The 253,423-nt window shown below is 44.8% G+C and overlaps 5 protein-coding genes across 10 annotated transcripts; 1 reads left to right on the plus strand and 4 right to left on the minus strand.

Annotated features, from left to right (window-relative positions):
- Positions 1–201: 201 nt before the first annotated feature.
- POLQ (DNA polymerase theta) lies at positions 202–135,834 on the minus strand. Of its 2 annotated transcripts, XM_073309856.2 has the most exons (30): positions 135,599–135,834; positions 132,429–132,611; positions 131,217–131,347; positions 129,175–129,331; positions 119,994–120,102; positions 118,237–118,456; positions 105,349–105,508; positions 105,087–105,233; positions 103,034–103,246; positions 95,178–95,320; positions 93,125–93,329; positions 90,481–90,623; positions 81,724–81,917; positions 81,244–81,368; positions 63,678–63,921; positions 45,815–49,065; positions 44,180–44,326; positions 43,374–43,570; positions 35,238–35,478; positions 33,524–33,717; positions 30,825–30,962; positions 28,962–29,136; positions 22,219–22,348; positions 18,906–19,024; positions 18,114–18,298; positions 17,221–17,332; positions 15,636–15,760; positions 13,650–13,803; positions 11,341–11,450; positions 202–840 (listed from the first exon to the last, which is right to left on the minus strand). In XM_073309856.2, exons 1-30 carry the CDS (start codon positions 135,786–135,788, stop codon positions 727–729), a joined length of 7,956 nt encoding a protein of 2,651 aa, XP_073165957.2. In that variant the 5' UTR covers positions 135,789–135,834; the 3' UTR covers positions 202–726. The 2 variants fall into 2 exon arrangements, with proteins under 2 accessions (XP_073165957.2, XP_073165968.2); XM_073309867.2 differs by lacking the exons at positions 129,175–129,331; positions 131,217–131,347; positions 132,429–132,611; positions 135,599–135,834 and adding an exon at positions 124,258–124,618.
- Positions 135,835–140,484: 4,650 nt separating this feature from the next.
- METTL16 (methyltransferase 16, RNA N6-adenosine) lies at positions 140,485–170,860 on the minus strand. Its single transcript, XM_073309881.2, has 9 exons — positions 170,500–170,860; positions 169,268–169,467; positions 160,220–160,360; positions 156,543–156,658; positions 154,398–154,540; positions 151,274–151,343; positions 146,580–146,669; positions 143,608–143,781; positions 140,485–143,501 (listed from the first exon to the last, which is right to left on the minus strand). The coding sequence occupies exons 1-9, from the start codon at positions 170,625–170,627 to the stop codon at positions 142,884–142,886; spliced, it is 1,680 nt and encodes a 559-aa protein (XP_073165982.1). The 5' UTR covers positions 170,628–170,860; the 3' UTR covers positions 140,485–142,883.
- Positions 170,861–178,523: 7,663 nt separating this feature from the next.
- TNFRSF1A (TNF receptor superfamily member 1A) lies at positions 178,524–205,725 on the minus strand. Of its 5 annotated transcripts, none has more exons than XM_073309928.2 (10): positions 205,241–205,725; positions 189,977–190,151; positions 189,331–189,459; positions 188,821–188,967; positions 186,833–186,911; positions 186,515–186,597; positions 186,159–186,281; positions 185,754–185,800; positions 180,441–180,591; positions 178,524–179,860 (listed from the first exon to the last, which is right to left on the minus strand). In XM_073309928.2, exons 2-10 carry the CDS (start codon positions 189,990–189,992, stop codon positions 179,592–179,594), a joined length of 1,044 nt encoding a protein of 347 aa, XP_073166029.1. In that variant the 5' UTR covers positions 189,993–190,151; positions 205,241–205,725; the 3' UTR covers positions 178,524–179,591. The 5 variants fall into 5 exon arrangements, with proteins under 5 accessions (XP_073166029.1, XP_073165995.1, XP_073166002.1 ...); XM_073309894.1 differs by lacking the exon at positions 205,241–205,725 and adding an exon at positions 200,830–202,275 and having other exon boundaries at positions 185,763–185,800; XM_073309901.1 differs by lacking the exon at positions 205,241–205,725 and adding an exon at positions 200,830–202,271 and having other exon boundaries at positions 186,527–186,597.
- Positions 205,726–206,952: 1,227 nt separating this feature from the next.
- CTC1 (CST telomere replication complex component 1) lies at positions 206,953–234,463 on the plus strand. Its single transcript, XM_073309942.2, has 24 exons — positions 206,953–207,089; positions 207,183–207,349; positions 211,024–211,273; positions 213,620–213,819; positions 217,136–217,280; positions 217,656–217,949; positions 218,127–218,255; positions 218,641–218,870; positions 223,925–224,099; positions 224,179–224,379; positions 224,662–224,788; positions 224,987–225,101; positions 226,060–226,522; positions 226,930–227,019; positions 227,623–227,766; positions 228,081–228,151; positions 229,793–229,902; positions 230,514–230,679; positions 231,006–231,092; positions 231,170–231,347; positions 231,885–231,949; positions 232,202–232,367; positions 232,499–232,625; positions 233,951–234,463. Exons 1-24 carry the CDS (start codon positions 207,069–207,071, stop codon positions 234,112–234,114), a joined length of 3,885 nt encoding a protein of 1,294 aa, XP_073166043.2. The 5' UTR covers positions 206,953–207,068; the 3' UTR covers positions 234,115–234,463.
- A 3,973-nt stretch (positions 234,464–238,436) lies between these two features.
- Positions 238,437–251,392, minus strand: VTCN1 (V-set domain containing T cell activation inhibitor 1). The gene is made up of 5 exons (XM_073309968.1): positions 251,329–251,392; positions 245,808–246,155; positions 240,658–240,936; positions 239,389–239,555; positions 238,437–238,736 (listed from the first exon to the last, which is right to left on the minus strand). The coding sequence occupies exons 1-4, from the start codon at positions 251,390–251,392 to the stop codon at positions 239,434–239,436; spliced, it is 813 nt and encodes a 270-aa protein (XP_073166069.1). The 3' UTR covers positions 238,437–238,736; positions 239,389–239,433.
- Between the last annotated feature and the right edge of the window lie 2,031 nt (positions 251,393–253,423).

Below are 253,423 nucleotides of genomic sequence, written 5' to 3' on the forward strand. Positions count from 1 at the left end.
ACAGGGATACAACAAACCTATGACTTCCTTAAAATATTAAGGCCCTAGCAGCCTAACAGTGTTCCTTCTAGCGAAGAGAATTCTCTGCTCTGGCTTACGCACACCATGAGGCAATATTCTACTCATAAAACACAGCCTGTTTGTAAAATCATTTCCACACTTTAATACCATCTCCAAAAATGTTGCCATCACATGAGGACAACAGAAGGGCTCAAAGCGTTGAACATGCACAAAATTTGTCATTAAATACAAATACAGTGACATCCTATTTCTTCTCCTATACACAGCTCTGCAGGAACACTTCCTGAGTGACTTATGTTTTATTGTATTAAAAAGTCCATTTAATTTTAGATGCAGTAAATTCATTAGGTTTGGGTTTTTTAAAATCTATAGCCTTAATTTACATATTTTAACAGGAATTCATTTAAATATTAGCATTTAGAAATTAATAACTGTAAACATTCCTTGCTTGCCATCTGACCTCACAGAGAAGTCTGCCTGGGGGAATTCATACAACACTTCCAAAACACATTTAAGAAGCCAGTCTGTAACATGCTTAGTAAAAAGAAAGGCACCAATTAGCTATCAACTTGCTGGATTTATAATAAGTATGCTGGATAATAAGTGTGCAGTTAATAATGTCTCCACCTGTGCGTAAGTTGGCACCTGCCTTGTAGAGTCCATGGAGCATGAAGCCTCATCATCTGAGAGGGTCTTGTTTCATGCTCACAACTCCAGCTCCTGCAGGTCTCCCCAGCTAGGCCCAATTTTCACTTTAACATTCAGCTTCACTGAGAGTTTTGTGGCATTTTCCATCTCGTATTTGACAATCTGAGCTACCTGAAAGGAAACAAACAAGGTTAGAAGTTTCAATGCACTGTTGAGGGACCTAGAGCCACACACTTCAGATGCTCCTTTTCATCATCATTAGTTTGGCAGGTCAGGGGCTTGGAGCTTTCCACTGTGTTTTTGTGTTTGGATAGGTTCTCCATTGACAGGAGTCTGACTAAATGTTTCAAGTATGATTAAGATACATGAAAGGAGAGACTCAGGAAAGTATTAATACATTTTCTTAAGGAGCTGCATACACTGGAGACCTATCTTCCTGCTTCAGCCAGAAACAGATTCTACCAAACACTCTTCCCAAAACATGCAAATGAGAGAGGTTAAAGAAAATCATTTGAGGAGCTACATAAACGGAGAAACACAAAGCAAGGATCCCCAGGAATAAAGAGCTCATTGTGTCAGTACAAGAGGTACTCTACAAGAGACAGTTACAAGCAACTGGGAAAACAATTTTACCAAAATTATCCCAATGGAATGTCATAATATCCATGATCACAATAAAAACAATCACACAGATATGTAACATACTGAAAGAGGAATTACAACACGTACTATACTGTACGAATGTCAACTTTTTCTTCTAAAAATCTAAGCCAGCCACAATTCTTCCTAAATTAACCCAGAACTTCAGTATTATCTCCCCACTTGCCTGACTGATCTCCCCAATGTAAGCTTTTAAAATTTTCAGACTTTTCAGGCTCAAATGAACCTGTGTCCCACAAAAATTTCTATTCTCCATTCAGTGTATGCTATTGATATCAGAAACGTGAATCATGACATTGAGGGTACAGAAAATACTTAGTGAAGAAATAAACCCCATGTTATAGCAAGCTGCTTTAATATATCTAGCTTGACAAAGCAAGGGGTAAGATGTGTGCTGAACATAGAAGTTTGCACTGTAGATGTTTGAAGATCTGTATGATGGTAATCTTAGTGAGGGAAAGGAATTGTTTAGTGCAATACATAGGGATGTAACTAGGAGCACTGGCATGATATTAAGAAATAAAATAGGAAAAATACTCAATATCAGGGAAAGTGCCCCGAGAGACATACTGGACTGTTAGGACTGTCCCTCCAGGGAAGTAGTGAAAGCCATTCCCTTGGAACTTTTAAAGGGTTTGATGAAACAGAAGAGTGTCCTGTGAGGAGCAATCCTGCATTGACCCTAGGAAGAACCACCAGATTTGATCTAATCAGCAAATTCTAAAACCTTGACAACTCCTAGTGCCTCTGGAGGGGAAGTGGAGCACCCCCAGCCCTGCTTACTTGTAACCTGCTTACACATCAACACTGACATTACAAGTAAGAAATCTGCTTCAGTTTAGGGGTGAGTGTGACAACAGATTCTCATTCCTGGAGAACCAAATCTTCCAAGGATGTGTCTCTAGCCCAGCAGATCATCATCTCATGGACACCTTCCCTCCCATTCGCCATCATTCAACATACAGTGATTGCTTTCATGGAATAGCATCATTAGGAAAATATTCATTTATACATGTAATTATTAGCCATAGATGCCCAGATGACATTTATGCTATCAGCATACTCTGAACCCTGCCTTTTCTGAATGGTGAGGGAGAGTAGAGAATATTTGGAACTCCCATCTAGCAGATAGTCAGCACCTCCTTTGATACAGGGAACCTGCCACACAAATTGAAGCACGCAATAATCCAGCGAGGGACAAACTTTTCACTCTGCACTTTCAATCTCCCTTTTCTAAGCAAGCTAACTGAGAAGCTAGTTAAACACAGCATTCAGTGTCACCTGTAGGGATCCATACCCTGGCCCTGGATCCTTCTCAGTCAGGCTTCAGGGCAGGACACCACTGGTGGCTCTGGTGAGAATTCTCTCTTCTTGTCCATACTCACCAGATGGGCCTCTCAGCATTTGACTCTTTTGGTCACCAAATCTTTCTTTTCTGCCTTCAAGAGGCTGCAGGAGTGAAGGGCAAACACCCTGAAATGTCTTAGGCCCTTCCTCTCAGACAGAACCCACAGAGTTGATATGGACAACTACTTTCCACTTCCAAAGACCTGAGCTGTGGAGTCCTGCAAGGCTCAGTCTTCTCCCCATATTATTCAAAGTGAGCTCGTCTTCACTACAGTGTTAACTCAGGATCTTATTTGGATGTTGCCCCACCCCAGCTCCCATCTACACACAAAAACCTTTCGCCTGACCATGGTGGTGCTTTCAACCAGGGCTAGATGGCCTGTCCTGGGCAACAGGTTAACATTTGAGCGAGGCTTGCACTTGGGCTGGTAATCTGTCCACTTTGGAGAGTAGATACAGGTTAAACTACTCGAGTGCTGATAGTCCTCCAGAGCCTTCCCACAATTCTCTCTGTGTGCCCATAAGAATAGACAAGTTCTCCCACAATTCATTGGGAAGGAATCTTAGCTTATGGAAGTGCTAAGATGATGAGGTTATTCACCTTGTACAGTAACTGCGGTTCTTTGAGGTGTGTCCCCTTCTGGGTGTTCCACTTAAGGAGTCCTTGACTGGAGCTTTTCCGTTAGCAGTGTCTGTTCGGCCTGCGCATGCTCCCTGTGTCTCCTCAGGCCAGATAGCGAAGCTATATAGGGGTGTGCAGGCGAACTGCCCTGAGTTCCAACAGATTCATTTGGAGATTGGTTTCCTAGTTGTCCATCTGCCTTGAGTCAAGAGGGCATTGAGGTGGGCTTCCCCTCCCAACAGCGATGTGTCTGTTGTTAAAGTTACCGAAGAAGCTGGGTGACAGAAAGGAATACCTGCAAAGACGTTGAGTTGATCTTTCTACCAGTCTAGGCAGTTCCTCACTTGTAGATGAACCATCACCTATCTCTCCAAGGTGTGTCTGACTGGAAAATAGGTCGTTTTGAATCAACACTGGAAGCAGCGGAGGTCCATCTTTGAGTAATCGATCACAAAGGTGCAAGCTATCATGTGCCCCAGGAGGTGAAGACCGTTCCTTATTGTGGTCTGAGGGCTCCTCTGAATTGCCTGTAACAGACTTGACAAAGTTACGAATCCCAGGGAAAGTAGGCCTTGGATGTCAACAAGTCTAAAGATGCCTCTATAAACTCTTTTGTACAGGGGTTAACATGGATTTTTTTACATTCAGCTGAAGACCCAACTCCTGGAAAAGAGCAAGGGCTGTCTGGGTGGAAGATAGCACCGCTTTGTAGGAACGGCCTTTGAGTGGCCAGTTGTCGAGGTATGGGAAGACTAGGATTGTTTGTCAGGGATAAGCAGCCACTGGGGGCTGATGAAAAGCTGAAGGAAGCACTTGGTATTGGAAATGATTCTGACCTATAGTGAAGCGCACATATTTCCAGAGCGATGGAAGTATTGTTTTATGGAAACAGGCATCTTGTAGGTCGAGGACAGAAAACTAATCCCCTTTCTCCAGTGAAGGAATGATAACTGCCAGAGTCATCATGCTGGACTTTTGAGACTTTATGAACTTATTTAGAAGCCTTAGATCCAAGTGCAGTCTCCACCCTCCATCCTTCTTTGGCACAAGGATATACTTTGAGTAAAACCCTTTTCCCTTGTGATGAGAAGGGACTGGCTCTATTGCTCCTAACTGAGGGAGAGAGTTCAACTTCTTGTCTCAGTAAAAACTGAGGGATCCCTGAAAAGGGATGGGAAAGAGGGTGGAAGGGAGGGGAGGACGTAAAATGGATGATACAGTCCAACATTATGACCTCAGTGACCCATTCGTCTGTAGCGATCTGCCTCCAAGCGTCCTGGAAATGAGAAAGGTGGTCTCAAAAGGGAATGGGGTGGGCAAATGGATGCAGCTGTAAAACCAGAAACATGGAAGGATTTGAACCCTTGATTGACCTGTCAAAACTATTGCTTTGAAGATGACTGGGTGAGCAGCCCTCTTTCTCTGAAATGTATGTCTTTTCCTGGGGGGTTCAGTAGATCTATAGAATCCAGAAATGGAGCAGGATGCGATCTCTGGGCAGTCTATGACCTACTAAGCCTTCTTTATTTGTAGATGTATATATACATCCAGGGATTGTTCAATAGCCCTAGAGTCCTTCAGTACGTTCAAGGACTTAAGATTTTCTCAAAGACCACAGATAAGACCATCAAAGTGGAGGTCCTCAGCAGTGTTCTGGAATTCTCTTGAACACCCCAAGAGCTGGAGCCGTGACCCCCTGCACATAACTGCCACTGTGGAGGTGGACCTGGCAGCAGTGCTTGAAGAGCAGTTCTGGACAATAATTTGCCCTCTGAAATGATGAATTGGAATTGCTCCATATGTTCCTGCGACAGATGTTCAATAAAGGCAGTAAACCTATTACAATTAGAAAAATTATATTTGGCCTTGACCACCCGACAGTTTGTGATCCTGAACTGTAGGATTGCTGACTAGTGGAACTTCCATCCAAAGAGAGCTAGTTTCTTTTGGTCTTTGTCACATGGGATAGACTTGGAAAAGTGTTGCTTACCCCACTCATTTACCACATCCACCACCAGGGAGTTAGGTGGAGGGTTGGGGAACAAAAAAATGTGACTCTGTAGGGGAAACATAATACTTCTTATCTGCCTGCTTACCTGTCGGCAGAACAGTAGCAGGCATCTGCTACCCTGTCTTATATGGATCTAGGAGCACCTCATTATTGGGTAACAACTCTGGAGCATGTTGCTGACTGCAGAACATCCAGCAGTTTGTGCTATGAGTTCTTGAGCTCTTCAAGTGGAATCTGAAGAGCGTCAGCTACTCTTTTCATGAGGTCTTGAAATTGCTGAAAATTGTGGGCCCTGGAAAGTGGCAGAGGCATAATCAACTCATTTGGAAACAAGGATGAAATAAGTTTTTGAGGGCTGATCTTTATCGGCCCTGATCTCCTGCTCCTCCTACGTCTCCTCTTGTGTGAGAGCTGGCTGGGGAGGAGAGGATTGTAATACTCTAGCCTCCCTATGAGACAGTGCTAGTGATCTGGCAAATTGCTGCTGACAAGCAGTCCAGGGGACCCAGGATGGCCACTGGGGGGGCCCATATAGGAGTAGGGGTGGGATTCAGGGTTGGTTCCACCACCTTGATGATGAGCATGATCTTCCCTGTGACTGTTAAAAAATAGATTTCTGAAAGGACATGTCGGAGAACGCTGAACAAAAATGGAAGAGACCAACTGGAAGTCTCCTTCACCCTCCTCAATATCGCCCAATGGGTACCAAAGAACAGTGGAGATTTGGAAATTGGAATCTTGGTACCAATAGATGCTCAGTATCCATGAAGAGTGGATACTCTGATTTGTCCATTACAAACAGGTCCTTTGCGTATCTGAACCCGTATGGCCATTATTAACAGATGGAGCCTCTCCGCAGTAAAGGCAGCATTTAAAATCTGGTAAGCCAAGCAATCCCTGACAGGAAAATAAGGCTCCCTGAGGAGGGAGACCGAGAGGAACAAAACAATTCTCTCACTAATAATCTCTACTTAACTCACTGTAATTATCACTCACAACTAACCCACCCTAAAAAAACAACTATAGGAAAGCAGAAACAGGATAGCTCAGGCATGCTCAAGGTGTACACGCTAGGCCTCTGTCTCAGGCCAAGGCAGTTAAGCAAGAGCTGAGGGCAGTTCACCCGTGCACCCCTACCGAGCCTCAATGTCCAGCACAAGGAGACACAGGGAGCGTACGCAGGCCAAATGGATAATACTAAGGGAAAATCTCTGATCAAGGACTCAAGAGGCGAGCACACACATGAAGTAGAGGCCCGATAGGAACACTGCTCAAAGAACCACCATGGGATGTAGCTGCAGAAATCCTAGCTCCTCACATGAACGAGGGGAGCACCAGTGTGGATACAGTCAAGTATGGCTTTGCTGTACGGCCGCTAGTACCTGGGTGCCGATCACCTGAATTAACTCTGCATGGAAAACACACCCTGAATGAAGTTGTTGGGATAGCTGGTGAAGCAACATGGGCAATGCACTAGGAGCACAGACACCACCAAGCTCTCAGTTGCCTTTATGTCAATCAAACAGCACCACTCCCTAACTTTCCCAATGACTAGCCAAAATCCTCCCCTGGATAAAGACTAGCTGGCTAAAGCTTGAGGTGATTCCATTAGGAAAAGGGAAGTAGCTTGAAGAACTTGTCTCCTCTTTAACATCCCCAACTGTCAATGGCATCTGCCCTCTGAGGATTAAACTGGCCCCCACAGTTTCATGGTCCTTTTGGACTCCTCATTGTTAGTGGATGCCCAAAGAGCTATGTCAACAAAAACCATCCACATCGATCTGTGACTTTGCACACCCTCTTATCAGACACAGACTTGGCCACAGTGAAGCACACGTTCCTAACTTCCTGGTCTGGTAATTGTAATTTATATTTATATTTAGGAATAAGCCATATACCCTGAAAAACCTTTCTGGTATAAATTGTTGCAGCCTTTCAGTTTAGCAACACAACTCACCATGAACAAACCACCCTAGTGTTTTGACCTCAGTGTGATGGCTGTGGAGCTGCCATATAATAACGTAAGAATACTGAGATGAAACACTGTATATGACCTGCTCAGTAATGGGAATTTACTGTACATTGGGTTATAAGACTTTCCTGCAGGAATGCATTGACCTAGCCTAACAGGGGACTATAGGAAAAATGAGCAGGAAAGCAACAAAACGGATCCAGATAAGGAACCTCCACACAAAACACTTGGGGGACAATTACAAGAAAATGCGGGAACTGTTAGCCTTGAGGAGCCTGTATCCTGTCTCCAACAAAGATATAAGACTTGTTTTCCCAGGCAGGGAGCTCAGAGATCAAAGGACACTAAACAAGAGAGGAAGGGTGGGGGTCAATTATCAAGGGCTGTCCAAGGGGACAGGCTGACAGAGAGAGAGACTGACTCTGTGAATAGAGCCTGAAGAAATTGGGCCTTCCTCACATCCAGGGAATAGTAAGCCTTAGGGAGAAACAGGTACACGTAGATACAGGATTACTGTTGTAAGATCTGTTTTTCCGAAATGCTTTTGTTCTAAATAAATAATAATTTGCTTTAAGAATGCTGTTTGGTCATTGGGTATCACTGTCAGAACTCCAGGAGAGAAATTAACTGCAAGTACTGAACCCAAGTCAGGTCTGCTGAGGTAATCACAAGTGACTGCAGCCCAGGACCTGGTTAGTGAGTGGGAGAATGGCTTGATTCCACACCAAGTCAGGTGATGACTAGAGGTCAGAAAGGGTGCATCTGAAGAGACAAGGAGGGTGGTCACAGGTGCAGTAAGTCTGGTAACTGTGACACACTGCACGGGCTCCACACTGACTACAGAGTCCAATTCATGGTCTCTGTCCTGATATTCAAAGCCCTCCCCAGTTTTGGCCCTAGATACCTGAGAAATTGCCTCTCCCTCTGACCATGACCTCCAATGACTGCTATGTTCCAGCAGAATGATGAAGGTGTTCGTCCTTCTCCCTCTCACATGCACAAACGACAACCCGATAAATGAATCGCATGTTTGCCCTACAGACTGGGAAGGGGAATAGAGAAAGCAAGAGATTATCATTGCTTCTTATCTGAAATACTTGGAAGGTGCTCAGATACTATGGTGACTAGGGACATATAAATACATAGACAGGTTAGACGGATATTTTTAGTTGTTTTTGAATGAACTTTAGCAGCTGGAAATAAATTAGAGCTAGCATTATGCATGTAACCGGGCTAATTTTCCACAGACCAGAACTGCTGTGGCAGCCAAAAAACAATATGTTTTACATAATGCTAAAACCTCTACATGAGGCACCAGTAGAGAAGAGAAACTTTTCTCTGATCCAATTTGGAGACTATAATGTTCCATGTTTTTCTAAAAGATATGTTCTAGTTCAACAAGTCGTCCCAGGGCCTGTGGGCAGTCAACCATCTCACTCACCCCAAAAAACAATCCAAAACATAGAAACATGCCTTCAAAATGAATATAAAGGGAAGAGGGAAAAGGTGATCACTCAGCTGGAAACAGATTCTGTAACATTAGTTAGCTAAATCTGGAGTAGAAATGCAAGACTGATTGCAGGCAATGATACCGTGTGCAAATACGTAGAGGATTCCAAGCGTCTGCACAGAAAATCTATAGGATGGAAACAGTTCTGAGGCAGGCTACAGAAGCTGATATTACTTCTATCTTAAGGTGACCATGAAGTTGCAGGCCTGTTAAATAACAATAAAGGATGCATCAGAAAACACATTTGGCCATAATTCTTTTGGAGACAGCATGACATATTGATCCAGTGTCAAAGCACAGAAGACTGGATAGTCTAAAGGAACTTTAGTCCACTTCAGATTGAAACATTGGAACCTTTTCATATCAGTCTTAAGGAGAAAAGCTGCTCTGGAATGGACATGTAAATGTGGAGAAAACTACTGACAGGATAAAGAAGGTGGAATTCTGACACCTATGGAAGGAATTTGGGAATTTTTTTTTTTTAAAAATACCAGCCTATCTTTAAAAACTTAGTTTTAAAAAATGGTTGGACCAGTCAACTACCATCTGAAACTGTCTCAGTCGGGGAGTTGATGTCTACCACCAGAAAAATGGCCTCCTTTTAGGAACGTGAACCCACAGAATTAACAAAGTTGAAGAAGAGGTCCCAGAAGCTGGTCTACCTTCAATGCATTTGTGGAAAGTCAAATAGAAGAGGTGAATTCTAAGGGACGATGGCTCATACAAGTGAAGAACAAAACCAAACAGCTTTCATGTGGGGTGCAGGAAGGGATCCACATCAGACTTTTTCACAGCAGGACACCTTGCAATCTGAACTGGTATCCCATTCTGTCAAACTCCTTCCAGGCAGCTAAAAAGGCTGCACTTGCTTAAAAACACCATATTCTTGATTTGGAGTCACAGCTTATATGGAAAGGGATCTCAGAGCAGGATGTCAAGAGGTGTCCCTGTTCAGTGTGATGTGATGTAGTGAGACACTCTGGGAATAGCCACTGGTAGTCCTAAGTGGTGTTGAGAACCTTATTTGCCAGTGGTGGACCATTAAGATAATGGAATGTTTCTGCTTTGAGCAGGGGGTTGGACTAGATGACCTCCTGAGGTCCCTTCCAACCCTGATATTCTAGGATTCTATGAATCTTTATTTATATCTCCTCAACTTAATCAGAACAAGAAGTAATAGGATAGGAAAGATGCATGTAAACTTCTTCCAACCAGTAGTGAATGGAGATGTCATCTTCCAACACAGCGTTCACTTGACATTTTGTGCAGAAGAGCATTTGGTGCTCACTGGAGAGAAGAGGAGAACAGATCTCTCTCTCGGGCATGCCCCACTTTAGAAAGATCTCATCTGCTTCTCCTTGATCCAGAAACCACACCTGAGAGCCTAATACCAATTGGCTTAGCCTGCTTGCCAAACGGTATGCAAGGTACATAGCCTTTCATCATACTCGACGGGAGACAAAACCGTAAGAGCTGAGTCACTAGAGGTTTTGAAGTATCCCATCGAGGAGTTAAAGATAGAGGAGTATCAGCAAAGATGTCAAATATGATCTTCTTGTCTCATGCCTCATTGAGTGTCTGGAGCATCACATTCTTGAAATCGATGCCAACCACCTGCACAGCACTCTCCCTCTGTCCTGAGAGAGTCAGTCAGACACATTGAAGGTGTGGAAACACAGCTTGGGGACTCTTCCCTCTAGATCTGCACTGATGTGTTAAGTGCCAGACGGGGTTATTTCATTCCAGCATATCATAATATTTGTTATTGGAAGTCTTCTGGGCTAACTTCACTTTTTGATCATAAATGAAGCAAAGAGTGCCTCTAGACACACATTCTCAGCATGAGACTTCTGGCACCGGTGGAACAGCACAGCCAGCCATGTTCCTTTTCCAGGCAATAAAAACAGTGAGTAAGTTTGCCTGTGACAAATATTTTGTGATTGCACCTGGGACACTTTTCGAAGCTACTCCTTCGGTGACATCCGGGAAGACAAAAAACTGAGGAAGGGAAAGAGACAACAAGCACCAAAAGCACAGCATCCTCCTTCCCACACAAACAGATTTTAAACTACAATAATAAATAATAATACATTTAGTGACCCAATGCATGGAGCCAAGTTCGCCCCATCAGGCAGAAAACAAACTCAAAGACTCCCCAAAGTAGGAGAAAAAACTGCACACCAACACTGAGTTGCCAGCGGAGTACACACATTCTGTGCAGCTGCACAGAGGAGCTACTTCACCATCTTGAGTCAGTAAGGAAGTTGCAGGTACTAGAGGTTACCAGCATGCTAAGCCGGGCTGGCACTGCTTTGGGCTAGCAGATAAAAACTTTAGGTAGGGGACTTCCTGTCTTACTCAAAGAGCTTGGACCCAATACTGTTACTCCTTCTACACCCATCTGGCCTTATGAGAAACATTATTTTAATAAACTTATAGGCATGAGTCTGCAGACGACTCAAGAAACAGAAGGCAGACCTCTAGAAAGGAAACTTTAACAGGTTTGTTATAGAAAAGTACATGGGCTGGAAAAGCAAATACACTCCTACCTGAATTACACTATCTTCTGCAACCTCATAGAGGAGCTCATCATGGAGCTGGAGGATGAAGAAACCTCCACTTTGTAATATCCCTCTGTTTCTTCTCCTCTCTAACCTTCCTACACAGGGAAAAGATATAGTTAACCAGCATTACTCATAATCATCTCTGTTTTAGCCCAAAAGACCTATATACATTCATAATGCTACAAACAAGAATTGTATGGCAGAGCTCCAAGATGAAAAAAATCCATGCACACAAGGATACATATATTAAATATAATTATTATGCTATTATATCAATATTCATACAACTGTCTGGAAATAAAGAATGTTAATGCAAAGCTTTTCAAATACAAACATTCTAGCCTTAAATTGTAAAGATGTAAATTAGGAAAAAAAACAAAGACAACCACTTCTCCCAGACCATCTGTTCTACAAGCAAATTTTAAACACAATCACATCGGGTTTAATGAGAACTCTGTGTATAATGTTCTCTCAGGCAGTGAATTAGAATTCAGCTCTGCTTCCAAAACCGTTTTAATGGCTAATTCTAAAGAGCCAGTGAGGCTTTACCCAGCCAACTCCATTGATCTGGAGTTGCAGCTACTGCTACTGAAAAACATAAGCAGCCCTTGTCCAAAGCATGAAACAACAGATGTGTACATGGGATCTTAGCAGGCCACACCTGCCAAAAACAGAATCCCTTCTGCATGCTCCATGTTAAGAGCTAAAAAAGTGGACCCAGAAGTTGGCAGGTGGGAGTGCAAATGGAGAGATTCCAGTTCAGACAAAATACTGGCTATCAATGGCTTCATTCAACCCTCAGTACAGTCTAACACCTTGTCATAAATATAAAGGGAAGGGTAAACCCCTTTGAAATCCCTCCTGGCCAGGGGAAAGCTCCTCTCACCTGTAAAGGGTTAAGAAGCTAAAGGTAACCTCGCTGGCACCTGACCAAAATGACCAATGAGCAGACAAGATACTTTCAAAAGCTGGGAGGAGGGGGAGAAAAAAAGGGTCTGTGGGTCTGTCTATATTGTCTTTGCCGGGGATAGACCAGGAATGGAGTCTTAGAACTTTAGTAAGTTATCTAGTTATTAGATAACTAGTTATTAGTAAGTAATCTAGCTAGGTACGTGTTAGATTATGATTTCTTTAAATGGCTGAGAAAAGAACTGTGCTGAATTGAATAGAGTAACTATTTCTGTCTGTGTATCTTTTTTGTAACTTAAGGTTTTGCCTAGCGGGGTTCTCTATGTTTTGAATCTAATTACCCTCTAAGGTATCTACCATCCTGATTTTACAGGGGGGATTTCTTTATTTCTATTTACTTCTACTTTTATTAAAAGTCTTCTTGTAAGAAAACTGAATGCTTTTTCATTGTTCTCAGATCCAAGGGTTTGGGTCTGTGGTCACCTATGCAAATTGGTGAGGCTTTTTATCCAACATTTCCCAGGAAAGGGGGGGTGCAAGTGTTGGGAGGATTGTTCATTGTTCTTAAGATCCAAGGGTCTGGGTCTGTAGTCACCTAGGCAAATTGGTGAGGCTTTTTACCAAACCTTGTCCAGGAAGTGGGGTGCAAAGTTTTGGGAAGTATTTTTGGGGGAAAGACGTGTCCAAACAGCTCTTCCCCAGTAACCAGTATTAGTTTGGTGGTGGTAGCGGCCAATCCAAGGACAAAGGGTGGAATATTTTGTACCTTGGGGAAGTTTTGACCTAAGCTGGTAAAGATAAGCTTAGGAGTTTCTCATGCAGGTCCCCACATCTGTACCCTAGAGTTCAGAGTGGGGGAGGAACCTTGACACACCTAAAATTGATGCTGACAAAAGCTTTGTACCATATCTTTATATCTTAAATAAAAACAAACTCCAGACTTAAATCTAATGGAAACTATATTCTTTGACCAACCTGTTGTTACAATTGGTGTTTTCTCACTGCCTTTGAAGACGGTGCATCTGCACTTCCCCCCTCCCGCTCTTTTTAAACAAATCAATAGTAACATCATGCAATTTAGCACAACTCAACTCCTGTTTTCCTAGTCCAATTATCCAAATTTCTGATATGCCCCCTGAACCATTCAGGTAATTAGGGTTTTCAGATCCAAGTATTCTGTTCTCATTCACAAGCTGAGCAGACATTCTTACTTAGGACTTGCCCACCCACCCAACGCAACAAGACAGACCAGTCCAGTATGAGAAAATAAACATTTATTCCCCACCACTTGCCCAAATCGCCCAGCTATAGCGGGCTTTTATTTTAAGCTACTTTTATCACCTTTGGGTTTTTGACATCAAATATAAAGGAGAATGAAAGCGTACCTGCCCTGTTGCTCTGGAATAAGCTCTCCAGATGTCCATGGGACTTCACTGCTGAGGAGAATGCTTCAAGCCGCCTCTGAATGTTCACAGTGGCTATTTTGACGATGTCAGCAGCAGAACCCTGAACTGCTGTGTTCACAGCTTGGCGCTCTGCCTGGGGAGTACAAAGATATCACCCCATGGTATAAACCCTATATGTTACACACTTTGTAACAAATCTATGGTGACATACAAATAGACACCACAAATATACACACAACTTCATGAAACTGGCATGGGGAAGAGAAGTCAGAATTTCTTACACAAACCACAGGCCTCTAGCCACTAGAGAAGAATTTTCATATACTTGAAATTATTAGCACTAAGGCTGATAACCTTTATCAGCCATCAGGGGGAGACCATCACACTTATGGAGATCTGATTTCGTCCAGCAGAGGACAATCACACAACTAGCTGGATGCATTACGGGTGCTTGTGCCTTCTTGAAAAGTATCAAGTACAGGATACCACCAGAAGCAAGATGCTTGACTTTATTGATCAGAGGTCTGATCTATTGTGGCAAATCTTGCCTGCCAGAACATTACAACCTGTTCAAAAACCAAAACAAGCTACATTACTACAGTTTAGGGGCAGGTTTTTCACATAAAAGAGAGCTCTCTCTACTAATGCTCTCCTCAAATAAGAAAATTCTCTTCACAGGTTCTTCCTTTTTCCCCTCCTAATTGAAATTCATGGAGGAAAATTTAAAGGAAGCTGAAATTAAAATAAAATATCAATCTTATAAGGGTCTTAAATATAATTTTTAAAAAGTAAAAATTAAACAGAAGTTGCATCTCTTCACAGTCTAATCAAGTAGCACCTATAAGATTTAACAACTTTTAAATTCACCCAACTAGCCTTTTTGATAAATAAACAAACAAACCCACCCAACTTCTTGTATCAATTTTGAAAGTCGGCTGTTTCTCCATGCACTTATTTGGTATCTGGATTTCCACTGAGTCCTAATGCTATATTATAACTGAGCCTTCTACTGAGAAGTATAATGCTATGTCAGGAAAATGGCTGCTTCCCCACCGAGTCAACTCACTATTAGGGAAATAGCAAAACAGTGACAGATATTTCTAAGATTCACCTTGCAAAACATTTTCTATACATAGTCTCATATTTTGTAAACATTCAGCTGTTTAGTCACTGCAGTTTTCCTTTAAAAGGTCCCTTTTTTAACCAGCAAAAGTATAGAATTTGAAATATCTTTTTGATGAAATCCAGACAGTATGCAATTCATGAAGACTGTTGGGTGGGACTTGTTTATTCCAAAGAGTTAAACATTGCTCTACTTTTTTAAATTGTGCCCATTTACATCAATAAATTACTCACTGCAACTCCTAGGTGAGGGTCATGAAGTTATAACCATGACAATTCCTGCACACCAAGCTGCAGCAGACTTACTTCAGAGTATGAGCAAAAAGCTCTAAAAAGATAATTAAGAAAACACTGAACTAATGGAATGTTGGAGTAACGTGCATGCCCTGAATGAACTTGGTAAAGCCACATTGATGGTGGGATGAAAAAAGACATTTTTTAAGTGTTCAAAAATATTGGATTGATAAATCTTTTTAGATGACATGTTCTTTGGGGGCAGAGACGGCGCATTTCTCCATATTTGGAAAGCACCAAGCACTGTATAGGCACTATTATAAATAATTATATTATTATATAAACTACTATTATAAATAATAATAATAATCTTGGAGAAGGGTCTCTCCTGGAGTTCAGCCATCAGGCCAAATGTTCCCAGCTGAACCCCCAAGGAACGTTAGCATACCTATCTAAATGCCCATTTGTTTTTGTCATGTTACAGAGAAGCAGCAAGTCAATACCCAACTAACCATCCTTCACACTGATGACCACTTCAGAGTGAGGATATAACTGTGGTCCAGTACAGCTGGAATTTCTACTGTTCAGAAAGAACAGTCCTCAACATACGTGAGCTTTGCTGTAAGGGTTTGGATCTTTGATAGCTGGCAGGTATCTGCACCTCCCCAGAATGGTCTGCACAAAACCATCCCTGCTGCATTTCTTCACCGTCTCCCTCAAGAATTTTTGAATCCCTGGGAAAGGAAACAAAAGAAAGAATGTCCCATCATTCCACACTACTGCCAGAGTGCCATCACTCCCTCACTATATTATGCTTTTTATGCTAGTGCATCTGGTATTTCATGTTTACTCCATACTCTGTTTTTGCGCTAAGGCACTGACACTAGCTTTGGAATCCCAAATATCACATCACTAATATGTGGAGAAGAGGAAGTCCTTACATTTCTCACTCCCCCTGCGAGACAGGGGAAGCGAGTGACCTTTCTTTTAGGTGTGTATTCAGCTCTCCTGGGTTAGTTTATTATGATTGGGAGGAGAATGAGGTTGTAGCTAGCTGTGCACAACTGTATTCCAAGTGGTACGATGTCAATGTTACACCACTGCTATTTATTCTTTATTCTGGGAAATCAGGACTTGTGGTGGCACTGAAGGGATATAAATTGAAAGAAAGAATCAGAGCCCTTGATGCCCAGTACAGTGTGACTTCAGATCTTCAGAACAAAAAGAACTCATCGAACTGCAAGGAAAGGATAGAATGTGTCTTGAGCAGTAAAAAGAAACTCCAAGTAAGGATGTGCTGTCCGTTGGGGAACCATCAAGCTCAGATCAGAGTTGTACTGAAGTGGACGAAGATTTACATTTTTTAAAACTCCTCCAGTTTTAGGATTTTAGAAAGACTCTTTTAAAGGATTTGAAAAAAATTGAAAATGTTAAAAACAACATAATATACTAAAGGAGAAAAGTACTCAAAATAGAGACAGCATTATTTGATATATTATATGTGTAATTTAGTATGATGAATTGGTATTACATGTAAGTGTTCTGTATTATGAAGTGTTACGAGATATTGTTTCCTTCACTTCATTATTTTTCAGCTCAGCTCCAAGCTCTCCTATTAAAGCTTGCTGTAACTCATCCCACTTGACCTCTGCTCATTTTCTGTTCTTCCAAGGAAATTTGAGATGCTCCTTAAAAGTCTGATGTCTTTATATAAAGTGTTTGGGAGCTACTCTGAGCAGCCAAATAAAAATGGCATGGCTAGAAGCAAAGCTGCTTATGATGTGATGAAAGCTGAAGGCAACGTGGAAAAGATCATTCAACATGGAAGATGATTAGTTGGGTTTTCAAATGACAAATCGAGTCCTTAGGTCCAGAAATATTACATATCCTTAAACCTGCATGTTCTGATAAGGAACTTATTCTAAGTTGGGAGCTTTAAAAAAATCAACCTTCCAGGATGGACTTATTGACAGTCAAAACAACAAAATCATTGAAGTAATGCAGCATTTAATTTACAGGACATAGTTTAACAAAGCAGGGGCACAGAGTATATATGGAAGCAGAGACTGCGTTACTTTGTGTACACATACAACCTTGAGAAGCTTTTTCTTTAGGCATAGAAAGAGTTACGAGTTGAAACAGTCCGGGAGGGAATTTGGGGGAAGAAAATAAGGGCAACAAACGTGTGCCTCACCTGGATATCTGGATTTGAAGGATTCGATGTAGCAGGCAGCATCATTTTCCTCAATACCCATCTGTTCTCCTAAAGATTTAGCTCCCATTCCATAGATGATTCCATAGCAAATCTGTCAGAGAAAAGACAGCAGAATCACAAGTACATGGTTAGTGATTCAGAGAGCAGAAATAACACAAAAGTTAAACTGTGGAAAAGAGTAAATGATTTTAGGATTTCAGTCTGGATCCTGTTGCTTTAGGGATATCATAACTCTGCATTCGTAGAGAAATGACATTTATCACACACTTCAAGGACACCATTTTGAACGTGAATCTTCTGAGGAACATAAGATTTACTGCGACAGATCAGACCACTAGTCCATCCAGTCCAGTATCCTACCTTTAGAAGGGGCAAGTAACTGATGCACCATAAAAATGCAACTTCCCTTCACCCATTTTCCAAGTAATCCACTTAAGAGTAATGGGGGTGGGAGAAAAGACTAGAAAATCTTCAGAATTTGCAGCTATTAGCTTAAGCTCTGATGTGTTCATGCAAACAGTATACAATACTGGGTCTCAAATCCCAATGTATTTTGATAACTGCAGAAAATTATGAACCCCCCTCTTCCTCTTCCCATCTTCCTGGAGATGGTTTTCTTTGACAGATCAATCAAAACCTCCTGACAGAGTGCTTAAAAATATTCTGGGTAGAGGCCACATGGCAACTATTGTATCTCCTGGAGGGGGTGGAGAAACTATTACATTCCCTCATTTTATAATCTAATAGCCAAAGGAAACAGGTTTTTGAAGAGGCAGAGAGCTCCTTTACTTCAATAATAACCTTTGATCAAGTCCTTTCTACCCATTAAGTTGCTATGTCTGATGGAGTTTAGAAATTTTACCAAAGACTACCTGCTTGGCTTGTTGCCTTATCTCATCTCCAACAGCTTCAGTATCAATCATCTTCCACTCAGCTGCAATGCTCTTGAAGACATCAGCTCCACTGTTCAGGACCTCAATGAGCCGGCGGTCACGAGACAAGTGAGCAAGGATCCTCAGCTCGAGTTGGGAGTAATCAGCAGCCAAGATTAAACCTCCTGCAGCCAACAGACCGAATGAATCCAAACAATAACCTTTCATAAATTAACACTCAGCTATCATGTCCAAGTCCATCACCTAAGAAATTACAAATCAGATCCCCATCTACCTTGCCCTTGGGTCATCCTTTACACAGGAGCAAAGAAAATGCAACACACTGCCAAATCAGATTTCTCCACTCACTCACACTGGTATCTTTAGATAAGTGTAAATACAGGGCTGCCCAAGGAGAAAGGCAGTGGAAACTCATTTGGCTAAGCAGACTACTGCATAGAAAACTACACTTACTGCCCCAGTTCTGAACAGCTGTTCACCAATATGATGCTCTAGTAGCTTCTCTCTCTCTCATGCCTCTGCCTCCCATTGCAGATACTTTTAGCTGATATGAGGCTGGGTGAGAACTCATTTGAGCTATCCTGTCCCAACCTGTCAGTGAATAGCTTCAGGGCTTGCCTCTGCTGCTGCTGCTCAGAGTTTTGCCAATCAGCCTGCCCAAAAAGATGTACATATCCGCATTTCCTCCCTTCACTGCTAGATCTAGATTTTTGTTAGCTATATGTTTAACTCAATGAAAAGATACAAGACAGTGCAATACCAAATCATTACCTGGAAAAGGAACAAAAGCATGCCTCATGCTAACAGAAAATGGCATCCCCCTTTCTTTGGGTCCTTCATCAGCCAGAACCTTGAGGCCATAAGGCAAGGTACTGCACAGCTTTTTACCTCTGTGGAGACAAAACATTGTTTACTCAACTGATTGTTACAGTGCCTATTGTTGCATCAACTGTGGTTACAATGACTTTTAAAATCAGACTAACCATTTGCAAAAAACAACAAACAGTCAAAATAACTTTGTATTGTTCCTTCAAAGTCAGACTCTGGCAGACTAAATGCCAACTCATGCCAAAGCCACTGGGCCTCACTAAACACTGACAAATGCATAGCTGGAAACAAGTCTGGATTGTCTGTGTGTTAGTATTGTTAAAATAGATATTAGAGTTGTAAGAATGTGTTTAGACATTATGGAATGCTTGTAGGATGCTGCATGTATTAAGCCAATTTGTAATATCTGTATCCCATGCTAGAAAGTAATGTTTAAATGTTTGCTCTTTAACTATAAAAATGTTTGCTAAGACTGTAAACCTCCACAGTTGAGCGACGCATTACCAAGTGTGAAATAGTAGTTTACTATAAGAGGTGTTATCTCCTCCCCAGCAAAGGAAGGTCTACAAGCATCAGACAAGGCATTCTGGTACATCTGTGAGCAAGAGACTTCGTGGATTGCTCCCCACACACCCATGAAGAGGAGATGTGCACAAACGCTCATCCCACCAGTTTGAATGCTGGGGAAAGGGAATAAAAATCCCTGTTAAGGAGAAATTGTATCCCTATGCTGCTTGAACTCTGAAGGGTGAATATTTCTAAGCATGTGCAAGCGATCCCCAGCTGTTTAGCTTGGATTAGCCCTATCGAACATATAAAGCTTGCATATTATAGTAGCCACTATCATCTTTTTGAACCTAAGACTGTATCTCATCTGTGTGTTTTTGTTTATCTGCTTTAACTTTGTAAACAACTTTCATTTCTTTTTCCTAGTTAATAAACCTTTAGTTAGTTTATTATAGGATTGGCTACAAGAATAATCTTTGGTGAGACATCTATGGTGCACTTGATCTGGAGTAAGTGACTGATCTCTTGGAACTGGGACCAACCTGAATATTTTGTGATTGTTGGTGTATAGCAACAAATCTATCACTAAGTCCAATTTGCCTGGGTGGCAAGATGGACTAGAATGCCAATGGGGACTATCTGTTGATTCCATAGTAAGACTCTTATAGTGCTTTAGGAGTTCACATTGTTACTGACTTGATGAAATCTAATTATAGAATATATAACCAGCTTGGGGTCTCTGCCCTGCTTCTTGACAGGCTGCCCTGAGGTTGGAACGCATGGTCATGAGCCACTCCAGACAGTGTGACAACTAGATTATTATTTTTTTGTGATTTCTGTCAAGATCTGGATGGATGGAAATTAAAATTTAATTCAATAAGCACAAAAAGAGCATTTAAAAATATTTAATAAGAAACTTAAAACAACCTTAATATGTGCTGGATGCACCAATTCTCAGAGTTTATCAAAACATGTTTTGCATTTAAAACTAATTTATTAAACAAACGAGGTATTATCTGTAACTAGTGAATTGAACTGATTGTTTCTGGTCACGATGTGCTTCACGATTTACATTTAGTAGATCTCATCCTTGTTTTTATTTACAGCTTGGAGAAGGTAAACAGGCTTTCCTGCTTTTTCTCCTCCCAATCCATTTCTAATTTTGAATGAAGTGTAATCCCGAAGAGATTACCTAGGTTCCAGGGACTCTGTCTGCTAGTAGCTCAGGGAGAGGCACACTGACCTTGGTAGAGAGGTGGAGCCAAGGCAGACTCAGTCTGCTCGGCAACCAATCGGGAGTAAGGTCCTCCCAGGGAGCTCAGGAGAGGGAAGAAGCCATTTTGGAGCAGTCTGGAGCCAGCCAGGGAATGTGCAGGATTGGTTGTGGGGAGCTGGTGAGTCCCACACCTGCATGCAGGGTTTTCCCTGAGAACTGGCCTCTGGGGACCTGAAAGCAAGATATCTCAGCTTGGCCCTTTCCCTCTCCAAGGCAACTCCCAGTTTGTAGAGCTTTGTTGGGAGAACTTCCCCCAGCCGGGCTGAGTTAGCTCTCCAACTCTGTAGGTGAGATCAGTCACCATATGGCCAGCTCTGCTCTGGCTGTTAGTCCAAGGCTACTGCCTGCTGTGAGTGAGTCTGAGTGCTGGGGTGAGAGACTAAAGTTTGGATTTTAGTATAGTTTTGTAATATGCACTTTGAGCCCTGCACCCCTTTGTGGTGAAGGGAAATCCTGGAAGCAGCCCGACTCCTGCATGAAGATGACGCCTGCCAGCAGTGATCATCAACCCCTCTGCAGTGACTGAGGAGTCCAGAGCCATCTCTGAATCCGAAATGTGCATACACACACTTGCATGCAGTGTTGTAGCCATGTTGGCCACAAGATATTAGAGACACAAGGTGGACCAATTTCTCCACAAAAAGATATTACCTCACACCTTGTTACATACGCTTGTTATTGGGGCTGCAGAAGCAGAAGGGACCATATGCAGGAAACACTATGTGTTTCCTTTGTAACACTGAACAAAAATATCCCCAAAGAAGCCTGTATTCTCTGCTTTTCCTCTGCAGAGAAGCCAAACGTCCCATGGTGGCAGCCTCTGGGGGCTGGAGCTGCTCTGTTCCACCTGAAGCCCACCAGTGGCAGCAGGTGGCACTAGATCCAGCTGTGTATCACCACACTACACAGTAGTGACCTGTTAGAACCTAGTGATTCATGCAAGGCTCACCTAAGAATGTAAAGAATTTGTTCACCCACCACGCTATCTGATCTAAGAAGTTCTGTGATACACAAGAGCTGCATTTAAAAATAAGTTTCTCCTACATCTGCCAGTTCTCTCCTGTTTTCTGAAAGGTACCGCTGAATTGCCCTAAAAGCCAGAATCAACCAACTCCTGAGTTCTAATCCCAGTTCTGCTAATCTATGCCTCAATTCGCCCATGCATAAAACAGGGATAACATGAACCTATCTCACACTGCAGTTGTGAAGATTAATTAATGTTTGTATAGTGTTTTCCAAAGAGAAAGTGCTAAGTAAGAGCTAAGTACTATTAGTATTATCAGGTATTTCATTGCACCATTATTTTCAGACATTTATCCTCTCTAAATTCTGAGCAAAACACTGAACAAGTCAATCATCAGACATGAAAGCAGCCTATATCAATCTCTGTAAAATACAGAAAAAAGAAAACTGACAAGGCAATCAAGTTAACAGAAATAGCACAAGTGGAATCGGTGCTGGCCACATTCCTACCTGCCCCCAGGAAAAGTAGAGCCACACCCTAGTGCTCGGGACAGTGGGCTCTCTCCAACCACGGTTGGCATTTCAATCTCAAAGTCTTTCGGCACATTCTGGATATTAGGTTCTATGAAGCTTATGCGACCTAAAATGGAACAAGAGCAAGAAGAAAATAAGGACCAAGAAGAAAACAGTTAAATGTAAGCATAGCATACATCTGAACATACAGCCTGAACACACACACACTAAAATATTTCTGTGCAGAGCAGAGAACAAAGAAAATCCATCTGTCAAAATCACTGCTTTCTGAACTATAAACATCTTGGGGGAAATGAGACTAAACTTAAAATTATTACTTGTCAAACACCTTAAAAAGAACCAATTTTACCTCCATTAAAATTACTTCAGTCTTAATAGGAATGCTTACCAGCAGAGGCGGATTAAGGTTTTGTGAGGCCCTGGGCCAGAACAAGTGGGGGCCTCTCCCCACCCCTGCAGTCCCACCCCCATTCCGCCCCTTCCCTGCCCATGGTCCCACCCTGTTCTGCCCCTTTCCTGCACTGCCCTGCCCCACACATGATCAGCCCCATTCTGCCCCCCACCATGGCTCATCAACCTTGCTCCTTTCTTCCCCCTCAGCCCCACTGCAACCCCTAGGCCAGAGTAGCTCGTCTCCCCCACACGTCCCCATGGCCCTGGGCCCCAGCGGGGAGTGAGAGTTTCCCCAGCCCTGAGGCTGCAGCAGGGACCTAGAGCTCCTTGAGTCCCAGGGCCATAGGTGTAGTTTAATGGCTATATTTGGGGAGGCAAAGCTCGCACATGCACACACATGTGAGCACTGAAGCCAGTTCCCTGCCTACAGTAGTACCTGGGCTGCCGGTGCTTGGGGGCGGGGTGGGAGGGGAAAAACAGGACAGCATAACGGTTGGGTCCCAGCTGCTGCTGGCAACCACTCCACCACTGGCTGCTACAGCGATGTCACTGCTCTGGTGTTGCTGCGATTGCCTCCTTGCTGGGGCTGCTGCTGCCCAGGGAACGCCACATGCTGGGCCCCTGCTTCCACCTTCCCATTCCCATATCCCCATCCCCACCCACTTCCTCACCAGGGGGCACTCTCAGTTGTAGCAGAACCTGGCAGGCACTAGGACCTAGGAGGTGGCGTCCAATGCTGAGACAGGACCCGGAGCACAGGGCCTGCTCCCCAGGAGCAAAAACATGTTGGAAGGATGGGGCGGCCGGCATTGCATGGGAATGACAGAGCCTGCTTCTCCCTTGGCAGGGTGAGCAGAGCAAGTCCTGCAGGGCAGCTCAGCATTCACGGAAATGGGGAGTGGCGTGTGACATCTCCCCCCATACCTTGCCTCTGTTTGAGGGGGAAATGTCCCCTGCTCCAAACTATGCCTAAGCTTGGAGGCCGCAGCCAGGGTCTGGATGCTGGGCTCCCCCAGGGAGCAGGGTTGGGGCCATGTAGGAATGAAATTAGGAGGGCCAAATCACACCTGGAGCTGCAGCTAGCGAGAGATGTCAAGAGTAACAAGAAGGGTTTCTTCAGGTATGTTGGCAACAAGAAGAAAGCCAAGGAAAGTGTGGGCCCCTTAATGAATGAGGGAGGCAACCTAGTGATGGAGGATGTGGAAAAAGCTAATGTCCTCAATGCTTTTTTTGCCTCTGTCTTCACTAACAAGGTCAGCTCCCAGACTGCTGCGCTGGGCATCACAACATGGGGAGTAGATGGCCAGCCCTCTGTGGAGAAAGAGGTGGTTAGGGACTATTTAGAAAAACTGGACGTGCACAAGTCAATGGGGCCGGACTAGTTGCATCCGAGAGTGCTAAAGGAATGGGCGGCTGTGATTGCAGAGCCATTGGCCATTATCTTTGAAAACTCGTGGCGAACGGGGGAAGTCCCGGATGACTGGAAAAAGGCTAATGTAGTGCCAATCTTTAAAAAAGGGAAGAAGGAGGATCCTGGGAACTACAGGCCAGTCAGCCTCACTTCAGTCCCCGGAAAAATCATGGAGCAGGTCCTCAAAGAATCAATCCTGAAGCACTTACATGAGAGGAAAGTGATCAGGAACAATCAGCATGGATTCACCAAGGGAAGGTCATGTCTGACTAATCTAATCGCCTTCTATGATGAGATTACTGGTTCTGTGGATGAAGGGAAAGCAGTGGATGTATTGTATCTTGACTTTAGCAAAGCTTTTGACATGGTCTCCCACAGTATTCTTGTCAGCAAGTTAAGGAAGTATGGGCTGGATGAATGCACTATAAGGTGAGTAGAAAGTTGGCTAGATTGTCGGGCTCAACGGGTAGTGATCAATGGCTCCATGTCTAGTTGACAGCCGGTGTCAAGTGGAGTGCCCCAGGGGTCGGTCCTGGGGCCAGTTTTGTTCAATATCATCATAAATGATCTGGAGGATGGTGTGGATTGCACTCGCAGCAAATTTGTGGATGATACTAAACTGGGAGGAGTGGTAGATACGCTGGAGGGCAGGGATAGGATACAGAGGGACCTAGACAAATCGGAGGATTGGGACAAAAGAAATCTGATGAGGTTCAACAAGGATAAGTGCAGGGTCCAATGCACAGCTACAGACTAGGGACCGAATGGCTAGGCAGCAGTTCTGCGGAAAAGGACTAGGGGTGACAGTGGACGAGAAGCTGGATATGAGCCAGCAGTGTGCCCTTGTTGCCAAGAAGGCCAATGGCATTTTGGGATGTATAAGTAGGGGAATAGCGAGCAGATCGAGGGACGTGATCGTCCCCCTCTATTCCACGTTGGTGAGGCCTCATCTGGAGTACTGTGTCCAGTTTTGGGCTCCACACTACAAGAAGGATGTGGATAAATTGGAGAGAGTCCAGCGAAGGGCAACAAAAATGATTAGGAGTCTGGAACACATGAGTTATGAGGACAGACTGAGGGAATTGGGATTGTTTAGTCTGCAGAAGAGAAGAATGAGGGGGGATTTGATAGCTGCTTTCAACTACCTGAGAGGTAGTTCCAGAGAGGATGGTTCTAGACTATTCTCAGTGGTGGAAGAGGACAGGACAAGGAGCAATGGTCTCAAGTTGCAGTGGGGGAGGTTTAGGTTGGATATTAGGAAAAACTTTTTCACTAGGAGGGTGGTGAAACACTGGAATGTGTTGCCTAGGGAGGTGGTGGAATCTCCTTCCTTAGAAGTTTTTAAGGTCAGGCTTGACAAAGCCCTGGCTGGGATGATTTAATTGGGTATGGGTCCTGCTTTTGAGCAGGGGTTGGACTAGATGACCTCCTGAGGTCCCTTCCAACCCTGATATTCTATGATTCATGGGGGCTCGCCCCACCCGCCTGCCTGGCGCTGCTGCCGGGGAGCAGGGTCAGGGAATGGGGGTTTGGCCCACCCCCCCGCCTGCATGGCACTCCTGCCGGGGAACAGGGTCGGGGTGTGGGACACACATTTTTCCGGGGGCACAGGCTCTGTCGGCCCAGTGGCTAATCCACCACTGCTTACCAGAGTCTATTATGTTTCAAAACTTTACTGTTTTTGTACATTCCAAGTAGAATCATTGAGAATACAGATGTGCAAGCCATCTTGATGGCTTCTCCATTAAAAATGAAGAGCCGGGAGTGGTCTGTGCACTAGAGAAATTCTGTTTACCAAAAGTAAGAGGATAAAATTGGTAAGAAAAAAAAAACGGTTACCTACCCTTTGTAATTGTTGTTCTTCAAGATGTGTTGCTCATGTCCATTCCATTCTAGGTGTACGTGCACCCATGTGCACGGTCGTAAGAGACTTTTGCCTTAGTAGTATCCGTAGGGCCGACTGTGGTGCCGTGGTACATCAGGCACCGCCGGCCCTATGCCCTCTCAGCTCCTTCTTGCAGACATCTCCAGGTAATGGAATGGACATGAGCAACACATCTCTAAGAACAACAGTTACAAAAGGTAGGTAACCATTTTTTCCTCTTCAAGTGCTTTCTCATGTCAATTCCATTCTGGGTGACTCATAAGCAGAATCCTCGGAGGTGGGCTTGGAGTTCACAGACTTGCAGATTGGAGCACTACTCTGCCAAAACCAGCATCATCTCTAGCCTGGTGGGTCAGCGCATAGTGCAAAGTGAATGTGTGAATGGATGACCAAATCTCAGCCTGACAAATTTCTTGGATCCGCACCTGAGCAAGGAAGGCTGCCGAGGACGCCTGCACCCTAGTCAAGTGAGCTGTCACTATCACCTGTGGGGGCACCTTTGCCAGCTCATAACAGTAGCAGATGCAGACTGTGATCCATGACTATATTCTTTGGGGAGACACTGGGCAACCCTTCATCCTATCTGTGACAGCAACAAACAACTGCGTTGACTTACGGAACTGCTTTGTTCTATCTATGTAGACGGTCAGGGCTCGTCTGATGTCCGGGGTATGCAACCTGCATTCCTCATCCATTGCGTGAGACTTTGGACAAAGGACCGGCAGGTATATGTCTTGACCAGCATGGAACTAGGAGACAACCTTGGACAGAAAGGCTGGGTGCAGACGCAGCTGGATCGTGTAAAGTGGTTCCGATGTGAGCGTCCTGATATTGGACACCCCACAGGCCGAAGTTATAGCGACTAAGTAGAGACCTTCCAGGAGAGAAGCAGGAGGGAGGAGGAAGCCAGGGGCTTGAAGTGGGAGACCCATGAGTCTTGACAGCACAAAATTCAGGTCCCAAGGGGAACCAGGTTCTGGACATACGGGAAAAGGTACCCCAGACCTTTCAGGAATTGCACTCTCATGGGGTGGGCAAAGACCGACCTGCGTTGAATGCCAAAATGGCTGCCAGGTGCACCTTGACCGAACACAGCGACTTTTGAGGATTTAAAAGAGGTCACAAACACATATAAAGATGTACTTGACAGCGTCCTTGTGGGGTGACAGCCCATGGTTACCTGATCTGGTATATTTCAATAGTTCAGCCCAAACTCTGCATAACAAATGCACTGATCAGAGACCCCTGCAACGCAGAGGCAAAATCAGCCAAGCTAAGGATGTAGTGTAAAAGGCAGATCTTCAAAGTTCTTGAACATCATTGAACTGGGAGAGGGGTGGTCCTGACTGGACAGCCTTTCAGCCAGTACAGACTGTTGCAAATATACGGTGAGTCAAAACCTTTTTGTTTTTAAATTACTTAGCTTATAAAGTTAGAGGATGGAAGTTGTGAAGTTAACAAGAAGGACCTACTCAGGAGATCCACCAGAGAATTCCGGGCTCCCGGGAGGTGCGACGCCTTGAGATGAATGGCATGCTGCACACCGAAGTCCCACAACCGGAGACCCTCTTGACACAGGGCATACAAGCGGTCTCTGCCTTGCTTGTTGATACAGAACAGGGGTGGGCAAACTTTTCAACCTGAGGGCCACATCGGCGTTGCAAAACTGTATGGAGGGCCGGGTAGGGAACGCTGTGCCTCCCCAAACAGCTTAGCCCCTGCCCCCATCCATCCCCTCCCACTTCCCACCCCCCCTCAGAACCCCCGACCCATCCAACATTCCTTGTCTCCTGACCGCCCCCTCCCAGGACCCCAGTCCCTAACCGCCCCCAGGACCCTTTGCCCCATATCCAACCGCCCCCTGACTGCCCCTTAGGACTCTTTGCCCCATATCCAACCGCCCCTACCATGCTGCTCAGAGCAGCAAAGCCCCGCCACCCGGCCAGAGCCAGCCACGCCACTGCTGCACTGTCCGGCAGGAGCGGCGGGCCAGAGCACTGGCGGCGCGTCGTACTGAGGCGGCAGGGAAGGGGCCGGGAGCTAGCCTCCCCAGCTAGGAACTCAGAGGCTGGGCAGGACGGTCCCGTGGGCTGGATGTGGCCCGCAGGCCGTAGTTTGCCCACCTCTGATGTAGAACATCGCGGCAGTATCGTCCATCAAGATCTGCACCAGTCTGCCCTTTGGTAGGTTAAGAACACCTGGCAGGCCAAGTGTATCGCCCTGACCTCCGTTATGTTTATATGGAGAGAGCGATCCTCCTGGGACCAGAGGCCCTCCGTACTGAGGTTACCAAGGTGGGCTCCCCACCCCAGATCCAAGGCATCAGAGACCAATGTCACCGATGGGAGCGGGGCCACAGAGGAATTCCTGCCAACACCCATCACAGTTCTGGCCACCAAGTCAGGGAGGAGAGCACATTCAATGGAAATCCAAACAGTGTCCACCAGGGGCGTAGACCAATGCCATCCACATCTGCAGGGGTCTGGGACGCATGCCGGACTACATGAGTACATGTTGCCATGTAACCTAGTAGCCTGAGACATACCCAGGGAATCATGAGCGGCTGGGCTCTGATGCATGCGATGAGCTCTGACATAGCTTGGATAAGTGACATCCCTGCTTCGTGCCTCAATTTCCATACCTATAAAGTTGGGATAATACTCTTGGGAAGGAGGTTGGCTAATTTAATTAGCGTTTTTGAAGTAGCTTGAGATCTCCATATGGAAGGTGCCCCAGAAATGTTTTAAACACTGAAGACCCAACCAAATGCTGTAACTATCTGTGGGGATACACCAGAAACTTATATGTTCACACACTCACAACATTCTAGTAATATTGCTGGAAGAGTGCAAAGCTACACAGAATTTTAAAGGCTCTAATCGTAATACAAATTAGCAATCTTCTGTATTTAAAACAGTTGTCATTAGTTTGGTTGGAAAGTTAGATATTGAACGTACTGAACTCTTCCTCTTCACCCACAGAGGTTGCCACAGTCCGTGATCAGAAAAGATTTCATATATATCTTATTACCTGTAGCAGTGTGAGTCTGAGATATAGGATAGATCCTCTCCATCCCCAGTGCAGGATTCAAACGTTTCTCCCTCTGCAGTGGAAACACCACTTTGGTCATTGCATTGGTGATCCTCCTCCATTCTAGAATCAGGCCTGGTAATGGGTGTAAGGCCTTTAATTTTTCCAAAACATCCTACAAAGGTAACAGCAGAACAAATATATTATTAGCTATCTTACAAGTTCTACAAAAAGAGTTTCTTCAGTTCTGCAGAAAAGATAAATCCTAATCTACAGGGAGTGATATACTTACAGTAGTCTTTAATTTTTCTAGTCACATCTCAATATTATGTGAACATTAGCTCTGCTTACATTTGTTGTATGGGCAGCAAGAATGCCATGACATGTAGCTGCTGTAATAACATGTAGCCAGAGAAACAATTATTAGAATTAACTTGTGTCTTGAGTCCTAAATAAAATTTGTAGAGTCTGCTTCATCAAATAAGTCACATGAAATTATCGCTTGCACCATCCCTGGATTGTCTCCTCTCTCACATCATGAACTCTCCTCCTTCCTGTTCTTACACCATTGTTCCTTTTCTATCTATACATTAGGAGTGCCCAAACAAGGACTTTGACCACACTCGTCCCGGGACAAAGTGGACCACTAGCAATTAAAACCTTGCAGTTGAAGTCAAACAGCAATTTCTACTTATGGATCAAGGAAGGTACAACCAAAAGCAAAAAAGGTGGCATATAATAATGCATATTCATATACAATCTGAGTACAGCCCCTGAGCTCCTAATAGTTCAGTAAAGCACTCAGCACCATAAAAGTTAGTCAACCCCTGTTGTGTATTCTCACTTAATTTCTGCCCTTCACCCCTTTGTGTTGCCTCTGCTGTGCCACACCTGTGCTGAACATCAAGCAAAATCTACTAACATCCTCATCTCCTCACTGCTGGAAGGTTTCCTGGGATCAGTATTTGCTTGTCAACATACTTATCACATTGGAGCAAAGGGATATTGGGAGAACAACACAAGTTAATGAGCCTTGAAAATAATGAACACATAAATCTGCTAATATGTTTTGTCCAACAAAAGCAGTAATTAGCTCCAGGCAATCAGGATGAGCACTGTGTTCCACAACAGTTAACAACTGACAGTCCTGTTGTTGGTCTTAGATCTTATACGTGCTACCAATATATTCAATTTCAAGACCGCAACAAGTTTGTGCTTCTGAAAGCAAATTCTGTGAAGCACAGAACACAGGAATGGTCACAGGGAAAATTCATCAGCCATGTTCTGCCACACAGGAACTAGTATATGACCCCCAAAGCAAATCTCCTCCATTTACACTTAAAAATATTTTTTATGTATCTACATTGGTATGTATACTGTATTTATTACCATTGTATCTGAGCACCTTTCAATAAGGCAGACAACTGACTCATTGATGGGAGGTTCTCCAACTATTAGCCCTATACATTTAACCTGGGATCTAAAACTCAATCTGTGCAATTTCTGACTTGCAGTAAATGCTGCACACCATATTCAGCTCTGACTTAAACGCATCCAAATCCACTGTTTTAGAGTTATGTCCTTGCTTACACCTCAGTCTCTTCCCAAGGCACAGCTGTAACTGAGGGAAGAAGAGTGGCACTTGGTTAAAATTCTGTTGATGTAGAAGGCAGAACAGAATCCAGCCCACACCCCAAAGGCTGAATAGGTTCTCCAGTGCTAACAGAAGCAGAAGGTAGGAATAATTTATTTTTGTCAGAGTCAGCACATCTGACTCTCATACATACAGGGAGCAGATATGTGAAGTAACAAGGAATTCTTTTGATAGTCACTTTTCAGATGAGAACTATGCTTCAACTGTACCTTGGTCGTACTGAACTGCTTGCCCAACCTGACCCTGTTTCCATTAGTAGTAGCTCTTCTGGTGTAACCCAGAGTTTTCTTGTTCCCTTGTATTTTCACGTCTCCATTTGGTGGCAACTTCAGCTCCAAAAACAAGACCTAAAAGAGGCCAGCATTTCAGTAAGAATCTATATTTTCATCGCAGAAGAAAACATTAAATGACTCCGAGCATTAAAATAGCCTATATTCTAACCAAAGCACAGCACTAATGCTCCAGATAATTAAAAAGCTGATTAAAGAACTGTGTTACCCTCAGCTGTTCCTCCTTATTTTAATTAACTACAAAATGTAGTCTAAAATCTCATTTTCTAATCCTAAAAGTTTGGGAACTGTGTTTCTAGATAAGGTAATTGACTGCTATAAAGTAATGTTACGTGTATCCTTGCTTCTTAATGGCCAGCTGTAATGAAAATAAAAGTGAAGATGTCAAATGAGATGGAAAGGCCTCATGGGAGTGGGAGGGAGGGAGAGAGGAAGGGGAAAAGAAAAAATGTTAGCAAGGAAGAGACCGCAGAACAAAATGCACTGAAGGAAATGGTGGCAACTACCATCACAGAATAGCTTCAAAGAGTTTGGATATTGGAGTTTTTCTACCAATTTCCATCAGTTAAAAAACTAGCCATGATGAAGTATTTATTTTACATTAGATACACGGGCACTATGGTAACAGAATAATAAATAGTAATCCTAATACTACACAATTCTTTATTTCTTGTCCTAAATTGTTGTGTAATATTTTGCACTATTTAACAGCTGCTGTGTTTCATTCTGGAGCTGGCAGGCATGAGCGGAAGTAATTTTCACACACATTTGTATAACAAAGGTTTTACTGGCATGAAATTAGAATGATCATATTCTGGGCTTAGTTTTTATTTGTTTGTGTCTCCTTCTGAAGCATCAGAGATGGCCATGTTTGGGGATGGGACACGGGCGGGGGATGGGCCAGGCCAGTGATTTGATGTGGTACAGAGAATTTTCTCTCAGATCTTTGGCTGGGTGGTTCTTGCTCACGTGCTCAGGCTCTACCTGATTGCCATATGTTGGTCAGGAAGGAATTTTCCCCCTGGGTCAAACTGGCAATGACCTTGGAAGATTTCCCCTTTCTTCTGTAGAGTGTGGGTGTGGGTCATTTGCCAGGATCGCCTTGCTATCTCTCAACCAATTCCCTACTTGCAGGGACCTCAGATATTGGTGCACATCAGTTCCTCCTGTCTCTGCCTGTGACACAAGATAGCTGAGTCTCCTGAGGGCTGTAATATTTTTGTCTAATTCCACTTTTTGGGTTTAGTGTACAGGTTGATGGGTGGTGATGGTGGCCTGTGAAATACATGAGGGTCAGACCAGAAGATATGATACCACCTTCTAGCCTTAAACTATGACTCATGAGTGATGAAGCCACAACAGAATTATATGGATCACCTCAAATGAGTGCTAAAGCTTTACATCAAATCATTATAATTCTGTACATGCTACATTTCTCAGAAACATAATTTTAGAGAGGTTTAATTTTATTTCTTAGCCCTGATTGGTCACAAAACATTGGACCTTACGTTAATCCCTAGTTCAGGACTGGCTTCAGACCAGTATTATTTTGTGGGTACATTCTGTATTTGCAGGAAAGAAAGAAATATTTTTGTTGCATTTTTTTAAATGGCAGCTGTTTGAAACTTCTTGAAGGTTTGTAATGTTAAAAATAGTCCTGGTGGAAAGGAAATGGCAAGGTAATTGCAATTTATTGCTGTAATCAGCACACACAGAATGTGTAGAAAGCATCCATTTGGATCAAAAGTATTATATATATGCGAATTTATCAATAACTGATTTTCTTGAGTCTTTTTGGAAGGATTCGGTTGTATGAATGAGTTCACAGGTTCTGACAAGCTTAACGCACCTGTTTCAAAACTTTTAAAATAAGATTTCCATTTGTTTGTGCCTGAAATGTCGAGGGCAGGAGTAACTGGTCAACACAAATCAGTTCATATACCAGTCAGACCATGCAATGTCACAGCTCATGCATACAAACATCAATGTCTCTTTAAATAAGGCAATATTAATGTAGTAATGAAGTAGCTCTAGGGCTTGTCTACATGGGGAAGCTACTGCAAAATAAGGTATACTTTAAAGTGCAATAGCTATTCCACACTAGCTCCCCGCATGGACAGCCTTATTCTCCATTAAGAGTGCCTTTGTGCAGTTTACCTTAAACCAAATGGATTAATTTAAACTGCGCAAAGGCAATTTTAGTGTGGAATACAAGAAGCCAGAATGAAGACAAGCCACTAGTCTCACAGTATTAGCCCAAAACACTCTAGCAGCAATTTGGCAGGTGGCACATCCCATACATCATGGGCTGCAGACAGCATCTTTACAAATTAAAGATCTGATTCTGCAAAGTGCTGCCAACCCTCACCTTCCACTGAAGTCACTGGGAGGTGAGTACCATGCAGGAAGTGCTCAGCACCTTGCAGGACTGGGGCTTATGATGGCTGAAAAGGAAAACCAATTAGATCAGAATTAAACTTGGTTTCTGTCTTTCCTTAAAGTGCAATTCCCTCATCATCATACACACACTCACCCACCAAGGTTTTTACCCAAATATAAGAGAAGTTAATCTGACAGAGCCCTCAGATGCAATCACCCTACCCAACTCCTTGAAATACCTCTGCAATGTCATCAGGGCTGGTCAAAGAGAAGCTGTGGCCAGCCATCTGATAAGCCTGGGCCTCAATCTCATTCAGTTTAGCTTGCATGACATGTTTTTGGGTCTCGCACTCTGTTGTGCTAAAACCTATTCCATTCAGTTCCAGCAGGGCCAAGCAGTATTGGGTGGGCATCTCCACTTTATGGAAAACATCTGAAATAAGTAGAAAAACCAAGAAATGAGTTTATAACATCAATGGCAGGTCTATTACAGCTGAATTTGGCAAATACCAACTCAGCTAGATTTATAAACCCAGAAAACAATGGCTGCTCATTCTCATTGTAAATTTCTAATCCCAGGATGACAACAATATTTATGTATGCAATGTTGTTGTAGCTGCGTTGGCCCCAGGATATTAGAAAGCTAAGGTGGGTGAGATAATATATTCTACTGGACCAACTTCTGTTGGTGAGCAAGACAAACTTTGAGTCCACATAGAGCTCTTCTTCAGGTCTGGCTGAAGAAGGTCTACCTAAAAAGAGCTTTGTGTAAGCTCAAAAGCTTGTCTCTCTCACCAACAAAATTTGATCCAATAAAAGAAAGCAACTCAACCACCTTGTCTCAACAATATTTATGACCATTCTTGAGAACCAAATATGCAGCATATTAGAAGATGTTTGTGATGGAGTGCAATGAAATTGGAAGATGGAGAGCCTTATATCAGGGAATGTTATAGAGCCTTGTATTAAGGAACACTACACTTTCCAGAAAAATAAAATAAAATAAAACAAAACCCAAACATAGAACTTCCTATGCTCCTTGACATAAAACATGTTTATTTCTCAGAACAAAGATTTCAAACCCCAATTATTTTCCTTATATTAGATACAGTAAAAGCTGTGTTATCTGGCACTTTACCAGTTGGAGAGCTCTATAAACCGGCATTTCTGATATTCATCGAAAGTCCAGTTGGTACAGGGCCGGCAGGCTCTCTACCTGGCACCGTGTGGCTTCCCAGAAGCGGTGATATGTCCCCACGGTTCCTAGGTGGAGAAATAGCCATGGGGGCACTGTGCGCGACCCTCACCCCACCCAAAGGGCTGGCTCCGCAGCTCCCATTGGCCAGGAACCAAGGCCAATGGGAGCTGCAGGGGCGGCGCCTGCGGCAGAGGCACAGCGCAGAGCCGCCTGGCCACGCCTCCACCTAGGAGCAGCAGGGACCTGTCGCCTCTTGCGAGGAGCCACCCAAGGTGAGCACTGCCCAGATCTGCCACCTCAAAACCCCTCCTGCACCTCAACTCCCTGCCCTGATCCCCCTCCCTCACCCTCTTAGTTAACCGGAATTTTTGACTTACCAGCACCCTCCATTCCCCCAACATGCCAGATAACAATGCTTTTACTGTACTATGGTGATGGGTATTATAGAAATACTAAGACCATTCACATGTATAACGTGCCACAATTAAAAGGAAACTGGCTACAGGGCTCAGCAACAACAAGATCTATTTACGATATATATACACATATGCCCTTCTTTTACTTTAACCGGAGAATTATTAACATTGTGTTGCCAAGTTAGACAACTCCCCAAAGCAAATTTCAGTGCAAAGCCAATGAGCCTGCAGGCCCATATACTAGGGACTCAAAAGAGTTTCATGCACCCATATGTATACATACTAAAAAGGTCTCAACAAATCAGTTTGTTCATGGGATTACCTCCAGGTCCTCTTTACCTGTTAGATTTTCCTTCTGCAACAGGGCATTGAGTTGGTTCATGGTGTTGAAGATGAGCACAGATTCTACGGCTGCTCGGTACCGGCCAGAGTAATCAGCATTAGCACTAAGTCCCAGGCTCTGAACTCCTTGGCCAGTTCCCACCCCTTCAAGTAAGGGCAGTTCGTGAGGGAGAAAGTTGGTTACCATGTTGTGAAGGGTACGCTCCTTAGAGCCAGGGTCCAGCAGCCAGCATGCTACCTAAAATAGAGACAAATCTATCCTGAAAATCTTTTTATTGATTATAATACTTCAACAAAAATATTAATTGGGAATTAGACCAAAAATTCTTAACATTAGTATTAACTTCAAACATCTGCAAAGTATCAGCTTTCTTGATTAAGTAGGTGAGTTAGAATAATTCCTGGAAGAAATTAAATGATTTAGAGAGAAATTTTCAAAAGTACCTGAATGATATAGCAGCCTAAGTCTCACCGAAAGTCACTTAGGCACTTCTGAAAATTTTATCCAGAGTCAATTAAATGCACACAAAAATGTTGCCCTCAGTCAGTAGTCCTTTCTATAAAACTCACAAAACTAAGTGATTGGGCAACAAAATGGCAAATGAAATTTCATGTGGATAAATGTAAAGTAATGCACATTGCAAAAGATAACCCCAACTATACATACAATATAATGGGGGCTAATTTAGCTATAACTAATCAGGAGAAAGATCTCAGAGTCATCGTGGATAGTTCTCTGAAGACATCCACACAGTGTGCAGCAGCAGACAGAAATGCAAACAGGATGTTAAGAATCATTAAAAAAGGGATAGAGAACAAGACGGAGAATGTCTTATTGCCCTTATATAAATCCATGGTATGCCCACATCTTGAATACTGCATACAGATGTGGTCCCCTCATCTCAAAAGAGATATATTAGCATTAGAAAAGATTCAGAAAAGGGCAACTAAAATTATTAGGGATTTGGAACAGGTCCCATATGAGGAGAGATTAAAGAGGCTAGGACTTTTCAGCTTGGAAAAGAGGAGACTAAGGGGGGATATGATAGAGGTATATAAAATCATGAGTGGTGTGGAGAAAGTGAATAAGGAAAAGTTATTTACTTGTTCCCATAGTATAAGAACTAGGGGCCACCAAATGAAATTAATGGACAGCAGGTTTAAAACAAGTAAAAGGAAGTTCTTCACTCAGCACACAGTCAACCTGTGGAACTCCTTGCCTGAGGATGCTGTGAAGGCTAGGACTATAACTGGGTTTAAAAGAGAAATGGATAAATTCATGGAGGTTAAGTCCATTAATGGCTATTAGCCAGGATGGGTAAGGAATGGTGTCCCTAGCCTCTGTTTGTCAGAGGGTGGAGATGGATGGTAGGAGAGAGATCACTTGATCATTACCTGTTAGGTTCACTCCCTCTGGGGCACCTGGCATTGGCCACTGTCAGTAGACAGGATACTGGGCTGGATGGACCTTTGGTCTGACCCAGTATGGCCATTCTTATGTTCTAATACACATCCATTAAAAACTAAGATGGAGTAAATGTGAAAACTATAGTTAGAACGTGACTACTTTGAAAACTGACTTTGTAAAAAGTGGTATTATTGGTTTTACCATCAACTTGGGATCTGAGAAGCTGAGCTCTTTTCCTGTTTGCATATCGGCTCTAGTAATAAGGATTCAGCAAGCCAAATTCTATTTTCAGTAACCCCTGTGCAAGCCCACTGTCTTTAATGAAATCAAAATTTCACCCTGAAACTGAAAGATAGCTAACAGCTCTGTTGATGGTGCATGAGCTGTAAGAGAATCCAGCTCACTCTTCCATAGTGGTGCTGCAGTGCAAAACGGAGTAAAAAAAAAAATAGAGACAAAAATACATGTTTAGTAAAGTAAACAGATCTGGTTACACACAGGGAACAGAGCAAGCTTTTTTTTTTTTTCAAACAAAGTGTTATTTTATTTTTTACATTAAATCTACACCTTCATACTAAAAGCTAAGTACTCTCGTGCTGCACATCTTAGATACAGTTTGCTTATCTACATATTTTGATAGTGACATCATGCAATTCCACCTGAAGGCTGGTCTGCTTTATATAAGCAATAATGGTAATATCTCCTAGTGACTAAATCCATCAGAGGTGATTTACAAATTTTAATTAAAGTCATAAGTAAAAAGTCAGAAAATGTCAGACTTTAGTGATTTGCCAGGTGGTAAAAGACAGAAAAAAAATGTATTGATTGCCCATGTGCTCTGTAATTAGTTACAAACTAAATGGTCTATAATCTATCAGGTTTACTGATAAGAAAAAACAAAAGACAACATTGACAATTATATGCCTTCACTCTAAAGCCCTAGGGGACCAACTGTTTCTTAAGTGTTCACTGATATATAAACAATACTATGGCAAAGTATGAAATGAAGGTTACTTACCTATAATCAAGGTTCTTCGAGATGAGCCAGTGCATATTCACACTTGTGAGATCAAGTTACCTGTGCTGCAAGCTTCTGAAACCTTCAGGAAAGCAGTGTCCATTGAGGCTACTCGTCCCTCCTATCCTGAAGGAGTCCAAGGGCATGAAAGAGGGAGTGGCCCCAACCACCCCTCAGTTCCTTCTGCTAATTCAGGAATTCCTAATCTGGACTCCAAAGTGGAAAGGTGAGTGGGGAGTGTGAATATGCAGAGGCTCATCTCAAAGAACTGTGGTTCCACTGAATAACCTCATTTCTTCTTCAAATGGCCTCTGCATAATCCTATTTGCAGGAGTTTCGCAAGCAGTACAATCCCCAGGAAGGTCAGGAGAAGAATTCTAGGTGAACACAGAGAGCAGAACTGCCAAACAAGTATCAGTTCTGGATGCCAACAGCGAATAGAAGCAACCGATCTAGCTCTTCCAAAACAAGTCTTAATGTGGGACATTTTTGCTAAAAACACATATAGCTGCAGCATTAGTCATCTTCATTAAAACAATCTAAACTAACAGCTAAGGAAGACCTTATCAGATCCACCTCCTCAGGAGGTGCCCAGATGGAAAGATATCTTTCAAGATATAGAGTAGGTTTGACTGGTCAAACTTCTGTTTTTCATTAGAGTCTTTTAGACCTCAGCATAACACTCAATCAACAGTCCAAGTAATCTGGAGTCTAGATGTCAACCAGAGAAACTTGGAACCCAAGTAGATTTCCACCTTATCTCACACACAAGAGACAAAGTAGTTTGGAAAGCAGGACTTTATGGATATTAATATCATACCCATGATATTGATGACAGAATTGCCAATCTCTAACCTTGACTAATGACAGCAACTTGGTACCAAATGGACTAACACTTAAAAAAAACCTCTTAATTCAATAGACTCAAGGGCAAGAGAGAGCAAGGAATATATATTGATGTTAGGACTTGCTTGTCTTTGGATCAGAGCCATACAGAAGCACGGTATCAGTGTTGAGAAGGGACTTAACTGGCATTTACCTCACTTGTAAAACAAGGTATTATCAGATGGAGCCCTTGCTAGAACACTTGTATTGTTGAATGGATAACTCTTCTCAAAGAGCCTGCCGATACATCTTTCCCTAATAGATGAGCTATCTGACCACTCCATGAGGATATCAAACTTTATGAACAGGAACCCCTCTTTAGTGGTCTGTGTAATTCCCATAATGCTGTCAGAATTCAGACAGATTTCGACTTTACGAAGGGGAGAAAAGTCTTACAAGTCAGAGAAATAGCTCTCAGCTCCAGTAACTTTACATGGAACTACACCTCCCACTGCAATTACAAACCTTGGGGTGGCTGGAAATCAAGGTGAAGAATCCCTTACACCCTCTAACACTATTATTGCAGATGGCAGGAAGGTGACAAAGCACCTCCCTGAAGGGCATGTTGTTCTCCTCTTTTAAAAAAAAAAGGCTTTTAAAGCACTGAGGTGTTGTGGCTCAGGTTTTCCTTGTATAAAGAAAAGGTGGCAGAATCACAAAGAGCCCTGCTGAAGCCTCAGATATAGGCTGGTATTAAAGTTACCTGTAACTGTCCCAATAAGGACCCTGTCCACTGCAGGAAAGACTGCAGGTCTGGAATATATCAAGGCTTCAATGGGTACGAAAGTATGCTTCTTTGCGTAAACTATTAGGGAAGAACCATTTAGGCACTTTGCTGAGGTTCAAGTCGATACACAGACAGACACCCAGCCATTCAGGGAGAACAGTCATGATAGCCAGGCATTTAATGGAACACTGGCTGCCACAGAAAGGCCAAGGGGTAAGATACAGTTTTACTAACAGAGGTCTTCTTTGATTCCAGTCAGAGGTATGTATAAATAAGCTGCCATGTGACAATGGCACAGAAGGGGGAGTACCTCCTGGAATATTTCTGGAAATTAGAAAGAATTCTGTCCCTGGAACCCAGAGATGAATACAACAAACTTCAGGGTGTTAATATAGCCAGACAGCATTTTGCCACTGCCACACAGTCTTACTGTCCATATTATATGACAGGTGGCAAACCATATTCAGTCTGTGATGAAACAAACCCTAGGCACCATTAAGTATAGATGATATTGTCTCATCCCTTAGGTGCAACTGTTCTTTCCAAGATGGAAGGAATCAAAGCTATGTTTACTGAGACCTTCTGAAATACTGGGCTGACTGCTCCATTGGACTTGTGTGCCCTATTGGTCCCTAGAAAGGCTTGGTAAAGTAAGGATGGGTGCCCCTGCATGTTTCCTGTACCCAGAGAGGGGGCTACCAAAGACACTACCCAATCCTAGACACTGTACTCTATAGTGGAGCCAGAAGCAGACCTGAACATTCTCCTTCCTGGTTTAGAACCAGGAACTAGTTATAACTGAAGGAAGGTAGCCCAAACAGAGTAGAGTGCAGGACATCGTTGTTGAAAGTAGGTACAGTAAAATGCAGTGGACCGGGCACATAGCTCACTGACAATTGATGGACGGCAGCTGTTGCCAGCAGTAGCCACAGGAACTGAAACGACAACTCTGCCAACCTCCAAAGAGATGAGAAAATTTTATTGTGAAAAGGCATGGAGACGGAAGGCCAGGGTAAGAGAAGAATGGAAGACATTTTGTGATCGACACAATCTATATGAGGGCTGAAGGACCGATTGATCAAGGTGATTGAGGTGAAGTAGCCTAGAGCTCAATAATGTTCTAACAACATTGCCTCCTAAGAGAAATAAGACATATGGCCCCATCAGCATATTTATGATGTAAGATTCTAGGAATATCAGAGTGGTTCTCAGCCCCTCACATAAAGCTCTAAATCCAAAACAGAAAACAGTACCTACAGCACTGACTTCTCTGCAGAACTTTGGTAATGCACTTATTAACTCCCAGAAGGTGGTCTCTCTCTTTTGCCTTCAAGGGTTATAAAGAGACTCTGAAGACAACAGCCAATCCTTTCTGGAGCATCAGGATGGATCTTGTGACACCATATGCTGTTTCTCCTACAGAGACTATGTAGCAAAGAACTCTTTGGATCCATGAATCTCAGAATCAATAGAACTTTTGATGGGTATAGTACCCTCACTTCCTAAGGCAGCCTCTGAACCTGGCATCAGTTCTTAGCCTATCAAGTTCTTGTAAATCTGGTCCTGGGAAACTGAATTAGCCCTTAGGAATGCGCTGGGATCTCAACAGAACCTCAGCAGTTCCTACCAAGAACAAAGAGAACTGACAGTTCCAGGACCAAATAAATTAACTTTTACAACTTCAAACAGTAGAAGAACCTAAGAATGGATCAGTCCATTTCTTCTCACATTCAGGGTGAGGGTCTGATATATGGAATATTGGAAAAGGAAAGCCTTCTCCCAGACAATCAGAGTGTCAAGTGTGTGTATCTGAAAAATGGCCAAACAGGAAGCACAATGTGAAAACACTACCCTGTAACAGAGATCCATGATTCCACATCTGATCAGAAGCTTGTACTACCCCTTTCTAGTGTGGTGAAGACCTCCATATTGATCTACTTGCTTACACTAGTATGTTGGGCACAGAGTCAGTAAGGAAAGCAGCTCTGCAAAGATCATGCTGTTGGAAATAAAATACCAGACGCCACTGACCTATGTGGATCAGGGGCCTCAGTGATCCAGAGCCACTAGACAAGTGACTCGTAACTGTCAGATGCTCTTACTGGCTAGATCCCAGGCAATTGGATCCTTTTTGGCAACTCTGCTTGGAAGTCCTTCATGTTTGACTGCTGAATCTGAATTCAGGCTCTGATCCTGAATCCAAAGTCATTCCTAACAGCCACAGATTCATACACAGCTTTTTATTTTTTTGGATCCCTGGATCAGTAATATGCTATGGATCTGGGTGTTGCAGCTCCCAGCTCCAAACTGCCGGATCCAGATCCAGATTTTGCAGCCCCAGGTGTACTCTGGGCTGCCAGATATTGGATTTTTGAGCCCCAGATGCATGCTAGGCTTGAAGATCCAGATCTATGTTTTGCAGCACCGGATCCAAACTAGACTAAGGTGGGCAGACTTGCTCCTGGGGCACAGTCTTTGAAGCTGATGCTGAATTTATGCGGTGCCAACTTAGTTATCTGGGCCTGAAGAGCCTCCTGGTTAGTAGGGGAATGCGAGGCAGCCCTTCCACTCCCGCAGGTCTAATTGAAGACCATGCTGGATCAACATCTCCTCCGGTCTTTTAAAAGAAAACTCTGACTAACTATAAACAAAATCTTACTCAAAAAGGGAAGAAAAAAAGAAGAAAAAATGATGAGGACAGTATAGAGGATGCTGCATGCTGTAAGCTCGCTCCACCTGGGGCAGTTAGAAAGGAACAGAAGGGTGGCCGCGGCCACTTCCCCTTTCATACTTTCACAACCCTCTAAGATGAGGAGGGACAGGTGACCCCAATGGACACTGCTTTCCAGTAGGCATCGGAAGTTTGTGGCTCAGGTGCCTTGATACCACAAATAGGAATATGCAGAGGCCATGCAAAGAAGTTGTAGTTCAGATCTGAATGTCTTGGGTTAGTAGTGAACCATGAAGCCTATACACAAATGCCTTCAGCCACACGATAAGTGTGGGTATTTCTGTAAGTACACCTGTTGCATTTATACTAGATACCTGCATGGGTTGGAAGCCTAAAGCACCAACCACTCTCTTTGTTTTATCCAGTCCATTTTATATGCATCAATACTTTTTTGGTCCAAATGAAACTGCACCTTAAACCATGCTATAGAAATAGGAAGACCTGTGGGTTGTTCTGAAGCATGGTCTCTCACAGGAGAGCTGTGTTCCAGAGATTTCAGTGTCCAAGCGATAGGAGGCTTAGAATTCTCCCCACAGTATTTCCAAGTATTTGAATCAATAGGCTATTCTCCTTGTATTTGTGCCAGGTCTTTGATGAGCATGTTAATCCCTTACATTGTACTCAGTTTATAGAAGTTTAAGAAAAGTTTTCCAATATTTTTAATTTGGTTTAAAATTCTTTTACTCTTTTTTTCCCATTGTGTGTCACACTGTGATGTGAACTTTGAAAGTCATCACCAAGAACCACCCCCACCCCCCACAAAACACACACTTAAAAGTGGCAGTGCTTTTTACTAACCAGGGCCAGGTTGGTTTTTAACTCTTTCAAACACTTTCCTTGATTTCCAACCAGTGGAATCCTCCCCTCCTCTCAAACGTAAGCATGAATGTAGTTCTTCTGGAAATGAGGGACTGGTGGTACTAATGAGAGCCTAGGTACCTCTTCTGCCATTCCATCCCAGGCCTCTTGTGCCAATGGAATAGGAGCTCTGCAATGCTGGCATTGCCATTAAGACCTTTATGAGACCCAAATTAATCTGCCATATCTGACTTAATGAAGATTTTTAGTCAGATCTCCCTGGGGTGAAACACTTACCACTGAGCCCTTTCTGTGTATTTGTTGCAGACACTGAGAAACTTAAAAAAAATCATAGTAAGAAGTAAATGTAAATATTAGTTAATGTGGACTTCTATCACTTTAGCTGTAAACATCTTTAAAAACTTTGAAAACAAACATTTCTGTCAACACTAAATAAAAAACAAATGACTTGAGCAGAGTATTAAACACTAAAAACTACCCAGACTCACTGGTTTAAATAATGAATGGAAGTTTTACATGAATTAAAAAATTTTAATTTCTGAAACCTTTGGGTCCTCGAAACTTCCTTCCAGGGAGATGCCACAAGCCAGCAGAAGGGTCTTATAGTGCTGGATGAGGTTGTATATCACAAGTGAGTGCGTGCTCTCAGATTCCTTCTGCAAGCAGGACTGTACTTGACACAATCTCTCAGTCACAGACAGGTTCTGATCCAAAGGAGGTGGTGCCAAGCTGGCATTGATTTCTGAGATAAGGGACACAAATTAGTTTATTTATTCAGTACATGGAGAGAAAGGGGTGAGGAAATGTGGGATTCTCTGAGGCTACCTAAACAGAAAACACTGAGCATATAATTGAAGCTTGAACAAATAATAAATCCATATTGTTTTGATGCAGTAGGGATCCAAGGAACTAACTGAGTACTAGTTTATTTATAAAGAATAGCTCAGATGTAGTATCTGGTTATCACTGAGATCCTGCTTTTACCCCTGTATCACAGGTGAGTTGACTGAGGTACAAGGAAATATAGTCACTTGCTTGGTCACATTCAAGCAGATCAGCCTGCAACTCCATGCTTTCTTGACCTTTTCTGTAACCATCAGACTTCACTGCCTCCTTTAGAAATGGAGGAACAGGAAATATATGTAACAGTGGCAAACATGTCACTCTCAGCCCTGGGTGTTAATGATTAACATGGCTGATTGCTTTTGTCCTGCAACTGAGCTGGGTTACGGACTCTCATAGGGGGCAAACTCTTGGAAGCCATCTCCCAAAAGGGATGCCATCTCCTCACAGTTCTTTCCTGAAACGTGTGGTGTTTTGCAGTTTGGCCTGTCTGGCAATCCTCACTTACCAGTCTGGTCATCTTGTTTCTGCTGCAATGAGACATAGTAGGCATCCTTTCCACCCCAGCATACAGACAATCCAACTACCAAGATGTCTTCACAGCCTTTGATAGGAAACCCATCATCTTTAACCTGGATCCGCTGGGGAGATCTTACTAAATAAACATTTTTTGAAAGTTATAATTCTAAAACAGCATCCATAAATATAGCAGTTTGTTCAGCTGAAAATCTAATAATGAAACAACCCAACGCAGCCTGGAATTCTTAAAATTAAACAAATGCTTTAATTCTCTTATATGTATCAGACTCTCTTCCTCCCCCCTACCCTCAGTTCTTTTTAACTAGCGACTTTAGAATAGCAAGGTGTCCAACACAAAACCACCACTTAGGATTCCTTACAGAGATTTGGCTTTCTGCCTCATAACATACCCAAGAGTTGGGGTATAATGGTATTCCCTCACCCTGCATTGGGGCACATCTCATTTTTAGTCAAAATTATGTATTACATTCTTGTTGCTGAGACTATAACTTTTTTGGTTTGGTTCCTATGTTCAGGCAAATCCTCCAGTGCTTAACTCCCTGGTTTTTTGTTTTTATGTGGGGGGAAGGGGTGTTTATAAGATAGGAATAGAGAGTAAAACTAAAAACACAACAGTACATGTGGGGATTTTTGCCATCAGGCGTAGAGAGCTTCAGAGACAAGCTGTTGCTGATGGTTCCATCTCCTCCGCTGAGACAGATAGAGGGAAGATGCTGCTTGCTCACACTTCTTAAAAGATGGAGGAGGAAAGAGGTTTGGAAAAAGGCAAAAGCAGTTATCCTTCTTCCTCTAAGGAAACTCTGCTTGAATCAGCCTCCCAATTGCTCCTGAATGGCTGCCTTCTTTCCACTGCATCGTCCCCTTAGGAGAGTTGCAGTATATGAATACTACACATGAAAAAGTGCAGGAGTACAGCAATGATCTGAGGGGTTGGGGACTGGATTGAATTTCATAGGTAAACAATTAAATGCACCCAAATTAACTTCTTGTAAATTGGAAAGTATTTGACCTCAGATCAGATCAGCCCACAATATTTGTAAAGAATACTGCCTGGGTAGCAGAGGCCATGAACCAGCTGCTTACGTTTGTTTCTGAACTCAAAAACATTTTTTCTGAACTTGGTGCCAAGATGAAAGCCATTTATGTATCTCCTCCTGTATCACCAGAAGAAGACTACAACACCATTCCATTTTAAAATGTGGGATGTGATAAGTTTTCAGTTCATATTTGCTCTGTGCACTAACTAGTCCAAGTGTGAGTGTTCCTGTGAACAAGATTCTGCAAATAAATACAGGAAGCAACTACTTAATGTCCATTGCGGGATGGTAATGCTGGTAGCCTTTTAAATAAGGCTGGGGCTATCCCATACTCCAGCCACCTTTGTCTTCCCAGATCCACCCTTTAAATGATTCACTTAGTGCTATTCATCTTTCCCTCCTGATACCCAACTCCTTCTCCCAGTACTCAATTTATATGGTAGTCTTTATCCTCTTATTTAGGTAAACCCAAAGAAATAAATTTATAGTCATTCCCATTAACTCCCCAGGTTAAACAGAGTACTGTTCACAATTTAATGTGGTAGGAATGTGAAAGAGGAACTCACCTTGTTTGAATCTGCCACCTATAGTTGACTTGGGGGACAAGAGACATTTTGTTCTTTCACAAGCCACTGAGATGGCAAATCTGCTGTTGTTCCTCCATTCTCTGATGAAGGTCTGGAAGAGAGCTTTGTCACTTGCCACGTCAATAATAGTGAAGTTTTCAGCACTGCATGAAATAAGTGGCAAAACATGTTGAGATAATTGCAATGAAAAGCCTTGGTCTGTAAAAGAATTGTCTTTTACAGGGTTAGTGTCAAGCAAAATCTCACATGTGTCTCCATTACCAGGATTAAATGGCAGTGTTTCTGTGTGGTGGTCTGAGCTAGGTTTGCTATTCTGCAGTGGCTGAAAAGGTGGGACTTCATCTATGTGGCTGACATTTTTGTTTTTTCCAAACGTTAGAGAAAATGTGCCAAAACTTTTTGGAACAGGTTCCTTAGGAGGCGTTGGAGGAATAAGTCCTTTGCTGATATCCGGCTGAGGGTCAGATATTCTGTTCCTTCCCTTGAGCAGCAGAGGATTATAAACTAGTTTCTGAACATCCAGGGCTCCCTTATTGCTCTCCTTAACTTCAAAATAGTTCTTTAAACCCTGGCAAGTGGAGAATGACTCTCTTGGACAATAGCTGAATTCAGAAATTGCACCTGGCTCTTGTTTCCTATTTGAGATTATCAACTTTCCTTTTGAGGAGGAGACTCTTGGACTTAAAACAGATTTATTATCTGAAGGACTAGGCCATCTGTCTAAAATATCTTGCAACCCTGGGCTTAAGTCAAATGAATGATCAGACCATACCACTGGATTGGTATTCTTTTCCACAGCTTGTTGGGCATTCTGAGGCCTTTCACCTTGATCCAATCTTGTGTCCTCTGGTCTGGGATCTTCCTCCTCACGCCTTGATTTTCTTAACCCTAGCTCAACAAGAGCTGCAGACAGACTGTCTCCTTGACAAGGAGGTAAGTCTACATTACCTAAAGCTTCAGCTATCTGCAAAGAATCTATATCAGAGAATATAATAGACACATCATTACACTGTGCTGGATGCTGATGCTCATTCCAGTTTATACTGACAGTTAATATATCCTGAATAGGCTCCAAGTTCTGCTGATGCAAAAGGTCAGCAAGAGAGCTGGAAGTGGCTTTAGGCGGAGGAGTCACAACCTTCTGTTCCGCAGATTCTGCCCCTTCAGCCTCATCTGTGTGGATATCTGGAGGGCCATTGACATAACTGAAGCTATCATCAAACAGTAAACTGTCACTCATGTTCAGACTAGTTTCAGGAGGGGGGTGGCACTCAACTTGTACAAGCACAGTGTGAGGGCACTGGCCATTGGAGGGAGAGACTGCCTTCTGAAGACCTTGAGAGGCACTTTCCTTCACTGAATTTTGAGTCTGATAACCTTGTAAAAAGCTACACAGTTGTGAGTCAGTGAAAGAAAAATCATTTCCTTTAAGACAAAATGCAGATTCTGTGCATTTCATTGCAGGCTGTAAATTAGGGCTTCTAGAGCCCAAAGCATTAGTGCAATGTAAATCTGTGGTTTCTTTCGTGGTATTTCTTGTCCCAAGATTTGAACAGACCACTTTTCTAAGTGCTGCAGCTAGCTTTTCATTTGCAACATCTTCATTTTGTAAAGTGCTGGCACAGTGTAGTTTCATGGAGATTTTCTGCACAGGTATCTCTGCCTGCTCTGTATCTTTTGCTCCCTGCTGTCTTGCAATTTCAGCTGCCACCTGCTGTTGTAATATCCTATTAGTCTGTGTATCCAACTGGAAGCTGTCTTCAAATTCTTTGGAAACTGAAAACAGTTGAGGAGAATAACCATTTTTAATATCTTTTGCAACACAAACAGCTCTGGATTTTACTGTGGAGTCTTTCAGAAAATCCTCAGGCTGATTAGCTGCTTCACCCATGCCTCCAGTTTGTAACAATATTCCTTTGGGCTTTTCAGTACATGTTTTGCCGTCATTTTGAATTTGAAAATGAAAGGATTTATTTTCATCAGCGTAAAAATAAACAGTTTTCTCTTTGCTAGTGCTCCCATGCATGTTTGCAGAACTGCTTGCTGCATCATTACAAAGATCTGTGCCTAGAACCATTTGTTGTTTGGCGGGTATCTTTTCAGCACAGTTTTTAACTGGTTGGATTTTGCTCTGTTTAATACCAATGTATTCATTTTTCGCTGACCTGCTAGAAATTCCCAGATCTCGCAGAGTATCATCTGCCTCCATATTCATCAGTGGAGCATCCCTCACTACATCCCTAGCTTCCAGACAATTCACTGTGTCTTTAAGATTGGATTTATTAGTAGTGGAAGGCTCCGTAAGTAATTCCTCCATTATCTCTTTGCTCTCTGGTTGCATTTTGTCCACTTGTAAAGATTCTGAGCCTTTGACAGTGAAGCGCTTGTGAGCAGATGATTCATTTTCTCCAAATTCCTTGTTCTTTCCATCTGAAAAAGACTTAGCTTTAGACTTGCTATGACTGGATACAGAGGGCCCATTTATCTTTGTTGTGTGCATTCTTGACTCATCAAGCAGCAACTGATGTTGTTTTGAAGCAGCGCTTTTGCCCTCAGTTTTACTGAAACTAGTGCCCATAGTCCTCCTGTACCCAGATGCCTTAGAAGTTTTCCGTGAAGTGAAGCTCAAGGTTGGTCTCTTTCCCTTTTCAGTAGGGAATTCTTGAGTTGTTGCCCCAGAGCCTGCCTCATTTTTGGTCAGAAAAGTAACTTCCCTGTTTTCTTTACCTTTGCCCAAATTTGGCCGCTTTCTAGGGCTGTATACAATGACATCACCATTTCTCTCTTTTGTCTGGGTGTGATCTTCCTGTAATTCATTTTGGGGCCTGGGATTTGACATACTAGCACTTAACAGCCTTTTATTTCCCTTTTTAATATTTGATGAATTCCCAGCTTGAAAATTGGTGCCTTTATCAGGTATAATTCTGTACCCTTCATTGTTGAATACTTTTAAAATCCCTAGTGAACATTCTCCATTCAGTTTATATTTTCTGTCCTCCAGCTCTGATTCACTGCTGGTCATGGAAGATGTATCAGACTCAAGAAAAGAATCTGGGTTCCATTGCACTCCCATCATAGCCAAGTCCTGCTGTAGGAGTATTCTGGCTTCCTCCACAATAAGAGATGCTGCTTCACTTTCCGTTAAGCCCTTCATTCCCACCATCCAGATACAGTGGGTATTCCGACGCTCCTCAGCTGCCTCTTCATCTTCATCCACTGCTCTACGAATGCTAATGGAAGGAAAACAACTTGAAATTAGACAGAAAGTTGTTTAGAAACATTCATACGGACAACAATGAACAATCAAAGCAAGCACCATACTGCTGTGTTCTTATCTTCAATTAGGATAGTAGTTTCAATGAACCATTATGGCAAAACATGTTTCTGGACCACACAGGCTGCACCTTCTAGGAAATGAATATTCAGTGGTGGTGGTTGTTGTTTTGGGTTTTTTTAATGAAAGTGAATGTAGTGCTAGTAGAAGGTATAAGAGTGACCATGCTAAGGCTGCAGTGCAGTGCCCCCATGCAGGTTTTCCCTCACTCCTCCCTCGGTGTGACAAAAACCTGGAGCAACCTATGTAACAGTAGGTAATTGTGGACTCAAATTCAAACTCAGTACTTAGCTGTTGTTTGTTAGGATATAGATATTCAGGCCTGTCTGTAAAGGCCTATACTCTAAGAACGTAGGTGTATTCTGATCACTTGGCTAGTTATAGAGGTATAAAAGAAACAATCAAAATCACTGTCGGCCGGTGTAAGGGCCTTCTCTTAGCCCTGGTCTACACTAGGACTTTTAGGTCGAATTTAGCAGCGTTAAATCGATGTAAATCTGCACCCGTCCACACGATGAAGCCCTTTATTTCGACTAAAAGGGCTCTTAAAATCGATTTCCTTACTCCACCCCTGACAAGTGGATTAGCGCTTAAATGGGCCTAGCCAGGTCGAATTTGGGGTACTGTGGACACAATTTGACGGTATTGGCCTCTGGGAGCTATCCCAGAGTGCTCCATTGTGACCGCTCTGGACAGCACTCTCAACTCAGATGTACTGGCCAGGTAGACAGGAAAAGAAACGCGAACTTTTGAATCTCATTTCCTGTTTGGCCAGCGTGGCAAGCTACAGGTGACCATGCAGAGCTCATCAGCAGAGATGACCATGATGGAGTCCCAGAATCGCAAAAGAGCTCCAGCATGGACTGAACGGGAGGTACGGGATCTGATCGCTGTATGGGGAGAGGAATCCGTGCTATCAGAACTCCGTTCCAGTTTTCGAAATGCCAAAACCTTTGTCAAAATCTCCCAGGGCATGAAGGACAGAGGCCATAACAGGGACCCAAAGCAGTGCTGCGTGAAACTTAAGGAGCTGAGGCAAGCCTACCAGAAAACCAGAGAAGCGAATGGCCGCTCCGGGTCAGAGCCCCAAACATGCCGCTTCTATGATGAGCTGCGTGCCATTTTAGGGGGTTCAGCCACCACTACCCCAGCTGTGTTGTTTGACTCCTTCAATGGAGATGGAGGCAATACGGAAGCAGGTTTTGGGGACGAAGAAGATGATGATGATGAGGTTGTAGATAGCTCACAGCAAGCAAGCGGAGAAACCGGTTTTCCCGACAGCCAGGAACTGTTTCTCACCCTGGACCTGGAGCCAGTAGCCCCCGAACCCACCCAAAGCTGCCTCCTGGACCCGGCAGGCGGAGAAGGGACCTCCGGTGAGTGTACCTTTTAAAATACTATACATGGTTTAAAAGCAAGCATGTGAAAAGATTACTTTGCCCTGGCATTCGCGGCTCTCCTGGATGTACTCCCAAAGCCTTCGCAAAAGGTTTCTGGGGAGGGCAGCCTTATTGCGTCCTTCATGGTAGGACACTTTACCATTCCAGGCCAGTAACACGTACTCGGGCATCATTGTACAACAAAGCATTGCAGAGTATGTTTGCTGGCGTTCAAACAACATCCGTTCTTTATCTCTCTGTGTTATCCTCAGGAGAGTGAGATATCATTCATGGTCACCTGGTTGAAATAGGGTGCTTTTCTTCTGGGGACACTCAGAGGAGCCCATTCCTGCTGGGCTGTTTGCCTGTGGCTGAACAGAAATGTTCCCCGCTGTTAGCCACGGGGAGGGGGGAGGGTTGAGGGGGTAGCCACGCGGTGGGAGTAGGCAAAATGCGACCTTGTAACGAAAGCACATGTGCTATGTATGTAATGTTAACAGCAAGGTTTACCCTGAAAGAGTGTAGCCACTGTTTTATAAAATGTGTCTTTTTAAATACCGCTGTCCCTTTTTTTTTCTCCACCAGCTGCATGTGTTTCAATGATCACAGGATCTTCTCCTTCCCAGAGGCTAGTGAAGATTAGAAAGAAAAAAAAACGCACTCGAGATGAAATGTTCTCTGAGCTCATGCTATCCTCCCACACTGACAGAGCACAGACGAATGCGTGGAGGCAAATAATGTCAGAGTGCAGGAAAGCACAAAATGACTGGGAGGAGAGGTGGCGGGCTGAAGAGAGGGCTGAAGCTCAAATGTGGTGGCAGCGTGAAGGGAGGAGGCAGGATTCAACGCTGAGGCTGCTGGAGGATCAAACCAGTATGCTCCAGTGTATGGTTGAGCTGCAGCAAAGGCAGCTGGAGCACAGACTGCCACTACAGCCCCTGCGTAACCAACTGCCCTCCTCCCCAAGTTCCATAGCTCCTATCTATCCACACCCAGACGCCCAAGAACGCAGTGGGGGGGCCTCCAGCCAACCAGCCACTCCACCACAGAGGATTGCCCAAAAAACAGAAGGCTGGCATTCAATAAATTTTAAAGTTGTAAACTTTTAAAGTGCTGTGTGGCATTTTCCTTCCCTCCTCCACCACCCCTCCTGGGCTACGTTGGTAGTCATCCTCCTATTTGTGTGATGAATGAATAAAGAATGCATGAATGTGAAGCAACAATGACTTTATTGCCTCTGCAAGCGGTGATCGAAGGGAGGAGGGGAGGGTGGTTAGCTTACAGGGAAGTAGAGTGAACCAAGCGGCGGGGGGTTTCATCAAGGAGAAACAAACAGAACTTTCAAACCGTAGCCTGGCCAGTCATGAAACTGGTTTTCAAAGCTTCTCTGATACGTACTGCGCCCTCCTGTGCTCTTCTAACCGCCCTGGTGTCTGTGTGATTTGCCTCAACCTCCCACCCCGCCATAAATGTCTCCCCCTTACTCTCACAGATATTGTGGAGCGCACAGCAAGCAGTAATAACAATGGGAATATTAGTTTCACTGAGGTCTAAGCGAGTCAGTAAACTGCGCCAGCGCGCCTTTAAACGTCCAAATACACATTCTACCACCATTCTGCACTTGCTCAGTCTGTAGTTGAACAGCTTCTGACTACTGTCCAGGCTGCCTGTGTACGGCTTCATGAGCCATGGCATTAAGGGGTAGGCTGGGTCCCCAAGGATAACTATAGGCATTTCAACATCCCCAACAGTTATTTTCTGATCTGGGAATAAAGTCCCTTCCTGCAGCTTTTGAAACTGATCAGAGTTCCTGAAGATGTGAGCGTCATCTACCTTTCCCGGCCATCCCACGTTGATATTGGTGAAACGCTCCTTGTGATCCACCAGAGCTTGCAGCACTATTGAAAAGTACCCCTTGCGGTTTATGTACTCGCCGGCTTGGTGCTCCGGTGCCAAGATAGGGATATGGGTTCCGTCTATGGCCCCACCACAGTTAGGGAATCCCACTGCAGCAAAGCCATCCACTATGACCTGCACATTTCCAAGGGTCACTACCCTTGATATCAGCAGATCTTTGATTGCGTGGGCTACTTGCATCACAGCAGCCCCCACAGTAGATTTGCCCACTCCAAATTGATTCCCAACTGACCAGTAGCTGTCTGGCGTTGCAAGCTTCCACAGGGCTATCGCCACTTGCTTCTCAACTGTGAGGGCTGCTCTCATCTTGGTATTCATGCGCTTCAGGGCAGGGGAAAGCAAGTCACAAAGTTCCATGAAAGTGCACTTACGCATGCAAAAGTTTCGCAGCCACTGGGAATCGTCCCATACCTGCAACACTATGTGGTCCCACCAGTCTGTGCTTGTTTCCCGAGCCCAGAATCGGCATTCCACAGCATGAACCTGCCCCATTAGCACCATGATGCATGCACTGGCAGAGCCCATGCTTTCAGAGAAATCTGTGTCCATGTCCTGATCACTCACGTGACCGCGCTGACGTCGCCTCCTCACCGGTATCACTCTGCCAGGTTCTGATGCTGCATATACTGCTGGATAATGCGTGTGGTGTTTAATGTGCTCCTAATTGCCAAAGTGAGCTGAGCGGCCTCCATGCTTGCCTTGGTATGGCGTCCGCACAGAAAAAAGGCGCGGAACGATGGTCTGCCATTGCTCTGACAGAGGGAGGGGCGACTGATGACATGGCTTACAGGGTTGGCTTCAGGGAGCTAACATCAACAAAGGGGGTGGCTTTACATCAATGAGTATTTCAGGCAGGACTTCACGGAGGGTTCCAATAAGAAATGGTGCACCTAAGTAATTGTTCTTATTGGAACAAGGAGGTTAGTCTGGCCTCTGATTGATACATGGCTAGATTTACCTCGCTGCACCGTCTCTGTGAGTGACTGCAGTGTGACCTAGAGGAATGAGTCTCCTAGACAGGGGAGGGGGGGAAGCAAATGAGTACAAAACAAATCTGGTCTATTTCTTGTTTTGATCCACTCCATCTATCTTTTACATCTTTGGCTGGCAGCAGACGGTGCAGAAGGACTGCAAGCCATCCACATCTCATGGCTGCTCGGCAGAAGACGGTGCAGTAGGACTGCTAGCCATCCTCATCTCTTGCCTGCCTGGCAGAAGATGGTACAGTACGACTGCTAGCAATCCCTATCACCTGCCTGCTCACCATAAGATGGTTCAATAGGACCGACTGCAGGACTAAAGAGAATGACCTGGTCAACTCACTCCAAATTTAGTCCCTGCGCCCATGTCTGCCCAAGCGCTCCTGGCCGACATGGCCAGGAGCACCTTGGACATGACGATGATGGCTACCAGTCGTATTGTACCGTCTGCTGCCACAAGGCAATGGGTTGCTGCTACTGTGTAGCAATGCAGTACCGCATCTGCCAGCACCCAGGAGACATACGGTGACAGTGAGCTGAGCGGGTTCCATTCTTGCCGTGGTATGGCGTCTGCACAGGTAACTCAGGAAAAAAGGCGCGAAACGATTGTCTGCCCTTGCTTTCACAGAGGGAGGGAGGGAACGGGGGCCTGACGATATGTACCCAGAACCACCCGCGACAATGTTTTAGCCCCATCAAGCATTGGGATCTCAAGCCAGAATTCCAATGGGCAGCGGAGACTGCGGGAACTGTGGGATAGCGCCCCACAGTGCAACGCTCCGGAAGTCGACTCTAGCCTCGGTACTGTGGAAGCACTCCACCGAGTTAATGCACTTAGAGCATTTTCTGTGGGGACACACACATTCGAATATATAAAACTGACTTCTATAAATTTGACCTAATTTCGTAGTGTAGACATACCCTCCCTGTGACAGTCTGAGGCCCTGTTCTTAGGCTAAGGCCCTTGGCTAAGCAGCGGAGGCAGCCATAAGCTGGGAAGCGAACGGTCACATCCTCACATTCCAAACTTGTCACATTGAAATAAGGTGCTATTGGGCTGTTAGGAATACAATCCTGTCCTGATAATGCCTATTGCCTCCAGAGAAAGGGAAGTGCCTAGAAGATGTAAAAGGAAACTTAGTCTGATAGCATCCTGTCTGGCAAGAACTCACTTATCAATTGCTGGGATGTGAAATCCTCACTTCTGTATTGTTTTGTCATTATAGTTCCCACTTTGCTATTGTTTATTTGCATGGTCTCTGTGTGGTTCTGTGATTGTTTCTGTCTGCTGTATAATTAATTTTACTGGGTGTAAACTAATTAAGGTGGTGGGATATAATTGGTTACATAATCACGTTACAATATGTTAGGATTGGTTAGTTAAATTTCAGGAAAATGATTGGTTAAGTTATAGCTAAGCAGAACTCAAGTTTTACTATATAGTCTGCAGTCAATCAGGAAGTAAGGGGGGGGAAATGGGAACAGGGAATGGGGGTGGGGAATTGGAATCATGTTTTGCTAAGGGAGGGAATGGGAACGGAATGGGGGTGGGGAAATTGGAATAATGTTTTGCCAAGGGGGGGAAATGGGAACAGGGACACAGGTAAGGCTCTGTGGTGTCAGAGCTGGGAAGGGGGACACTAAGGAAGGAAACTGGAATCATGCTTGCTAGAAGTTCACCCCAATAAACATTGAACTGTTTGCACCTTTGGACTTCAGGTATTGCTCCTCTCTGTTCATGCGAGAAGGACCAGAGAAGTAAGTGGGTGAAGGAATAAGCCCCCTAACATTGTTCTACTATGTCAGCTCACAATTAGCACAGTCCTGAAAGCCCACTATGTGGGGAGTGACCATTAATTTAAATGAGTGCTATGCACAAAGGAGCTCAAGGTGAACAATTAGGATTTTTTCATAGGGACAGCTGTTTACTAGGAAGTGGATCAAAGCCACCAATATAATTTTCCTTTGATGTAGTCCATACAAACTTTAGAGAAACTGCGGGTAAAAACCAGTTACTTACCTTCTCATAACTGTTGTTCTTCGAGATGTGTTGCTCATATCCATTCCAATTAGGGGTGCGCGTGCCGAGTTGTCAGAAAGTTTTTCCCCTAGCACCACCAGTCAGGTCGGCTGTGGAGCCCCCTGGAGTGGCACCTTCATGGCGCTCAATATATGACCCTGCCGACCTGGCACCTCCTCAGTTCCTTCTTGCCAGTTACACCGACAGAGGGGAAGGCAGGTGGGTTTGGAATGGATATGAGCAACACATCTCGAAGAACAATAGTTACAAGAAGGTGAGAAACCGTTTTTTCTTCAAGTGATTGCTCATATCAATTCCAATTAGGTGACTTCCAAGCCTTACCTAGGCAGTGGGGTCGGAGTTAAGGAACTGCTGATTGTAGCACTGCTCCGCCGAAAGCTGCATCATCTCTGGCATGCCGGACGATGGTGTAATGAGATGTGAACATATCTACTGAGGACCAAGTTGCTGCCCTGCAGATTTCTTGTAGTGGGACCTGGGCCAGGAACAGAGCAGATGAGGCCTGAGCCCTTGTGGAGTGTGCCGTAAGAGCCGGGGCTGGTATTTTGGCCAGCTCTTAGGACGTGCGGATGCATGACATGATCCGGGAAGATATTTTTTGAGACGACACCAGGAGTCCTTTCATCCAGTCTGCCACAGCTACAAACAACTGGTTCGACTTTCTGAACGGCTTAGTGCGCTCAATGTAAAAGGCGACTGCTTGCCGAATATCCAGGGAGTGCAGCCTCTGCTCACGGCTACCGGCATGATGCTTAGGATAAAAACCAGGCAGGAAAATATCCTGACTAGTGTGGAAGCGTGACACAACCTTAGGAAGAAAGGCTGGGTGAGGTCTGAGTTGCATCTTATCCCTATGGAAAACCATATGAGGTGGGTGTGAGGTAAGGGCCTTTAAATCAGACACCCTCCTTGCTGAAGTAATGGTGACAAGAAAGGCTACCTTCCAGGACAGATAGAGAAGGGAGCAAGTTGCCAGCGGTTCAGATGGGGGCCACCATTAGCCTGAACAGGACCAGGTTAAGGTCCCAACCAGGGACAGGCTGCCTCATCTGGGGATGTAGCTGTTCCAGACCCTTGAGGAACCAATCAACAATAGGGTTGGCGAAGATGGAGTGTCCAGACACTCCCTGGCAGAAAGCCAAGATAGTAGCGAGGCATACCTTTAGGAAGGACGCTGCCAGGCCTTGCTGTTTCAGGCGCAGAAGGTACTCTAAGATAAGAAGAATAGGTGCCTGGAGAGGGGGTGTATGACACGGGTCACACCAACAAGTACATCTTTTTCACTTTGCTAGGTATGTGGCTCTAGTGGAGGGCTTCCTGCAGCCGACTAGGACCTCCCTTACCTGTTCTGAGCACAGAAGCTCCATGGGGTTCAGCCATGAAGCTTCCAAGCCATGAGGTGGAGGGACTGCAGGTCGGGGTGATGCAGATGACCATGGTCCTGAGTGATCAGGTCGGGAAGGAGAGGCAACGTGATTGGGGTGTCCACTGACAGTTCCAGGAGTATGGTGTACCAATGTTGTCAAGGCCACATTGGTGCCACCACAATTATCTCTGCCCCATCCCAGCGGACCTTGAGTAGAACCTTGTGCACGAGAGAGAAAAGGCATAGAGTAGGCGGCCTCTCCACAGTAGCAGAAATGTGTGATTGAGCCCAGGCTCTGTTTCTGGAAGGAGCAGAACATCGGGCACTTTCTGTTGCTCTGGGTGGCGAACAGATCGACCTGGGGAAACCCCAACCTTTGGAAGATGAAGTGTATGACATCCGGCCAGATGGACCACTCGTGATTGCGGAAGGACCTGCTGAGGTGGTCCGCCAGTGCGTTCTGAACTCCTGGTAGATAGGATGCTTCCAGGTGAATGGAGCGGGCTATGCAGAACTCCCACAGCTGGAGGGCTTCCCGACATAGAGGAGAGGATCGGGCTCTATCCTGCTTGTTGATGTAAAACAGGTCAGTGGTGTTGTCCATCAGAACTGCTAAGCACTGACTTTGTAGTCAGGCCTGAAAGGTCTGGCATGCTAGTGGCACTGTCCTCAGCTCCTTGATGTTGATATGTAGGGAGAGCTCATCCTGCGACCAAAGGCCGTGCATTTGGAGGTCTCCCAAACACGCTCCCCATCCCAGAGGTGACGCGTCCATTACTAGGGACAAGGAAGGCTGAGGGCTGTTGAAGGGGACTCCTTTGCACACTATCCAAGGATCAAGCCACCACTGACTCGAGCACCTGCTCCGGGACCGGGACCACTGAATTCAGACTGTTGCATCCTGGGCGATAGGCTGAAGCGAGGCACGCCTGTAGAGGCCTGAGCCTCAGTCTGGAATGCCAAGTCACGTAAGTGCAGGCTGCCATGCGGCCGAGGAGACACAGGCATCCCCTTACTGTGATGGTCGGGTATTGTCAGAGGCTTGGAATCAGGACTCTGGCAAAAGTGATCTTGCCTGAACCAAGTCCAACACTGCTCCAATGAATTCTATTCTTTGGGTCAGTGCCAAGGTTGACTTGCTCAAATTGAGGAGGAGAACCATTCTCTCGAATGTGGATCTGACCAATCAGACTTGAGACTCCACCTGCCCCCTGGTGCGGCCCCAAAGCAGCCAGTCGTTGAAGAAGGAGTTTACCTGCGCCTGCATTGACCGACATGCGCTTGGTGAACACATGGGGGGCTGTTGAAAGGCCAAATGAAAGGGCCGTAAATTGATAGTTTGTGGTTGACCACGAACCGTAAGAATCGCCTGTGTGCAGGCCGAATAGCTATATGGAAGTATGTATCTTTCATCTCGAGGGCGGATCTAGTCTCCCGGATCCAGAGAAGGAATAATTGTGCCCAGGGAGACCATGCGGAACTTCAACTTTACCATGAACTTGTTGAGTCCTCGCAGATCTAGAATGGATCTGAGACCTTCCTTGGCTTTGGGGATTAGGGAGTATTGGGAATAGATTCCCTTGCCCCAGAGTTCCTGAGGAACCTCCTCCACTGCTCCAATGGCAAGGAGCACCCATGCCTCCTGGATAAGGAGTTGCTTGTGGGAAGGGTCCCTGAAGAGGGATGGGAAAAGGGAGGTGGGAAAGAGGGTAGATGCAGAATTGGAGAGAATATCCCACTTCTACCATATGGAGAACCCAGCGGTCTGAAGTTATTTGGGACCAAGCACAGTAGAAGTGGGACAGACAATTCAAGAAAGGTGGGGAAGGATCCGGAGTTGAGACTGGCATGCCATCCTTGGGCGCACCTTCAAAAGGCCTGCTTGGAACCCAATGATGGCTTAGTCAGGCCCAGACCCTGGCCCTGGCCCTGCCTGGGCTGGGGGTGGGAAGGCTTTCATTTGCCATTCCTGCCCCTTCTCCTGTAAAAGGCCTGTCTTAGCTGAGGAGGATAGGAGCCTTGCTGCTTCTGCTGAGGCTTGAAATGTTTATGTTGGGTTGCAGGGGTGTGCATACCCAAGGATTTCATGGTAGCCCTGGAGTCCTTTAGGCTATGCAGCCTAGAGTCAGTCTGCTCCGCAAACAGACCTGCCCCATCAAAAGGCAGGTCCTGCATGGTCTGTTGAACCTTGGGCAGGAGTCCCGAGGCCTGCAGTCATGAGCTACACCTCATGGCAATACCGGAGGACAAGGTGAGTGCCGCTGAGTCCGCAGCATCCAGTGAGGCCTGTAAAGAGGTCCGTGCCACTGCCTTGCCCTCCCCTCTATCGCTCAAAACTCCTCCCTGGACTCTGTTGGCACCAGCTCCTTAAACTTGAGCATCAAGTTCCAGGAGTTGAAGCTGTATCTACTCAGAACTGCCTGCTGGTTGGCAATCCTGAGTTGCAACCTCCTTGTGGAATACTCTTTGCGCCCCAATAAATCTAGCGCCTGGCATTCTTGGACTTGGGTGCTAGGGCTTGTTGTCTTTGCTTCTCCTTTTCATTTACTGCAGCCACCACCAATGAGTAAAGCTGCGGTGTGTGAAGAGCTATTCGCACCCCTGAGATGGGACAAAATAGTTCCTCTCAACACCCTTCGCGGTGGGAGGGATGGAGGCCGGGGTCTGCCAAATGGTCTTAGAATCACAGAATATTAGGGTCATCTAGTCCAACCCCCTGATCAAAGCAGGACCAACACCAACTAAATCATCCCAGCCAGGACTTTGTCAAAACTGGGCCTTAAAAACTTCTAAGAATGGAGATTCCACCACCTCCTTAGGTAACCCATTCCAGTGCTTCACCACCCTCCTAGTGAAATAGTTTTTCCTAATATCCAGCCTAGACCTCCTGCTCTGCAACTTGAGACCACTGCTCCTTGTTGTGTCATCTGCCACCACTGAGAACAGCAGAGCTCCATCCTCTTTGGAACCCCCCTTCAGGTAGCTGAAGGCTGCTATCAAATCCCCCCCTCATTCTTCTCTTCTGCAGACTAAATAACCCCAGTTCCCTCAGTCTCTCCTCTTAAGTTATGTACCCCAGTTCCCTAATCATTTTCGTTACCCTTGGCTGGAGTCTCTCCAATTTGTCCACATCCCTTCTGTAGTGGGGGGACCAAAACTGTACACAATACTCCAGGTATGGCCTCACCAGTGCCAAATAGAGGGGAATAATTACTTCCCTCGATCTACTGGCAATGTTCCTACTAATACAGCCCAATACAGCCTTCTCGGCAACAAGAGCACACTGCTGACTCTCATGCAGCTTCTCGTCCACTGTAATCCCCAGGTCTTTTTCTGCAGAACTGCTGTTTAGCCAGCCAGTCCCCAGCCTGTAGGGGTGCATGAGATTCTTCCTTCCTAAGTGTAGGACTCTGCACTTGTCCTTGTTGAACCTCATCAGATTTCTTTTGGCCCAATCCTCCAATTTATCTAGGTTACTCTGGACCCTATCCCTACCCTCCAGCATATCTACCTCTCCCCCCAGTGTCATCTGTGAACTTGCTGAGGGTGCAATTAATCCCATCATCCAGATCATTAATAATGATGTAAAACAAAACTGGCCCCAGGACTGACCCCTGGGGCACTCCGCTTGATACCGGCTGCCAACTAGACATCGAGCCGTTGATCACTAGCCGTTGAGCCCAACAATCTAGCCAGCTCTCTATCCACCTTATAGTCCATTCATCCAATCCAACCTTTTTTAACTTGCTGGCAAGAATACTGTGGGAGACGGTATCAAAAGCTTTGCTAAAGTCAAGATATATCACATCCACTATTTTCCGCATATCCACAGAGCCAATTATCTCATCATAGAAGGCAATCAGGTTGGTCAGGAATGACTTGCCCTTGGTGAATCCATGTTGATTCTTCCTGATCACCTTCCTCACCTCCAAGTCTTGGCACTGGCCTGTATGGTCTTGATGACGGGTAGAGCCACCCTCGATGGGCCTTCCGGGGCCAGTATGTCGACCATCAGGTCCTCCAACTCCACCACCTCCTCGGCCTGCAAGCCCATATTTCATGCCATCCTGCAACGGTGGTCCTGGCGGGTATGGCTGTATATGGGGGGCAGTCCAGAGATGGAGGTGCCTGCAATCACCTCGTCTGGGGAGGATGAGGAGGAGGCTAATGGGGGAACAGGGTCCTCCTGACCCTTTTGGTCTCCAGGAGCCTCCTGTCGTGCCTCTCTGTCAGGGCCATCCACACCTGGATCAGGCTCAGGAACAGGTGTTAGTTCCAGGGGATGTAGTGCGACCAGTACCTCCTCAGCACCCCTAGAGGTGGGACGACTGGCTGATGCCTTCAGCAGCCGTGGTTCAGAGGTCGCCAAACAGGAACCTTTGGATTGGGTGCCCTGGGCCTGGTGGTACACCCACATAGTCCAAAATGGCCACTGCACTAGTCCTTGCCACTGCACAGGCCACCACCTCAGGTCTTCCACAGCCTGACCAGAGCCGGCCCCGCTCTGAGTATCTAGACCCTGTCTCAGAGTCTGAAGAAGGGGATCGGGACTGTGATGGCCAGGGCGGCACTGAGCGGCGCTGCGAGGCTGGAGAGCGGTGCCATGATCAGGGTTTGTGCGGGGATGCGGACCAGTGCTGGGATGACTGGTGCCGGAAGCGGGACCTGCTGCACAATGGGGAATTGGTGTGAGGATTGGAGTCACGATTGGGAGGGCTAGCGCAACCTGGAGCAGCGCTGCAGGTGTGACTGCGCCAGGACTCTGAGGAGCGGTGCTGAGGGATGGAGCATTGCCAGTTTGCCTCGAGACGGTGCCACACATTGCAGTACTGGAGGCTTGACTTCAAGGACCGGGGACTGCAGTGCCATTATGGCAATGAGGTCCCTCATGGCCTCAAAGGTGTCCAGGGTGGACGGCAATTCCATCTCCTCAGTGACCTGGCTTGAGGAGTCCAATGGCACCGGACTCGACGGTCCCCCTTTGTGGGGCCGAAGTTGGTGGTGCCGGCTCCAAAGTCTTTGGCCCCAGGTGCTCTTCTCTGGGACACACCCCATTGGCTGGCTCCAAAGGGGTGGGTCTCTGAGTCAGAGATCCATTCCTCCCCTGCTTCCAGTGCTGCTTCTGCATCAGGAAATGGGAATGCCACAGGTCTCTCCCAGAGTCCTTCCATGGTGCCACTTCTACCACTGCCGCCGGGGCGCTGCGCACCGATAAGCTAGGTGCCGGGTCTTGCCATGCCGATGTAGGTTGCAGTCTAAGTGCTGCCTCCATAAGGAGCTGCTTGAGGCAAAAGTCTCCCTCCTTTTTTGGTCTGGGGCAAAACCCTTTACAAATCCTGCATTTGTCCATTTAGTGTGCTTCCCCCAGACACTAAGCAAGCATCGTGCGGGTGGTCGCCCGTTGGCATGGGCTTATTGCAATACTTGCAGGATTTGAACCCTTGGGATTTAGGCATAACCCAAGTCCCAAAGGGGAACACAGTAGGGGTGAAAGGGAAGATCCTCCCCACCCCCAACAATCATCTGCTGTAACCGAAAACACTAAAATTAAACTTAACGAGGCTAGGAATAACTGTGAACTAAACTAAAAGCTAGGGAAAACGAGGAGAGCGAGTCACCACAGTTCCAACGACCGTCACTGGTGGTAAGAAGGAACTGAGGAGGCACCGTGTAAGCAGGCTCATATATTGAGCGCCATGAAGGCGCCACTCCAGGGGGCTCCACAGCCAACCATAGGGTGCTGCTAGGGGAAAAACTTTCCGACAACTGTGCACACAGCGCGCACACACCTAACTGGAATCAATATGAGCAATCACTCGAAGAAGAAACCATGTTCATGTTATAATGGAACACCTAACAACTATATCAGTTTTGAGTGTGAGAACAGGCTCTCTGCAGGGATTTAACTTACTTCACCTGCGTAGACATGCCGTATGGGTTACTTTTTGAATGGACAGAAACTTTTGCTTTATTACAGTGTTAGTTTGGCCAATGGTTTAGTTTAAAAAGGTACCTCAAGCACAAACTTCACAAAACCCCCACAAAGCATAGTGGAATTACACCAGTAAAATAATTAGCAGCCTCTTCAAGTGACAACTTGCATTTAAATAAGAAATGTACAGATACCTCCATAATTAATACGGCTCTTACTGGGTATGCAAAATTTAATTTATAAGTTTCTAGTTGGCGTTCCTTCTGCTGACAAACCAGCTCACAAATTTACAGTTGTCCAGTTAAATCTTTACAATAGTACTCTGTACTAGCAGTTTTCTCTAACATAACACTAGTAAAGGATCTCAGACTGTTACAACACAGGATTAATCAATTAGAACACTCCTGATGAGAAGAGAAGTATCATCCCTGTTCAACAGGGGGTGAAACAGACACTGAGGGTAAGTCTACACTGCAATAAAACACCCGTGACTGGCCTGGCTCAGCCGACTAAGGGCTGAGGCGATAAAACTGCAGTGTAGACATTTAGGCTCTGACTGGAGCCTGGGCTCTGGAACCCCAAAAGTGGGAAGCGTCCCAGAGTCCAGACTCAGCTCCACAGCCCAAGCCAGCTGATAGATATTTTAGTGCAGTGTAGACATACAGTACTCTGACAGATAAAGTGACTTTCCCAAGGCTATACAGTGGGTCAAAAGAAAAGTAAGGAACAGAACTCAGGACTCCCAAACTCATCCTATAACCACCACATGCTCTAATTCATTAGAAGTACTCTTGGAACTATATAGTCAAGACTGAATAACTTAACTCCATTTATAGTGGAAAAGAATGCACTCAAACAGGTGTCCAGGTTGACAACTTGTTGATCTCTCTCACCTTTTGAATGGTACAGCATTCTTCAGGGCAGTTTCCACTTCAGCAGTATTTCCTTTAGCAAGATCAGCCACTGTGATGAAGCCAGCATTATAAAGAGCTCTGGCATGCTGCGCATTCAGCAGAGATACCCGAACCAGGTCACACAGCTCCCTCTGGACACCAAAGGTGAGGCGACTCTGGAACTGGGAGAGCAACTGTTCCATGTTGTGCCATCCCAGACGGTTAGAGAAAACTGTTACCATCCCTGGAACATGAAAATTACATTCTGTTAGGCTTAATTTAACTTCAATTCTAAAAAGTTAGATCCATTTTCCTCTGTAATATTAGTTTGAACATGCAAAAATAATATAATTTAAACTAAAAATTATCTCTTTACAAGTCAGGCAGCATTCTTGATTCCCCAGTATAATAATACTCTTATGTTGCTAAATGTCTTGACCTATGCTACAGTCAGAAAAATGCTGTATAACCAGGAAACAAGCTGTAGCCTCTGTATGAAATATTTGATCAGGAAATTGCCAATACAGAAGTTCTACTCTTTAAGATGACAACATTGCTCCCTTTCTACTCTATTATCTTAACATTAAATTGCAATTAAATAGAGACTGACAGACGTGAGACCTTGGAAGCACAGAAACGTCAAAAGATATGTGCCAACATTACAGACAGATTATTCATAAATTTTTATATCTATCTATAATTAGTTAGATATCCATCTTTGTGAGCGAATGATGGTATTTTAACTCCACAGAGCAGGGTGGGAGTTCCCAGGACAGGCAAACAACTCCAGAGAAGAACTGCACATACTAGTTCAGACTGGGTTCAAGAGGCCCAGCAGACAAAGAATGGACTTTTGGTATAAAGGGGAAGACTGAACAGTGTCAGTGATCCTCTCTGATCCTCCAACTGACATGAAACTATAACTAAGAAGGCAAAACCTTCTTGGAAGGATTTGAAGGACTTTGGCAACATATCGGGGTCTCCATGTTGCAAACTGATGACACCTGGCAAGCTTAGCATGTTGCATAGATTGTCTATTGGCTTGTGCTGTGTTTCCTCTGTAATGTTTTGTTCTGAAATAAACATACTATGCTCCGTCACTGGCTGGCTAGTCACTGGTATTAGTAACCCTGCCATTATCCCTTGAGGGAGAGTGAACCACAGGTGCTGAACTAAGATCAGACCCACTAGGGCAGTGCTCTCCAACCTTTTTACACCCAAGATCCCTTTTTGAATTTAAAGGCAACCCAGGATCTACTGCACCCCTTCCCCAAAGCCCTGCCCCACTCACTCCATCCCCGCATCCTCACTCACTTTCACTGGGCTCGGGTTCGGAAGTGGGTGCGGGCTCTCGGCTGGGGCCAAGGGGTTCACAGTGTGGGAGGGGGCTCTGGACTGAGCCTGGGGCAGGGGATTGGGGTGCAGAGGGGGTGAGGGGTGCAAGCTCTGGGAGGGAGTTTGGGTGCAGGAGGGGGCTCCGGTCTGGGGCACAGTGTTGGAGTGTAAGAGGGGTGCAGGCTCTAGGAGGGAGTTTGGGTTCAGGAGGGGACTCCAGGCTGCGGCAGCGGGTTCGGGTACAGGAGGTGGTACAGGGTGCTGACTCTGGGAGGGGGGTCAGGGTGCAGGAGGGAGTTTGGGGTGCTGGCTCTGGGGGAACGTTCAAGGCTGGGGGTTGGGGTGCAGGAGGGGGTATGGGGTGCTGACTCTGGGAGGGGGCTCAGGGCTAGGGGTTGGGGTATAGCCTACTGCCAGGCAGCACTTACCTTTGCCGGCTCCTGGTCTGTGGCGCAGCATGGCTACCGCTAAGGCAGGCTCCCTGCCTACCCCAGCCCCAAGTCATTCCTGTAACAGGCCAACATGCCCCTGCTGCCCCTGGGGGCGGGGGGCATGTGGCTCCACGCACTGCTCCTCTCTGCAAGCACTGCCCCTGCAGCTCCCATTGGCCACAGCTCCCCATTCCTGGCCATTGGGAGCTATGGGGGCAGGGCTTGCAGCCAGGAGCAGGGCACAGAGGGAGATCCCTGGGGCTGCGGGGCCACGCTGGCCGCTTCCGGGAGTGGCATGGGGCCAGGGCAGGCAGGGAGCCTGCCTTAGTGGCAGCCCTGCTGCACCACTGGAGTTGTGATCAACTGGGAGATCCTCTAGGATCTACTAATTGATCGCGATCGACTGGTTGGTGACCACTGCGCTGAATAAACACAATGAATTGCAGGGGGACTGCAAACCTAAATCCCCTGTCTCTAGAGAGAGGTGCCACAGGTCCTTGCCCATAAAGAGGTGACAGTTACAGTCCTGAAACCTAAGAGGGAGCCCTTCAGGATATCATGGAGGGGGCAGAAGTGCAGTTTACTCCAAAAACTGTGACCGGGACCATCTAAGCTTACATCCTAGTATAAAGCTATTATTTCATTTGTGGTTCAAATTCTAGCAACCACAGCTATTAAAAGAACAATTCAAGCATCGAAACTCATGAAGTGCCAGAGTTAAGACTGAATGTACATCCTTAATTCTGCCCCTGGTGCAAATATAAATATTACAGGGTTTAATTACCTAAAACACATACTATTTTCTCAATATATTGTATATATTTTTTCTACAATACTACATACATATGTAGGATTTGGCTATTTTTTTATTCTTGTACTCAGACTATAACACCTGATTTTTCATAGACTATCTTCTCAATAATGTATGCATTTTATTAATTTTATTAGTCCTAATGTACTAATACCTTCAGCAGAAAAAATTTTCTTTGGAGACACCTCTAAGCAATTACCGTGGTAGCACTCTCACAAGCCATTTCTTTAAAGAAACACACTGATTTATATTGTGTATTTCATAAGGTTTGTTTTGTTTTTAAATGTCTCATATAGAGAAATATCCAGGTTTTGGTAGGACCTATCCTCAAACTATTTTAATAAAGTTCAGATATTACCTTTCTCCAAACAGCAGATGTACTTTAAAATAGTGTTAAAATATTTTTTATGAGTGAAAATTTGAGTACAGAATTTGTGTTTGTAAATCACAGATCTGAAAGTTATCAATATGTTCCTAACGAGGCAAGTCCAAGTAAAGTGAAAAATATTTTTTTCCAAAACGTGATTTAATTGGCATTTCTAGGTGCTAAATATTTAACTTTATTTAAAAGCCTACAACTTTAATTTTTTTGAGTTGAAAATTTTCAAAAAATTCTGATTTCTTATAGAGCACCCTTTAAATAGTATGTCCAGATTTTTTTAAAAACCCTTTAAAAATTAAAAGTTATCTTGTTAGCTATTACTTCTAACTATAGTAGTAGGTACATAATTCTCAGACAGAAATATGTCCCCTTACAACATATTATTGTGATTGCAATTAGATATATTAATGAAGCATCATTGATAGCTATGTAACCATTCAAAAGGAATTCGCAAAAAGAAAAGGAGTACTTGTGGCACCTTAGAGACTAACCAATTTTTTCATGCAGTTGATAGATTTCCACTCCATACGGCTAAATGCAGTGCCTTGCATAATGACAGGTTTCAGAGGAACAGCCGTGTTAGTCTGTATTCGCAAAAAGAAAAGGAGTACTTGTGGCACCTTAGAGAATTGGTTAGTCTCTAAGGTGCCACAAGTACTCCTTTTCTTTTTGCAAAAGGAATTGTAACTGAATTCCAAACTCCTATATATGTCAGCATGTTTTCACTACTTTTCTATGTTATACTTCATCTGCACTATGTTGTAAAAGTAACCTTCCACACAAACTTCTACATGGATAGATTTTACAAAAACTAGACAAGCCATTTACAACACAAACTTTGCTTCTCTACAAAGGAAAAAGGACACTAAACTATCTAAACTGCTACATGCCACAAGGAGCCACAACAGTAGTTCCCTTAACCCACCCAACAATATTGTTAATCTTTCCAGCTATACTCTTAGCCCGGCAGAAGACTCTGTCCTATTGGGGCCTCTTCTTTTGTCTCACCAGGCCCACGAACATGATACAGTTCTGTGGTGACCTAGAATCCTACTTTTGACGTCTCCGACTCAAAGAATATTTCCAACACACCTCTGAGCAATATACTAACCCACAGAATCCTTCCTACCAACACTACAAAAAGAAGGATTCTGCATGGAGTCCTCCTGAAGGTTGAAACCACAGACTGGACTTCTACACAGAGTGCTTCCGCCAACATGCACGGGCTGAAATTGTGGAAAAGCAGCATCACTTGCCCCATAACCTCAGCCGTGCTGAACACAACGCCATCTACAGCCTCAGGAACAACTCTGACATCATAATCAAAAAGGCTGACAACGGAAGTGCTGTCGTCATCATGAATAAGTTGGAATATGAACAAGAGGCTGCTAGGCAGCTCTAACACCACATTCTACAGGCCATTAGCCTCTGAGGATTACCAAAAGAAACTACACCATCTGCTCAAGAAACTCCCTGAAAAAGCACAGAAACAGATCTGTGCAGACACATGCCTAGAACCCCGACCAGGGGTATTCTATTTGCTACCCAAAATCCATAAACCTGGAAATCCTGGATGCCCCATCATCTCAGGCATTGGCACCCTAACAGCAGGATTGTCTTCCTATGTGGACTCTCTCCTCAGGCCCTACGCTACCAGCACTCCCAGCTATCTTTGAGACACCACTGACTTCCTGAAGAAACTACAATCCACTGGTAATCTTCCTGAAAACACCATCCTGGCCACTGCACCCCATATTCATCATAGTGGTATGATTATGATATGATTATGACATAATTATGATGCATCTAGTACAAGATGTGTCATGTGAGGGGTCTATGGAAAAGTTATGATTTGTTATTTGTATGCATATAACATTTTTGTATCTGAAGTTATTGACTATGTATCTGTATTTCAAATGTGGTTACATCTGGGTGATACCCACTAGGCAAGATGCTTCCAGTCTAGACAGCTGACTGAAGGGCCTATTCAAGGTAACGGGCCATTTAGGGAAACAATAGGCCTTAGGAGAAGCTTATCCCCCACCTGGTGAGCCTTCCTGGGAACGCTTCAGATAGCATATGGACAACGGCTGCTGTGACTCATTGGGAGCATGCCATGGCACATGATCAATTCACATGAAACTAAACTCCATTTTGGTACCTGTATTTTCCCAGCCCGGTTTGTGGAAACTTAACTTAGAACAAAGGCGTTCCCGCCATATGGAAAGGCTATAAATAGGGCCCTACCAAATTCACGGCCATGAAAAACACATCACGGACCATGAAATCTGATCTCCCCCCGTGAAATCTGGTCTTTTTTGTCCTTTTACCCTACACTATACAGATTTCATGGGGGAAACCAGCATTTCTCAGATTGGGAGTCCTGACCCAAAAGGGAATTTCAGGGGGAGGGGGAGGTACAAGGTTATTTTAGAGGGGTCACAGTATTGCCATCATTACTTCTGCGCTGCCTTCAGAGCTGGGCGGCCGGAGAGCGGCAGCTGCTGACTGAGGGCCCAGCTCTGCAGACATCAGTGCAGAAGTCAGGGTGGCAGTATCATACCATGACATCCTTACTTCTGCGCTGCTGCTGGCAGTGGCTTTGCCCTCAGAGCCGGGCTCCTGGCAAGCAGCCGCCACTCTCCAGCTGCCCAGCTCTGAAGGCAGCGCCAGCAGCAGCACAGAAGCAAGGATAGCAGTACAACAACCTCTCCTACAATAACCTTGTGACCCCCCCCCCACAACTCTTTTTTGGGTCAGGACCCCTACAATTACAACACCATGACATTTCAGATTTAAATAGCTGAAATCATGAAATTTACTATTTTAAAAATCCCATGACTGTGAAATTGACCAAAATGACTGTGAATTTGGTAGGGTCCTATGTAGAGTATCCTCAAGCCAATCAGCTGGGTTTTTATTGAACAAGAAAATTGTGGCAAAGGAAACGATGCTAAGCTACCATGAATTGATAAAAAAATATCTCGCCCTCCAGGAAATTCCACACATCCTTTAGGCAAAGGCTACTTTATGGGTTTGGGATAGAACTAGAGGTAAAAAATATTTTCCCTCACCAATGATACCCATTGCAAATAATCCAGATCTTAACCCAAATCATGAACTTAAGAGCTTTAAACACTAGGAGAGCCATGGAATACAACTGGTTGGCCAGCTATTCAGTAAAGGTTTCAGAGTAGCAGCCGTGTTAGTCTGTATCCGTAAAAAGAAAAGGAGTACCTGTGGCACCTTAGAGACTAACAAATTTATTAGAGCATAAGCTTCCGTGAGCTACAGCTCACTTCAACTTTTCTAACTTTTAGACATCAAAACTAACTTTAACTAACTTTAATTAGCCCAGTCTCACATGGTTTTTTCAAGTTAGGCATTATGTTTCTCAGCTTTCTAAAAAAGCTAATTTATATAGAAAGCTAATTTTAATAGAAGAAATGAGGTCTGGTCAATTAGGAAACAAAAAAATTATAACTAATTGATATCAACCTTTGTAGACAACTTTCCTAACCAAAATATGTCCATATATGACACACTGGGAAATTATCCTCGAGGAATGGGATTTCCTCTGGAAAAGAGGACCAGCAACCTCAGTCTGTTGCATGATAGAAAATACTGGGATGCAATCCATGACCAAATATCACAAATTGTTGGATATTTATTACCAAATGAACAGTTGGTAATCCTCCTGGCGCTTCCTAGTGAAAAATAACCACACAAAAGGAAATGAAGTAGTAATGTCTCATCTACTAGAAGCTGCTCCCTCTCACTGGAAAAAGAAAAACAATTCAGCCATAGATAAATGGTTCAAAAAAAAAAAATGGGAGGTTGCTGTTATGGAAAAACACACCACTTATGAACTGAGCAAAATAGAGAGAACAATACTTCAATATTTGGTTAACATTTTTTCAATACACAAAGTACTTTCACCTGTAACAGAAACCAGCACACCTGTCCAATTTTTTTTTTTTTTAAACATTTGATAGACCTGCCTGGTCCATTAAATATGTGTTGTGACAAAGTCAGGCAGGAGGGTCTGGGAAAACAAGTATGTTAGCCCTAGAATGCTAAAGGCTCTTTTTCCTACAAGCTGGGATGGGGTTACTTCAGGTCAGTTAGTAACACCTGAGTCCAATTAAAGGCTGCCTGAAACCTGTTAAAATCTCTCTCCTGGTGACAGAGAGAGGGGGGAGAGACAAACTGCTGCAAGGCTGGAGGCAGCAGGGAGATAGGCTTCTCCAGTGTGAGAGACTGTGCTTCTCCCCATCCGAAGACACCCAAAACCAAGTGCCTGTTTAGGGGAAGGACTGACACCCTGGGACCAGCGACAGGACACCACCTGCTTCAGGGAGGGGGCCAGGGAATGGTATTCCTTTTTTGTTTTGGTGCCTTATAGACTTGTTTCCCTTTGTTTGGCAAAGGAGCACTCCTCAGGCCTGCTCCAAGGCCTATCTGGAAGGCTCTGAGAAACAAACCCCGAAGAGGGAAGATAGACATGCTCCAGAGTGGGGGCTGATTTACCTCAGGCTCTGTCCCTGCCAGAGGAAGGAGCGCTAAGCCCAGCGAGGCAGAAGGGGTGCCTTGCCACAGTGTATACAGAGATTTCACTCAATTAATAAAATCGTTAGAAATCACATCATACATGTTGTAATGATGCTCACTCTGCAATATGTTAAATAGAGAGATCTGATGACTATATTAATGAATAATCTCTCTGTTATAATGGATTATTTTTTGGTTTCTGATATTTCCATGTGAAGGATTGTAAATTTGTTAATACTTCCTAAATAAATAAATAATATATATGAATGAAAATTAGCATGTTCTCATATACTTAATAACTATCATAATGGACATGCACTCGGGGAAGAATTAAGGTTGCACGTTCATATTCAGCCTTAGCTTTGGCACAGCCTGACTTCTGAAACCTTAACATTGCATTAACAGAGTTGCCCAGATATTAAATATGGCCCCACAGTATGCCAACATTTTTATGGCTGACTTAGAACAACGCTTCCTCAGCTCTCGTCTCCTAACACCTCTACTCTCCTTGCGCTATATTGATCACATCTTCATCATCTGGACCCATGGAAAAGAAGCCCTTGAGGAATTCCACCATGATTTCAACAATTTCCATCCCACCATCAACCTCAGCCTTGTCCAGTCCACACAAGAGATCCACTTCCTGGACACTATAGTGCTAATAAACGATGGTCACATAAACACCACCCTATGCCGGAAACCTACTGACCGCTATTCCTACCTACATGCCTCCAGCTTTCACCCTGACCACACCACATGATCCATTGTCTACAGCCAAGCTCTGCGATACAACCGCATTTGCTCCAACCCCTCAGACAGAGACAAACACCTACAAGATCTCTATCAAGCATTCTTACAACTACAATACCCACCTGCAGAAGTGAAGAAACAGATTGATAGAGCCAGAAGAGTTCCCAGAAGTCACCTACTATAGGACAGGCCTAACAAAGAAAATAACAGAACGCCACTAGCCATCACCTTCAGCCCCCAACTAAAACCCCTCCAACGCATTATTAAGGATCTACAACCTATCCTGAAGGATGACCCAACACTCTCACAAATCTTGGGAGACAGGCCAGTCCTTGCCTACAGACAGCCCCCCAATCTGAAGCAAATACTCACCAGCAACCACATACCACACAACAGAACCACTAACCCAGGAACCTATCCTTGCAACAAAGCCCGTTGCCAACTGTGCCCACGTATCTATTCAGGGGACACCATCACAGGGCCTAATAACATCAGCCACACTATCAGAGGCTTGTTCACCTGCACATCCACCAATGTGATATATGCCATCATGTGCCAGCAATGCCCCTCTGCCATGTACATTGGTCAAACTGAACAGTCTCCACGTAAAAGAATAAATGGACACAAATCAGATGTCAAGAATTATAACATTCATAAACCAGTCGGAGAACACTTCAATCTCTCTGGTCACGCAATCACAGACATGAAAGTTGCGATATTACAAGAAAAAAAACTTCAAATCCAGACTCCAGCAAGAGACTGTTGAATTGGAATTCATTTGCAAATTGGATACAATTAACTTAGGCTTGAATAGAGACTGGGAGTGGCTAAGTCATTATACAAGGTAACCTATTTCCCCTTGTTTTTTCCTACCCCCCCCCCCCCGACATTCTTGTTAAACCGTGGATTTGTGCTGGAAATGGCCCCAACTTGATTATCATACACATTGTAAGGAGAGTGATCACTTTAGATAAGCTATTACCAGCAGGAGAGTGGGGTGGGGGGAGAGAAAACCTTTTGTAGTGGTAAACACCCATTTTTTCATGCTTTGTGTGTATAAAAAGATCTTCTATACTTTCCACAGTATGCATCCGATGAAGTGAGCTGTAGCTCACGAAAGCTTATGCTCAAATACATTGGTTAGTCTCTAAGGTGCCACAAGTACTCCTTTTCTTTTTGCGAATACAGACTATCACGGCTGTTACTCTGAAACCTGTCATTAAATATTCAGTTACTGTTAAAGAGCAGAGGTTCTCAAACTGTGGTCCGTGGACCACAAGTGGTCCATGAGCTCCATTCAGGTGTCCGTGGATAGTTCCCTCTAAGGTGCGCGCCTGGGTGGCTGCTCACAAGAAAATGAAGGGTCACCCACTTAATTAGTGGAGCCACACAGGTGTGGCTACACTAATTAGGTGCCTGGACCCAGGAGAAGACACACATGTAAGGTGAGGTGGTGGCGGCCTTGGGGGGAATAGGGGATAGGTGGGAGGGTGAAGTGGGGTGAGAAGAGGGGGTGGGGGGAATTTGGAATGTGCAGGGCCGCGGCAGCCAGAGAAAGAGGTGACTTTCCCCAGGGCTGTGGCTGCCAGGGAAAGAAGGCCCTCTTTCCCAGCCTCACCTTTGTGGCTGCTGCAGCAGGGGAGAGACCGCCCTCCTTCCCAGCCCCAGCTCAGGGGCTGCTGTAGTGGGGGAGAGAAGGCACATCCATTGCATTAGAAAGGTAATATTATGGATATTAGAATAGGAGTTGTGTGCTTTTATTTGTAAAACAAAAAAACATTAATTAAGGGGTATTTTTTTAATATAGTGCTTTTAACCAAAGTGCTTTACAATAGTTAGCTATCAGTACAAACAACATTTATCATTATGAGGTCTGCTGAGACCCTCAGCAATTTTCAAGTGGTATGCAAAAGAAGAAGTTTGAGAACCATTGTTAAAGAGAATTAAAAACTCATGTTTTCCTTAAATGTTGCAACAAAAGCTATGCATTAGACCAAGTTTCTTTTGTTCATGGTGCAAATGAACAAAAGTACCAAAACCTGAAAAAAATATCAAAACTTCAAGTGTCTGTAAGGAAAGAAGCCTGCCCCTCTACAACATAACAATCCAAGAGTTCATTCTGACTCTGTAACCTGCAGCAGAATATATACTGTTCCATCCTCTCCAAATCTCACCTCTCCCTACTATTAGAGAACAACTTTCAAAGAGACCCTAAAATAGAAATTTTTATTATGGACCTTTTTAAAAGAAGTTCTACTCTCTTTTCTTGCCTACAGCAAAGGATGAAGTCTGAGTCAAATCAATGAAGCTGGCTCCTTCTGGATAGCTCCTCTTGATACCGGTTTTCAACCTAAAAATTAGGGCCTCTAGGTGCTACTGCAATACAGATTAAACAGATTTAAAAATTTGATTAAAGCTAATGTTAAAAAAAATTATATAATCTGACATTTTGTCTATTATTGTTACAAAATACCTAACGTTACTGTAACTGAGAGAATAGAGACTTTTTTCTTTGTTTACTTTTTGTATTTGTATTTTGTATTTGACTGTATTTTGTCTATAAATTTCACTATTTCCCTGTTGGTCTTGCACACAGTTACAATGGACAGAAAAAATGGTTACTTATAGCAACTGTAGTTCTTCAATATGTTGTAGTCAATGTGGATCCCACTCTGTGGTGCGCATGCAACCCACGTGGACGAGCACTGAATCTTTGCAATAGCAGTGTTGTTTGGGGCTACATCTATGCAGTACATGTCTTTGAGTCTCTCGTCCAAAGGCATTAAAGGCAGGGCAGCCACAATCATCCCTCAGTTCCCTTGCCGATATGAAGCACTCCAGAAAAGCAGGGATGGAGGAGGGCAGGTCACAGGATCCACAGTAAGGACAACATCTTGAACACCACAGTTACTATACACCAAGTAACTGTCCTTTCTTCAAGTATGTGTGCAGGGGAGCTGGAACAGTTTTTATAGCAGGGGTTCTGAGAACCATTGAACCAAACTATAAACCTTGTATATAATGGAAACCACTGTCCCTACCCCTAGTTTCAGCACCTATGTATGTGTGTCAGAGTGGATTCCTCACTGGCCAACAAGCAGTGCCCCACCTGGAAGGTGGAATTGAGGAGTCTTGATTGTCTTAAACAGTGATTGTAATACCGCTCTTCCAAAGCTGGCATCTGACTCTGCAGCTAGAAAGAGGGCACAGTGTCTAAAAAAAAGTAATTGACATACTGCATGTGATTGCCTTACAGATTTCTGATACTGAAATGTTCCTAAAAGTGGAAGATGTAGCTTGTGTTTTAGTACAGTGAGCTTTACATTTGGGGGCAGTACATCAGGATCTGGTAGCAGAGCAATATGCAATATATGATCCATATCCTCTGGAAGGAGATTGTTGTTTCTAGGCCTTTGAAGGATCAAACTAAGAGACAGAATGATAGTCTAAAGGGATTTGTTCTGTCAAGATAATACAATGAAGATCTTGAAACACTTAAGGTGTGAAGATGTTTTTCTCCTGGCCCAGAATGAAGCCTGGGGAAGAAGACAGGCAAGTTGATGGAATGATTTAAGTGAAACTTCAAGATCAGTTTAGGTTTAAATTCTGGATGAGGTCTCACCACCACCCTGTCCTCATGAAACGTTGTTTAAGGGATATCAACGGTAAGGGTTTGCAGCTCGCTGACCCTGCTGGCCGAAGTTATGGCAACTAGGAAAACTGATTCAAGGGTACAGTGGTATAAGCAGATTCCGCAAGTGGTTCAAAAGGGAGCTCCCTAAGGCTTCCCCGGACAATGGTGAGATTCTACATAGCAGAAGGTTCCTTGATGGGAGAGTTAGCATAGAGTAGCCCTTTCAGAAATCTATATATTGTAGAATGTGAAAAGATTCAACAGGATTGGACAGGTGAGACCCCTGATGAAATTGCTGCTAGATTAACTTTGATGGAGCTGAATGAAAGACCCAATTGTTTTAAATCCTAGAGGTAGTCCAGGATCTTTGGTATGGGAGCCTCCACTGGGTCAAGACTGCATTAGGTTGCCCATATTGGAATCTTTTCCATTTAGAGGAATAAGTTTTCCTTTTGAGAGGTTTCCTGCTTTGTAGGAGGATTTCTCGCACCTGAAGGGAGCAGTCTGTCAGTATTAACCAGCCAACATTCAAGCTGTCAGATGCAGTGACTCCAGATCCAGATAAAGTATCTGACCTTGGATCTGCAATACTAGCTAAATGATATTCAGAGAAGATCTGTTAGCCAGAACTATCTTGAACAGTATGGAGCTATTAGGACTATTTTGCCTTTGTCCCAGATGATTTTACAGATTCACCTGGAATCAGGGGAATACTTGGAAAAGCGTACGGGGTTCCTAGGATCCACCAAGTGAACAAGACATCTTGCAGCAAGCCTGATCTTATGCCTTCTCCAAAACAAAAAGGCTGGACATTTCTTGTTGTCTATTGAGGCAAACAAGTCTATCCATTGTTAGAATATTAGGTCTATGATGGACCTCCATAGCAACCACTTGTGGTTAGTGATGGATTGTTTGCTTAGGACATCTGTCAGATTGTTGCTAACTCCCTGTAGGTGGAGGGCTGATTGGGGTTATTCCATGAAGTTGACACAGAACTGATGAGTAGGCAACTCCTTGTTTGTGTAATATATTGCAGATGTGTTATCCATCAAAATTTGCACTCTGGAATTTTGTAAGAGATCAGAATGCAGAATAGCCTGATCACTCACAGCTTCAATACATTTATGTGAAGAGTCATATCCTTTTGACCCCAGATCCCTTGTATCGAGAGGTTTGGGTGGGTTTCCCAATCCGTGGTTGATGAGTCTATGAGAAGTGTCTTCCTCCATAAGTGGCGGGGAGAGGATGTTTCTTTTCTGGTCCTCTTTGTGGATTTGGAGTTCTCCTGAACCACAGGCGCTTTTAATGATCCTGACTAGGGTAAGCATAGAAGTGCTAGGATCCCTTCTGTGGCACTTGATATTTTTTTCTCCATCCTTTTGGTGGTAGGAGGAATGGTGACCAGCATTTGCCATAATGCCTTTGCAGGGTCAAGTATCCCCTTGTTAATTGGGAGGGCTAATCTGGCCAGTGCGAAGGAATTTGAATGACTGGAGTATGAATATCCAGGGCCTCTGAGTCTAGCTAGCAGTTCCTAGAATGTCTTAAAATCATCTGGTGCTGGTATTGGAGCTATAACCTTCACCTTGTATGGGAACAATGAGGATTCCTGAAGAAACGAAGGAAGATGCTGCTGTTCCACTAATCCCACTTCGTCCAGTGTCTGATGTTCATCGTCTCAGTCCAGTGTGGGCAAGCTGGACAGCAATGCTGATGGGGAATAGGATCTCTTCCACTTCCTTGAGAGATGGGATAGAGATTGACTCCTGAAGGCATGGGAAGGTGGTCCCCAAAAGGCCCAGTAGGACTAGGATGGCACCTTATACTGGTACAGCTGGCTTCACTGGGGTTGGCCAGCCCATTACCATGCATGCCAGGATTGTGACAAGGCTCTAATTGGGGAAGCATTCAGTCCATTACACAGGATCTTCTTCCTGAATATTAAAGGGAGATAGTTTGATGCTGGCAAAAAGATATGGCCCAGTGATGGGGATGAAAAGCATATCTTGTTAAAGAGCAGTGCCAAAGTGTAAAGTGATCTTGGTGCCAGGATGCTATCATGTGCCAATAGCAATGATGGTCTCTGTGCCGAGGAAGACTCTGGTAAAGATGTAGATTCCACTGAAGCACTGGAACATATATGAGCAGAGGACTCTGCAGCCAATGTTGACGTCAGTATTTGCATTGCTGACTGCATCGATGCTGCCATTGAGGTCAGTACTGGGTATGTTTGTTAATGCTGAGCTTGTGACCAAGCCTGTGCTGCTAACCCCTGTGATGGCTGAGGGCTTAGTGAACTTCTCTCTGGCACATCATTTTTTTCAACCTCTCCTTATGAGACAAAACTGACCAGTGTCTAGAGCAATGCTTTTGTCTGTGCTCCAGCCAACCTTGTCCCTCAGTACCGGTAGTTGGTGCCAGAACTGTTGGTGCTGGGATCATCCATGCAGAGTCCTTTGACAGTGTTTTTTCTCAGTGACAGGACTTGACATAGTGCAGTGGTTCCCAAACTTTAACAGCCTGTGAACCTCTTTCACTAACTTGTGAAATCTCGTGACCCCCCTTCTAAAAATGAATATTTCCAGGGATTTAAGTTTAAATTTCCTCCGTGGGGCTCCTGCTGCTGGACCCCGTTGACCGCCCCAACTGCCTGGCCCTGGTCTCCTTGGGGCTTGGGCTGCCAGCCCCACGCAGAGCGCTGGGGTTCGGGCTGCCGGCTCCCCCGCTGATGGGTGAAGGGCTCAGGCTGCCAGTCCCAACTGCCCTGCCCCAATCTCCCTGGGGTGGGTCCTGCAACCAGGTCCCACATGCTGCCTCCAATGCCCAGGGTCCTCTGGCCGCCATTAGTGACATTTTTCTGGCGAACCCCCTGTAACATTCTGCGAACCCCAGTTTGGGAACTAGTGGCATAGTGGAACATCTGGTGGGGACACTCAAAGAAGATTTCTTCAGTGCTTGATCAGTCTTAGGAGCACCATCTCCTCAGGGTGAGATGACGACTCACTGACTGCTCCTTAAGATAGAGCTTGAAACACGTGCCTGTGAGGAGAATGAACAGCAGACAAAGCACTGATCCAATACATAGTTCTCTTCAAGGCAAAACAAGCAGCAGTTATGGCCCTCAATAAGCAGAATGAGGCAGTCACAGTATGGACAGGACTTAAAGTTTTGAGTCTACCATGAGGCACATAGTAGTGCAAAGCTCCTAGTGAAATTGTAGGGGGGGGTTGGTTGTGTGGTTTTGTTTAGTTTTTTTAAAATGGTCCCAAATTGGTAAACTAAGGGGAAACAGGGACATTTTAAAAAGGTAGGTAGATGACTGTTATCAAAATATAGCAAACACTAAAGAGTAGCGACCTGGACATTTGTTCTGTCTTGCTGTCATGGGCAGTAAGGGGAAACTGAGGGCAGTTGCAGCCCCCCTGCCTTTATACCCTCAGATGAGAGGTATGGGGACATGTGCTTACATATGCAGCTCCAACAGACACTGCTATTCAAAAGATTCCACTCTGGCACACGAGGTGCATGCGCACCCTAGAATGGAATGCTCAAAAAAGAAATGATAGAAAAATATAGTCAAATGACTGATAGATTGACACTACTCTGTAATGTCCTGGACAAGCTTTACTGAATTACATTACACCTTACTGAAGTAAGTTTAACACTTTTGGAGTTCATTGTATTAAAAACACAAATATTTACATACTATCTTGGGATTATAAGGATCTTCAAAGGACCTTTTGAAACAAAGTGAGCTTTTAACATTAAGCGTTTTCTTCTAGGAGTAGGGGAATATATGCTAATATAATTCCTCCAGTTATCAACGCTTTAAAGTCACCCACCTGGAAAGGTGCACATATACTGGTTCAAACTGCTATGCTGTCTTGTGGCCTTCTTTCTGATCCAGCAGATGGACAGGACCCCTGGACCATGGAGGGCCCCAGTCCTTAGAAGTTTGGAAGGACTTGGCCTACTGAGGCCACATAATTCTGAGTATTTCTTCCGAGCTGAAGCTGTGATGAACTTGTGACCACAAAGGAAACTCCTTGGGTGGTGTGTTGAATGACTACTCCTGCCAGGACTGCTCCATCTTAGTATTGGGATGATCTCTGGTCAGCTTATTAGCATACATTTAGGTTCTTTTATTGTTTTTAATGCTTTCTCTGTAGTTCTTTTACCCTAATAAGAAAATATGCTTGCATAAAAGAGCTGTGTGGTACCAATAACCATGGACAGTCACACTGTCAACTGTCTCTGAAGAGAAAGCAAGTAGGTGTGCTCAGCGGGGAACAATACATCAAAGGCAGGGAACTGTGCGGCCTGGAAATGCCCTGGTCAGACAGGAAAGAGACGTAGGTCTCCATGCAAAAAGGCAACGGGTAGGAAGGTGGAACTCTGAGAATGGGTGTCCTCGAGTGAATCACTGAGGAGAAATCCAGGTGCAGCTGCACTGAACTATGAAAATTACAAAAATTGGCTGGGGAAGTCAAGGGCAGATTGCACAGAATATATGGCCTGCACAATATTATTGATGATAATGGGTAAGATGGAGAAAAACAAGCTTGACTCTCACTGGCCAGACTAAGTTTGCAAGGCTAGCAGTGCTAGGAAAAATCAACTCCTTTTTACCTATAAACTGAGCACAGTGGATATGGAAATCATTGGAAGACAGACACAGAATTCCATTTTTATAGCCACTCAGAATACAGCTGCACTCATTCCTCTTAACCATACCTTATTTCAAGAGACATCATTTATTTTAGCCCCAAAATTACCTATGTTCTTGTAACCCTTCACTGATTGCTGAAAATGATTTACCCTGGGCATAGAGGATCATGAAGCTAATATTACAAGACGTTATTAACACTAACAGAATGAAGACAGTTAACATTTTACAGTTAACAAGAACTTTCCTTTCTGAATAACTTGTATGTGCCCTTCATTTTCGATCTTTGTCACACACTGCATCCCACAATTTGGGCCTTGAAAAGTTGGGAGATGTGACCACTCTTTAAAATTCATGTGTGGAGTTAACAAGGACTTTGGTGATGAAAGAAAAGTTCTCTTACTCATGTTGTGTCCTGTTATCTTTTGATTTGCCAGACCTATTTTGGCAGGCAAATTATCACTCTCTGAACCCTTTTTAAGTGTTTGAGAAGCTATGGTAAGTGCCAAGGAGGATTCTCTTTTTTGGCAACTGTAAAATTACAATTTTTCAGTCAGTTAATTTTGCAACTAAGAAATCTCTAAACTAAGTATCAGCTGCACCCAAACTTTGTCCACATGAGAGCGCCAAATTGGTAGCTTGGCAGGAGCACAGAATTAACCTATACTTAATTTGCATAAAATGGGACAAATTATATTCGTGTACCATTAAGATGCAGCCTTTGGAGACTACATTTCCCAACATGTAGTTCTCCATATTTATCCTATCATCCTCCAATCAGTGGTGTAGCCTCTGCAGGATGCTTTTCCATAACAAAAAGCAGATGGCAAGCACAAATTGCACTATAACAGTGCATGAGCTAAATGTATCACTGCCACATTTTAGCCAAAAATGCCGTATATGAAGACGACGGGCCATCATTTCCTGCAGTAACAAACTAGAAAGACCAAATATTTAGAACTAGGCAACGCAAGACTCCAGAATTTTTTCTATCCCTATGACTCACCTGCATAGGTAGCAGCAGACTGCTGCAAGGACTGAAGCTGGCCACGACTACAGTTATATTTCTTAGTAATATCCTTTAAGGGAACCTCACTGATTAAATCCAGTAGCACAAGGCTGGTGAAAAACCTGTACAAAAAGCATACAGAGAAATTTTAAAAAATAAAGTAATTGATGGCAAGCTAGTAGTAAATGCTCTGTGCTACTTTGGGCCTGAAGTGGCAAACAAAGGAAATAACTTCTCAGACCATTTTTCTTAACACATACCCAAGCTTCTTGTAGCTACAATTCTCTTACCCAGTATCGATAAACTTATTCGGGACCGAGCCAAATTGTATTAACTAACAGCTCAGCCAACAGGAGAGCCAATCCCAGACAATGCTTTCACACAGAACAGAACCTAGCAATTGGATCTCTGTGGATTCTCACACATTTGTCCTTTAGAACCTCCTCCCCTTAGGCACTTAGGCCCATCTGTTATTACCTTTTATGAATGGCCATTTGTCTGTGCTGTTTCTCTGTTTTAGCTATGATTTTGCCCTTTACAGAGCGAGCCAGGAAGCCTTCTTCAATCCCCACCAGCTCAGCCACTCGCTTCATAGATGAAGGCAGCTTCTCCCACAGGCAGAAAAACTGATACCAGTCAATAGTGGTCCACTCCTCATACACAGGAGTGACCTAAAAGAAAACAAATCAATATCTCATTCTTTAAAGCAAAATCTTTACTTCACAAGAACAGACAAAGAACTACACTGCAAGAGGAGAAATAATAATGTAATCCAGGGCATATGGTTACAGTGTCTGTCCTACATACAACTCAGATGCACTGAGTCATAACCACATACCCTGAAGAACGTAAAAGCTCTTCCAAACTAGTTTTTAATGTTTGGACTAATGAGCTCTGACACATGTTGGTATATTCTCATGATTACACAGTTCAGACCCTTTGTCAGATTGTTCCCTAAATCCAAGCCATTAAAAATAAGGGCTTTTGAACAATAACTATTTTTATTTCAAATAACTGATTAACATATGCCTGTCTATTAAGATCAGTGTCAGTGAGACATTTTTCCAGTACATTCCACCAAGAAACAGGACATCCAGTTAGAGCAGCCTTGCTAGACACTACCATGGTATCTGATCATATAGAGGAGTAGGGTTCTGCAGTCCACTTTTCCTCTTACTTCATGATAAACTCCAGCACAAAAATCTCAGTGCTATTATTTATATGAACAAAAATACCCCAAAAATTCAACCACTAAGGGACCAAAACAAAACAAATAATTCTGGTTAAAATTCAGTCAGCCTGGTTCAATACCAGGAGAGAGAATGTCGTAATATTTACATCAACATATTGAGAGAGACTGTTTCAAAATAACTAGTTAACAGTACTTGGGGCACATTTAACAGAATACAAAATGCAAAATGTCTAGGGTGCAGCTACAAATCCTCCATCTCCCTTTTAATGTTGGCAAGGGTAAGAATAGCTGAAGACAGGATCCCATTCCAGAGAGTTAGGCCTTTTTTATCCATTCCTAACCAACAAATATTTATCCTTTTTATCAAATTCCAAAAAAGGTCAGCCATAGATTTGTACAGTCAGAACATTCAAGCCTAAGGGAGTTAAGAACCATTATTAAAGTAGACAGAGAAAAACTAACACGCAGGATACATTTGGAGAGCAACTCCCGGCAAAAACCATCCCCAGTCTTGCTTTGGAAATGAACAGTTTACAAATAATGTTTTAGGCAAGGTTAATGGGAAAGAAACTCAAGAACATTTTGTTCAAGAGCACTATTTCAAACTAAATACACTAGACAAACTGCTGTGCTTGAAAACTCCAGAGAGAAAATACATTACATTAACATGTCCTGCCTTGGAACACACACAGAATTCATTCTTTCATTTTCTACTTTTTAATAGATGTCAGCAGGAAATGCGTACATTGCTGCATACTATACAAAGCAGCTCTGCTTTGCTTACTGAAAGTAGAAACAAAATATAAATCTTCCTGATCTGGGCAGTTTGCAGGCACGTATGGGACACTAGCACACCCTCCAAAATCATTCAGTTTTGGTCAGCAGCTGGTCAATGACAGAACAAGCAGGGGCGTGGAGTTGAGAGAAGGCAAAAGCATGCATTCCTCACTGTTTATGATCCCAACAATCACATCATCCCAGCTTTGTTTTGCATGGGTCACAGAGGTCCCCAGCAGGGATTTCCAAACTGTTGAAATTCTGTTTCAGGGGCTGTGTTTTGTCTTTATTAGGACAGCATGTACAAAGATGCACATTTAATGGGGAGAGAGAACAGTATCAGATTTTGGACACCATTCCTTTAAGGCCCTCTTGCCCATGAATCTTACGAGGCTCATCAGGACACCTAATCACTCTCTTGTTAATCTTTACAGGCTCATGACTCCCTCTCCAGGAATTTTAATTGGCTTTTAGGGGCTTCTTGAATATGCACACACAGATCGTTGTTGTCTTGTTGGAGACCACACCCCACAACAGGTTTAGCAGACTCCTCAGGGCTCCCCTCTCATAGTTGTAGTAGGCTCCTCCACCCCAAATGTGCCAAACAGGCTCATCAGGGACCAAAAACTTCTTAAAGATTATAGGGTGGTTGGGATTGGCCCCCAACAAGCTTCCCTAGGCTCAGAAAGGTGATAGGACCCCATTAGTCTGATGTCTGAGGTACAGCTTGATGAGCCTAAGCGCCTCAGGGGGATGTAAAATTCAGAAAACCTTTGTCCAATTCACTTCAAATATTTTAGAAAATTTCTACCTCTGTTCCAGAGAAAAAATTCAAATTTTGAGACAGATGAGACTTTTCTATGGGTTTGAGGAAAACGGATTCCAAATTGGGTTTATAATGTATAAAACCAATTGAGCATCAACTATGGAGCGGCAGCTGCTTCATAATACATGCTGCAGAATCAGAATAGTTTCCCAACTTAATCAGGGTGGATTGATTTAAATCAGCAAGCAGAAAACCTTGATTTAAATAATTGATTTTAATCATGTTTTGTATTTGTAGTTTTTAATTACTTTCTTAAAGAAAGGTTGCGTTTCATTGGTTGAGCCATTAAAACACTGATTTTGCCACTGAATATAACCTTTGCACTAAATTAGGTGCTTCATTTTGCTAACTAGGAGGATATACTATATCTATACACATTTATTTAAGCAATTATATAGCTTAACATACATTTATTCAGATTTGTAATTTTTACATTTTTATTATGTAACAAAATGATGAATGATGTATTTTTTCACTAAAGGATTATTAATTTTTTTACTTGTAATTTTTGTATCAATTAAAGATGCACAAACAATTTTTTTATTCAATAAAAACATCTTAAATGTGCTGGATACACAAGAAAAAAGTTTATCAAAAAGTTTAATCAAAATATATTTTGCATTTACAACTGATTTATTAAACAAAAGTAGTATTATCTGTAGCTAATAAACAAAACTAATTGTTTTGGTCACTATGTCCAAGATTTTAGAAGTAGTAGACTTCATCCTATCCTACCTTGTTTTTATTCATAAATGGGAAGAGGAAAAGAAACTTTCATTCTTTTTCAACTCCCAAATGGTTTCTTAACTTTGAATGAACTAGTTGTAGAACTGAACTAGTTGAATGAACCAAAATGAAGAAAATATTCTCTGCACATGCAGAAGAACATAAGAACGGCCATACTGGGTCAGACCAAAGGTCCATCTAGCCCAGTATCCTTTCCTGTGAGAGAGGCCAATGGCAGGTGTCCCAAAGGGAATGAACAGACAGGTTATCAAGTGATCCATGCCGTGTCACCAAATCCCAGCTTCTGGCAAACACAGGCTAGGGACGCCATTGATGAACCTATCTAGCTCCCTTTTGAATCCCATTATAATATTGGCCTTCACAACACCCTCTGGCAAGGAGTTTCACAGGTTGACTGTGCGTTTGCGTGAAAAATTACTTTCTTGTGTTTGTTTTAAACCTGCTACCTATTAATTTCATTTGGTGGCCCCTTGTTCTTGTATTATGAGAAGGAGTAAACACTTATTTACTTTCTCTATACCACTCATGATTTTATAGACCTCTATCATATCCCCCTTAGTCACCTCTTTTCCAAGCTGAAAAGTTCCAGTCTTATTAATCTCTCCTCATACGGAAGCCGGTCTATGCCCCTAATAATTTTTGTTGCCCTTTTCTGAACTTTTTCCAGTTCCAATATATCTTTATTGACATAGTCAACCACATCTGTACGCAGTATTCAAGATGTGGATGTACCATGGATTCATATAGAGGCAATGATATTTTCTGTCTTATTATCTTTCCATTTCTTGATGATTCCCAACATTCTGATCTCTTTTTTGACTGCTGCTGCACATTGAATGGATGATTTCAGAGAACTATCCACAATGACTCCAAGATCTCTTTCTTGAGTGGTAACAGCTAATTTAGACCCCATCATTGTATATGTATAGTTGGGATGATGTTTTTCAATGTGCATTACTCTGCATTTATCAAATTTAAATTGAAATTTCATCTGCCATTTTGTTGCCCCGTCACCCAGTTTAATAAGATCCTTTTGTAGCTCTTCGCAGTCTGCCTGGGACTTAACTATCTTGAGTAGTTTTGTAAGTAGTTTGAGTAGAGACTGCTGCTGTCAAAAGCTGGTTTAGCACTTCAACAAACTCTAGTCCAAGGTGGTTTGACTTTCTTTAAAACTTCAGCAGCAAACACGTATTCTTTTAGTAATGTTTTTGTATTTAAATTTAAATGATTTTAAAAGGTTATAATATCTTTAAGCCTTAACATAGGTTGTCAATTTCAAATTTAATTGGTGAGAAAGGAGTTCATAAGAGCAGCTTCAGGTGTGGTATTCCAATTGTCTCAACCATACTGCCAGTAGGCAGCCCAACATATTGCACTAAACACACCAGACAGGGTGGCTCCAACCTGCTTGGAGCAGGTGAAGCCCACCCTAGATTCTTTCATCTTTCTGCAAGACCCAGGCCTACAACAGATGGGATTAGCAATCCCCCACCCAACCCAACGGCTATGATAGCCACTAATGTGTTTGCTTCGGATCAGCCGTCATGTGTCAGCAATGCCCCTCTGCCATGTACATTAACCAAACCGGACAGTGTCTACGCAAAAGAATAAATGGACACAAATCTGACATCAGGAATCATAACATTCAAAAACCAGTAGGAGAACACTTCAACCTCTCTGGTCATTCAGTAACAGACTTAAAGGTGGCAATTTTGCAACAGAAAAGCTTCAAAAACAGACTCCAGTGAGAAACTGCTGAGCTTGAATTAATATGCAAACTAGGCCATCTTGATCATCACTACAAAAGTTTTTTTCCTCCTGCTGATAATAGCTCATCTTAATTAAATAGCCTCTTACAGTTGGTATGGCTACTTCCACCTTTTCACGTTCTTGGTATGGGTGTATATATCCTCTTACTATATGTTCCATTCTATGCATCCGATGAAGTGGGCTGTAGCCCACAAAAGCTTATGCTCAAATAAATGTGTTAGTCCCTAAAGTGCCACAAGTACTCCTGTTCTTTTTGCGGATACAGACTAACACAGCTACTCTGAAACCAGACTAAAAAGTGTAACTTTGAATAATCTAACCTAAAACTCAATAGCATTTGAAAATGCTACACAGTTAACATCTCAAAAAGATCTGAGGACCAGTCAGACTGTACTGATACTAAATCCATTAGGATGGACTTTAAATCCTAGATAATTGATGATGCTATGACTGTCATTGGTCCCAACAATAAAAAAAAAGCCAAGAAACCCTGGATCTTCCTCAATACCTTACCCGTCACTAAAGAGCATTGCACAGTTCATTTGAGAGGTCATATGGTCATATATCATAAAGCTAAATAGCACTCATAATAAAGCAATACATGCTGATCACAAAGTTTTTATAAAAAGAAAAGGAGTACTTGTGGCACCTTAGAGACTAACCAATTTATTTGAGCATAAGCTTTCGTGAGCTACAGCTCACTTCATCGGATGCATACTGTGGAAACTGCAGAAGACATTATATACACAGAGACCATGAAACAATATCTCCTCCCACCCCACTCTCCTGCTGGTAATAGCTTATCTAAAGTGATCACTCTCCTTACAATGTGTATGATGGCCCAACTTGATTATCATACACATTGTAAGGAGAGTGATCACTTTAGATAAGCTATTACCAGCAGGAGAGTGGGGTGGGAGGAGGTATTGTTTCATGGTCTCTGTGTATATAATGTCTTCTGCAATTTCCACAGTATGCATCCGATGAAGTGAGCTGTACCTCACGAAAGCTTATGCTCAAATAAATTGGTTAGTCTAAGGTGCCACAGGTACTCCTTTTCTTTTTGCGAATACAGACTAACACGGCTGTTACTCTGAAAGCTTTTATGGAAGCCAAAGCCACTGTACTTAATAAAACTTCTAATAGGAGGCTGCACCTCCTTGTATAAACACTTCCGTGAGCTCACTGACGAGAAAGGTCATTCAGCCGGTACAGTCTACTCCAGTTCTGGTCAGCTAATCAAGGCAGAAGCAGAGTGTATGGCATGCTGAAGTGAACATTTCATCCACCTCCTAAATGCACCCCCAATTTCTTTGGATCCTGATATTAAGGCCACTGCCAAGATGACCTATTCCACACAAAATGATCCTGGCAAATTAACTATCAACAAAGTCCAAAGTACTCTAATAAAGCTTAAGGAAAATAAGACAGCAGGAATTTGTGGAATTCCTGCAGAACCATTGAAAAGCGTAGGACAAGCGATTCATTTGTGGCTGCAGATGCTGTTCAATATCATCTGAAGAACAGACTCAGTCCCATCCCACTGGCAAAAAGGCATTATTTTATAGCTTTGGAAATCTAAAGACAGCAAACAAGACTGCTGCAACATCATAGCATTACTCATCTACCTGTTCCCGGGAAAGTTTTCCTTCTGTCTTGGTCATCTGAGCCACTGATATCTTAAGGCGCAAGAGAAGACCACGATATGATGGCTTCACTCCCAGCCATTCCACAATGGAGCAATTCTTCATAGTGCGCCAGCTTATTGAGAAGGCATGAGAACTGAAATGCTCCGTTCACATTGCATTGTGGACCATAATGCACAATCAACCACGTTTGATTCTGCTGTCAGCGAATCACTTTGACTGATCTTGAAACTCACAGGCCTTTCTGACAAACTCTGGAGAACGTTTCATCTTCTATATGCCTCCTCAAGCTAAGTTCTTGTAAATAGGAAAAGAATCATCTTCCAAATTAGATTGGGCATTTGACAAGGATGCGTTGCAACTCCAGAACTCTTCAATACCATCATAGACTATGTGCTTAACCAGACACTAAGTCAATACATATGCCTTGATGATAAGAACCTCTGTCAAGGTTCCTTCCCCACTTCTGAACTCTAGGGTACAGATGTGGGGACCCACATGAAAGACCCCCTAAGCTTATTTCTACCAGCTTAGGTTAAAACTTCCCCAAGGCACAGAGTCTTTGCCCTTGGATTAGGTAAAACACTGCCACCACCAAGTGTTTTAGACAAAACACGGAAAGGACCACTTGGAGTTCCTATTTCCGCAAAATATCTCCCCAAGCCCTTATACCCCCTTTCCTGGGGAGGCCTGAGAACAAACAAGATTAGCACAAACCCCTTGGATTTTAAGACCCAAAAAACCCAATCAGATTCTTAAAAATCAGAACTTTATTAGAAGAACAAAAAAAGATAAGAGAACAACTCTAAGATCAGAATGGAAGATAATCTTACAGGCAGTCAGATTAAAAACATAGAGGATCCCTCTAAAAAAGGCACAAAAACAGGAATACACATTTCCTCCAGCACAGTGAATTTACAAGCCAAAAAACAAAGAAAACCTAACACATTTTCTAGCTAGATTACTTACTAACTTTACAGGAGTTGGAGAGCTTGCATCCTTGATCTGTTCCCGGCAAAAGTATCACACAGACAGACAGAGACAAAAAACTTTCCCCCACCTCCAGATTTGAAAGTATCTTATCTCCTCATTGGTCATTTTGGGTCAGGTGCCAGCAAGGTTACCTTAGCTTCTTAACCCTTTACAGGTGAAAGGATTTTGCCTCTTGCCAGGAGGGATTTTATAGCACTGTATACAGAAAGGTGGTTACCCTTCCCTTTATATTTATGACAACCTTCTTGACATCTATTTTGCTGATGTAGCACTAGTTACTGAATCAATAGATGAACCAATTGTGGAAAGCTCAGTGGCAAAAGTCAGCCTGAAAATTGTTTGGAGAGGCAACCGGAAGAATTTTTGTTTTAATTTCAAACATGCTGCAGACTCTAGCCTCTTAGTGGATGACGACCCCGTCAAGACGGTCAGTGATTTCACCTGCCTCACTTCTCTTGTTGATAACAGGGGCATCACTGAGAAAATGTGAAGCCTGCACTGCAAAAGTGCTGTTCATAATGGGGTGCCTCCTTAAGAACATCTTTCATAAACCAAACATCCTGATAAGTAAACCAACAAAGCTGAGGATATAGAATGCTACTGTGGTCAGTATTCTGACCTCTCGGACTGAAACATGACCTCTCACTGCCAAGATTGAAAACCCGGACACCGTTCAGATGAAGCATCACCGAATGATTGAGAACATCCAGTAGTATGAATTCAAGTCAAATGAAGAGATCTGTTTTCTAACTAAACAGGTCTTGCTCTCTCAAAACTGTCACCCAATGTTCTTTAAGGTAGCATGGTCATCTACTCTGAATGCCTACCATATTTCCTGAAAGAATCACCTCCAACTTTGACCCAATGAAAGCAGGATGGAAAAGACCCCCAGAAAACCTGAAACATGACGGCTGAACAGCGTCAACAGATACCTGTCCCTCACAGACATCCTACCCTGTGCCAGATTTGGCTCAGGACAGATCATCATAGAGGTGCATAACATGTTCAGTGACCACTACACTGTCCAATCAAAAGCATGAGAATTTAATTTAATTTAAATTAAAAAATCCAATTTAAATTAAAATAATCCGATTTTATTTTTAAGTCATCGATTTTTATTCACCCTGAATTGAATGCTTTTCAAAACATTTCCCCTTGCGGGGTCACCTGAACAAAATAAAAAAGCAAGAGATCCTTGCATCCAAGATGCTGTGTGCTGTGCATTCTCTTCTCCTTCACCTGTACAACTAAAGCTGCTACAGAGAGACAAACAAGGAACTTACCAAATAGAGAATATGCAGGTCATTCTCCAGGACAAAACCCTTCATAGCTCTCTGGAGGTCAGCAAAGATTCCCAGGGCCTCAGCTGGTGACAGAGAAGAGGAAAGAGTAGCAGTGCCAAGATGTGTTGGACGATAGACTTCTGCTGTAAGAGAAACAGGCATTTAATGTTACACAAAAGCTAATACTTCATTTTCAATTTGGAAAGCGCTTTATAAATATTAATCAACCCTCTTGGGGGAAGAGTATGTCTCCATTTTACAGATGGGAAACCAACGCTGGAAGTCTAAATGCCTCACCCAAGGGTAGTTAGCCTCAGAGCTGGGATCAAAACTCAGGCTCTCAATCCTGTGCTCCAACTGAATGAGACACAATTATAAATCAAATAAAAAACCTGATGTAAATCCCACTGTGACACTCTATACCTTGGTGGAGCACCATGTAACCCCCATACTCCTTATTTACATATAATTGTGATTTTGTATATAAATCAGGCCATGTGAGGTATCAGGAGAAAGAACAATGACTTTTGGCAGATCATAACCTATCTAAATATGTACATCATTAGCGCATAAGAAGTTAAAAAAGATTGTGTTGTATGGTTGTCAGTAAAACATGTTGTAAGTTGGGGAATCAGCCAGATATTAGCTCCCCAGAGACAACAGCAAGGAAAGTAACCAATGCCCAGGCATGTGTCAAACAACCATCAACAGCCATTGTTCAACAAGGGAGCTACAATGCAATGACTCATTTGCACAAGGCCACAACAGGAGAATTGCTCAACCTTTCCTGGGGACTCAGCAATGCCCACCAGACATGCCTGGACTCATGTTCTCCAAGCACATGGGACTATGGGTACAAAAAAAGAACACAATGGCCCTATGCTTGGCCTTTTCTCCTTCCCCCACCTATGCTGCAAGCAACAAGGACACTCAGAAGACTCCAACAGAGGAGACTGACCCAGGTTTCAAGGGTGAAACCTGTGTACTATGCACTGCAATATCCAGTGGGTGAGGAAAACTGCTCAATCTAGATGTTGCCCAGTCTAATAGCACTGAAAGTTTAGACTGCATGCTTATATTTTATTTTATTTTGGTAACTAACTCCGACTCTGTCTGTCGCTTATAATGAAGGCTAAGATTTTGTCACTGTCATTTTTAGTAAAAGTCACAGACAGGTCACGGGAAACAAACAAAAATTCACAGAGCCCATGACCTGTGCATGACTTTTACTAAAATAACCATACAAGCCACATGACACAGGTGAATGGTCCCGGCTGCAGACCCCTGTGGAAGCTGCGGGGCAGGGGTGCACAGCTCCAGCTGCAGCCCTTCATTGAAGCCATAGGGCAGGGGCCCACGGCCCCGGTTGCAGCCCCTGGTGGAAGCCACAGGGCAGGAGCGCACAGCCCCGGTTGCAACCCTCAACACGGGGTGGAGGCGCACAGCCCCGGCTGCAGCCACCAGCTGAAGCTGCAGGACAGGGGAGCACAGTCCCATCTGCAGCCCCCAACGGAAGGGGGAGCATGCCCCCACTTCAGCCCCTGGCAGGGGCCACAGGGCAGGGGCAAACGGCCCAGTTACAACCACCACTGCGGGGCAGGAGGGTGCAGCCCCCTCTTCCGCTCCTTCCCTCCCCCACAGAAACCCCAGGGCAGGGGTACGCGACCACTGCTTCAGCCCCCGACACAGGGCAGAGGCGCATGGCTCCGGTTGCAGCCCACATCATGGGGCAGGTACGCAGTGTACGGCCCCAGCTGCACATGGCCCAGGTTGCAGCCCCTGATGCGGGGCAGGGGAGCATAGACCTGACTCCAGCTGCAGCCTCAGCTCCAGCCGCAGCTGTTGACAGCTGAACCCCAAGAAGTCATGGAGGTCCAGTAAAATCATGCAATCCATGACTGCTGTGACCTCTGTGATTAAATCGTAGCCTTACTTATAATCATTTAAAATCCATCTTTTATAGTCGAAAACTTGTTTAAGTGTTTATCTTTACCAATGAGTTTACCTGAAGCGTTTGGTAAATCTTTCATGGGGTGAAAGCTTAACATATCAAAATCCGAATGCAAATGTCCCACATGTGCTAGGGATCTGGGCTGGGAATTTTCATTCCACACAAGGCACATCTTTTAAAAGCAGAACGCTTCACTGGAATCACCATGCTGGATCTCAGACACCAACAGGAATGAGATTTCCTATCTTTAACGTAACAAAACATTAAACTTAACTATCCTAAATAGAAAGTGTCCCAAACTAAATGTCTCGTGAAACAGAACAAGAGGAAATGTCAGGACCAATTTTGCTGGCAAAAGAAAAGGAACTAAGATTAAAGAATCCAAAACATAAGGGTCCATGGTCAGTGTTCACATACCCCATAAAGGCCACACTGCTTTGTAGTTCCAGGACTTGTAAGCTAGAACACATGAGCCTTAGTGGGGACCTGCAGAGGCCACTCCATGAAGAACTGTTTTTTCTTAAACACATACCAAAAATAAATTAATGAAAAAATTGAATTCATGGCATCCTATTCAAATGCCAATATCTGCTAAAGCTTTTTTGGTTAAATTCCAGAAGGCTAATTATAAATTTACACTTAGATCTTGAAGTTCTGCCCAGCAAAAAATCTCTAGATTACAGACACTTTTACCTTTCACTCGGTTGCCAGAATCTAAAATCTGGATGAACTCATTCTCTAGCAGCCATCTCACACAAGCCTCAACAGCTCCATTCTGAGCTTTGTCTTCATCTCGCTCACTTTCCTGCTTGCTGTCTTTCAGACTGGCAGCAAGGAGTGTGCAGGAAGTGTAGGTCCGCACATCATCTGGAGTGCTGCCCACTCCACCCACTATGATCTGTTAAATAAAATTCCACGATCATCATTGTTGCAAAAGAGTAACATAGAATTTAAGAAATGGATTAATGGATTGATTAATTAAAATTAATGGATTGATCTATAATGGATCCAAAGAAAAAGTTTGGTGTGACAGGAACGTAGGGTAAAACAGTTGCAAACGCCTACTACCACTGAGGAGAACTGTGAAGATGGTTTCTCTTTATTTTGCAAAGAGGATAAGATGCTTTTGACTCTGCCTACTGTATCAGATTGCTCACTGCAGGAGAAAGTGAATTAGTAACCCCATTTAAAGAACATCCTAACATTTTGGAGGCAGTAATGCACACCGTAGCATTTCAGGGTAAGGAGATTAAAACTAGACTCACTACTTAGACACCACTGAGAGAGTCTAAGAAAAGGGTAAAACATGATTCATTAAGTTTTGGATACAGAACAACCAAACCAGGGAGCAAGATTCTCCCTAGTGCTGTTCATCCTATTGAAGTTTTGCGTTTTGTATGTTTTTTTAAACACACGTAAATATCGTATCCCATTACCGTTTTCCTAGTTTGTAGAGGTTTTTGTATTATGCTTTTATTGTATATTATATATTATCCTCTTTCTTCATGAGTTACTACCTCAGCGCTGGAGGTAAGGGGAGATTTAGTAACAAAAACATTCTGTAGAGAATTCCATTTGTTTTTAAAAGTAAAAAATTAACTACCAACAAAAGGGGAGAGATTTTGGAGAGATGCATTTTAAAAAGAAGTTCATTTAATTAGAGATCTCTATACTCTGTACGCCTCTCATAGCTAATAAAAATACAGAATCTGGGGCATATCTGACCAGTCTCCAGATACTAACATAGTTTCTGGAGAAGAGATTATATGTAAAACAGTTAAGAAAGGAACTGGATTACAAAAATGTTTAAAGCCTGAAAATCAGCTTTGTAAAAATGGACAGATCTATTCTCTAGATGTTAGAGTCAGATCAATTCACATAAGTGGCAAAAAATAGTCCTGCAGAACGAGGACAGATGAGAGATCGAGCAGGATTCTATTTCTCGTACATTAACAGAATTGTTTACTAAGCTCCAATCAATCACATCTGTAGAAAAGGGGTGCATAACTTAGGGCCTAAATTAGTCTACAGAATCTTTAGTATTAATGATATTGTACAAGAACGACCTAGTTTGACTCTCAAGCTACGTTGACGCTACAAGTTAGGGGTGTGATTTCCCTGCTTGTGTACACATACTCGTGCTAGCTCTTATTGAGCTAGCATGAGTATAAATAGCAGAATAGCCATGGTAGCACAGGTAGCAGAAGCAGAGGCACAGCTGAGCTATGCCAAGTATATACCCACTGCATGGATCAGGCATGCCTCTGCAACCCATGCTGCCATGGCTATGCTACTATTTATACCAGTGCTAGCTTGATGAGAGCTAGCGTGAGCATATGTACACAAGCAGGGGAATCACACCCCTAGCTTATAGTGTAGCTGTTGCCTCAGACCTCCATTTAAATATGCAATGCTAGCAGTAATACCTTTATCCACCTACAACCTGGGCACATTTAATATGGAGTCATACAGAGACACAAAGATGGAATCCCAAAATGCAATTTTCAGAGTCACCACCTCTCTGAATTAACAACAATCGCAGCTGCAACTTTATATTGCAGCTGCAAGTATAGACTGAAATGGATCTGTATTACTTTCATGTGAAGCTGTCTGGGTTGAAGTAATGGGGAAGGAGAAGAAGAATAGGTGTGAAGTAGGTTTAGCAGTCTCACATAAGCAGTCATCCTAAACTTATATGGAGTAACACAGCAAACTAAGTTCTAGTCCCTTTCCATGTGTCCTGTACCTCCAGGATCGCTCGTATCATGCTAGAGGTAACCTCTTCCCCTTCTCCTCTGAGCAAACAGCTGTGGACAGGCTTGAGTGATCCCTGAAGCAGAGCAATGCCTTTCAATCTCTCAGAGGACTTGCACACTAGAATGCTCTCACCTATGAGAAAAATAGAGATGAAGTGATCAAAAAAAAAAGCAAGCTACATTTTCAATTAAGACATAATTTGAAGAGTTTTGAAATGATTTATTTATCAATTCATGCAGGAAACATCATTTAACACCATTACACAGATCATGAGTAAGAAATTTCAATATACTGCAGGTAACATTCCTCCTAGATATCTGGGCCATTTTGCTGTAATATCTACAAAGTTCAGTGAGGACACATTATCAGAGAGTGCCTTGAGAACACTTTGGGTGATATTGGCCAAAAAGCCAAGCAATTTTATATTTGTACAATCCTTAACAATGTTTACGCAATGCTGAGGAACGGCTCCACAGGTGCATGACAGTTAACAGATGGCATATGCTGTCGAATTAACAGACACTGCACTCACTAGACCCAATACTAGGGAAGATTCAGGACAGAGAAAGCCTCGGCTTGTTCTGAAGTCAATAGTTCCACACTAGGCAGAAGAGTCCATTTTTTCTCTCCTCTGTTGTCGGATGAAATGACTGTCACAAACCCAGAGAGAAAACAGAAGTGAAATGTGACAGACTGGGCAGCTCTGATGATAAAACTACACAGCACTTGAATGACACCTATCTCGAATACAGTCTGTTAGCAACGCTTCACAACATACTGAAAATATATTTATTATTAACATCCTGATATCTTTACAGATTCTAAGACAGCAGCCTTAAGAGACTGACTTAGTAACCATTTGTTCTCCAAACTTAAAGTTTCCCCTTTACAGTTGAAACAATATAAAGTACTTAAGTCATTAACATATCAGCTAATATTAATTTAATCTCTGATATTCATATACCTATGAAATTCCAAGGGAGGCAGGGAAAGTCATATAAAGGTCCCAAAGTTGTGAACCAAAACTACTGTCCACTGTCATATTTATATAATCATATGATCTATGATGATAAAGTGAACCACAGGGGGAAAAAAGTCATGGAAAAGGACACACATTCCCTCATTGGGAAGTTATTAAACGTTTAGAGCCAACATCTCCGGATAGCTGCTAAACAATTCCAACAAGGAGGTTTAGTCAGATGACAACATATTCCTTTCAAACACAGAACTAACTAATCTGCTAATCATCTGAGATTAGATAGATTCTTCTAGTGCTTTGGCCATTGAGGAACAATCCTGCATTGAAGAGAAGAAAACTGGATGATCCAACAAGTTCTGTCCATCTCTACCCTCTAGTTCAGTATGTAGTTCTTTAACTAATCCATTCACCACCCTGCACACCTCCACCCAGAACTGGAAAAAGGTGAAACATAGCCAATTTCGTAGTTTCTGTTCCTCAGTACTAAACAGTCCTGCTCACTTCTCCCATGTAAAGAGAGAGACAATTTTGACAAATAGAGAAGAATTAGGAATAATCCAATTAAGAAGTTTAATTCTACTCAGACCAAATGAAAAAACTCAAGTCCCCAGATACTTCAATATTCCAGTATTTGGAGGTCTTGACAGTAACAATTAGTCTCTGTTCTTGTTTTGTCAACCAAATATCTTTTCTTTCTTTTTATTCTTAAAAATCTTAAATTGTAATTTTTATATTTTTTTACTATTTATTTAGGAAGTTTTAACAAGTTTACATATCCTCGTCATATCATCATCTGTGATCCCTCGAGGTTGAGGATGATCTCTTTCACAGGTGTTTATTTTTTATCAGTCCTTTGGTGACTGAGGAATCTGATACTTGAGCCACAGGCTCATTAGCAGACATTGCAGGTGGTGTTGGATGTCAGGGTTGGGCCACAATCGCTGTGTCTCAGTTGTCTGTCTTTTCTTTTCTGGTGTTTTTCTGTGACCAGGGCAAGGCAATTTTCCTCAAAAATGGACGTTCCCTCTCTGACAAGCCTTTGCCAGTTATCCCTGTACTAAACTACTGTCTCCCAGTGTGTGGTGTTGATGCCACATCTCTTGATGTTTGTTTATCTTGAGGACTTCTTTAAAACGTTTCTTTTGGCCTCCCGTTTCCTTTCTCCTTTGGTGAGTTGGGCGTACCGCAGCTGTTTTGGTAAGTGTACATCAGGCATGCACGCACAGTGCCCGCTCCACCTCAGCTGGTGCTGGATAATCAGGGCCTCAACACTGAAGATGTTGGCCTCTGTAAGGACACTGGCATTAGTGTGGCAATCCTCCCACTTTTATGTTGAGGATCTTCCGAACAAAGTTCTGGTGCTGATGTTACAGGTTTTTCAGGTTTTCTCTATAGGTCACCCAAGTCTCACAGCCGTAGAGGAGAGTTGGGATTACCACCGCTTTATAAACTAAAAGTCGAGTGTGTGTTCTGATGTTGTGATTGTTGAACATCTGCAAGACAGTCTGCCAAAGGCAAGGCTGGTGCAGAGAATACCATGCTGAATCTCGACGCCTATGCCTGCCCTCTGTGACAGATGGCTGCCAAGATAGGCAAAGTAGTCTATATTTTCCAGTTCTTCTTTGTCAGTGTAGATCTTCCTTGCTGGGTCTGATGATTGACCGGGAGCTGGCTGGTGGTGAACTTTTGTTTTGCTGGTGTTCAGATTGACCTTAGGCTTTTGTAAGCTTCAGAGAAACAATTAAGGGCTGTTTGTAGATCCTCCTTTGAGTGTGCAACTACAGCACAATTATGTGCGTACTGGAGTTCAGTTATTGCTGTTGATATTACTTTAGTTCTGGCACGGAAACAAGAAAGATTGAAGAGATTGCCGTCAGTCCGATATTGGATGTCAATGCCCTGTGGCAGACGGTCTTGGGATAACATTTTCATAACTGCTAAGAAAATGGAGAAAAGGGTGAGTGCCAGTACACAACCTTGTTTTATACTAGTTCGAACGACAAAGGGCTGAGAGGTAGAGCCACTGCACAGAATGGAGGCAATCATCTGGTCGTGGAGGAATCTTACAATGGTGATAAATTTGCTTAGGCAGCCAAACTTTGAAATGATTTTCCACAGAGCCTCACAGTTGACAGAGTCAAAGACTTCGGTCAGATCAATAGAGGCCATATACAGCTCCTGGTGTTGTTAACATTTTTCCTGTATCTGCTTGGCTAAAAAAATCATGTCTGTGGTGCCTCATGATGGTCTGAAACCACACTGGGACTCTGGAAGTACTTCTTCTGCAAGAGGGAGCAGGCAATTCAGTAAGATTCTAGCAAGACTCTTCCCAGCGATGGAAAGAAGGGAAATGCCTCATTAGTTGCCATAGTTGACCTTGTCTCCCTTTTTGAAAATGGTGACGATGTTAATATTACATAAGTCAGCGGGGATTTCTTTGGTGCGCCAGATTTTGAGGAGCAGCAAATGAAGCTTGTTAGTCAGTGTTTGTCCCCCCACTTTCAGTACTTCAGCTGGTATGCCGTCAGAACCTTGTGCTTTATTGTTCTTTATTCATTTAACTGCTTTGCGGACCTCCTCAGGTGTTGCTGGGTTGGCAAGAGTTTCCCAAATTGGGTGCTGAGGGATGGAGTTGATGATGTCGTCAGTCAGAGTTGATTCTTGATGTAAAAGCTTTTGGTAGTGTTCCTTCCAGCACTCTTTGATGGATTCATTATCTTTAAGAAGGGTACTACCATCTCTGGATCTCAGCAGCGAGAGGCCACATGAGCTTGGTCCATAAAGAGTCTTTGTCTCACAAAAAAAATCTCTGCATATCATGTCTTTCAGCGAATGCTTGGATTTCTTTTGCTTTGTTCTCCCACCATTTGTTTTTGATTTCTCAGATCCTCCTTTGAACTTCAGCTTTGAGTTGATGGAAAGAGCTCTGCTTCTGACTGGATGATGAAAGGTTTTGCCAGTCACAGAAAGCTTTTCTCTTCCGGTCCAAAAGGGCTGTGATCTCTATGTTGTCGTTGTAAAACCAGTCCTGGCAGGTAGCAAGGCTGATAGATTCCTCACAAGCCTCATGGATGGCCTATTTTGGGGCTTCCAAGTCTTCTTCGACACACGCATTGTCATTTCCAGGTGTGCATATGGTCAGTTTTTCACTGAGGTGTGTTTGGAAGTTCTCTTAGTGCACTGAGGACTGAAATCTTTAGATGTTTTATTGCCATCTGTATGATTTGGATTGCTTTCTATGTTTTGGTGCAATCCAGATAGACATGACTGATCTCACCAGGCAGTGGTCAGTCCAGCAATTGTCAGCTCCTCTCACAACATGGGTGATTTGGACATCTCTTAGATCCTATTTTCTTATGACAGTCGAGGAGGTGCCATTGTTTTGAACAGGGGGTATTGCCAAGTTATTTTCTACTTGTTGCTGTCTGAAGATTGTGTTTGTGATCACAAGGTCATGTTCTGCACATTTGCACCGATAATAGTAGCAAATGACTTATTGGCCAATTGGAGGCACTCATTGATGCCGACAGGGAGCTCACTCAGGTGGTCGACTAGAAGGTTCTTGATTGCAAAGCCAACACCGTGTATTCACCTGTAGCTTGCTGGTTTTCTTTTCCAGAAGAAAGCGTAATTGCTGTCCTCTTCCCTCAAGTGGCCTTCACCTGCGCATCTTGTCTCACTGAGAGCAGCGATGTCGATGTGGTACCTCGAGAGGCCTTGGGCAACTATTGCTGTTCTGTGTTTGGGTCTTTCACTTTTTGATTCGTCTAGTAGAGTACAGACATTCCAGTGGCAAGAAATATTTTTGTTTTTCGACCGCATTGGGAGTGATCCCTCTGGACACGGTTATCCTGCCAGGTATGGTGGGAAAGCCTTTGTGTGGGGCACCTTTTCGGGCACCTTTTCTAGCCCCTTCCCCATATGGGGTGAACAGAGGGGATCCTAAAAAGGCCTGCTCAGTCGTGACCGCGGCTGCCAATAATGCCCCCCATCTCAGTCCAGGGTCACATGCCGACCATCTTGCGGTCAACTGCCTGCATGTGTGTCTGTGACTAGGGACTCCTGGTGATCACTTCACCTGTTCCTGTCACCACTCGTCCATCACCGCAGGACTTTTATGGATGGACGTAGGGAAAAAGTTCTTCCTGAGAGAGAAGCCTGTGCATGAGTAATTTAATGTGGGAGAGCTGTTTCACATCAGCAGCCATACAAATCTTGTCGGAAGAGGCGCCTGTCTCCGGCAACAAGGAGGTCCAATACAACCGGGGATTTCTCCTCCGTTGCAGCCTTTGTCCACTTTTGCAGCCGTTGAGAAGTGATCTTGATTCATCCGCCTGCTCTGCCATTGAGGTCTTATGCTGGGTTGTGTTGGGCTGCACTTTGTTTGGTACCTCACCTTCAACCTTACCACCATGGGTGACCCTACCAGGAGTACAAGACTCCCAATGGCATCACTCTTAGGGTCTTAAGGATACACAAGCTTCTCCACCACGTCAAGGTGGCAGCCCAAAAACGAAAACTATCATTACAACAGTTAGCATTTGTTTAAAGAGACATTATATGGGAATAAAGTAATCTGATCTTTCTATTTAATAGGGTGTTACCACATTACAGAGTGAGCATCATTACAACATCGATGTCAGTTTTATTAAATTGAGTGAAATCTCAGTATACACATACTTAACAAACTAGGTATGTCTACCAAATGTTATTAAAAAAAATTGGACAGGTGTGGTGGGTATTATTTATTTTTTGCTGGTGATGTACTTTCTCTGATGTAAAAGGTAACCAAATATCTAAGTAACTATCTGTCCTCTGTTTATTTTGCTGGGTACATAACTGGTGTGAATTCTTCCATAACCACAACCTCCCATATATTTTTGAACCATTCCGCCATTGTTTTGCTATTTATCTTTTTCCAATGAGATGCTAATAGCCAAGCAACTACTAGCAAATGAGAGATTCACTCATTTCCTTTTCAGTGACCATTTCCACTGGAAGCCCCAGAGGATCACCAAAGGATCATTTGATAATAAATATCTATTAATTTTTTTATATTTGGTTATGGACTGCATCCCAATACTCTAAGGACTAGACATGTCCACCATATATATATATGCATACAATCTCCTCTTTCACCACAATTTCTCCAACATTTATCCCTATTCAACCTCTCTATATATTTTAACTGGTGTGAGTTACCACTGAAACAGTATCTCAAAGATTTGTTTTTTTATTGTGCTACAGGTGAAGGTTGTGGGTCATCTTTCTCAGATCAAACCTTACTTTTTGTTCCTTGTTTGTCAACCAAATTTCTAATCCATACTAGGAAGTTGTTGTTTTTGAAACTGGAATTGCTGTGGTAGAAAGAACAGCAGCTGGTATTTGCTATTATGTTTACACTTTCATCCAAAAGGCTTTACGGAATAGGCGGGGGGAGGTACATTTATAAACTCAAACATATGTTCAGACTGCATACTGTGCAAGAGTAAACGCAGGTTCATGTCAGACAGGTAAAAAATAAATCACCTCCTCTCATACGGAAAAAAAAGGATCTTCAAAAACCAAGCAACTTCATTTTATAGCAGGTTTGGTCAAAGTGTAACAAGCAGGCTACAAGAAATTCTACAATAGATCATGATACTTCCCTCTTCAACGTAGTGGTGTGGCCTACAGAAACTCTCAGTTCCAACATGCAATGCTGCCAGATTGCTCAAATCAAGATGGAATGTTCCATTTCAAGACACGTAGCGTCTGCAAGCTGCAACCATGCATTAAATGTAGCCATAAATCTAATTCAGTGGTTCTCAAACTGTGGGTCAGGACCCCAAAGTGGGCCATGACCCCATTTTAATGGGTTAGCCAGGGCTGGCTTAAGACTTGCTGGGCCCCAGGGCCAAAGCCGAAGCCTGAGCCCCAGTGCCTGGGGTCGAAGCCTTAGGGCTTCAGTCCTGGTGGCAGGGCTCAGGTTACATGTTCGGGCTTTGGCCCCAGCCCCACCCCACCCAGGGCGGCAGGGCTCAGGCGGGCTCAAGCTTTGCACCCCTTCCCCTCCTGGGGTCGTGTAGTAATTTTTGTTGTCAGAAGGGGGTCACAGTGCAATGAAGTTTGATAACCCCTGATCTAATCCATTTATGAAGAGAATGCAATGAACTTGCAGCAAGTAGCCAACACCACCCGCAGCAGGGCAGCCCTGTTTTATATTTATGTTGATCTTTATACTCTCCACATTATTTGTGCATTTGCAAAAAACCCAATTCCAGCCATAAAATAAACTTCCATTCTGAATAAAACTGACATTAACAAAGTTATTTGCCTTGCCATGCCAAAGGAGTTCTTGACTGATGCTAGCACAGCTCAAGATACCTTTTTTTCTGTGAATTGCCAGAGGGAAACACTCAATATTTTCCAGATTCACAAAACAAGTAGTTTACCTGGAGACAGGCTTATAAATCCAAGTTACTTGTCCAAGTGGAAGTTATTTGTTTGCCAGATTCTGAGTCTAGAACTTCAACATCATCTCTCAAATTTTAAGTCTGTAAAACTCCTTGCTAAAACTAGCCATACCCCACACAATTAAAGCAAATGATCAAAGTATTAGAGGTGATATGAAATTCAACAAAGAAAATAGACTGTGCCTCCAGTAACCTGACATGCAGACACCAAAATCAATTCATGCAGTGAAACAGAATCCCCTAGGAATTACAAATTATATCCCTATTAATACCAAACAAATTAATCTTGATTAACTATCATACTGAATACCAAAGGAATTCATCATGATTAATCACTAATTGTAAAGCACTGCCCTGGTTATAATTAGGTTAACACAGTTCTTAGAGAATGTTAATAAAGCCTCCACTTACCCACTGTGTCTACTCCTTTCCTGCCAGCCCTCCCAGCCATCTGTTTGTAAGTTAGGATGTCCAGAAGTCTGCCACCAAACACAGGTGTTCGGATAATTACCCGATGTGCAGGCAGATTCACCCCAGAAGAAAGGGTGGATGTCGCTGCCAGGACTCGAATCAACCCCCGGCGAAAGGCCCCTTCAATGATATCCCGTTCATCAAAAGTAAGACCTGAGGAGACAATGCTTTCAATAAACACACTAACAGCATGTTTGTGGTGAAGCATAACCATCAGCAGAGAAAGCCTTGTGAGAACAACCAATATGTTAATGAACACTTGCCATGTAGCGATTAGAACTATGGAGCCATGTCACACCAGTATCTTGATCACTGCATGGCTGAAATAATCTCAATTCTACAGAAATGTTTTCCTTTAAGTATTCTAACTAATAGTATGATTTTGCAGTCTGCACCTCCAAAGTGCATGCAAACGCCATAAAAGGTCAGACAAACACAATATTTCTTTGAGAATCTTTATAAAAGAGAAGAAAGTTGGATCCAGCAGTTATAATAGGGGATGGGAGTTAACAGTTTTTTTCCCTATTTAATTTCTGTGATTTGCGGTCTTGAACCTGGAGTCCGACTAAGTTATCTAGTTCATTTCCCTGTAAACCATCAAAAATACATTTTCCATTGTTTTCTCCAGTCTAGTTTTGAGTGTCCAAAAGGGCTTCTAACACCTCCTTTGGGAGATTGCTGAACAGCTTAATAGATCTTACTGCCAGGAAGTTTCCTATTTATATGATTTCATCAGTCTGCTTCTAAGACCACAGCCTTGCACCACCCTAAGTTATTCTTTTTCTTCCTTGACATTTATAGGTTTTAAATATTAGTAGACTTTTCTTCCTTCTAACCCAATCTCCCTATATTCAGCTCTTTCATCTTTCTTCGTAAGTCACTCCCCTCAGCTCCCCTGATCAGTTTTGCAGCCTTCTCTCAAAGGGCTGTTATGACAAAGCCAACAAGACCAGCTTCCCTACAAGAGATAAACTATCAAGTTTAAGGCTTATAAACTGAGGAGCTGTTAGCCTGGGATTCTGACAAAGGATCTAAAATTACTCAAAGTCACGTCAAGAAGGAACCTGATGCATACTGGGAATCTTGTTTTGAAAAATGAACTTTTGTTGGCATACCTTCAAGGTTGGGTTGTTTTTAAATTCAGAGAAATTGAGCGTCAGTGGGGCCATTGGAAGTCTCCAGAAAAGAATGCCATATTAGCCAGAGTAGTTTTCCATTAACTACAGTTAGTGAAATCCAAAGAACTCAAGGGGACAGAAGAGCTTTCTTTTGTTGATTCAGCACATCACTGTCCTTAAATTTCATTTTATTCCAGTCTAACTTAGAGATCAAATGAGTATTTAACCTGTCAGAGTTTCACACCAGGATTTTTCTCAAGGTTAACTACACACCCTCATTGTCTCTGGATTCTGGTCTCTGCACTGGTTTTTACCATCAGGACAGACTAGGAAACTTCTTCCAACAACTGGACCTTGCTTCCGATCTACCCTTCCAGAAGGACCTATCTGATAAACGAATCACAGACCTGGAGTAAACAGATAGCAGCTACCACTAACAGTGAGAGATTTACTTTCTTTCCATGTTCGCCCTTTGTCAGAGACCCAGAATAACAGCTCCTGTCCATCTTCTCGTCTATCTCAGCGTTTGGTTGGGTAAATTGTCTTAACTCACTCACAAAGCTGATAGTTTTGACAACGTCTTGGTTGTAACTCAGTATTTCCAGCATTTAACAAAAGCTGGGTTTGTCAACTACCATTGTCCTCTATGTTGAAATTAACAGAGAGAAAGTTTACCACACAATTACTGAGTTAAGCCTTAGGCCACAAAAAATCATTTCAGGCTTAGCTTTAGCTGTGGGTGGCAATAACATTTGATTTACCTATAAGCGACAAAATGGACTAAAGACGTCAGAAAATGACTACTAAATATAAATCCAACTAGATTTTGGTATCCATATAGTATGCTCATGAGAAATGAGTAAACTCAGAACTACCTGCATGATGAAATGCCACTCCCCATGGTAAAGTACGCTGGAGCACAGAGTCCAGACCTGACGATGAGCGCCTTAGCTGGTCCATCACCTCCTCTATTCCTTCCTTGTCCAAGGCAACTGGTGAAAGTGCTGAGGTTTTGGTAAACTCTTTAGTCAGGAGAGAGAAAGAATATTTTTTAAAGCTCTCAGCAGGCTTACTCTGCTATAAAGACATAGTGCAGCTCATAGTCTCCTATTAAGCTACTTTCTCATCCCCTCTTACTCTCAGCCTGCTGCAGAGACCAGTGTTGCAGATTGTAGAACTCCCTGGCTATGATGTCTGCCAGCTTTTCACACCAGTTCTTGGATGGACAGAAGAGTAGGACTGAATGGCCACCGTGAATGGTCTCGTAACACAGGCTCACCACATGGTCTTCATCTCCCTGAATTAAGACAGACAATTCTTTCAACAAGTTCTTGTATCATACAGAGTTTGTAAATGCTGCCATTTTCACCTCTATCCCACTTCAAATCCCCTATCCCAATTCAGAGGGAGAAACAAAGGTAAGAAAGGGAGCAGAATTTTCTTGACCTTCGAAAGTCTAGGGATTAGTATGGGGCTGATGTGTACATGTCTTGGGCCCAACAACAGATGAATCTGAAGATTTGTGTCAAATTATCCCTAGCTTACTCCCATTGTTACAATCACAATTAAAACCTTTTTAACCATTTATTCACACAAAAAGAACAGTTAAAGCATTTGAAACTTCAGAAGTTAAGTAAAAACTTTAACAATTCCCTTATTCCCTTTAGTTGCATAGAGTTTCTTATACGGAAAACTCCCTTGTCTGACAGTTTCTTTAGGTTGTATTAAAGATGAAGGGCGAGTGGTTATTAAAGTTCAACTGTCTTTTTAAGGCAAAGACAAACACTCAAGAGAAGGAAAAGAATAGGAAAGTATAACTTCTTTCTAACTCTGTGTGTGTGTGTGTATATATATATGTGTGTGCGTGCACTTAAAACTTGATTTCTTAGAAATTTTAGGCAAAGCACATTATTTTAATAGCCGCACAGACACAAACTCTTACTAGTCAGACTAAAACCTTTGTCAATAGCTTGCTTGTTTGATTACAGGTTACTAGCATGTTTCTGACATGGATTTGTTCTAGATAGTTAAACCAGATTATTTTTAAGCAGGCAGCCAAAGGAGGAATAAAGGAGAAAGTAGAAATCAGGTAGGGAAGGAAAAACAATATTACACTACGAAGAAAGCAGTAGCAGAAACTTCAAGTGCACAAGTCTTGTTCAGAATTCTGCCAAACCCAGCAGAGGTGGTGATGTCATCTGGCTCCCTTTTCTTGCCCAGTTTAGTTAGGACATCTTCCAGGTTCATGACAAAGGCCCAAGACCATGATGGTAGATCCCAGGGACCCAGTGAGCTGTGGGCACCTTAAAGTTGAAACTCCTTCCCTCAAACTGTTGAGTCCACAAATTTGGCTTTCCAGCCCACTTAGCTTAAGCATATTGCCAAGTAACCTCTAGAAAAAGAAGCAGCAACCTCACCCTATCAAAATTATTCAATTAAAACACAATTACAGTTATTCCAATTATAAATATTTATTTTGGTTTCTGGACTCCCTCCACTTGTTATGCCAAATTATGATCTCTAATCATAGTTTTTTGTTTAAACATCCAATTTTTGCCACTCTCTCAAATTTTTGCTTATTTTATATAACAGGCTGAGCTGTTAGAATCATAGAAATGTAGGACTGGACAGGACCTTGATAGGTCATCTATGTAATTGGTTCCAGTGCTTAATTTACAGTAAGAGTTTTTCCTAATGTCTAACCTAGATCTCCTTTGCCACAATTTAAGCCCATTGCTTCTTGTCCTGTCCTCAGTGGATCAGGAAAACAATTTATCACCCTCCTCTTTATAACAACCTTTTGCATACTTAAAGACTATCATGTTCCTTCCTCTACCCCCTCAATCTTCTCTTCTCCTGACTAAACAAACCCAGTGTTTTCAATCTTTCCTTGTAGGTCATGTTTGCTAGACCTTTAACCATTTTTGTTGCTCTCCTCTGGACTTTCTCCAATTTGTCCACATTTTTCCCAGAACTGGCCACAGAACTCCAGTTGAGGACTTATCAGTGCTGAGTAGAGTGGAAGAATTACTTCTCATGTCTTGCTTGCAACACTCCTAATACATCTCCGAATGATGTTCCACTTTTTGCAACTGTATTACACTGACAATTCATATTTAGTTTGTGATCCACTATAACCCCCAGATCCTTTTCTGCATACTCCTTCCTCGACAGTTATTTCCCATTTTGTATAAAGAAGGAATAATTGATTGCACAAAGTTTAGTACTCTACATTTGTCCTTACAGAATTTCATCCTATTTATTTCAGACCAGTTCTCAAATTTGCCAAGATTTTGAATTCTAATCCTGTCCTCCAAAGAGATTGCAACCTCCCCCATCTTGGAATCACCCTCAAACTTTATAAGTGTATTCTCTATGCCATTATCCAAATCATTTACGAAGATACTGAATAGAACTGGACCCAGGACAGATCCCTGCAGAACCCCACTTGATGTGTCCTTCCAACTTCTCTGTCAACATTGATAACTACTCTGTGTATGGTTTTCCAATCAGATGTGCACCCACCTTAAAGTAGGTTCATCTAGCATATACTTCCCATTTGCATAGGAGATGATCATGTGAGACAGCTGTCACATTCCAGGGTGCAATCCAGACCAGTGAGGGGTTGTGTCACCGCTTGCCTGCAACCTTGGGCACCTCACAATGCTTTGCTGTTGTAGCTCCCAACCTGGGCTGCTCACAGTCTACCAGCATGCAGGTCACACCCTGAGTGTTTGTGTATAGCTACAGCCCTGATCCAGAAACTCTGCCCCAGCAACAGACCAGCCACACGCTGGCTTCCAGCAGCCTTGGTTACTACTTGAAGGGTGACCCCAACACACTCCCAGTCCCAAATTTTCCCCAAAAACATGTGTTCTGCAGTGTCCAGCCCTCTCCTGGGTAGTTCAGATATTAGAGATCTGTTGCCCTGTAAGGGATCAATATTCAACTGTTTACTACTTTAAATGGAGTTACCAAACATTTCAATTTAAACACAACAAGGGACAGTTTATTAGTTAAATAAACATGTTTATTTAACTAAAGAGATTTTAGGTGAGCATATGTATAAGGTATTAAAGTCAGAAATGGTTACAAGACAAAAAACAAAACAAAACACTTTCTGGTATCTAAAATGCAGATTAGTGGTCTACTGCCATTTCTCCCTCATGCTGTCTCAAGGACCCGGTTTACTACTTATATGTAAATTGAGGTAAACATACATTCCTGTAAAAGGAAAAGGAGTACTTGTGGCACCTTAGAGACTAATCAATTTATTTGATCCGATGAGCTGTAGCTCACGAAAGCTCATGCTCAAATAAATTGGTTAGTCTCTAAGGTGCCACAAGTACTCCTTTTCTTTTTGCGAATACAGACTAACACGGCTGTTACTCTGAAACCATACATTCCTGTGTTTAGGATAGACCTGTTTAAGAACTTTTGTCTAGGCAGAGCGGTGTGATTTTGAACACGTGCTATCATCTTACAAGGGAAATTCATAACTTTACATATGATGTTGCTTCATACATTTCACCATATTATTTACCAGCAAGCTATTCGTTTTCAAATGATACTTCACAAGGCATATTTTGTACAAAGATTATTACAGTGGTGTATAGAGTGCGAATACAGGGCCGCTTTCAGTCAGAACAGTATCAAAAGCTTTACTAAAGTCAGGAGATACCACATCTTCTCCTTCCTCCCCCCCCCCCCCCCATCAACAAGTATATTGGCCTATCAAAGAAGTATATTAGGTAGGTTTGACATGGATTTGTCAAGAACAAACTATATTAACTGTTATTTATCTTCTAAGGTGCTTACAATTGATTGATAGCTCCATTATCTTTCCAGGTACCAATGTTCAGCTGACTGCTCTATAATTCCCTGGGGTGTCCTTATTCCCTTTTTTTCATAGATGGGAAATAAAGTACCTCTTTTCCAGTCCTCTGGCATCTTTCCTGTCCTCCACGAGTTCTCAAAGTTAATCACTAATGGCTCAGAGATCTCTTCGGCCAGTTCCTTAAATATTTTAAGACAGTGGTTTTTGACCTTTTTTCATTTGCGGACCCCTAAAAAAAATTTCAAATGGAGATGCAGACCCCTTTGGAAATCTGAATAGTCTGCAGATCCAAGGGTCTGCAGACAACAGGTTGAAAACCACTGCTCTAGGACTTCTTTTGTCAGGCCCTGCCAACCTGAAGACATCTAAGGGTATGTGTACACTGCAAGATAAGCCTACGATTAGTGGGACTTGAGTCACCTGACCCAGGTTAGAAAATCCTGGGCTTGAGTGTCTACACTGATTCTTAACCCTCTGTTAAGACTTTCCTAACCTGAGCTTTAACCTGGGGTGTTGATGTCCACACTGCAGCACGTAGACCCGAATCAAAGCAATCCCAGAGTCCCTAGCACCCTCTCAAAATGTGAGCACTCTAGCCTTTTGACCATAATGCACTGTGAGAAAACTTTACTGCACCCCCTGCCTGTCATTTTGGCCTGTGTGCTCCCAGCTATCGGAGCCAGCAACAGAGAGGAGCAGCCTTTTGAAAAACTTCTCTTGCTTACGCTTTCATTCCTGTGTCAGGAAACAGTTTCTGGGATGTGCCAATGGGCATTTCGGCAGCTTTTTCTGACCCACCAAAGGCATCTGACAGATTTCATGATGGAGTGAGAGGACAAGGAGACAAGGCAGACTTGCACTGGCTGATGCTGCTAAGTAAAATCAGCATATTTTACTTAGCAGTAAATCAGCTGATGCTATGTAGACTGGCACTTCTGACGCAGGTCCACAAGCACAGACTGGTGGGCTCACATTGTAACGCAGACCTAGGATGACCAGCAGTGGATCCAGAACTCTTGCATGAAGAAAGCTACATTTCTGCAGCTTTGTGAGCAGCTTACCCCAACCCTCCAGCATAAAGACACACTCACCCTTGCCAGTCCAGAAGCAGGTTGTTAAAGCAATCTGGAAGCTGCCTACCCCAGACTGCTACAAGTCCATTGCCAACCAGTTTGGAGTTGGAAAGGCGACTGTGGGTAAAGTGGTGGTGGAGGTTTCTGAGGCAGTAAGGTGTGTGGTTTACCCGAAGGTGGCAATCATTGAAGATATTCCTGAAGTACCTGCTGGCTTTGAGAGAATGGGGTTTCCTAACTGCACAGGGGCCACTGATGGGACTCATGTGCCCATAGTTTGCCCTCCTCAAGGAGTACATAAACTGCAAAGGGTACTACTTGATTGTTATGCAGGCCCTCATAGACCACAGAGGCCAATTTATGAAGGTCAACATGGACTGCATTCCCGAAGTTCACGTCAGGGTTCTTCACCAATTGGAAGTCTACATTCATGGACAGACTGGGACACTGTTCCCACCAAATAACATTGTCATAAACGCTATCCCCACTGTTATTCTGGGGGACCCCATGTATCCCCTTTTGCCTTGTCTTCTGAAGCAATACCCTGATTTCAGAGGCCCGGGCAAAAGAAGGTTTAATTACACTCTCAGCAGGTATAGATTCTATGGCTGTTAAATGTGCTTTGGCGAATTAAAATCACACTGGAGGTGTCAGCAGACCCATTTGGATGCTAACTCGTCAATGTCTGCATTACTGTGGCTTGCTGTATTCTTTACCATCTTTGTGAAGCCAAATGTGAGCCATTTTCCCCTAAATGGGCCTATAACAACAAAGAGCAACTGAATGGTTCACTCAGCCAGCATCTACTACAACTGGAGTTGGCTGCACCTGGGCAATAGAAGTCAGGGATGCTTTGTGTTCTCACATTATCAACTTGCATGGCCCTATGGAAGAGGGGGAATAGTACCTGTAATAATGTGCTTGTGGAGGGAAAGGAGCTGGTTAATTTGGGGGGATGGGGGGGCTCAGTGCTTAGGAGGGGTATGGGCTTGATTGCCATACTTATGAATGACATGACGAACAATGAATTGAGGAATGAATCACAATATGGGTACATATAAGGAAGTTATTGAAATGTGAATTGCTGTACCTAACTGCATAGAGGAACAATGTTTGCTTAGTCATGTATAATTGTTCCTGATCATATTTTTAGCTTTATTATTTCAAATCATGATTGTATGATGGGCTACATTGATAACAATAAACTTTCTTGATGACACAATAGGCTTTATTTGTAAACATGTATTAAAACAGTACAACAGTCACCCATTGCTAAACAAGAAATAGAGGAACATTTCCAAAACAAAACGAAGTGCAGTAAACAGTGCAAACACAACTCAAACCTTCTACTACTGCATGTCCACTGGCTCCACGTTCTTCTTTCCCTCTTTTCCATGCACTTGGCACTGAGGGGGGCAGGAGTGAGTGCAGGTATCCACAGGAGGGGGAATCAAGGAAAGAAGCATGGAGTTTAGTTGCCCTGTCCAGCCGCTCATGGGGGCCTGAATGCATGGGCCGCCAAGACATGGAATTATCCGGGCTACTCCTGGACTGAGGGAACGTTGCAGGGGCACCAGGGAGACAGGAGGAGCTAGTGCTCTTCCAGCCATGATGGAGATGAGTTGCTCAAACAATTCTCTCTGTTGAGCTCTGTCCTCCCTTAGCCACCATTCCTGTTCCAGCAACTGAGTTGCACGTGCCTGCTCCCTTGCTGAAACCCTGACTTCCAGCTGCACGGTGAGCCTCAACCTCACCTCCTGCCTCTTTGGCATGCCATTCTCCAGTCTTATGTCCTTCTGCTTCTGGTACTGGACCTGCTTGTCAGCCCTCTCAAGAACTTTAATCATAACTTGTTCATGAAACACTTCTTCTTGGAATGATCCACAAAGGTATGTTGTACATCCAGTACTCAACGCTGGCCCGGCAGCCAATGAAGGTCGAGGGGTCAGAAATAGAACCAGAAACAGAGGATTATTGTCTAAAATAGTTAAGTGAAGGAGCACAGAATTATTTCTTGGGGAATTTCAAGGACAGCAAGTGTTACATATCAAAACTAAACCAAAATATATTGTAAAAGGGATGCTTCAGTCCACAGAATCTCCCTGGACACCACCTCGTTAATCGCAATTACAGAAGTGCACAGATAATGATACGTTTAAAATTACAAGCTGTTTCTGTTTTATAAAAATTGGATAACTACTTGGGTGGGGAAGGTGGGTGGTAAGTGCCCTTGCTACAAAAGGCTTTTTCTATCATTTCAGACCTTTCACATTTTGGGGGACATAACTGTTCTTGTAGTGCCCTGTTGGCAAGCTACCAGTGTAAACTTGCAGTGTATGCAGCTGAAATATTCAAACATATAGTAACTGAAGAGCACATCTGTGAGTGGAGTGGGCTAGTCACCTACCAAGATGGCCCTGGGAAATATGCCCTTCCCCACAATGTGGACACTATCAGTATCCATGAGGTAATTAACAGGGTGCTGTAATAGCTTACACATAACTTACTCTATCATGGCTCATTCAAACACACAAAACTCCATAGCCTTCCTCCTCCCTTACCACGGCACATTTCTGGATAAAAAATTTTGATGCCCCAATCATACATGGGAAGAATAATTTTGTCACGCGCAGACTGCATGGACTACCTCTAACTGAAATGGACTAGATTTGGAAACAGAACACATTTTCCCAAACACACACACACACACTCTCTAAGTTCACTGTTTCCAGACAGCTCCATAGATGCTGAGTGATTATAGAGCGGCAAACTTAAGCAATTATTACTTTAAGAAAAACCATGAATGACCCTAGCAATCAGTTAAAATACTCTTTAAACCTGTTCTTTACAGTTTGCATTTTGCACTCCACATGCTGGGGGGTTGGAAGGGCACCAAACCGATGGGATACAATCCGCCATTAGTGGATACATGCTGGTAGCTAAGTCTTCTCATAATTTTTGCATTGGTTCTTAGAGCAGAAGTCCCTCCCATTATTGTAGTAAGCTTTTAATTCGAATCAGAAACTTACCTGGCTCAAGGGCAGCTTCTGTCTCCTCTGGGTTTACTGTAGACCCAGAATTGACTGCTGATCCTGTTCCAAAGCCTGTTCTGACTGGTTTCAGAAACAGAGTCACTTCATGGTCCTCACTCAGAGCCTGCTCCTGGCTCCCATCAGTCCCCATGCTGGATTTAGGGGACAGCAGGGCGCCATCCAGGCTGACCAGGTCATCATGCATCACGGTTGACTCTATGCTAGGCACAGTGCCAAGCACCAGTCTAACTCCTCATAAAAACAGGCATGAGCCTTACGAGTTGCACAAGGTATGGTTCTGATCCCTGGTCTTCCAGCACTTGCTCCTGAGACACTTAATTCACTCCCTGCACTGGTCACCAGTCTGGAAAATTTGCAAAGCTGCCAGCTTTTTAGCTGTCTGCTGGTACGTGTGATCACTGCTGGTACTTTTACTTAAGTGAATAGTTTTACTGGCCTCACATCAGAGATTCACTGAAAACTGGCTATAATCCCATTACCATGAAGCAGTGTGCTTTATAAAAGGCTTGTTCTGCTTGATCTCCATTGCAAACACAGAAGGCTCTCCGAAGATGTGTTTGCAGCTCAGTGATCAGAAGACAATGGAAGAATTAATGCGGACTTACTGAGTTGCTGCTGTATGCCAAGGAAGGATGGCTTCCATTTTCAATTGAGTCGATTGAATCATAGAATCATAGAATATCAGGGTTGGAAGGGACCCCAGAAGGTCATCTAGTCCAACCCCCTGCTCAAAGCAGGACCAATTCCCAGTTAAATCATCCCAGCCAGGGCTTTGTCAAGCCTGACCTTAAAAACCTCTAAGGAAGGAGATTCTACCACCTCCCTAGGTAACGCATTCCAGTGTTTCACCACCCTCTTAGTGAAAAAGTTTTTCCTAATATCCAACCTAAACCTCCCCCACTGCAACTTGAGACCATTACTCCTCGTTCTGTCATCTGTTACCATTGAGAACAGTCTAGAGCCATCCTCTTTGGAACCCCCTTTCAGGTAGTTGAAAGCAGCTATCAAATCCCCCCTCATTCTTCTCTTCTGCAGACTAAACAATCCCAGCTCCCTCAGCCTCTCCTCATAACTCATGTGTTCCAGTCCCCTAATCATTTTTGTTGCCCTTCGCTGGACTCTCTCCAATTTATCCACATCCTTCTTGAAGTGTGGGGCCCAAAACTGGACACAGTACTCCAGATGAGGCCTCACCAATGTCGAATAGAGGGGAACGATCACATCCCTCGATCTGCTCGCTATGCCCCTACTTATACATCCCAAAATGCCATTGGCCTTCTTGGCAACAAGGGCACACTGCTGACTCATATCCAGCTTCTCGTCCACTGTCACCCCTAGGTCCTTTTCCGCAGAACTGCTGCCTAGCCATTCGGTCCCTAGTCTGTAGCTGTGCATTGGGTTCTTCCGTCCTAAGTGCAGGACCCGGCACTTATCCTTATTGAACCTCATCAGATTCCTTTTGGCCCAATCTTCCAATTGGTCTAGGTCCTTCTGTATCCTATCCCTCCCCTCCAGCGTATCTACCACTCCTCCCAGTTTAGTATCATCCGCAAATTTGCTGAGAGTGCAATCCACACCATCCTCCAGATCATTTATGAAGATATTGAATAAAACCGGCCCCAGGACCGACCCTTGGGGCACTCCACTTGATACCGGCTGCCAACTAGACATGGAGCCATTGATCACTACCCGTTGAGCCCGACAATCTAGCCAGCTTTCTACCCACCTTATAGTGCATTCATCCAGCCCATACTTCCTTAACTTGCTGACAAGAATACTGTGGGAGACCGTGTCAAAAGCTTTGCTAAAGTCAAGAAACAATACATCCACTGCTTTCCCTTCATCCACAGAACCAGTAATCTCATCGTAAAAGGCGATTAGATTAGTCAGGCATGACCTTCCCTTGGTGAATCCATGCTGGCTGTTCCTGATCACTTTCCTCTCATGCAAGTGCTTCAGGATTGATTCTTTGAGGACCTGCTCCATGATTTTTCCAGGGATTGAGGTGAGGCTGACTGGCCTGTAGTTCCCAGGATCTTCCTTCTTCCCTTTTTTAAAGATTGGCACTACATTAGCCTTTTTCCAGTCATCCGGGACTTCCCCCGTTCGCCACGAGTTTTCAAAGATAATGGCCAGTGGCTCTGCAATCACAGCCGCCAATTCCTTCAGCACTCTCGGATGCAACTCGTCCGGCCCCATGGACTTGTGCACGTCCAGCTTTTCTAAATAGTCCCTAACCGCCTCTATCTCCACAGAGGGCTGGCCATCTCTTCCGCATTTTGTGATGCCCAGCGCAGCAGTCTGGGAGCTGACCTTGTTAGTGAAAACAGAGGCAAAAAAAGCATTGAGTACATTAGCTTTTTCCACATCCTCTGTCACTAGGTTGCCTCCCTCATTCAGTAAGGGGCCCACACATTCCTTGGCTTTCTTCTTGTTGCCAACATACCTGAAGAAACCCTTCTTGTTACTCTTGACATCTCTGGCTAGCTGCAGCTCCAGGTGCGATTTGGCCCTCCTGATAACATTCCTACATGCCCGAGCAATATTTTTATACTCTTCCCTGGTCATATGTCCAACCTTCCACTTCTTGTAAGCTTCTTTTTTATGTTTAAGATCCGCTAGGATTTCACCATTAAGCCAAGCTGGTCGCCTGCCATATTTACTATTCTTTCGACTCATCGGGATGGTTTGTCCCTGTAACCTCAACAGGGATTCCTTGAAATACAGCCAGCTCTCCTGGACTCCTTTCCCCTTCAAGTTAGTCCCCCAGGGGATCCTGGCCATCCGTTCCCTGAGGGAGTCGAAGTCTGTTTTCCTGAAGTCCATGGTCCGTATCCTGCTGCTTACCTTTCTTCCCTGCGTCAGGATCCTGAACTCAACCAACTCATGGTCACTGCCTCCCAGATTCCCATCCACTTTTGCTTCCCCCACTAATTCTACCCGGTTTGTGAGCAGCAGGTCAAGAAAAGCGCCCCCCCTAGTTGGCTCCTCTAGCACTTGCGCCAGGAAATTGTCCCCTACGCTTTCCAAAAACTTCCTGGATTGTCTATGCACCGCTGTATTGCTCTCCCAGCAGATATCAGGAAAATTAAAGTCACCCATGAGAATCAGGGCATGCGATCTAGTAGCTTCCGTGAGCTGCCGGAAGAAAGCCTCATCCACCTCACCCCCCCTGATTGGAGATTGTCTGGATAGAGAGAACAAAGGAAGTTGGCCCATGGGATTGTGGGATACTGTTGGTGGACTCCCAGGAGATGAGTCAATCAGGGCTGCGTCTACATTGCAAAGGAATAGGGCTCAACCCTAGGTCACTGCTTGACCTGGGCTTGAACCCTCCAGGGTGCTAGGACTCTAGGTCTGAGCCCAAGTCTGAGAGACATGTGTGTAGATGGTAAGGGGTTTGGGCTCCAGTCTAAGCCTGAGCCCAGGCTTACACTGCAATGTACACATACCCTAACTTGTCTAGATAATTCTTAACTTGTTCTTTCACTCTTTTAGCCTCAGACCCTACTCTATTTACACTGAGGTTCACTGTGTTAATCATCCAATCACTGAACCCTTTTAGCCAGGAGGCGGGGAGGCATTTGAACAATTCAGCCATTGCTGCGTTTTCTGTTATTGTCTTTCCCTCCTCACTGAAGTAAATGGGCCTACCCTGTTCTTGACCTCCCTCTTGCTTCTCATATATTTGTAAAATGGTGTCTCAGTACCTTTATGTCCCTAACTACTTTAATTTCATTGTGCGCTTTGACCTAATTGTCTGTACATGCTTGTGTTGTTTTTTATACTCATCCTTCATCATTTGACCTAGTATCCACTTTTTGCGTAACTCTTTTTTGAGTTTCAGGTCATTGAAGATCTCCTGGTTAAGTCAGGGTAATCTCTTACCACACTTCCCATCTTTCCTATGTATTGGGATAGTTTGCTTTTGTGCCCTTACTAATGTGACTTTAAAAAACTGCTACCTTGCCTGAACATTTTTTTCCTTTAGACTGCTTCCCAAGGGATCTTACGTACCAATTCTGAGTTTGCTAAACTCTGCCTTCTTGAAGTCCATTCTCTTTATTCTGCTGTTTTCTCTTCTACTGTTCCTTCAAATCATGAACCCTATCATTTCATGATCACTTTTACCCAAGCTGCCTTCAACCTTCAAATCATCAACCAATCATCCTCCCTATTTGTCAGAATCAACTTTGGAATTGCTTCTCCCCTAGTTGCTTCCTCCACCTTCTGTAATAAGCTTGTCTCCAATGCATTCCGAAAACTTGTTGGACAATCTGTGCCCTGTTATATTACTTTCCCAGTACATGTCTGAATAGTTGAAGCCCCCATCACCACCAAGTTCTGGGCTTTGGGTGGTTTTGTCAGTAGTTTTTAAAAGGGATTAAAAAGAAAAGGCTCCTTGCTAAGGATTAAGCAGTTTGAATTAACCTAGCTAGGAAATTTTCATGTACATTTTTAACCAGATAACAGTTTCTGGGACTCAGCATTAGAATGCAAGGCTCTTCTGTTGTATTACTCTGAGTTCAGATGCTCAAAACCTGCAGAGATGCAAAGGTATTTTTGCCAAGATATTCAGTTAATTCTCCATCACTGGCAAACATTTTAATAAAGATTGCATTTTTATTTTATTTTATTTTTAAAGATATGCTCTAGCTAAATCATTTTGGGGAAGTTCCATGTCCAGTATTATACAGGAGGTCAGACTAGATGATCATTATGGTCCTTTCTTTCATTAGAATCTATGAACTTTTATCTCAGATGTGTCCAATTAGCTCCAATCTAGTTCATAAGAGGGGATGGAGTATCTCTCTGAGGCAAAGGGAACTAGGGACAGATAGGCCTGGCTGGGGAAAACCCCATCTTGGGAAGGAGTTTAAGATGGTTTACCAATAAAAATCAAATCACAGGAAAAGCCCTTATTTTGAGTGCACACACTATGTTAGAAACAGGGTAGGAATGTCAGCTACTTGAAAACATTACACATCTACTGATACATTTTAATTAGACAGTAGAAACAATGTCATCCTGGAGCAGCTAGTTCGCAAGAAGCAGTAGTTACCTTCACTTGCAGCATGGGTTGGAATTCCCGCACCAGCTTCATTGAAGAGTCATAAATATTACGGCCAATTTTCACCCACTCCATGAGGGGAACAGGGCGAAAATCAGTATGGTACAGCTCAGCATTCAGCCAGGAGGCCAGAAGACCCAGGTTAGGGAGGGTGGCACTCATGCCTACTATCTGTATGCTATCAAAAACAGGACTGTTCTCCTTTGTCTGTCTATAATTGGTTAAAAGAAAATGAAAGTTAATAGAACCCTAGGCCAGTGTTCTGGTGCAGAATACCAAATCCTATCCATCCAATCCGGGATTCCGATGCTCAAAGCAATACATTGAATACCTTGGAGCAGAAAAATTGATTACTCTCCTCTCAGCATACATAACTACAAATAGAAAAGGAGTACTTGTGGCACCTTAGAGACTAACAAATTTATTTGAGCAGAAGCTCTCATGAGCTACAGCTCACTTCATCGGATGCATGCAGTAGAAAATACAGGGGGGAGATTTTATATACACAGAGAACATGAAACAATGGGTGTTACCATACACACCGTAACAAGAGCGATCAGGTAAGGTGAGCTATTAGCAGCAGGAGAGGGAAAAAGAAAAGTCTAAATCTGTGTAAAAACTAGGGCTAAATCACTCACCAAATGCATGGCCCATCCATAACTCTAACCACAGAATACAGGATTGATTTTTTTAAAAGCTTGTCTGCCACCATAGTGTACAATTTTTTAAAAATTATGTATTTCTTAATCCACCACTATGTATGCTCCTGCACATTCTACATGCCTTGCTGGGCATGCTGTTAATGTCCAACACACATACAAAGATGTAATTATTGTGGAGCATCTCAACACAAATTGAGTCCTGGAACTAAATAGATCATGTCTGGTCTGAATTACATTGAAAAAATTAAATCTCCATTACACACAATTTACTTTCTTAGAACATTCACAAAAGCAACAACTATTCAAAGCCTTACACTCCAGCTCAGGATGGCTTAACACTTAGAGTAATGAAGGGTTCACTGTCGTATTATGGCGTGTAGATGTTTTATGATTTAGTATAGAAGACACTTGTGATCATTGCTTTTTCATCTTTTCCATGTCAAATGGCAATATGCCTGTAAGTAGGTAAAATAACTCAGCAGAGAATAGCTGTAGTCAGCTAAGGCTTTTCTTTTGCATATAATGTTTATAATTAATCAAAAAACAAACAAACATAAGAAAAAAGGAGTAATAAAATTTCCTCATTTTAGCGTTCATTCCAATCCTACAACCCTAGGTGCAAACCTCTGCTCCAAGATATCCCCTTGTCTACCAAAGCCCAACGCAGGATGCCTGATCATATACTACTTTCACACATATCAAAACATTGTTGACAGTGAGATCTATTAGGTTGTGAAAGTTAGCTTACTTTATATTTGAACTTAAAGCTTTATCCGAATTTCTTTTCCCAAAAAAAAAAAAAAGAATTTTACATCAACACACATTTAAAAACATGAGGAAAAAGGTTTTTGACTATAGTGATAGCCTCCTGATGTGGTGAGACCTTAATAACCGAGGGATCCTAGATCAGAGTTCTCACCAAATTCCTGGAGCCAATCCATATCTCCAAAATGAAAAGGAGTACTTGTGGCACATTAGAGACTAATAAATTTGAGCATAAGCTTTCGTGAGCTACAGCTCACTTCACTGGATGCTGAAGCTGCTCAGGGTTCAGTATTAAAAGACAGACACCCCCAGTCTACCCACCTTTTAGCAACTTTCTCTGTAACAAATCGAACTTTGGTCAGCAGGAGTTCCAGCAGATATCCTCGGTGAGAATCTCCCAGCATGTGCAACTCATCCACAACCACCATCCCTGGTGAAAAGAAGCACTGCAGATATTACACTCACCAAAGCTCAAAAGCAAGAACAAACCTCCATCACTCCATCAGCACCATATTCCATATGAATGGTTGAAATTTACAAAACTCCTGTGCATGCCAGTGACATTTCTGCAGCTTCCTGTCACTGTTTCTCTTCCGATATTAGTGCATGAAGCAGCAGATCAGTTTCATGACATTTTACCTCCAAACATTTTTTTGTTTAAAAAAAAAAGAAAATTAAATTTGACAGTGTGTTTGGTGGAGTCTAGCTAGCAGAGTGCCCATCTTTCCAAATTACATCATCTTTCTAAACTCAACATCTCACCAAATTAAGGTTTCCCTGAGGGCTTGTGTACAGTTATTTCAGAATGGCTACTCTTCTTTAAATTCATACCCTACCTCAATCCAAATTAATTACAACATCTTTCTAAATTTCCAGACCTCACCAAACTTGAGAAAGTCTAGATGAAATGAACATTCCCACCTCACTTAGGCTAGGTTTATATTCAAGTTTGCCAGCAGAGTGACATAGGTTGTGGAGGTGATTTTTTTTACCAACATAGCAATGCTGGAAAAATCCCTAGCATAGACAGTTATACTGGTAAGTGTTTTTACTGGTATAGTTTGTTTTGCTCAAAGCAGAATAAATTATACTGGTAAAAGCACCGGTAAAGCGCTCCTAGTGTACACATAGCTGAAGACCGAGAGAAAAGATGCCCCTCCGTCCCCCAAGCAACATAAAAGCAAAAAGACAACTTAGCTCTGCCAGCTACTGAGGTCTGGTCTACACTATGAGATTAGGTCGAATTTAGCCGTGTTAGGTCGATTTTATAAGCAATGCATCTATACAACCAACCCCATTCCGCCGACCTAAAGGGCTCTTAAAATCAACTGCTGTACTCCTCCCCGGTAAGGGGAGTAGTGCTAAAAATCGACCTCCCTGGGTTGAATTTGGGGTACTAGAGACGCAGCACTGTGCAATTCGATGGTATTGGCCTCTGGGAGCTATCCCAGAGTGCTCCAATGTGACCACTCTGGACAGTATTTTCAACTCCAATGCACTAGCCAGGTACACAGGAAAAGCCCCGAGAACTTTTGAATTTCATTTCCTGTTTGGTCAGCGTGGCGAGCTCAGCAGCACAGGTGACCATGCAGTCCCAGAATCGCAAACGAGCTCCAGCATAGAGCGAACGGGAGAACCTTGTTCTGATTGCTATATGGGGAGAAGAATCTGTGCAGGCAGAACTCTGAACCAGCAGAAAAAATGCTGATATATATGCCAAAATTGCACAGGGCATGGTGGACAGCGACTACACCAGGGACACACAGCAGTGCTGCATGAAAGTTAAGGAGCTCAGGCAAGCCTACCAAAAGGCAGAGGAGGCAAATGGTCGCCCTTGGTCAGAGCCCCAAACATGCCGCTTCTATGATCAGCTGCATGCCATTCGAAGGGTGGGACTCCACTACCCCACCACTGTCCATGGACATCTGCAAGGGGGAAGTCCTCAAGCATCACGGAGGAGGATTTTGTGGATGAGGAAGAGGAGAATGTGCAGCAGGCAAGCAGAGAATTCATTCTCCCTGGCAGCCAGGACCTTTTCATCACCCTGGAGCCAATACCCTCCCAAGGTGTATTGTTCCTGGACCCTGAAGGCAGAGAAGGCACCTCTAGTGAGTGCACATTTGTAACTACACTACAGGGGTTAAAAGCAATTGTGTTTAATGTTTGATTTGCACTGAAGAATTAGGATGTATTCACGGCCAGTACAGCTACTGGAAAAGTCTGTTAACATGCCTGGGGATGGAGCGGGAATCCTCCAGGGACATCTCCAATAAGCTCTCCTGAAAGCCTTTGCAGAAGGTTTCAGGGGGCAGCGGGGCTGCCATATTTTGTCCTCCACAGTAGGACAATTTACCACACCAATCCAGTAGCAAGTAGTCTGGAATCATTGCAGCACAAAGCATGGCAGCGAACGGTTCTGGGTTTTGGTCGCATCCATGCAACATTTGGTCTTTACCTTTCTGTGTCAGTCTCAGGAGAGTGATATCATTCATGGTCACCAGGTTGAAATAGGGGATTTTTTTGTAAGGGAACAGTAATCCCCCCTGTTTGGTGATCCCTGGCACATTAGACCCCGTTCATGCTGGGCTGTTTGCGCTTGGCTAAAAGGGATCAGCCCAGAGAATAGCCACACATGAGGGAGGGGGGGCGGAATTGCTGCTGCACATACATCCCAAAACCACAGCCCCTCCTTTTAAATGGCAAACCCAACAGGCATTCCTTGCTATGGGAAAGAAGGGTGCTGCAGTTTGAAACCATTCCCATATGTTATGAACACAGAAAAAACCAAGTGTACCCTTTGGCTTACCATGGCTGCCTGGAAATCGAATTCTGTTGCCCAGCCGTGTGTGATGTGTCACCATATCGGCAGGCGCTCAATATAAAAGGCAAAATACGACCTTGTACCAAAAACACATGTGCTGTCTGCTGTGAATTGCTTGATTCACTGTCAAAGTCTCCCTTTTGGTCTCAGAAATGTATCATCTTAAATTTTACTTTCCCTTTTTATCCCCCCTGCAGGTTCAAAAGTTTCTATGCTCCCCATATCAACTCTGTCCTTGAGGTTATCGGAGATTAGAAGGCAAAAAAAAACACTCCCAATGACATGTTTTCAGAGCTCATTTAGTCCTCCCACACTGATAAGGGGCAGCTGAATGCATGGAGGCATGCGATGGCATAGACCAGGAAAGCATACAGTGAGGGTGATCAGAACACGCAGGAGGACATGCTGAGGCTAATGGGGAGCAAACGGACATGATGAGGTGTCTGGTGGAGCTGCAAGAAAGGCTACTAGAGCACAGACCCCAACTGCATCCATTGTATTACCGCCCGCCCTCCATGCAAAGTTCCATATCCTCCTCACCCAGATCCCCAAGAAGGTGGGGGGAGGCTCCGGGTACCCAGCCACTCCACTCCAGAGGATGGCCTAAGCAACAGAAGGCTGTCATTCAAACAGTTTTGATTTGTAGTGTAGCTACAATAAGCAATGCAGTCTTGTCCTTCCCTCCTCCTCCATCCCACCCAGGCTACCTTTTACTAGTCAGCATTGTCAGTGATCTCAATTTTTTTTAAATAAAGAATTAATGGATTCAAAACAATAGGGACTTTATTTCCTTTGCCAGCTGTGGTCGAAGGGGAGAGGAGGATTGGCTTACAGGGAAGTACATTCAACAAAGGGCACAGTTTTGCATCAATGAGAAACACACACAACTGTCACACCATAGCCTGGACAGTCATGAAACTAGTCTTCAAAGCCTCTCTGATGCGCTGCATGCCTAGCTGTGCTCTTCTAATTGCCCTGGTGCCTGGCTGTTCAAATTTGGCTACCAGGTGATTTGCCTCAACCTCCCACCCCACCATAAACGTCTCCCCCTTACACTCACAGATATTACGGAGCACACAGCAAGCAGCAATAACAATGGGAATGTTGGTTGCGCTAAGGTCTAACCTACTCAAACAGCACCAGCACCCTTTTAAACATCCAAAGGCACATTCTACCACCATTCTGCACTTGCTCAGCCTATAGTTGAACTGCTCCTTACTACTGTCCTGGCTTCCTACGTACTGCTTCATGAGCCATGGGAGCAAGGAGTAGGCTGGATCCCTAAGGATAACTACTGGCATTTCAACATCCCCAATGGTAATTTTCTGGTCTGAGAAGAAAGTCCCTTCTTGTAGCTTTTCTAACAGCCTGGAGTTCCGAAAGACGTGAGCGTCATGCACCTTTCCTGACCATGCCATGTTGATGTCAGTGAAACAGCCCTTGTGATCCACCAGTGCTTGCAACACCACTGAGAAGTACCCCTTGCGGTTTATGTACTCTTTGGCAAGGTGGTCCAGTGCTGAGATGGGGATATGCGTTCAGTCTATCGCCCCACCATAGTTAGGGAACCCCACTGCAGCAAAGCCACCCACTATGACCTGCATATTTCCCAGAGTCACAACCCTTGTTAGCAGAAGCTTACTGATTGCTTTGGCTACTTGGATCACAGCAGCCCCCACAGTAGATTTGCCCACTCCGAAATGATTCCCGAATGACCGGTAGCAGTCGGGCATTGCAAGCTACCACAGGGCTATCGCTACTCACTTCTCAACTGTCAGGGCAGGTCTCATCTTGGTATTCCTGCGCTTCAGGGTGGGGAAAAGCAACTCACAAAGTTCCACGAAAGTAGCCTTACGCATGCGAAAGTTTTGCAGCCACTGGGAATCATCCCATACGGGCAACACTATGCAGTCCCACCAGTCTGTGCTTGTTTTCCAGGCCCGGAATCAGCGTTCCACTGCATCAACCTGCCCCAATGCTGCCAGGATATCCCAATTGCCACATCCCGTGCTTTCAGGAATGTCTGTGTCCATGTCCTCCTCACATTCATCCTCATGCTGGCGGCTCCTAGCCAGGCTCTGCACATACTTCAGGATAACGTGCGAGGTGTTTACAATGCTCACAAAAGCAGTGCTCAGCTGAGCAGGCTCCATGCTTGCCATGCTATGGCATCTGAACAGATAACCAAGGAAAAAAAGCATGAAACAATTGTTTGCCATTGCTTTCAAGAAGGGAGGGAGGGAGGAAGGGGAGACTGACAACATTTACCCAAAACCACCCACAACAATGTTTTTGCCCCATCGGGCATTGGGAGCTTAACCCAGAATTCCAATGGACAGTGAGGACTGTGGGATAGCTACCCACAGTGCACCACTCCATGAGTCAATGCTAGCCATGGTATTGAGAACGCGCTCCGCCGACCTACTGCACTTAGCAGGGACATACACAATCGACACTATAAAATTGCTTTCTAAAGATTGACTTCTGTAAAATCAACCTAATTTCGTAGTGTAGACATGCCCTGAGAAAGGAGAGGGTGATGACATTTCTACCAGAGTGATGTCTCTAGAGCATAACTGGTAGTTCCATCTTTTGCATTAGCCTCTGGCTAGCTAGTGTCCACATAGTCTGTGCCTCTAGGTTGTGGCAAGAAAAAGTGTATTCTCCATTTGCCTCTCCCAATCCAAAGTCTCCTTCCTGGCTGCTGTATGAGCATGCTGAGGGTGAGCGGTGTCTATGTTGCTCTACCCCTTCCCACAGCCTCTTTTGGAGTCTCTTTCCCTATTGAATAGCACCAATGCTTTCCGCTCATTTTTCTTACAACTTTCCCTAGCAACATCAAAGTGGAATAGACCTGATTCTAGTCATTTTCATTGCTGACCACAGCACAAAGCACTGAATAGAAGCAGGGAAAATAATGGTCCAATCACTTTTCAAACTGCTATAATTTGGCAAAACTATGTGCAACAATAAAGGTACTACAGCTGCCTGCAGATTCAGGCAGACACAGCGCTGCATTCATTTACACTTGGTTCACATTTATTCTTATTAACCTGATGGCTACTGCAACAGCTTCCTACTAACCAAGGGCAAGTCCTGCACAGGATTATTATTATTTTTTAAATGAAACAGCAGCACCTCACAGGTCTGTCATGAAGAGACTTCCCTACGAACAGTCTTAGTCAGAGGCCCCAGGAGGGCATGTCTCAGATGTGATGTTTTCTGCCATGCAGTGTTACTCTTGGAGGAATTCTGCACCAACAAATTAAAAATTCTGCAAAATTCTGCATATTTTATTTGTCAAAACAACACTATATAATCATGCCAGTTTCAATTATTTTGGTATTTTGAAATAAATTACCTGTCAGCAACTATGTCTGTAACAATACAGACATAAATTTTCCCCCAGGGAATATAGTTAAAGAAACCCCTACAACCCAGTTCCTGTTTCTCTGCCCCATCCCCCTACACAGCCCAGCTGAGGGGCTAGACACCCACATCCCCTCCCCCCAGATCAGACACTGGGACCCCCTAGCCTCCCAAGCCCAGCCGCAGGGCATCCCTCACCCAGACATTCGCAACCCCTATCCCCCAGAGCCCAGTCATAAGGTGCCCCCCAACCCAGACACTCGCACCCCCTCCTCTCCCAGAGCTGAGCCACAGGGCACCCTACAGCCCAGACACTCACACCCCTTTACCCCTCCCCTCCCCCCCCCCCCCCCCGAGCCCAGGGATCCAGAGGGAGAGAAAGACTGATGCTGGGTCCAGGGCTTGTGTGGCATTTCCTTCTCACCACCTCCTTCCTTCAGGGCATGCTGGAAACTGCAGCAGGGTCTTCTATTTGCGAGCTGGGCTCTGCCAGGTCCAGTGGCGGCCGCAGCTCTGCAGCCCACTTCTGTGGGGGGAAAGGAAATTCTGCACAGAACATTAATTTCTGTGAAAATTCTGCATTGTGCAGTGGTGCAGAATTCCCCCAGGAGTAGTGTGCCGTGGTGTTCACAAAAGGAATGGAAATTGGCACTGAGTGCTCATAATAACAAATGGCCTGAATTGCTTCCTGAAATAAAGCCTATAATAGCAATGGTATTCATATGCCAAAAGACAGAGTACTACTGTCTTTTTTATGGGCAGGGACTTCTGTACCTCCTATTGTTATTCAGGGATGACATCCAAGCTCTCAGTATAACCATGTATATGGGAATCTGAGCCATGCTCAAATCAGCCAGGCCTGACAGTCATTTACACATACAACACTTCTTTCTCCAAGCAGTACCATGGAGGCATCTGTTGAGATTATACTGCAGCCGCCGAAGTAGCCACAATAGCTCAAACAAGGCGGCTACCCTCATCTTTAAAACAGAAGTAGTCTCCAATGGTTGCGCAAGTCCCAGCATGTAACATTCTTTTTAACTCAGCAACCTGATGAGCAGTGCAAGCAGGGAGGGGAAGGGGGTTGTAATCTCTTTAAACTGCATCTCTACTGAAAATGAAGACAGCTACAATATGCAAGGTGCTCGTGTTACTCTGAGGGCTTGTCTACAGTTATTCCAGAATGGCTACTGCTTTTTAAATTCATACCCTACCTTAATCTGAATTAATTTGCAAGTGTAGACAACCCCTAAACTGCTACAGTTCTTCGGGGCAGCCACAGAAGGTTCAACTTCTTTTTTATATCAAAAATACTAAAATCCAGATATTTTTGAACTTCTACTTTTTAAACTTAATTTTTAAGTTACAAACCTACCACTGGTAACACAATACAAACCCACTCCCAGCTGGCACATTTAACAGGAGGTTTTTCTTTAGTCTGCTCTCCTAAAATTTCTCTAGATTTATTCCTCACATTAATACTAAACAATACTGCAAGGAAACTTCTCCTTTTCCTGTTTACTGGGATGCAAGCAACTGCATAGATTACATAATAATTAAACTCAAATCAAATTGCTTGGAACTGCCTTAGGCAACAGACATATCTGCCAGCAGCAGGAATTGAGTTTCTCTCAACAACTTCCAGAAGCAATGTGAGCTGGCAGCAGGGGGTTGACACCAACAAAAGGAACAGCTCAAGCTTGAGATGGAATCCAGCCAGAGCTGCAGTTGTCTCTCAATAATTTATCTCAAAGAATAAAACACTCCATGAAAAAAACTAGTCTAAATTTAGACTTAAAAGATCCAAGGTACAATGTTGCAGAATTACACTAGCTTGCTGTTGGCAATATTTAAAGTCATTTTCAGCCTCTGTCTCTTCAGGCTTTTATAAAATTTACCTCCAAAATTACCCTTTGGGATGAAATTTGTCATGATTATTTTACTCCAAAAGTGATTTTTTGTGAGGGTGGCAAAAATTAATTAGTTTGCATAACTTCCCAAATAATCAAGTATCAAAAAATGATATTTTATCAGTTTGATATTTTTTGTACTTTCAAATAATGCAAGACAATTTCACAAATTTTAATGAGGTAGCAGTAAGTAGACACAAGCTCTGCACATCTAATCATATACTTATCTGACTCTCCACACCTATATAATCCTCCTTTGGCAATATTCCCCCATGAGGACATAGGGATTGTTCTAGAAAGGCATAGGGATTGCACTAGAACTAATCAAAAACTGCAGCTTAGCACATTGAAGTACACCCACACCTCCACTGGTCAGCTGAAAGTATTTATAGCACATAAATCACTGTAGTCTCCAGGGTCCAACATGTGCACATCACACATGAAGATAAAATCATCGGCCTCAAACTTTGCTTTCTTACTCTCTTGTCTTTAAGAGCTACCTGACTGGTACAATGAAAAATTATGGCATGAAATGCACACAGGTCAGGAAAGTCAAGGGTGAGGGTCACACAATCTAATATTCATTTAGTTTTGTGTCTTTTCTTGGTTTAAAATATCACTCCAAATACTACAGTAACATCACAGGCCCGGGGCAGGGCAGGAGGGATTCTGTATTTAACAACAGTGTATAAAGTATCAGCTAGGCAAACACAAAGGAAGAATGAATTTTTAATTGTGCTGGGAAAATACAGCTTCCTCCTCACATGCGCACAGAATACCCAGAGATTCCTAATGGTTTCACATCTCTTTACATGCATCTTATTTAATGGACACCACCAAAACCTAGGACAACAGTAATACAGCAAGTCCACAACTGTGAAAGACAGCAGGCTTGCTTCCTCTTAAATTACTATTGGAAAAAATAATTTAAGGTTATTGTCCTCCTAGTCACGTCAGCCAACACAGATGAGCCTCATCCATAAATTCCAACCAGCCAGACCCAGAAAAGCCCCATCTACAATTCCATCCCCACTTCAGACCACAAGTGCGATCCATCCATTCCACACATACACGTTTCCCAGCCCCCCCATCTGGTGATTTTCCACTTTCAAAACCCTGCATTCAAGCTAGAGACAACTGGTGTCACCTAGGATGCAGCCATCTCATTGTTCTGCCAGGTCCCAGCCTGTATACTTACTGATAGTTAAAAACTGTCTCAGTTAAAGAGACACACCCAGGTGCCACAGCATGTCTCCTTTGCACAAGAAGTACAAGGCAAGAGTAGAGTAAAAATAAGGGCTTAAACATACACAGTGCGCATAATCTCAAAACAAAATTCATGAACTGTACACAATAAACATGCTCCTTTCTCCTGCAGACAGATCAGGCCCTAGCATCTTACCCAGTGAGTCCATCTTGTTCTCCTCTATGAGTCTATTGATTAGTCCGTTGGCTCTCTCAATGGTGCAGACAGCAACATCTAGTGCTGAGAAACGTCCAGCAGGGGAAGTGCTTCCCATATAGCCTTCTACCCGCACACCCACCTCCTGAAACAGAGTCTGTGTGCCAGGGAGACAGAACATTTGTTCACAGAATTAGAATCTTTACTTGTGATCGTGTGCTGCATACGGGAATCAGCACAGTACAGTACACACATCCTAAAACAGACATTCCCAACACTATATTAGCTAACCCAATTAAGAGCATGGCTGAGCCAGCTAGTGCCTGCTGTCTCCTATTCAACTGTGCGCTTTCTGCCCCACAGCAGAGCAGCCCAAGTCACTGTGACCAAAGGCATCCCTCTATTCACACCCTGCTCTTTACTGTAATAAACTTTGTAGAAAATATGCCTTGTGAAGTATGATTTGAAAATGTATAACTAATTGGTCAATGAATATTATAGTGAAATGTGTGTTGCTACATTATATGTAAAGTTGTAAATGCCCCATATGATGTTACTAGCACAAGTTCAAACTCACACAGCTCTGCCTAGATAAGTTGTTAAAAGACCTATCCTAAACAAAGGAATATGTGTTTACTACTTTTATGTAAATTGAGGTAAACAGGGTCCTCAAGACAGCAGGAGGAGGAGATGGCAGGAAATATAACAATTTGCAATTTACCAAACACAAGTGGGTGAAGAAAGAGCCTGAAGCCCCTTCACCACCAGATTCCATGTCACCTTCCTTACTGCTTGAATACATGTTACTTTGAAGGGTAACGCTCTGAAGAATCCACCTCAAAGGTTCACTGGCCTATAAAAGAAAAAGGATAGAGGACCTCAAGTCTCTCTTTCACCCAAGATGACAAAGGCACCAGCACCTTTGGGAGAGATCCTGGCCAAGGAGAGTGTCAGTCACCATTTTGCTGGAAGACTGTGGGTGAGAAAGGCCATCTTAAAGTCTGGAACCAAAACTTGCTAGATTCAGTTTTAGACTTTTAGATGCATGTTTTCACTTTTATTTGCTGTTAACATCTAACTTTATGTCATACTTGAAATATTGAAACTCCTATCTTCTTCGGTTAATAAATTTGTTTTATTTTTAATCTAAAACAAACAACCCAGTGCTGTGTTTAAACTGAACAATTTGGTAATTCCAGTTAAAGTAGCAAATTGTTGAAAATTGACTCCATGAAAGGGCAATGAACCTTAATATCTGAACAGCCCAGGAAAGGGCTGGACACTGCAGAACACATGTTTTGGGGAAAATCCTCGACTGGGAGCATGTTGGGGTCACCTAACAAGTAGTAACCAAAGCTGGTGGAAGCCAAAGTGTGACTGGTGCATTGCTGGCAAGCTGCTGGGGTCAGAGGTGCTAGACTAGGACTCCAGCTATGCACAGACACACAGTGTGTGACCTGTAGGCTGGTTGTGAACAGCCCAGGTTGGGAGCTACAGCAGCAAAGCCTTGTGAAGTGTGCAAAGCAGACAGTGACAACCCCACTCTGATCTGGATTGCACCCCAGAACGTGACAGCCTTATTGCAGGAAGAAGTGCACACAGCTGAAGGAGAGGTGAGCAGCACCATCGCACTGGAAGTTTGTTTCAGAAGAAAACCAGACAGGAATTCCAACAATGTCAAAACGTCCTGTTTCAACAGTTTTGGAATAAACATTCACATTCTTTATTTTGAAATGATCTTGTGTTCTATATACACACTATACATAAATTACACAAACACACAAATAAAATACAACATAAAAAGTAGAAATTGAAATGAAATGTTTTGATCAACCGAAAATTCCTTCACAGACTTTCAATGTTTTGGATTTTGTTCTGATTCGAAACTAAACCAATTTTCAAAATCCTTTGCAAAACAGAATTTCTGTCTTCCACAAAGCTCTATTTCCACCCCACCCCCCAATTTCATACAAACGTTTTCACACGATTAAGGTTCTGAAAAGATTTAATTTGACAACTTTGAGCCATACCCCCACACTTACCTGTAGGTAATACTTTTTCTCTTTGGCCACAGAGACAAAGGGGAGGATGAACAGAGCTTTCTTACGGGTCTCCAGGACTCTCTTCAAGATGAGTAATTCAGCAACCAGCGTCTTCCCAGCACTAGTAGGAGCTAAAATAACAGGATCCAAGAAAAGTGTGTCAAAACTTAAACTGCAAGCGATTAGCTACTGGATGACGCCAGAGGTGGAAACTGCATATAAAGAAAAATATTCAGAAGTGCCTAAACATCTAAGCCACTTTTTAAAAATGGGATTTAGGTGTGTCTGAAAATTTTACTCAGAGACTTTCACTTTAAGGCTAGTTCATACCCAGCCCCTGGTCCGCCATGACTGAAAGTCATTACAACTTTCGTGGCTGTTCAGTCACCCAAGTAAAACAAGCCAGTGGGTCTCCATCCAGTTCCTAGATGACAGGAAGCCACATAAAAGGGTGCTGCCACAATTGTTACTAACTGGCTCCCTGTTACGAGTCTCAGAAAAGACACCAAGTAAGGAAATGGCCATGGAGACTGGACTCCCTCCTCATATCTGGTCTCATCAGAGCAGATCAGAGGCACATCAGTGGGCTGAGCCCAATTACTGCTGCAATCTGTGCTGTACCTCCTCTAACGCAAAGATGATTTCAGCCTCCAGAGCCATCAGCCCAGCACCTTTTAGCAGCAGTAAAATCATTTATACTATATTAGTGAAGTTATAGTTAAGGCTACAATGTAGTCACAGAGGTCGCAGAAGTCACGGAAACCATGACTTCCAGCAACCTCCTTGACTTCAGCCTGCAGCAGTTGGGAGCTGCAGGGTCCACCGCCACCCACGGAACCCCCGAGCTCCCGGCCAGCAGCGGCCCCTGAAGCTGCAGGGGTACCCCATAGTTCCCAGCTGCCGCAGCTGTGGACAAACCCCCAAACTCCCAGCCACCATGGGCCCCCAGAGCTGCAGGTGGCAGTGGTACCCCAAGCCCCCAGCTGCTGCAGGCAGCTCCTAGCCTCTGTGTAGCTGCCCTGCTTCAGGCTGTATGGGGAATTGCGGATATTCATTTTGTCAGGGATATTTTTAGTAAAAGTTACAGACAGGTCATGGCTTCCATGAATTTTTCTTTTTTGCCCATGACCTATCCCTGATTTCTATTAAAAATATTCATGACAAAATCTTAGCCTTAGTTACAGTGCATGATTCTGTCAGATGTCTGCATACCTGAGTAAACTAGGTTCTTCCCCTCCAGGACTTGTCCAAGCATCAGGCACTCTGCTTGCCATTCAAACATATGAACTACTCCCAGACTGTGGTATTTCTCCAGAACTACTTCAGGAAGACCCCAGCTTGCCAGGAGCAGCTTGTCTGCTTGGTCATCAGGAATATTCATCTGTTGGCATTGCCCTTTGGGAAAAATTCCAACATCAGCAGAGGCAGCATAGTGAGTAATATGACACTAAGGCCTTATATGCACTAAACTTTCTGAAACTGCCATGCTGTGATCCATTTTATCAAGGATCCTATCTCTGACAGTGCCCAGGACCAGCTGCTTCAGAGGAAAGTGCAAGAAACCTTACAAAATAACCTGCCCCCCAGAGAAAGTTTCCTCCTAACCTCCAATAGTTAGGAGATTGGATTATGGCCTGAAGCATGAGAGTTTATATCAGAAATGTTGCTTATTCTTTTCATTTTTACTATTCTAATTCTGGATATTCTTGCCATTCACTTAAATGTCCAGTCCCTCTTGAATTCTGCTAAAGCTCTTGGCCACAACGATCCACAGGCTAACTGCACATTGTATGAGTAGTATTTCCTCCCATCAGTTTTTAATTCACCATGTTTCAATTTCTTTGAATATCTCTAAATCCTTGTAAACCAAGAAAGGGTCACAAGAAACTCCTGATCTACCGATTCTATATCATTCATTATTTTCTATGCTTTTATCACCTCCCTTTTTATTTGCCTCCTAAAATATTTTCACTCTCTTTTCATATGAGAGCTTTTCTATACTGCAAGCCATTTTCTTTGCCCATCTCTGAACTACCTGCTTTTTGAGATGAGGTGATTTGATATGAACACAGGTTCCAGTTAAGGGCAATTAAGATATTAATAGCACTGTAACAGGGGTGGGCAAACTACGGCCCCCTCCGTCCGGGGCTCACACCATGCGGCTCGGCCCTGCTCCGGTGCTCCAGCCAGGGCACAGGGTCGGGAGTCCCGGAAGTGGCGGCATGTCCCCACTCCGGCTCCCACATGCTCCAGTGGGAGCTGTGGATAGGGCAGCGTGCAGAACTGCCTCTGTGTAGGAGCTGGAGAAGGGACATGCCACTGCTTCTGGGAGCCCCTTGAGATAAGTGCCGCTCAGAGCCTGAACCCCCTGAGCCTCTCCCCACGCCCCAACCCCCTGCCCCAGCCCTGATCCGCCTCCCACTCTCCAAACCCTTGATCCCAGCCCGGAGCACCCTCCTGCATCCCAAACCTCTCATCTCCAGCCCCCACCCCAGCGCCGGCACCCCCAGCCAGAGCCTGCACCCCGATCCATCTCCCACCCTTCAAACCCCTTTGTCACAGCCCACAGCACCCTCCTACACCCCAAACTCCTAATTCCCAGCCCCACCCCAGAGCCTGCACCCCCTCCCACACCTCTACCCCAATTTTGTGAGCATTTGTGGCCCGCCATACAATTTCTATTCCCTGATGTGGCCCTCAGGCCAAAAAGTTTGCCCACCCCTGCATTACAACGTTCCTTATATTTTCCATCTCATTTCTTATGCATCCTAACATTGTTTCCTTTTTTTGTGTGTGTGCAGCTACACATTGAGCAGAAATCTTCAGTTTTCACCACAATTCTGCCCCAGGTTCTTTTTCCCCCCTGCCTTGTTATAGCTAATTTAGAACCCACATTAGCACACCCTGCCTTCCTGAGCTAGCTGGTGGTGAGAGGTTCACTCCCTACCCCCCAAATATAAAAGGCTGTGTCTACAGCTTTAAAGAGCAGTTTTCAGATTCAAAGATCCCAGAGCACAGAAACTAAGGATACAAAGGGATGAATCAACCCAGCCCCTTCAAGAACGAAAGGCAGCAGCACCACACAACAGAGTGAAGACTTTCAAGGGGCAAATAGGGTACGTCTACACACAATAAAAAAACATCAACAAGTCTCAGAGCCTGGGTCAACTGACTCAGGCTCACACCGCAGAGCTGGCATTGCAAAGCTAAAAATACCAATGTAGATGTTCGGGCTCAGGCTGGAGCTTGGTGAGGGAGGATGGTCTCATAGGCTGGACTCTAGCTCAAGCCTGAACATCTACACCACTAATTTTAACCCCGCAGTACAAGCCTCTATCAACACCAGCTAGCACCGAGTGACTCAGGAATGTCACTTATTGAATCATTTTATAGGGGGTGTCCCATCCAAACACTGACCCAGCCCAACCCTGCTTGCCTTGTGGGAGCGGACAGCATTATATCAAACATAAGGTGGTAAATGTCTGCAAGCAGAGTCTGAGAGGTGTCAGTGTTTACAGAAGAGCTGTGAAAAGGGATGAAGACACAGGGCATTAAACACTAAATCAAAAGTCACTCCACACGCCTGTGTGCTTGAAGATATCGGGGAGCTGCAATCAGGACCACAGGGAACTTATTGCATCCAAATGAATCACCTTGCCAATGTGCTCTACTCTCCTTATTAAAAAGGAAAGGAGTACTTGTGGCACCTTAGAGACTAACAAATTTATTTGAGCATAAGCTTTCGTGAGCTACAGCTCACTTCATCGGATGCACATCTATGAGCCTCGTTTTCTACCCCAAGGAATGTAAATAGTACGATGCATTAATTGTGTTATGCTAGCACCTAGAGGCCCCATTGTGCTAGGCGCTGGACACACACACACAGACTGCTCCCGCCCCATAAGAATTTACAAGCCACGTGCATTTTATCTCTCTCTCAACCAGTAAGTGGTACGGAAAGGGGGGGGGCGCGGGGGAAGGGGAATTTCTGATTCCTCTTGACATTGCCCCCCTCCAACACACACACACGCTGACGGTTGGGCCCCCATGGCTGTCCCGCGCGCTGGGAGCCAACAGCCCTGTTCCCCCAACGCTGCACCGTCCGTGGGCTCAGCGGACATCACAGGGCTGCCCTGGCCGCTGGGCCCGGCTCCCGCCTCTCCAGCGCTGCCCGGCGGGTGCTGCCGCGCCCGGCTCTGCCGCCGGGCTGGGACCAGACGCCTCAGGAGCCGGCCCCACCGGAAGCTCTGCCAGGGGGCTCCCGCGACCCCGGCCAGCCCCCTGCAGGGCTGGAGCCGCCGCCCCACCGGCGGTGGCAGGGCCCGGACCGGTCACACACCCACCCCCCGCACGGCTGCAGGAGCCGGCGCGCCGGGCGGTACCTGAGCGGCTCGGGCTGCTGCGGCCCCGCAGCGAGCGCTCCAGGCCGGGCGGGGGGCTCAGCACGGGCCGGGCGGGGGCCGCGGACCCGAACTGGCTGCAGGCCCCGGGAGAGGGGGGGGAACGGGCCAGGCCGCCCCGCCTCGGCCTCCGGCTACTACTACCAGCCCGGGAACGAGGCACCGCCGCCATCTTCCCGCCCAGCCATTCAAACCCCGAGCACCGTCCCGCCCCCCATCGCCGGGCGGCTAACGGAACCAGGGCGCGCGGCCAGCCAATCGGAGAGAGCGTGGCCACGGAGCCAGGGGCGGGGGCTCCCGCTGGGGGAAGCGCAGCTCGTTAGCGCCCCCCTGTGGTCAGGTTGCGCCCGCTAGCGCACGGGAGGTTGGGCCGGCGTCGGCCCGGCCGCAGCGTCCAGGCTAATGACAGCGCTGCCCCGAGAGCAGAGACCCTGATAGCAGCCCCCACTGCGCCTCCCGCTCTGCGGGTCAGGCTGCCAGCGCCCAGCAGCCAGGCGGGGGCGCCGCTCCCCGGTGACTTCAGCCGCACCGTGCCCAGCGCGCATACGGCCTTGGTTCCCCTCCAATGCGGCTGATAGGAGCCGCGGGCTCCCCTTGCTCCCTACTCACTTTCCCCTCAATAATAGGGAGTAAGTCAACAGCCCCACACAAGGATGCCCAGAGTCCAAGGCTAGAAGGGACCATGGGGGGGTCAAGCATCCAGGGCTTGCATTGCAGAAGCTGCGAGCTAGGTTTTAGGCGTTGGAAATTCCTGACACAATGCAGCTGGCAGTACCAATGCTTTTTATTTTCACACGAAACAAGCATTAGCAAGGACCAGAACACACCACCTCCCACAGCCCCAGCTGGTACCTTACAACTGCAACACTTCAGCACCTAAGCACTCCCCCTCAGGAGGGTAGAAGCAGGCAAAATTTGCACGGGTGGGCCCTTGCTGTTCGTTGTTCCCTCCGTCACCCTCAGGACCTGAGAAACCTGGGATCACATCTTCCGGACGTTCTGAGCCCTCAACTCCATTGATTTCAGGCTCAGCTGTGCACATTCACCCCTTCTGAAAATCAGGCCACAAGTATCCCTCCTTCTTTTTGTGACCGCTCTGGACAGCACTTTCAACTCTGATGCACTAGCCAGGTATACAGGAAAAGCCCCAGGAACTTTTGAATTTCATTTCCTGTTTGGTCAGTGTGGCGAGCTCAGCAGCACAGGTGACCATGCAGTCCCAGAATCACGAACGAGCTCCAACGTGGACCGAATGGGAGACACTGGATCTGATTGCTGTATAGGGAGAAGAATCTGTACAGGCTGAACTCCCATCAAAAAGAAGAAATGATAATATATGCGCCAAAATCGCATTGGGCATGGTGGACAGAGGAAACAACAGGGACACACAGCAGTTAAGGAGTTCAGGGAAGCCTACCAACAAAGGAGGCAAACGGTTGCTCTGGGTCAAAGCCCCATACATGCTGCTTCTATGATCAGCTGCATGCCATTCTAGGGAGGACACTACCAGTATCCCACCACTGTCCATGGACACCTGCAAGGGGGGAGTCTCACACAACAGGGAAGAGGATTTGGTGGAGGAGGAGGACGAGAATGCAGAGCAGGAAAACTGTGAATCCGTTCTCCCCAGCAGCCAGCACCTTTTCATCACCCTGTAGCCAATACCGTCCCAAGGTGGGATCCCAGACTCTGGAGCCAGAGAAGGCAGCTCTGGTGAGTGCACATTTGTAACTGCAGTACAGGGGTTAAAACTAATTGTGTTTCTTTGATTTGCCCAGAAGAATTGGGATGCCTTTACAGCCAGTACAGCTACTGGAAAAGTCTGTTAACATGTCTGGGGGTGGAGCGGAAATCCTCCAGGAACATCTCCATGAAGCTCTCCTGGAGGTACTCTGAAAGCCTCTGAAGAAGGTTTCTGGGGAGGCGTGCCTTATTTTGTCCTCCAGGGTAGGACACTTTACCACACCAAGCCAGTAGCAAGTTGTCTGGAATCATTGCAGCACAAAGCATGGCAGTGAATGGTCCTGGGTTTTGGTCGCATTCAAGCAACATTCGGTCTTTATCTTTCTGTGTTAGCCTCAGGAGACTGATATCATTCATGGAGACCTGATTGAAATAGGGGAATTTTTGTAAGGGAACAGTAAAAGGACCCAATTCATGCTGGGCTGTTTGCACTTGGCTAAAAGGGATTATCCCTGAGAATAGCTACACCGTGGGGGGACCGGCGAAGGGATCATCCCAGAGAATAGCCACATGGTGCTGCACATCCACCGCAAAACCACACCCCCTCCTTTTAAATGGCAAACACAACTGACATTGCTTGCTCTGGGAAAGGAGGGCACTGCAGTTTGAAAACATTCCCCTGTTATGAAGGTGGAAGAAGCCAACCCCACCTACCCTTTGGCTTACCATGGCTGCCTGGAAACTGCATTCTGTTGCCCAGCCGCCTGTGATATGTCACTATAGCGGTAGGCACTCAATAAAAAAGTCAAAATGCAACCTTGTACCTAAAGCACAGGGCCTGTCTGCTATGAATTGCTTGATGCACTGTGAAAGAGTCTCCTTTTTGGGCTCAGAAATATATCATCTTAAATTTTACTTTCCCTTTTTATTCCGCATGCAGGTGCAAATGTTTCTATGCTCCCCCTATTATCTCCGTCCCTGAGGTTATCGCACATTAGGTAGTGAAAAAAAAACGCACTCGTGACATGTTTTCCGAGCTCATGTAGGCTTCCCTCACTGATTACCTCCATGCATTCAGCTGGGCCCTTTCAGGGGGCAGAGAGGCCAGGAAAGCATTCAGTGAGCATGATCAGAAGACACAGGAGGTGATGCGGGAAGCAAACTGACATGATCAGGCATCCGGTGGAGCTGCAGGAAAGGCAACAAGAGCACAGACCACCACCACATCCACTGTATAACCGCCTGCCCTCCTCCCCAAGTTCCATATCCTCCTCACCCAGACGCCCAAGACCCAGCCACTCCAGGTCAGAAACACACAACAATGTAGTGTTGAGAAGCTTGTATTGTTACTTTATCCCTTCTGTGGATGAATAGGCAACTATAGTCTCCGTGTCTGCCAAAATGGCACCTTTTAGAAGCACTCAGTTAACAAAATGTGGCATCTAAATAGAGTCCTTTCACTTCCACATGTTATGACTGGAAGAGCCCTTGTTTTGTTTTTTCCCCTCTTTCATTCTTTTCCCTGCTCCATCTTACCTTACCCTATGCCTCTTAATGTGTTCTCCCTGATTCATCTAGTCAGGTTTCCTTACAGAATCTACGACAAAGACAAGAAAGAGCAGGTCCTCCATTAAGATTTTCATGGAGATGCATGTTGATGTTCCTGGTACATTCAGCAGCAGTTAAAAGGTTAACCTATCCCTCTGCAAGGAGAGTAACCCTCTCCAAGTATCTACCTTCTGATGCATTTTGACTTTCAAAGCATAGAGTCTAAGCATGTTAAAACATTCCATGAATAGCTTCTCATTTTTCTACCTGTACACTTCCTGCTAATTCCAGAGATTTATTTCCACCACTAAAAAATGTGTTTAGCATCCCTGTTAACATGTTGTTTCTTATTCTTTTAAGTAGAAGAGTTGGGTTTTTTTAAAGCAGCTCCAAAAGTAAGTGTATATCAACAAAGGACAGAACAGAAACCATAATAATGTAAGATACAATAAACCATATTAATCACAGTCCAATTAACCCTCAGAACAAAAAGTTTGCTATATGTAAGTTTTGATATATTACACAAGTGGACAGGTCATACATAACCTCTGGGCTCAATTCAGCAACAGTGTAGGTTATGTATTCTGCGGAAAGGGGATGGAAAATGGAGGTACACTTGTAAAGCAGCATGATTCATTGGTTTGGATTCAGCAAATGTGCAGAATGAGTAACTTACATGTCAAGGTCAACTTGCAGCCCTCCCAGCAAATGCTCTCTTCAAAGAGTAAGGGGATACTGAGTAACACAGGGAACATGAGCGCCAAACCCTGCAAATTCCAAGTGTCTGCCTCTCCTCTGTAGGACCTCTTTCCTATCTGGCAGCATAGCTTCCCTCAGGGAGCCACTGGCCACCTCAACCATAGGTGTGCTACACTTTGCCCTCTGAGGAACAGGAGTCAGCACTCAGCACTGTTCCTATGATAAAGATCAACTCTTGCTCGTTGTGTGACTGTTTCTGCTGGTTTTCAAAGGAAGCTACCACACAGAACAGCTGCTGCCAAATCTCTCTTTCCTAGAGCTAACATTGCCCTCTGATTTTTAATTACATTTCCAAAAGACCATACTTTCTAAATTTACACTAAAAAACCACGTGTCAGAAGCCCATGGAACAGCCAAACATGATACAGAGGGCTTTGGTTTCTGTGGGACTTCGATATTTTGTATTAAGTTCCATATATACTCGATCATAAGCCAGTTCGTTTATAAGCCGATCCCCCCAAGATGGATAAGTAAAAATGGAGAATTTTTATGACCCATTCATAAGCCGACCCTATAATTCCCACTTTATCTGGGGAGGATGTCTCTGGCCTGGCTGGAGCAGCTCCAGCAGGCTGGGCAGTGCGGCCACATATTCCAGCAAGCTGGGCCAGGGGGCTGCAGCCTGCTCTCATGGGCGGGGCCTAGCAGCATAGCGGCAGCTTGCCAGCCCCGAAGCAGCTGGCTGGGGGGAGAGCAGGAGAGCAGCGTGGCCAGAAGCAGAGAGACTCTGGCCGCACCTCTTCCCTTCTGGATCTGCAGGCTATGCTGCCTCTCCTTGCGCCCTCTGTTGGGGGGAGGGGCTGTGTCCCACCTCTCCCTCTCTATAGCCGTTCATAAGCCGACCCCCCTTCTCTGATGCTTCCCTTTTTTACTAAAAAAAAAATTCAGCTTATGAACGAGTATATACAGTAGTTGAGGTGTCCAAAAGAACCTCTCAAAACTCTTAAGTTTGATTAAACTAGTTAGCGTAAAGTATCACTGCTTCAAGATGTTCTCCCTTATCACAGAAGCAGCTCTGTGCAAAATTAGCAGGCTACAAACCATAGTTTGAGAACCACTGGGCTGTGCAATCAATAACCCACTTTAAGGGCTTAATATATATATAATTTTCCTAATCAAATATAAATCACTGCCTATTATCTGTGATAAAATAGTTAACTAGCATGACAGCTGTTGGTTAATGAAACATGAAAACAAATCTAAAATTCTCTCAAGTATTTTTCTTCACTGCTATACAGAAAAAACATTGATCTTTCTAACTCAAAATTGAATCCATTAAGTCAAAGGCATAAATATTTTAGAGTCTCTTCCATACAAACATGTTCTCTTCATTTTTTACTTTTATGGTAAACAAACATAGTATTAATTTTACTTGCTGTATTTGAAACTTCCAGGGAATGACATTTTCAGGCAATTTGCCAATATTTAGTGCATTCTTTTAAAAGATAATGGTCCAGGTCAGATCACTTCACCTCAGTTGGGTTAAAATCTGATGCAAATAAAATAATTTAATAAAAACAAAGTACCAGAACGATTTTATGATATCAAATCCAATACTGTGTAACTGTTTTCCAGAGGTTCAAAGATTAAGGATAGGACTTATATAGCATATCTTGCTTCTCTGGCCTGCTGTGGTGCAAAAGACAGATGTACAGTTTCTACTGAATTTCTTGGAACCCTTGATGAACACCACATATTCAGAGTGATCCCTACAGCATGAGCAGGTGCATTTGCTGCAATACATCAATAATGTATCTATCTTTCCCCTATTGTGGATTTCACTTTTATATCTATGGCCCATACTACTATAATGCATACTTAATGTTACAACTCATTTTCAGTCACTGGGCCACTTCAAAACCCTCCACTCCACTCTGGGCCATTTCCAGAGAGAGCATCAGTCCTCTCCACACCCTGTGGAGTACTTCTGTATGGACAAGCTCAGCCCTTGGGAGGCTGGATGGTGGATGCGGATAGCAATGCCCATAATTACTCCACCAACCCTGTGTGAAAACCACCAGAAGATTAATGCAGCCTGATGCAGAATCCCTACTGTGTGCCCTTGAGGGAAATAGATTCCAGGTACAGCAGTGGCCAAGGAAACCCTGGTAGTACAGCTCCAACCAGAGTGGGGACAGGGCCCTGAAGCATGTGAAAAGCATAAGACCTCAGCAGCTGGTACCCCAAATTCTGAGAGTTCTACAGCTGAATTCTGTCCTCATCCCACCTTCACTGTTCATCAAATTAACGTGTTTTCCTATCCATCCTTATAGCCCCTGTGATGAGGTTTTCTGGTCCATGGAGATGAGAGACATACTCTAATTCTCTCTCTCCCCCTCCCCACCCTCCTTCAATACTTCAAAGAAATTTAAGTTTAAAGTGAAGCCCAATCTTTCAGGAATAATTGCTTGAAACCACCACACTGCATTTCATCTCCTGTATTAGGGTAGGAAATGCAATGGGGAGACATGGTCTAAAACAATGTGTGCCACGGTTAGATTTTTCTTAATTGGTATGTTGCAGGAGGAGCACAAATCATTTTTCATTTTTAAACTTTTAAAAAGCAGAAAATCCATGCAAATCCTGATGTGTGTTAAATAGTGACATCTAATATAGCCCATTAACAAAAACTCAAGATTCATGATCATCTCTAAAGCTACCCAGCTCTCCCATATTATTCTGTGCTTTTATGAGCTGTCATTTAAAGACCTGCCACCTGTTATCAAGATGTTGCTCAGCTGAGGCCAAATGCGTAGGGAAGGGAGATGGATGAGGGTGGCAAATGCCATCCCTTCAAGGAAGATTCCTGGCTGCAAAAGACAATACACAGAGTTGCAGGCTAATCTGTGAGAGTAAGGGCTGAAAAAACCTGTAAATTCCTGCAATAATAATGATGTAAAAATGTAATATTGTAGTGAAGATTTCTATTCTGCAAACAGAACTGCATTTCCACCAAGTCAGATCAGAAATCAGCTGTAATGTTCCCATATGAAACCAACCACAGAGCTACTGCTAAAATAGGTTTCCATTTATCATGCAATTTTACAGCTAGAACACTGAAGTGCTATTTCAGCACTGTTTCTCCTACCCCTCATCATTATATACTTAGGATTCCTTGTACTTAAAAAAGGCTGTTTAAAAATAAAGTTGATTTTCATCTCAAATTTTGGTCATTTCATCTTAAAAAACCTTGCTAGCACAAAATTTCTCTTAGTCTATTAAAAAGATTACAAAAAAATCCAGAACTGACTTATTTCTACCATATTCTGAATAAGGGCTAACTAGCAACCAGTCGAAAAATTTGATTTCGTAAGTAGGTGCACAGTTGGTTCATTAAATCTCTGTTCTGTCCTTCAACCCAGTGCATCTCTGCTAATGCATCATCCCCTTCTTTCTTCACATTTATTAAACACTTAAAAAGAAAGTGTCCACTAGTTACTTTGGGACTTTGTCCTTTTTCCATTGTTACACTGCCAGCATCCTCTGACGCATCAGGCTCCTCCTTTGCATCACTGGAGTCTTCACCAACTAAGGTCTCTGCTTGCTTTGCTTCTATGTCCTCCTCTTCCATGCGTTCCTCATTGTTTTCTTCTTTTGCAGGGGAATCTTCCCTTTGCCTGTCACTCTTGGCTGAGCTGACATCCTCATCAAGCATCACTGATCCCATTTCAAAGTTTTCTGTCTTGTTTTGTTCACACTCTGGGTTGTTTTTTGAGTCTTTCTGGCTGTTCTTCTCTTCCACTGCTTGCAGAATATCTTCAGAAGCTCGAGGAAGTTCTCGTAGCTGCCTTACTCTTTCTCGTTTCTTTCTTCTTAAATGAACCCAAGAGTTTTCAATTGCTGTTAGAAACAGACTAACTTCATCTTCTCCACAGGGAACATACTTATGCTGAACCTATTGTAGAGAACAGCAGAACTTCATAATCACTACTTTAAAAAAAAGTTTACATTTATGACCGAAAGCAGGATGTTGTTTTAACAGGTAACACTTAATACTATACCTTCAGATCAGTCAGTATTTTTTCTATCCACTTTGTAACCACCGCTATGCCTTCAACAGCATCCCAGCCCATAGCTGAAGCCTTGATGGATAACTCTTTGATTGTGGATGCCAACACTATAAATGTAATTGGTTTCCGGGGCTTTTCTAACTTCCTTCTTTTAGAGGGAGGAGACTGAAAAAAGCAACAAAACAAACGAATTACAAACAAATACTGGAAGTGTGCAATACTAATGGGACGGTTTTAACACCCAGGACACAGAGTCTGCATCATACCAATGTCAGTATAGTAGAACCCTGTTTATCCGATCCTCCCTTAACTGACTCTCCACATTTACTGAACAACCAGGACTCCAGGCCAGAAGGTGGTGATCTCTCCAGTGGCTGCTAGATGGCACTGCAGCATGGCATTTTCCAATTCCCATATTTACCCAGAGTTTTGATTATCTGAGCTGGCTCGCATGCCAATTAAACTGGCTAGAACGGGGTTCTACTGTAATACCATGTACATTCACTGTCATGGCCTGTGTATCACTTAAGCCCTGAAGAGGTTTTAAGTAGGATTTAAGAGGTGCATATGCTTTGTACTGGCCTGCTGCACAGGGGTGAATTTTACCTTAAGTTATTAGAAAGAATCAATTATGCTTTCCTTCAGCTGCCATCTCTCAGATTATTAAAAGTATTTCTCTTGGTACTACCTATGAAGCCACTAACATTTTGATTCTGATCACACACAGGTATATCACTGCATCTCTCTTGTAAAATCAGTTACCACAAACACCTGTGCAAAAACTATACACATATGAATCTAAAAAGGAGAAGCAGGCTTTGATTTAATATAGATACATTAACAAGCATCAGTTCAACTTACATAAGTGAGTGTAAAGACCTGGATATTTTCAAATGTTCATAAGGGGGTAACTTTTTGCAGCTAAATTCTTATTTAAGCACTGAAGTGGAAGTGGCCTGATTTTCAGGGAACCTGCACCTCACATTAAGCCCATCAGAAGGCCTTGCTGACTTGAGTTCTCTATAGAGAGGCTTGGCAGAATTAATTTTTTTTTTTTAATATAAATTTGACAGATATTGATGGTTATTTTTAAGCTTTTTTAATTTTTATCCATTTAAATTTTCAGAGGCATGGAAAATTATGGTGGGGTCAGACAATTATTAATGACAGACATTGAGACTCAAAACGTTAAAGCTTTATGACCATAAGAAAAAACAAACTTCACCAATGTGAGACTGACAATATCCTGGAATACTCTGAACAAGCTTTATGGAAACAAGTTAAACCCTACTGAATTAGGGTTAATGCCTTTGGTGTAAATTGTGTGTATTAATGTGACATTGTATGCATTTCCATGGGACGGGTAAATAGAAAAACAGTAGGGAGTAACTAGGCAAATTCACTCAGGTTGTAACATCCCCAGAGAAGCCACCTCCCTGGAAAGGTGCACATATACTACAGTCGAACACCAGAGTTACGAACTGACCAGTCAACCACACACCTCATTTGGAATCGGAAGTACACAATAGGCGGCGGCAGACACAAAGAAAAAACAAATCCAGTACAGTACTGTGTTAAACGTAAACTACTAAAACAACGAAGGGGAAGCAGCATTTTCTTTCCATAGTAAAGTTTCAAAGCTGTATTAAGTCAATGTTCAGTTGTAAACTTTGAAAGAACCACCATAACGCTTTGTTCAGAGTTACAAACAACTTCCATTCCCGAGGTGTTCGTAACTGAAGTTCCACTGTAGCTCAAACTGGATTCTTCAAGTCCAACAGACAAAGAAAGGGTTTCTGGATAAATAGCTTGGTTTTAAATTGGCTCATGACCTTCTTCCTGATCCAGCAAATGGACAGGAACCCTGGTCCACAGAGAGCCGCAATCCTTAGGGTACGGTTGGAAGGACTGGGCCTCCTGAGGCCTCATAATACTGGCTTGTGATGAACTGGTAACCACAAGATATCCCCCTTGGGTAGGGGATTTGAAGGACTGCTCTGGTCAGAATCCATGTTAGGGTTGGGGTTAACTCTGGCAAGCTTATTAGCATGTGCATGGGTCCTTTTCTTGTTTTTAAATGTGTTTTCTCTGTAATGCTTTTTACCTTATCAAATAAGCTTGCATTGGAAGTGCTTTTTACTGTAGCAATTGCACCTGTTAACTGTCTCTAAAGAGAATGGAAGCAGGATCTTGTCAGGCAACCAGTCTCTGCTGCGATAACAGTGTAGGCAGGGAACTGTGAAGTCTGGAAATGCCCCAGTTAGAAAGGAGAGGGATGCGTTTCTTCAACCAGGAAAGGCAACACTTGGGGAGCTGAAGGCCTGAGTGTGGGTGCCCTTGCTGGACCTGAACTGTAACAAATGTGTCAAAATATATCAAATAAATATCCTTAAACCAAACTAATATTTTTTCAAGCAGTATTTTTCTTACTTTGCCTATCCGTAAATTTTGATCATCAAAATATTTTTTCATCAGTTTGTGCGTATACAGTGAAATCACAGAATCACAGAATATCAGGGTTGGAAGAGACCTCAGGAGATCATCTAGTCCAACCCCCTGCTCAAAGCAGGAGCAATCCCCATTTTTTGCCCCAGATCAACTTAACAGCCCCCTCAAGGATTGAACTCACAACCCTGGGTTTAGCAGGCCAATGCTCAAGTTTATCGACATTTACTGATAAAAATCTAATTCTGCCAAGCCTATCTAAAGGTATGTTTTGGGTTTGATACAAACATCAAGTGACATGTAACGGATGGATGGGGGGAGGGGCGTCAGAACAAGGTTCTAACTGGCTATGTTGCAGGTTTGTACTGCCATACAGGAAATGCAGCTCAGACAACAATTGTACCCTATACTCTAGGTTGAAGGGGGATAGTTGTGTTGTAGAGCAGATACTTGTTAAACCCACCCCCAAATAAAGTGTAGATGACCATGAAAAACAAACCAAAAACAAAGGCACTTACAGGCACTCTGACATCATCATAGAAACTCCACGCCAGAGCCCACCTCATGGTACGGCCTTGACAGAATTCAGTGTGGGTAACTTTAGGAACCTATGTGAAGGAGAAACTTGGTCAGGCAGTCATTAACTTTCATCTCTTGTTAATGAAGTGTCATTCGTTTTACACACGTATTAGTCTAACTTCAGATATAGGTTATAAAATTAAGGTTTTGAACCAACAACGTCGAAGTGAAATTTATCACAAAGAGCTTTACCAAGAGTAAAATAGGCAATTTAAATCCACCTTTAATCCCTAAGAATTCAACGCACTTTAGGCACCATGGTATAACAGAATGCGAACAGGGTAGACTAGGGAGAGCCCAAATTCTAATTCCAGCTCTGCCTCTGACATACTGCATTGTCTTGGGCAAACCACTTTCCTCCACTTCTGCAAAATGGGAATACTGCAATATCCCTATGAGGTAGCTATGGTAGCACCCTCTACCACACAAGGTAGGAGACCCCACCATCTCCTCGCCTGTAGGTGGCCTATAAAAGAACTCATGCTTCCCTGGTGAAGGAGAAGGAATATCCCATGTACACACATGTACCCTTGCATTTAAGGAGATCAGCAAGACAAACCCTCCAGTACTTGTTTCATGCCATGGGGCTGAGTGCTTGGGAACAGAAAGGCAGTAACTCTAGCCTGAGAGACTCAGTGAAATAACTGGGAGTAGAAAGCATGAGCATGAGCTCATGGAGGTGAATGATAAGGGTTAGTTTTCTACCAAAAGCATTAAAAACAGGGTGCAATCTGATTCAAGCTTGTGTATGAACATAGTGAATTTAAACATATTTTTAATTGTTTGTATTTAATTCTAAGTAAGAGAAAGGAAAAAACCCTAGTATTGCATACTCTTCTTCTCTCAGATAATAAGCTCTTCACAGAAGTGGTCTTATTTTTATTTGCATTCCTGTAACACCTAGAGGCCAACCAGGCCAGGGCAGAGATGCAAGTGACAGTGTCTTTCCCAAAAAGTTTACAAAGCTAAAGAGACAAAACAAACAGGTGGATGAGACGCAAGGGTGGAATGAAGGAAACAAGATAAGAGAATATGCACAATTTTTAACCAATGAAAAGCAGTAATCACAGTTTGTCACCTGTCCAGCCACTATCTGGTTGTACTTTCCTGCAAACATTACAGAAGAGGTGAGTTCTGAATAGATGAATTCTGATGGATTCTGACTGAGCACATTTCCCACTTCCCACATAAGCACTTATCAGAGTAGAGAACTGGGTTTTAGGGGCTGGCATCACCGATGGAGGTAAGGTGGGTATGAACCTTACTGTAAGATAAAAGGTCAGATAGGGCAGAATTAGGTTGTGAAGGGCTTTGAGAAGTTTGAGTCTGATACAGTGGAATAGGGGAAGCCACAGGAGGAACTAAACACAGGGTGACAATGCGTTGAGCCAACATGATCTCAGCAGCAGCAATCTGAACAGATTTCAGGGAAGTGAGGCTGCAGGCGTCAAGGCTAGAAGAAAAGGAAATTGCAGTAGTCAAGACATGAGAAGATTACAGCGTGGACAAGAGTTTTGCCAGGGTGGGCACAAAGGAGGGGTCAGATTTGGAGATGTGCAGGAAAACACATGATTTAGACCAGGGTTCTTAAACAGGGGGTCACGAGCTGTCAGCTTCCACCCCAAATATTACTTCACCTCCAGCATTTATAATAAGGTTAAATATATATTTAAAAAAAGTGTTTTTAAATTTATAAGGGGGGGGGTCACACTCAGAGGCTTGCTGTATAAAAGGGGTCACCAATTCAAAAATTTGAGAACCGCTGGTTTAGACACAGCCTGGAAGTATAAGCCAAAGAGGGCTGAGTCAAAGACGAAGCCAAGATTACAAGCTTGAGCCACAGAGAGGATGGTCACGGTGTCCCTAGTGATACAGAAGCAGAGAGAGGGAGGGTTTGAGGGAAGACCAGGAATTCCATTTTGGTGATGTTAAGCTTCTTGTGGATGTCCAGCCATCAACTGGAGATGTAGAAAGATGGGCTAAGATTTCAATATGGAAAGAGCGCGAGAGAGATTTGCTAATCTTAGAATATCAGGGTTGGAAGGGACCTCAGGAGGTCATCTAGTCCAACCCCCTGCTCAAAGCAGGACCAATCCCCAATTTTTGCCCCCGATCTCTAAATGGCCCCCTCAAGGATTGAACTCACAACCCTGGGTTTAGCAGGTCAATGCTCAAACCACTGAGCTATCCCTCCCCCCCCAATATGGCATTCAAAATCGTATTTGTGGAAGAGATAATCCAGAGAAAAAGGTAAAAAACAAAGAGGGAGCCAAGAACAGAGCCCAGAGAGGGCAGGATTGTGAGAAGAGTAAGATCAGCAGTGTCAGAGGCAGCCAACAGGTCAAGGATGAGACAATGGAGTCTGAAATCTGACCAGGAAGAGGTCATTAGAGACTTTGGTGAGAGCCATTTCTGTGAAGCATAGAGGGTGGAAGGCATGAAATTAGACTGAAATAATGGAGTTATAGGAAAGGAATTAGATGTGACTATCTAAAGTGCCTCACTTCTTCAGATCCCTTATTTTAGTGCACTGCATCTTTGCAGTCAGAAGCAGCCTTAACAGCCCATGTATTTTTAGAAAATAATTTCCAAGTCTTTTAAAGGATTTATTAGCATGTAGTACAAGTCATGTCTTCCATGATTTTCCATTCATCTCCCCTCAACACACCCATTTAAATAAATTCTACCCTGGGAGAAGATGCCACTGTGACAAGCCACCACCCCCTGCCACACACATTCTTCAGAGATATTGTCATGATATGATTATGGCATAACTAAGACGTATTTTATACAGTTAGGTCGTGTGAGGTATCATTGAAAAAGTTATGATTTACTGAATATTATCCTATTTGTATGCTGTATTTTTTTTAATCTAAAGTTAGGAATATTGACTATACATCAGTACCACAGAAGTGTTTGCACCTGGGGAACACCCACCAGACAAAATGCAATCAGTCTGGCTGGCTAGCTGGGGACAAGTCAATAGACCATTAGGCAGAACAACAGGTCTTTGAATAAGCTAATCTCCCACCTTCCTGAGGAGCTTTCCAGGGATGCTACAAACAGCCTCTGACCCAAGACTGCTTCGACACAGCAGGATCATGTGATCAAGTCACCTGGTACTGGACTCTGATAGAATACCAGTATTTTTCCAAAAGGGAGGGGGGGGGGGAGAGAAGAGAACCACCCTGGAAAACAAAGCGCTCCTGACATATGTAAAACCTATTTAAGGCAGGGGAGGGAAATAATCAAGGTCATTCTTCACTGAATCTACCCCAGGATGACAACTGGAAACGTCTAAGAAATAAAAAAGGGGTGGGTGGGGAGAAGAGGACCGAACCCAGGTTGGGAAGGTGTCTGGCCTGTGAAAGAAATACCTGGAATTTTAAGCTGTAAGCAAGAGCAGTTTGCCTTCAAGAATCTGTGCAATCTGCCTAAATTAACATTTAGGGTGAGAAATTACTATTTGTAAGCGGCTTCTTTAGTATCTTAAGCTTAGTTTGAGTGTTTGTTTCATTTGATAGGTAACCTGCTTTGATCTGTTTGCTAACCCTTATAATCACTTAAAAATTTATCTTTTGTAGTTCATAAACTTGTTCTTGTTTTCTCTAAAACCAGTTTGTGGAATTCATAACTGGGGGGCAAAAAGCTGTGCATATCTTCCTCCACATTGAGGGAGCAAATTTTATGAGCTTATGCTGTGGAGTTCTCAGTGCTATGCAAGACGATACAATTTTGGGTTTACACTTCAGAGGGGGTGTGCACTTGAGTGCTGGCCAGTTCCTTAGCTGAGCTTTCCCAAGAAGAACTGATCTCAGTGTCTTTCAGCAGCTGTATGTGCCCCTACCTGTGCGTGTGCCGGAGGCTTGAGGGTTTGGCTCAGCAGGACAGTGTAAGGGAGCCCAAGCTGGCGGAAAAGGCAAGCTCAGTGATACTCGAGTTCCAAGTGGCACCCCAGGGGGAACCCATCACAGCCGCCAGAAACATTTTTTGCAGGTGTGAATTCTGCTATCTACTCCTTGCTAGTGGCACTTAATGCTATACATCTCACTGTTTGGGAAAATTCTATTGCTGCCTACCTCCCGCATGCCTGTGTGTTAAGTGGTGGTGACTTCCACTGAATATATACAGCTTTGCTCAGACTCTCCTGCTTCTAAGGGAACCCACTGAGACATGGCTGTGAGTGGAAGGAGTAAGACACCTGATCCTTAAAACACAAGGAGCCAAATCCATGATTTTTAGACTTATCAGAACACTAAGTAACTTACCAATGAGGACTCTTGATATCTGTACTGTCCTCATATTGAATTAATTAGAGCCAATACATTTGTAGCATAAAAATTAACTGAGGAAGAACAGCTCTTGCAAATTCTCAAAAATTCAGTGCTGAAAACATATGAGAAGGCACTACATTCTCTTAAAAGAGGTTTAATCCCTGCTTTAAGTTCAAACTCTGCTTAACCTCAACTTTGGAGTTGCTACCAGCGCGTCCATAATACAAAAGCACCTTCCAAAGAACTACAGTTCAGTAACTTGTAAGAAACCTCTTTTTAGGGGACAAAAACAGGCAACACAAATGCACAGTATCAGGAAGCAGTATATACAACCCTAGTGTATTTGGAGACAAACTTACCCCCTGGATTCGAAGTTCCTCTTTTAATGGAGCTAAACTGCATTTCTTTCCCAGCATGCAGCTGTACCACCTGTGGACAACATTTTACATTAAGGGGTTTTAGAAACAGTTCAACTGAAAATGGCAACTAACTGCAAAGGGTTCACATCAGAGGTCTTCAAGCATCACAAGAGGGGAAATGCTCCCCAGTTAAAAATAGTGGCAAATCCACAATAGCAATATGATTTGAGCAAGTGGATAAACTAGGAGACCAAGGAAATAAATCCTTGGAAAAGAAATCCACCTGGATTTTTTCAATATTAGATTTTGGGTAAAATTTTTAAAAAGTTTCTCAGCAACTCTGTCCCATTTTCAAAAATGGGAAAGTGCTTTGGAAAATAGTACCCTTTACAATAATTTGTTTCAAACGTTCAATTTTAACTTTCCAAGGAATAGAAAGAGAAGATGACAGAAGCAAAACAACAGCTTTTGCCTGAAAAAAATAGACCCACTCCCTGGTATCTCTGCCTATTAGAAATCTAGAAGTATTAATTCTCCCAGTTTCCAGCTCTCTAAATCCACATCTCACCAGTGGGCAAACAGAAGGATGAGAGCAGAGAGATTACCCTGCTTCTGGGAGCTCACCATCTCCCTTGGATACAGGTCTCACAGACTCTTCCAAAGGCAAAAGTCTGTGTTCTTCAGCAGGATTTCCCAAAATTCCTTTATGGGCACTTGCACAAAATAATTTAGGAGAGGTGTTGGGCCCCAATGAAATAATTTGTAAGTACATTGTTAAAACTTTGTACCCAGAGAGTTTTCAATTACTGAAATGCAATACTCTACATATTTTAAGCAGCTTCTTTGAGAGATAAAAATGCTTTAAAGTGATCATGGGTAGAAGTATGAGAGATAAATAAAACCAGTTTTCATGCAGCATTGTGAAGAATCTAATAAAACCAGAATTCAATTGAAAATAAGATTAATAGATTTTTTTTTTAATAAGGCCAAAAGGCACCACAAGTAGTCTGACCACCTGCATAATAGGCCAGAGAATTTTGCTAATTAATTCTTGCATTAAGGCCAGTAACTTCTGGCAGAACTACAGCACATCTGCAAATCAAGATCGGATAGCTTTCCCCAAGACTTCAAAATGCAGAAGTATCTACCACAACCCACTGGTTCATTACCCTGTTGGGAAACATGAAGTGGAAAAAACATGCACTTTTTAAGATTCAGCTTCCAGTCACTGAATCATGTTATGCCTTTGTCTCCAAGAGCTATAATATTCTAGTTGAAAAAAGAAGCTATCAAGTTCTTCCTTTGGCCAGCAAGTCTCAGTCTCCTATGTAAAGGGCAGCTCAACATTCTGGCCATTTGGTTGAGTTGTCTCTAGCAAAGAGAGACCGGAACATAGCATTAAGTCAATTTTTCTGCCGTGAGACTCCCCAGAACAACTTATTATATTAAATAGCAGCAACAAAGTTGGATGACTTTTCCAGATTTTGGAAACACAAGGTATTAAAGATAGATGCCTTCATCTAATTAGGCCAACAGAGATACACCTGTCCTCCAACTCCAGTTCTTTGGTATCAGAAGCCACCAGACAATGGCTGTTAAATCTTTGTTTTCCCTTACTAAAGTGATCTTTCTTGTGGCATTCATCTCTACAAGAGGGATCAGTGAGTATAATGCCTTGTCAATCAATGAATCTGTTTCCTGACAACATGGTACTACAACCATCTCAGCTAAAGCACGACACCTTCATATCACCTGTCCCAAGTGCTCTCATTCTCAAAAGGAAAGTTGGCACTGCCTAGATGGCTGTAGCACCGTTAAAATTGCTCCTGGATAGGTCAAAGTCTCTCAAGAACTTGAACGTTTTCTTAATTTCTTTTGATGACAAGAACATTTTTTTTTGGAAGTCTTTAGACCTAGCTCCTATTGGTCTGAGCTACTTTTGAATCTTAAGAGAAGTGTTATCAGCCTTCCAATAAGAGTACATTCTACAAGACCTACTCCCACTTCTTGGACAATAAAAAGTGAGCATCTTGTGAAGAGGTCTGCAAAAATGCAAACTGGGCAACTCTTCATTCTTTTTCGAAGTACTACAAAATGAGTATGTTTTAATATAGCCAAACAAGCAATAAAGACTGTGGAGCATACTTTCAGGACTGTATCCTACAAAGCAAGTATTCTAGAAAAAGATAGTTAGCTGCCTGAACATGAGCTCCCAGTGCATTATTCTGGCTATAAGAGCTAATTCGATCCCCAGGTATATAAATGGGAATATCAGACTGGAGAAGGCAGGCAATATTACCTCTGTATATGGCACTGGTGAAGTCATTAGAATACTATGCCCAGTTCTGCTGTCCACACTTGAAAAGGAAGTAAAAAATATTGGAGAGTTCAGAGAAGAACTACAAGAATTTATGGTCTGGAAAAATGCCTTACTCTGAGAAACTAAAGGACCTCCATCTATTTAGCTTGTTAAAGAGAAGGTCTAGCAGTGACTATCATTTGCCGACACAAAGAGGAGATTTGATACTAAAGGACTTTTTAACATAGAAGACAAAGGTGTGACATGATCCAATGGCTGGAAGTTTAAAATCAGCATTATTCAAACTGGAAAAAAAACAGATGCAAGTTTTTAATTGTGAGGGTGCTAAATCATTGGACAGACTACCACAAGATGTGAAATCTTCCTTCCCATGGTGTCCTGAAATCAAGACTGGGTCTCTTTTTAAAAGATATTCTACTTCAACTGCAAGTTGCAGGACTAGATGCAAGAATCACTGAGTGAACTTCCTTGGCCTATGTTATGTACAAAATCATACCAGATGGTCATAATAGTCCCTTCTGCCCTTAAAAAAAAATCTATGAATCTGAAGGGGAGAACAGCTGTCCTCTCCTCAAATTTTATGTATTAACTCTGTTCCTTGGACATGAGATAGATTACAAATGTGTATCAAATGAGCTAGTGGACTTCCTTGACCTATGGTTATTAAAAAAAAAAAGATGATTTTGTCACATAAATTGGATTTTCATCCAAAACAAGAAGGCCCTCAGTTAAAGTCCCTTCCGTGTGATTCCCACAGCAGGATGCAGGGAGGAGGGAAGTTTCCTTAACAACCCCAGCCCTTACCGCAATCTTTTTTTAAGCTGCAGACTATCGTGGATAATTCTTTTGACAAATTCTAGTTCTCCCCCTTCAGCCATGATCTCTGTGATGCCCCCAGTGTTCACAGAGCTGGGAGGGGGCCGTCGAGGATTTCGAGAATTTACTCCCTGGACAGGAAAGAAAGTGTTTGAAGTTTAAACCATTAATGAACAGTATAATTCCTTAAACCCTGCTGTCTCCCTCACACTCTGCCATGTAGTAACACTATCAACACTGCACTCCATCCCTATATGGGGGAAATCCTAACATATTTTTAAACTTAACAATGTAACGGTTATTACTCCCTGTCTGTATCCATCTATTGTATCTGGTTATATACTTAGATTATAAGCTCTTTGGGGCTGAAATCATCTTTTTGTTGTGTTTGTAGGGAACTCAGCACAATGGAGTCTCGGTCCCCAACTTGAGCTCCTAGGTGGTACGGTAATAGAGCAAAATCTATATAGTCACAGCTACAGCAAAGAGTTAGCAATATATCGATGCTATACAAGAGTAACATTAAGCATCTGGTTCCAAAGCACCGTAGGACATGGTCATGTCAGAAAGTTACAACCCAATGTTTAAATGTAAAATTATTTAGCTAACACCACTTCTTCCCCAGCTTTTAGAAATACAGAAGTTGTCACTATAGAGATCAAGATTCTAAGTTTCTTACTGAGTCTAGAGTCAGGGCTTGTCTATACTGGCATGCTAAATAGGTACCACTGCGATTGATGCAGCGGCATCAATTTAGTGGGTCTGGAGAAGACACAGTAAGCAGATGGGAGAGTGCTCCCGCTGACTTTAGTACTCCACTTCCTTGAGAGGCAGAACGTAAGTTGGGGAGAGACGCTCTCCCGCCAATATAACATGGTGTAGACACCACGTTAGGTCAAGGTAAGCTACATCGCTCGGGGGGTGATTTCTTCACTCCCCTGAGCAACGTAACTTGTATCAACTTAAGTGACAGTGCAGACCAGGCCTCAGACTGGTACCGCAATAGCGAAAATGAGTGCTATGACATCGACGTACTAGCACAGGGGTGGGCAAACTTTTTGGCCAGAGGGCCACATCTGAGTATAGAAATTGTATGGCAGTCCATGAATGCTGATGAAATTGGGGGTTGGGTGCGGGAACGGATGAGGGCTCTGGATGTGGGTGCGGGCTCTGGGGTAGGGTCAAAAATTAGGAGTTCAGGGCGAGGGAGGGGGCTCCAGGCTGGGGTGCAGGAGGGTGCTCTGGGCTGTGACCAAGGGGTTTGGAGGACAGGAGGGGGATCAGGGCTGGGGCAGGGGCACAGGAAGGTGGCAGGGGTGCAGACTCCGGGCGGTGCTTACCTCAAGCAGCTTTCGGAAGCAGCAGGTCCCCTCTCCGGCTCCTATACAGAGGAGAGGCCAGGCAACTCTGTGCACCGCCCCATCCGTAGGTGCCTCCCCTGCAGCTACTATTGGCCACAGTTCCAGGCCAATGGGAGTGTGAGGTTGGGGTGGTGTGTGGAGCCCCTGGTTACTCCTATGCATAGGCACTAGAAGGGGGGACATGCCGCTGCTTCTGGGAGCCATGGCACGTGCAGAACGGGGCAAGCCCCCGACCCTGCTCCCCGGCTGGAGTACTTGAGCAGGGCAAGCCCCGGACCCAGCTCAAGGGCTGGATTAAAATGTCTGAAGGGCTGGATGCGACCCCCGGGCCGTAGTTTGCCCACCCCTGTACTAGCGTCACTGAGGCCCACCAGCTCCTTTGTTCTACCATTACGGGAGGCACACTAGCACCAGGTCCATGGTGACTGCCTACTCTGTGCTAAATCTATTGGAGAGAGACCATCTGAATACAACTAATGGAAGAACGCCACAGGTCAATTCCTACTTCAGAATTAAAAAAACAAAACTCATTTAAGTTAATCTTTTACAAATTGCTGACTTGGGTGGGTTTTTCAATGTTGCTTTTTTAAAAAATAATAAAAAATTATACAATTATACATATATGAAATGACAGCTTATAAAACCCAGAGACATGAGGTTTTTCCACAGTGAGCCTTCAAACACTAATCTCTTGAGGTATCATTACCCTCCCACCTGTTAAAAAGGGCAAAAGTACGTACAACAGTCAGTCAATCTAATCAACATACTGTACCTTGGCTTCCAACTGGTTGGCAAAAAAGGGAGGGTTGCACATGCAAAAATCATAAATGATCTCAGATTCCTCTTTTAGTGCATCCATTAGAAGGGTCTTCTGTGGCACTTTAACCACTAGCAAAAAAAGGAGGATATTTATTGATAAGGAATTAAAATTAACTCTAGTGTTACATAAGTATTTTTAACACTTCCTTTAGAATATAATTAACATATTATACAACCAATTTATCAACATACTACACTGCAAACCAACTTTAGGTTCATCTAACAAAAGAAAACGCATATAAACAGCTTTTCTTATAATCAATATCATAGAATTAGAAGCGTTATTTTCAGAGCAATAGCAGGTGCTCCATAGTTACAGCTGAAATTGAATTTTCATTATAAATCTTATTTTGGCCCCTCAGAAAGCCATGGAACTGCAGCTAGCGAGAGATGTTAAGAGTAACAAGAAGGGTTTCTTCAGGTATATTGGCAACAAGAAGAAAGCCAAGGAAAGTGTGGGCCCCTTACTGAATGAGGGAGGCAACCTAGTGACAGAGGATGTGGAAAAAGCTAATGTACTCGATGCTTTTTTTGCCTCTGTCTTCACTAACAAGGTCAGCTCCCAGACTGCTGCGCTGGGCATCACAACATGGGGAGTAGATGGCCAGCCCTCTGTGGAGAAAGGAGGTGGATAGGGACTATTTAGAAAAGCTGGACGTGCACAAGTCCATGGGGCCGGACTAGTTGCATCCGAGAGTGCTAAAGGAATGGGCGGCTGTGATTGCAGAGCCATTGGCCATTATCTTTGAAAACTCGTGGCGAACGGGGGAAGTCCCGGATGACTGGAAAAAGGCTAATGTAGTGCCAATCTTTAAAAAAGGGAAGGAGGAGGATCCTGGGAACTACAGGCCAGTCAGCCTTACCTCAGTCCCTGGAAAAATCATGGAGCAGGTCCTCAAAGAATCGATCCTGAAGCACTTAGGAGGAGAGGAAAGTGATCAGGAACAGTCAGCATGGATTCACCAAGGGAAGGTCATGCCTGACTAATCTAAATCGCCTTCTATGATGAGAGGTTTCAGAGTAACAGCTGTGTTAGTCTGTATTCGCAAAAAGAAAAGGAGTACTTGTGGCACCTTAGAGACTAACCAATTTATTTGAGCATGAGCTTTTGTGAGCTACAGCTCACTTCATCGGATGCATACCGTGGAAACTGCAGCAGACTTTATATATACACACACAGAGAATATGAAACAATACCTCCTCCCACCCCACTGTCCTGCTGGTAATAGCTTATCTAAAGTGATCATCAAGTTGGGCCATTTCCACCACAAATCCAGGTTCTCTCACCCCCTCACCCCCCTCCCAAAAACCACACACACAAACTCACTATTGTGTGTGGTTTTTGGGAGGGGGGTGAGAGAACCTGGATTTGTGCAGGAAATGGCCCAACTTGATTATCATGCACATTGTGTAGAGAGTTGTCACTTTGGATGGGCTATCACTAGCAGGAGAGTGAATTTGTGTGGGGGGGTGGAGGGTGAGAAAACCTGGATTTGTGCTGGAAATGGCCCAACTTGATGATCACTTTAGATAAGCTATTACCAGCAGGACAGTGGGGTGGGAGGAGGTATTGTTTCATATTCTCTGTGTGTATATAAAGTCTGCTGCAGTTTCCACGGTATGCATCTGATGAAGTGAGCTGTAGCTCACGAAAGCTCATGCTCAAATAAATTGGTTAGTCTCTAAGGTGCCACAAGTACTCCTTTTCTTTCTATGATGAGATTACTGGTTCTGTGGATGAAGGGAAAGCAGTGGATGTATTGTTTCTTGACTTTAGCGAAGCTTTTGACACGGTCTCCCACAGCATTCTTGTCAGCAAGTTAAAGAAGTATGGGCTGGATGAATGCACTATAAGGTGGGTAGAAAATTGGCTAGATTGTCAGGCTCAACGGGTAGTGATCAATGGCTCCATGTCTAGTTGGCAGCCGGTGTCAAGTGGAGTGCCCCAGGGGTCGGTCCTGGGGCCGGTTTTGTTCAATATCTTCATAAATGATCTGGAGGATGGTGTGGATTGCACCCTCAGCAAATTTGCGGATGATACTAAACTAGAAGGAGTGGTAGATACGCTGGAGGGCAGAGATAGGATACAGAGGGACCTAGACAAATTGGAGGATTGGGCCAAAAGAAATCTGATGAGGTTCAATAAGGATAAGTGCAGCGTCCTGCACTTAGGATGGAAGAACCCAATGCATAGCTACAGACTAGGGACCGAACGGCTAGGCAGCAGTTCTGCGGAAAAGGACCTGGGGTGACAGCGGACGAGAAGCTGGATATGAGTCAGCAGCGTGCCCTTGTTGCCAAGAAGGCCAATGGCATTTTGGGATGTATAAGTAGGGGCATAGCGAGCAGATCGAGGGACGTGATCGTTTCCCTCTATTCGACATTGGTGAGGCCTCATCTGGAGTACTGTGTCCAGTTTTGGGCCCCACACTACAAGAAGGATGTGGATAAATTGGAGAGAGTCCAGCGAAGGGCAACAAAAATTATTAGGGGTCTGGAACACATGACTTATGAGGAGAGGCTGAGGGAACTGGGATTGTTTAGTCTGCAGAAGAGAAGAATGAGGGGAGATTTGATAGCTGCTTTCAACTACCTGAGAGTTAGTTCCGGAGAGGATGGTTCCAGACTATTCTCAGTGGTAGAAGAGGACAGGACAAGGAGTAATGGTCTCAAGTTGCAGTGAGGGAGGTTTAGGTTGGATATTAGGAAAAAATTTTTCACTAGGAGGGTGGAGAAACACTGGAATGCGTTACCTAGGGAGGTGGTAGAATCTCCTTCCTTAGAAGTTTTTAAGGTCAGGCTTGACAAAGCCCTGGCTGGGATGATTTAATTGGGGAATGGTCCTGCTTTGAGCAGGGGGTTGGACTAGATGACCTCCTGAGGTCCCTTCCAACCCTGATATTCTATGTCTCAAAACTGATAAACTCTCTCTGCTTCAGACCTAGACTTTCTAATAAATTTGAAGTCAACTGTATGTGGAGTTCCAGAATTATTGCACCCTAAAAATAGATCTTCACAGCTGAAGTTTTAATTTTCTTCCATTTTATTTTTAATAACGGGAAGAAGGGATAGAGAGAACTTAGTTTACCAGATTCTTCCAGATCTTAGACCCATACAAAAAGGGAAATCCATATACAAAAAGGAGGGGGCATCTGAAGGAGTGCAGGGCAGAGGCTGTACAAATTGATTTGGGGACAGCATTCCACACGTATGGGGCAGCATGAATTCTGTCATGTTCATATCAAATGTTACCTATCAATGTTTTGTGCATGCATCTGCAACCTTAACTTCATTTCAAAGATTTCTGTATGAGATTATCATAAATATTCAGGAATCTGATTAGTCATATGCATCAAAAATCTAGTACTGTCCAGGCTGGTTTATAAGAGTGAATTGGGTTTTTTGTTAAGTTTTTGGACTAATTGTGGCTGTCTGATTTCAATGGGGATGGTCTAGCAACATGTGGTTACTCTTTGCTACACCAAAATCAGGGTAGCATATATTTGCAGGACTGTAAATCCTCATTAGCCACTGAACAAGGCAAAGATACATCATTATATCTGGTTTAAAACAGGAGAAGTGGAAACATCACAAGGGAACGAAAGCTAATGAATGATTATTATATGGTACCTTTTATAAGATCAGATAAATTATTCTGTTCCACATTTTTCTTTGCATAATTGAAGCACATATCATCCACTTCTGTTGCTAGGAAATACCAGCCATTCAAAGTAGCTCCAAGTAATGGATAGATACAAGATGCCCCTGTACCTGCAGCAAATAAAAAAAAGCCTAGATTAGCAAAAAAAGTAAAGCGTCAGATTTAATTTAATAAATAATCACATGGTGTATGGTGTGCATTATTCTATTGTTACTCACAGCAATAAATTTCAATATTAAAAACTAATCAACATTTTACCCAACAACAAGTAGATACCCCTGTATTTTCTAATTGAAAAAACAGAAAATTTTCAAAACATCAATTTATTTTGCAAAACATTTCACTTATACCAGGACTAACGTGGTAAATCAGAGACTGAATATTTTCCTTCAGCAGGTTTTTTGTTTGTTTTTTTTAAAACAGGAGTGAGTAACTAATTCAGACACTAGTGACCAAGTATATTTCTACTTATTCAGAAGACTTAGAGAAATTACAAAAATATTTATGTTCTGCATTTCTTCAATCTACACTGATTACTTTGCTTTAGTGACTGTATGACTGCACCAATTATGAGAAGAGGAACTGTTTTTCCTTCAGACTTGGTTATTTCTTAATGTTTAAAGTTTTAACTAAAAGTTGATTCCCAAGATAAACTACACAAAGAATAAAAGCCAGACACAGTTTCTGATAGGGAAGAGAAATACGTTACACAGCACATTATGGTGACCATAAAGTGACTCATCACTGTACAAGCGATGGAAACCCTAGATTACTTATTACGAAGAATTACTGAAAACATGCAGAGACTAGTTTGTGGCAAAAGGCTTTGACTGTGCCCTCAAACCATTGCTTAAGAGTGACCAAAACACAAGATACGAGAAAAAAAGAAAAAATGACTCTTACAGCTACCAGATTCTCATAAAGAACTGTAATTGGTAGATCTATTAAGAGAATGACACCAGAATGAGAGAGAGAGATTATACTTTTTCATCTGCTAGTAAAGTCCTACTCCAATATAGATTTTTTTTTAGAAACACACAACAGTAACGTTGGAGATGCCATATTTTTTAATCACAACCTTATCTGAACAATTATCAGTAGTTTTGGGTTTCTGACATAAACAAAGCATTGAATGTTTTACAACAAGATAAAAAATGTAACGTTTATATAGGATTATTTCCAAAACAACAACACAGGGAAAGTAACTGCAACTACTCTGGAAAGCGGGTAAGATAATACTGCAAGGTAAGTACCTCAAGAGAAGCAGCGCGGGCCAAGGGATGTGCTGGCCACCCTTCTCGCAGCCCCCATTGGCCTGGAGCGGCGAACCATGGCCAGTGGGAGACACAATCAGCCGAACTTGCAGATGCAACAGGTAAACAAACTGGTCCGACCTCCAGGGGCTTTCCCTGAACAAGCGGTGGACCAGCTTTGAGAACCACTGGTCTAGAAGATACCATCAGAGATGCTTAGTTTTGCAGTTCTCAAACTGTGGATTTATGTCTCCAGAGAGGACATGCTTATTAACACCAAAAATGTTTTAAAATAAATATATAGAGATGAGAAATGACAGACCTCAACCCTGTTGTCACTCTGCAAGTTTGTGTATACAGAGTCAATCCCTTACCTCTCTCTAAAAGTGCAAAGTTTCAAAAAGTTCAATGATGGTTGAGGGCGAAATAGATCTGGACAAGGAGAGAAAGTCTGGAGATAAATGTGAGAAGGGAGGGACAGGCAGTAGAAACAAAAGTGAAACCGTTTGAGCAGCATATTCCAGAAGTCTTGAGGTCTTTCTGAGTGTAGCCTTCATTGATTTGAGATCTACCATGCCATTCTCTCACTAGAAGGGAAAACCTATAATGGCAGCAGGCCATAAAAGAGACCCAGTTTTGGAATATTTTAATGTACTTCCTCTACCTGTGGGTAAGACAGGCACGCATCCAAAATGCGAACAGTGCAACAAAGAAATGCAAGGCCTGGTTGCCAGAATGAATTAACACCATGAGAAGTGCTCCTTCACAGGAGGAAGCAAAGTGGAAGATGATGAAAGGAACATTTCTGAACATGCAGGATCTTCAGGTTGGTAAACTTTTTTTATTTCATACTTCTCTCTTAAGGACTGCCTGTCTTCCTTCCGGACTATTCTTGAATTCTCATGTTTGAGCAAAAAAATAGTTGTTACTTTATGGTTCTATCATTTTAGATGCAGTTGTGATAAAAAATAAATAGCTGAAATAGGCAGATCTTCCTTTTACAATTTCACCTTTAAAATAGTACTGAGTGTCAGTGAATGCAATGAGTAATACTAAATGAGCAGTACGGTATTAAATAACTGCATTGACTTATTTTGTTTAGGAGAATCCATCCTCAACATACAGGATTCTGAAGACTATCCACCTTCAAGATCACCCTCATTTTCTATAGTTTCAGAGTTATCTGCCAATCATGTATGTCACATGACCACAGTATAGCACCTGTATCAAAAAGAAAAAAAAACTTCCATCATCCAGAAACAACCATAGATCAGTTTGTGATAAGAACCAGCAGATTACAAAAAGAGGCAATTGATGAAAAAATTGCCCCGTTTGTTTATGCAACATCTCTCCTTTATGCATGATTGAGAACCCACACTTCATTAACACGGTTCAGTCATGAAGGCTAGGATACAGTCCACCCTACAGAGCAGATGTCACAGGCAAATTGCTGGATAAAGTGAATGAAAGAGAAATTGAGCAGTGTGCAAAAGGTCTAGAGAGTAAAATTGTTAACCTGAGTCTTGAGGGGTGAAGCAATGTTCACAATGATCCTGCCGTATGTGCTTGTGTGACAACAGAAGGGAATGTCTTCCCTACAGAAACAATTGATACATCAGGAAACGCACACGCAGTAGAATATTTACAAGTAGCAGCAAAAGCTAGAACTGTGGAAAAAAATTCAAATGTCTAGTACACAGTTTGGTCACAGACAATACTAGAAATGTACCCAAGATGAGAAGAAGTTATTTAGAAGAGAGTCCCAAGCTAATAACATGCAGTTGCTCATTTGATGCATCTCCTAGCCAAAGACTTCAGTGTTCCACAAATAAAGGCTAATGTTCTTGAAATTACAAAATGCTTCTGTAACAACCACTTTGCAGCAGCTATTCTGAAAAGTGTGGGAAGAACCAAGCTAACGCTCCCACAAGACATGGGACGGAACTCAGTAGTGGACTGTTTTGAGCAATATATCAAGAACTGGCCCAAATCTGATGACGATAGTTTGTGAATAAAATCATGAAAAAACAGATGGCACTGTCACAGCCAAAGTTCTCAACATTGGGCTTAAGAGAAATGTTGAACACATGCTGAGTACCCTGAAGCCTATTTCTGTAGCCTTGAACAAAATGCAGGGAAATAGCTGTTTTATTGCTGATGCTGTTGAAATTTGGAAGGAACTGAGTGAGATCTTAAAAAAAGAGAAATATGGAATGACAGAGTTACATTACAAGCATTAAAAAAACAAATGGGACAAGCACTATCTGTGACGTTATTGACATGAACTGTGACCCTATAGATCATTGTTGCACCCAAGGTCCTATAGTTGCACCAAATCTTGTACAAAGGTGGTCAAGTAAGGTGTCTATGAAAAGGTTGTAATTTGCTGGTTATGATTATGCTGTGTGTATCATTTTTGTATCTGAAGTTATGATATTGGCTATGTACTTGTATCTCAATGTGTTTGATTCTGAAGTAGCATCAGTGAAGCATTTGGTCAGCTTCTTGAGAAAGGACTATTCTGAGGAAGTGCCCAATCAAGAAACAACTTAACTGACAATGGACCTTGGGAGACTCCAATCCACATGTGAGGAGCCTTCCTGGGAATGTTCAAGGTAGCATGTGAGTGATGGCTGCTCTACCTGTAAAGAAATGAGTCATGCATTGACATGTGACTTGCCCATGTGACTCCAAACTCCATCTTGCTGCTGTGATTTTCGACAGTAAGAACAAAGGGGTGTCCTTTTAGATGGCAGAGGATACAAAAGGCCCCGGAATCCTCTCCATTTTGTCTTCAATCCTGCTTCTGACCACTGGAGGAACTTTGCTAAAAACTGAAGCTCTGAACAAAGGACTGAATGACCCATCCAAATCTGTAGATGTACTCCAGAGACTTGATTTGAGCCTCCAGTTTATTCCACCACTGCTATAAGCCTGAACCAAGAACTTTGCAAAGGTTATATGTACTTGAATCCATTTAACCAATTTTAACTCTCATCTATATTTCTTTTATGAATAAACCTTTAGATTTTAGATTCTAGAGGACTGGCAACAGCGTGATTTGTGGGGAAGATCTGACTTGTATATTGACCTGGGTCTGGGGCTTGGTCCTTTGCGATCGGAAGAACCTTTTTTCTTTTACTAGGCTATTGGTTTTCATAACCATTCATCCCCATAATGAATGGCATTGGTGGGATACTGGGAGTATCTGAGGGAACTGCTCGTATGACTTCCGGTTAGCCAGTGGGGTAAAACCGAAGTCCTCTCTGTTTGGCTGGTTTGGTGTGCCTTAGTAGTGAAGGACCCCCAGCCTTGGGCTGTGACAGCCCTGCTCTAAGCAATTTGTCCTGAATGGATACTCTCAGTAGTGTCTCGCCAGAGACTGCTTTGTTACGCTATCTCCAGCTCATTTTCTTGCAAATATGTTGTGAAGAATAAGTATTAAAGTTATAACAACCAACAAGAATGCACTTGTATATAGAAATCCATGATTAAATAGAGTCTTCCTGACTAGTAATTTAGATCAGTTTGATTTAAACCAAATCAATGCTGACAAATACAAAATAAAGTCAATAAATTGTGGAAAAAGAAACATTAATTTAGACAAGACAACACAGTAACTAGTAAATGCCAGGAGAGCATTGAATTCACTGTTAAGAGAAAGTGAAGTGGATACTGAAATTACTAAATAGAAACCTTGAGAAAAGCATGAATTTTAGCCTTCTTTCAAAGATGAAATGCTAAGAGACAAGATATGAATCAAATAATGTTGGACAGATATCCAGAGACCCCATATACTTTTCTCAATTTGGTAATGTGCTTCCACCAGCGCAGGACTACTTTAAAAAAAAAGAATTCTTCCAAAGTATAAAGGAAAGATTTAACTAATAACAAAACCAAGAAGGAGTACAGATGCTAAACTATAACAAAATGTACCTGTCCAGACAGATTTTAAAATATTTGTATAGAACCTTTAAAAAACAATAACAAGAAAATCTTTAACTGATTGGATTAAGCAGTAGATAAATCAGTAGAGACCAAAAAGGTTTTATTTGTCAGATGTCCTCCAGCAGTAATTTAGGGAAAGATGTTTTGTACGTTTGATCTCTGTAGATACAGAAAGTCTGAAGAGATATCAATATGCGATTTTACTAGTATTTTCCTTGACTTCTCTTTAAATCCCCTTTGTAATTTAGCACCAAAAAGGGCTCTGAATTGAAAAGTCATTTGACATTAAAGAAAGCAAATGAGACCCACGTGAGAGGGGAGGGCTCCTGCCTCATACTGAGAAAGGGGGACAATCAACGAGTTATCTCAAGTGCCTATACACAAATGCAAGAAGCCTGGGAAACAAGCAGGGAGAACTGGAAGTCCTGGCACAGTCAAGGAATTATGATGTGATTGGAATAACAGAGACTTGGTGGGATAACTCACATGACTGGAGTACTGTCATGGATGGATATAAACTGTTCAGGAAGGACAAGCTGGGCAGAAAAGGTGGGGGAGTTGCATTGTATGTAAAGGAGCAGTATGACTGCTCAGAGCTTCAGTATGAAACTGCAGAAAAACCTGAGAGTCTCTGGATTAAGTTTAGAAGCATGAGCAAAAAGGGTGATGTCATGGTGGGAGTCTGCTATAGACCACCAGACCGGGGGGGGGGGGATGAGGCTTTCTTCCGGCAACCAATGGAAGTTACTAGATCGCAGGCCCTGGTTCTCATGGGAGACTTCAGTCACCCTGATATCTGCTGGGAGAGCAATACAGTGGTGCACAGACAATCCAGGAAGTTTCTGGAAAGTGTAGGGGGACAATTTCCTGGTGCAAGTGCTGGAGGAACTAACTAGGGGCGGAGCTCTTCTTGACCTGCTGCTCACAAACCAGGAAGAATTAGTAGGGGAAGCAAAAGTGGATGGAAACCTAAGAGGCAGTGACCATGAGATAGTCGAGTTCAGGATCCTGACACAGGGAAGAAAGGAGAGCAACAAAATATGGACCCTGGATTTCAGAAAAGCAGACTTTGACTCTCTCAGGGAACTGATGGGCAGGATCCTCTGGGAGAACAACATGAGGTGGAAAGGAGTCCAGGAGAGCTGGCTGTATTTTAAAGAATCCTTATTGAGGTTACAGGGACAAACCATCCCGATGTGTAGAAAGAATAGTAAATATGGCAGGCGACTAGCTTGGCTTAACAGTGAAATCCTTGCTGATCTTGAACACGAAAAAGAAGCTTACAAGAAGTGGAAGATTGGACAAATGACCAGGGATGAGTATAAAAATATTGCTCAGGCATGCAGGAGTGAAATCAGAAAGCCAAATCACACCTGGAGTTGCAGCTAGCAAGAGATGTTAAGAGTAACAAGAAGGGTTTCTTCAGGTATGTTAGCAACAAGAAGAAAGTCAAGGAAAGTGTGGGCCCCTTACTGAATGAGGGAGGCAACCTGGTGACAGAGGATGTGGAAAAAGCTAATGCACTCAATGCTTTTTTTGCTTCTGTCTTCATGAACAAGGTCAGCTCCCAGACTACTGCACTAGGCAGCACAGCATGGGGAGGAGGTGGCCAGCCCTCTGTGGAGAAAGAAGTGGTTCGGGACTATTTAGAAAAGCTAGACGTGCACAAGTCCATGGGGCCGGATGCGCTGCATCCGAGAGTGCTCAAGGAGTTGGCGGATGTGATTGCAGAGCCATTGGCCATTCTCTTTGAAAACTCATGGCAATCGGGGGAAGTCCCGGACGACTGGAAAAAGGCTAATGTAGTGCCCATCTTTAAATAAGGGAAGGAGGAGGATTCTGGGAACTACAGGCCAGTCAGCCTCACCTCAGTGCCTGGAAAAATCACGGAGCAGGTCCTCAAGGAATCAATTCTGAAGCACTTACATGAGAGGAAAGTGATCAGGAACAGTCAGCATGGATTCACCAAGGGCAAGTCATGCCTGACTAATCTAATTGCCTTCTATGAAGGGATAACTGGCTCTATGGATGAGGGGAAAGCAGTGGACGTGTTGTTCCTGGACTTTAGCAAAGCTTTTGACACAGTCTCCAACAGTATTCTTGCCAGCAAGTTAAAGAAGTATGAGCTAGATGAATGGATAAGGTGGACAGAAAGTTGGCTAGATTGTCGGGCTCAATGGGTAGTGATCAATGGCTCCATGTCTAGTTGGCAGCCAGTATCAAGTGGAGTGCCCCAAGGGTCGGTCCTGGGGCCGGTTTTGTTCAATATCTTCATAAATGATCTGGAGAATGGTGTGGATTGCACTCTCAGCAAGTTTGCAGATGACACTAAACTGGGAGGAGAGGTAGATATGCTAGAGGGTAGGGATAGGATACAGAGGGACCTAGACAAATTAGAGGATTGGGCCAAAAGAAATCTGATGAGGTTCAACAAGGACAAGTGCAGAGTCCTGCACTTAGGATGGAAGAATCCCCTGCACAACTACAGACTAGGGACTGAATGGCTCGGCAGCAGTTCTGCAGAAAAGGACCTAGGGGTTACAGTGGACAAGAAGCTGGATATGAGTCAACAGTGTGCCGTTGTTTTGGGATGTTTAAGTACAGGCATTGCCAGCAGATAAAGGGACATGATTGTTCCCCTCTATTTGACATTGGCGACGCCTCATCTGGAGTACTGTGTCCAGTTTTGGGCCCCACACTACAAGAAGGATGTGGATAAATTGGGGAGAGTCCAGCGGAGGGCAACAAAAATGATTAGCGGACTGGAAAACATGACTTAGGAGGAGAGGCTGAGGGAACTGGGATTGTTTAGTCTGCGGAAGAGAAGAATGAGGGGGGATTTGATAGCTGCTTTCAACTACCTGAGAGTTAGTTCCGGAGAGGATGGTTCCAGACTATTCTCAGTGGTAGAAGAGGACAGGACAAGGAGTAATGGTCTCAAGTTGCAGTGGGGGAGGTTTAGGCTGGATATTAGGAAAAACTTTTTCACTAGGAGGGTGGTAAAACACTGGAATGCATTACCTAGGGACGTGGTGGAATCTCCTTCCTCAGAAGTTAAGGTCACGCTTGATGAAGCCCTGGCTGGGATGATTTAATTGGGGATTGGTCCTGCTTTGAGCAGGGGGTTGGACTAGATGACCTCCTGAGGTCCCTTCCAACCCTTGTATTCTATGATTCCATGACCCAGCTACCTAAAAAAATACAAGTAGAAGTGAGAATCTGGATTCAAAAAGAGTAGATTGATCAAAAAGCAACACTAAAATTTGTTACTATGCAACATGTAAGGAATCTGATTCACGTGTGCAAAAGCACAATCAATAATAAGAGTAAAGAATAATGTACCACCCTGCACACCTCAACTCAAAGCTAGGAAGCACTGCAATCTAATGTTAAATTACTTGAATTAAAAGTTTTCATTTGATTACACTCACAAACTCAAGAACAGATCTTTTTCCAATTTATTAACCAACAGCACAATTCAATATAATGAATAATTTAAGTTCAGGAGAGTTCAAGGATAGGAAAGGCGGAAAGTAAAAAGGTGTTGCATGTCAGAACTGAGCTGCATTTATTCACAAGTCTGTGGGAAGAAGCTTAGTCCATAAAGGAGCCAACCCCAATAAGGCTAGAGATTGGACAGCCAGTCTCTCATAAGCACAAATACTTTTGTTGTTTGGAACATGTAATTTTTATCCCCCCATATCAATGGATATAAAGCAAGATCTCTTAGTTAATGTCATTTCCAAACTCAAACTGAAGAACCAGACAAACCTGGTCAAACAGAAAGTTGTCTAATCCCCAATATATGATACATACCTATGTCAATTCCCCTTCTAAGAGCTTGTTTATCACCATCTTGATGGCCAATTAAATCTTCCACCCAATGGATATAGTTAAGCCTCAAGGGAACAGTAGGAATAAGCCTCTCTAATGGAATATCAATTGTAAGTCCAAAGTCTTCTTTCAAAAGGGTGCACGTCAGAGCTCTCACAGCTTCTGGATCCTTGAAATTTAGGCTGCAAGGCATAAAATGCAATTAACAGAAAAAAATCCTTGCATTATAGTTGGCACCAAGCACCAATATTTAGTTTTATGCATTACAGTAACAAGTGTCTTGTCAGCATTAATTAAAAGTATCAGGAGAATAAAATCATAAACCACATATTCAAAACAAGAAATATCTCCTTAAATGGGATGGTTTTGAAGAAAACTTGTTTCTACACATAAAAACAAAATCCATCAAAAATAATTCAATTCCAGTAACAAAACTCAAGCGGACCACAGAGACTGTTTAGGCAGTATTCCTTAGCATCTGAGAAGGAAAAAGCCTTAAGTGCTGGTTCTGGGACAAACCCAACCCTCAAAACACACATCCCTTTCTGTACTAACAATTATATTATGAGGGAATTTATTTCTTCAGTTTGTATTTTGAAAAGTTAAACATCTACATAAGGCAAACACTCAAAATTGGGACATGCCAGTAAAACTGTAGCTCTGTCCCTCGTGTAGGGGTATTCTGATTAAGTCTAATCACAGACTGTTTTCCCCACAGCATCCCCGGCTCATCCGGGGCTACTAAGTGTGGACGGTGTTCCGGGGATGACCGGTGGTTGGGTAGCAAGGGAGGCTAAGCCCATGTCTACACTTCAGAGCCCCAGCTGCAGCAGAATGCCCTTATCGGGTCAGCAACCCCATCTGTCAGAGCTACACTGACCTACACGCTCGCCTGTGGCTGGGGAAGAGCGGGGCGGGGGAGGGGGTGTTTCCCAGCGAGGGAAGGGTTATTGCCAGGACAGCGACGCTGGAGGCGCGGGTTGGAGGGGGGAGGGGGGGCGCCCCCGGCACGGGGACACCGGCCCACAGGCCGCCGGCGCACGGCGATGGCGGGAGAGGGAACGGGGCTCCCCGGGGCTGCCCCATGTGTCCGCGCTGACGCTCAGCTGCCGCCGCGGGGCCCTGGGCAACGGCGGCGGCGGAAAATCCCAGCCCCTAGCGGGCCGCGGCCGCCGAGCCCCGTCAGACCTCCCCGCCCCACCCCGGGGACCCACCTAGCCCGGCCGGAGAGGCTGGTCTGCACGTGCTGCCGGAAGGCCGGGTAGCGGGACGCCAGGTAGGCGAAGTCCGGCGGTTTGTCCCGGTAACGGTTTCTCGCGTGCATAGACTTATTCAGCGCCATGGCGGGCGGGGCGGCGCGAGGCGAGGCGGCGGCGACGACTTGGGGGAGGGGGGCGTCGTCACGCGCACGAACAGGGCCGCGGCCCCGCGCGCGCGCTGCGAGAGGGGAAGCGAGCGGGCCCGCGAGCCACCGCAGCCTTCCCCCGACAGGCCTCTACTAACTGCACATGCGCCCCCGTCCCGTGCTGCATTGCGGACAGCCTGCGCCAGCCATTTAGCTGCGAGCCGTTACGCCCGTCTCCGAATCCCGCCCCCACGTCGCAGCTCCGCCCCCTGGGGCCGGCTCCTGCTGGGAGCGTGACGCCGGGCAGATGGGCGGGGCGCGCGCGCGACGCTAGCTGGGGGAGGAGCGGTCACCGCCTCCCCCTGCCCCCGCGCCCCATGGAAGGCGGGACTCGCGCGGGGGACTCTGAGGAACTTCCCCGCGGCGGGCGGGGAGCAAGGAGCAGCTGTGGGGGCTTTGGGAGGAAGTAAAACCTCCCCCTCCTGGAGCCCCCACTCCCGGCAGCCGCCGCGGGCAGAGTGATTCCCCTGCTGTTCTCGCGGCTCTGCTTGCTGGAGGCGTCAGTGTAGCTAAATTGGCCCCTCCCGCCCATTCCCCCACCAGCTCCAGAGCCTGAGCATCAGGCGCTCCTCAGGCAGAGGGGGGCCGCGGAGACACGCAGCGCAGGCTCGTCCCGAGGCTCACCGCCGCGATGAGAGCTAGGGCTGGGAAGCCGCTCTGCTCGGCTTTGAAACTGTCCGCACTCGGGGAAGGAGGGCGGCAGGGCGGTCGTTTTAACCTGTAAAGAGGGTTCGTAGGATTCTTAGTGGCTCTGTTGTTTGCTTTCACGTTTGTCTAAAAGGGTGGCAGAGCGGGGGTTTCTCTACGATTCCTGGTGAGATTCCAGGTTGTTTTAGTCGCTAGCTCTGACCCTGAGAGGAGATGGAATCATCCACGTGTGCGATAATTGGGTATTTGTCCTGCTTTGGCATCGTCATCCGGGCCATCATGGCTGTTACCGTCACCATCACATGCTGAGACCTGGTGGCTTACAGTTTTATCACCAGTTATATCTATCTCACGCTTACCTTGAATCACAAAGTCCTCTAGAGCACAAGTTCTCAACTTTTTTCTTGCTGAGGACCCCCCTCAACATGCTATAAAAATACCAGGGCCCCGGGGTGGGGGAGGGGAACCCTTGGGCATAGGCATAGTTTTACTTCTATTTGCGGGGGCAAGAGCTGGGGGGGCTCGAGCCAGCTCTTCACTGTGGGGTCCAGGGACGGAGTGCCGCTTCCATCCCCTGACTAGCTCAGGAGGCAACCCAGCCTGTCTGGGCTGTGGGGGGATGCAACCAAAAAATATAACTCAAAGGGGGGGGACTCAGTTCAAAAAGTTTGAAAACTGCTCAGGCTGCAGGGAGTGGGTAGCTAGGGGTTACGTGCAGGCAGGGGGGTAACTAGGTACTGTGTATGGGGGGGCTCCCAGGGTTGCTCCCAGCTTCAGCCCCACACTGCTCCTGGCTGGGGGTGGAGGGGCACTGGGGCTCCCAGCCTCAGCCCCACACCTCTCCCGGCTTTGGGGGCTTGAGGGGGTGCTGGCATCGGCCCTGCGTCACTCCTAGCTGGGGTGTCCTGTGCCGCTCCCAGCTGGGGTGGAGGGGCCGCTGGCTTTAGCTCCATGCCACTCCAGGCTGGGGTGAGGGGGTCGCCACCTTTAGCCCCGTGCCGCTCCTAGCTTTGGGGCAGGGGGGGCCACCGCCTTTAGCACTCGGGCTTGGGGCCAGCTGCTGGGCTCCGCAGACCCCTGTATGAGAACCGCTGCTCTAGGGACATGGCTGTTGATTTTTCATGGAAGGCACTGAGATACAGTGATGGGCACCACTATAAAACTCTAAGATTGAACCCACTGATGACGTGAGCATCTTTGGGGCAAGGACCACTTTTTGTGGTGCTAGGCACTGTGCACATACAATGGGGCCCCAATCCTGAGTTTGATTGCTAGACTCTACCACAGTACAAAAAATCACCACCACTACTAAGCCTTCTTGTTCCCAATCCTGGGGTGAGGGAAGTAGACAGTATCAACTATGTGCTGAGTAACCCCTGAGATATAACTGCCAGAAAGATTAAACCGTTAAACTTATGAACAGAGTGAATTTAAACATGAGGTTAAATACAAAACAATTAAAAATAATTAAGAGACAGAAAAAACACCTAGTATTGCATACTCTTCCTTCTCTTTTGTCAATTTAGAGCAATGGCCTTATTTTTCAGGCCAGGGCCCGATTGTGCTAAAGTGCTGAAAGCAGAGATGGCAAGTGACAGTGTCTGTCCCAAAAAATTTATAAATTTAAAGCAACAGGACACAATAAGTGGATGAGACAAGTGGGCAAGGGTAGAATGAAATAAAACAAACAAAAGGATATGCACTATTCTTAGCCAATCAGAAATGTGATCACAATTTGCCACTTGTCCAGCCATTATCTGACTGTACTTTCCTGCAAACAATACAGAAGAGATGAGTTCTGAAGAGATGAATTCTGATGGATTCTGACTGAGCACATTTCCCACTTCCCACATAAGTGCATATCAGAGTAGAGAACTGAATTTTGGGGGCTGTCATCACTGGTAGAGGTAAGACAGACATGAACCTTACTGTAAGATATAAGGTCAGATAGGTAGGGAAGAGTTAGACTGTGAAGGGCTTTGAGAGTACAGACCAGACGTTTGAGTCTGATACAGTGGAATAAGGGAAGCACTCAAAATTAGGAAATGCCAGTTCAACTGTAGCTTTGTCCCCAGCATATGTATATTTTGATTAAATCCATTATTCCTTTAAGGCAGGGGTGGGCAAACATTTTGGCCCAAGGGCCACATCTGGGTATGGAAATTGTATGGCAGGCCATGACTGCTCATGAAATTGGGGGTTGGGGTGTGGGCTCCAGCTGGGGGTGCGGGTTCTGGGGTGGGGCCAGAAATGAAGAGTTCAGGGTGTAGGAGGGGGCTCCGGCTGGGGGATGCAGGCTCTGGGATGGGGCTGGGATGAGGGGTTGGGGGTGCAGGAGAGTGCTCCAGGCTGGGACTGAGGGGTTTGGAGGGCAGGACGGGGATCAGGGCTGGGGCACAGGAGGGGGTCGGGGTGCAGGCTTTGGGTGGCACTTACCTCAAGCAGCTCCCAGAAGCAGCGGCATGTCCCCCCTCCAGCTCCTACGTGGAGGTGTGGCTCTGTGTGCTGCCCTGTCCACAGGCACCACCCCTGCAGCTCCCATTGGCCATGGTTCCCGACCAATGGATGCTGCGGGGGTGACACTAGGGGTGAGGGCAGCGTGCTGAACCCCCTTGCTGCCCCTACGTGTAGGAGCTGGAGGGAGGACATGCCACTGCTTCCGGGAGCCACTGCACACGCAGAGCGGGGCAAGCCCCTGACCCCACTGAAGGGCTGGATGCGGCTCCCGAGCCATAGTTTGCCCACCCCTGCTTTAAGGGAATAATATACAATCCTATTACCTTAAATAGTTATTCAGACACTTCACTTTAAACAGATTGGATTAGATAAAATAGTAAAACAAATTTATTAATTACAAAGAGATAGATTTTAAGTGAGCATAAATAATGAGGCATAAAAGTCAGAAATGGTTACAAGAAAAATAAAGATAAAATGCCTACTAATATCTACTTAAGAAACCAATTTAGTTGCAAAACAAACTTTCTCACCACATGCTCCGGCAAATTATTAACCAAATTTTCAGGTCAGAACCCTGCCCTCAGTGTCCAATAGCTGTTTTATCTGCTCAGGTGCAGAGGATGAGGTGGACAGGAGGAGAGAGAGGGGTGCCTTAGGGTGTTTCTCCCCTCTTTTTGTAGTTTTAGTCCCCTTCTTGAAAAACATTTCCAGCTGAGACCCAGGAGACAAAGAGTCCATGTGGAAGGATATTCCCTGATGTTTTTTTTCACCTGTTTGAACTTCCTTTGTTTTCCCTCCTGCTTGATGACTCTGTTTACTGCTTAAATACAAATTAAAGCAGGCACACATTCATTTGTTTAGGATAGACCTGTTTGCTGACTTCTACTTGGGCAGGGCTGTGGTGTTTGGAACAGGTATTAATGTCGTACAGAAAAATCTTATAACTTCACATATGTTTTTACACATTTTATCAGAATGATACTGAGCAGCAAATTATGAGTTTTCAAATGATAACTTACAAGGCATACCTTGTACAAAGATTATTACAATAGGGTGTAGGGTGTGAATACAGAGGTGTGTTCTGTCACACCCTCTTTCTCAGAGCCTAGCTACAACTTGGACTTCTTGAGATACAGAAGAATTGGCGATAATTAGAAGATGGTGGTCTTTCTGCCTCAGCCTAAAGGAGGGTTGGTATCAATTTACAGTCACATACCCCCTACAGTAAGTGCTCTAAAAACTTTTTGTGACCGCTGTGTTGCTTCTTAGGGCACCCAGAACTGTGAGTCACCTTGTCACCACCTGCCTCCAGTATGAGGGGGCCTTGCTTGTGCTGGCTGGGTGTTGGTTCCCTAACACAATCAGCCTGTCAGCAACTCAAGCTCTATCCTCTGAGCTACACCAGCTCTGTCTTTGCCTTGTAGGTTGACAACAGATTCCCCCCCAGACCATGAGCCCATTCAGTGTCCCCCTATGTTATCCAGCCGCTGATCACTGGATATCCACAGAAATCTCAGATCCTCTGTTTCCAAAGGAACAATGTACCCCAGTTTCACCTTACACCTTTGCTCCTGTACTATGCATGGAACTTGAGTTCAGTTATTTTAAAAAAAAAAGAAAAAAGAAAGAATAGAGATTAAATTAAAAAGCTGTGTAAGAGATGGGAACATATGGTTACATATAAAACAACATCATAACATGCCTTCTAAAGCTTAACCTTAACTAACAAGTTATCTTCCTATTTTAAGAAGTTTATCCCACCCAAAGTTCTTCAGTGTTTCCAACCAAGCCTGGTTGAAAAGACCCCTTCTCATAAGATGAAGTTTGCTGGCAGCTTGTCTTCACAGATTGAAGAGATCTATAGGGGTTCATCTGCATGCCAGATATAGTTTCAAAAGTTCATTGTCTCACCCCTAAACACAATAACTCCTGCTGCTCTTCTTATTAATCTCCTCTCCTAGAAGATTTCACAATTCTTCATTAGCATTTGGCTGACACATGTGAGTGGATGCCCACTGTGAAGCATACAATGTTCAAAATGCACATGACCAGACAGAAATAAGCATCTTTCCCCCCTCTTGCAGTTACTAAGGAGAATGGGAGATAGGCCAGCAAGGGATCCATTCTCCCAGATAGCCAGCAGCTGTTTGTAACTCCCGGAGCAGTTCAGCCAGTCACAGAACAGCATCATGGCCGAGCGTGATGCTGGAGAAGGTACCTCTGGTGAGTATGCAAGTCCAATTAATATTTGGAGGTCACATATTATTATACTCTGTTTAATTAAAAAAAAATTATGAAGTACAGTATCTATTTGCTTCCCAGTAGCTGCACCAGGTAGGCAGAGAGTGCCCCAGTGTTTACGTGCGGAGATCTACCACACCTCGTTTTCTTCTTTTGTTATCAATGGTAGCAGATACTGTAATCAAGAAGAGTAATTAAAGAGAAATTGCTTCTAAAGTTGGCATCTTTCAGTCACTTCTCTGACAGTCAACTGAACCATGTAAAATTGCAAATATGAATCAAAAACAGACAGAGCAGGGATAATGTGAAAAAAAACCCCTTTTATATTGACTTGAGCAGGCATGAAATGATGCAACTGTAAGTGTTCAGGCCTCTGGAAATACACAGCAGTACAGTTAACTGTATTCAGAAGGATTCTGAAGATACATGGCACTACAATTATAATTTGCACCATTAATTACTTGTACCTTATTGATTACATTAAGCAGTGACCAATGTATTTTAAAATCTAAATGTTTTATATGATTACCACTTTAGATTTAATTGTTCATGGAATTGCAGTGAATTGACAATTATATATTTATAAATGTTGGAGTTTATGATTTGGTTCACCCCCCCCCCCCCCGCTTTTCTGGAATGGTCCATGGCATCAAGAATGGATCCATCATTGGTGTAAGGCATACCTGTGCTTGTCTGTATCACATGTACTAAATGTGATAATGACTTTCACTGTGTGAAACAGCCTTAAGGATGCTCTATGGTACTTTTTAACTGTTCAGAATGTGTTTTTTCTGTTACTTTAATATATTAAGAAATGGTCTTGATGACAACAATATGTGTTTTTCTTCCTGCTTTTAGGGCTTTTGGTTTACTTTGTGTATTTACCTTAACATCATTTGATTTTAACGAATTAAGTGCATGCTTGGTGTAAAATAATCTTGTAAAATTCAAAGATCATAACAGTAGTTGCTTTAAACAATCCTGAAAACTTTCTTTCCCTTATAAACTTTGTTTCCTTGTCTTTGAATATCTATAGTGTCCCTAGAGCAGTTGTTGTTATATAGTTGTATGTTTACAAGTAAAGTTTGGGTTGTAAAAAGGATAAAAATCTTATGAAGGCACTTACGTCCAGCTACATCAAGTGTCTATACTAAAATGCAGCTCCCACTGATGTAACTCACCCACTACACTGACTTAATCACTCCACCTATGGGAGAGGCGTAGCGCTTAGGTCGATGTAGTTAGATCGATGCAGTGTCAGTATAGATCAGCGATATACAGACGGAGGCTTGCGAGCCACAAGTGGCTCTTTAATGTGTAGCCTGTGGCTCTTTGTAGCACATATTAAAACACTGTGTGATATAATTATTAGCCAATCAGGGTGCTTTTACTGTTATTAACCAATTGTAGTTGATAAAATAATAATACTTGGTCAGTCATTTTGCTGTGACAACTATATATATACTGTATAAATATGAATATATAGTACTATAGTAAATGAAACAATGAATTCACACTACTGTGGCTCTTCCGGGTAATGTTGATTGATCGCTAATTTGGTTCCTGAACTACTGAGGTCTGAGGATCACTGGTGTAGACTCTGTGTTGCTTACACTGACTGTTGCTACTTCTCAGAAGCCATCCCACAATGCCCCACACTGACAGTTAAATTGGGGCAAGCACTCCTGGTGATGACACAAGAAGTGTAGTGTGGACATGTAAAACCGATTCAATTACAACCATGGCTGTACGTTGATGTAACTTAGGTAAACTTAATTTAGTAGTGTAGACTTGGCCTAAGTGAAGTCATTTGGTTAAAGGAACTGGCCCCAATTGAGAAGAGTGAGCAGGGCTAGCTAATAGAACATTGGAACGGATTAGATGATCTGGGTTTTATTGACGCACTGCTTCTGACCTGAGCAATGACAAGCAAGTTATTTCACTTCTATGTCACGGGTTTCCCCAACTGTAAATAATAATGATACTGACCTTCTTTGTAAAGCACTTGGAGATCTACAGAAATGTGCTATATGAGGGCACATTATTTTTATTATAGAGCTTTAAATAGAAAGGGGATCTTAACATTAACTATACAGGAACTGCCACTTCACTATAATTATTCCCTGTGCTTAATCAAAGAGATTTTACTATTTTTTAATATTAACTGTGTATAGTTTGCAAGTTCACTTAAAATTTGCTGGCATCTCATTAACAGACTAATCCTCCAAATGTCTTGAGGCCTCCATTCATGCTCACATTCACCTCTTTTCCTCACTCGCAATCAGCCAGCTCTCCTCCAACTTCCCCAAGTCTTTGGGACAATTGAATTCTATGTACAAAAGAGGAGATCCTTCATTCCACAAATCCAGTGTTCCATCTCTGGCTGTGGCCCATGCTGGTTGCTTCTGGGGTCCCCCCTCTCCTGTCTCTCTCTTCCAGTGGTATGCAGGAGAGGACGAAATGGACAAATGCAGACTGGAAGCAGGGTTACAAACTGGGCTTTTATTTCAGAGTGTTTAGTGTATTTACAAGAGTTTTTAAAAAATGGCCTGGCCCTGTGCAGGAGACAGAGAACCCCTGCTCAAAAGGTGTGAGGATAATTTGAGCCCTTAGCAATACCACACCTCACAAGGGGTAACACTTGGAGGAATGTAACACTGAGCACTCATGGGATGGAGACTGGGAAGTAGTGTGAAATTATTCAGAAGTTCCTAACAAAATATATGCCATCGTATTTTCAGTTAAATCAGATTAAGCAAATCACCCAAAGGCAGACACACATATGAGGCCACAGTCACGCATGCCTGCCTTGCCTGAGTGTAAGCAGAGATGTGCAGATGCACTCATGCCACTATATGTGCATGCACTTTTCCATTCTCAACCAGTCATTCACGTATGCACACAGGCAAGTACATTCAAAGCCACACTCGCGCCCATCCATGCACACTTGCTTATGTTCATGCACACACGCACAGTGACACATATACATGTCCTTTGTTAATGCTCTTTTACATGTGTTTTAGGTACAGAAAAGAGCTATAGAAATAGCACCAATCTCACCTGACCTATCAGCACCTGAGAAACCCCATTACTCCCCTTGAGCAATAGAGGAACAGGAAGATAACTTCTCCCTCTTTCTTGTGGTGGCACCATCCAACCACTGAACACCCATGACTAGGCCCCAGTCAATGTTCCCTTTCCAGGGCTGGGAGGTTGGGTTCTGCATTGTAGGTTGGCCTCCATGTTTCAGTCACAGAATCAGTCTGTTTCGTCCTTTCGGAGGTGCTCCCCCATGACAGTTGCTGTAGGACTCTCTCTTGGTTTGACGGCATAAGTGACTTTGTGGTTCACTGAAAAGTGATCATTAACCTTCCACCAGCATCACCTGCTGCCAACCCCAACAACCATACCAGAGGGGGTGGGGAAAAGAGATGGAGACACACAAGAAAGAAAGAGTGAACTAGAATCCTCTCTGAAGAGGAGGGACAGAGCTACAGAAGGGAGCATGAAAGCAGAAGAGGTTAGAGTTGCCTGTGCAGGAGGTAAGAATGGGGGTTAGGGCTGCCTGGACAATGCCTCCTGAATAGCCTCGCTGCAACCACTCAGCTCCATCTGGTTGAGGACATAGCTGATGCGCTCCACTGTGGCACCCTGGCCCATCTGCAGCCTCCATTGTCTCAGCATCTCATATTGGGCATCCCGCACGCGCCGCTGCTCCAGCTCGATTCGCTCAATCTCATAGTCATTCAGCCCCAGGCGTCGCACAAACTCCTTCCACCGAGACAGCAGCACATGGTCCGCCACAGTATAGAGAACAACAGGGTCTGGGTGAAACAAGCAAGGGGACATCAGCAGCAGGGTCTGGGGAAGTGGAGGGGGGACGCAAACGGCACCAGTGTAGTCTGGGTGGGAAACATGATGGTGCCATGTTGGGAAGCACCTCCCTCAGATAAGGTCTTGCATCCCTCTGAGTGATCACACAGACACATGTCACACCTGGGTCTGAGCCTATCTACAAATGAATATGGAGGATCCCGCAAGCTTGTTCACAGGGATGGTCTTGCATACACATGCACACACATGCCAGGCCATTCTTGTAAAGATGCTTGCACTGTGTCACTGCCACGCATTCACACAGTAAAGTACAGCAGGCCATAAACTCACCAAAACAAGACTGTCACACACAAGACTGGACACATGCAACAGGCCACCCTTGGCTGGCCTCATGCAAACACACACACATGTGAACTCATATGTACTAGATCTGCTTGGGCACAGGGCTGCAACTGATGCACAGAATTGTCATGCACATATGCACACAGGTGCACATGCTGCACAGATACATGCACATCCCACCCCCACATGCACGCAGAAATCCCATTTCTCAGGGGGAGCTGCACTCACTGTCTGGGAGTTGAGTCTTTCCAGCAGGTCTGACACAATCTGGTAGCTCTTGTGCAACCATTGACCTTGGCACAGCATTGGCTGTCCACATTTTTTCTATCTGGGGTGGTACCGGAGCAAAGGTGGCAGCTTTCCTCTCGTTAATCACAACCTGTGAGAGACAAGTATTTACTCTGGAATCACCACTGGAGCAACCCAACACCCACTATATCTGAGGGGAACAGCTGCTACTGCGCACTTAACAGGGTAGTGGATCAGGGACCCAGGAGTTAAAACTTTCCCATGAGGGAGGGGAACCCCCCAAAGACACCTTATTTGTGGGGATGGGGGTCAAACATTTCTTACCTGCAGAGCAAAAGGGGTTAAACTTTCTCTTGGCATCAGAAAATGGGAGTCTAAGAGGAAACAGCTACAGAACTGAGTCATGCTGGGAGCCCAGCTCGGGGCCCCATGGTCTCAGAGATCTCAAATGAGTTCCAGAGGAGGGAGGGGACAGTCCCCCTTTATACAGTCTTGAAGAGATCCCAATACTGCACTCAGCTCTGAGCCCCTTAATCCCAGAGAGGTAGCGACAAACTGAGGGAGCTCAGAGAAGAGCCACAGAAATGCTCAGGGGGCTGGAGGGATCAAGTTCTGAGGAGAAATTCAGTGAGCTAAATCTGCCAGGCTTGGCCAGGCCAGGCATAAAGGATGGGAGGGAAACAGGGTGGGACATGAGACCCATCTGCAAGTGTCTGAGAAGCATGAATCCTGACAGAGAGGAGAATGGGGCAAGATGAAGCCTGGGGATAGGAACTCAGAATCTATTCCTCACTCGTCAGGGGGTCTGTGAAACTGAGCCCTGGTCTACACTACGAGTTTAGGTCGAATTTAGCAGCGTTACATCGATTTAACCCTGTACCCGTCCACACAACGAAGCCATTTTTGTCGACTTAATGGGCTCTTCAAATCGATTTGTGTACTCCTCCCCAACGAGGGGATTAGCGCTGAAATCAACATCACCGGGTCAAATTTGGGTGAGTGTGGACGCAATTCGATGGTATTGGCCTCCGGGAGCTATCCCACAGTGCTCCATTGTGACCGCTCCAGACAACACTCTCAACTCGGGTGCACTGGCTAGGTGGACTGGAAAAGCCCTGCGAACTTCTGAATTTCATTTCCTGTTTGGCCAGCGTGGCAAACTGATCAGCGCAGGTGACCATGGAGTCCCAGAATCACAAAAGAGCTCCAGCATAGACCAAACGGGAGGTACTGGATCTGATCACTGTATGCAGAGACGAATCCGTGCTATCAGAACTCCGTTCCAAAAGACGAAATACCAAAATATTTGAAAAAATCTCCAAGGGCATGAAGGACAAATGCTATAACAGGGACCCGCACCAGTGCCGCGTGAAACTTAAGGAGCTTAGGCAAGCCTACCAAAAAACCCAAGAGGCAAACGCCCACTCGGGGTCAGAGCCCCAGACATGCCACTTCTATGATGAGCTGCATGCCATTCTAGGAGGTGCCCCTACAACTACCCCACAACTGTACGTGGACTCCTGCAAGGGAGTCTCACGCAACAGGGATGAGGATTGTGGGGATGAGGAAGATGAGGAGGATGGGGAAGTTGAAGACAGCGCACACCAGGCAAGCGGAGAAACCATTCTCTCCAACAGCCAGGAACTGTTTATCACCCTGGAGACAGTACTCTCCCAACCCAGGCTCCCAGACCTTGAAGGCAGAGAAGGCACCTCTGGTGAGTGTACCTTTGTAAATATAATACACAGTTTAAAAGCAAGCATGTTTAAAGATTAATTTGCCCTGAAGACTTGGGATGCATTCGCGGCCAGTACAGCTACTGGAAAAGTCTGTTAACGTGTCTGGCGACGGAGCGCGAATCCTCCAGGGACATCTCAATGAAGCTCTCCTGGAGGTACTCCCAAAGCCTTTGCAAAAGGTTTCTGGGGAAGGCAGCCTTATTCCATACTGCATGGTAGGACACTTTACCATGCCAGGCCAGTAGCATGTAGTCTGGAATCATTGCATAAGAAAGCATGGCAGCGTATGGTCCCAGTGTTTGCTGGCATTCAAGCAACATCCGTTCTTTATCTCTCTGTCTTAGCCTCAGGAGAGTGATACCATTCATGGTCACCTGGTTGAAATAGGGGAATTTTATTAAAGGGACTTTCAGAGGTGGCCGTTCCTGCTGGGCTGTTTGCCTGTGGCTGAAAAGAAACCATCCCCGCTGTTAGCCACGTGGTCGGGGGAGGGGTGAAGCGATCATCCCAGAGAATTGGGTGTCAGGGGGGTTTAGTTGGGTTTGTGCTGCACGTTAACCCAAAAACATCAGCCCCTCCTTTTAAATGGTCAATGTGTTTTTTTCAATTTTAATCTCTCTTTTTTTCCTCCCGCAGCTGCAAATGTTTCAACGCTGCGACTAGCATCTCCGTCCCAGAGGCTAGTGCAGATAAGAAGGTGGAAAAAAACGCACTCGTGATGAAATGTTCTCTGAGCTCATGCAGTCCAAACTGAAAGAGCCCAGCAAAATGCGTGGAGGCAGATAATGGCAGAGTCCAGCAAAGCACAAAATGAACGCAAGGACAGGAGGGACGCACGAGAGGACAAGTGGCGGGAGCAACAGGAGAGGTGGCAGGATCAAGAGGAAAGGTGGCGGCAGCATGATGAAAGGAGGCAGGATGCAATGCTGAGGCTACTGTAGGATCAAACTGATATGCTCCGGCGTATGGTTGAGGTGCAGGAAAGGCACAGACCACCACTGCAGCCTCTGTGTAACCAACCACCCTCCTTCCCAAGTTCCATAGCCTCCTCAACCAGACGCCCAAGAATGTGGGGGGAGGCGCGGCGGCTCCGGGCACCCAACCACTCCACCCCAGAGGACTACCCAAACAACAGAAGGCTGGCATTCAATAAGTTTTGAAGTGCAGTGTGGCCTTCTCCTCCCCTCCTCCCCCACCCCACCCCACCCGGTGCTTCCCTCCACCACCCCTCCTGGGCTACCTTGGCAGTTATCCCCTTATTTGTGTGATGAATTAATAAAGAATGCATAAATTTGAAACAACAATGACTTTATTACCTCTGCAAGTGGTGATGGAAGGGGGGAGGGGAGGGTGGTTGGCTTACAGGGAAGTAGAGTGAACCAAGGGGGCGGGTTTTCATCAAGGAGAAACAAACAGAACTGTCATACTGTAGCCTGGTCAGCCATGAAACTGGTTTTCAAAGCTTCTCTGATGCGCAGCATGCCCTGCTGTGCTCTTCTAACCGCCCTAATGTCTGGCTGCGCGTAATCAGGGGCCAGGCGATTTGCCTCAACTTCACACCCCACCATAAACCTCCCCCCTTACTCTCACAGATATTATGGAGCACACAGCAAGCAGTAATAACAATGGGAATATTGGTTTTGCTGAGGTCTAACCGAGTCAGTAAACTGCGCCAGCACACTTATAAAGGTCCAAATGCACATTCTACCACCATTCTGCACTTGCTCAGCCTATAGTTGACCAACTCCTGACTACTGTCCAGGGTGCCTGTGTATGGCTTCATGAGCCATGGCATTAAGGGGTAGGCTGGGTCCCCAAGGATAACTATAGGCATTTCAACATCCCCAACGGTTATTTTCTGGTCTGGAAAGTAAGTCCCTTCCTGCAGCTGTTGAAACAGACCAGAGCTCCTGAAGAAGCGAGCGTCATATACCTTTCCCGGCCATCCCACGTTGATGTCGGTGAAACGTCCCTTGTGATCCACCAGTGCTTGCAGCACCATTGAAAAGTACCCCTTTCAGTTTATGTACTGGCTGCCTTGGTGATCCGGTCGCAAGATAGGGATATGCGTTCCGTCTACTGCCCCACCACAGTTAGGGAATCCCACTGCAGCAAAGCCATCCACTATGACCTGCACATTTCCCAGAGTCACTACCCTTGATAGCAGCAGCTCAGTGATTGCGTTGGCTACTTGGTCACAGCAGCCCCCACAGTAGATTTGCCCACTCCAAATTGATTCCTGACTGATCAGTAGCTGTCAGGCATTGCAAGCTTCCAGAGGACTATTGCCGCTCGCTTGTGAACTGTGAGGGCTGCTCTCATCTTGGTATTCTTGCACTTCAGGGCAGGGGAAAGCAAGTCACAAAGTTCCATGAAAGTGCCCTTACGCATGCGAAAGTTTCGCAGCCACTGGGAATCAACCCAGACCTGCAACAACTATGCAGTCCCACCAGTCTGTGCTTGTTTCCTGGGCCCCGAATCTGCGTTCCATGGCATGAGCCTGCCCCATTGCCACCAGGATGGCCAAATTGCCGGGGCCCGTGCTTGGGAGAAGTCTGTGTCCATGTCCTCATCACTCTTGTCACCGCGCTGCCATTGCCTCCTCGCCTGCTTTTACAGGTTCTGGTTCTGCATATACTGCATGATAATGCATGAGGTGTTTACAATGCTCATAACTGCTGCGGTGATCTGAGCGAGCTCCATGCTTGCCATGGTATGGCGTTTGCAGGAGAGCAGAGTTGCAGGGGCAGCGGTGGTTGGATGACCAATTTTGCAGATCTACTGCACCGTCTGCTGCCAGGACACAACAGCTGAGCGGGCTGCATGCTTGCCGTGTTATAGCAAGACAAGAGCAGCTGAGCAGAGTTGCAGTGGAAGCAGCCCTGCGAGATCAGCAGGAGAGCAGAGTGGCAGCGGAAGCGGTGGATGATGACGGTCACATAGAGGACCTGCGAGGTGGATTCATAGCATCAGGAGAGCAGAGTGGCAACGGAAGTGGTTGTTCGATGACGATAGTTTGCAGACCTACTGCACTGTCTGCTGAAAGCAGTATGGCACCCGCACGGAAAAAAGGCACGAAACGATTGTCTGCCGTTGCTTTCACGGAGGGAGGGGCTACTGACTACATGTATCCAAAACCACCCACAACAATGTTTTTGCCCCATCAGGCATTGGACGCTTAACCCAGAATTCCAATGGGCGGCAGAAACTGCGGGATAGCTACCCACAGTGCAATGCTCCAAAAGTCGACACTAGCCTCGGTACTGTGGACACACTCCACCGACTTAATGCGCTTAGTGGGGGGACACACAACCAACTGTATAAAGTCGCTTTCTAAAAAATCAACTTCTATACATTCGACCTAATATTGTAGTGTAGACATACCCTGAGAAGTTGTCTCTTTATGTATAGGACCCAGAGCCTTAGTGCTCGGGATGTTCAGAAGTACAAACCCTGAGAACAGGCTGGGGGAAGAATATTGCCCTGGGCCCCAGGCAGGTGGAATGGGTCTGAGGGGAATGATAATCTGAAGGAAGGTTTCTGCACTGAGTACCTTGCTTACTTCAGATACTGGCTCCCTCTTTGGCTGCTGCGTAGAAACTGAAAAAAGAAGAAATTGTTTTCACTTCCTCCCCGCCAAGATAAACAGAAAAAACAGCTCAAGCCCACGGGTGCCTCTATAGCTCTGACTTCACTCGAGGGATTTTAGTGAAATGCACAAATCCCAGCAACAAGCTCACGGGAGGGATTCTCATCACAGGCGTGAGTATGGATGCAAGGCTGTAAGAACTGCCAAGATCAGGACAATGAGCTCATCTACCCTAGCATGCACCTCCATCCTTGCACTAGATCAGACCAATGGGATGCCGAGCCCCATATGTCCCTCCCTCCCTCCCTCTCCCCTCCCCCCCCGCAAAATCCCCCCAGCCGGTATCACCTCAGAGACCGTTGTACTCACCACAGGAGTAAAAAATAGCGGTTGTCAATTTTTGACGGTATTGCTTGATCAATTTAACTGCAAAGAGCAGTCCAAGGCTAGCTGCAAGCACAACGACGAGGCCGACGAGTAAGATGGTATGACCTAGACGAGGGAGAAACGTTGAGTGAGTAACAGAAGGAAGGGGAGAGGGTGGGAGTAAGGACAGGCGCAAGACTGGAAAGGGAACATGTGAAGATGGGGATGGGAGTGAAAGCGGAGGAAAAGTGGGGAGAGAGGAGGATGCATAGGGCAATAATAGGGCAGGGAGGATGGCGATGGGGTTGGGGTTGGGAGTGAAAGCAGAAGCAAATGTTGGAGGAATGCCAATACTGTACCCCAGTAGTTACCCTGCACCGAGGGGGAAGTTGATGGCCTTGGCATTGCGTCACAGACCTTCTTACATTCTTCTTCATTACAGCTGAAAGAGGGAAGCAGAAATCTGAGTGATGTGGGGAGTGAGGGCAACATGTGTCAAGTATTCTTAGAGAGTGCCCCATTTCACAGCCCCTTGCAAATCTGTCTGGGGACAGCACTAGGGGGCAGCCTGAGCCTGGAAGATGAGGTTATTCAATCTGCCTGCAGAAGGTTAGTGCCTAATGGAGTCCACTCTCACAGTTGCATAAGTAGGGGGAGCATAGGAACAGGAAACCAACCTGTTGCAAGGGTTGCAGCTATTTTTGTGCAGGAAGTATCCAGCATGACAGACACAGATCGTGTCACTGTTCTTTGTACCTGTAGAGAAAAGAGGGAAACATCAGCCCCAGGGGAGATGACGGAGAAGGAAAATCCCTTGAGGGTGGGGAGAGGATGATCTCTCTTTGGGGGTGGGGAAACTGTTGTCAGGAAGGTGAATCACTCCATGGCATGGGTGTTTGGGAGGAGATGGGGGCAGGTGTGACACTCCCCGGTAGATGGTGGTTGGGGAAAACTGTTTCAGAGCAGGGGGATCACTCTCTGGCACAGGACAGAGGGAAACTGCTCCAGTGTAGCAGAAACTGGGTTGAAGGATGGAAACAGAGAGGTGCACAAGGGAAAAAATTCACTACAGAGCAAGCAGGAGGGGAAGGAGAGGGAGAAGTGGCTCTAGAGCAGCAGGCATGAGTGAGGAAGCCAATCAGGGCAGGGGGGAAGAGAGAAATCACTCTGAGCTGTGGGATGTCATGTGTGGGCAATATCTGTAAGAAAAAATGCTCTAGTGCAGTTGTGAGGGAAACTGCTCAAGAGGAAGTCAAACCATGAGGGAGGGAGGGAACCAGCTAAAGGGCAGGGCAGGGTGGAGGAGAGGCAAAACTCACTTGAGGAAGGGAGGGAAAATGGCTCCAGAACACATGGGGGGGGGAGCGCACTAGGGGGAGGAGGGAGGGAAACAGCTCTAAGTCAGAGGAGAGCGAAGGAAATTGCTCAAGGGCAGGGGGAGGAGGGAAGTCACTCTAGGGCAAGCATGAGTGTGTTCAAGTGCGAGAGGGAGAGAAGCAAGAATGGGAAGGGGTACGGCAGAGGAGGGGACACGCCTAAGGGGCAGGGAAATTCATACCATGGAAGGTGTGAGATGTGGAAGGGGAAAATTGCCAAAGAGAGGGAGACTAGCTTCAGAACAATTGGGTAGGGAGCTGTACTATGGGAAAAGAAGGAAAACAGACTACAGGAGAAAGGGGATGGAGGAGGAAATGAGCATAGGTCAGGAGGGAGGTGGTGCAGGACTAAGGCCTGGTCTACACTAGAAAATTAGATCGGTTTAACTCTGTTGGTCGGGGATGTGAAAAATCCACACTCCTGAGTGGCATAGTTAAGCTGACCTAAGTTTCTGTGTGGACAGTGCTAGGTCAATAGAAGAATTCTTCAATCAATCTAGCTACCATCTCTCAGGGAGGTGGATTATCTATGCCAATGGGAGGTATTCTCCCATCAGCATAGGTAGTGTCTACACTGAATTGCTACAGTGGTGCAACTGTAGCATTTCAAGTGTAGACAGACCCGTAGTCTCTCCATAAGAAGGAGAGGGGTATGGAAAAATCACTCCCAAGTCAGGGAGAGGCTGGAGGAGAGAACTGCCCCATGGCAAGGGAGAGGGAAATCAATCAAGGGCAGGGGGAACAGGGGAGAAAGTGATTCTACGGCAGTGTGGGAGTGCATCACTCCAGGGCATAGGAGGTGTAAAACTGCTCCAGAGTGTGAGAGAGAGTAGGATCCTTCCAGGGCTTATTGAGGGGAGTGGGAAGACATTGCTCCAGAGCAGCAGGGGAGAGGTATCCAGAGTAGAAGGAAAAATTTGCTCAGGACAGAGCAGACTGGCTCCAGCACAGGCAAGGTGGGCAGAGGTGGGGGAATTAATATGAAGCAGGAAATTTCTCCTGGGCATATGGAGGGGGGAAAAGTTCACTCTGTGGGTCAGGAGAGAGAGAGATAATCTGCAATGGGGGAGCAAAGACTGCACTGGGGCAAGGAGGGGTAGCGAAGACTGTAGAAGGTGAAATCATTCCTGGACTCAGGAAATAAAGTAGGAGGGAAGGAACAAGAAATTGCTCCAGAAGAGAAATAACTCCAGGGCAGGGGATTTGGCTCCCTCAAGACAAGTGGGTGAGAGGAAGGGATTGCTATGTCCTGCCCTGGCAGCAGTAGCAGCTGTCTGCGTCACACTCACATTTTTGCCGGATGGTCCCGTTGTGGCATAGGCTGCAGTTCAGACATTTGAATAAAATACTGTCTGTTTTCTGAAATTGGTTGGGCAGACAGCCACAGACAGTATCCTTCTTTTCAGTGCACTCAGACAGTGTTATCTGCTGGAATTCTGAGGGGAGACAGAGAGGGAGAGAGATGATTCCACCCTCTTTCCACCACTGGGTCCTCTTCATGGTGACAGCACAGGCCGGAAACAGACATCATCATTCTCTGCTCTCCCCCAACTAAGAGTTGGAACCAAAGAGTCTGACGATCACTTCCTCCAAGCTCTTGTCCTCATCAGAACACCACCACCCCATTGCAATTACCGACACTCTCCCTATCCCTTTCCTCCACTGTTCTTGTCCCCATCCACCCACCTCCACTCTATCCTAATTCCTCACCACCGCAGCCCCATGTCCACTCCTGCAGTCCCTGTCCTGCCACCACCACCCACTTCCCCCATCCCCATCCTCTGACGGGTGAGACTCACCTGAACGGCACCGCTGGCAACTAATGCATTTCCTCAAAATGTTATCTGTAGCTGTGAACGTGCCCTTAGGACATTGTGTGCAGCGGGTCGCAAGACTGTCTGACTGACAGTCTTCTGCCAAGTAAGTCCCTGAAACAGAATCACCTAACAGGGATCTGACAGGCATAGAGAGACATTCTCCTAGGGCAAATGAGAGCCAGGGACACTGCAGGGGAAAGGGGAATCCAGACCTGAGAGTCTGCTCTAGCTATAGGCAAACTAGACAGTTGCCAAGGGTGGCAGCTTTCTGGGGGGTGGCTCCCCCATGGCATTGTGACCTGGCATGCTAAAGGGTGGGGTGATTTTGTAGTGGGAGGGGTACACACTGAAGTTTTGCCTAGGCAGCAGATTGTCTTGAGCAGCATCTGCCTGAGAGTGCAAGTAAATGGTATGTTTCCTTAGTCCCAGCAGGGGATGCACTCACCAGGGTGGGGGGACAAGGGGAGAGGAGATCCCATGACTAAGAGTACATGTCTCCTTTACCCCAGGATGTGGCATTCTCACCAGGGATAGCTGGGGAACAAGAGATATTTGGACTGAGAGTTCAGAAAACAGGAATTCCTCTCTGGCCTTAGCAGTAATGACTCACTGTTACACTCTATTGTACCTGCGTGGCATCTCATGCAGCAGTGGGTCCTGTTGGAATGTAGGTACTCTCCCACCTGACACTTTAGCTCCCTCTTCTTTCTCCCCAGGGATATCCCATGGATTTGTTGGGTATCTGGGTTTGGGGCTACTCCCAAGCATTCCTCAGCCCACACCCAGGCCAGAGTTAGAATGAGCTGCAAAGGAAAAAGACCATTGTGAGAAATTATTTCTTTGGGTAGAATTCACAGCTGAGCCTAGCACCAGCCTGTCATGACAATGAGACCAACTGAACTGACCTACTTTCTGAAGAAAGACTGTAATGGATACAAGGCCTATGGATGAATATGAACCACATGGAATTTTAAGGAAGGACTGAAATCCCTTCACTTGAGTCATGCGAAAGACAACCTAATTCCTGATGAAATCTTTTTTTGTAATACATTTCACTGTTTAAAAACTAATATGCTCCAGGACTACAAAGACAGACATCCTGAGACTTCCAAAACTATCTAGAAAGCTTCAGAGCAATGTAACATCATTACAGCAACTCACTCATCTATAATTATACAAATATCACACACACCCTCCCTTTATTTTAATGTTTTTGTTTTATCAGTGTTTGGTTGGGAAAATTGCTTTAACAAAATAATTTATAAAGCTGTGAGCTGAGAATGTTTTTGACTGCAGTCTTATTACTATTTCCATCAGTTAAGAAAAGTTATATTTTCCTTCCTCATTTAAAAACTTTTTTACTTTGTATGTTACCTCACACTGTTTATTGAGAAGTTAAGCCCTGAGCTGTGAGAAAAGAAAGAACACCCGATGTGAAAACTTTTTAATGCACTACACTCTAAAAGCTAACACTTGATATTTTGGTGGCCTATATAAGCATAATGAGTTAAATAATATTTTTCCCTTGTACCTGGAATGGGCTGACTTCTCAATGAGAAGTGTGCTGTGAGAATGTACTTGTTTTGCTTTGCTTCTGTGAAATTGTTTTGATCTTTGTTTTTATAAATTCTTTGTAATTTTATTTGAGGGCAATGTTTTCCTAACTTGCTCTTGTGAAAGGGATTAGTACAGCTGCAAAGAAACAGACTTTTTTCTGCTGTGAGAACTCTAGCAAAGTGAAAGCTAAACCAATAAAGAGTTGCGGTTGTGGGTTTAGGAAAAGATAAGCATACAAAGGTGCCTATTACAGCTGTATGCCATCCTATTCCCCTCTCAAAAGTTAGAAGTTTTTAAGAGAAAGTTACACATGTGAAAGCCATTCAAAACTACAGAAACGGTAGGAAAATGAAATTCTGGCAAATAGGGAGACCTCCTCTCTCCAAGAATGTCAGAGAACTATGAATTATAAATAACAGATAAGAGACTGTCAGCTCTTTCAGTTGCCACAAAACAGTCAAAGAGAGAAAAAGAATGTATTTAAATGTACGTTTATGTGATATATCGAACCAACTTCTGGGTGCTCCAAGGCCACTGGGCTGACCGAGGCTCAAATCCAAAGATGTTTGCAAGAGGGACTTGAAAACTTTCAACATCAACATTGCAAGCTGGGAAGATGCAACTAGCAACAGGCCATACTGGAATGCTACAGTGCACCAGGGACTCAAAAAGGCTGAAGAGAGGTGGTTGAGAGAGGAAAGTGCAGCAGGCCTCAAAAGCTAGTAGCGCACCAACTTTATCTTCTTGCCCGGTGCCTTATGCCCACATTATCTGTGGCAAGGATAGTCACTGAAGAATTGGACTTTTTAGCCACTCACAATGCTATAGCATGACACATAGTAACTGAACTGCTTTGGCACTTATATCATCAACTTTCAAGATGGACAGTTGCCATTAACCAACTCACATGGAGGCAGGATGAAATCCACAGTTCCAAGAGTAAGCCAGTTAGACACAAAGAACTGATTGCAGCAATTGATTATTTGCTGGAAAGAAAGTGGAAGAGCATTCACGCAGATGGTCTGACAATAATGAAGCTGATGTTCTAGCCAAAGAAGCAGCTTTCAACAAGATACCATGGGAATGTACAAACATGAACCAAGTGTAAATAAAGTACATAGTGTAAATATAGGAAATACTAGAAAAGCCAAGTATACAAAACACCAGGTCATGTAAGCTGATTACTCTGATACCACATCTTCAGGCATAACAGACAAAGGGACAGGGATGAATCAGATTTTGTGAAAGCAGTTACAAGACAATCATTTCTAGGTTTTACAAATATATAAAAGGCTAATAAGTTTTATTACTGATCACGATCTGAGGAATAATCAAGAACTATAAACCAAGGATGAACCAAAGCTAATGACTCAGCCTTTTTAAAAGACTTTTACACATACAAAATACCATGATAACTAGTTCCCAAGAACTATTTCAGGACTTTTGTTAATGCATATCCATGATGATTTCTATAGAAGTAGCCATTTAGGAATCCATGACATCTATCAAGCACTAAAGTAAGCAACATACTGGCAAGACATGCATGAGCTGCTTTGAAAGAGGTTGTTACACGCCATAAATAGCAACTCACCAGGACAAGGTTCAGACATCCTCTGCAATTCAGAGATTGTTTTCTCATGGTCAGATTTACAACTTGACTTTAGTGGACCCATTCCACAGATCAAGTTGAGATAAGTAAGTATATACTAACTGACACCTATTTGTTTACAAAATGGATAGAATTTATTCCCCACATCAAATGATAGTTCAAACCACCAAACCACAGCATGTGTGCTGGTGAATCATGTTTTTAGTCACTGAGGCTTGCCTTGGGGAACAAGAATCAGAAAGCTTCAGAGGGGTAGCCGTGTTAGTCTGGATCTGTAAAAGCGGCAAAGAGTCCTGTGGCACCTTATAGACTAACAGACGTACTGGAGCATGCGCTTTCGTGGGTGAATACCCACTTCGTCGGTTGCATCCAACGAAGTGGGTATTCACCCACGAAAGCTCGTGCTCCAACACATCTGTTGGTCTATAAGGTACCACAGGACTCTTTGCCACTTTTAAGAATCAGAAAGTGGTTCAAACTGTTTCTGAGACCATGGCAGATATATGTAAAATACTGGGGATTAAACCCAAAGTTACACATTGCATACCGTTTCAGTTATCTAGGCCAGACCCCCCCAACTGTACTGCATTTTGCTGTTCATCAAGGAGCCAGTTCGAGCTCCCTGTTCCACATTTATGCCTCCTCAGGTAGCTGTCTACACCTGTTGCAGTGCCTGTCAGTTGGGATGGAGAGGGAGAGCGCCTATATATGCCCATCCCCTGCATCTGCTGGTGGTGATACAATGCACAGGCCTCGCCCACCACAGCTATTGGCTGGTGCAGGGAGGCATTGAGAGTCACCCGCCCCACCCCCACCCTGGCCACCTTCAGCCTGGCAAAACCCAAAGCCACCACCTCTGTAATTCACACCCTCACAGGCACTCCTGCCTAGCCTGAAAGTACTGTAGATGTCTGCAACTGAGGGGGCAAAGGGATGGAGCAAGTAAGAGGAACAAAGTGAGGAAGATGGGTCACTTGCTGGAGGATTCTCTGCTCCCTGAAGTCTTTAAACCACGATATGAGGACTTCAATAGCTCAGACATAGGTGAGAGGTTTTTCGCAGGAGTGGGTGGGTGAGATTCTGTGGCCTGCGTTGTGCAGGAGGTCAGACTAGATGATCATAATGGTCCCTTCTGACCTTAGTATCTATGAAAACAAGGAAGAAGAAACAGAGGGAGGAAATGGGGAAGAAAATAAATAGTTGCAGAGGGGAATAGAGGGGCTGTTGGTGAGGACACGTTGGCTGAAGTGTTGGAATTAGAAAGACGGGCTAAAGTACTGAAATAATCATAGGCTAATCATTATCAGTTTGCTGAGCTTTTATCACCTTCAGGAAGAAACATTTGAGTGAATATTTCAGGGGAAAACAAAATTTTACAACATAGATGCTTTATTAAAATGTAAAGAATAGGTAAACATACTTCCTGTATTCTGTGTATTTTAATAGATCATTCATCTGTGTTATAAAATAGTTTTTCCCCAGACATATTCATTCCAGTGTTTCTCATCGCAGAGTTGAAAACAAACTATTGATTAACACATTCTAATTAAATTAATTTAAATTAAATACACACAATTAAAATTAAAAGCCATAACAACATTTCAATTATTATTTTTTTTTTTAAAAAAAAAAACCTAGCATCTGTCATTTATGCACAACAGAACACAGGCAGTCCACATTTTGGTCATTTGTCACACATTTTGATGGCTCATGTCAAACACTGGCCAATCTGAGAAGGAAAACTGATCATAATCATGCTAAAAAAAGAGTTTGCGCAACCATCCAAGAAACTGGGATTTAAGATTTCCTATAGTTCTTTGTCTATTCAATCTTTACCAGTTAAGTTCACAGAATTTGTACCTTTTGACCTCATTATAAGCAGCATGAGATTCCTATATCACATACTTTATATGAAAAATAGTGAAAATAGAGCTTCTGGTTTACACACTGAGAAATACATTTATATTAAAGCAAATATTTACAGGAAGATTTTTCCTTGCCCAACAAAACCTGGAAAGGTTAACAGAAATATACAAAACCTATGACAGAAAATATCAGATTGATGGTAAGATATTTCATTTCTAAAACAGAAAAGCCCAGAAAAGTTTTGATGCAGTTGAGAAGGTCCCTATGAAATCATAGGGAAAATGTTATGTATGTGGTATATCAGATCAAAATCTCTAAAGGACACCAACTTTGTATCTTAAAATGGGTACATATAAATCACTTAAAAGGGTTTATTCCCTATGATACTGATACAGACAAAGAAAATTATAAAAGCCAATAAGCAAGGCAAGTTGAAGAAAGATGCTTGCAGTGTTGTTGTAGTCGTGTTGGTCCCAGGATATGAGAGACACACAAGGTGGGTGAGGTAATTTTAGACCAGCTTCTGTTGGTGAGAGACAAGCTTTTCAGCTACACACAACAGCTATGAAGTCTGAAGGACCTGAAGAGCAGCTCTGTGTAGCTTAAAAGCTTGTCTCTTTCACCAACAGAAGTTGTCCAATAAAACACTGGTTCTCAACCAGGGATACACATACCCTAGCGCGTATTTCAACTCACCTAGATATGTGCCTTGTTGTACAACAAGCCACATAAAAAGCACTAGCGAAGTCAGTACAAACCAAAATTTCATACCATTACTTTATACTGCTCTATACACTATCTAGGTACATCGACTTCAGCTACGCTATCCTCGTTGCTACGCTATTCTTACATTGACTCCCCCTCCCCCCACAGCGTAGACCAGGGCAAAGAGAGCAATAAAAGGAGGTAAATGCTATCACCAAAAAATTTCTGATCCCAAAGACTTGCCCTAAAACCCTTCACTGGATCAATGATGCCAGTATAGCATGAGGGTTTCTTAAAATGACAGGAAAGATATACAAAACAGGAAAATGTCAAGCTCATGAACTTTTGTGGAAACTTAGTGGTAACAAGCTGGATACTAGAGTATACCTCAATATCACCTGATATTGTCTAAGGATAGCTATTGCTGATTATAAATCAGATTACTCTAAACTGGGAAGTTGCCTTCCTTCCAGTCACACTTGTGGAGTGGAAGTAGTCTATATCTTAATGGGAAGTTTTTCAGGGTACATGAACTCAACATTCTAGGACACAAGTTAGCATGGGGTAACTTTAACTCTGCATTCAATTTTTGCCAGTAAATTAACAATGTATCTAACACAGCTGTAAATTCTAGTGCAGACAGGATACAAATACTTATTGCAAGTGATGCTAACATGTTTACAAACAAATGTTTGTGTTCTAGAACAAACATTTGTGTAGCATCTAGACTAGAATTTACGGTCACGTTACAGTGCTAAATAACATGTTAAAACAACTAAAAATTCAAGTGTAAACAAACCCTTGAGTGTACGAATATGCCAGATTTTATGGCATAAATACAGTACATGATGCTACTGCGGGCTTTTGGGAGGAAGGGAAATTCAAGCTCATCTGTGGCCCCAGCTGCTTTTGCCCCTACACTTTTAGATTAAATTTATTCCACTGGCTGCAGGTTACTTTCTCTGTGCTAAATGTTTGTAAAGCAAGAACACAAATATTTAATTGGTGAACGCAAGCTTCAGTGTCGCCAACTCTCATGACTATTTCACAAATCTCTTGATGTTTGGTGTATTTCCACCTCCATGAGTCACGCCACTACATGAGAATCTCAACTCTCTTTTTTAAAAGAGGGAAGTTAGTGGCCCTCAGAATTGCAGAGAAAAAGCTTGAAAACGTGACTCAAGTGCTCCCTAAAGACTCAAAACCCAGAAATCAAATAAAGAAATCCAACTTGTATTTTTTAAAAAATATTATGATTTTGAGGGGCAGGAGTCATGATGCTTTAATAAGAACATATCCCTGGGTCCAATTTCTCACAGAGTGCTCACCCCACTGCCCAAACATGGTGTTAGTGGGTGCTGTACTACACAGAAAATCATGGGTGAGTCAAAAGGGAGCATTCTCTCCTTTGATTCAGTACTAACTCTCATATATAGGTTCTAGGGGGTAAATGCCACTTAATCCTTCCCTGAGTAAGGCAGTAGTTCTCCAGTGCTGCTTAGGAGAGGAGAGATTCCTTTCTTTCTGACTAATCCCAGCAACTGAGGAGTTAAAGTCTCTAGGCTGGCTGGCAAGTCTGGAAAGCAACTGCAATTCCTGTAAGTCCAACCTCTTGCTGAGTCAGGGACAGATTAGGGAGGGAGCTCATTAAAAATGAATAGTTTCTGCTGTGCGAGGGAGTCAGAAATAGGGAAGAGAGGCAGCTGCCTGGGGCCCTGGGGAAAGAACACCAGAGTGACAAAGTAACTCCTAGAGTCACTGAATAATAAACAGGCCTACTCCAGGAACACCCCCCTGGAATATAAAGCCCTGTGGAAACCCCAAAACACAGTTTCACAGGCCCCCATGGAGAACCCAATTCAGATTCCCTGGAGATTTCTCAACATGAACTATCCCTCTAAGGGTCAGGGTGAACAAAGCCAGACAGGGAGCACTAGAAAGGCAGGGAAAACTGGAGGTGCTGAAGGGCATTGACTATACAAGGTGGAAGATCAGAGAGCGCCATTTCAGATTGGGTGGGAGGGGCAACTTTACTTTTTTTTTTTTTTGGTAGATAACTTAGAAATTAGCTGATAGGACCATTGTATCTAATTTCTTTATAAATAAAGAAAAATATATATAAACACCAATTAAAGACATACTTTAAGCTTATATGTAAGTTTAGAACAATCAGGGGATAGTACAGCTAGATATTCCCAATCCCAAGCCTTGAGGTATCAGTTTTGGAACCTTAACACAGATATCAGAAACACAAGTTTGATACTTTGTACACTATCTTTAGTAGAGATAAATAAAAATAAATAAAATCTGTTTAAAATCTGCTTACTCTGTGTTACTGCTATTATCTACTCTATTTTAGTCAACTGTTTTTCACTCAACTAAAAAGTTATTTACTTAATTTGTAACATATGTGATTAAGGTTTTTTCTCTTTTATTAAGAATACAAATTTATTTTTCTAATTATTTTGGCATTTATATTAACCAATCACAATCATGTACGTGACTTACTAACATTTGACTTCATCATTACTATCAGACTAGGAACCGCATTTATTTTCATATAAATTTTAAATTATTTTACAGATATAATTAAAAATACAATTTGAAAATAAGTGACCTTCATCTGCACAGTGTTTAAAGTTATGTGTTTAGTTTTCTAAAAATAAATAAATGGCACAACTAAGGTGAGTAAAAGCTAAATTTACATTCTAGAAGGATATTATTATTTGATTGTACCACTTTAAATAATAAATGACAAAGCACAATATGGTAATAAAAGTAATAATGATAATTAGTCCAGCCAGGACAGGTTAGGCATTTTAGAACTCACTACTCAAAGAATTAAATTTAAGCATAAGAGAGAAATAAAATTATGAAATGCATAGACCAGTCAAAAAAACTAAAACAACAGAATAAAATTGCAGAGAATATATGTGCATTGCGCATTTCGACAGGAAGTACCAAGTAGTAACAACAATTATAATAATAATACAAGTGTGTGAGTGTGTGCACGGATTGGGGGAGACTGTGCGTTAGTGTGTGAGGAGGGAGACTGTTTGTGTGAAAGAGTGGGTGTGTTAGGGGGAGTGTGCAAGAGACTGTGCATGTGTGTGTTGGGGAGGATTGTAGGGGGGACACTGCGTGCATGTACCTGAGCTGTCTCTAAGCCATGCACTCAGGAGATTGAATGCTTATTCAGTACAGCAGTAGCTGCAGCTCCCACTGCGGAGCCAGAGGCACCAACAGAGGCAGGTTTCCTTTCCCCCCATCCCAGCTCAGCAGAGACCCACTCAGACACGGCCACCTCTAGCATTGGTTGGGGTCCCCCAGCACCATGCCAGCCATGGATCAGTTTCCCAAAGAAAGGGAGACTGCCAGCCAGGGCCACAGTGGCAGGAGATGTGTGGCTGGAGAGCAGCGGCTGCTGACCGGGCACCCAGCTCTGGGAGGGGTGGTTACGGGGAGCTAAGGAAAATTTTAGGGTGGCTATAGCCGCCCGCAAGCCCCTCCCCCACATAGCTCCACCCCTACTGGTAAAATTATCATTTGGTACGAAACTTGGGGGAGCATGTGCCCCCCTCCCTAAATGGCACCCCTGGGAATGGGAGGGCCTGGAGGAGAATTGGACACAGGAGATGGGGCAATAGGAATTACTGAAGAGAATTAGATACATAGGAACGGGAAACACAAGACAACATCCATTATCCAAATTTGTGGAACTGGGGGGTATTGGATATGTAGATGGTGGGAGGACTGGAGGGACTGTTAGAGCACTGCATTTGCAGGAGGAAGCAGAGATGTTGTAGGATTGTGGAAGTGGCTGGGGAACCTCAGGAGAATCATCTCCTTGATAGTTGGGTTAAGTGTTATTTCCTGTGGTGCGAAAGTGGGAGAAAGCAGCCTCAGGTCACTCACCAATCCAAGTGGGACATGACTAACCCTCTGGCTTGCTTATGTAAGGAAACCCCGCGAGCAAGCTCACGGTCTGCTATAACTCATCAGGTGTATGCAGTGTTATTGTAGCCGTGTTGGTCCAAGGATATTAGAGATAAGATGGGTGAGGTAATAGCTTTTAAAGGACCAACTTCTGTTGGTGAAAGAGACAAGCTTTCAAGACAAAGCTCTTCTTCAGGTTTGGGAAAGGTAGAAGAACTCTGTGTGGCTGGAAAGTTTCTCTCTCTCACCCACAGAGAAAAAGACATTACCTCTACAACCTTGTCTCTCTAGAACACAGGTGGGCAAACTATGGCCCATGGGCAACATCTGGCCCGCAGGACCGTCCTGCCCGGCCCTTGAGCTCCTGGCCAGGGAGGCTAGCCCCCGGCCCCTCCCCCGCTGTCCCCCTTACCCCACAGCCACGCCGCCGCACGGACAGCACGGCTGGCTCCGTCCGGGCAACGGGCCTGCAAGCTCCAGCCACTCTAAGTGGCATGGTAAGGGGTGGTGGTGGCACAGGTTGGGTAGGGGGTCCGGGGGGGCAGTCACGGGACGATTGGATGGGGCGGAGGTTCTGGAGCGGGGCGGTCAGGAGTTGGGGAATGGGGTGGGGGTTGGATAGGCATGGGAGACCCAGGGAGCCAGTCAGCGGGCGGGGGTGTGGATAGGGGTCAGGAGGGGAGTCAGGGGACAAGGGGGGGGGATTGGATAGGGGGTGGGGTCTCAGGGGGCCTGTCGGGGGCAGGGATGTGGATAGGGGTTGGGGGGACAGACAGCAGGGTGGGTTGGATGGGGGTGGGATCCCGGGGAGGTGGTTGGGGTGGGAGGTACCAGGAGGGGGTGGTCAGGGGACAAGGACCGGGGGGGGGGGGGGTTGGATGGGTCGGAGGTTCTGAGGGGGGCAGTCAGGGGGTGGGAAGTGGGTGAGGGCGGATAGGGGGCAGGGGACAGGCTGTTTGGGGGTCACAGCCTTCCCTACCTGGCCCTCCATACAGTTTTGCACCCTGATGTGGCCCTCGGGCCAAAAAGTTTGCTCTGCTCTAGAACTTATCAAGGACAGGAGCACAGTCTTTCTAGGGCAGAAGTCCCCAAACTGTGAGGTGCACCCCCTACAGGGCTACTGAGGAACACTGGGGGGGGTGTAGCTGGGGCCCAGGCCAGCTCCTTTGGTGGGGGCACCACCCAGCTCCACTCCTGACCCTGCCTCCAGCTGCCAGCCCCATGCCCCACTCCCAGCCCTGTGCCCAGGGTTCCGGCTGTGGGCCCACAACAGGGGCCCTGGCTACCAACCTCAGGCCTCTGCCAAGGTTACACTGCCAGCCCCTCCCCCAGCTGTGGCCCCAAACTTGCCCCCCTTACTCCTGTCCGTGCCCCCCGCCTCCAGGAGCCCAGGCCCAGCCCCAGCTTGGGGGGAGGAGGGGGAGTGCAAAGTAAAACATGTAGGGACCACTGTTCTACGGGGTCACACCAGTGGAGGAGAGAGCAGCTCAGGAGGGGAGGCAGGTTATCACTACCAGCCCACTTCTACAGAGGAGGAAAAGGAGACTGACAGAATGGGAGGGACTCACAAAAGGCACATCAGAAAATAAAACTCAGGTGGCCTAACTCCCACTCTCCTCCCAATTTTAACCCACCAGACCCCACTGCACTCCCAGACCTGGGGATACAACCCAGGAGACTTGACTCCCAGTCTTCCTGCAGTCACCAACCAGACCCACACCACTCCCAGCCCTGCGCTCTCATTAACCCAGATCTCCAGCCTGGTGACTGACTGTTGGAGTTAGGCGCTCATCCCAAGTGTTACTCACCGTAGCCACCAAGGCAGGGGAAGGCTCCGGATGGGCCATGGTTCTGTGGTCTCCTACGTCCCCATGATAGGACCCCCGCCTCCAGAGAAGCCCCCCAAGGTCAATCCCAATCGAGCACCAAGAGACCGAACACAAACTGAAACTAATAAGTTCTGCAACTTCCTGCCAGCAAAGGGTGAGAAAGCAACAGGAAAAGGAGGGGGGGGCAGAGGAGGGAGGCAACATGGAACTGTAAAGTTAACCCTCCCCTACCCACAGCACAGAGACCAAGAGATTCAGCCCTTACCCCATTCACTCTCCTCTCCCCTCCCCATGGGACAAAAACTCAGTCGTTCTCATGAACGCCAACCCTTCCCTCAAGGTAGCAGAAATCCATCTTCCCTACTAATCTTCCTCCTCCTTCTGGGACAAGACAAGACGCACCCCTTCCACCTCATGGGTCAGAGAGAAACCCAGATATCAATCCCCAACCTCCTAATAAACCCTCCACAAGACTGTGAGAAAGCTTGAGAGCTTGTCTCTCTCACCAACAGAAGTTGGTCCAATAAAAGATATTACCTCTCTAGACATGACACTCAGCTAACCCCTCTGTTCATTAAGAGCAGCCTTCAGGAAGACATTTGCAGTGTAAAACTCTATTAAACCTACTATGAAAAATGCTACGTATATATATGCCAGTAATTGGTGCTCTTTATATTATCTATATATATATTTAGATACACGTTATTATAATGGAGAGATTATTTAGATTATTTTGCACTTTCCATAAAAGATTCTTGCAACTTTTTTTGAACAGCTCTAACACCTCCATTATTTGCAGCAGGACTTTGGAATCTGGCAAGGGGGCATGGGTTTGAATAGCACTGGTCAAATCAGTGACCCAGCACTTTGGTGGGGGGGTTTAGGGTCCTATATTGTTCTCCATAATCTCAATTTAAAAACAAGAAGTCTTCTAGTTCTTATGGTTACAAAGAAAACCTTCAAAAATATAAAGCAAGAGTTCTACACTTAGGAAGAAAGAATCCCATGCATTGCTACAGGTTGGGGACCAACTGGCTAAGCAGCAATTCTGCAGAAAAGGAGCTGGGGATTACAGTGGATGAGAAGCTGCATATGAGTCAGCAGTGTGCCCTTGTTGCCAAGAAAGCCAACGGCATATTGGGCTGTATTAGTAGGAGCATTGCCAGCAGATCGAGGGAAGTGATTATTCCCCTCTATTCAGCACTGGTGAGGCCACACCTGGAGTACTGCATCCAGTTTTGGTCCCCCCACTAGAGAAGGGATGTGGACAAATTGGAGAGAGTCCAGCGGAGGGCAACAAAAATGATTAGGGAGCTGGGGCACATGATTTACGAGGAGAGGCTGAGGGAACAGGGGTTATTTAGTCTGCAGAAGAGTGAGGGGGGATTTGATAGCAGTCTTCAATTACCTGACCGGGGGGGGGGGGGGGGGCGTTCCAAAGAGGATGGAGCTAGGCTGTTCTCAGTGGTGGCAAGATGACAAGAACATGAACAAGAAGCCATGGTCTCAAGTTGCAGGTCTAGGTTGGATATTAGGAAACAGTATTTCACTAGGAGTGTGGTGAAGCACTGGAAGGGGTTACCTAGGGAGGTCGTGGAATCTCCATCCTTAGAGGTTTTTAAGACCCGGCTTGACAAAGCCTTGGCTGGGATGATTTAGTTGGTGTTGGTCCTGCTATGAGCAGGGGATTGGACTAGATGACCTCCTGTGGTCTCTTCCAACCCTAATATTTTATGATTCTATTATCCTAATCCAAAAACCTTACGAGCAAACTCAACAACGGCAAAATATAACATTACCCATGTTTGGACTGTGTGATAGTAGGGCTGTATTTTCTAAATGGACAACCAATCTAATTCTCAATTACTGAGGGACAATCTCCACTTATTGTTATATTTTGCTTTCCACAACCAAATCTCTGTACAACTTTTCATGAGTGATGTACCCAAGTATTTGGATTCTAATATCTAAACTGTATAGTTAAATCTATTCACCTAAATTTGGGTTATTGCTGATTATGTAACTGTATGCCAGTACATATGACTTTTAAAAACTTTGTTTTTGTGGATAATCTAAGCACTATACCCAGAAGTACAGACACTCTTTTGCCAACCTATGTATTATATAGTTTTTTTAACATTAGCTTTAATAAAAAAATTTAAGATGTGCCAGTTTCTTGAGACAGTTAATTAGGAGGTCAGAGTTAAGGTTCTGTGATAGAAAGCAAGTTTGATTAATTTGGGGTGCACACTGCTTTGATGTATGTTGGACGTATACACATTTGGAGTATGTTGCCAATGGAAGTGAATGTCACATGCACTGTATTATCATCATTGAACATAATGTGAACATGGCAATAAATGCTGGCCTTTAACTTTTATTTCCACCCTTTTAAAATTTTGGGTTAACTGTCATTAAACCACAGTTTGGTCATATTAATAAATTAATAATCAAGAAACAAGAAAACCTCCTCTGTTAGTGGAAAGGGTAGTGCACTAATGAGAGAGATCACAATTTCCCTGCTGTGATCACAGTTACTGGGCCTGAGTCACTGGACTATACTAAGATGCATACAAACCTGGTTCACTTTGTTTTTGTGCTGTTTATCCAAACAGAAAGTTATTTTTATGTTTTTTTTCATTAAGAAATGAGATAGGACCTGCAGAAAAAACTACTACTGTAAAACACAAAAAGAAAAGGAGTACTTGTGGCACCTTAGAGACTAACCAATTTATTTGAGCATAAGCTTTTGTGAGCTACAGCTCACTTAGCTCATGAAAGCTTATGCTCAAATAAATTGGTTAGTCTCTAAGGTGCCACAAGTACTCCTTTTCTTTTTGCAAATACAGACTAACACGGCTGTTATTCTGAAACCTATTGTAAAACACAAGGAGGTAGACTTAAGGTTGTCCGTTAAATCTTAACTGGGACATATTCTGACTTCTGACTGCTTCATTAGGCAATGTTATTTTAATATATTTTTGGTATGGAATTACATATAGCTATATTTAAAAACAGAAACTAGAGAAAATTGATAAGTCTCTTCACTATCTGCCTAAACAATTTGGCTAGGCAGTGCAAAAATGGCTAAACATGACACAGGATTTCTGTGCTTACTATATCTCCAGAAGACTTCTGCTTTATTTAATGTACCTGAAGAGAATGAACTAAATGACCTGAAGAAGAGCTCCGTGTAAGGTTGAAAGTTTGTCTTGCTCACGAACGGAAGTTGGGTCTGACAAAAGATATTACCTCACCCACCCTGTCTCTCTGAATTAAAAGAGTAATAAAAAACGATGGTAAAAAAGAATATGAAAACAGCATGGTTTAAATGGCTAAATGATAAAGAACTCCCTCATTTAGATGTTGTCCCTTCAGTTTGTAAGTTCTTTGGGACAAGGCCCTTGTATAAAAGTTCCTTTCTTTACTCCAAACTGGGATCACGTTTACTTTGGCCCCAGATTTATGATGTGCTCAGCAGGGAGAAAAAACCAGGGAAAGCTCTTCCCAAGTTGCACCCAGCTCTGACAGTAGAGATGGAAAAGGCTCGTTAGGTCTTGTCTAGCTTATCTGCTTCTTTGAACATGGCCGATACAGGACTGTTCCCTACAGAAAAAAAATTCTAATACACTGATGTAATAACTCATGTGGAGGACAAAGTCACACCCCCTTAAAGAAAAAATATCAAGTTTTTCTCATGTCATTATGTTAGTGGATAAGGTTTATCCCTACTGCCCTAGACGACAGCCTCCAGAACCACTAGATCTCCTGAAATCCATGCAGATTTCAGAGGATTCCCTAGAGCAGTGGTTCTCAGCCAGGGATACACGTCAACCAGGGGCTATGCAAGGGTCTTCCAGGAGTTAAATCAAATCATCCAGATATTTACCTAGTTTTATAACAGGCTACATAAAAAGCACAAGTGAAGTCAGTAAAAACTAAAATTTCATACAATGACTTGTTTATACTGCTCTATATAGTATATCAGCGGTTCTCAAACTGTGATTTTGCTTTATTGGGGTCACTAGGGCCAGCGGTAGACTAGTGGGGACCCAGGGCAGAAAGTTGAAGCCCAAAGCCTGAGTTTTTAAGTGAGGTGAAACTTCGGGTCTATAAGGCAAATTAGACTCCTGAAAGGGGTACAAGTAATCTGGAAAGGTTGAGAACCACTGCCCTAAAGGTCTTCACATCAGCAGTCCCTCTCTCCCACCCCCATGCTTTAGCTTTCCCTGATTGTATCTTTGTTCCTGGAAACGCCTTTAGAGGTTGCTTATGCAATAGGGCAGAGGTCTCAAACACACGGCCCACAGAATTATTTGCTGCGTCCCACCAAGCTCCCCGCTCCCCCCCACCTCCGAGTTATTTCCTGTGGCTACCAAGCTCCCCTCACCTGCTGCTCCCCCCAGCGTGCCGTGCCGTGTCCCCGCTCCTTTGTCTACCTCCAGGTGCTTCCTGCCGAACAGCTGTTTGGTGGTGCTTAGCACATTCCAGGAGGGAGGGAGGAAGAGCAGGGAGCCACACACTCAAGGGAGGAGGCGGAGAAGAGACAGGGATTTGGGGAAGGGGTTGGAGTAGGGGCAGAGAGGGGGCTGATTTGGGGTGGGGACTTTGGCGAAGGGGTTGGAATGGGGGCAAGGCTGGGGTGGGAAGAGGCGGGGCAGGGACCAGGCCTTATGGAAGGTGTGGAGTGGGGGCAGGGGTAGGGCCAGGGGAAGTGGGGGTGGGGGAAGTGATGCAGCCCTGAAGCCAATGTACTAGTCCTCATGTGGCCCTCCTGGTGATTTGAGTTTGAGATCCCTGCAATACGTCATAAGGGGCCTCCATATAGTTGTTAATACAGCCTCAAAGATGCACTAACTTCCCAGATTTACCACTGGGTAGGGAAAACACACCTTCTCTCTCAGCTTCTTCCTAGATCAGCTGCCAGCCCTTCCGTGGAATAGACTCTGCTAGACCTTCAGACAGCTTGGGGCAACAATGGACAGTGTCACAGAGGGGAATGAGACCAACACATGAGGAAGAAATAACTTCTTCCCCTGGGGAAGAAATAACTTCTCCCTCCTGCTATGCATTTAAAAATAAATAGTCACCACTTTAAAGCACCATCAGAAGAATCACCAGATCAGGCACATTTTCCATAGACCTCTCCCCTGGCCCTTTCTCTCTCTCCCCAATTCCAGCTCTCTGTATAGGGCATCAATGGGCAGAATGGTCCCAGAATCCCACACTCCCTTCCCAAATTGGCCACAGATCTAGCCCCACTCCAATTCACCTACCTGCTGTGGGCCACTATTTCTCATTTTACCTTCCACAGAGGCCCAAGTCCCAACCTGACCTTCCCTTTCATGTATGCAGTGCAGCTGTAGCCCTGTCCACCCCAGCATATTAGAGAAAAGGTAGGTCAGGTAATATCTTTTATTGGATCTACTTCTGTTGGTAAGAAACACAAGCTTTTGAGCCACACAGAATTATACTTTTCACAGACCTGAAGAAAAGCTTTGTAGAAGCTTCAAAGCTTGCCTTTTTCACCAACAGAGGTTAGTCTTCAGGTCCGGGAAAGACACTCCCCTTCATGGCAGAGATCCCAACAAGTCTTATTTCAGAGTAACAGCCGTGTTAGTCTGTAGTTGCAAAAAGAAAAGGAGGACTTATGGCACCTTAGAGACTAACCAATTTATTTGAGCGTGAGCTTTCATGAGCTACAGCTCACTTCATCGGATGCATCTAAGTCTCTAAGGTGCCACAAGTCCTCCTTTTCTTTTTGCGAATACAGACTAACACGGCTGCTACTCTGATACCCCGGTAACTTCCTCCACCCGCTGCAAGGCCCCCCCAGTCCCGGGCCTGGGCCTGCGAGCGACACAGGGGTCGCGGAGGGACACGGCGGCGTAGCTCGCCCGTCGCCCCCCTGCCCCCAGGAGCGCGCGGCGGGCGGGCAGCGCAGGTGAAGGGGGCCGCGGGAGGGGGAAGCTCCGCTCACACCTCGCTCCCCGCAGGCAGAAGGAAAAACCCGAGCGGCGGCGCCGCCTCCGCCCCCGCATCCGGTCCGGCGCTCACGCGGCAGCTCCGGGCACCTCACGTGCGTGGAGGGGGGGAGGAGCCGGTCTGATTGGCCGGGAGTCGGCACCGCCTGCAACGTCACAGCCGTGGCGCCCCCGTGGTTTCCGGCCCCGCGTTCCTATGGAGACGCCGGGCCAGGCGGGACCCGCGCTGCTTGCATGGAGGAGCCGGGTGGGGCTGTAAGTGACCCGCGCGCGCTTCGCCCCCCCCCCCCCGGCGCGCGCTGTCCCCCCCCTTCCCCCCGCCCTGATGCTCTCCCGTCTCTCCCCCAGGAGCAACGGTGGTTGCGGGCGGCCCGGGCCTTCGTCTGCGAGACCCTCCACCTCGTGGGGCCGGGCGGCGGCGGCGGCGGCGGCCCTGAGCAGCTGGCGGACTCGGTGGCGCGGTGCCTGCGGAGCACGTGGGCTGGGCGGAGCGGGGAGCTCCCGCTGGGCTACAGGTAACGGGGTGGCAGCGGGTCCCGGCCCGCCTCGGCCGCGCTCCCTCCTGCCCGCGCCGCCTGCCCCTGGCCCCGGGCTGGACCTGGGGGCGCTGCCGAACCCCCGGGGCTTGAAGCGGTTTCCCTCATATCCGGGCTTTACAGTCTGGTTCAGCGGCTCTCAGCGTCCCCAGTATGTAAAGTGCCCTGGCGGGGCTCGTGTCAGTGCCACCCCCAGCTGCTGCCACCCCCCCTCCTGCCCCCCCCCGGCATGTCTGGAAATCCGATCCCTGCTCTTCCCCCGCCTCTGTGCGGAGCATCCCCAGCTCCCTGCTGTACGTGGGGAACTGCAGGTCCAGGGCCTGCTGTAACAGCGTTGAACTGGAATGACTATTTCACAAGGTCTGGGTCTGAATGACTGGCCCAAGGACGGTACTTGGTTGGCCCTGAAAGTGAGGACAGCCTAGGTGTATTGCGTCTCTGTTCCACGGAGTTAGTTTGACCTAGGCCCATACACCTAGGTCAGGGGTGGGGAAACTTTCTGGCCCGAGGGCCACATCTGGGTGGGGAAATTGCATGTGGGGCCATGAATGTAGGGCTGGGGCACTGGGTTGGGGTGCGGGAGGTGGTGTGTGGGGGGGGTGTAGTGTGCAGGAAGGGGCTCAGGGCAAGGGGTTGGGGCGCAGGAGGGGTGCGGAGTGTATGAGGGGGCTCAGGGCAGGGGTTTGGGGTGAAGGAGGGGTGCAGAGTGTGGGACGGGGCTCGGCAGGGGGTGGGGGTGTGGGCTTCGGGGTGTGGGCTCTGGCCTTGCTCCTCTTACCTTGAGTGTCTCCGGGGTGGCAGCGGCACACAGCAGGGCTAAGGCAGGCTCCCTGCCTGTCCTGGCCCCATGCTGCTTCCAGAAGCAGCCAGCACTGTAGTAGCCCCTGGGGGAGCGGGTGGGGCAGAGGACTCTGCATGCTGCCCTTACCTGCGGGTACCTTCCTTGAAGCTCCCAGTGGCTGTAGTTCCCCATTCCCAGCCAATGGGAGCTGCAGGGGTCAGTGCCTGCAGGCGAGGGCAGCATGCTCTGCCCCCTGCTCCTCCATGGAAGGGGGGAGGGATAGCTCAGTGGTTTGAGCATTGGCCTGCTAAACCCAGGGTTGTGAGTTCAATCCTTGAGGGGGCCATTTAGGGATCTGGGGCAAAAATTGGGGATTGGTCCTGCTTTGAGCAGAGGGTTGGACTAGATGATCTCCTGAGGTCCTTTGCAACCCTGAGATTCTATGACATGGTGCTGTCCGCTTCTGGGAGTGACGTGAGGCGAGGGCGGGCAGGGAGCCTTCCTTACCCCCGCGGTGCCACGGGGGTGGCAAAACCGCGGGCTGGATCCACAGCCCTGATGGGCTGGATCCAGCCTGTGAGCCATAGTTTGTCCACCCCTGAGCTAGGTGGATGGAAGAGGGGGGTGGATTTACTACTCCAGTGGAAAAAACCCTTTTGTGGCTGTAGTGAGTGTCTATGCTACAGTGAAAAGAAAAGGAGGACTTGTGGCACCTTAGAGACTAACCAATTTATTAGAGCATAAGCTTTCGTGAGCTACAGCTCACTTCTTCAGATGCATATCGTGGAAACTGCAGCAGGCTTTATATATACACAGAGAATATGAAACAATACCTATTCCCACCCCACTGTCCTGCTGGTAATAGCTTATCTAAAGTGATTTCCAGCACAAATCCAGGTTTTCTCACCCTCCACCCCCCCACACAAATTCACTCTCCTGCTGGTGATAGCCCATCCAAAGTGATAACTCTTTACACAATGTGCATGACAATTAAGCTGGGCTATTTCCTGCATAAATCCAGGTTCTCACATCCCCCCCACCCCCATACACACACAAACTCACTCTCCTGCTGGTAATAGCTCATCCAAACTGACCACTCTTCAAGTTAAAATCCAAGTTAAACCAGAACATCTGGGGGGGGGGGGTAGGAAAAAACAAGAGGAAACAGGCTACCTTGCATAATGACTTAGCCACTCCAAGTCTCTATTTAAGCCTAAATTAATAGTATCCAATTTGCAAATGAATTCCAATTCAGCAGTTTCTCGCTGGAGTCTGGATTTGAAGTTTTTTTGTTTTAAGATAGCGACCTTCATGTCTGTGATCGCGTGACCAGAGAGATTGAAGTGTTCTCCGACTGGTTTATGAATGTTATAATTCTTGACATCTGATTTGTGTCCATTTATTCTTTTACGTAGAGACTGTCCAGTTTGACCAATAAAGCCTGCTGCAGTTTCCACGATATGCATCTGAAGAAGTGAGCTGTAGCTCACGAAAGCTTATGCTCTAATAAATTGGTTAGTCTCTAAGGTGCCACAAGTCCTCCTTTTCTTTTTGCGAATACAGACTAACACGGCTGTTACTCTGAAACCTATGCTACAGTGCTACGCAACGTACCTGCTTTTGTGCCTTTGCAGCACTTGTAGTGTAGACATGTCCTAAGTCCCTATGACTCTACAGTGCTGATAACAGCACATCATCTGCGCTCGGTGGGGGCTCTAGTGTAAACAACATTCCAACATCAATGCTCTTTCCAAAACCCTGTCAGCTAACTGCTAGGTGCAAGTACTGAAAACAGCTGGAGCACTGTCTCACTAGAGCTTCCAATGTTGCTGCTGCTGGTGTTGACACTGGTGGGAACTTTTTTCTGAAATTCCCTAACGTAGACAGGGCCTATGTCTGTGGTATTGTTATTGCTAGGCACACATATTAAAACCAGCTGGGTTGGGAATGAACTGACGGTGCTGCCCATGTTGCTCATACTTAGTGCTTTGATCAGTCTCAGCATTGTAGAATATTGGGCACATCTTCGCTCGTTAACAGTATCTGGTGGTATGCAAAATTTCTCTTTATCAAGTCTCTTAGTTTAAGCTTAGATACATTAAGCTTGGCTACATTCTTAAAGTTGAAGAGAAGAGCCTGAGACCTCTTTGATTTGGCATCTCTCAGCCTCACATCCTTTAAGCAAGGCCTGTTAAGATGAAGATTTAACTCTGAGGTTGGCAGCATTGTTTTGATCTGTCTCCCCATAAGCAGCACAGAGACTACAGTCAGCTACTCTTCTAGCTACTGGTCAGCACTGGTGCACCTCCAAGCACCTTGCTGGGGAAATGGGATCAGTATTGATTTAGAAAGGAGAGTGCCCCTTACAGAGTCATCCACATCACTCACTCCACACGGTTTCGTTGGTCTTCTCATGGAATCTCCCATTAACATTCTGCCTAAACTGTGGGATAAAGCCCTCCTACGTCTCCTAGGAAGGTTGTTCAGATGAGTATATTTTTCAGTCTCTTTTCCAAAATATTTCTCCATAAGTTCTGTGTGTGCCCAGCCATGTGACCACAGTCCAAAATGGGTCGTGCTTCCTCTGAGGTACTCAAGGGTAAATGTGCTCTCAGGGTAAATGTGGAAATAGATTGTGTTCCTGACACAGTGGCCATTTCAGTGTTGAGCCCTGTGTCATGCCATTGAAGTGAGTACATTCACCACCAAGACTTCCCATATGGTGGTACAATCTCTCAGAGGACAACATTTAAGGCTGCATAGCTGCACCTGTGCTGAGCCTGACCTGCTGCAGCAAAATGTCTAAATGCCCCTCTTCCCTCCCCAGCTTCATCCTCGTCCCTTCATATTATCATTCTTCCCTTTTCTCCAGTTTCATCTCCATCTCTGACCTCCAGTGCCAGCAATGCACACCCTGCTGTAGTCACATGACCTGGAGCACAAGTGAGTTCAAGAAATGGGCTCACCAAGGTGAGGACATCTTGCCCAAACAGAGTCTTCTGCCACGGACTCACCTAATCCTGATTGGCTACCTGACCGATGGAAGAAGGCAGGAGGGGAAAGAGAAGCTAATGGATGGCAACCTGTATGTGCAAGACAACACTGGTTCAATTCCCTGTCAGGTATGGCAGCAGGCAGCTTGAGGGATCCAGCTCTTGGTAACATTTCTGAAGGACCTTGCGGACAGCAGGAGGATTGAAACAATTTGCAAAAGATTGTGTAACTTGGGAGATCAAACATGCGTCTTGCGAGGGGAAGGCAGTGAGTTCAAATGCCAGGGAGGAAGGGTGAAATTTGTCAAACCTTTCATTGCTAAAGAGCTAACTACCAAACTTACTGGACTAGGGAATGACTGGAGAAAAGAGGCAGGGGAAGAAGGTTGATCCTGTCAATTACCCTTGAAATGTAGTTTCAGTTACTAATTAAATAATGGCACGAACACTTGGAGAGAGAGCCTCTGAGAAACTGATGGGACCAACAGTGGTAAGCTTGCTTGAATCACAGGCTGTGGAGCTAAAATTACTGCAACAGGGGAATTATGCTGAGCTTTTGGTGAAGCATGTGATACAGTGTATCATGAAATCTTGGCTTGGATGGGGTGCTACTCTGCTGAGGCCTGCCTGGAGGATCTTGAATAAAAGAGGTCTAGATAAATGGCAGCATCTGGAATTGGGGAGAGGAGGGGTGACACTAGTGATGGAGGCCCAGGTCTTTTTGTTTTGCCACTTATAAATAATCTAAGAATGGGGGAAGAGCATGTTAATTATATTTGCAGAAAACACAGCATTGGGATGAGCGTCAAACACTGGTGAAGGCAGAGAAAGATTAGAAATATGGTCTGGAAATACCAAGCACTGCCAAAATTTAAATGGCTGTAAATGAATCGCCACCATACCCTGGATGGGGAGAAACCTGGGCCCAGGGAATGCTATTCCTAGTGCCCAGGAAATTGCTACTCCTGGTGGAACTCTGTGCCACTGCACATGTGCAGAAACATGTCCCACCACAGATTCTCTTTGCTTCCCATAGAAAAATGTTTTTTGTGCGGGAAGTAAAGAGAAGCTGCACCAGTGCTCACTCACCCCTCCCGGCAGCATCGGCATGTCTGTTTGGGCAGCCGGGGGAGACGTAAGTCACCACAGGAAAGGGGGTGTGTGTGTCTGGGGATGCCCGGGATGGTGGGGGGAAGGAAGGAGGACAGAAATGGAGTTCCCAACAGAGCTGCCGGGGTTGGTCAGATCAACCCACAGAAACCTCCCCTGGCTACAGGAAGCTCTGAATTGGGGAAAGGGGGGCTTGGCGGGGGGGTCTGGGTGAAGGAGGTGAGGCTCAGTGGGGTGGGGGTTCCAGGTGCAGCAGGGATGAGGCTTGGCGGGGGGGTTGGTGGCGGGAGGGGTCCCAGATGCACAGGGGTTGGACGGACAGGTAGAGCAGCTCCCCGTACAATGACTCCTCCCTGCACTTTCTGGCTCCATCACTCCTCAGCCATGAGGGGTGAGGGTGTCACTGTGCAAGGAGCTGCTCCCTCTGTCTGACCAACCCCCGTCGCTGAGCCTCACCTACCCAACTGAGCCCCCCGATCTCGGGATCACCCAGACCCCCTGAGTCCCCTGAACCCCCACTCCGCCAAGCTTCACCCCATGCCTCAGGAGCCCCCTGCACCCAGAACACACACCCCCACCACTGGGCCCTCCTGCACCCAACCCTCCACCCCCCGAGCCTCACCCGCTTCATCAGAAGCCCCCCACACCTGGACCCCCACCCCACTGAGCCCCAACCAGCTGCACCCTGACCCCCCACCCATGAAACCCCAGTCCCCCAGCACCCAGACCCCCAGCTGAGTCCCCCACACCCAGACTCTCCCCCACTGAGCCCTAACCACCTTCACCTGGGCTCCCCTGCAGAGTCCCATTCCCCCCTGCACTCAGAACCCCACAACGAGCCCCTCTGTACCCAGATCCGGCCCACACCCCCCCACTGAGCTGCCTGCAGCCAGGCTGCGCCACACAGAACCCTGGTACTCTTGAGGGAATTCCGCACCAAAAAATTAAAATTTTTAAAATTCTTCAAAGTTCTGCACATTTTATTTGTCAAAATAATTGAAAATGGTGTGATTATATTGTGGTATTTTGACAAATAAAATATGCAGATTTTTTTGGCACAGAATCTTTACTTTTTTGGCACCGAATTCCGTCAGGAGTAAAATTACATAGGAGTTTACAAGGCTACATATAGTTTGGGGTCCTCTTGGAGCAAAGAGGGGTTTATTTCTCTACAGATCAATCACTGCCACTTCTTGGGGAGCAGCAAAATGTGCATCTTGCTGGAAACTGATCCCTGCTCTAAAATGAGCTGTGAGAGCTTTTGCTGTGTGACGGGAAGGCTGGGCTAATGCTGTAAGTGTCTTAATTCTGGAGTTGTATTGTGAATATATATCAAATTGCAGCACCTTTTCTTTTTTGGTTTAGCTCCTGCATTTTGAATCTGAGTGGCTGGAGCTACTGTTTCTCTTCCCCAGCTGGGCATACATACCACAGACAAGTCAGGGCTCAGCTGGATATGTGGAAATCCTGGCAGATCCGGTGCCAGTGGATCCTCGACCAAAGAGAGTGGTTGACACCATCCCTGTCTTCTACCCAGCAACAGTTGCACAATTGCTCAGCACCAGGTAAACACTCAATACTCTTAATTCAATATGTGCAGCTGTTGCTTCTGCCGTTTGTCACAGGTTCACCCTGCATCACAGCAAGAACCTGGCCTGTTCAGGGAGATGTTGATTGGGTCAGATTCATGCTAAATGTGTGAGAGAACAATTGAGTGGATATAGTATAAAATGTGTATATTAAATAATTTTAATCAATGAATAACCTGTACTCCAAAAATGTGTTGGGTTTGCATAATTTGGATAAGGTACAGATTCAAACTTTCATGACTCCATAGATTTTTATTAACCAAAATAAAACTTAGGAAATAGAAAAGATATGAAGATGAAAAAATATAATGCATTTAATTTTAAGTGACAGCTCATTTAAAATAGTGAATTTAACACAAACAGGTAGCTCTATGGAGGAGTGAACCACAGTAATCAAAGACACAAGTTGTTGGTAGGTAATTCTAAATTTAAATATTGAACTAATATATATCACAATTCAGAACCTTATTAGATTGGTAATTAAGGTAAAGGCCCATTTAAGCTAATCAGAATGTCTGTCATCTAAACCCAAATAATCTTTAAAGTTTATAAACTTGGAAACTAAGCAATAAATTTAATAAACACAAATTCAGGTTTATAAAATTTCAGATTACATCATTAGATAAGTGATATGTATTTGTGAAACCTTTTATCTCTTTCGCAAAGACCAATAGGTTAATTACACCAAATATGCAGAATAAGTCAGAAGCTTATAGTTTCTTTTGACTTTCACCAGTAAGTGAACCACAGTTAAAATATTCTATATCAGGCTAATTTAAACATTTTTTTATAAGCAGTGGTAATTGTTTTAGCTAAAACATTAGTCATTCAACAGGGCATATTTTCTTTTCTGTATTTTAGAGAAAGCTGTAGGCTGTGTGAATCTTAGCTTTTCTTCTGAAAAAGCTGTTTACTTACAGCTTGCATAAGTCATTAGTAGGTTTTACTGCTGTAACAGAGCAGGCTATCAGGAGATCTTTATATTGAGGTTGTAATGAGCACACCAGTGTGTCTTAGCTACTTTAGTCGTATAATTATTTAAAAATATTTCTAAACAATGAAGTTGAAATGTATTAGTAGTGACTAAGACAAATTGTCCATTTAAGTCATATACAAGTTTTATAAGCCAAAGTATGTACTCTTGAGAACTTGGCTTAACACGAGCATTTGTTATTTGCATAAAAGCACATGCATAAAAGGAGTCTTCGATAGACGACACCAATATGCATGAAATTTTCCAGCAACTTGTTATGGTTCTTCTCGAGATGAGTACATGTTCACCAACGCCTTTGGTTCATGGTGGTACTGTAGATGGCAGGCAGCTATCAATCCTTTCTTCTCTGGATCTTGCTCATGGGTTCTTTTCTTTTTTCTTTTCTTGGATTCAGAAAAGGTAGTTAGTGGCAACGCATAACTTTGGCAAGTTTTTTAGGGTTTACCTGATCCTGGATCTTTCAGATTTCTTTGATTCTTCTTAGCATATGTGCAACATGCCTCAGGTGGTACGTGACCAGGATTCATTACCGAATTTGATCCGCCGGTTGGATCATTAGCTTCCCCAGCCCAGGCCAGGTACTGATGGGGACTGCGACGTGATGGTGGTCAGCCATTTGAGTCCCCAACTCTCTTTTGTCCAAGTGATGTTCTTTGCAGATTTTTCTTGTTTCTCCTTCCTCAAACTCTGAAATATTATTAGCGAATCAAGCAACTGTAATAATTTTTTGGTAACACAGTAGCACCTAGAGTCACCAACCAAGATTTGAGGTCCCATTGTCTTAAGTACTCTATGTACATTCAGTAGGAGACAATCCCTGCTCTGAAGAGCTATCTAGACAAGTTAAGCAAAGAGTGTGAGAGCTTGCCACTTTACAGATGGGGAATTGAGGAATAGGGAGGTCAGGTGACTTAGCCAAGGTCCCATGGTTAGCCAGTGGCAGTGTAGGGAACTGAACTCAGATGTCCTGAGCCTCTGTCCAGTAATTTAAATGCAAGGCCATCCTTTCTCTTATCCAGTTTCAAGTTCACCTCACCACATTGTCCTATTCAGACCCCTGATCTCTTGATAAATACAGAATGTTATTTATCTCTGTCACTTTCAAAATGTCCAATCAGAAACCTAATGTCTGCATGTTTAAATGTTTATCTGTTATCTATATCAGCTTTAAATTAGTCTGCTGGTCACTAGTGCCTGATCATCTTGCCAGATTCTTCCTGTTCTTTATAACTGTTTCCTGTTCGTTTGAGAGCATGCCACACTTCTTGGGTCAAGTCAACTTTTGAAGTAGCAGAGATCTGTTTTATGATAATCTAGACTCTTTTGATCTTTTAACAATAAAGATGTAACATACACAACTTTTAAAAAGTTTCTCCTGTCTGTATTCTTAGTCTTTTTCTTATTGCTGTATATCTCCATCTTTGAATAACCTCTTACCCAGAATTCCACTGTAATCCTCTGTTGCTGACTCTGGAATTTTCCTTTTGTTCTGTCAGATAGAACATAAAATTGAATATTCTCACTGTGTATTACATGTAAAAAAAAAATTAAAAGAACATTATTTCAGTTGCAAAGTCAGCCACTTGAAAGTCAGGAAATGCCAGATTTATGCCTATGCAGTTATAATTCAGCCCCTTTGACATCCATCCTGTGCACTGAATGAGGTAGCGGTCCTGTGGAAAATTGTAGGTGATCATGTAATTAAACACCTTATCATAATTTTGTTTTGCATTCCTCACTCTTTCTTGTTTCTATTATTTCTCAAATAAACCTTGTTTTATTACAAGTTTTGTGTGGTATACTGGAGCGATGATTTAAGGTAAACTGGGACACTGCTCTTTTAGGGGCAGAGGATTGGGTTTCTGTGAGTTGCCAGTGTCAGGGGCTGGATATCACAGGGGAATGCTTCTTGGGGACTGGGGTGCACCTATTGTTAACCTGCAAGGTGAAGACAGGGCTGGCATAGCCTGGAGAAGAGTGCTTAAGTGGATAACAGGCGGGTGGTGGTAGGGAGCTAATACCCAGCCACCATGAGCAAGGCTACCTCTCGCTAGAGCCAGGGAGTAACAAGGTGACTCTCAGTCTGGGGTGGCCTGAGACCCATTACAGAATTGTATGGCTTGTTGTTTTTGAAAATCTCATCCCCGTCCCTAGGAAGAGAGAGAGTCCACATTACCCCTTTGGGACCTTTTCCTTCCACGAGTAGCATGCTACACCACATGTGTCCTTGGCTTAGTTCTAAGTTCTGCTTCCATCTCTCCTTCCCCCCTTCACTCCCCTGCCCCCAACTTCCCGTAGGGTTCCATGTCAGAAAAGAGCAAAGCTGAATGTGGCAGGTGAGCTGGCCAGACTTAGCACCCTCCTATGCATCCACCACAAGACGTTCTTTTTCCTCTTTTTGAAGTGCTTCACTTCTGCTGCTTGTGTTCCAGTGCTGGTGCAGGTGAGTCCTTGAGGCTTCGTGTGCTGGTGTTTTTCAGGCCCTGCCACGAGGTCAGCCTTTTCCCATCTTGATTCTTATTTATCCCTTTATTATTCACAATGATCTTATATATCTCTGGTACCTTCCATCCCAAAGGGTCCCATAGCACTAGATAAACTGCTTAGAAGGATCACTGAAACCTGCAGAAATGCAGCTACCATTGAGGTGATACACCACTCCACTGCCCCAGCAAGATTCAGGGCTTGGGCTGGAGTGTGGTACAGCCCTGGGGGCAGGGAAGATATTGGCCTGTATTTCTAGGGACACAGTGGCGGCAGGGAACGTTCTTCTCCAGTGCAGGGCATGCTAATGTGGACTATGCTTTCTCTGCTCTAGAAACCGCCCCAGCTAGCTTGGCACCACATGCTCCAGTTGGGCCATGGCTATGTGCTGACAGCATTGAGTGTGTCCAGCCTGAAGGCATCGGGGCACAAGGTATTCGTCACCAGCGTCTCCTCCTGCCTCCTGCCCTACTGTGCGGAGCAGGTGAAGGAACAGCCTCTGGAAATTGCCTGGCGGGGAGGACCAATTCAGCCAGTTTCCTCTAAGGCTGCTGTGCACCTCCCCTTGGAGCTGACAGATGAGAAGTTGCCAGTGCCAGCCAAAGAGTCCAAGATCCTGTCTTACACGGTAAGGAGTTATCCCTCACCTGCACCCTATACCTGCTTTCAGATCCACCTCCCCCTGAATTTCAGCTCCTGCCCTGCAGGGCCCATGGATGCCATCTGCACTATGCAATCACATTTTCCCCCAGGCCCTAGTGCCCTCTTTGTAAATGCACTATTTTTCTCTGTGCTCCTTCTCCAGGGGATTATCACCCGAGTACTAAACACCCAGGCTGGTCTCTACGAGCTTGATAACAAGATCTGTCTGTGCCTTGCTTACCAGCAGCTGTTGAACTCTGCCCGTGGACTCCGACCAGGAGCATGCGTGGAGGTGAGGTGTTGCGGCTGGGAGCTGAAGCACACCAGGGGATGGGGTGGCTGAGGCACAGACCTGTGGACGGTGGTGTGTGGAGCAAGCTTGTTGTGTAGGGTGGGGGCAGGAGTACTCTAAATCTTTCGGTCAACCAGGGGGGTAGTCCAGAACCCAGCTAAATCAGGGATATGGCTGTGCCTGGGCCTGGCCAGAGGTGGCTGATAGTAGCTATTTGCTCCCCTGATTCCCACATAGGTGGCAGCACATCAATGAAGTGCCCCTTGGGGTTGATGAGAAATGTAATGGAGTAACAAAGGGCTTTGTGTGGGATGAGAGGGTCTTTGGGGAGGGCCAGCAGAGTGTCCACTTTCTCTCTATTAAGTCATGTGTTTGTGTGTCTCAGCTCCGAGATGTCCACCTCCTGCAGAAGCCCCTGGCTTGTTTCCCCTTTGTTGTTGTCCTTGGTGCCTGTCTGCACAGCACTGTCCTTCTCAAGGGTTTCTCAAGGCTCAGCACCTTCCACCAGCCTGTAGCTTCCTCTGGAAATCTCTACATGCAACTGCTCTTCCGGTATAACCTAGGTCTGCCACTCTATCTGTGGCTGGTGAGCCTGTTGGAGATGCTGGAGCAAAGGTGAGGACACTCCTTCCCCAATCCCATTGGGAAGTGGTTGTGCAGGCCATTCAGAGCTCTGCCAGACAAATCTCTGCCCCCCTTCCGTTCCACCCCACACGCTTTGTGTCCTTGATGGTTCTGCCTACCCACTGGTTGCTTCACTTTTCTTTCCCAGAGAAGTTGTAGGTTGGTTTCTGTGAGTCACTCCTGGGTTCTGTTACATAACATGGTTTTTGTTCTGGAACAGTTAAGATTGCTCAAGTACAACTGCCAACCCAAATATTAAAAAATATAACATGCAGTTATGTCAGACACCCTACACAGCAGCCAATCCACAGCAATTTACAGAAAGTGCAGTCCTCATCTGTCCCCATTCAATACATATCTATCACATCCTCCGCTAAAACAACCTTTCAGAGTAGCAGCCGTGTTAGTCTGTATTCGCAAAAAGAAAAGGAGTACTTGTGGCATCTTAAAGACTAACAAATTTATTTGAGCATAAGCTTTCGTCAGTTACAGCTCACTTCATATAAATTTGTTAGTCTCTAAGGTGCCACAAGTACTGCTTTTCTTAAAACAACCTTATAATTGATGCTAGCTACAATCTTCAGTTTTTTGCTCATTTCTTACCTAGAGTCTTGTTTTAAAAAACATTCACACAATTAAGGATATTTGTAGTCCTGTCCTTACTTTTAAAGATTTGTTGGTTTTGAATTTAGTGATATTTTGGGGGGGTATAAGAAGTTCATAGATTATAGGTGAGGGTATCTTTAATTAAAAAAATATGTATGTATAATAAACATACCACTGTGATACTCCCAATCTTCCCTTTATCATCTGTATTCTCAAGACCTCTAATTATATTGTACTTTATGGAAGCTGTAATATTAAAATGTAGTAAGAGACATTCTTGCAGTAACCTTTGTTTTTTCAATTGAATTTCTATAATCTGTTTTTTGAGGTTTGTATGTACTTTAGTAATGCGTACTGCTGGTATGTGAAGTGTTTAGTCGTACATGGTTTATTAACAAACAGTGGTGTACAGTCTCTCTATTTTAGGTACAGTAGAACCTTGGAGTTACGGACACTAGAGTTATGAACTGACCAGTCAACCCCACACCTCGTTTGGAACCAGAAGTACGCAATCAGGCAGCAGCAGAGACAAAAATAACAAATATAGTACAGTATCATGTTAAATGTAAACTACTAAAAATATAAAGGGATAGCAGCATAGTAAAGTTTCAAAGTTGTATTAAGTCAATGTTCAGTTGTAAACTTTGGAAAGACCAACTATAATGTTTTGTTCGGAATTCTGAACAATCTCCATTCCTGAGGTGTTTGTAACTCTGCAGTTCTACTGTATCTATATGGCTCTCTTTACAGTAGTATCTGAGTGGTAGGGAAGTACTATTACCCTCATTTTACCACACTATTGGATGAGTGACTTGCTCAAAGTCACACAAGAAGCCTGTGGTGGACTCAGTTCTTCCAAGTCCTAGGCTAGGGTTCTAACCATTCACCCATCTTTCCTTTCCTGTTGGCTTTTGGCATGTTGTTTATCTATTTATGAATTTAAGTATATCCTTTTTGTGTGGATTTAGAGATTACCAGAATTTCTGAACTGCAACCAAAAGTAAAGTATTCTAGTGGGTTTTGGTCACTGATGGCTTGAAATTGTTTCTAATGGGTGAAGAAGACTGGTTCACATTTCCCGTTTTTCAGATCTTATGCTTGCATCACTACAAGGCCATCGTTAAGGTTATCTTAGTGGAGTGTTTGTTTATGAAGGTGATGGAGGATGAATAGGGTAAAGTGCACATGGACTTGTTTCTGCGTAGTGTGTTTGACACAACTTATGTGGATTTCCTAGTTTTTTAATGTTTGGGTTGGTAGTGGTGGCTGGCGGGAGAGGGAGTCCTGTTGCCTCAGACACAAGCATGGAGCCAGTTCGGTCATAGTGTTCTGTCTGTGTGTGGATAATTGAGTGATCTACAAATAAGAATGCTTGATGAGCATGTGATGTTCCCCTGGTGTTATCTGGACCAGTGTTCTGCTAGGTCATGCCAATCCTCGACTCTGGGAGCCAGCCTTACCCTGCTTTGCTGTGAGAACCCCCATTCCCGGGCTGTTCACACACAGCCTCTGGCATGTAAACTGCTCCCAGCTCCGTGAGTGAGCACTTTTGGCCAGCCGCTGCTTGGATTGTGCAACCGAATGACACTAGCCAATATCTCCAGTCCCAGACACAACCCTAGGAACCTCAGTCTTGCAGTGTCCGGTTATGCCTGCTGGACGCTGCAAGCTCATATGAGTTTGTCAGTTTAACAGAGAAATCGATATGTACCAAGCTTGTTATCCCCAGGGGAGTCTCTGACATGCATCAAACCAAATGTACTGCTTCATGTAGAATAAACAAATTTATTAATTGCAAAAGATAGATTTTTAAGTGATTAGAAGTCAAAGTACAAGTCAGATTTGGTCAAATGAAATAAAAGCAAAACACATTCAAAGCGGATCTTAACACTTTCAGTGCCCTTACAAACTTAGATGCTGCTCACGACAGGCTGGCTGGTTGCCAGCCAGGCTCTCCCCTTTGACCAGCGCTTCAGTTGCTTGGTGGTGGTGTCTGTAGATGGAGGTAGAAGAGAGAGAGAGAGCATGGCAAACGTCTCTCCCTTTTATCATGTCCTTTATTCCCTCTTGGCTTTGCCCCTCCGCCCTTCAGAATCAGGTGAGCATTACCTCATCGTAGTCCCAAACTGACCAAGGGAAGGGAGGTGACTCACTCGGGAGTCCAACAGATCCTTTGTTGCTGCCTAGGCCAGTGTCCTTTGTTCCTGTGAGGATGGGTTGTGTTTGTCCCAGACATGCCTTGATGAGGTGTGAACTGCCCCTCTGCTCTTGGAGAGTTTTGCCTGGGCCTCTGCTCCTGGAGAGTTTTTGTCTGGGCTTGTTTTAAGCCATGAGGACACCTTTTCAGTCTCATAACTATATATGTGAAATTACAACCTATAACATTACTGTAACTACAATGCTCAGTATATCATGAGCCTTCCAAAGACACCTGACATGAAAAACTTTGCATTGGATACCACACAAAACATATTAAAAGGATGAACATGGGGGACAGGGTGTTCCCCCAAGGTACAGAGGTCACAGCGTGGTGTATAGTCTCTTCTGCTCACTCATTCCAACCAATGCAATTGCAGCACACAAATTAGGAGTGATGGTGATTGGTTGATTTATAGATTCTTGCACTGAGGCCAATAATTTGTGGTTGAGCACTAGTGCATATCCTTTAGAAAGACATCCAGTTTGATCTAAAGATTTCAAGTGATGTGGCATCCTTGGTAAGCTGTCCCACTGGGTAGTTGCCTTCACTGTTTAAAAACTTGCACCTTTGAATTTATCTATCTTCAACTTCCAGCCAATGGATCTTGTTATGGCCATTATTGCCAACTCCAGGCATTAAAAAATCACGTTAGACCTCCCAATCACAACGTGTATTTAAAAACAACAACAATGAAAAGCTGGAATTTTTTAATTTGCCTTCTGGTTTTTGAGCCTTCAGAGGGGAGCCACACATACCCAACTTATACATGGGTCATTGCATGTTAAAAATTCAACCTTAAAGGCCCTTACTAAATATAGGTCCTCTGATTAGAGGGGGTTTCCACTTTGCCATCTCATAACCTCTGGGTTCTAGGGAGCTGCCATTCTCTCCATCTGCACTCTCTTTGCTCCCTCTTGTGTCCCCTAAGTACGCCCGCCCCTCACATACTCCCTCTCTACCACCATATTTCCTTCCTATATTTTCCTTAGTCTCATGCCTGCACCTTACATTCATACATAACTGTGATACAAAGGCTCCTTGGCCCCAGCTTGCAAAGGCTTCATTGTCCTGTAACAGCAACTCCTATCAGGCTTGACAAACACTGTACCTAGCATGTTGTTCTCATAGTATTTGTCTACAAAGAATGTCTTATGAGGTCTTAAATGAAAGCCAGGATCACACTGATCCTCATAAACATTGTTTGATATATGCATGAATGATACTTAAGAAGATATATATATGTACTACACATGTTTTAATGTCTAATTCAAGGCAGGGTTGGCAAACAGGTTTTGAGTCAGGCAAAGGACATTGACTCACCTGTCTCGCATGTGGCTATGTAAATTAAGCACTGCAAGCCAATACAATGGAAGCCAAATCTGCATACAGCGTAAATGGGGATGGGAACACACTGGAGACTAAACCACAGGGCATTGCCCTGTCGGGGTAGGAATGAACTTTGAAGAACATAAATAAATAGAATGCACAGAGACGTTTTGCTCATTCACTGAGGAAGCCCCTTGATGAGTGGGTTGGATGCTTGGATCCTGGTATGACTGAAATAGGGTGACCAGAAAGTAAGCGTGAAAAATCGGGATGGGGGTGGGGGGTAATAGGAGTCCATATTAAAAACAAACAAAAAAACGCTCCAAATATTGGGACTGTCCCTATAAAATTGGGACATCTGGTCCCTAGACTGAAAACCAGCTGGCTCTGAAAAAGACTGGATCCTTGGGGGGAAATCTACTTTATTAAATAGGAAAAGTAAACATTGATAAGTGTGGACCCAGGTTTGCGTTTTATGTTTTTGTTTTGTATGGAACCATTTCTGTTTCCATTATCCTTACTATCTCTTAAATCTTAGTCTTTGATAATACACTGAGGGTTGTTTTCATTATAAATGTATCTCAGTGCTGTGATGATACCAAGTTTTACTAGTCAAGCTTTGTGTATTATATACGGTTCCCTTGGGGACAGCAAACTATTAATTTCTGAGTGTGTCCAGTGACAGGAGCTGGATATCACAGGGGAACGCTTCAAAGAGGATTGAGGTGTGCTGTTTGGTTAACCTTCAAAACAAAGTGAAGGCTGGCAGAGCCCTGAGGAGATTGTTTGGGTGACTAACAAACTGGTGGTGTCAGGTAGCAGGCATCCAGTTAAGCACAAGCAAATCTTCCTCTTGCTGGGGGGGGGGGTCCTATGGGTGAGCTGTTAACACCTGTATCATTCCTCCTCTCAGGTTTTGCTGTTTTGTTGGACGCCGACAGCTGTTCATCCACTCTGTGTCTCGAGGCCCTGGAGTAGCTGAGAAGTTTCTTGTCCCCATTCTGAACGCTGTGGTGACTTCTAAGGCGCCAGTGAGAGATGTTCATCATGAGATCCTAGCAGAAATGCACCATTGTCCCTTGCAGCAGGTGGGGCCCTGCTCCCTGAGCTCCCTGTTTGTATGAGGGGAGGAGACTCATTTTTTTTCTTGCTTTTTGTATCATTTAGTATCAGCCTCTGGAGCCCCCATGCCAGGCCCCACCTCTTTCTCTGCTGCGCTCTGTGGCTGAGCAAAGAAGCAAGGAAGCCTTTAATCCATTGCAGCTGCTGTCCCCCTTGGAGGCCCAGCACATGGGCACCCAGGAGCTGAATCGCAGACTGGCTTGGTCCTATGATACATTCTCAGCAGAGAGCTTCCAACCCCGAATGGTACGTGCTAAACTCCCCTTGCAATCTAACATACAGGAGCTCCCCTCCTTCCTCCCACCATGATGCCTGGAGGGTGGGGCTGGGGCTCCTCTCCTCTTGATTGACATGTGTGTACCTCCAGTTGGGGTGGACCCTGCTTTCCGTGCCTGGGATGTAATGAAAGAGGTGGTGGTGGCAGGTTGCTGATAGTGTCAAAAATGGTTTCCATTACAGACACTTGAATCCCATGCCCTTCAAGCTGAGGACTGGTTGATTCTCTTCACAGCTTCCTTTCTTTTGCAGGTGTTGCTGGGGGTGCTGAGAGCTTCCTGCAGCAGCGGCTCCCTTCAGCTGCGGGACAAGAGTGATTCGATCCCCTGTGTGATCTCCCGCAGGGATGGGAGTCCCTTCACTGACACAGCTCTCATAGGTGTGGCCCACACCGCTCTAGTGGGGGATCCTGGCCTCTTGCTGCTTTGCCTGCTGACCCTAGGGGGTGGGTGGGAGGGAGGGGGGGGCGCTGAGCTCTCTCCCTACCTTACCTGCTGGGTTTGGGAGCAAGAACGCTGAGCTTGCTCTCTCTGCTTTGCCTGGCTGTTGGCTGAGCTCTTCTCTGGTACGTTTGCAGGGTCCCTTTTGCAGGTGGAAACCTACCAGCTGGTGGTAGAGCGATTCCTTCAAAGTGACTTTCCCTCCTGGGAGCAGCTGTGGATCCTGGAACATGTGAGGGGCACAGAAACAAGGCAAGTGCCCCTTGTCCTGTGCCCAGGAGCATAAGGCCTTAGCCTCCCTCTAAGGAAATGATCCCCCTAGCCTGGACCACAGTGTCATGTGCCTACAGCTGGGTGCATAGTGCGAAGGGGAATAATCCAAGAGCCTGGAGAGCAGTTCCAGACCCTTGGCTGGGCGGGAGAGTCACCCTGAAGCCTTGGATGGGTAGAAGTAAGTGGGGGAGAAGCCCAGTGCTCCGTAGCTTGTGCTCTCACTTGCTCTTGCTGTTTCCTCCTCACTCGTTCGGTCCCAGAGTAGTGGAAATGCGTGTCTGCCATTGTCCTTTACCTGAGCATGCAGTGGTTTAGACAGGTCCCTGGTGACGTGTTTGAAGGTTCCTCTGATGCTGTTGAACCTTGTGGCTGTTGGTTTTTCCTCCTCTGGCACCAGCCTCTGGAGTTCACCAACATGTGCTCCCATTAAATCACCCCCCACACACACACACCTAACTCCTGCACACACGCACACAGTTTCTCTGTGGAATTCAAGTTCCTGGTGGCTGCTGTTTTGAGGGGGCCATTCCTGTTCTCATCTAGTCCCTCTTTCTCTGTGTCAAATGCAGAGCCAGACTGACACTGAGTCTGTGCTTCCTGCATCACAAAGCCCCTGAGTGGTGAAATACCCCTACAGTTCCACATCTGTATAGGTATTTATAAAGTTGCCCATTAACGGGATATCTCAGTGCCTAAGTGCATCTCCCATGCTGCCTGCACAAGGTGGGTTTCTCTGTCTGGGACAAACCCACCATCTCAGTCTGTCCTGGATACACTAGGTCCAGCGGTCTTCAGCAGGCCTCCACTCCATCCGTTCCTGCTGTCTGAGCCTTTGGCCAAGGCTCCCTCTCCCTGCTGGCGGCCTAGTTTGGAACCTCCCTGCCTACTAAGTTGGAGCTGCGATGATATCTCCTCTTGGCCCCTCTTCTCACTACAGGCTGTATGTGCAATTCTGCTTTGAAGATGTTCAGATTCTTCATACACCTGAGGTGCAAGTCCAAGAGGGTCCCACAAGCAATAACAGTCCCTGGTTGGGGAAAAACGATGTTTGCAGCTCAAAGGTTGAGCTGGGATCTCCAGAGGCAAAGCTGCCAAAGTTGGAGGGGACCCACCCAGGAGCTGGCTCTGATGAGGGCTGTGATAGAGGCCAGAGCAGTGCCAGAGGAACCAGCTGCATGTCTCGTCTATTCCTGGTCACCCAGAAAGAGGGGCTTATGTCACGCAACTACCTGCCGGCTGCAGAAGGAGATGGAGAGGAGCAGGAGCTGCGGCTCAGCTTCCAGGCCACCGTACTCTGGATGGACAAACCTCGGCTCTGGGGGCATCCCAGGGAAATTGGGAACCTGCCAGAGCTGGAGCAGACCAACCATCAGAGGGAGGACAGCGAGGCACAGCAGAGGGTAAGGGAGGGCTGGAGGAAGTGGCCTTCTGGTTAGGGTGTGAGCTGGATTTTGGTATGGGGAGCCTACCTGAGGGTCAGGGGAGCCAGGTCCACAGAGAGTGGGAGGATGGTTGTCTCTTGACCACTGATGTTTGTGAACACAAGGGGTTCCCTCCCAGCCCACCGGGAACAGCTCCACTTATCCTCTCTCTCTGCCCTGCAAGTGTTCCCCTTCCCCTCCCCCCCAGGGCATACCCCACTGTCCTTTGTAATCCAGCCTCCTCCTGCAAGGGCACTCTGCCTTCTCCCCGCACCCTGGGGGGCTGTGCTTTCCCTTCCCTTTGCCCACTCCCACCATGGTGAGCTCTGCCTCCCGGCTCCCTCACCAGTGTCCCTCCCTCATCAGCTTCTCTTGTCCCATTCCAGGTGCTGCTGCTTTTTATGGGGAGATCACTTCGATGGTTCCCATTCCTGCACCCAGATGGGCTGTACCGGCTTATTGTGCCCCAGTGTTTGGTAAGGAGGGGCCTTGGTGCTGCCCCCTGCAGGGCCCCCTGCCACAGTGTGGGACTCCAGAGCTGGGGCTTGCTCTTCACCCCCACCTCATCTTTTCATCACTCTCGGAATAGCTTGTCACGCTTTGGCTCACCAGAGGCATCTCCTGCAATTGAAATCCTGCTCTCACTGTGGCCATGAGAGAGTTAAGGGAAGCACATTAACCCCTTCTCTGCTGGAGGAGGGGGAAGCCAATGTCCTGCTGGACTCAGTGTTGTGCTGTTAGTGACACATCCACTTCCCTGAATGACAAATGGAATGGCCAGGATGGTGCTGTCCCTTGCGCCACCTACAGACTCAGCAGTGGCTCCCTGGAAGGCAAAGAGTCACAGCAAAGGAGACTAAGCACCTTCTAGCTTTGGGGCTCATATTGCTGCCTCTGATCCATGGGCAGGGTAATCTGAGGATTTTGGTGTAACACATGGCAAAGCAGGAGTCTCTGTAAGGGCTTTTCTGCTACTGCTCCCTGGGCCCCTCTTTTTTCATCTGTGCTTGGGGCCCTCTCCCCTGCTGATCTCTCCTCCCGCCTCCCTTGATGTGCCTCTTGTGCTGTTGTTCTCACAGGACTTCGGGGTGTTTGAGCAGCCTTGTCTCTCGCCGTTGCAAGGGAGGCTTCTGAACCAGTCGGGCTGCCACTCGTGCCTGCTAGTTTCAGATACCTGGCACCTACAGCATGAGACTTGGATCTCCTGCCTGGCTCAGCCCCAGGTATGCAGCATCTTATAGCTCTGGGTTTCCATGGGTGACTAGTTCTTCCCTGGGGATCTGGGTCAGGAGATCATACAAACACCCATGGGCACCATGGCGGGCTTTGGCATTTCTCACAGAAGTGAAGAAAACACCCCCCCAAGCCCTCCTGCCCTGAAACCAATGCTGAGGAGTGGTAGCCTCTCAGCTTTGTACAGTTCTGTGCTTCACGACCTCAAGGATGGATGTGATTATGGGCCTTGGGTAGAGCTGGTCCATATCGGTGGTGGGTGCATATCATAATCCTGTTAAATCTGTATCTCCTCCTTTTCCAGGTGATCCCAGGGTCAGAGTGGGCAGGAATAGGGCAGACAGTCTTCTCCATTCCAGAGCTACTAAGCAACAGGTATGTTGGTCCTTCTTCTGCTGTGGTGTTAGGGTCACTGAGACATGACCAAGACTTGGGAAATGGGGTCAATGCTGGCTCCTAGTTAGGAATGCACTTTACTCAGCCACCTGCGCTAACCCCTGCAGTGCAGTGGGGTTTCTTTGGAAATCGTCCTCATATGTAAGTGGGTCAGGCCAGGCCAGCAATCTACCGTATAATATGTGACAAGATCACAAGTGAGACCTTCCCAATGGGACCCCAAAACAGTTTGGGCTGTTGGGTGCAAGAAGTCTCCACTGAATCCCTCTCAGAGATTGGGGGTGGGGAATGTCGTGGTCAGAAATACTGAGTGCTACCTTCTGCTGCCTGTTCAAAGGCTATTGAATGGGGCTGGAATCTGATCTTTTCAAAGTGTGTTTAAATATGAATGGAGTGACTTGGTCTGTCTGTGCAATGAAGCTCTTACTAGGCTCCTACAGTAAGGCCGATTTTCCCCTCCTGTCTCCACACCTGCCCAGTTTCTAACTTGGGGATATAAATCCTCTGCTTTTCCAAAACCTTATTTAGCTAAATTACTAGGGCTTGCCTTCAGAATGTCTCCTCCCCGACCACACCCCAGGCTCTGATGCCTCCCTCCCCCTACTTTCTTGTTGCTTTTGCTCCTGCTTCTCCAGATCCAGCAGCAAGGAAGTGTGTGCAGGGAACCACGTACTCTGCTTTTGTGGGTGTAGGATGGATCTGAAGCCTGTATTTCAAGTTCTGTTTGCAGCCCACATGCTGCAGCACTAGGAGTCAGTCCCTCAGTGGGAGCCAGGTGTACTGCATCCTGCTGTATGCTGCCTCACTACACAATGTCTATAATGTGGCTGAGAGTTGTGGCATCTCCCGGTGGGGTTTATCCCTATCAGCTGCTAAAGACCTTTTACTCTTACCATGGCAGCTGCAGTCTTGAGTCCCTTGAGCTTATGGCCCTCTCCTAGGTTTATTGGGAAGGGGCTGGTGCATGGTCTGCTCAAGGGCGGGCTTCAGAACGTGCTTCCCACTCTGTCTTGACCTTCAAACGTGCTATATGCACCCACTGTCATCTCAGGGATTCCCTGTGAATGGGGGAGCTCATGGGGTGAGATGGATAAGAATCTTACATGCTGAAAGCTTGTGTTCCTAGCCCACTGTCTGGCTGGTGCAGAAGCAAAGTATAGCTGAGTTGGATAGGCCCCTGATGGAAGGCAGGTGAAGTACGGTTGTTGAACAACAGTGATGCCTCCGCTGCAACAGGCTGTCATAAATCCTCCCCGCCCCACTTAAAACCCTGCCCTCACCTCTCCTATCCCAGCTCTTATCCTGCCACACACCCTCATCTGTTGCTCTGCCACATCACTTCCTAGGCTAGACAACATTCCACATAACATGGACCAACACAAACACCAACAAGAGGCCCAAAGAATTCACACTGTGTACGTAATTCCCTGGTGTGGTCATGGCCCTGACGATGTCCAGAGGGCCCTGGGACAGATGAGCTCAGGTGAAGGTGCTGAAGTGTCTGTGCCTTAAATTTCCTCCGTTGCTGGAACCTCAGAGTGGGGCATCTCTTCAGCCATCAGGCTCTGCCTCTGGTCTCTGTGGCAGGACAGAGCCCCTGATTCTTTGCTCTGCTCTCAGTTTCACAGGCTCCCTTGTCTCTTTCTCTGGTGAGATAGTGGAGCGGACCTTGTGTGCTTCCCCTGGGAATGAAAAGCTCTCCGCACCCTGCAGCATGCGGCGGCAGAAAGGTCAGCACGTCTGCCTCTGGTGATGCTTGGTCCCCTCTGCACTGTGAGGAGATAAGACACTAAGCCCCATTCTGTGTGCATATGCTAGGGGGAAGGGGGAGCATGCCAGGGTACTGCAGCCCTGTCAGTGTGTCAGAGGGCCGGAGAATTCCACCCTGTGCCTTTGAGCATGCCAGGGTTGGACACCATGCCCTGGGGACGGGTGTCGGTGCTGCTGTGTCCATTGTGTTTATGTGTGTCAGGGATGGGATGGGGCATTCTGCTCTGGTGCCTGTGTGTGCCCTGGAAGGGGGTGCTCTGCCCTGGTACATGTGTGGGGTTGGGGCACCGTGTCCCATTTTGTGTGGTGGAGGGACCAGGACTCTGTCCCCTGGGTGTGTTAGAAGCAAGTGAAAAGGTACTTGGTCTTGAGGTGAATGTGGGGGAGGGAAGGTGCATGGGCCTATGTGTACAGGAGGAAGCAGGGGGCGCTAATGTATGATTGTGGGGACCAGGTACTGGCTGGTGTGTGGGGTAGGGCTACTGAAATTAGCCTGTAGCAGGGCAAGCTGGGAGTGGGATAGAGCAGCAGCTAGTGAGCTCATTGTGTCCTTGTCCTTCTGCATGCCTAGGGACCCTCCTGCCCTGGGATCACAGTGTGAAGCTGAGTGTCTCAGCTGCTCCTGGCTCCTCTGTTGTGCTGGATGTTTACATAGCAGTTGCCAACCTTCAGCATCTCTGGGGTTTGCTGCCCGGGGCCAAGATTCTCTTCCAGAACCTGCAGCGAAAAATCTCCAGGTACGTCTAGTCCCTGAACAGCTGTCAGCCCAGATCTAGACTCAGACACTCCCTTTCCCCAACCATACAGGTACACATCTCCCTGCCACCATCCACCTTGGCCTGTGGCCTTGTGATCTGACCTGGACTCAATTGGCCACATCCTTCTCCCTGTTCTCATCTCTTGCCCCCCTTCCTTCCTGATCTACTGTCCTTTCTCCCTTCTTCCTGTTGAACTACTACCCCCACTCCCATGGGCCATGCCAAAGGCGAAAGGAAGACCCCAGCCCATCCAGACAAAGGGGCCTCCTAGAGCTGCCTCTAATGTTTGCTTTTTTATGTTGCAGGTTTCACAATGTTTATTGCACATACATTGCCTCCAGCTGCATCAGCATCCTGGCTCTGCCGCCCTCCTGCTTGCTCCTTTCCTCCAAGTGAGTCTGGGCTCTGTCTCACTCTTCTCCAAGGGAGTTTTTCTCCATGGCGGGTTGTTCACATTCTTCTTTTCCAGTCCTGCAGGTATAGCCTCCAAGTCCCCTGCAGCCACGTCTCCCTCGCTGGTGTTTCTGTCCAACCTGCTGCTTCAGCCTCACAGCCTGTCCCAGGGCCAGATCCTCTGCAACTTGTCCTGTGTCCTGGCTTTGTCCCTGCAATGGATCTGCTCTGTCTGCAGTAGCATCTTCAGAGAGGTACCCTAAGTGCCCACAGGGATCATTGCGGGGGAGCCCTCCTGGGAGTCATGTGCTTTCTGCTCAGAGGCCATTAGCTGTCTTACTGAGTCTGCCCTCTGCTCGCTGGGAACGTAGCCCTTGTCAAATACTGTGTCGGAGAAATTGATGCTTCCTGACCTTTCCCAGTGCCAGAGCCTCCTTCCCAGTGTCTAGCATTAATGCCTCACATACAATAGCGCCACAACAGAAAAGGGCCCAAACCGCCAGGTGCAGAGATGCATGTGACTCTGATGTCTGGCTTGGCCACAGGCTGGGCTGACTCTGGGCTGAGTGGGTGGGCTGTGCTCTGCCTTCCCAGTGCATACTCCATTCCTGTGGGAGGGTTTCAGTCCCACCCAAACCCTTAGCCCAGGGACCCTCAGCCCCTGGGGGGCGCTCCTTCCACTTGAGACACTGTCCCAGGGAATGCAGTTAACAAGCTCTTTAACTTAGGGGGGCACAGGGAGCATTGGCTCCTCCCTCCACTCCCAGCTCTGATTTCTGCTCTTGCTTCAGGGAAGGTGCAGCCGACACAGCCCACCCTGCCCATCGCACACAGGAGTGAGTCAAGCCAGCGCCAAGTAAGTACTGGGGGGCAGGGAGTGGGTAGAGGTGGGTGGGAGGAAGCAAAGACCACCACCCTAGGGGAGTGAGAGCAGTTGATCCAGTGAAGGCTGGTTGAGAACAGATGACATGGATGGAACAGCCAGTTAAAACTCTGTGTCACTTCCCTTTGGCGTGAGCACAACCCTCCTTCCCCCACTGAGCTCACATGTGCCTGCTCTTCACGCTGACCTTGCCGTTGTCTCTGTCCATCTGTGCTTGGCCTGTAGGATCCTGGTGGAGGATGGAACAGCTGAGGCTCTGGTGCTGTGCAAGAACCAGCAGGTGGCTGCAGTGTTAGGCCTGAGCCCTGTGGAGTGGAAAGCTGTGCAGAGCAATGTGCAGAGAAGGGGCAGCATTTTCATTCAGCATGGAGGAGCCAATTCCAGGCCTGGGGTAAGTGGCTTATTCTGGCAGTGGCTGTGGTGCTGGGCCTGAGCCTCAGCTGAGAGGGAGTCCACTGACTCCTATGTAGCCATCTGGCTCACTCCACAGGTTCACTGACAGTACTCTGGTTCCTTCCTCAGTGTGTGGAGGAGCCTGAAGACCTTGTCACCTGCTACCTGAGGAGCCTGTGTAGGAGCCGTGCCATCTGCCGGACCATCCTGCTGGCTTTTAGCCTCGACAGGAAGCCCTCAAAGATTCCCCAGCCAGGTGCGTATGTGCCCTCAGCTCTCACCATCAGCCTCAAGTGCTGCTTGACTGGGCAGGAAAGAGTTGCCCTACCAGCTGGATGGAAGAGGGCTGGGGAAGAATCCTCCCAGCAGCCAGGAGGAGGAGGAGGGTGCACAGGCCACCTTTCTTGAGCCAGCCCAGGGGAAATTACCAGGGTGTCAGTCCTGCCAGTATCCACAAATCAAGGTCCTCTGACTTTAGCCAGGCTGTGTGGGATGTTGATTCATGTACTTTGGGAAGGGCTGTGGCATGGCTTGGTGGATTTATGGTTAGGAAAGTGACCGTGCTGTCTCCCAAAGGTCAGACTGCTGTGGGAAGGAACGTGGTGCTGCCATGTTCAAGTTCTGTCAGTGATCCCAGAAAAAATTGAATTTTTGTGCTAAAATTTTTAGCAGATAGTTGTCACTCTTAGACTTCAGTTAAAGATCGGGGGAGGGAGAAAAGGGGAGTGTATCTGCCTTTTTTGGCTTCTTTCTGATTTAGAGAGAGACTGGAAAGCTTATTGCTGAGAATTGTGTGTATGTCTTCCCTGTCCTTACTGGAGAGCTCTCTGGAGAACCGGAACTTCTTCTTGTGGTGTATTCTCACTCCTGGAATGAGTTTCCAATTCTCCAGGTTCCTAACACACAGATCTGTGATCTTAGGAAGCTGTAAGATCCTAATATCAGACAAGAGCAGGTCAAATCAAGACTTGGATTGGAGTTTGCTGGCAAGATCCCAGTGTGCATGGTGCTGGCACCTCAGGGAGATCTTCCACCAATCAGTATTGGTCCCAATGCCACACGGGTGCCAAGGGGTACTGTGCTGCTGGGAGACTCTCCTCTATCAGTTGGCACTGACCCCAGGGCTTTAGCATGCTGCCAAAGTGGTACTGTGCTGCAGTGTGTGGTATGGGTGACTCAGTGAGGGTGCTGTCCTGCTAGAGATGACATCTTTCACGTGAGGTGTAAATTCCTTGTTTGTAAAGCTGGTGCTGGTATTAGTGGGAGTAGGTGCCTATCTGTGTACACCTGCTGGGTGAGCAGTGCGTAGCTCTTAATTCTTACATGCTGACTTTAGTCATAAAAAGTAAAAATGCTCTTTCCCTCAGAATGAGACCATTGGTTTTCATAGCCCAGCATTCTGCCTTCCTCAATCTCTCTGCAGTTGGTTGGTTACAGTGTTCACTTCTTGTCCTTCATTGCTGAGCATCTCTTAAACAGCTGCTGCAGTCCACCTCAGGGTCTTATGTTGCCATGCAGTGCTGGGTGAGTGGATGGAATGTGAGTTTATCAGTGGGCTACTTGTATTTTCTTCCTCCTTAGATTCACCGCAGCTGAGAAGGTTTCTGTGTGGTGAGATGGAGTTTGTGTCCCAAGTGGGAGCTCGACTGAGCCTGATGTGCCTGAACATCCAGGAGGCAGATCCCAAAGTCTTGTGCGGTCTGAGCAGCAAGAGGATCAAAACATCCATTGGTCACTCAGCTTGAGGCCTCATCTCTCACCTCTGTCCGTAGGAAAGGAATGAGAGAGCCTCTGATACAGCTTGGCAGCATGTGTGTTCTGGCTGAGACTACAGGCTGTGGGCTGCAACTGGGGCGTTTGTTGTTAGGGCTTTGGGGTCAGTGATTGAGGGGTGGAATTGATTGTGTGTTTCCCGAGGGAGGTCATTCTGGGACTCTTGACACGGCCAATTGAGGGGCTAAAAATCTGGGAGTGACAGGTGCTCATCCTCTCTTAGCACTCAGCCATGGCTTACAAACTTAGCACTCAGTTTGTGTGTATTTTACAGTATAATATCTAATGTAAATAAAAGTATTTTTAATAAAACTTAAAGAATGCCATGGGTGTTTGTAGAGAACTTGGGCAGAAGAGCATTTATACCAGGTTTGAGAACTAGGCACAGAGCTGCCTAGATTGGCTTGCCTGCCTGAGAAACCAAACAGCAGTAATGGGGAGGGGCACAAAATCAAAGCTGAAATTAGCTGCCCCCATAGAAAATGGTTTGAAAAGCATCTGGACCTAGATTCAAAGGGGACTTAGGCAGTGCAGTGCCAATCATAGGCACCCTGCTACCTAGTGGAATTCTCAGCCCCAAGACAGGCTCCCCTTGCATTGTATGGGGCAGTGAAGCACCTAAGGAAGGGCTTTTCGGCAAGCTGAGCCAGGAGCTGCGTAAGGGTGCCAGGAGTGAAGTGCAGAGGAAGGGGGTGGACTGGCTGGGTGCCTTGCTTTCCTCAACCCAGAGTTATGGTCCTTTCACTTGCAGACTTGGAGAACATATTGCTGAGACACGTAGCTGGGAAGAGTAGTAAGTTCATTTATATCCGTGAACAAAGAGGGGAGATGTGAGATCAGTTGGCCAGACTGAAATATGTTTTAAAAAGGCACATGAACATGAATTGAAGCAAACAGTCATAAAGTTCAAGTCCACATAACGAATGCTTTGGCCTTCTGACTCTTCCCACTAGACTCAGTCAGATGCTCCAAAATGGCTGCTCTGTGTCAGTCTCTTACCCCTCCTCAAGCTAACAGTAGGCACTGCCCACAAAATGTAAAAAGACCCACTTGGGGATCATCTTAGAAGAATGATTGTTTTCAAGGGTTACATAGAAACATAATTTCAGTTTTTAAAAACCACACACAAAAAAGGCCACACAATAAAACTGACTAGTAAAGTTAGGGAGAAAATTCAAAATGCTACTGGGTGTAGCATATAGCCAGCATCTGCAATTCACGGTCCAAGGCAGACAGGAAGCCTAAAACTAGAGAGCTGTTACGAGGCCTGAATAATTGTATGACCAATACAAGCACTTGTGGAGCTGCATGCTGATAAGAGCTGATAGAATGTTGTTGCCGTTACTGGTTGAATGATTTATCTAGTAAATAATTTCTTCATTGTAACTCTATAACTAGTTAATTACTATATGAAGAATTAATATTCTTGCTATCCATGTACAGTAAAAGTTGTTTTATCTGGCATGTTGAGGGAATAGGGGGTGCCGGTAAGTGAAAAATGCCGGGTAACTAAGAGGGAGGGAGTTTGGGTGCGGAAGGGGGCTCAGGGCAGCAGGCTGGGGCGTGGAAGAGGTTGCAGGGTGCTGGATCTGGGGGTTGCTCACCTCAGGCGGGTACCCACAAGTGGTGGTCTGTTCCAGCTGTTCCTAGGCAGAGATGCGGCAGGTGGCTCTACGCACTGCCCCCATCCTGCCCTGAGCACTAGCTCCATACCGCCCATTGGAAGGGAACCTAGGAGCAGCTGGGACAGATTGCCACTTGTGGTGAGCCGCCAGAGGTGAGCACCCCCCAGATCCGGTACCCTGCATCCCAGCCTGCTGCCTCAAGCCCCCTCTCGCACCCAAACGACCTCCCAGAGCTCACATTCCACACCCCTCCTCACCCGCTGTTGGCTCTGTGCCAACTGGACTATAAACTGGAATTTCAATGAAGATCAGAAATGCTGGTTTATAGAGCTTTCCAGTTGGTGACAGATAAAACAGATTTTACTGTAAATATCTAATCCTTTTTTAATCCTACTAAGATCTCATCCTCAGTATTCTGTAGCAATAAGTTCAACAATCCAGTTACAAACTCTCTTTTTCACCAGTTTTAAATGTCACCTTTCAATTTAATTGTGACTGTCCCCTAGTTCTTGTGTTATGAGACAGGATAAATAAGAGTTAGAAATCTGTCTTGTTTAGACTATTGCTTATTTTATATATTTTTCATGTCCTCTTCTATTTGCTCCTTTCTAAGGTAAACATAGAATCATAGATTTTAAGGTCAGAAGGGACCATTATGATCATCTAGTCTGACCTCCTGCACAATGCAGGCCACAGAATCTCACCCAGCAACTCTCGTAACAAACCCCTAACTTATGTCTGAGCTATTGAAGTCCTCAAATCATGGTTTAAAGACTTCAGGGTGCAGAGAAGCCTCCAGCAAGTGACTCGTGCCCCACGCTACAGAGGAAGGGGGCGGGGGGAGGGATACCTCAGTGGTTTGAGCATTGGCCTGCTAAACCCAGGGTTGTGAGCTCAATCCTTGAGGGGGCCATTTAGGATCTGGGGCAAAAATGGGGGATTGGTCCTGCTTTGAGCAGGGGGTTGGACTAGATGACCTCCTCAAGTCCCTTCCAACCTGGATATTCTATGATTCTAAAGCGAAAAACCCTCAAGACCTCTGCCCTGGAGGAAAATTCCTTCCCAACCCCAAATGTGGCCATCAGCTAAACCCTGAGCAAGACTCATCAGCCAGACACCCATCTCTGTGGTAACTCAGATCCCACCCCATCTAACATCCCATCACAGGCCATTGGGCATAGCTACCGTTAGTCGAAGATCAATTAATTGCCAATATTAGGCTATTCCATCATATCCTCTCCTCCATAAACTTATCAAGCTTAGTCTTGAAGCCAGATATCTTTTGCCCCCACTGCTTCCCTTGGGAGGCTGTTTCAGAACTTCACTCCTCTGATGGTTAGAATCCGTCTAATTTCAAGTCTAAACTTCCTGATGGCCAGTTTATATCCATTTGTTCTTGTGTCCACATTGGTACTGAGCTTAAATAATTCTTCTCCCTCTGTGGTATTTATCCCTCTGATATATTTATAGAGAGCAATCATCTCCTCTCAGCCTTCTTTTGGTTAGGCTAAACAAGCCAAGCTCTTTAAGTCTCCTTTCATAAGACAGGTTTTCCATTCCTCGGATCATCCTAGTAGCCCTTCTAAACAATCCTATCCTTTCAATTTCTCTTCATATGAGAGTTTTTCAAACTACAAATCGTTTTTTGTTACCCATCTGTGAATAGGGCTGGCTGGAAAACAAGATTTCTGTTTGTGAAAAATTTAGTGGTTTCAACATTTGTGTTCTGATGCAGAAAGAATCCAAGACTTTTCAAAAGCTTTGGAGTGAGAGATTCCCCCCACAACCACCAAGTGGTTAGAGCACTCCGCTGGCATGTAATGCGCCCTAATTTCAAGTCCTGGCTGTGCCTGATTCTTACAATCCAGGTGTATACCCTAACCACCAGGCTATTCTGATGTGGTGCACTCTGCTTTTGATCAGAAATCACACCCTGGATCTGAGAAATCTTCCAACCAAAGTTTCATCAAAACTGACGTTTCTGCAAAATGTTTGTTTCAATAAATCAGCATTTTCCGATGGATAAGTGTGTTGTCAAAATGTTCCTGATCAGCTTTGATCTGTGAACCCCTTTTCCTTCCCCTACATCTTTTTTTGAAATCGGGTGACCAGAACAACACTATCCTAGATGACTTTTATAATAGCATTATAATGTTCTCCATATTATTCGCCTTCTCATCCCTTGTACGTACTAACAGTTTGTTTGCTTTTTTGCCACTTCTACACACTCTCTGCAGCGATTTTCATTGAGATGTCTGCAGTGATGCTCAGGCCTTTTCCCTGAATTGGCAATTATTACCTCCAATATGCATTACTTTCCATTTGTCAACCCTGAATTTCATCTGCCAGCATGCTGCCTACTCAGTCCGCTTGGTCCTTACTGGTATTGGTAACCTAAACAGAGTTTAGGTCATCTGCAAATATTGCTTCTTCACAACTCACTCTACTTTCCAAATTATTAATATATATATTAAACAACCAAAATCCTAATATAGTTCCCCACCATTCACCCTTTGCCATGATGAATATTAATTTATTCCTAGCCTTTGTTTTCTCTCTCTTAGCCAGCTTCTTGCATCATGACTACATAACTTCTTTAGTATGGGACTTTTATAAACCCTTTGACAAAGTTCAAATAAATTGTCAACTAGTTTTTCTTAATCCATTATTTTATTGACACATTCAGAGAATTCTGATAGATTAGTGAGGCCTGGGTAATCAAATGTTATAGGTCATTTTAAGAAAATACACAATTTGCATATTCTAATATGCTGAACTCAAGGCACCAATCTGATCCAATGTGGCAAATCCTTTTTCCAGCTGCGTGATCAAGGCTAGAGCCTTCATAGATCGATAATACCAAAGTTTTGATCACTAAGTTATCAAGGTAAGAAAATGTGTCCCATTCTCTGGTTCGGACGTCTTCCTTCTCACTTAATCCCGCCTGGTATGCTTGTGGAATTCATCATCTTTCAGATACAAGAAAAATAAATTAACATCCATCATACCCAACTTTTTATTTATTTATTTATTTATTTTAAAAAAACCCAGGTCCATGAACCAACCAACACAGTAACAGCAGCAAAGCCCACACTGACTAGCAGCAGCTTCAGATTAGTCCCACTCTATACCCTGAGGCCTGGAGGTGGCCATAGTGACAGTTCTGAGTCCATCAGGGAAGATAAAACTGAAATTTTTTTTCTCATACTCAGCACTGCTGTGGTGTCTGTCCTGTAGAGAGAGATCATGGGCCTTCTGTTTTAGTTGATTACCTGTTGCTATCCCCTGCTGCAATGGCACTGTTGAGGCTGTAACCCTGCAGGGAAGGATGTGAGGCATAAAGGGTTGAGTGGAAGAATGAGCATTTGGGAAGGAGGGAGAGAACATAGGGAAAGAAACAGAGAAAGTGGGGAGGGCTGTGGGAGAATGAGGGAATCCAGGAAAGGACACCTCTGTAATGCTAGCTTCAAAAGCAGAAGGGTGGGGGAAGGATTCAGCCAGCAAAAAGAGCTACTACCATAGCCACAGAGGTCTGGGATCCAACCTGTTGCTTTAATAAGGCTCAGTAATGACAGTCTCCACACACCGATCTGTCCCCTGCACTTCTCCTTCCAATCTTACCTCCAGTTCTAACTCCTCTTCACATTTCTTTATGGAGATCAAGCACTACAAAGCCATCAGGTACAGGAGAGGTAGAAGTATCCAGTAAAGGGCAAGAGGGGATAAGGAGGCTGATGCCATGTTCATGGTCAGTAGCTGCAAATGAACAGTCGTCTTGATGCTGGAATCTGTAAATGAAGAAAAAAGACTGAAGGGAATTGTCTTATTCACATATTTGTCCCCACCATGGGGAAGATAAGCATCCAGAGTTTCCTTTCTTTAATAGCCATGGGTAAAGGATGATCCTGCTTCCCACTCTGCAAGGACACTGCTGTGAAATTCCCATTGTGACAGTTCTGTGGACCTCAGCATGGTGAAGAGTAGGAAAACTTGTCTAAGTTTATCTGAAAATTTCCTTTCTTCAAAACAAGGTCCAAAAGATGCAATCCACTCTTGAAACAAACGGAACACTTTAGTCGCCAGATAGAAGTTGCTTTTTTGTTAGAGGAAAGTATCCCCATGGAGAGCTCCTCAAACAGTTTCAAATTTCCAAAAGTTTTCACTGTCACCTCTATTGCCGTGCTCCGCAGCAGGAGAGACCATTTGTCTTGTCAAGCTATAGTGAACACTGTCTCTAATGAGAGACCATCAAATGGAATGATCCCAGATATGGAAGTTCTCAACAGTCAGTCTATTCCCCTAGTGTCAGTGCCTGACAGGTCCAGTTCTACCCCCAATTACATGCAGGCTGAAGACTCATCGCAGTGGATCTGTGGACTTTCTTACTCAATGAGAATATTTTCAGGTACGCTTAGATAAATTTCCCTTTGACTAAGACCAGGCCTACACCACAAACTTACATCGGTATGACTACATCACTCAGAGGTGCGAAAAATCCACCGCCCTGGGCGATGCAGTTATACCGACCTAGCCCTGCTGTAGACAGCGCTATGTTGATGAGAGAGCTTCTCCAATCAACGTAGCTACTGCCTCTCACAGGTTAACTACGCCGCTTCACTAACGTGCTTCAGCAGTGCGACTGCGCAGTTGAAGCTCTGTATGTGTAGACAAGCCCTAAGCTAGGACCAGATTTAGAACAAGCAACTGGGAGGTGAAAGGTCCCTTAGTCCCCCTGAGCCATCCAGCCTATCCTAGCTGGGGTCTGGATTGGAACCAGCAACTGGAAAGGCTCTGTAGCTCACTCCAAATTCCATACTACGTAAGCCCTCATGCAGTCGTTAACACATCTTCAGCCCATGTCTAATGCCTTTAAGTGGTGCTGGAATGTACCTGTCACTTCGATGTCCCCTGTAGCTTTGGCAATGTCATTCTTGATAACACAGGTATAGGTAGTATTAGCTGTGATGTTGTGCAGAACAGATACCACGTTCATAGTCACATTCTCAGAGTTCAGCTTGAAGCTGGTGTTGGAGACCTCAGATAAGTTGTCCCTGGTGTTATTGTGTGAGGTCCAAACCACAACAGGTTGCGGGAACCACCGAGGAGCCTCACACCGCAGGGTGTCCATGCTGCTGTTGTAATCCACATGCATCTCTGGAGAGCTGAAGGCTGTAGAATCAGTTAAAAGAGAAGAGTGGTGAACAAAACTGGAACCTCTAGGCATCTGGTATAAAATACCGACTGTGCCTGTCTGCTGTATCGTATTTCTAGAGGGCCTATTACTGTAACATCTAAGTACTTACCCTGAAACCAGAGATTCAAGCACCAGTCTTCATCCTTCCATGGCAGGCAGAGTTCCATGCAATTAACTATGTCTGGGACTGAATACAGAATATCCCAAAGTTCCTTATACCTGAGCAACTTGGTTTATCAAGCTAACAAGTTCCACTGAGGCACCTGCCTGAACCTTACAGCCTCTGGGGAAAACATTTCTCTTAGTTTTCCAGTTGGCACTTGATTAAACTGTAGAGTCAGGGCCCCTGTTTCCCCTTTAGTCAACTGGCCACTTCCCCCTCTTCTGAGAATATTTCTCATAACAGGGGAGAGAAAATACGTTCAAGAAAAACAGGCAAATGTGCTTGTAGAACTACTTTGGCCACCCTCACCACGCATTCCTGCAGCATACCAGTTATAGCAGAGGTCTTTAATCTGGGGGCAAGGAGGGAGCACCACCCAGCTCCGCCCCTGGCCCCAGCTGCCAGCCATGTGGCCCAGGGATCTGCTTCTGGCCGCGGCTGCCAGCCCCCACATCAAGGGTCCCAGCCAAGGGTTCACTCCCACCTCTGCCCTCAGCTGTGGCCCCAGCCTCGACCTCCTTACCCCGTCCTCATTCCCCCTCCCAGAAGTAGGTAGGTAGGGTGTGGGGGGGGGGAGGGGCGAGGTAAAAAGTTTGGGGACTATTGATTTATAGCATCACAAAGTTCCAGCACTGCAGAATCCATAGTGGATTTACTGACTCCAAACTGGTCCCCAAGTGACCTGCACCAATCAGAGGTGGCCACTTCCTCCAGGCCAATTGCCACAAGCTTTTGCACAGAGAACAAGGCTCTCCTCCTGGTACTCTGGTGCTTCAGGGCCAGTGTGAGCTCTTCAAAAGAGTTCCAGAAAAGCAGCCTTCCTTATGTGAGCTTTTTAGAACCACGGCTGCCCAGCCTAGGTCTGAAGAACAATGTAGTCCCACTACTCTGTGCCCTTGGGCCTGGTATAATAATACTGCTTGCCTGTGTGCACTTCACCCACCAGAAGTCCATTCAGCCCTTCACTCAACCAAGTATGGCAGGCCCATTCGTCTTATTCAGTCCCCCATTGTCAGGCTGCCAGCTGGTCAGGCTGCAACCCCTGCTATACCAGAGGTGACAGGTCTTGGGCTTGTGCAGCCTCCATGCTCCAGAAAGAGTGTTTGCAGATTAGTCTCTAAAATAAGTTGGCCTGCAACTGGGGCCCATGTGGTTGGACTGGAACTTTTAAAAAAGTTGGTGACTTCTGAACCCATGATTATTGTGGAGAACCAGCCCAAAAGGAATTGGGGGATTTTTTTTTTCCCAACGGTGATGGGTGGTTGTGGGGGAAGGGTCCTCTGATTGTGAAAGCTGCAAGAGTTTGAACTCTCCTCTCACAATTCCCCTAGCTGCTCATGAGGGTGTCCCCAAAGGTCACCTCAAAGCACTGCTATGTGGCCTGGGTCTGCAAACTCTGAGATACATGCCCAGAAGACATGGCCACTCACATGGCTGAGGGCAACACTAGTGTGGGTGCAACAGCAAGCACATTAAAAATGGCTGCCACGTGCATGTACTGACTCATGGTAACTACATCCAGTGACATACAAGCCATAAAGCACTTTAGTGAAAATAAGCTCTTACAGGCATAACACAGATCCAAAGATGACATAAGCAGGTGAAATACTCTTGACCTCAGTGGCGTTGTACTCATTTATAGTAGTGATAGGTTTGATTATTATGGCAGAATTTTTCAGAAGCGCTCAGCATTCACAATTGAAAATTTAGCCCTAATTGTGAGTGTTGAGCGCTTTTGAACGCATGGGCTTATGTAAAAGAGACACATATACCAGATTTACCATGCCACTCATAGTTTGTCCTGGTTTTTTTCATTGCTGTGTGTTACCAGGAACAAAGTCATGTGGAATGTGTGTTCAAAGTGATGAACAGTATCTGGATTGCAGAGAAAAGTCAAATGAGTGTAGACTTCCTCAAAGTGAATGTAGTGTTTCATCATAAACTAATTCAGAATACTACAGTACTGAACAACTATTCTCCACTCTAAGAATTATGTTTGTGCCACTGTTTAGTCACAAGCTGGCAATAGCAACACCAATACGCATTTGTAAAGTGCATTTTTGCCTTTTCTATAACTATTTTGTGACCCTAAAAATGTCAACTCCGTGTCCCTGATTTTTGATTTTGAAAATACAATTATGCTAATCCCATGTCTTCAAAAATATTGTGTCTGGTTAGCTTGAAATAGCTCTGAAAAAGTCTCCTCTAGCAGGAGAGCACCCCTAAGAAATTCTAGCTAGAAAGTGTGTTTTCTGAGGAAGGCTTAAACAAAAAAAAACCACCCAAAACAAAAAAACATATCAAGCTAGTAATGGAAAGCTAGTTATAACTACTGCTAGGTGAATACGGTGAACTTTTGTATGATTAAACCTTCGGATTAGCAGCAATGCTATCCACAACCATGTTAATTCACTTTCTGCAAATGTGGCTGGATTAAAGACGACCAGCCTGTGTCAAAGATTTAGATGAATTTAACTAAAATGTTCATACAAAGTAAAACATGTCACAAATACTCATGTGAATATTTGATAGTGCAAAGGCTTGCCCTGGAAGTATCTGCATGACCATCTTCAACATGACAATGTTATAGTAATTTAAAGCCTATTTTTAAAAAGTTTCAGGCCTCCAATCATGGAGCAGAAACTACAGCATTACTAGATGAACAATCACAAGGATCCACTAATAAACATCTGACACAATAGCCATGATATGACCAACCCATTGGCACTAATGTTAGAATAAATATTTTTTCTTAATGAACAAATTAGCAAATATCAAAGTTTGTAGAAAACTGGCAAACAGAAAAGGGCTCCAGATGTGACCATCAATTCCTTGCTAGAAGTAGTTCACATGGCTCTAGTTATGATCTGAGCTATGGAAAGAAAATGCAGTCACTCAATAATTAATAAAATCTAATTATTATTACACAAGAGCGACCTGGATTCCTATGAAATCGCTACCAGGCAGATGGTTCGATTCTATAAATAGTGTGCATGTATGAAGTTAGAATCAGGCCCTTTATGTAGTCAGCTGAGCAACCGAGAAAAGCAAAAACAGTCAATGGAGGAAAAGTTAAATTATGTTTCTAAATGGGGCATTTAAAAATAATTTTATTTCCCAGAGCAAAGACATGGAAAGGGAGGGGAAGTCCCTGAATTTCTTTGGAAGCTCCAAGGAAACTCTTCTACATTCATTTCTCTTGTTTACTTTCCCTACCCTCTTATCCTTTGACCTACAGCAATACACTTCTGGCCACGGATAATTCGAGATGCCTCATTCTGGCAGAGAATGGAAGGAGGTTGCTGCAGTGCTTTCCAATTTTCCTGGAAGCAAGGGGAAGTGTGGACAGATCACAGTGGGTGAAATCATTGATTAGAGATCTACAGTATAGTCGAGTGGGAGCATGAAGGGGACAGCAAACTGCTGCACAAATTCATTCTGATATGCAGAATGCAAAAATGTCACTGATGAAAGAAATATTTTCTCTACAAGAAGTTTGCTAAGGTACTGTAACTTAGCATGATTTTACAGATCTACACAGTAAAACAAAGCCCTGTGAATTAGAACAGTTAGCACAAAGAAGGACTAATTAAGGCCCGAAGGCCAGATTCTCTGTCCTGATCTGCTCCCTGAGTGGCACAAAGGGAGAGGAAACTGGCTGTTTTTTGAGAATACCCTTGACGTGGCAGAATCTGCAGCAGGTGTCATGCAAAAATCCCAGGGTAGACAACGCCTAATAAAGCTCCTTGTTCAGTGTTAGAAGAAAGCGACTGTTTCACTAGTCTCATATGACAGGCAGCACTGCTTCCGCTAGGAGCAGAGTAACCTGTCAACTCCCAGGTCTCAAACACCCTCCAATTTCTGAAGCAGGAGACAAACCTCAGATTCCCCACAGTGAATTACTTAGCTAGTCCCACGTTTCTCCTTACTCAAATGTTTTGCTAGAGAACCACAGGGAAGATGCAGCAAGTCTCAGGAACAGTTGAGACAGAAGGAAGCACAGAAAAGGACTGGTAAATTTGGGAGATATACCTGGATTTACCCTTGTAGTTCCAAAGGGATCATCAAAAACTGTCATGCAGGGAGGTCATATATATGTTTAAATGGAAGCTTGCACAGCTCTGGAACCTGAATTCCAGAGTTGGCTGTAGTGTGACTTGCCATCCATCTCCAGAATCCTGGATTCATTTTACTGCCCTACAGGCACCAATGCAAGTTGACGGGATTTAGCACACTGTCCTTGATTGCTTGAGGGAGTTTGCCCACTTCACAGCGTGATTTGTGGCAGGAGGCTCAGGAATGGAATAGCAGCAGCCATTGCAGGTTAGGATTGAGGAACATGGGCAGACCTGTAGTGGTGGAGTGCCCCAGCACTGAAATAGCAGTAGGGCTGAGGGTCAGGAGTGAGGGACTTGACAGAGGTGTACAGTGTCCAAGGCCTGTTAGAGAAGGATGTGCTGCATGTTTGGACAGAAATGAGTTGGTGGAGCTCTGGGGGGACCCTGGACTGGAATAGAAGAGGATGCTAAATGTGAGGATTCTGGTGTATGAGCAGAGCAGTGCAGCTCAGTTTGCATGGTGCCTATCTGCATTAGCCGGGCCTGTCACAAATAACAGAATTCCGGAAACAACTCCTCTGGGTTTGGCTTGGTTTTTTTGGCTCTCTCACTAGGTTTTCCTCACCTCCAGTCTTATATTCCAGCCCTGCTTCTCCATTCCCTTTGGATGTGGTGACAGAGCACTTGTAAGCACCAGCATCGGAGAGCTGCACATCTCTCAGCATCAAGGAGGCGTTCCCACCAATCACCTGCTCTGCGAACACCGCTGTCCGGCCCTTGAACACTTCATCCTGGTCCTTTAGATGGTCCTTGCCGCCTTTAAACTCATGCACCATCCCAGAGACCCCAGCTTTAGCCCACCGAATCTCTATGTTGCTGAGCTTGATGTCAGGTTCGAAAGTGCAGCCCAGGATGCCATCTTCCCCAATGTTCCCAGCAGAGGTTAGTGTGGTGACACTGATGTAGCGTCTCCCTGCAATGAAAGAGCACACGTTCAGTGCCATGACAATGTGATGGGTAAAGGACAGCAGCAAGCCAGAACACCCTGGGCATTAACAGGCTCTTGCTGCAATGTGAACGACCAAGCCAGAGGCAGAATGCCTTTAACCACCTCAGAAGGGCACTAGCAGCTGGCTACTGCAGATCCTGGTGTGGCTAGAGCTACTGGAATCTGGTTCTTGAGTTGTGTTTCGTAAAAACGCTTTTTACAAAGCTCTTTGGGGTGTTATTACAACGTACCTTCCCACTCTGAAAAGCAGTTCCTCCCCAAAGGACAAGAGAAAATCATTTCGATAAAGGTTATAAAAGCATGTTCTCTACTAGCTTGATTCCCTTTCTAGGGGATTTTTCTCACTGACTCTTTTTTTAAAAGTGCAGATATAAATGGCTTTTGACAAAAGCTTTTGTTGCTCAGGGTCTCTTTATATTCCTTCCACAGGTGTAGGTATTTACAAAAGATACTGCAAACAGCAAACTCCTCATTCTACAGAGATGTAACATTCAAGAGAAAAATAAAAAGGCCAACATACATTCCACCAGTAGTGGGATCTAGCAAATCAGCGTTTGCCTTCTTCAGGCTACTGGCCTCCATTACAAAGCAGCAGATCTCCACAGATCCCCAGCTTTTGTCCTAGCAGATCACCTTGGGAACAAACTCCTTGCCTGAGCCAGATCCTCTTTCTGTGCAATACTCCTCTACAGGCTGTCTCACCCAAACTACCCTAGGGAGACAGCAGGAGGTTTTTAATGTGATTATTTCCCATCATGCTCAGAGGCAGAGCTGAATCTACCTTAGAATCATAGAATATCAGGGTTGGAAGAGACTTCAGGAGGTCATCTAGTCCAACCCCCTGCTCAAAGCAGGACCAACCCCAACTAAATCATCCCAGCCAGGGCTTTGTCAAGCCAGGTCTTAAAAACCTCTAAGGATGGCGATTCCACCACCTCCCTAGGTAACCCATTCCAGTGCTTCACCACCCTCCTAGTGAAATAATGTTTCCTAATATCCAACCTAGACCTCCCCCACTGTAACTTGAGACCATTGCTCCTTGTTCTGTCAGGAGCCTATTGATGGGCTGGCAGCCCAGTGAATCCCTAACTCAGGGTCTTTTCCTTCTAGGACAGAACTCTCCTGTCAAGGTTCCTTCCCCACTCTGAACTCTAGGGTACAGATGTGGGGACCTGCATGAAAGACCCCTTAAGCTTATTCTTACCAGCTTAGGTTAAAAACTTCCCCAAGGTACAAACTTTGCCTTGTCCTTGAACCCTATGCTGCCACCAGCAAGCATTTTAACCAAGGAACAGGGAAAGAGCCCACTTGGAGACGTCTTCCCCCAAAATATCTCCCCACGCCCTACACCCCTTTTCCTGGGGAAGGCTTGATAAGAATCCTCACCAATTTGTACAGGTGAACACAGACCCAAACCCTTGGATCTTAAGAACAATGAAAAATCAATCAGGTTCTTAAAAGAAGAATTTTAATTAAAGAAAAAGTAAGAGAATCACCTCTGTAAAATCAGGATGGTAAATACCTTACAGGGTAATCAGATTCAAAACATAGAGAATCCCTCTAGGCAAAACCTTAAGTTACAAAAAGACACAAAAACAGGAATAGACATTCCCTCCAGCACAGCTTATTTTACCAGCCATTAAACAAAAGGATTACTAGCTAGATTACTTACTAACTTAATAGGAGTTGTAAGGCTGCATTCCTGATCTGTTCCCGGCAAAAGCATCACACAGACAGATCAAGCCTCCCCCCCCCCCCGAGATTTGAAAGTATCTTGTCCTCTCATTGGTCATTTTGGGTAGTGCCAGCTAGGTTACCTTAGCTTCTTAACCCTTTACAGGTGAAAGGGTTTTGCCTCTGGCCAGGAGAGATTTTATAGCAATGTATACAGAAAAGTGGTTACCCTTCCCTTTATATTTATGACATCTCCTATTCTCTTTGGTTCACACCCAAGGCAAGCTGGCAGGTGGGTTCATCCTGTATCCAGATGAAAGAAATAAGAAGAGAAGGAAGGAGACTAAATTTAAAAGGGAGGAATATGTTAGCCAATGACTAACGAGGCAAGTACATAAGGCAACAGACCACAAATACTGTGTCAGACAGTTAAGCACCTCTGTCTCCTTTATTATTATTTTCATTTGTATTACATTAGCTTCTAGGGGCCCCAAATGAGATTACATTGCGCTAGGTGCTGTACATACACATAGAAAAAAGTTAAAGAAAGAATTGAGAGTGGGAGAGGAAGAAAGACTGGAAATTTGGAAGAAGGAAGAAGAGAACATAGAATAGAAAGGGAAAAGAAGGAGAAGAGAAGGAAATAGAGAACAGTGATATGGAGAGGAAAACAGACCGAAAAAGATGGAAGAAAAGATAACAAACAGAGCAGAAATAAGAGAAAAAAAATCAACTAAATGGCATTAAATGGGGAAAGAATAAATGCAAGTGAACAAAGCCAATTTTAAAAGGGTTTATATAATGGAAAGTATACATACCAAATTACACAATCAATAATATTCATAACACTTTTGAAAAAGGGATGGGACCAAATGTGTTGTGGAAGTGGAGATAGACATTTGCTTAGGGCCATCCTGGCTGGCTACCTGGCCTCCCAATTTGATTATATTAATTGTAAATACAATTCTTCCTCCTGATTCCCCTTAGTTCTTTCCTATGGTTGCACAGAACTGGACTTCTGAATGGGACACAGACAAGCAACCTGTTCTATCAACAACTGCAAGTAGCATGTTCCATCATCTACAGCTACTCAGGAGACTGTCCCATCCTGGCGGCTGATGACCTGGCCTCAGTAATAAATGGCTTTGTCTTTTCCCTTCTGGACTATGGCAATGCCATATAGCTTGGCAGGAAGCCCTCAGCTGTCAGAAAACTCCAATTGGCTTAGAATGCAGCAGCATGTCTATTCAGCAACACAGGCTACCGTAAGGATATCAAACCTGCCCTTGCTCTTTAGGCTGGCTTCCCACAGAATAGCAAGTCAAGTTCAAGGCCTCAGTCCTCAGTAGTTTGGTACCAGGATACCGAAAAGATTGCCTAGAGCTCTTCTATGAGCTAACAACTCCATTCCTCAGGCACAGTGGAATTGTCCACACAATGTTAGAGCTCATCTTTGTACAGCTTTCTCAGAGGCTGATCCAAAACTGGAACAAACTCCCCCAGGAACAAAGAAGCATCACACAAAACTCACCCCCTTCCATTCCCAGAGGCATTTCTTCAACCTGCTGTCTTGAGTACACATAGCAAAGTGTACATATTACATTATTTGAAACAAAATAAAGCATAAAGCACTCATACTTTCTCCGTGGGAGGAGGAAGAGAGAAAGAACAATCACACATGACAGATGGCTAGTCATGTCACCTTATGCACTTTTAGATAGTACTACAGTGCCAAGGGCTGTATAAAAAGCCAAATAGAATCAGGCAAAATGGATCCTTCTATCCCTCCTCCATCCCACACCAGCAGATTTCACTGTCCTGGGGAAGGTGCACTGAACTGGGAACCAGATCATCATAAGATTACGTTTCACTTCATCCACTCACCATGTCTTTCACAATGCACATTATGGAACAAGGCTTCACACCCCACTGAGATATTACAGCAGAACTAGGAAGAGAACCTAGCACTCTACTTTGGTAGCTCTATTTAGCCACACTGCTTCTATGTACTTGGCTATGCTGACTGTAGAATGGATCTTCCTTGCATATGTAACCCACTGTTATAATGTATTATGCATCCTGTAGCAGCTGGTCCATAGAGTATAGCAGTCTGTGCCTGCTGCCAGCTAGCAGAGCTGCCCAATTAGCGCAAGCTGAAAATGTGCTGAAGTGTTGAAGGTTGTGAGTGGAAACCCTCATTATAATCTGTAAGAGGTGGCCATGATAATTGCTTATAAATAGAATTGTTTTTTCCTTTTTAAAACCCTAGGAACTTATATACAAAACAAACTATGTTAAAAGAAGGCTATTAAGATTCCAAAGAGAAATCCTCAGAAGGCAGGAAATTACAGAAATAAAGTGGCCTGTGGAACCTTAATTCATCCCTCTTTTGCGTATGCATTATGACACAGTCTTTAATTACATGATCACATGCTGTTTTTTCCCCACAGAGGGGGAAACTGACACAACAAAGTGACTTGCCCGAAAAGGACTTCAGAAAGGTCTGCAGAAAAGGACCTGGAAATTCCAGTGGACGAGAAGCTGGATATGAGTCAACAGTGTGCCCTGGTTGCCAAGAAGGCTAATAGCATATTGGGCTGTATTAGTAGGAGCATGGCCAGCAGATCGAGGGAAGTGATTATTCCCCTCTATTCGACACTGGTGAGGCCACAACTGGAGTATTGCGTCCAATTTTGTTCCCCCCAGTAGAGAAGGGATGTGGACAAATTGGAGAGAGTCCAGCGGAGGGCAACAAAAATTATTAGGGGGCTGGGGCACATGACTTACGAGAAGAGCTGAGGGAAGTGGGGTTATTTAGTCTGCAGAAGAGTGACGGGGGATTTGATATCAGCCTTCAACTAGCTGATGGGGGGTTTCAAAGGGGATGGAGCTCGGCTGTTCTCAGTGGTGGCAGATGACAGAACAAGTAGCAATGGTCTCAAGCTACAGTGGGGGAAGTCTAGGTTGGATATTAGGAAACACTATTTCACTAGGAGGGTGGTGAAGCACTGGAATGGGTTACCTAGGGAGCTGGTGGACTCTCCATCCTTGGTTTTTAAGGCCCGCTTGACAAAGCTCTGGCTGGGATGATTTAGTTAGTGTTGGTCCTGCTTTGAGCAGGGGGTTGGACTAGATTACCTCCTGAGGTCTCTTCCAACCTTAATCATCTATGATTCTATGACAGATACTACACAGCATACTAGGGTCTGAGCTAGGATTAGAATGCAGGACCCCAGACTCAGTTAAAAAATTATCACAGATTCATACCACTACTGAAATATTCTGAGATTAACAAGAAGCCTAAAATTTCAGTTGAAGCAAACTCACAGGGCCGGGGGAGTAGGGGAGTCCATCCTTCAGCAGGATGATTGCCCAGTGGCATGTACTTCCAAAACGCCAACTGAGATGCAACAGAACGATGCTCAGATTGGGCAAAAAATGCTGCCAGGAAGTAATCACATACCTGAAACACCAAAGCCGATGATCAGCACAATCACTGCTACCAGGATTATGATGATGGTGATCATGCTATTTAAAAAAAAAAAAATTATTTAGCAGACTCTCTCCTCTAAATCATAACATTATCACACACTTGGGCATAGTTCTCAGTCTCTGCTCAAAGAAGAAAGTCAGAGCTGGGATAACAGTGGGAGCTGCAGGTCTAAGAGTGTGGTAGATTAGCATCGTGGTGACATTTGCAGGACTGGAGTAGCAGTGAGCTGTGCAGGCAGGAATGCGGTGCACCAGCAGAGCTGGGGGTGGGTGGTCAGGTCAGAACTTTTACAGTGGGAAAGGCTGGCTCATCTCATTCATTAATATTTCTTCCCTTTGTTGACATATCTATTCTATATAAGTTCTTATACTGGCCTGATCACTGCAGTATCTGAGCATTTTCCTGTAGTGCCTTAAGCAACATGACTAACATCTGTCACGTGTTGTTTGTTCTCTCATCCCCTCCCTGGGGGGAAAAGCATGTGGAGTGGAGGGAGTGTCTTGTATTAGCAGGGGTTTCCTGGTTGGTTTTTTGTTTAGTTTTTAATACTCATGTTGTTCTATGTTTATGTCAGAGACGGCAAAGACAACAAACTGCACCTTGCCCTTGGAATGGGAAGTGGATGAGGTTTGTGATGGTCCCTGGGTCTTGGGGAAGATCATTCCACCCTCTCAGACTGGTGAGATATGCAGTGAGCGGTATCTGTCCTCCCTGGCCTGTAAACGGAGCCCTTCCAGCTCTTAGGGTCCCTCTGATACCTTAGCCTGAGTTCTGGGGGCTTGATCCTGCAAGGTACTTGACGCTCTGTCCTTGGGGCAGTAAATCACTGATGCATATTTAATTGTAAGCATGCCAAGAGCCCTGCTGAAGCCCATGGAACTACTCACACATGTTTTGCTGTGTCAGAACAGAGAGTTCAGCACCTTGCAGGTGTAGTGGAGAAAGAGCCTGGTACACTGGGCTTGGTGCAAGACCTGAGGTCTGAACCAGAGGCTGTGAACCAGACTCAGGCCATGCATTAAAGCAGATGCTTACAAGTTCACTTCCCCGTATGTGAACTTGGCAAAGTTGCTGCGAGCATTGCTAAAACATAGGCATTACCAGGCACTTAAATATTTACCTAAATACATTCCAGAAGGCTAGTACAGATAAACCATTTTATCTTGTACTAGATTGGAGTGTAACAAAATAATGAATAGGGATGTTTTGTCTGGGATATCAGGAACAAGGTACAAGGGGAGGTAACAAACAAAGGTCATAAAGCACATAAGGTGGTATGTAAGTTGTTTATCCCAGTTGTTTGTCTCAGACTGCTCACAAACAGCCTCCAGCATGCAAGTCATTCCCAGCTTGATCTCTGTGTGCTGCAGCCAGCCACACATGAACTTTTACCAGCCTGGTTATACTGCAGGGTGACCCCAACTCATTTTCCGTCCCAGATTTTCCCCCTATGTCCTGTACTGTCCAGCCTTCTTAGGGACAATACAGATTTATATAGGTCTGTTAGTTCATCAATGGAAATAATGTGCACAGATTTTGTCACCTCAAATGGAGCTTCCCCAAACACTTCAATTTAAACACACTGGATTAGACAAAACAATAAAACAAGTTTATTAATTTCAAAGAGAGAGATTTTAAGTGAACACAAGTAATGAGGCATACAAGTCAGAAATGGTTATAAGAAAAACAAAAATATGCAACTGGGGCCCATCTTAAACTATGTTAAATTCAAAGTAGAGTTTTTCGAATCATAGAAGATTAGGGTTAGAAGAGACCTCAGGAGGTCTAGTCCAATCCCCTGCTCAAAGCAAAATGTGGTGGGGCAGTTACCCAGCTCCTGTGAAAGGCTACGCTGATTGGGGAAGCAGCCACAGCTGGGACAATGCCCCAATCAGGCCACGGCTGTCCCTATAAAAGAGGCTGCAAGTCAGGCACTGACTCAGTCTTTCTCTAGTGGTGGAGAGAGAAGGACCTAGCTGCCTGAGAGAGAAGGGTACCTAAGGTAGAGTAGTCCTGGGGAAAGGCAAGAGGAGCTGGGGAGCCCCGGCCTGGTAACTCCCCAGGC

Source organism: Lepidochelys kempii, chromosome 1 (assembly GCF_965140285.1).
Source record: "Lepidochelys kempii isolate rLepKem1 chromosome 1, rLepKem1.hap1, whole genome shotgun sequence".
NCBI classification, from domain to species: domain Eukaryota; kingdom Metazoa; phylum Chordata; order Testudines; family Cheloniidae; genus Lepidochelys; species Lepidochelys kempii.

Excerpts from the sequence above, each read along its gene's own strand:
- POLQ (XM_073309856.2), bottom strand. The coding sequence starts at position 135,788 with ATGGCGGCGGTGCCTCGTTCCCGGGCTGGTAGTAGTAGCCGGAGGCCG. Across the intron at positions 49,066-63,677 it reads AATGCTGTACCATTCAAAAG|CATTCGTAGAGCAGTGGATG; the intron begins GTGAGAGAGATC and ends TCCTTCCATTAG. Across the intron at positions 30,963-33,523 it reads GCCCTGATGACATTGCAGAG|GTCTTGTTTTTGGAGCTGAA; the intron begins GTATTTCAAGGA and ends GGCCTCTTTTAG.
- METTL16 (XM_073309881.2), bottom strand. The coding sequence starts at position 170,627 with ATGGCGCTGAATAAGTCTATGCACGCGAGAAACCGTTACCGGGACAAA. Across the intron at positions 160,361-169,267 it reads TAGAAGGGGAATTGACATAG|GTACAGGGGCATCTTGTATC; the intron begins GTATGTATCATA and ends TATTTGCTGCAG. Across the intron at positions 156,659-160,219 it reads TTTATCTGATCTTATAAAAG|TGGTTAAAGTGCCACAGAAG; the intron begins GTACCATATAAT and ends TTTTTTTGCTAG.
- TNFRSF1A (XM_073309894.1), bottom strand. The coding sequence starts at position 201,054 with ATGTTGCCTCCCTCCTCTGCCCCCCCCTCCTTTTCCTGTTGCTTTCTC. Across the intron at positions 186,282-186,514 it reads GGTGCAGGGTAACTACTGGG|GTCATACCATCTTACTCGTC; the intron begins GTACAGTATTGG and ends TCCCTCGTCTAG. Across the intron at positions 185,801-186,158 it reads CGCTATTTTTTACTCCTGTG|TTTCTACGCAGCAGCCAAAG; the intron begins GTGAGTACAACG and ends TTCTTTTTTCAG.
- CTC1 (XM_073309942.2), top strand. The coding sequence starts at position 207,069 with ATGGAGGAGCCGGGTGGGGCT. Across the intron at positions 217,281-217,655 it reads GTGTTCCAGTGCTGGTGCAG|AAACCGCCCCAGCTAGCTTG; the intron begins GTGAGTCCTTGA and ends TCTCTGCTCTAG. Across the intron at positions 218,871-223,924 it reads TTGGAGATGCTGGAGCAAAG|GTTTTGCTGTTTTGTTGGAC; the intron begins GTGAGGACACTC and ends TCCTCCTCTCAG.
- VTCN1 (XM_073309968.1), bottom strand. The coding sequence starts at position 251,392 with ATGATCACCATCATCATAATCCTGGTAGCAGTGATTGTGCTGATCATC. Across the intron at positions 246,156-251,328 it reads CATCGGCTTTGGTGTTTCAG|GGAGACGCTACATCAGTGTC; the intron begins GTATGTGATTAC and ends CTTTCATTGCAG. Across the intron at positions 239,556-240,657 it reads AGGGGACATCGAAGTGACAG|ATTCCAGCATCAAGACGACT; the intron begins GTACATTCCAGC and ends CTTCATTTACAG.